The 248,171-nt window shown below is 42.4% G+C and overlaps 5 protein-coding genes, 3 non-coding genes and 1 pseudogene across 15 annotated transcripts; 4 read left to right on the top strand and 5 right to left on the bottom strand.

Annotated features, from left to right (window-relative positions):
* Positions 1-17,514: 17,514 nt before the first annotated feature.
* On the top strand, positions 17,515-18,586 carry BHLHA9 (basic helix-loop-helix family member a9). Its single transcript, XM_061389939.1, has one exon. It carries the CDS (start codon positions 17,581-17,583, stop codon positions 18,253-18,255), a length of 675 nt encoding a protein of 224 aa, XP_061245923.1. The 5' UTR covers positions 17,515-17,580; the 3' UTR covers positions 18,256-18,586.
* Positions 18,587-26,033: 7,447 nt separating this feature from the next.
* On the top strand, positions 26,034-42,863 carry TRARG1 (trafficking regulator of GLUT4 (SLC2A4) 1). Its single transcript, XM_061390599.1, has 3 exons — positions 26,034-26,842; positions 38,371-38,503; positions 40,180-42,863. Exons 1-3 carry the CDS (start codon positions 26,456-26,458, stop codon positions 40,191-40,193), a joined length of 534 nt encoding a protein of 177 aa, XP_061246583.1. The 5' UTR covers positions 26,034-26,455; the 3' UTR covers positions 40,194-42,863.
* Positions 42,864-67,070: 24,207 nt separating this feature from the next.
* On the bottom strand, positions 67,071-104,449 carry GOSR1 (golgi SNAP receptor complex member 1). Of its 6 annotated transcripts, none has more exons than XM_061390598.1 (9): positions 104,203-104,432; positions 101,136-101,250; positions 95,072-95,159; positions 94,621-94,728; positions 90,504-90,595; positions 85,530-85,604; positions 77,901-77,930; positions 72,005-72,087; positions 67,071-69,348 (listed from the first exon to the last, which is right to left on the bottom strand). In XM_061390598.1, the coding sequence occupies exons 1-9, from the start codon at positions 104,231-104,233 to the stop codon at positions 69,320-69,322; spliced, it is 651 nt and encodes a 216-aa protein (XP_061246582.1). In that variant the 5' UTR covers positions 104,234-104,432; the 3' UTR covers positions 67,071-69,319. The 6 variants fall into 6 exon arrangements, with proteins under 6 accessions (XP_061246582.1, XP_061246581.1, XP_061246576.1 ...); XM_061390597.1 differs by having other exon boundaries at positions 101,130-101,250; positions 104,203-104,429; XM_061390592.1 differs by having other exon boundaries at positions 67,071-69,337; positions 104,203-104,420.
* Positions 71,111-71,183, bottom strand: TRNAC-ACA (transfer RNA cysteine (anticodon ACA)). Its single transcript has one exon. It is a non-coding gene; the product is annotated as a tRNA-Cys (tRNA).
* A 5,139-nt stretch (positions 104,450-109,588) lies between the features above and the next one.
* Positions 109,589-181,645, bottom strand: CPD (carboxypeptidase D). Its single transcript, XM_061390587.1, has 21 exons — positions 180,779-181,645; positions 175,163-175,410; positions 146,666-146,808; positions 145,580-145,749; positions 144,079-144,428; positions 142,926-143,117; positions 140,601-140,768; positions 136,020-136,129; positions 131,702-131,804; positions 131,076-131,218; positions 128,795-128,964; positions 128,294-128,617; positions 125,923-126,118; positions 123,238-123,373; positions 122,202-122,333; positions 119,204-119,299; positions 119,033-119,097; positions 117,667-117,798; positions 116,087-116,272; positions 115,336-115,435; positions 109,589-113,746 (listed from the first exon to the last, which is right to left on the bottom strand). The coding sequence occupies exons 1-21, from the start codon at positions 181,522-181,524 to the stop codon at positions 113,520-113,522; spliced, it is 4,137 nt and encodes a 1,378-aa protein (XP_061246571.1). The 5' UTR covers positions 181,525-181,645; the 3' UTR covers positions 109,589-113,519.
* TRNAC-GCA (transfer RNA cysteine (anticodon GCA)) lies at positions 130,671-130,742 on the bottom strand. The gene has a single exon. It is a non-coding gene; the product is annotated as a tRNA-Cys (tRNA).
* On the bottom strand, positions 158,565-171,231 carry LOC133233003 (amelogenin, X isoform-like; annotated as a pseudogene).
* On the top strand, positions 180,335-247,152 carry TMIGD1 (transmembrane and immunoglobulin domain containing 1). 3 transcript variants are annotated; one of them, XM_061390590.1, is made up of 9 exons: positions 184,869-184,920; positions 185,955-186,164; positions 230,518-230,624; positions 233,373-233,476; positions 234,626-234,904; positions 239,793-240,068; positions 245,098-245,201; positions 246,146-246,186; positions 247,036-247,152. In XM_061390590.1, exons 4-9 carry the CDS (start codon positions 233,395-233,397, stop codon positions 247,037-247,039), a joined length of 786 nt encoding a protein of 261 aa, XP_061246574.1. In that variant the 5' UTR covers positions 184,869-184,920; positions 185,955-186,164; positions 230,518-230,624; positions 233,373-233,394; the 3' UTR covers positions 247,040-247,152. The 3 variants fall into 3 exon arrangements, with proteins under 3 accessions (XP_061246572.1, XP_061246574.1, XP_061246573.1); XM_061390588.1 differs by lacking the exons at positions 184,869-184,920; positions 185,955-186,164 and adding an exon at positions 180,335-180,752; XM_061390589.1 differs by lacking the exon at positions 184,869-184,920 and having other exon boundaries at positions 185,152-186,164.
* LOC133233120 (small nucleolar RNA SNORA57) lies at positions 209,414-209,571 on the top strand. Its single transcript, XR_009731597.1, has one exon. It is a non-coding gene; the product is annotated as a small nucleolar RNA SNORA57 (small nucleolar RNA).
* Positions 247,153-248,171: the final 1,019 nt, after the last annotated feature.

The raw sequence follows: 248,171 nt of genomic DNA, 5'->3' as shown, positions 1-248,171 counted from the left end.
TATATTGCTTTTCTCCTTTAATTTGTTAATGAGTTCCATTAGCTTTTTTGGTTGTGGCTTTTTCTGAAATTTTTATTACTTTTTGGCCACACCTCATGACATGCAGAATTTTCAGTCTCCAACCAGAGATCAAACCCATGCCCCCTGCAGTGGAAGGTAGAGTCTTAACCACTGGACTGCTGGGGAAATTGCTCCTTCCTTGTATCTTGAAACACCTCATAATCCAGCCAGTACCCAATGGCTAATCATCTTACTTGACTTCTCTTGAGCCTCTGGCTCACGACTGTGGCTGCATTCTTGAAATGTGTCACTCACTGGTTTCCTTCCCACCTCTCTGACCTCCGTCTTCAGCTTCCTTTGAGGACTCCTCTTTATCACCCACAACTTTCACGATCTTAATGATTCACCACTGCTCTCTACACATTTCCCCTGGGCACTGTGATCCACTGGCATCAACCTGGCGTTAACAGCCACCAGCATCTGCTGCTGACTCTCCATCTGTATCTCCACGCTCACCTCTCCCTCTGGCTTTGTGCTTCTAGAACCCTCTGCCTGTTGTGAATATCTCCACATGGATGTCCCACAATTACCCCAAAGAGAGAGCACATTAGTCGCTCAGTCATGTCTGACTCTTTGAAACCTCACAGACTGTAGCCTGCTATGCTCCTCTGTCCATGGGATTTCCCAGGCAAGAATAGTGGAGTAGGTAGCCGTTTCCTTCTCCAGGGGATCTTCCCGACCCAGGGATCGAAGCCTGGTCTCCTGCATTGCAGGTGGATTCTTTACTGATGGAACCACCAGGAAAGAGAGAGAGAAATCTCCAATTCTGCACCCAACTTTGATGTGTGGGCCTTTCCCACACACCAAGAAATTATGTGACACTAGCTGGATTATGGTACCATATATTTGGAGGCAGCATCAGATCCCACAGGATAGGAGCTCAGTTCCATAAGACTAACCCCTCCCCAACTTCAGATTCCAATCAAAAGTCTGGGTTGTCACCTGTGCTTGACTGACAGGCCAGAGACTGGAGGTTTCAGCGAGCCTCCTGGGGTTCAACTAATTGCTAGATCTGTTCACAGAAAACTGAAACATTTTACTTGCTGTCTGTCTGTGTGTGTGTGCTTTGTTCAGTCATGTCCGACTCTTTGGAGCCCCATGAACTGGAGACTGCCAAGCTCCTCTATCCATGGGACTCTCCAGGCAAGAATATGGAGTGGGTTGCTGCGCCCTCCTCCAGGGGCTCTCCCCAACCCAGGGATCGAACCCACGTGTCTTGCATCTCCTGCGTTGGGAGGCAGATTCTTCACCACCGGGCCACCTGGGCAGCCCTTTACTTACTATATTACTGGCGTATTATGTATAACTCAGGAAGAGCCAGGAGAAAGATATGCACAGGGGAAGGTATGGGCAGAAGGCATGGAGTGCCACTCTCTCCAAATCTCGAGTCCACCAACCTGGAAGCTCTCTGAACCCAATCATTTGGAGTTTGATGGTGTCATTCTAGACATATAATTAATTAAACGATTGGTCATTGGAAATCCATTCAACTTCAGCCCCTCTCCCCTCCCCAGAGGTCAGGCGGTTAGGAATAAAAAAATTCCAGTACTCTAATCAAAGCCTCTTGATGAAAGTGAAAGTGGAGAGTGAAAAAGTTGGCTTAAAGCTCAACATTCAGAAAACGAAGATCATGGCATCCGGTCCCATCACTTCATGGGAAATAGATGGGGCAATAGTGGAAACAGTGTCAGACTTTATTTTTCTCGGCTCCAAAATCACTGCAGATGGTGACTGCAGCCATGAAATTAAAAGACGCTTATTCCTTGGAAGGAAAGTTATGACCAACCTCTGCATGTTGAAAAGCAGAGACATTACTTTGCCAACAAAGGTCCGTCTAGTCAAGGCTATGGTTTTTCCAGTGGTCATGTATGGATGTGAGAGTTGGACTGTGAAGAAGGCTGAGCGCCGAAGAATTGATGCTTTTGAACTGTGGTGTTGGAGAAGACTCTTGAGAGTCCCTTGGACTGCAAGGAGATCCAACCAGTCCATTCTGAAGGAGATCAACCCTTGGTGTTCTTTGGAAGGAATGATGCTGAAGCTGAAACTCCAGTACTTTGGGAACCTCATGTGAAGAGCTGACTCATTGGAAAAGACTCTGATGCTGGGAGGGATTGGGGGCAGGAGGAGAAGGGGACGACAGAGGACGAGATGGCTGGATGGCATCACCGACTCGATGGACGTGAGTTTGAGTGAACTCTGGAAGTTGGTGATGGACAGGGAGGCCTGGCGTACTGTGATTCATGGGGTCGAAAAGAGTCGGACACAACTGAGCGACTGATCTGATCTGATCTGATCTGAATCACATGGTTGGTTCTCCCAGCAACCAGCCCCCTATCCTTATATACAGTCCAATAGTCATCTCATTAATACATCAAAAGGAATTTATCACTTAGGAAATTCCAAGCGTTTTTAGAGCTGTGTGCCAGAAATGGGGATGAACACCAAGTACATGCTTCTTATTTTAAGTCACAATATCACAAGGACTTCCCAGGAGGTCCAGTAATTAAGACTTCACCTTCCAATGCAGGGTGTGCAGGTTTCATCCCTGGTTAGAGAGCTAAGATCCCACATGCCATGAGGGCCAAGAAACCAAAACATAAAACAGAAGAGATATTATGATAAAATTCAGTACTTTTTAAAAATCAAAATATCATAACCTCTTATTGGTTCTGTTTTGTTGGGGGACCCAACGACTAGAAGGCATCTCCCTGGGTCTTATTTTCTTAATCAAGTTCTTATTTGATCCCAGGTGACAGATTCCCTTAAAGAAAGAAAGGGAAAAAAAAAAAGGAAATTATCCGTTTTTCACAGCTATGAATTCACCAGAAGCAGGAACTGGAGCAAAAGTTTGTAATGCTTGGGGATTCCAGCAACTGTTTTCACTATTTTGTATCTTCAAGTGAGAGAAAGGGTATGTTGATAGCATTTTGTTTATTTTACTTTCTTTTATGGTGATGCCTTTTTTCTTTACATATTTTAAATAAAAATTGCAAATATTTAAGGTGTCCAACTTGATGAGTTGGTGGCTCAGACGGTAAAGAATCTGCCTGCAATGCAGGAGACCGGGGTTTGATCTCTGGGTTGGGAAGGTCTCTGGAAAAGGGAATGGCTACCCACTCCAGTATTCTTGCCTAGAGAATTCCATAAAGAGAGGAGCCTGGTGGACTACAGCCCATGGGTCACAAAGAGTCGGACACGACTGAGCAACTCACACACACACACACACACACAATGCAGTTAATATGGAGCTATTAGTAATATGGAGTTAATAATAATAATGTATCGATATTGGTTCATTAATTGTAACAAATGTGCTATGTAAGAGGTTAATAATTAAGGAAACTGAGTGCAAAGCATATGAGAACTCTGTATTAGGCTTAAATTTTCTGTAAATATAAACTCATTTTTAAAGAAAAAAATACTGGAGAGAGGAGCCAAGTCTAGGTTTTCTAAGAGACCGGAGAGGAAAGGGCTCCCGGCCCGGCGAGGAACCAGCTTCAGAAAGCAGAAGGAAGGAGGCACAGGCCGGATACTTCTGTGGGCGGTGGGCAGAAGTTGAGAGTTCACATCCGGTGGTCTCAATGTTTCCTTTATGACGCAGAAGGTGAGGGTGGGATACCAGGTGAGAGGGGGCCTATGGAAAAATGTAGCAAGTGGTGAAACTTTGGCGAGGTCCTGAGAGGAGTGCAGGAAGAAGCCGACCAGGGGCAGAAAGCAGTTTCTTCTTACCTCCCAGATTTGTGTTGCAGCCAAAGGCAAAGCCTTGGGCCTCAGGCCTAGAGGCCTCGCTTGACCGTCTCCTTGGAGTTCCACTATGTGACCAGCAGAGGGCGCCCAAACACCACCAACGTCCCCCTGCCCCCATCTCCCAGTTTTCTCTCTTCAAAGTTTCTTTGATTCCAGGAGTAAAACATTTCTTTTTTGAGGCAGTCATATTTGAAAGACAATAAACTCTTTGATATAGCCCAAAGGAACGCCTTTGAAGAAAAAGAATTTAGGGACTTCCCTGGTGGTCCAGTGGTTAAGACTCTCCACTTCTCCTGAAGGGACTGTTGACTGGGGAACTATGCTCCTGCATACCTCGCGGCAGGGCCATTAAAGAAAATTAATAATAAACTAAGTAAAAGAATTTAGTTCTGCATCTAAGAGCTAATTTATTTGCCTCCTCCCTCAAGGAAGCACTGGCAAGACAGAGTACACGACCGCCATTACCGTCCAATGGTGTTTCAAGTGCTGTCTCAGGCACAGATCAGCTCTGAGGTAGCTGTTATTAATCCCACCTACAGAGGAATAAATGGAGTCTCAGAGAAGTTAAGGAGGTTACCTGGAGTTCCTTCCTATTGAGCTTAAGCCATATTCTCACCTGGTTTCAATTAACAATCAACCCATTAGTAATTATTCAGCAGGTCTGTGTGCTGGAAAGCTTGCCCTGGGAGATGTGAGGAAAGGATCTTCTGTCAATAAATTTGGCAAAGCTGAAAACTATATCTCCATTTCTGTATTAGCACACTGGAGAATCCCAGGAGTCAGCAAAGAAACCTGCCTGGTTTTGTTCAAATCCATCATTTTCCAAATGTGTTTATCCAGAGAATGTCTGTTGCTGTAGTTAACAACAGTAACACCCACAGAACGAACTCTGTGAACTGCTTGGGTTGACACTGCCATCATGGCCGGGAGGCAAGTGACCATACTTGCTTGGAAATGGTAACTTGAGTGGAGTGGGCACTGACTGGAGGAGGGAGACATGAAAGGTGGGTAGACTGAGGCTCGAAGGCCAGTAAGAGCAGTGCAGGGACTCTTCTGCCATGAGGCTTGGACAGAGCAGTGGCCATGGGGGTGAAGAGGAGGGGAAACACTGGACAGGGAACTGGGATGCAAAGGTGACAAGCTGGACCACTGAGTTGTGAGTATATGGGAAGGTGGTGGACAGTTCCTGGAGGTTTAGCTGGAGCATCTAGGATAATGATATTTGTGTGTGTTTGTGTGTGTTTAGTCGTGTCCAACTCTTTGAAACCCCATGGACCGTAGCCCACCAGGCTCCTCTGTCCATGGGATTTTCCAGGCAAGAGTACTGGAGTGGGGAGCCATTCCCTTCTCTAGGGGATCTCTCCCATACTGTGAGCAGATTCTTTACCATCTGAGCCACCAGGGAAGCCCAGGTGAATGATGGTTTAGTTCAGTCCACCAAGATGGGGAGCCAGAGAGAAGAGTTTTGACCTGATCTCCTAGGAGTCACTAAACCTCTGGGAGGCTCTGTTTCCACATCTATGAACTGGGCATGAAACCAGTCAGGCAAAAGGTTGTCCTGAAGCTAAAGGAGGCTCCTGCAGTGCCCAGAGAATGTCTGCCCCCTCTCCCCACTTCCCTGACCCACCCCAAGCAGGTGACTCTTTCCTTTATGGGGGAGGGACACAGCTGAATTGGAGGAAAGTTTTTATATCGACTCACAAGAAGTAATTGAGGATGCAACAACAACAACAAAAAACCCTGAAGCTTTGTAGTCAGGGCAGATGAAGTCTCTGAGATTTCATCTTCTCATCTGAAAAACAGGGCGACAGATACCACAACCTGCAGGATGTCAAGAGTCAGTGAGCCCACGGATCGCCCAGCTCAGAGGCCTGAGAAACCTAGCCCTGGGAGACTGGGTGAAGGAGGAGCCAGGACCTGGGGTCCCTGAGCCGGAATTGTGGCAGGATGTATGTGGCCACCCCGCCGAATTTAGGCAGGTGACCACTGGGTCCCCTCTCTCTGCGTCCCACCCTCCTCACAGTCCCAGCTCCGGGTCATAGCCCATAAATCTCCTTCACACAGAGCACAGTAAATCAGGGGTGTGTAGGAGACCCCCCAGCTGCCTGCATTCTCCCTTCTGCTTTTGGAGAGGACAGAGGAGCAGGAAGCCCCTAGGACGGGGTGGGGTGTGACTACCCCAGACCCGCCCACCTCGCCTTGTTAATTACAGACCCAGGGTCTGCAGAGCCTGATTTATGGTTGGGGATGGGAAAGTCTAGAAGAGCCTGGAGGGGCAGAGGTGACGGGGTTGGCTGGGGGGTGGTGTGTGGGGGGTAGGACCGGAGACCAGAGAGGATCTCAGATTCAGAGGGCCTTGTTGAAATGGCAAAATTAATAGTACTAAATGAATACATTTACAAATAAATAAAATATAAGCATAATAGCAATAGCTAACATTGATTGAGAGACTGTGCGCCAAGCTGGCTAAAGACTTTATTAATTCATTCATCAAATATTTATTGAGTACCTATTCGGTGCCAGGAAGCTGCCATATATTATCTAATGAACTTCCCCAAACAGTCCTGCCAGTTAGTCATTATGGTTCCCATTTTGCAGACGTAGAAATCCAAGCAGGAAGCGATTAAGTGACTGGTCCAGGGTTACTAGGCGATTGGGTAGCAGATCCAGGACTCATACCCCCTGGCTATCTGTCCCCGGAGCTTAAACTTTTAGGAGTAGATTATCCTGCCTCTTTGCTACCACTTGATTCACTGTCTGCCTGTGTGACCTTGGGCAAACACCTTTGCCTGGCTGACAAAGAGTTCTTATTGGCAAAAGAGGCATCTTGTCCTGCCCACAGCACAAATTAGGAGGCTCAAATTAAACTGAAGCATATGGAGATGCTTTTAAAAATTATCTGTAGACTATGGAGAAGGAAATGGCAACATACTGCAGTATTCTTGCCTGGGAAATGCCATGGACCGAAGAGCCTGGTGGGCTATAGTCCATGGGGTCGCCGAAGAGTCGGATATGACTGACTAAACACCAACTGTGCATTGAACTAATTTACATAAACAAACCCCTTCAGAATTCTAGGAATTACTTCAAAAAAAAAAAAAAAAACTATGAGTAAACATTTGTACTCAAAATTGTTTTTACACATGCAACAAAATTATCTGTAAAGCAAAAGTGAGAAGAATAGATGTGAAGGATAAAGAATGTCCTATGTGTGATTAAAGAACCATAAGAAGAGAAAAAAGGAAGTACAACAGAAGCAATATCTTAAAAGACAAAAGTGAGGAAATTTGCCAATCAGAGAAGAAGTAACAAACCACAAATCTGAGAAGCCCAACAAATCCTAGAATATAGATATACATATATATATATATTTTTTTTAAACCCACATACTTCAATGTGTCATAGTGATATATCAGAAACTAAAAACAGTGAAAAGATTTCAAAACCAATCTGGAAAAAAAAGTACCTTCAAAGGAACAACTCTTATTCTGAAGCTGACATCTCATCCACAGCAATGGAAGTAGGAAGACAACATCATTTTTTCAAAGTGATTCAAAAAGAACAGGGACCCCCATAGTGGTCCAGTGGCTAAGACTCTGTGCTCCCAATGCAGGGAGCCCAGGTTTGATCCCTGGGCTGGGAACTAGATCCCACATGCCTCAACTAAGAGTTTGCATGGTGCAGCTAAGATCATGCAAGCTGCACCAAAAATCAAAGAACCCAAGTGCCGCAACTAAGAGCTGGCACAGCCAAATAAATAAGTAAATATTTAAAATAATAATAATAAAAAAGTAGAACCGACTAGACTTATATAGGAGAAATAAAGGTGAGACAGTCATTACTAGTGGGCTCTCACTGGAGGAAATGCTACAAGATATAACTCAGGAAAAAAAGAAGATTCCACATGGAATGTCTGAGTTACAGAGCAAAGAAATGAGTAAATATATGAGCACATTTAAATGAACATTGATTGTATTTTTAAAAGATTTGTAAAATGCTGTATGAAAAGTGTACTAGTGAAGATGATATTAGGTGCTAAGGGCGATAAATCCCCTAACTCAAAGGCTTAAACAGGAAAGTTTCTCACTCCTGTAGTCATTCAGGTGAGTGTTCCTGGTCAGGCAGTTTTTCCGGGCAGTTTTCCTCCAGGCAGAATGAAGGCCCTGGCTCCTTCTCCTCAACTCTGCAATCTTTAGCTTGTGGCTCCCATGGCTGCCCCAGGTCTTTGAGCCAGAGAAAAGGGAAGGTGTGTGCCTGGGAGTGACACACACCACTTCTGCTCATATTAACAGAATTCAGCCAACTGCAGGAAAGGCTGGGAAATGTTAACCGCGGTATTCATTATCTATAGCTGTGTGCCAAATTACCTCAAAACGAACTGGCTTAGGGACTTCCCTGATGGTCCAGTGGCTAAGACTTGCAGTGCTCAATGTAGGGGACCTTGCTCGGGGGAACTAGATCCTCATGCTGAAACTAAAGATCCCGTGTGCTGCAGCAAAGATCAAAGATCCTGAGTGCCAAAACTAAGACCCAGTGCAGCCAAATAAATAAACAAAAACAAAAGAAGAAATGTGCTTTAAAAAACCCCCACATGAGCATTTATTATTTCACAGTTTCTAATGGGTCAGGATTTGAGGGATAAACCTCTGCCGCGTTTGTGCACGATGGAGTATGTGTGTGATTCCTGGAGCTCTTGCAGTCATTGTGCCACCAGGAGGGAAGCCACCTTGAGAAAGAAATATACACAGAAGAGATATGAAAGAGTCACAGAAGAATAATCACATGAATGATTACATTAAACAAAGGGATTCTGAAATTCCCTCGAAAGTATAACGAGCCAAGAACATCAAGATGACTCTGGAAATGAACAATGAGGCCAAGCAATCACCAGATCAGACAGGCATTAAACAGAGATGGCTGCAGCTGGCATTATAGAGATGTGGCATTACAAATCACTGGAGACAGAATTAACTATTTACCAAGTGGGGTTGGAAAAACTGGCATTTGGGTTCCAACTTTTAAAAATTCAGTAATAAAGCAATCGCAACAACAGTAACAATGGCTGCCATTTATGCACACCTACACAGTTTTAGAAATTTACATTTGATTTATTTCTATCTTCACACCTACCCTACCAGGCAGGTATTATCATTTATTCCCACTTGACAAATGAGAAAACTGAATCTCAGGAAGGCAGACCACACACAGCTGTCAGCTTCCAGACCCTGGGTAGGAGCCCTGTTTTCCCTCCCCACAGTAGTGGTGCCCTGTCCTGAGAATTCCAGGCCAGGGCAGGGGCTGCCTTGTCTGCTGGCCCACCGGCCCAGGGTGGGGGACAGACAGGAAGATAGAACTCTCCACAAGCCAAGCCCAGAATTTCTACTTTACCCCCGGCTGACCCTGGGGCCTATTGATGACTGGAACCCAGCTAAAAGCACAGAGGCCTCTTTGTCATTGCTTTAATGAGAAGCCAATCACCAAGTCATTAGTGGGTGGAGGTGATGAGGAGTTTGGTACTGGGGTGGGAGGGAGGAGGATGCTCTTGGTTTCTGGATGATTTACAGCTGCAGTGCCAGACTGCCTGGGGGAAGGGAGCAGAGTTGCAGCAGCAGGAGAAAGTTACTATTCATAGAGCACCTTAGAGGAGCTGAGACTTGTTAGGAGAGTCTAACATACTGTTTTATTTAATCATCACAACAAATCAGATGAAGCAGTATTACTCTATATCCCCATTTTACAGATAAGCAAATTGAGGCTCAGAGGGGTTAATGAAGTATCTTACCCAACGCTATACAGTTATTAAGTGATAGTCTTATTCCAGAGCCCAAACATCCATTCTGCTGTTCATTGTTAGAGGCACAGCAGAGGTGAGGGTAGGTGAAGGGCCAAGAAATATTCTAGCTTTAGACCAAGTAGGAACATGCTGTCGGGAGGTGGTTGATTGGGGGATGTTACTCTGTGGGCTGGAGAGTAGGGGCAAGGAAGAGGACCATATCACTGCATAAACTTGGAAGAAAGAACCCCTGGGGGGGCTAAGTCTGCCAGGAAAAGGATAATAATAAAAACAATAACTAAATATTATGAAGTTCCAGCTATATGCCAGACATTGCACTGAGGGCCTTCCAGTTATGAGGCAGTTACAAATTCATTCGCTTCCCTGGTGGTTCAGGCGGTAAAGAACCTGTCCACGATGTGGGAGACCTAGGTTCAATCCCCGGGTTGGGAAGATCCCCTGAAGAAAGGAATAGCAACCCACTCCAGTATTCTTGCCTGGAAAATCCCATGGACAGAGGCGCCTGGCGGGCTACTACAGTCCAGGGGGTCACAAAGAGTCGGACACCACTGAGTGACGAACAAAACACTGCCGATCCATTTTAGGGCTGAGGAAACTGAGGCTCAGAGAGGTTAAGTTACCTACTGCAGGTCTCAAGGTAGGTTCATCGATTGATTTAGGAGTAAGAGAGACGAAACAGAGCAGTTACTTACTCTCTGCTCTAGGCTGTCAGGATTTTGGTTGTGAACAACTCAACTTGGTTCACTTAAACGGAAAAGGAAGTTACTGGGGAGCTCTGAGATAGCGCACAGGATTGGTGGGAAGTTTAATGGGATTGAGTTTGGGAAACTCATCAGAATTACAGGAAACTGGGTGGCTGGATCCACAGCCTAGCTAGTAACCTCCTGTGGATGCCCCCACAGGATACTGGAGGCTACTGGCCCAGTACAGGCAGTTTCTCCCCAGGAGCCTGTTTCCTTGGGCCCCTGCTCCACATTCAAGTTGAAGTGTCAAGAACCTGGACTCCTGCCTGTTCTAGCTGCCAGGAGTCTTTCCCACCCAAGCTCTCCCCCATGGAGATGTCCCTCCCCCCAGACTATTCAAATGCTGCAGGGATTTCCCTGCTGATCCAGTGGCTAAGACTCCCTATTCCCAAGGCAGGGGGCCCAAGTTCCATCCAGGGACTTGGGATCTAGATCCAGGGAACTAGATCTCACAGCCCGCAACTAAGAGTTCTCATGGCACAATTAAGATTTCTCATGCCACAAAGAAGATCAAAGATCCCGCATTGCATAACTAAGACCTGGCACAGCCAAAATAAATAAAGGTTTTTTGTTTTTTTTTTTTTTTTAATTAACAAACAACAACAAAAACCAATGCTGCAGAGCAAACCATGGTAACAAAAATATTCACTGCAAGTCCCGGGTGCCCCAGGTCTCCCAGCCCCTGTGAAGAAGTGACCGGAATGTCATCAGCTCTCTGTCCTTCCTCACATCCAAAGTTGGACCTTACGCTTCAGAGAACCCATCACTAGGGGCTGCTCAAAAATCTCAGGCCTCAGATTCTTGAAGGAGGATATGGAGATGGTAACACTTTCCTTTCATCATCCTGAACACCCAGCTGGCCACCCCCATGTGCCAATTCTACTTTCCAAACAAGTGTGGATACCAGCCCGCCTCTCTCACAACCACCTGCATAGCTCAGGCCCCTCCTCTCTCCTCTGGATCCTTATAGCAGCCTCATCACCCTCCCGCCCCCCCCCCCCCGCCCCCAGTTAACTATGAGATACCACTTTTTTTTAATTTGACGGCTCCAGGTCTTAGCTGTGGCACGCAGGATCTAGTTCCTTGACCAGTGATTGAACCTGAGTCCCCCTGCGTTGGAAGCGCGGAGTCTTAACCACTGAACCACCAGGGAAGTCCCTACAGTTAAGTATTCTCTTAAATGGAGTCTGCGTTAGATCCGTCCTCCACACTGTTCACAGGAGGTGTTTTCTGTTTCATTCACTATGCTGCACGGGTATCAAGACTAGGAAGATATCAACTCATTTTTTTTGTTGTTGAATGAAGGGGTAGAGCCTGAAACTGAGCCCAAATCCTCCGGATTCCAAATTCCCCCCAAGCCAAGTTCACCTCTAAGTTGAACCGCTGAGGGCCCCGGCCTGGGAGAGAATGGAGGCTACCGGCCTTTCTAGAGCCCAGCCTCCTGGGATGACGGGGCTCCCGGGACCACCCTGGGCTCGGTTTCTCTGCACAGCCCGTCCCAGGATCCCGGTTTTCTCTCCAAGGTGGGAGTTGTGTCTTCCCTCGGAGGAGCGACGCTGGAACTTCCAGGGGAAGAGCAGGAATTTTTGAAATCCAGGCCCGGCCGAGCAGTAATTGGCACCTTGGCGGCCGCCAGCGGAATCGCCCGGCCCTAAATCACGGCCGCGGCCACGCCTCCCGGCGGCGGGGCTGGGAAAGCGGCGCTCCCGGCGGGGGCGGATCCCGGGCGCGCGGAAGGAGGACCGGCCGCCGCTGCAGGTGCCGCGGAAATGCCTGCCCCGCCGCCCGCCTTTGAAGTCTGCCCGCCCCCCGCCCGGCTCGAGCCCCGCTGCAAGCTGCACGCCCCGGGGGGGGTCCCTGCCGGGGATCGTCACGCCGAGTCCATCCGGATTCCCGGGATTCGTGGAAAGGCGGCCGAGTGGGGCGGGGGCGCTTCTCTTGGCGAGCTCCGGCCATTTGGCCGGAGAGTGTGACCTCAGAATTACTCATTTGGAGCCCAGAGTGTGCAGGGAAAGGGTCGGGAGTGGGGACCCGGCCTGGAGAAGGAGGACACTCGGGAAGGAGAAGCCAGAACTGTTTTAGCGAAGGGGTGCAAGGGCAGCCCCGCTCCAGCATCAGACATCTTGGGCCCTTGGGACATTTTCTTTGCTTTCCTTAACCTCCCTTTCCTGTGGATTTGAGGATTCATGGTAGGAGGCCGGCAGAGAAATTTGTGGTTCCATCTCATTTCTTCCCTTGCTGATTTTCTATGACTATTTTATGTTTAAGGCCCCCCGCAGTCTACTGACATGAGGTTTTGTTTTGTTTTGTTTTTCTCCCTCCATCCAAAGTATCGGTGGGGATGTTCTAAGGCTAATGTGCAAGAAGCAAATTGTGTGTAGTCAAAATTATCTCTGAAAAAGACTTAACCTTAAATAAGGTATTATGTATACAATCCTGAAGTCAGTTCTCCTTAAGCAAGGTAAAACTGAATAACCACTGGACCAGATTCTGAAAGAGTGAATACGCATATATATATTTCTGAGCATTTGAACCACTTTGCTTTTAACACAGAATTTTGTATTCAGTAGATGTGGGGTGAGGTCCCAGAAGTTAGACTGCTGCTGCCATTACAGCCACATTTGAGAACACAGCTTTGATAACTTCCAAATTTCCCTGAGGTCGGTGGAGGATTCCTAGGCATTTCTTTTTGGCTGCAAGGATTGCTGCTGCTGCTAAGTCATTTCAGTCGTGTCCGACTCTGTGCGACCCCATAGACGGCAGCCCACCAGGCTCCCCCACATCCCTGGGATTCTCCAGGCAAGAACACTGGAGTGGGTTGCCATTTCCTTCTCCAATGCAGGAAAGTGAAAAGTGAAAGTGAAGTCGATCAGTGTTGTCCGACTCTTAGAGACCCCATGGACTGCAGCCTACCAGGCTCCTCCGTCCATGGGATTTTCCAGGCAAAAGTACTGGAGTGGGGTGCCATTGCCTTCTCCAGCTGCAAGGATTACGTCCCTCTATTTTAATACAGAATTTCTATATATTTAATGCACATGTTCGTGGCTGTCAACACATGTGACAGTCTGTAGCACTGGGCCTGGTATTTGGTGCATGTTCAATAAATGTTCACTGGATTTGAATACAGAGGTTGTTTGATCAGACCACTGTGAAATTTCCAGAGTTTTGCAAATATTTTAATATCAGGGAGGCACCACTTATTCAACATTCAGTAATCATTTCTTTGGACCTACCCTGTACCAGGCAGTGTGCTAGGAACTGGGAATACAGAAGTCACCTGGATACAGATGCAACATGAACATTAAATCACAATATGTAGATAACGAACAAAGACCTATTGCACAGCACAAGGAACTATACTCAATATCTTACAATAACCTATGCTGCTGCTGCTGCTGCTGCTAAGTCGCTTCAGTTGTGTCCGACTCTGTGCGACCCCATAGACGGCAGCCCACCAGGCTCTCCCGTCCCTGGGATTCTCCAGGCAAGAACACTGGAGTGGGTTGCCATTTCCTTCTCCAATGCCTGAAAGTGAAAAGTGAAAGTGAAGTCGCTCAGTCGTGTCCGACTCTTAGTGACCCCATGGACTGCAGCCCACCAAGCTCCTCCGTCCATGGGATTTTCCAGGCAAGAGTACTGGAGTGGGGTGCCATTGCCTTCTCCAATAATAACCTATAAGAGAAGATAATCTGAAAAAGTGTGTGTGTGTGTGTGTGTATATATATATATATATATATATATATGAATCACTATGCTGTATACCTGAAACACATTGTAAATCAACTATCAACTATACTTCAATAAAAAATTAACTTAAAAAATAAGAAGGGAAAAAAGTGCAATGAAAAGAAGTGAAAAATGTGAATGTGTTAGTTGCTCAATTGTGTCTGACTCTTTGTGACCCCATGGACTGTAGCCAGCCTAGCTTCTCTGTCCATGGGATTCTCTAGGCTACAATACTGGAATGGGTAGACATTCCCTTATCCAGGGGATCTTCCTGACCCAGGACTGAACCCGGGTCTTCTGCATTGCGAGCAGATTCTTTACAGTCTGAGCCATCAGGGAATTAAAAAAAATAATAGGAAGGGGAAAATGGACATGTTCTGCCAAATTCTAAGATGGGGTAATGCACAGAAGTGAAGGGTTCAGGGCAGGCTTCCCAGAGAAGGAAAGATTTGCAAGCAGTGGAGGCTGGTGACCAACTGCAGGCCGCTGAACTGTGTCCAGAACTCCGGTAGAGAGAGGCCTTTCCAGCACCTGCACCAAGGCTGCTTTGGGCTGTTCTTGGGTCCCCTCAGGCTACTTCTGACTCCCCTGCCCAGCTCACCTGCAGTCCACGGTCAGGCTGGCAGGTAGTCACTGGCCTGTCACCTCTGCTCTCTGGTGCTCCCCCTGGGGTCCAGCAGCCATCAGTTCAGCTGGGGACACAGAATTAGCCAAGGAGATTCCCAGGCAGCGAATCTCAGCCCAGGAGGCAGGCACAGCTGGGCGCCCTGGATTGCTCCTAGCTTCCAGCCCATATTCTCTACCTTTCCCCTGCTTGTCTCTCTTCATTTGGAGGTTCCTCCCCCTTCCCACTTTTCTCTGTATCCGTCACTTTTTTTTTTCCACAGGTGGTTGAAACTATTCGACTATCTCAATGACTTGTTTCAAAGGGCAGAGGCAAGGCCTCTATCACCTACAGGTGGTCAGTGGGGGCTGCTGGTTGGGAAGCCCAGAATGCAGGCCCAGCCTAGAGCGGTTAAAAGCCTGGTCTCCAAAGAGGAACCACACTGGCTGATTTGAAATCTGAGCTTGGCAGCAGCTTAGTCCTTTGACTTGGGGCAAATAACTTCATACTTTCAGAGTCTCAGTTTCCAGTCTGTAAAATGGATATTATTATAATAATAGAGCCATCTGTACAGGATTGCTATGAGACTAAGGTATGTTAAAAAATACACTTAATACCATGCCTGTCTATAGTATGCATTCATATGTCCAACTGTGCCCTTGAAGGGGGAAGTTTTGGAAGGAGCTGTTGGCTGGGGGTGGTTGGGGAGGGAAAAGTCTCCCTGCCTTGCCAACAAACCACCCCTCCCTGGCTCTTCTGGGACTGAAAGGTCCACCTGCTGCTTCCTGATCTGTCTGCCTTTGAGCCCTGGGGCCAGGCTTTTCTGAGGGGCCAGGCAAGACCGCTGAGCTGGAAAGTGGTTCAGCTCTCTCTAGAGTGGCCTTGGGGGGCTAAGGGACACAGGATAGGGTGGGAGCAGAGGTGGCTGTGGAATGTGACTCTCGGGAACCATTCTGTCTGGGCTGTGACCTTTTTCCCTGCCTCCCACACTGAGACCCTGAGACCCTGGATGCACCCAAGACACCTGTGGCCATGCTTAGGGCCGAATCCTGCTTGAGGTCTGCATTTCTCTACGATTCTACGTGTGTTTTGAGGACAATGGGAGACCACTGAATCTAGAGGACAAAACATCCAGTCCTAGCTGCTTTCATTCACTTTTAAATTTCACAGATACTTCAGGTTTGGGGAATAGAGAAATACAATGTCCTTAGGGTACTTAGCAGAGAAGGCAATGGCACCCCACTCCAGTACTCTTGCCTGGAAAATCCCATGGGTGGAGGAGCCTGGTGGGCTGCAGTCCATGGGGTCGCTAAGAGTCGGACACGACTGAGCGACTTCACTTTCACTTTTATGCATTGGAGAAGGAAATGGCAACCCACTCCAGTGTTATTGCCTGGAGAATCCCAGGGACAGAGGAGGCTAGTGGGCTGCCGTCTATGGGGTCGCACAGAGTCGGACATGACTGAAGTGACTGAGCACCAGTAGGGTACTTATAGACTAGTAGGCAACACAGAGAATAAAAGAACAGCCTTATTCTTCTTCTCCAAAGAGCAGGTCATAGTTTGAAATAACAGGGTTATTGGTCTGCTCTTTGGCAAGATGGGTGTGAACTCCATACCCATCCCAGCTGATACCACAGTCTTGGCAATTTGGAGGCATCTGGATTGTGAATGGGAATGAGATTGACCTTGGTGATCCATATAACTTCCTTGTGGATGCCTAAAATTCCACTGGGCGGCGGCGGTGGTGGTGGGATCTTTCTCTAGGCTTAAAGCGTTATTCTTTTTCTGAGACCCTATGTAAATTTTAAATCCCTGGGGGTGGGGGTGGGTTAACTGAGTTCATAACACAGCAGTGCTATGTCCTGAGACAGAGCTACTCAATGACTTTGGACTCCAAAAGATGCCCCTGGTGGATACCACAAGGGGAGCCAGTGGACCACAAGACAATCTCCATTACCCTCTGAGTTAGCACTCAGCTCTGCTCTGCCTGCAGAAGACAGAGCTAAAGAGATGTAAGGGGTGAGTATGTGTGTGCTGTGCTAAGTCACTTCAGTCTTTGCAACGCTGTGGACTGTAGCCTGCCAGGCTCCTCTGTCCGTGGGATTCTCCAGGCAAGAACACTGGAGTGGGTTGCCATGCCCTCCTCCAGGGGATCTTCCTGACTCAAGGATCAAACTGCATTTTGAGTTTGATCAAACGGGTCTCCTGCACTGCAGGCAGATTCTTTATCACTAGCACCTCCTGGGAAACCTAGAGGGTGAATAAGGCCCAAGCAAAACTCAAACCCGGAATTCCAGCCAGCCTCACTCTGGGAGCTGAAAGAGCCAGAAATTCCAGGTCCATCTTAACTGCAGGGCCCTGTGGTTTCTGATTTGCCCCCTCCCTTATGGCTCCTGCTGGAACAGTCATGCTACCCTCTGTGACAGCCCTGTGGTTGCCCACAGGCCTTGACAAAACTTTCAGGGTTCTTTAAACACACTCAACTACCCCTGGTCCCCTTCTGTGTGCCTATCAGCTCTCCTGCCCGCAGGCCAGATTTGGCACTCAGGGCGAAGAATGTGGACCCCAGCCACCCCAGAGAGGCCTTGGAGTGAAGCCGGGCCAGGTCTCCCCGTGGCTGGAGCACTGCCCTGGGCGTGTCCTGCTGCCCGCCTGGCCCCTTCCTACAAGAATCTGCATGCTTCGTCCCTCTGGGTTCCTCCCTCACCAACCTACCTGGAGGCAGGTCATAAAGCAGGAGGAGGGAGATGGATGGATGAGGAGGGCCGAGAGCCACGTGGTGCCATAAAGCCCCAGCTAGAGAGGGCCTGTCCCGGAGTGTCCAGGCTGTAGGAGTGCACGCTCAGAAGGCGGACTGTCAGCCTTGGGAGCCGGAGCCGGGGCAGCGAGGCCCGGGAGGAGGCCATGCATCGAGGCGCGCCAGGACCAGGCCTCAGGGGCCTGAAGGGGGCTGAGGGCTCTCCTCAAGACTTGGGGAACTCTTGCCTGGAAGCCGAGAGGGATTTTGGGGTCCTGAGAGAGAACGGCGGCCCCCGAGGCCTGGGCGAGGCGGAGGAGGTCGCCGGAAGTAGAAAACGCAGCCGGCCTGTGCGGTCCAAGGCGCGGCGCATGGCCGCCAACGTGCGCGAGCGCAGGCGCATCCTGGACTACAATGAGGCCTTCAACGCGCTGCGCCGCGCGCTGCGGCACGACCTGGGCGGAAAGAGGCTCTCCAAGATCGCCACGCTGCGCAGGGCCATCCACCGCATCGCCGCGCTGTCCCTCGTGCTACGCGCCAGCCCCGCGCCCCGCTGGCCCTGCGGGCACCAGGAGTGCCACAGGCAGGCCGCGCGCGCCGGGGACGCTGGGGACCTGGGCTCCAGCCCGCCGGCGCCGCCGCCGCCCGCCGGGCCCTTCGCGCCGCGCTGCGCCTCGTGCCACCCGCACACGCCCCTGGGACGGCCCAGGGCGGTGGCCGAGGCACTGCCGGGCTGGGCCCAGGCCTCCCCCGGAAGCTGGCACCGAAGTCTCGGGGCCCCCTCGGCCTGGCCGCGGGGCCTCCTGCGAGCGGGCCCCGGGCTGGGCCACCAACACTCCTGACCGGGCACCGAGCGCACTGAAGGGCCAGGAAGGAGCCAACGGCAGGATGACCACAGAATGGGAAGATTATAAAGCCATCCCTGGCAGAACTGAATGGGCTGAAGCCTGACGGGAAAGGAGGCGCTTTGTCGGTGGGAAGGAACTCTGGAGACTGGGCCGCACCTCCTAGAACCCCGCGAACCCAGCCAGGAGCCGGATTCTTCTGGGCACTTTCCTTTGGACTTGAACTCTCCTTGGAAAGTGACTTTTGCATCTCGGTGCCTCTGAGTACTATTGTCTCTTGCTTTACAAAAAAAAAAAATTTTAGGAGAAATGAAGACCTTTGGACAAAGTGGGGGGTTTATGTGGGAGTATGGGTGGTAACTGATGGGGTCGGATGATGCAGCGTGGGTCCCCTCCCCCTGCCTGTGCTGATGCCCCAAGTCTGTGGTCTGGGGGAGGCCATCAGATGCAGCCAAATAAAAAGGAGGAGCTGTCATCTCTGTCTTCTAGCAGGACTCCACGGGGCCCAGGAACCCAGGGTGGCAGGAAGACCCCGAGAGGCTTGGGGCCTCACCCTGGAATGATGGGCCCCTGGCCTGAAGCCCACAGGTAGGTACTAGGAGACATTGGTTCCTGCAAGAGCCCAGGTGTGACTGAGCATTGTGAGGGGCCCTGTGGGAGAGGACGTTATCTGGAGATGAGGAGCAAGACTGGGAGGCTGACGATGTGGTCAGAACTGCTGTCTGCTGTGAGCTACAGAGAGCATGGCAGTGAGAGCAGACTGTGGGCCAGCCTCAGGGAAGGAAGCTGGGGGCAGGGCCAAGGACTTGGGGGGCATCAGTAAATCCCGCTGGTACCCCAAGCAATGGGCAGATGAGGCTCCCGGGGAAGAGTGGGAGTGTGGACTGTGTCTCTGTGATGAGGGGCAGATTTGGAATCCAGGAAAGTGGGGCCTTGGGCCAAGGCTGCTGCAGAAGTGGGAGGGACAGCTGGCCCCCTTGAGAAGTCTGGACAGCTGCTCTGTCTCTAAGATGAGCACTCCGAGCTCATGTCCGGCCTCACTCATACTGATCCTCACTGACCTTCAACCACAACCTATCGCTGGTGCTGCTCGCTATGAGGACCCAGATATAACAGGGAAAGCCTGAGGGCTTGCTGGTCTCCTTGGAGAGTTGGGGGCAGGGGGAGTTCCACAGCTCAGAATGGGGGACCCCACAGATGCTGGAGAGATGCCCATAGCCTCCCAGGGAGGAGTGAGGGGTCCCCAGAGCACTTGGGATGAGGCTCATCATCCTAATTCTGCAAGTGAGACCCTGGCTGGCACACTTGGCATCCGGTCCCCAGGCCCACAGACCCCAGGGCTCCACATTTCACAGGACGGGTGGCCAAGTCACAGATCATGAAAAGCCTTAGACTCTGGGGCAGTGGGCTCTTGGGGCCCCACCAGGAGCAAAATGTGGGGCCCTGGCCCCAGGCCTGCCCACTGAGTGTGCCCTGTCAGGGAGAGGCAGTACCATGGTCTGACAGCAGAAAGCAAAGAGCCAGGCTGTCCTGGGATCCAGGCTCTGTTCTGCACTTAATACATGTGTGCCCACTTAACCTCTCTAAGGCTGTGGCGGGGGCGGTGGGGGAGGGGTTCACCTCTGACAGGTGGCTCCACCTCAGGATGGCTGTATTAACCTTCATTCATCAGGCACAGTTTCTGGCAATTAGAAGGTGTTCCACAATTGGTAGTGTTTGCATATTATAATTTTCTGACAGACAAGCCTGGACAGTGCTTCCACCTTGCTTCAGCCTCAGGTTTGTATTCTCTGGAAACATGATAAAAATGACCATCAAGTCCTGCTTTACGGAGTTCCAGGATGAAAAGAAATGAGGGTTCTTCCCTGGCTTGCACGCTTAGCTCTGGAAGGGAGAGGGCGCCCCCTGCAGGTGAAATGGGGAGTGTGCCGCAGACTCTGAAGGCTGTTTGAGGATGTGGAAGTACTGTCTCCTTATTTATCAGTTGAGTGACCTTGGCAAATCGTCTAAGGGCTTTGAGCCTAGGTGTTTACATCCGGTATAATGGACTAAATAAGTCCTTATATCATAGGCTGTTCTGCAGACTAAAAGAATGCATTTAAGGCACTTAGCATGGCGCCTGGCCTACGAAATCACTCACTGCATGAAAGCTATTTAATATTAAGACAAATTCTATTTGTAGAGCTGTTAAATGGAGAGGATGCATGGGAAGGTATTTTATAAAGTCTGCAACACATTAGTTATTAACATTGTTTCATCCGGTCTATCTGTTTGAGGGCATACATCTGCATATTTACAAGATGATAAATAAGTATTTGCCTGGCATGTTTACAGAAATGTGTGCTGCTAAGTCTGGTAAGTCACTTCAGTCGTGTCCAACTCTGTGTGACCCCATAGACCTCAGCCCACGAGGCTCCCCCGTCCCTGGGATTCTCCAGGCAAGAACACTGGAATGGGTTGCCGTTTCCTTCTCCAATGCAGAAAAGTGAAAAGTGAGAGTGAAGTCGCTCAGTCGTGTCCGACTCTTAGCGACCCCATGGACTGCAGCCCACCAGGCTCCTCCGTCCATGGGATTTCCCAGGCAAATGTGTAGATATGTGAATTTTTGTGTGTGCATATGAGTATCTATTGACCTAACAGGTACCCCCTCCTCTCCCTGATTTTTTAAAGGGTGCTAGACCAGAATACCTTTAATTATGCGCCTTCCAGGTTTTCTGGCGGAGAAGGCAATGGCACCCCACTCCAGTACTCTTGCCTGGAAAATCCCATGGGCGGAGGAGCCTGGTAGGCTACACTCCATGGGGTCGAGAAGAGTCAGACACGACTGAGCGACTTCACTTTCACTTTTCACTTTCATGCATTGGAGAAGGAAATGGCAACCCACTCCAGTGTTCTTGTCTGGAGAATCCCAGGGACTCGGGAGCCTGGTGGGCTGGGGTCGCACAGAGTCGGACACGACTGAAGCAACTTAGCAGCAGCAGCAGCAGCAGCAGGTTTTCTGGAACCCTTGCTTGAGTTTTTTGTTTGCTTCTTAAAACCATATCCGTTCTCTAAGATGACTGATTTGCTGTGACAAGAAGCTGCTGCTGCTAAGTCACTTCAGTTGTGTCCAACTCTGTGTGACCCCATGGACGGCAGCCCACCAGGCTCCCCGATCCCTGGGATTCTCCAGGCAAGAACACTGGAGCGGGTTGCCATTTCCTTCTCCAATGCATGAAAGTGAAAAGTGAAAGTGAAGTCACTCAGTCGTGTCCGACCCTCAGCGACCCCATGGACTGCAGCCTACCAGGCTCCTCCGTCCATGGGATTTTCCAGGCAAGAGTACTGGAGTGGGGTGCCATTGCCTTCTCTGGTGAAAAGAAGCTATATCCCTTATTATTAAAGACATGGAAGTTATCAACCAAGACCACATAGGTTTATCCAAATGTAATGGAAAATAGTACAAGGATAGGTATTAAATGAATATAAAAAGGAAAGTTCTGGAAAGAGAAGACACCCACAGAACACAGAGCTGTAAAAATCATGGCCAAAAGATATGAATGACTGATATACCTAAAGACAGAAATTATATATCTATAAGGTTAATCCCAACAGATTACTCAAGTAGTGTTCAAAGGAGAGAGAAAGGGTTCACTTCGAAAGGGCAGAGAATAATAACAATTATAGGACTTTTGCATCATGAATGAGACATGCCAGCAAAAGTAAATAACAATCGTAAGACCCAAGTGTTGTCAGAGATGTGGAGAAAGGGGCACATTTACAGAGGCACCCCACTTCAGTACTCTTGCCTGGAAAATCCCATGGATGGAGAAGCCTGGTAGGCTGCAGTCCATGGGGTCGCTAAGAGTTGGGCACGACTTCACTTTCACTTTTCACTTTCATGCATTGGAGAAGGAAATGGCAACCCACTCCAGTGTTCTTGCCTGGAGAATCCCAGGGACAGAGGAGCCTAGTGGGCTGCCATCTATGGGGTCACACAGAGTCAGACACGACTGAAGCGACTTAGCAGCAGCAGCAGCAGTTGTGTATCTGTTCCTTTTTTTGGTAGAGAACAATTTGGCAAAATCACAATAAAAATACCCCAAGGAAGTAATTCAAAAGGAAAAAAAAATTTTTTTTTAAAGGAGGTCCCAGTGGCACTGTATCTAACAGTGAAAGGCTTGAAACAACACAGATACTTAACCAGAGAGGCTTGGGCAAAGCAAGCTCAGGTATTTGCAACAGGATGCCAACAATGATGAGTAGGGAAAGCAGATCAAACTGGTCTGTGCCTGCTGCTTATAAGTGTGGACCAACAGGTGGGCGCAGGAACCTACCTGGAGAGAATTTCGGGGATGTAAACAGGGTTAATATCCATTCGGCTCTTGATAATTGTCTTTAAAAGTGAAAGTTTTGTTTGCTTAGGGCACGTTCTAAAGAGGAGTGGGGAAATGTTTTGAGCATAGACAGCAAGGATTCCTTTGGAGGGACTCCGGGTGGCACAGTGGTAAAGAACCCGCCTGCCAATGCAGGAGGCATAAGAGACGCGGTTTCGATCCCTGGGTCAGGAAGATCTCCTGGAGGAGGCCATGGCAACCACTCCAGTATTCTTGCCTGAAGAATCCCATGGACAGAGGAGCCTGGTGGGCTACAGTCCCTGCCATAGGGTCGCAAAGAGTCGGACACAACTGAAGCAACTTAGCACACACATACCTCACTGAATGTGAAACTGGACATCAGGTTTTGCTCACATTTTGCACTCATGTGTGTATGTGTGTGTAGACACCAGAAGACTGCCTGAAGCAGGGGAGCTGGGCCCAGGCAGACCTCAGTGAAAAGTGGAATTTGCTTAATTACACCTACCCTGTCAGCCCCATAGGGTTTCTGGATACCCAGTGCAATACTGAGGATGAAAAGGCTTGTGGTCACAGTTACAGGGTTTTTCTTTCTTTCTTTTTTTTTTTTTAACCTCTTCTTGCATTAGGCTCAAACTGACCTAACCTTCTGAGGTTTGTGTCTCTGCCCACTCCAGGCCCACTTTCCATACCATTGTTTCCACCTCGGAATTCTTCAAAGCCCAGGATGCACTCAGGTTGAGGCAGGTAGAGGTGGGTTTAGCAGCTGTGTGGACACCCTCGGCACTTGATTGGTGCCTTTATCTTCCTCTGGTTCCTCCAGTCAGCTGTCACTGTGAGCCAAGCGCATGAAGAGGGAGCTGGGGGCACACCTGCCCGCTCCCCAAGCCTCACAGACCGTCGGGGAGGGGGCACAGAGAAGGGAATGACTTTCTTCAGTTACCTGCAAACATACTAGGGAGCAGGGAGGTCACCCCACAGCAGAACAGAAAGGCCGATACCACCTGTGTAGCTACAGGGACTTATAGCGCAGACCCCCACCTGGGGCCCACAGGCGTGAGTGAAGGCAGAGTTGGAGAGGGAGCTCAGCGCCTTCCCTTCTAAAGGCTGCTGTGGGCTTAGCTTCTGGCTGCTCTGCAGAAAGTGGGCCCAGGCTTCCCAGATCTTCACGTTGAAAGTCTGGAATCTCCGTTTTTATGTGAAGTGGATTTTTTTTTTTTTAAAAACACGTTGCACACCAAACCCACTTTGCCCAATGAACCTGGCCCATGGGCTTCCAATGAAGACTTCAGTTGAGGGTGGGGGTGGAGGGGAGATCGCACCTGCAGGTGGGTTCAGGACCAGGCTGCAGCCGGAGCAGCTGGCTGTGTTGGGCTCACCAGTCCCGGAGCCCAAACCAGGAGCTCCTTGTCCTCGCCTCTCCCCCTCCTCCCTAGTCCCCACGCTCCTCTCTGGTCCTTCCCCTCATCACCACCAGACCACTAGATGGCGCCACAAGCCCAGCATCTCACAGTGCAGCGCAAAGCCGGCTCCCTAGTCCGGGAACCCCAGTTTGCCTGATAATCTTGCTACCATGGGTCAGCCTGGGGACTTCCTGGCTCTTTCTTGTTTCTTCCAGTTTTTATTAAGTAAAAAAAAAAAAAGCTTCTTTATGTCAGGTTTCCTCCATCCTTCAGGCCAGTGCTGCCGGATAGAAATGCAATGCAAGCCATGTTTTAAATTTTCTGGTAGGCATATTAAAAGGAGAAAAGGGACACAGGTGACATTAATTTTTTAAATGTTTATGTAACTCAATATAGCCAAAACATTATCATTTCAATGTGTAATCTACATACACTGTGTTAATGAGATATTTTAAATTTTTTGGTACTGTTGGAAATCCAGTGTGTTTTATATGTATGGCATGTCTCAGTGTGGATGAGCCACATTTCAGGGGCTCTATAGCCAGATTTGGCTGCTGGCTATGGAACTGGCCTGGCTGGGCTGGTTAGTGGTAGGTCCATAGGGCCTGAGTCGTCCCCACCAAGAGTGAGCTCCTAGATTGTAACTTGGAATTCTGGCCAAGCTGGACACTGACTTAGAGTCTAGGACTCTCGGGCATCCAAACAGCCACCATCTGCAGAAGGTCTCTTATTTTTAAAATTGTTTTAGTCTTTTTATTTTTGGCCCTGCCTCAAAGCTTGTGGGATCTTAGTTCCCCTACCAGGGATTGAACCCAGGCCCTCTGCAGTGAGCGCTTGGAGTCCTAACCACTGGACTGCCAGGGAATTCCCGAAGGTCTCTTATTTTAAAAGCATGTTTCTAGAAGTTCCTGGGCAGAAGGGCCCAGTTCACTCCCCTTGCCCCTTCCCTTCTTCCCCTTTGTGGCCAGCTCACCACTCTCTGCCCGTCACACCCTCTTCCACCTTGTCTTGGCTCTTGCTGGAAGCAGCATTTCTGAAGCCAGTGTGATACACAATTCAAAGCTACTTCTTTCTGCTAAAATGGCTCGTCTTGCTCCAAACCAGTTTCTGGATGTGATGGATTGATGCCTAATTGGGATACAGTTTGAAATGAGTCTGGGTTTCGGTTTCCTAACCTCTGATCTCAAATGAACTCCACAACCTCTGAGACCCCTTCTCACCTCTAATTTCTCACCCCAATCCCACATGATCTACGCCCTCCTCCAAACCACAGACAAGCATCCAGATTCACACACAAACCCTGGTGGTTCTGGGCCACCTTATAAGACCACGTAAGCCAGGAGATTGGGGATGTAGAAGGAGATGCAGAGAATAGAGAAGGTGGCAGAAACAGAGGGAGGAGACGTGAGAGAACTAAGAAGGATGGGACAAGCAGCCGAGACCGTGGCCCTTCAAGCTGGCACCTGCCCTAAGGAGCTCCTGAAACAGAAAGATCTTTGCTGGCTCTTTAAAAGCGCCTCACAAAAGCCCTAACGGCCATGAGACAGGGCCAGCGCTCCTCCCTAACAGCCCCTCTACCACCCCTCGGGAGCTGCTCAGACACCCATTCAGAGGGTGCAGACACAATCCTCCTCCAGGGGCCCCACGAGTACTCACTCTACCCCTCCCTCCAGAGCTCAGAGCCCCGCTCTGGTCTGGACATCTCTGGGGCTTGGCGCTGGGGGAGGTCAGGTTCAAGGTGGGATGCAATAGGTCCAGAGTTCAGTGTTTCACAACAGATAGAAGCGGGAGCCTGTTCCAGGAGAAGAGGAGCCGAGGGCTCAGTCTCCTGAGACAGGTGAAGGCACACCCGTTTGGACCCACTTTGCCTTTCTCCCCCCCAGTGCAGAGGAGGGGGTTCTGTGTCCGCAGCGGGAGCCAGAGGCTAGTCCAAGCCACCCTGGGCAGGGCTGGGCTGGGGCAGAGGCAGAATGCTGCCAGGCGGTTCTCTGGGGAGAAGTGAATTGAAAAGCATCTCCGAGGAGGGCAGGGAGGGAGGGAGGCTGGGTGTTGTGTACACACACACACACACACACACACACACACACAGCCTCCCTGACTTAGCCCAAGCCTCACTCAGGAGAGGAGCAGTCTCCTCTCCGCTCCTAAAGCTGCTTTCTGCTCCTTCCCCGCCCATCTGAGCTGTCAGCAGCACCAGCGAAGTTGGCCTCAAACTTGAATGGGGCTGAAGGCTCCAGCTTCCTGGAGCTCCACGGGGCGGCAGGCTGGCCGCTGCCTCTGAGTTCAGCTGGCCCGGAGAAGCCAACCTTTCCAGCCCCCTGGCTGGCCCTGGCTCTCCTGGGTGACAAGTCTGCCCCTGATCTGTAGGCCTCCAGTCCGGGCCAAGGAATGGTGCGCTGAGGTCCCTCGGAAGCCCCTCATCCCATCCTGGAGCTGGAGCAGCCCAAAGCCCAGGCCAGCATGGCCAACCCCGGACAGCCTCAGTTTTCCGCGGCACGGGAGCCGGGCACTGCCTCACCCCTGAACCTGCCGGAGATGGAGAAGCTCCTTGTGCAGGTCGGGGGCCAGGATGACAAGTCCCTGAAGCCGTCCAAGTCCCTCTCAGGGCCTCTGGACCTGGAGCAGAATGGCCACAGCCTGCCCTTCAAGGTGATATCCGAGGAGCACCGGGAAGCCTTGCACCCCCTCTCATCCTCCCGGGCCAGCTCCAGGCGGGCGTCCTCCACGGCCACCACCTCCTATGCCCAGGACGGAGAAGTTCCCAAAGATTATCTCATCCTTGCCATTGCCTCCTGCTTCTGCCCCGTCTGGCCCCTCAACCTCATGCCCCTCATCTTTTCCATCATGGTAAGTGCTGCTCTTCATCGCAGGGTGGGGGCTGGTTTTGGTCAGCAGCCATGCTTCCCTGGCAGGCACCAGTCATCCTACCTAGGGTGTTGAGAGAAGAGCTGGGGTGCCGGGGGCAGGGGAGGGGAAACTCCCCATCTTAGCCAGCCTATTACTCCCCCTTGGAGAGGGGTCCAGGGCCCCCAGAGCTTCAGTTTCCTGTCCTCCTTCATCTCCGCTCCTGGACATCACAGCTTGACTTTGCATACATCCCTGCTGGGAAGGGGATCCCAGAGAGATGCCCGGAGCCAAATTCTGCCCAGAAAGGACAGCCAACTTGGGGGTCTGGCCTTTGCAGGAGTCGGGGACTTTGTCACAAGGAGTCATTCCTGAGTGGGGCTGTGAATCAGCAGAGATTGCAGCCAATATGGGGTCTCAGGGCCCCGTGTTCTCAGGAGGGGAGCCAGGCATCACCTCCCCACCCCACCCCACCCCCAGGGCCTCCTGGGTGTTCTAACAGCTTCTGGCAACTCTTGTTTCCAGGAGCGAGCAGTAGCTTCCCTGCCATGGACTGCGGGCCCCGGGGCCCAGCTCCCCCAGGGCTGCTCCTCTGGCGGGAACTTCTTGCTGGGGCCCTCTGGGCTTCGCCTTTGTACTGATTTCAATATCTGTCTTCCCGTAGAGGTGGGAGGGGGTGGTCTGGGCCACAGATGGGAACGCATGTGTATCAGAGGGCATGGGTGGCCTGGCCAGGGAGGGGCATGGGGGCTCGTCTTTGTGTCTCCCACGCTTGTGTTGTAGGGTTTTGAGTACATAACCTTCGATCGTCTCCAATCCAAGCTGTTGGGATCGGGCTACTGGCAGAGGAGCCCCAGGAAATGTTGGTAGCTGTTGGCAAGTGAATTTCATGGTTCAGGAAGTTGAGAGAGACAGACAGAGAGAGAGGCTGGCAGGGAATGGCTTTCAGAATGAGGTTAGAAGCAGGGGATGGTACACTGAGAGGGGAGACACTGTCTGCTTGCCCCTGGAGGGACTCCACTGTTGAGTCATCCGTCATCCAGTCCCCAGGAGCTGTGGTCTTTCCTGCTGCCGCGCTGTCCACTGAGAAAACCCTTATTTCCTTATACATCTCTCTCCACTTCATGGAGGCCCAGTTTCCAGCCAAGGGCTGGTGCCAAGGGCAGGCACCACCTGCCAGGGCTTTAGGGGGAAACTGACAACATTCTCAGGTCCCAGCGATTGGCGAATTGGCGTGGGAAGAAGAGCCAGGGCTGGGCAGGGCCTTTGAGGAAATTCCTGTGCTGCCTGCGGCTCTTGGGGGTAGCTGGAGGCGGAGCCGTGCTACAGGGATTGCTGCCAGTGGCTCTGGGTAGGGACAAGCTCTTGGTTACAGGGAGAAGCCCCGTGGGGGAGACTGGCTTTGGGGAGGGAAAGCAGACAAGGGTCCAGGAGAAAACAGTGGCTAAAATCCATCTTCTGGTGGGGGTGGCAGAGTGTGAGCTGGGTAAAACCTGCCATTGTCAAAGGAAGCCTGGGCCCACAGCTGTGGGACCACTGAATCCACCCCTGGTGCATTTCTACATCCATCTTGGGTTCTTGAATCAGGTCTGATGGTTGCCAGGCCTGGGGCAGGGAATACAGTGCTAAACCAGACACCATCACCAATTCCCACAAGCCTCCTGTCCAGTGGGGAGAAATTTGTAAACAGATCCTTACAACACATTGCAAGAAGTGCCCACGCTAGACAAAACCACCAGGTATTGTGCGACCTCAGGTAAGTCACTCAAACCACTATTCTCCTCAGTATTCCCATCTGCAAAATGGGTGTCAACATAATACCTAAATTATAGAGTTGTATGAGCCACACAAGGGGCTTTCCCAATGGCGCAGTGATAAAGAATCGGCCTCCAATGCAGGAGACACGGATGATGCAGGTTCGATCCCTGAGTCGGGAAGATCCCCTGGAGAAGGAAATGGCAACCCACTCCAGTATTCTTGCCTGAAAAATCCCATGGACAGAGGAGCCTGGGGGGCTACAGCCCAAAGGGTCACAAAGAGTCGGACATGACTGAGCGCCTAAAGCACACGGCTATGAGCCATGCAAAGTGCTAAAGCACCCAGCACATAGTAAGCCCTAGGATGTGGATGCAGAAAATTAGACAAGTGTCTCCCTGGTGGAGGATGGGAAGCCATCACACATTTGTTGGGTTTTTTCTTTTAGAGCTTTGAAATAAAATTCACATATCATACCATTCGGGGCTTCCCAGGCGGTGCTAGTGGTAAAGAATCTGCCTGCAGATACAGGAGATGCAGGTTCCGTCCCTGGGCTGGGAAGATCTCCTGGAGTAGGAAATGGCAACCCGCTCCAGTATTCTTTCCTGGAAAACTCCATGGACAGAGGAACCTGGTGGGCGACAGTGCATGGGGTCGCAAAGAGTCAGACACAACTGAGCGACTATCATACCATTCACTCATCTGAAGTGTATGATTCCGCAGTTTTTAGTATATTCAGGTAAGTGCAACCATAACCACAATCAATTTTAAAATATTTTCCTCACCTCTGAAAGAAACCCAGCAATGTTTTTCTATCACTCCTTCTAATACCTGCCTGTCTGACCTGAGTAAATTACTCATCTTCCTTCTGTCTCCACGGATTTGTCTCTTCTGGGCATTTCACGAGCAGACACACTTTGTTCTCTTGAGCTTTATTGTTCTTCACTGATGTTGCATTCTTTTACAAATTGAAAGTTGGTGGCAACCCTGCCTCAAGCAAGTCTATCAGTGCTCTTTTTTCCAAAAGCATTTGCTTACTTTGTGTCTTGGGGTCATATTTTGTTAATTCTCAAAATATTTCAAACTTTTCATTATTATTATATTTGTCATGGTGATCTGTCGTCAGTGGTCTTTAGTGTTACTGTTGCAAAAACATCACAACTCACTGAGCAATAATGATTAGCACTTTTTTTTTTAAGATTTTTTTTTTTCATGTGGACCATTTTAAAAGTCTGGGCTTCCCTGGTGGCACTAGTGGTAAAGAATCTGCCTGCCAATGCAGGAGACTCAAGAGACGTGGGTTCAATCACTGAGTCAGGAAGATCCCCTGGAGGAGGGCATGGCAACCCACTCCAGTATTCTTGCCTGAAGAATCCTCATGGACAGAGGAGCCTGGCGGGCTGCGGTCTATAGGGTCCCAAGAGTTGGACAAGACTGAAGCGACTTAGCATGCACGTGTTTTTAAAGTATGTACTCAATCTGTTACAACATTGCTTCTGTTTTTATGTTTTGGTTGTTTGGCCTCCAGTCATGTGGGATTTTAGTTCACCGACCAGGGATTGAACAGGAACCCCCCGGGCAATGGAAGGCAAAGTTTTAACCACCAGATTCCCAGGGAAGTCCCAAGGGTTAGCATTTTTAAGCAAGATTTTAAAATGAAGGTCGATACATTGTTTTTTTTTTACACATAATGTTATTGCACACTTCATAGACTACAGTAAGGTATAAACGTAACTTTTATATACACTGAGAAACCAAAACATTTGTGTGAGTCGCTTTGTTATGATATTCACTTTTCTAGTTCATAGGACACTCCCACGCCCCAGGGAGGGCGGGGATCAGTTATTTATTTCGAGTTGAAACACACGGTCCCACTCAGATAGCAGCAGGGGTGAAGGAGAGCCAGAAAGTGTGGAAAGAGAGTTAAGTCTCTATGCTGATGTCTCCAGGTCTGGCAATAGACTTCAAAGCTCCTCATTTGATGTCTCCCCGCTGGTTACCAAGTGAAAGATCAAGCCCTTGACCCCAGGGAGGAAGGAGACCTGCAGCCCTGACACCCTCGTTAGAGCTCACTGTCCGCAGAGCATGTTGTAATATGAGGCTGGCAGAGTCTGGTTAATCATTCCCATTTAACAGATGAGGCAACTGAGGCATGCAGAGCCGTGCCTTGCCTTTGTTCACACAGCTGGTAAGAGGCACATCAGCTGGCTCCTGAATCCAGTGTTCTCTTCACCTGCCCCACCCTGCACCTACCTCTGCGACAAGGATGGCATGTCCCTCCCAGGGAAGCCAAATGTTTTGGGCATTTGTGCAGGGAGGGAATAATTCTATTCCCTTCTCTCTTTTTCTCCCCTGCCTCCCAGTGGCCTCCTCCCTGTCATTCACTCCATCAGTGGAAGACTAATGGACCACCAAACATTCTTCCCATTGTGGCTTTGACAGGGGCCAGCTGGGACCAGGGCTGGGACCAGGGGCTCTGTCTCAGGAGCTGTGATCACAGGTGTCCAGACCTGACCCTGCTCAGCCCCACAACCTCCCGTAAGCCTCCTGGGATAGTCAGGGCAAGGCTGGCTTCATCCATTTTACTTCCGGGTCAAGCTGAGAAATAACCATGCTTCCTGATCCAGCAAGGACTCCTGTCAATGAGAGATGCTGGACCCCAAGCAGTGAGCCTTCAGTTGCTGACCAAGCAAGCATCAGATACACTTGGGTGTGTATCACATCTCTATCCCTTTTGAGGCACATGACCATATCCAAACCACTCAGCTTCCTTCCTTAGCTCCAGTTTCCTCATCCATAAAATATGTGTAATAAAACCATCTACCTCCTAGGGCTGTTGGGAGAATTAAATGAACTAATGAGTGTGCCAGAGCCTGGCACATAGTAAATGCTTAATAAATGGAAGTGGTTGCTGTTATTATTAATACTGAATGAAACTGCAATGTCAGAGCAAAGAGCAAACCCCCAGTGCTGTGGTCCCCAACCTTTTTGGCACCAGGGACTGGTTTCATGGAAGACAATTTTTCCATGGACCAGGGGAGGGGGGATGGTTTCAGGATGATTCAAGTGCATTCTGTTATTATTATTGTGTATATTTCTATTATTATTATCTCTATTATTATTACATCAGCTCTACCTCAGATCATCAGGCATTAGATCCCAGAGATTGGAGCCCTGCCCCAATCTGGCTTTCAGGCAAACGCAGCTTTTAGCAATTTGGATATAATGGAGTCTCGCCCCTCATTACATCCCCAGAGGAGGTGGGCAGCCCTGTGTGTGGTTTTGGTGGCAGCCTCTCTGTAAGTTGTTCCCACAGCATGAGGGAGCAATGAGGAGATCCAGAGTGGCTTCAACGCTTCCTTACTTAGGCATTTTTGACGAGTTAATTATTTAACTGATGTGTTGCAGACTCATTTTCATTCATTTATGATTTATCCCTTTCCTCAATGAGAGTGCTACGCCCTGACCAGGGCTGATAGTCAGCTGGCATGCAGGCATATAGCTTAAGATATTAACAGACTTCTGAAACCATTGGTACACTGCTGCTGTCTCAAGCCCCAGCTGCTCCCATCCACCACAGCAGCCACCCTGACTCCTCCCCTAGGGCCCCCACCCTTCCAGTCCATCCCTTCTCTCAAGCAATAGAGGAGTTAACCTGTAGTCAGGGCATTTCAGGGTTTCTCTGGTGGTTCAGACAGTAAAGAATCCGCCTGCAATGCGGGAGACCTGGGTTCAATCCCTGGGTTGGGAAGATCCCCTGGAGAAGGGAAAGGCTACCCACTCCAGTATTCTGGCCTGGAGAATTCCTTGGACTGTGTAGTCCGTGGGGTTGCAAAGAGTCGGACACAGCTAAGCACAGTACAGCACAGCAGGGGTCTTTCAGGATGAATTGCACGTTTGCAGAGAGAATGATGTAGAGAAGGCACGGAGAAGCACACATTTTGGGTTTCAGAAGCTGGGAGATGGAGAAGGAAATGGCAACCCACTCCAGGGTTCTTGCCTGGAGAATCCCAGGGACAGGGGAGCCTGGTGGGCTACTGTCTATGGGGTTGCACAGAGTCGAACACGACCGAAGCAACTTAGCAGCAGCAGCAGAAGCAACCAAGATGTCTCTCAGTAGGTGAATAAACTGTGATACACTTTTCAGAGCTAAAAAGAAATGAGTTATCAGTCGTGAAAAGACACTGAGGACCCCTAAATGCTTATCACTATGGGAAACAAGTCAATATAAAAAGATTACAGGTCTGTGATCGCAACTACGTGATATTCTGGAAAAGACGAAACTACAGAGACAGAATAGTGGCTGCCAGGGGTGATGCATGGTTAGGAGAGACCCAAGACAAAACATAGAAGATTTTGAGAACAGTGAAAATATTATGTATGATACTGTAATGACAGATATACATTATTACACATTTGTCTAGACCTATAAAATGTTTAGTACCAAGAGTGAACCCTAAGGCTCACTATGAACTTTGAGTGACCATGATATGCCAATGAAGCTTCATCATTTGTTTAAAAAAAGGTACCATCTGTTGAGCTAAGATGATACAGTTCAGTGGTAAACATACTTGAATGAAGCCCAGCTATCAGAGGTCAAGTTACAGGTTGCCTCTTTAGCTTGTTTCCTTCATCTGTAAAATGAATTATTCTAGGGGAACTTGAAAATCTCTTTCAGCTCTAAAAGTCTATGAATCATCTTAACACAAACCAGAAAGCTTGGAATAAAACAATATGCTTGAATAACATCAAAAAAAAAAAAAAAAAAAGAAGAAGAAGCTGGGAGATGCTTGATCTCTGTGGAAGGGCTGGTAGCTGATCAATCCTGGCACATCCTTTCTGTTTGTTTTTGACCGCGCCGTGCAGCTTGTGGGATCTTAGTTCCGCAAGTGGGGACTGAACCCATGCCCCCTGCAGTTGAAGCACAGAGTCTTAACCACGGGCCCTGGACCCTGGCACATCTTGTCTCTTCTCCTGAGGTCTGCTGGGCCTTGGCCTGAGCCTCATGGGTGGAGGAAGCTCTTTCCTGAGCTCTGTAGCCTCCGTCCTCAGCATCCTCTTCACCCCATCCTCCCGGCCCCCACCATCCTTTCCCCACACTCACACTTGTTTTCAGCGTCTTTCCTCACTGATGTATTGACCTGAGTTCATAAATCGTTTTCTCACTCACCATTCCCACAACCCCTGCGATCACAAACGATCTATTAATTCAGTCATTACAACCGTTACTGCAATTATTATTATTGTGCCTTCAACTTGAGCTGTTTTGTATAAGAGGAAGATGATGCAACTGACAGGGATGGAGAGCAGCTGGAAATTTACTCAAAAAAAAAAAAAATGAGGGTTTTCTTATGGATCCTTCATTTGGTAACTCATAGGGGTGGGGAGGAACTTCAGAAATGAGGGCCAGCTAGCAGTGGAGAACTTCTCATGTAGAAGCAGGGCTCCAGACTTCCCTGGCGGTCCAGTGGTTAGGACTCTGTGCTTCCACTGCAAGGGGCACACATTCGATCCCTGGTGGGAGCACTAAGATCTTGCATGCCATGTGGTATGGCCAAAAAAAAAAAAAAAGGAAGGGCTGCATGCTGCTGCTGCTGCTAAGTTGCTTCAGTCGTGTCCGACTCTGTGCGACCCCATAGATGGCAGCCCACCAGGCTCCTCCATCCCTGGGATTCTCCAGGCAAGAACACTGGAGTGGGTTGCCATTTCCTTCTCCAATGCATGAAAGTGAAACATACTTAGAGGCAATTACTTTCCCTTCATTTTACAGATCTGGAAACCAAGATTAACAGAATATTTGTGATATTTACATTGGATAGAATGTATAAAGTGCCTTACACCACAAAGCAGCCACAACTAGGTCTGCTCTGATCTGTCTGGCCATTTCCAGGGTGTCTCCTTAATGGCACCCCTCATGCTTGAAGGCATGTATGACTGATCACTCTGTGGATAAAGAAGTGCGATTGGGTTCAGTGTAACTGAAAAAACATCTTTCACCTTTCCTCCTCACCTCTCATATCCAAGAAGCTACATGTGTGCCTCTCTCCATGGTCCTGAATCATTGCTGCACAGACAACTGTTTTTTTGAAAAATGGGGGTGTCAGGGGCAGGACACATCTCAAAGCCTCTGCCCTTCCCCCCAACCAAGGCCGTACTTACAGCCGACAATGAGTCCCTTGATTATGATTCAAGGTAGCTCCTGGGTTTCAGAACTTGAACTTCCTAGAAATCCCAGAAGTCTTTCTGTATGTTGCTCCCTTTCCCTCCCATTGTTGCCTTGGTGTTGATGTCCTGAGTTCGGTGACCTGAGCTGCCAGCTGTTAAAGCATTTTATCCTCTACCACTCCTATGAGGCAGGGATTGTCATTAGGATGTTGTACAGATGAGGATCTGGAGCACAGACCACCATGCAGGTGTGGTGTGAGAAGCGGCTGCAGAAGTGGAGAAAGGCCAGATCAGGAGGGTGCCACCTGTCACAAAATGGAATCTGGATTTGGTCCTGTGGGCAGTGGGGAGCTTACAACTGGGTGAGATAAAGAGGATTTCTTCAAGACAGGAGAGAAAAAGATACAGTCAAGAAGGAGAGGGTGGGAAGACCAAGGAGAGCTGGTGCCCTAATGTCCCTGGGGAGCAGAGAGAGACTGAGGTCTGGACTTGAGCTTGCATAACTCCTGACATGAGGTAAATGTTCAGACGATGCTAGGGATTATGACCATTCCAGTGGGGGAATCTTGGTGGGCTTCACAGAGGAGGTGGAATTGGAGCCCGCCATTGAAGGATGGAGAGGATTTGGATGTGTGGTGTTACTGGGGAGCGGGAACGCAGGCGGAAGAAATAGCGTGAGCAAAAGCAAGCCCGTGCTCATACCCTGAGCAGCTCAGGTCCAGAGGTCACGGAAGAGAATAGCAGAGGCTCAAACCAGGAAATGCAAAGCTAACCTGAGTTTGAACTTTGTTCAGCAGACAGTGGGAGGCCACGGGAGATACTGAGCAAGAATGATTGCCTCAACCACCATCATCTCTCTGAGCTTTTATATCAGCTCTTAACTCTCTTCGGATCCCCCATGACAGCTGGGGTCTGGCAGGGGTGGAGGTCTTTTGGAAACTTGTATTCAGTCCTACCATCCTCTGCCCCTAGGTTTCCATCCTCACTGGCTCTCATTGTTCTGGGATAAGGACCAACCTCCTTCCTGTGTGGGCAGAGCCCTACCTGGCCTGGCCTTGCCCACCTCTGCAGCCTCCTCTTCCTCACTATCTCCAGCCACACTGGCCTTTGTCTAGTCCCTCCTGCTCCCTTTGGTCAATAACAATTTATGGATCATCTACATATTTGCCATGTAGGGCCTCCCCCAGGGCCTTCGCACATGCTATTCTCTCTGCCCAGAATACTCTTCTTCCTTTTGAAAAAAATATACTTAATTCTGACTCATCTCTCGTCTTATTGTTCAGTTGCTCAGTTGTGTCTTACTCTGTGACCCTGTGGACTGCAGCACACCAGGCTTCCCTGTCCTTCACCATCTCCTGGAGTTTGCTCAAACTCACGTCCATTGAGTTGATGATGCCATCCAGCCGTCTCATCCTCTGTCATCCCCTTCTCCTGCCCTCAATCTTTCCCAGCATCAGGGTCTTTTCCAATGAGTCAGCTCTTTGCATCAGGTAGCCAAAGTACTGAAGCTTCAGCTTTAGTATCTTTCCAATCTCATATCTCAATCCAAATATCCTCCCTTTAGGAAGTGTTCACTGACTCTCCCCTTTTACAAACTCTCATAGCACAGGTACCTCTTCTTTGAAACACTATCCACAGTTGCAATTTTACTTTTGTGGGGTCATGATGGTGGCCGCTGCCCCCACCGGGATGCAAGCTCCGTGAGCATAACAGCTGGGGGCTCTCTTGCTCGCTGCTGCATCCCAGGGTCCTAGCACCAGGCCTGGCATGAGTATCTGCAGGATGGACTGGTGGTGGGGGGAGTAGAAAGAAGAGGAAGAGAGCTTGGAGCCAAGGGGGCATCTTCATGAGGCTGTTGCCTTGGCTTGAGTGACAAGTGGCACCTGGAACTGAGGCAGAGGCAGCAAAGCTCCAGAGGACAGTTGCAATGGAATTGACTCGGGGAGGAAATTAATTACTATGTTGGGATGGGAGGGGAGCTATGACTCAGTGGGAGAACTCTAGGCTTAGAGTTATAATATATAATAACTGGGGCTTAAGCAAGAGGAAGGAGGAGCACAAGGCAAGGAGCAGATCTGGGAAGCAGGAAGCTGTGGTTTGGGGCAAAGGGAGTGAGGGCATGCTGCAGCGGGCAGGTGGTGCTGGCCTGGAAGGAGCTTGGCGGAGGGAACCAGGGGGTGGGGCTGAGGGGTCAGTTAGAATTCTGAGAGATGAAGGTAGGACCCAGGTGCACCGCTGAAGAGAACACAGACGGGAGGGCTGCTGCTCTGAACTTCAGCTTCAAAAGTGGGCGACACTGCCAACCTCATAGGACAATTCTGAGCCTAAACGAGGTCATTTAGGCACAGTCATTAACAAGCTGCGCGACACAAAACAAGGGCTCAATAAGCCTTCATCATCGTTGTTCACCATCAGTACCTGACGCTTCCATGCTGAACTCAGGAGCTTCCAATATTCCGAATATAAAAATAACCAAATAGGGACTTCCCCGCCGGTCCAGTGGCGCAGACTCTGTGCTCCAAAAGCAGGGGGCTTGGGTTGGATTCCTGGTCAGGGAACTAGATCCCACATGCTAAACTAAAAATGATCCTGCATCCCACAATTAAGACTTGGTGCAGCTAAATAATAATAAAAAAACAAGATGTGAAGGCAGTCACCACGTTTGGCGGACTCCTTCCTGTCTCTGTTCTAGTGGTCCAAGTTCTAAGAGCTGGAGGAATCTAGAGGTCACCAGCCAGCCCTGGGCAGTGGTGAGGGGTCTCCAGGGACAAGCCTGGGACATACCTCCTGCTGAGCCACTCCCAGGCCCCTGGGGATCCCCTCTTCTGTTCATCCCCCTCCTCGCACCCACCTGATTTAACCCAACCGAAGAGGGCCAAAAGAAGCTGAGCTGAGGATAATGATAATCAGATATGGTCCCTGTGAAGCCATCCATGGCTCCACCCCATCCCCAGCCTTGCTGGTTCAAACCCAAGACACCTCACCTTTCCAGTGTGATCTGGGAGGTGGGCTTGTGATCCTGGGTGGGACACTGGGGAGGGAGGACCAGCGATTTCTTTCCTTTCATGGGAAGCGGGGCTCACAGAGGAAAGGAGGCAGGTGTGTTGGGCCATAGAAAAAGTCGCAGGGGCTGCCTTAGTGCGGGTACAAGAGTGAGCCTTGGGCAGCGAGGGGTCCAAGGGGGCCTGGCTTATCTTTCCCACCAGCTCAGCATGGCCTGGACATGGTTCACCCTCCCAGGCCCGCAGTCTCTACTGGACCACCCTGCCCATCCCTGTCCTGAGATAACACCCTGGGGACTTCCCTGGCAGTCCAGTGGTTAAGACTCTGTGCTTCCAGTGCAGGGGGTATGGGTTCAATCTCTGGTTGGGGAACTAAGATCCTGAGATAATGCCCAGCATTGCTCGGTTATGTTTCCAGCTGTCCCCGGCTAACAATGGGCAAGCTTGGTTAGGGATCCCCACAAGAGGTCTGGCCACTTGAGTCCAGGCCATTTCTCCTGAAGGAGGCCTCTGCCTCTCCCCTAGGGGAGCTGCTCAAGTGTGGGCTGCAGCAGGGACTGGGGTGTGTTCAGAGGCTCAGGCAAGGTTTCTACCACCCTCTCTCTGCAGTCTCGAAGTAGCGTGCAACAGGGGGACCTGGACGGGGCCCGGAGGCTGGGCCGCCTGGCTGGGATGCTCAGCATCACCTTCATCATCATGGGGATCATCATCATCATCGTGGCTGTGACTGTCAACTTTGCAGGTGAGGCCCAGCGACACTCCAGCTCCCTTGGTGTGAGGACCACAGAAGGATGTGGCCCAGCCCTCTGGGACAGGGGTGGTGGTGGGAAGAAGGGTAAGAGCATGTGGGTGCCACAGCCTTCACCTTGCACCCCAGAAAAGCAAGCACTCCAGTCTCCTGCAGGGACCGGCTGAGTGGGACTGGCTTTCTGACTCTCCAGTGGCCGGAGAGTAGATCACCAGGAAAGGTCATGGGAAGAGCACGGGCCCAGGAGGCAGAGGCCACAAGTTCCAGTCTCGGCTCTGATGGTCCTGCACCAGGGTCTGCCTGGTTAAGCCTTGGGGTTTTCATGTTGAAAGTGGGAGGAAGAAACTTCCAGCACAGAGGCTTTTGTGAGCATCACCTGAGATAGCGCAAGTGACTCTGACTTGTAACCCAGGGGCTTGCCGCACAGCATCCCTGCTGAGACAGTCAGGTCTTCCTGGAAGTAAACCATGCTTGTCCTGGAAGTCAGGAAGTGAAACTTTCGGGAACACCCAAAGGTGGTCCAGCCAACTTATCCAAGCAAGGTGACCAACCTTTTCAAAGGAGCTACTCACAAAGCCCAGCAGCCTTGAGAATTTCTGGGCTCTGCGGGTCAGTATTGTCCATTTCCCTCTAATCACATGCTCATACTGGAAGCCTCCAACCATCTCTGCCCATTTAGTGACCAACCTACGCTTTTCCCCTAAAGACCTTGCCCCACCACCTGTGCTCCATGGACCAGCAGCTTGGCTGCTGATACTGGGAACAGGTTGTAAATATAGAATCTCAGGCCCCACCCAGACTTGCTGACTAAAAATCTGCACTTTAGAAAGATTCCCAACCCCATTATTAAAATTTGGGAGGTACTGGCATAGAATATAGAGTGTTCATCTTGGGGCAGAAATCCTGGCATTTAGCTGCAGGGTCATGGCCTCATATGAGAGGGAAGAGTTCAGGTTTGCAATCAGCTGGCCCGGGTTCAAAAATGCAGGTCCTCTCCTCCACCTGTTTGAGCAGAAGCATATTCCACAAAGTTTGAGAGGCATGCAAGTCCCTGCGAGGCAGGAGCCCACTAGCCCAGGGCATGAGCCTCAGCATCACTTTCCAAGGCCTCAGTCTCTTTGTCTTGCTCTGCTTGAATCTGACCCAGGATTCTTCCCATGTGTGTTAGTGTTAGCTGCTCAATTGTGTCTGACTCTTTGCGGACACATGGATTGTAAGCCCACTGTAGTCCATGGAATTCTCCAGGGAAGAATACTGGAGAGGGTTGCCATTCCCTTCTCCAGGAGATATTCCAGACCTGGGGATCCAACCTGGGTCTCCTGTATTGGCAGGTGGATTCTTTACCATCTGAGGCACCCGGAAAGCCCATGTTACGTTCCATGGCAAGTAACAACTGCTGAACTCAAGTTTGCAAGGGGACTGTTTAGCTTTCACTAAAATATTCAAGCAGGAATGGGTCTAGCCTCAGGGGTCACCGTGCCCACCTGTGAAACAATCACTGAGACTCCAGTCCTCTCCTTGGCAGGAGTTTAGTTCCACCCGGAACCTCAAACCGAATCACCTCTGTTACCATTTCCCCCTAGGAATCAAAACCCCAAATCCTCCAAAAAGGGACCGGGAGACCCCGTGTTCTGAGCTCCGTCGTGCTATCGCTGTTTTTTTCTTTACAGTTCCGAAGAAATGAAACTAACTAGGGAGCGGTGCTAGCAGAGGCGGCCCCAGCTCGCTGAAGAGCTCCACCCACACGCCTCATGGAGGACAGGACGATCCCCCAGCTCGAAAAGCACAAGCTTGGAGGGAAACCCCCAAGTCACCCCATTGCTAGCCCACATCAAATGGCGGAAAATGAGAGGAAGAAAGGAAATGGACTCTGAAACAGATGAATAATGTGGTCCAGTCTCCTGGGCACATCCCGGTATTTTAACCCCCCGGGGTTCTGGCTGGTTTCTCATCCCGGTGGTTTCCTGGGATTGGCCAAGCAGGCTTATACTGCCAGAAAGAGAAGAAACCACTCCCGCCAGCGAGACCATGGTGGGGAGATAGTCCCTGCATGTCTGATGACCAAGAACAAAAACACAGACTTTATCTTTTCTATTTTTCTTGAGGTGGGATGAAAAAAAGACTGTCTGCATGCCTTGTGCCACATGCCTGCAGCGATCCCAGCTGGTGCCCTGAGCTCAGAGGCTGAACTGCTGCTTAGCACCTGCCCTGGAACCCCTCGGACACATGGGACGTGAAGCTGCCCTGGAAAGAGGCAACAGCCACCCTTAAATCCTTCATCGCAGGATGAGGGCACCAAGAACAGTGTTGGTAGAGACAGAAAGGGGGCCAGCATGACATGGACCTCTTCTCAAACATTTCAGCCTCAGGAGCATCTCGGTTGAGAAGCCCGGTCCCAGAACATCTCCCAGGATGACCCAAGTCTGCCTCTTGTTCCCTACCTGGGCTGTAGTCTGGGGCACCAATCAAGAACTCCCGGGGCCCTGACTCCATCTCCAGGTTGGCTAGTGAAGAGGAACTCAGGCCTGAGCTCACATTCAGGGACCACCTGGTCGGGGCACAAACTCAGCGTTCCATGTGGAGGGGCTCAGGGTCCCTGTGCAAAGGGGCTGAAGGTCCTCATGCAGAGTGGCTCAGGCGGTGCATGGCTCCCAGCTCCCACCCCAACTGCCTCTGATGCTCTATGCCTCACCCTGCACCCCTGACCAGCCACTAACAGCAAAGGCTTTCCCCGGAGCCGGCCCTGGGACCACCCCTGGGGGAAATTCCCATAGGCTCCCAGGCCCTTAGGGATGTCTCTGCCTTCTTTAGGGATGTGGGTCCAAGAGTTTTTATGAAGGTGTGTTGTTTGCTGGGTCTAGAGAATTTCAAGAGAGAGGGAAGAGCCTAGCTGAAGGGTCCTGTCTTCAGGAACCCCGGGCTTGAGAATACACATGCCCAGAATCAGGGGCCTGGACACCGTGGCCTGTGTCTCAGGACCTAATGGGACACCAGGAGGGAGTGAAGCAGGGCCCTTCAGACTTCCCCCCTGGTCTTTCCTGCTCCCACTTCCCCAGCTGACTGCAGCCCCCAAGCCCTGGGTAATGTGATGCTCTGGGCTCCCTCCACCCCCACCCCAGGATGCCCTGCCTAGCAGCCAGGGTTCCAGGAGGCTGGGAGGGCAGATTGGCTCCAAGTTGGCTGAGCATGTTTTCTCTGCACCTGATCAGCACCCTCATACCTCCTTTTAGGGCTCCTGCCTGTCTCCCCCACCCTCCTCAGAGGCTCCTGGGGAGGAAGACTGTTAGAGCTCTGTATTCCGGGAGGAGCTCTGGGTCCTGGGTGCAGCTCTGAGCCTTCTAGGAGGGTGTGTGTGATGGAGGGGAATTGAAGGGAGGGTTCAGGGCCCAGGAGTACTGTGTAGATCCCTCTGGGGCTGGTGTTCCTGCGTCAGTGCCCCACCTGGGAATAACCCCAGCCTCTCTCGCCCCTAAAGGAGGGGCCTGCTGGATCTGCTTTGTGGGACCTTTGAAGCCAAAACAAAGATGCCCCTGTTTGTTGGGAAGGAAGGGGATGAGCCCAGAGTCTTTGTGTCACTTTCAAGGTCTGGCCAGGGGAGTCATGTGGTCTGTGAATCCGACATTCACAGGCCCCAGCTCTGGAAGGAGGGGTCATGAGTGAGCGTCTTCTGGTAGGCCGCAAGGGGTCCCCAGCTGCAGCCCCCCAGGGAGACGACAGCAGTGAACCAGACTGTTTAGGCATGGTCTCATGGGCAGAGGCAGGACTTCAGCCTCTGTGTGCTCCGGGACCATCACACACACCCTGTCCCGCTGTCCACAGTCACACTCATGAAAGCAGACCCTCACTGCTCCCTGCCACCTACACTGGCTCCTCCTCCAAACCCAGAATAGGAGAGAAAGAGAGAAGCCGCTGCAGACAGCTGCAGGAGCAGACACCGCAGGAGCAATCTTCCATTTGGGCAAGAATGACTCGAGTTTTCTACTCATACCAAGAATGTAGCTCAGAGGCTCCAAGAGGCTGGCCCTTCTGGCAAAGAGGAGCCAAGGATCTGAGGACAGGAAACCCTTCGGAAGTAAGACTGGGAGAGAAGGTCCTCATTGCCCCTCACCCACAGGGCACCTGACACCCCTAAGCCTTGGTAAAGATGAAGGGACAGTCGCCCTGCCATCCCAGCTCCACTGTGGGTCCAGCATTGGCTGCATGAACCCCATGGTCCCCTGGCTTGTGGTGCTGAACCAGCCCCTGCCCAGGCCTCCTAGGGAACAGCAAGCACCACCTCCCACCAGTCCCCACTTACCAGTTCTCATCTGTGTATTTCTCTGCATGGAAAGAAATAAAGCTGACTGCCCATCAAGGACCTGTGTGTTTGTGCTGCTGGGCTCAAGGGGCTCCAAACAAACTGGGGGGCATTGGGGAGCCTGGTAATCCAGGGGCTCTGTTGCCAGCATGAAGCATTCCCTTGCGCAAGCCATTTGCCCTTGCCTAGACTTAGTTCTCCAGTGAGTGCTGGTCTTTCTTTGGTTGTTCCTTCTGAACAAAGACCTCAGGAGTTGAAGAGGAGGTCAGGAGGCTGTGCTGGACATTTTGCAAACCTTGATGAATCCACGTGGCCATCTGAGGGAGTCATGAGTGTTATCCTGGGTTTCAAGTTGGTAAACCAAGGCTCAGAGAGGTTCATACACTTGACCTGGGTCACACAGGACTTGGCCATACAGAAGGTAGTGAAGAAATGTTGGTGAACTGTGTCCCTAGGTCTGACCCCAAAGTTGGCTTCTTGCTGCCATCTCTGCTGTCTGGAGAGTAGAGCTCCATGGAAAGGTGAGTTAGTTGTGTGTGTGGTAGGGGGCAGGGTGCACAGGAAGAATCTATTTCCAGGATGACTGCTTGATGGTGGAAGGGGGCAAGGGCTTTAGGAGTGGGGAGCTGGGCGTAGGCAGAGCCACTGGGCTGGGCGGTCAGCAGGAAAGGAAGGAATTGCCACATGACCCCAGTAAGCTGTTTATATTGAGGGCAAGAGGCTGGGGGATGGGGGAGGGAAGGGCATCACGCTAGGGTGGGGCAGGTAAGCAGAGAGAGCCCCAGGACCCATAGGGCAGCCCAGCAGGGTAGATGAGGCGGTGGGAGTTGGGACCAGCCTGCCTGGGTTCAAATCCTGCCTCTGCGCTTATTAGCTGCGTCTCCTTGGAGAAATTCTTTCCAGCTAGACCAGGGTCCAGGGGAGCACTTCTCATGTGCCGGGTGCTGGGCTCCATGTTTTGTGCCAATTGTCTCATTTCGTGGGGCTTCCCAGGTGGCTCAGTGGTAATGAATACGCCTGCCAATGCAGGAGATTTGGGTTCGATCCCTGGGTGGGGAAGATCCCCTGGAGGGAGAAATGGCAACCTACTCCAGTATTCTTGCCTGGGAAATCCCATCGACAGAGGAGCCTGGAGGGCTACAATCCATGGGATTGCAAAGAGTCGGACACAACTGAACACACACACACACACACACCTCGTTTAATCCTCACATTACCCGCCATGAGGTGTGTCATCCCATTTTCCTAAGAAGAAAATGAAGATGAGCGAGGCCAAGTGATTTGTCCAAGGTCATAGAGTCAGGAACCCACGAGGCAGGACAGTCATGGAAGCTTTACTGAAGTGAGCTTCCTCTCCCACCTTAGAGAGTCTGCGAGCGGTTCTGAGGGAGGTGGCTATTTCAGCATCCTTTACCTGCACTGCCTGGTATGTGATGGTCACATTTCTCTGCAGCTTTTTGCTTCAGCATTGCATGTGATCTTTTCAAAGGCATTTTGAGCACTACCTGGGGGTTCCAAATTAGGATGAAAAGCCACCAGTGAACTGCTGCCCATTTAATCACACGCAGGTATCCAGATACCTTCTCCATGTGGTGCTGTGTGGCACTTTACTGCCTGGCTTGGTGATCTGAAAGTTTTTATGGCATCAGTTTTTCAGACACTACCCAGCTTTAGAAACTTTAAAATGGATGGGGACATGTGTGTGAGACTCAGCAAGGGGAAAGCTGCAGCTTCTACAATACAGAAGGCAGGTCACAGACGGCTGTGTCCTCTCTGAACCTGGACTCATTGCCTGTGAACAGGCTGGTGCTGTTCTCTGCACACCCACAGGGCTGGTGGAGGTTCAGAGGGGTGTCCTGGTGAACCACAAGGGCTGGACATACCTGGGCAATGCTGCAGCTGGAAGAGCACCTAGAATATAGAAGGGCACCCCAGGCTAGCCTTGGAGACCCTGCTCCCCTCCAACCCCAGCCTGACCTTCCTCTCACGGACCCACTACCGGAGACCACCCCACCTGCCCAGGAGAGCTCCCTGGCCCAGGCCTTAAACCTTCGCTCCCTGGCCGAGTCGCCTTGGTCAGCCGCAGCCTCTCTGGTCCCCAGTCTCCAGGTAACAGAGTGAGCTGAGCAGGTCTATGAGTGAGCTTCTAAAGCCAGACAGTTCACTGGAATCCCCCGGGAGCTTGGGTGGCTTATGGTGCCTGGCTTCCATCCTCAGTGAATCAGGTTTAAGTGGTCTGGGGTGTGGCCTGAACTTCAGAGTTGTTAAAGCTTTCCAGGTGACCCCAGTAGTTATTTGAAGTGGGAGCCACGGGGCTCTCGAGCCTCACCACTCAGCATTAATGGGCATCAGCAGGAGTGGTCAGAGATGCAGATGCTGCGGCCACACCCTGACCGGAATCTCTGCCCTTTTACAAGATCCCCAGGGGTTCATGGGTGCTGAACTTGGGGACACTCAGGGCTAGACGCCTGAAGCCAGGTTAAGTGGGTCAGCTTGGCTGCAGTCTACCCCGTGGCTGTATCTTCTGGTGGGGTGGTCTTTTATATTCCCTCTAAAAATAATAATTGTTTTCCTTCCCTTTGGCTTGTAGGACCTTAGTTCCCTGACCAGGAATTCAACTCAGGCCCTTAGTAGTGAGAACTGCAGAGACCTAACCACTAGGCTGCCAGGGAATTTCCATTTTCATTCCTTTCTTTCAAAAATCTATTGAAACAGATGGAGAAGCTCTAGGCAATACTGAGAAGCCAAGAGAAGGACATTGAGAGAATTCCCTGATAAGGTAGGGGGGGGTCTCATAGCAGAAAAGATGTTCACTCTGCTTCCCAGAATGTTTGTGAAGTGAGTCCCCTCTTAAACCAAATTCCCTTACTGAGTGTATGACCACTCTCTCCCCAAAACCTTATTCATTTATTGACACTCTGACCTGAGTCCCGAGCTAACCAAATATAAATCAACCAGCAATCAGATGACTCAGACTGCTGCTTGCAGATATCAACGCGAATGTACTAAAATTGGTGGTGTAGAGCTTATCATTTGGAGAAGGAAATGGCAACCCACTCCAGTGTTCTTGCCTGGAGAATCCCAGGGACGGGGGAGCCTGGTGGGCTGCCGTCTATGGGGTCACAGAGAGTCGGACATGACTGAAGCTACTTAGCAGCAGCAGCAGCAGCAGAGCTTATCATTAACCTGTAGACTCAGGTTGTTACTCTAGGGCAAGAAGAGCTAACCAACCCCCGAGCCACGGATCACCTGGCCTGAGAATCGTAAACTAGAGACATCCTGACTCCTGAAACTGCGATTAAGGAATGTCACAAGACAATGATTAACCCCAGCCAGTTTGTTCTTCCCCTTTCAAAACAAAACTACGAAGTCAAAGACCAAGTTGGAGTGGATCTGAGGCTTGTCTCCCACTGCTTGGCTGGGTGTTCAATCTGTTCAGACTCTTTGTGACCCCAAGGACTGATGCCCACCAGGCTTCTCTGTCCATACAAATTTCCAGGCAAGAATCCTGGAGTGGGTTGCCATTGCCTCCTCCAGGGGATCTTCCCAACTCAGGGATTGAGCCCATGTCTCTTGCATCGGCAGGTGGATTCTTTACCACTGAGCCTCCTGGGAAGCAATAAACCTTGACTTCGCTGCAAACTCCCGCTGTCAGAGTTTGGCTTTCTGGGCTGTGGGCACACGAGCCCTTTGCTCTGTTACATTTGCCCATGAGCCTGCAGCATGGAAAATGTGCCCAGTGTGGGTATGGGTGTGTGTGTGGGTGGTGAGTGTGCCCTCAAAGCACAATTCCCTAGGAAGCCAGGACCTTCTCCCCTCCCCAGCCTGTCACCCCACCCCTACCTCACACACCTGCTGGAACCTGTACGGAGCTGGAGGAGACAAGCAGGTGTTTTAAATCTGCTTTGATGGAAACTTCTATTCGCAGTCAAAATGAATACCCTGGAGGAAGCATGAGGAAGGGATTTTGAGAAGCTGTGGTGCCTCTTGCACCCCGGTGCTGTGACAGAAATTCCTATTCCCAGGGTTGGCCCAGGTACACGTGGTTCCCCTGTACTAATGATTAGATGGGCCCACTGCAGGCAGAGGATGTGTGGAAATTGCGAAAGTTCCCCCCTTCCTGCTTTATTTGCTGCCGGATCCCAGCCTGGAGCCCTGAAAACAGTTGGATTTCCGAGGCCTCGGGCATAGCTGAATGGCCTCCCCCACCAGCCTACCCACCTCGCCCCATTGTGGGAGGGTCCCTCCCTGGAGCTGCGGGGCAGGGCTGATCAGCTAGAAGCTGGGCCCTGCCAGGGTTTCTCCTTCTGCATTATTGATCTGCTGCCTGGCTGTGGACGTGAATAATTCATCAGGGAGGAAGCATGAGAATGGCAAACCCGAGGCATCCGGGCTCCTCCCCGCCTCCAGCTCAGGGTTTACTCCACTCTGCTTAATGGGCTTCCATGGAGGCCCTGCTGATTCTCCCGGTTCTCCTCCTGCTAGATGCTGGATGAGCTGTTTGGGGTGGCGGGGGCAGTCGGAGCACAAGAGTGTGGGAACCCTGGATGTGGGTGCAGGTGAGCAGGGCTGGCAACATGGGGCAAGGGGGCAATATCAAAAGAAGGACTCAGAACCCCTCCAGGAGTTTCCCTTCTGACTGAACTTTTCCAAAGCACAGTCTCAGGGGCTTCAAAGCCTCCAGGGAGAGGCAGAGGGGCTGCGGGTGTTGGAGTCTGCTCGTCCCCTGACGCTGTGGCTCTGGCATTAAATTCTGTTCGATGGTCCCACTTAACATGTATTTATTTATTTTTAAAATTAATTTATTTTAATTGGAGGATAATTACAGTACTATGATGGTTTTTGCCATACATCGACATGAAATCAGCCACAGGTGCACTAAACACATATTTATTAAGGGTAATGTCTGTGTACAGTCTCAGGCCAGACTCAGGTGTGCAAGAAATGTTTGCTTGTTTTTTCTTTATATCTGACTTCATCTCTTTGTCTCCATTCTGCCTAGTGGCAGAAACTTAAGCCCAGTCATTTCAGACCTCCTTCCACTTTCCCTGGAGACCAGCATGCTGGGGTGTCCAGGACACAAGTGGCCACAGTCTGGTCCTCAAGGGCATCACAAGGCACCCCCATTCTGTCACCCTCAGCTGCAGATGGCTGCTGGGTCAACTTTCAACGTGCTGAAAGTATTTACTATCTGGTCTCTTACAGAAAAAGTCTGTCAATCTCTGATTCAGAAGGATTTCTCCACGAGTTCTATTTATGATATCTGTACCCTGGGCCATAAGGAAAAGTGTCAAGTCTGACAGTAGATTGCAAATACTCTTTCAAAGCAGGAAACAAGCAAATTTGTACTCTTCAGCAATTGCTACTAAAAGCAAACTGCAAATAGTAAGAAGAAGAATAATAGAGCTGGTCGTCTCAGCTCTTTGCAGGCCGTGCGGACTCTGTTGCAACTCCTTAGCTCTGTTGTTGTAGCACAAAGGAGCTATAGACAATACACAGAGTATGACTGTGCTCCAATAAAACTTTATTTATAATAACATGGGGGTGGACAGTGATTGGCCCGTAGGCTGTAGTTTGCTAACCCTACTCTAAATCCGCTCAATGTACTAGTTTCTGTGGCAGTCTAGCTTTTCACTGAACTCATTTTCCTTTGAATCTTGGGCACCTAGCTATATTTCCTAGATTCCCTTGCTGTTGGATGTGGCCATGTGACTAGGTTTTGGCCAAGTAAACATGGATGGATGTGACATGACATGCTTCATTTCCAGGCCTGCCCTTTAAAAACATGCCCCCAGAATCCTCCATGTCACCCATCTGCCAGCTGGATGTCAACTCCCAGGACAACTTTGGAAGCTGGTCATTGAAGACAGCAGAGATGTGGCCCCTGGGTCCCTGGATTACTACATGGAGCAGAGCACCCCCTTCCCCAACCCCAAGCTACTGATTGGGTTTATGTGTATTGTGCCACCTGAGATTTCAGGATTTATGTACCTAATTCAATTTCTTTCCTTTTTTGCTACCCATTTTACAGATGGGAAAATTGTTGTTACATTGCTAAGTCCATGTCTGACTCTTTTGCCACCCCATGGGCTGTGGCTTGCCAGGCTCCTCTGTCCATGGGATTTCCCAGACAAGGATACTGGAGTGGGTTTCCATTCCCTTCTCCAGGAGATCTTCCTGACCCAAGTATCAAACCCACGTCTCCTGCATTGCATTCTTTACTGCTGAGCCATTAAGGAAGCCCTGGGAAAACTAGATGAGCTACTTTAAGGTGTGGCATACCAAGGGCTTCCCAGGCGGCACTAGTGGTAAAGAATCTGCCTGCTAGTGTAGGAGACGAAAGAGACAGCGATTCAATCCCTCGGTCGGGAAGATCCCCTGGAGTAGGAAATGGCAACCCACTCGACTATTCTTTCCTGGAAAATTCCACGGACAGAGGATCCTGGCAGGCTATATATAGTCCACGGGGTCACAAAGAGTCAGACATGACTGAGTATGCACGCACACTACATGCTACTTACCAGGGTATTGGCTGAGTGGTCTAAGAAATATCAGGTTAAAATTCATTCACTGAACAAACATGTGTTGGCCTACTATGTGCCAGACACTGTGCTGAGTATACCATACTGAATAAAACCAACTAGATCTCGGCCCTCAAGGATTTTATAGTCTAGTATCTAGAGAGATTGAACAAATGAATACCTAATCAGGATCTATGACAGGATGTAAGAAATGTCCATGAACGTGTGTGATGGAGTTAACACAGATGATGGAATCAGGGAAGTTCTCCCTAATGAAATGGCATTTACGCTGAGTCCCAAAGGAGCTGCCCCGTGAGGAAGTGGGGAAGGTGTTGAGGCAGAGCCAGGCCAGTGGCCAGCACAGGCCAAGGTCCAGGTGGGAAAGTGCTGGGCTCATCACACCGCAATATCAGTAAGGCCAGCTGATACACCTGGCTCATGGCCCATCAGCGATTAATCCCTTATTGAAGGTAGATTAATGACAGTGCTGGGGTTGACTGAGTGCTCATTTCTTACAATAAACACCATTTAAAGAAGTGCAGAAGGAAATGGCAGTCCACTCCAGTATTCTTGCCTGGGAAATCCCATGGACAGAGCAGCCTGGTGGGCTCCAGTCCACGGGGTCGCAAACAGTTGGGCACAACATAGTCATAAACAGCAACAGCAGCACTTAAAGAAGAAGGAATGAAAAGGCGGATCATCAGTAGCTAAACTGGAAACAAATATGGACTGTTATTCAGTCCAATGCCAAAGCTCTTACTGCAGACTCCCAAGTGCCAGGCCATGGGGTGGGAATCAGGGGCAGGGGAGGAGGTAGGATATGCAGTCCCCATGTCCAGGTGCTCTGGGGGTCTCCAGGGAGGTGTGGGCAGCCCATACAGTGACCGCCCAACAGGGAGACAGGGAGGCAGAGGATGACTATGCTTCGGCCCAAAAAGGGGTCTTCACAGCAAAGGGCTCTGTTGTCAAACAGATCCAGGAAACAGTGAGTTAAATAAAGCTAAATACAGCTGCTTTATTGTCAGACTCCTCAGAACCTTTACTACACCGAAGTGCAACATGAATCTGTAAGAGAGGGTAGGGACATGGTATTTCCTAAATTTAATGCACTGCCAAGCTTTGAGATGTGTTTTCTTGCTAAACTATTTTATATTTGCTGAGCCAAGCATTTGTCTATGTTATTAAAGACTCTTTGTAAACATCATTTTTTTAGTGGCTGTATAATAGGTATAACCTGGAGAAGGGCATGGCAACCCACTCCAGTGTTCTTGCCTGGAGAATTCCATGGACAGAGGAGCCTGGCAGGCTACAGTCCATGGGGTCACAGAGAGTCAAACACGACTGAGTGACTACCACATAATAGTTATAAACCATCACGAATGTATTTACCTATCTTTTCTCCTGTTGCTGAGCATTTAGGTCTCCAGTTTTTCTCTCTCTGATTTTTTTTCTGCCTATAATTTAAAAACAGGGCTTAAGCACCAGGGGAGCAAATTCTGAAGGTGCATTAGGAGAAGCTCTGGCTACTGGGGGCTCACTGGGTTCCACTGCTCTCTGGAACCAGGGAGAAGAAAGAGCCGTGCCTAGGGTTGACTCATTACCATGGCAACCACAGGCTCAGGAAGAGGGAAGATGCTGGCAGGTGGGACTACACAAGGAAGCCCCGGTGACTGGGCCCATGGAGCCCCGAGGCCGGCCTGATCTGTTGCAGGACCCTCTGGGAATGATGGATGGGCCTCTAAACTGCTTTTACTTTCTTCACAGCTGCTGGAAGCACCAGGCTACCAGCCAGAAGACTCCTTCTCCACATGAATCTGCCTGCTGGGGCAAATTGGGAGGCAGAGGTCAGGAACTAGGGAAGTGGGTGGCTGAGGGTAGATGAGCCCACATTCCTGCCGTCTCATTGGATGGAGAATCTTCTACACATTTCCTAATCACTTTTGAATTCAGGGAAGTTTTAACAAGGATCCCCTTGTACACAGCTGCTTGTCATGGGAAGAGGTTTCTGGGTGAGAGGAGAAGGTCTCCTTGGAACTCTCCCAGGAATGCAGCGGGCAGGAGGGCCATGGGATAAACATCTTGGCCCAGAAGCCTCTGTCTGCTCGCCTGACTCTCAGACAGGCCCCTCCGATGTGATCAACAACCTTCCTCCATGAGAACTTTCTGTGCTCCCCGGCCCATGCAATATTCATTCTTTAAGCTTTTTTCTTTTTTAAACATTAAAACTATCCAAGTACTAGACACCACGCTGATATCAACAGTCACTATTGGGTGGGGAAGTGGCCCTGGAGTGGTGAGCCAGGCAGCCTTCAGTTTTTATGCCACATACTTCACATCCTCGGAATCTTCCAGCAAGCATTTATATCTGTATTACTTGAACAATTTATAAGTTTTAATTTAAAAAGTAGGAATGTATGACAGAGGAAAAAATCTTTCCCATATTCCATTAGCTGAGGCAATCAACGTGAATATCTGAGCATACTTCTTCCAGGCTTTTAAAAAAGAATCTGTTTTTAATATACAGCAAGTCACTTTATAATAAAAGGGCTCATCTAAGTGCTCTTAGCGCTGTAGCTGGACTCTACAGTGCTTTTAAGTAACAGGTCCCTTCAAGCCCACCTCCGCACACGAGCCAGTGTCAGAACCACAAAACAGGCGCCATAGGGGTGGGGTGGGGTGGGGTGGGTGCTGTCAGAGGTCCTGGAAGCCCTCAGGAGCTCTTCCCCTCCTTGGACTGACTGACTGACCGGGTGGGTCTCCAGACAGGCTCCATCCATCATCCCTCAGCAGGGCCAGCAGCCCCTCCCCAGGGCTCACGTCTGACCTTTGCTTTGGAGTCAGTACTTGGTCTGGGTTCTTGCCCTAGAACTGGGTACTTCCGTCTGGCTTTTGTGTGGAGTCTCCTCTCAGCCCCGCCCCGGGCCTCCTGGCTGGAACCTGCCCTCCCACGACCAACCCCAGCTGGAGGTAGATGCCCCTGGTACCTCCATCCCACCCTGAGGTCGGAGCTCCCCCCTATTTGCTGACCTCTCTGGGGACCTGTGGCTGCAGCATGCCATCCATGGAAGGGACAGTTTGGACACCGTAGAGTCAACTGTGATGGGCTTAAACCCAGATGGAAAAAAAAATGGGCCTGTGTGATTTTACCCTTCAAACCAGACCTCACAGTCCTCCCCAAACCCATCCACCTGCTGGGAAGCTGACGGAAGTCCCAGGCCGGGCATCCTCTGGGTGGTTGGCCTGGAGAGACATTCTAGAGCCTGAGGACATTCCCCGAAGACGGGGACACGCAGTTCCAGGCAGGGCCGGCTTGTTCTCCCCGGGGAACAAAGCGCGATGAACTCATGTTTTGATCACGGCCCGGGGGGAGCCTCTCTGGCGCTGGGTGAACGGGCCGGAGGTAAACAGGCACCGAGGAGACCAGCTTCTGCTCCCTGTGCAGCTGGTCACATATAAACACAGCACAGTGACGACAGGCTAGAAAGTGGGGAAATCTCTCACCAGCCACCTCTCCCTTCTGAATGACTTTCCCTGGAGTGTGGAGTGGTTTTTCCTTCCTTAATTTCATTCTGATTGCAAAATTAATACACCTTCATTGTGGCACACTTGGAAAATACAGAAAGTGTAACAAACAAAAACGTCTCCAAATCGCGTTCTCCAGCCACTCTTTCACCAGCCGCCTTTTTGGCATCACACTGGCCAGCAACTGAACTCCTCTTACTGACTTCTTTGTTTGCTGGTTTACTGTCTGTTCCTCTCCCACCACAATCTTAATTCTATCCTTTTTTTTAAATGTATCTGCAGTTGGGTTTGGTTAGTTGTGCGTCTAGAGAGTGTACACAAGTTGAGTTGTACAGAAGCCCAAGAAAGAGTCTGTCTTAAGTCTGCCTGGCACACAGTTAATGACCGAGGCCCAGGAGAGAGCTGGCAGATCGTGTGTGCACGCTCAGATGTGTCCTACTCTTTCACGACTCCATGGACTGTAGCCCTCCAGGCCCCTCTGTACATGGGCTTGCCCAGGCAAGAATACTGGAATGGGTTACCATCTTCTCCTCTGAGGGCTCTTCCTGACCCAGGGATTGAACCCTAGTCTCCTGCATAGCAGGTGGATTCCAGAATGAGGTGTATGTTTTCACTCAGTTGTGATGACCTAGTTCTTGCTATTTTGTATACTGATCTCTGCATGTTCTTCATGCCAGTTGGGGTGGCATGGGGGAGACAGTGGTGTGGCTCTGGGCCCAAACCTCTGCCCAGGGAGGATGGGGAACAACACAGAGAAAGTGGTCTAGGGATGGTAATGTCAGAGTCCTACATCTGCCCTGTGTGGGGACTACATCTTGTAACTCTTTGGGGTTGTCTGTACAAAAATCTGAGCGCTCAGCTGAACTAGCTCAAGGCCTCAGAGCTGATCAGCAGTGGAGTTATACTTGGAACTGAAGCTACAATAATATAAGCTTCGTCTTCTTTTTTTTAAATATCAAATCAGAAATACAGGTTTCATATTAAAAAGGCTTTTAATTAAAAGCAGCTCTGAAGCACATCCTTGTCATCTGCACACTGTTCCATCAAAAGCCTTAGTCTCTGCTGATAAGAACTGAATTCAACAAAGAGGTCTGGTTAGCTGATTAATTAACCGAGGCAGAGTTCTTACAAGCATTTAAATTGGGTGATCCTGGTCTCATTCAATGCAGAAAGATAAAGATTCTCTTGCTGTCAGATTGGTTTAATGTATGAATTTGCCTTTATCCATCTGAAAGGTAAAGCTCTATGTCTGTAAAGTATATTTGAGATAATTGTGAAAAAATTGTGGTGAAGGCAGGAGATGGTAATAGTTCATCAGCTGTATATATTCATCACTTCAAATGAAATATGTCAATTGCACTTGCCAATTAAAGATAAACCAGCTCACTTTTCTGGGTCTTTGTTCTTTCAAAACCAAAAACTTTCTCTGAATGACTTTTGAGATGACTGTGGCAATTTGCGGTCACCCACCAGTAACAGCTTACAAGTGCGATCCAACAAGAGACCTTCTAATTTAAAACCCAGCAAAGTGGGACTTCCTTGGTGGCCCAGTGGTTAAGACTTCACCCTCCAATGTAGGGGGTGCAGGTTCCATCTCTGGTCTGGAAGCTAAGATCCCACGTGTCTCGAGGCCAAGAAAACCAAAACATGAAACAGAGCAATATTGTAACAAATTCAATAAAGACTTTGAAAATGGTCTGTGTAAAAAATAATAAAATAAAATGCAGCACAGGTCTAGCTGTCCCCCAAACCCAGTCTCTGTCCTCTGATGTCATCGGTCTTCTTTCTGGTCACCCACAGCCATCAGCACTTACCCAGCCAGAAGTGTATCTGGTACGGATGGAACTTCACGGACCAAATCATTTCAATGAGAGGTCTTCGGGTTCTCATCTGTGGATGGCCACTCCTGTTTCTGGGAGATCTGTTCCTAAAAGTTTCCTGCAGCTTAGACCCAACCCCAACAGTAGCCCCGATGGGTCCAACCACACCAAGGGCAGAGTCCCCTGGCTTAGGAGCCTCCTTGAGAAAGCCACACCCCAGGAGGCTGGAGTCCCCAGAGAACCCTCTACCCCAGGACACATCCCTTGCTCAGAAGCATCTCCCCAGGGCAGATCAGGGGTGTGTGGAGGTGGGGGGTTTAGCGGGTGGGTGCTGAGCACCAGAGACTCATTCTCAGGAGATACCAGGTCCTGCAGGGAGCAAAAACCACCTCCCCCAAGCCTTCTCCTTGCTTGAAGGAGGGATTCACTGATGTAGAAGAAAACCTTCCATCTGAGGACATGGATATGTAACTGGAGAGCAAGAGACATGAAAAAGTCACCCCCTTCATGGGTGGCTAATAGAGGGCAGCTATACAGGGCACAGGTGAATTCAATCCATAGTAAATTGCAGATTTTAATTTTCACCAAAAGCTTCAGTCTCATTTTTTTTTAACTTTTTATTTTGTATTGGAGTATAGCCAATTAACAACGCTGTGACAGTTTCAGGCGAACAGTGAAGGGGCTCAGCCACACATAAACATGTATCCATCTTCCCCAGACTCCCCTCCCATCCAGGCTGCCACACAACATTGAGCAGAGTTCCCTGTGCTACACAGTAGGTCTTTGTTGGTTATCCATTTAAAATATAGTAGTGTGTACATGTCCATCCCAAACTCCCTAACTATCCCTTCCCCCTGTCAGTCTCATTCTTAATGCTAATTACCTGGGGAAAAATCATGAGATACCCCACTCCACTCTCAGAAGCTCTATTTTATTTATTTATTTGGCCACTCCATGCAGCATGTGGGGTCCTTGTTCCCTGACCAGGGATTGAACCCAAGTCCCCTGCAGTGGAAGCTAGGAGTCCTAACCACTGGACCCCCAGGGAATTCTCCAGAAGCTCACATTTCTTCTTGCCCTTAGCTGTCCTTATCAGAGTTAAAGACGCAATGGCACCCCATTCCAGTGCTCTTGCCTGGAGAATCCCATGGACGGAGGAGCCTGGCGGGCTGTAGTCCATGGGGTCGCTAAGAGTTGGACACGACTGAGCGACTTCACTTTCACTTATCTCTTTCATGCATTGGAGAAGGAAATGGCAGCCCACTCCAGTATTCTTATCTGGAGAATCCCAGGGACTGGGTAGCCTGGTGGCCTGCCGTCTACAGGGTCGCACAGAGTCGGACATGACTGAAGCAACTTAGCAGCAGCAGCAGCAGCCAGACCCCTGTGAATGGTCTCTCCTTCCCTATATCAGCAAAAGGGGGAACTAAGGAGGCATAAGAGGCCAGGTTTCTGGCCATTCGTGTGAACACAAAAATCTCTTCTGTCAGGTCAGCTCTGCACCCCTGCCTCTGTTGATATACTTATGAGCATTACCTCTCAGTTTTAATTATGACATATCTATGGCAGCAATCTCTATTTCCACTTAAAATTTTATTTATTTCCTTGGCTGTGCTGGGTCTTAGTTGTGGCATGCAGGATCTAGTTTCCTAACCAGGGATCAAACCCAAGCCCCCTGCAGGGAGCATGGCGTCTTAGCTACTAGACCCTCAGGGAGGTCCCTCTAGCTCCAAGGAGTTGATCATTAGCTGGACTGACTGCAAGGCCATGTTGCTAAGCAAAAGTAGAGATGAGATTCAAACCCCTGTCTTCTAACTCTAGGTTAATGCTCCCTCCTCCTTGGCTGGCTGCACCCCCAGAAGCCTAGTTATGCTTCTTCTCCATCCATCCTAGTCCCATCTAGGACTATCTAGGACTATCCTAGTCCCATCTAGGACTCCATCCTAGTCCCTCTTCTCCATCCATCTGGGTACCACCAAGTTCCAGGTCCAAGGCGAGGCCCCCTTTCTTCAGGAAATAAATACTGTGACTTAAAGCAAGATGCTTTTGCCTGATGTGAATATAGTATTGCTTAGCTACATAATGTGCTTCTGGGCATTGAAAGTCAGCCCCAAAAGAGCTCTTTCAGGCAGCATCTGCTGAAGTCTGTGGCTAATTGACTGTCTGGGGAGGCTGATGCAGCTGTAGCGAAATGCTGATCTTCCAGTCTCATCACTCAGAGTGAGCTGTTGAGCTGGGATACCGTTTCCTTCATGTGTCAGCATTTTGGAAACAGCTGCTGATGACTCTGGTAAAGCCCAGTGGGAAGTGGGGACTCCCCGAAAGCAGCCTGTGACCTAAAGACATTCAGCCCCCAGGCCAGTGATCCCAGTCCCACTGGAAGTCAGAAAGCAGAGGTTCTCAGCCCTGGCTGCAAGATGGACTCACCTAGAGAGCTTGCCAAAATTTCCGACGTCTGGGCTCCACCCCAGTGCAATTGTACTGAAACTTCTTGGGGGCAGAAGTGGAATGTGCTTGCATGCTCAGTTGCATCTGACTCTCTGACCCCATGGACTGTAGCCCGCCAGGCTCCTCTGTCCATGGGATTTCCCAGGCAAGAATACTGGAGTGAGTTGCCATTCCCTTCTCCAGGGCATCTTCTTGACCCATGTCTTTAGCATCTCCTGCATTGGTGGGTGGTGGGCAGGGTCTTTACCACTAGTGCCACCTGTGAGGCCCTAGAAATGGAATATATATCAGTTCAGTTCAGTTCAGTCGCTCAGTCGTGTCCGACTCTTTGTGACCCCATGAATCATGGCACGCCAGGCCTCCCTGTCCATCACCAACTGCCAGAGTTCACTCAAACTCATGTCCATCGAGTCAGTGATGCCATCCAGCCATCTCATCCTCTGTCCTCCCTTTCTCCTCCCAGCATCAGGGTCTTTTCCAATGAGTCAACTCTTCACATGAGGTGGCAAAGCCTTGGAGTTTCAGCTTCAGCATCAGTCCTTCCAATGAATACCCAGGACTGATCTCCTTTAGGATGGACTGGTTGGATCACCTTGCAGTCCAAGGGACTCTCAAGAGTTCTCTCCAACACCACAGTTCAAAAGCATAAATTCTTCGGTGCTCAGCTTTCTTCACAGTCCAACTTTCACATCCATACATGACCACTGGAAAAACCATAGCCTTGACTAGATGGACCTTTGTTGCCAAAGTAATATCTCTGCTTTTGAATATGCTATCTAGGTTGGTCATAACTTTCCTTCCAAGGAGTAAGCGTCTTTTAATTTCATGGCTGCAATCACCATCTGCAGTGATTTTGGAGCCCTCCAAAACAAAGTCTGACACTGTTTCCACTGTCTCCCCATCTATTTCCCATGAAGTGATGGGGCCAGATGCCATGATCTTAGTTTTCTGAATGTTGAGCTTTAAGCCAACTTTTTCACTCTCCTCTTTCACTTTCATCAAGAGGCTTTTTAGTTCCTCTTCACTGTCTGCCATAAGGGTGGTGTCATCTGCGTATCTGAGGTTATTGATATTTCTCCCAGCAATCTTGATTCCAGCTTGTGCTTCTTTCAGCCCAGCGTTTCTCATGATGTACTCTGCATAGAAGTTAAATAAGCAGGGTGACAATATATATATACTGCTGCTGCTAAGTCACTTCAGTCGTGTCCGACTCTTGTGCAACCCCCATAGACAGCAGCCTACCAGGCTCCTCCGTCCATGGGCTTTTCCAGGCAAGAGTACTGGAGTGGGTTGCCATTGCCTTCTCTGATTCATATATATATAGGGTTGGTCAAAAAGTTCATTTGGGTTTTTCAATAGGATGTTAATGGAAAACCTGAATGAACTTTTTGGCCAACTCAATATATCGTTAACCGTCTCCTTCCCAGGTGATTCTAATATGCCACAAGGATTGAGAACAATCGTTGTACTGAATCAACAAATAGGAGATGGAGTGTTCCAAAGAATGGACAGCGCTGTGGTTCCTTTCAAAAGGAATCTTGCAAGGGAGGTCACAGAGTTCCCCTCACTCAGGCCTGCTTCCATAAAACCAACCTCGGCTCGCTCTAAGTGGGTGAGTGCTACTCTCTCCACTCTGGCACCTTCTCCTTTGGGCTCCCTTCTTATATCGACTAGCTTAGACCTTTCTTCAGAGCAAACTGGAGAGCTCAGCTGGGTTCAACTTAAAAAAGGCAAACCAATACACACACTCATCCAGAAAGAAACGATGGGGTTGCAGACGTAACAGTAGTTTGGGAGTTGGCAGAAGGTATCCTGCTTTTAAGATTTTCAAAAAGGAAAACAAAGTGTTGCTCAGTTATTTATAATGGGATAAAAATGGGAAATCACTTTATAGTTTAAAAAAGAGTGCTATATCCAAGGACTTCCCCTGGTGGTCCAGTGGTTAAGACTGTGCTTCCACTGCAGGGGGCAAGGGTTCGATTCCTGATCGGGGAACTAAGATTCCACATGCCTCAAGGTGTGGCCCACCTCCCCTCCCAAAATAGTCTTTGCTGTTGTTCAGTCGCTAAGTCATATCTGACTTTTTATAACCCCATATACTGCAGCACGCCAGGTTCCTCTTCCCTCCACTATCTCTTGGAGTTTGCTCAAATTTATGTTCATTAAGTAGGTGATGCTATCCAGCCCCTCATCCTCTGCCACCCCCTTCTCCTTTTGCCTTCAATCTAAATATTGTAATATCTGTACAATTAAATAATCAGGAGTTGGGCATCTGCATAATGAAATTCAACACAACCATTGCAAAGAATGCTGTGGCTGAAAATTTAATGACACTGGAGGCTCTACAATGCTGTACTGCATGAAAAAACCTGGCCACAAGAGAATATGTACCATAGTATCCCAATTTTAAAAATATGCATGTGTTTAAGATATTTTTTAAAAATGAAAAACATTCCTTATATTAACATCCAATTATCACAGAATGTTGGGGATAAATATGTAGTTTTTATTTTTATTTTTCCACTTGATCTTTATTTCTATAATAAACACATATTAATTTTGTGAGGGGGAAGCATAATAAAAAGCTTAGATGCTGAGCCACTGAACTGATCCCTAAAAATTTGCCATTTTCAACAGAAAGATGCAGAGTTTCAGGCTGAAATAAAGTTTCACAGCATAATTAATGACATTCAAATAATGACAACAATATAGATCCTTCCCTGGGATAAAGAACTTCTTTAAGGCAAATGTCCACATTTCCTTGGAGTTAAATGTTAATCTGATAGAACCCAGCCCCTGGAGAGGAGATGGATTTTAACTTATGTGAAATTTTTATGAACTCATCAGTGGGTTGGAGCAAAGAGCAGGACCAGAATAGAGTCACAAAGAGGTCTAGGAAGATAAAGCATTTCTTATTAATTCACTACTGCTTTGTTAAAAAGACATGAACTTGGATACCTGGGGTCTGCAAAACAACACCTACAAGCCTAAGTCACGTCCCAAGGTGCGAAGCAGGGCTGGAAGCAGCAAGTCTGCAAGAAAGGAAAATTTACCAAATCCTTTACCACAGACAGGCTGGGAAAGCCACACTTGGCATCTCTCGCCATGGGTCACCTTCTGCAGGGAAAAGAGAAGAAATTAAAAAGCTGGAATGGTATTCACTTAAATAAAAATTATCAAGTCGGCTTGATGGGGTCTTAGAGAGCCCAGACGTCACCACCGTAAATGATTAAATACGATACATGAAATCCTCAATGTCTCACGAACAGTCCAGAGCTCTAGTTTTCTACTAGTGTGGATCAATCAGCTCACAATGCCTAATTTCCCTGACTGAACCCAGGGAAAGGAACCTGAAGGGCTCGGCTGCTGTAAAGCAGGGAGGCGGCAGTTAACGAAGAGGCCGTAGTATCTGATGACATTCATTTCTAGCATTACGACCGCTGCACTTCGATGCAGGGCAACCAGGTTCTTCCATTTATCTTTCTTTCCTTCCTTCTCCTTCTCAGTACTTACTGAGCACCTACTATGTTCATTGATAGGGGTTGTGGGATCACAGAGGAAAATAGCAGGCACAGAGGAGCAGCAGGTCAGAAAGTCTTCCCAGAGGAAAGACCATTTAAGTGTTGTTTTTTTTTTTTTAATTGAGGTGAAATTAACACAGCATAAAATGTCTCATTTATTTTATAATAAAAAATTTTTAATTAATTTTTATTGGAGTATAGTCGCTTTATAATGGTGTGTTACTTTCTACTGTACAGCAAAATGGATCGGCCATTCATATACTAAAAATAATCATTTTAAAGTGTACAATTCAGGGACTTCCCTGGTGGTCCAGTAGTTAAGATGTGACCTTCCAGTGCAACGGGTGCAGGTTTGATCCCTGATGGAGGAACTAAGATCCCACATGCCTCAGGGGCCAAAAAACCCAAACACAAGCAACATTGTAACAAATTCAAGAAAGACTTTAAAAAATGGTCCATATTTTAAAAAGTATGGCTAAGCCCCTTTGCAGTCCACCTGAAACTATCACATTGTTAATCAGCTATATTCCAATATAAAATAAAAACTTTAAAAAAAAGAGAAAAAAGGAGAAAAAATAATAGAGCACAATTCAGCGGCATTTAAAACATTCCTGTCATTGTGCAACCATCACCTATATGTCATTCCCATTCTGTCACCCCAAAAGGAATCACCATACCCAATAAGCAGTTACTTCCCATACATAGAGTTTAAAAACAAGAAGCAAGCATTTCACAGGCAGGCTTGGAAAGGAGGCCATTCCAAAAGAGGAAATTCACAAAGCCCTTGGGACATCAGGTCACTTGGGATGGTGCAAATGTGTGTGTTGCAGAGGTGAAGAAGCAATGGGATGAGGCAGGAAGGAAAGGCAGGAGGGGAGGGGAAGATCATGGTGCCACCTAGGTCCCATTAAGCAGCTCCAGTGAGTCAAGGGTGGTAAGGAGGGAATAGGTGGTTCTGGGACACAGTTGAGTAATCTTCAACTCTGGGGAGATACTGTCAACTTTAACACGAATGCAGTTTGAGCTAGGGTTTCTCAACCTTGGCACCGCTGACATTTTGGGGCCTGATGACTCTTGCTGTCCTTTGCACTGTAAAGTTTTTTCACAGCATCTCTGGCTTCTATCCACCACCAGAAGCATCCACCCTAATCCACCCCAGTCCAGTTATGACAACCAAAGATGTCTCCAGAAGTTGTCAAATATTCCCTGGTGGAGAGGCATATCATTTCCCCACTTAACATATCCTGGGGATCATTCAATATCAGTACATAGCAAGTTACCTTTCTTTTTTAACAGTTGCATAGTATTCCATGTTAGAGATTTACATAATTTAATTACCCATCCTCCTTCTGATGGATATTTAGGTTACTTACCATCTTTCTTTTACAGTCAATGCTGTTATCAACATCTTTATATATGTGAAGTGAAGGTGAAAGTCACTCATCATGTCTGACTCTGTGACTCATGGACTGTAGCCCACCGGGCTCCTCTTCCATGGGATTTTCTAGGCAAGAATACTGGAGTGGTAGCCATTTCTTTCTCCAGGGGATCTTCCTGACCCAGGGATTGAACCCAGGTCTCCAGCATTGCAGGCAGATTCTTTACTGTCTGAGCAGCCCACACTATTTCTTGAAAACATTCTGAGCAATTTTGTCCCACTGTTACCTTAGATTTGCTCTCAACAACTGCATCAAGTTGCTAGAGTCCATTTTGCAGGTAAGAAAACTGAACTGAGAGTGGTATAGTGACTTGCCCTTGATCTGAGAGCATCACAGCCAGTGCCAGAATATAGGATTTCTGACTTCAAGCCTTGTTCTTTCCATCATTGCAACTGGTGGCTCTAATGATTCTCAAGGGAGAAGGAAACTCTGGTTAGGCAAAGGGCAGCTGATGGCTATCAGGACTCTGATCTCTTGGGCTTGTTTATATGTAAAAGAAGGCTCCCTCACAAAGAGAACAGGATTTTGTATGTGCGATGTGTGTATGCATGCATGCATGTACACTCCACATGTTAATGTGCTGTAATACATTGGTAAGGATGGAAGCAAGCTGCCAAATATTCTTGAACAGAATGATGAGAGATTAGAACTTGTTTAGGAAGATAAACTAGGCAGCTATGTGCAGAGTGGGCGGAGAGAGGTTAGATGGGAGGCAGGGCACCCTGTCTAGAGGGTGGCCGCTGTGTGCGGTTTGGAAATGAATCACAGGGCCCCAGCTTATGGGAGAGGATTCAGAACTGATTCCAGGGCAAAAACCCCCAAAATGCTGTATTCTCAGACTGTTTATCTTTTTTTGGCAGCATGCAGGATCTTATACCAACCAGGGATCAAACCTGGGCCCCCTGCATTGGGAGCACGGAGCCTTAACTACTGGACCACCAGGGAAGTCTGTGTGTTCTTCTTAATGAGGAGAACTGTTTTTTTAAAAAGTGCCACATTTACTAAGAGAGAACTTGTCACTTTGCAGGAAATAATTATGTTTAAACCTTATTTTCTTGGCACTGAGTTAAAAGGAGCTCCCAACCATAGTTGCCTGCTTTCCCTCAAACTGTGAGCAGTTTCACCAGTAAAAGATTCACTGGATGTTTGAGAGAATCTAAAATAAATATACTGATTAAGAGAAAGTGACTGTTTCCTAAAGAGCTGTATATCTCAAAGGAGGGGAAATGAATAGCATAGATCAGGATCACAAATTAGTAGGCAGTTTTACAAGGATGACGAGAACACTGTTGAGGATCTCTGGGAATCCTCTAAGCAGAAAGTTATGACAGCCTTTCAGCTCCCAATCTTCTTGGCTTTTAAGTGTCTTCAGAGAGTTTGTAATAAAGAGCTCTGCAAGCTCATCAGCTCTTCCAAAGTTGGGAAATCTTAGCTGAGTGGAGCAGAAGGTGTCGGGCTGAAGTGTATTCCTGTTTCAATTCAGTTGGCAAATCTGTCTTCAGGAGGAGGAATACACTTGTTTTTCTCATGGCTCTTGCTTTAGAGAAAATGTCCTTATAGCTAACACCTTTGGTGAGATTCCCTGACCTTTTTTTAAAAAAACTTCTAGGCATCTCTGGTAAGAGGAGTCATGATGGGGGAGAACCTCGGATCCTAAGAAACATTCAGGTTAAGTAGGAGCTGGCAGACTGTTAAAGCCACGCCACCTGAAGGGAAAGACACAACATGGTCTGGGTGGCACTAACCGAGGAACGTCCTGAGGTGCTTTTTCAGGATCAGCTTCAGCTCTCAGTCTCTAGGAAGACCTCTGAGGTTCTAAAGTAGAAGAAATGGGCAGGAAGTTTGATTCAAAGACACTTAAAAAAATTTTTTTTTCCCCTACAACTTAGGTGAATTAGTTCTCATAAAGAAATAGTAACTTACAAATGAGAACCCTTTATGAACCACTTGGCCAGTAGTTAGCCTTCCTTGAAAATGAGCCACTGGGCTTTAAATATTTTAAATGCATTGCCTGTAAAATCAGGCAAAATTGGTAGTTCTTCTACAGCTTCTTGATCATGAGTTAAAATATATTTTGCAGAATTATGACAGAACTGCAGCAAGGTTTTGAATCAAAGAGCCCTCAAGATTCAAATCCTTTTTAAACTGTCCACTCTGACTTTGAGCAACTTAGTCCTGTGTGCTACTTTGTTGATCTGTAAAAGGGAGGCCTCCCTCTCTAAGCGGTGTTGGATTTTATGTATGTCTACATAGGTGTACATTCACAGGGCTGGACACATTAGGAAGCCAAAAAAAGGGTCAAAAAACCAAAGAGGTGGCTTTAGAGGCCATGTGAGTGGATGGGAGGGAAATTTGGAGCGGCCCACAAAGGAAAAAGTGTGGTCAGATCAAAGGGATACAGGGGGCTGTGGAGTCACTACCAGTGGGGACAGCGTTTCTTCTTAGGGTGATGTAAATGTCCTAAAGTTACACAGTAGTGCTGACTGCACAACCAACATACTAAAATCCATCAGTACATTTTGAAAGGGTGAATTTTTTGGTATGTGAATTATATCTCAATTTTACTGTTTTTAAAAAGGATGCAGAACACACATTGCAACGTTTGGAGAGGCAATGGGAAATGAGGAATTCTCAATTTCCTGGGGGTAGAGAACCAATTCCTGATCTATAGGATAAAATGTCATTCTTTAGGGAGGGCAAGATCCTGTTTTTCTTGCTAAATTCTACAACTGGACATTTCTGTCATACTTCCTGAAGTTTCACTCTGATAGGAGATTCTCCTTCACTTCTTGGGCTAAATTATTAATGTTCCTCTGATGTTTTTGAATGACAGTTTGATAGCTCCAGTGTCCATATTATTTCACCTTGAGTTTCGGAATGCTGTGAGAAATACTTATTAACACCAAAGATGTCATAATCACTCTCCCGAACTGCCTCAATGGTACTGTTTTGATACAAAGAACCACAGACACACCATTCAGATTTCTAATTTATTATTAAATTACATAACAAAGCTTCTTCTATACAGTCAGAAAATGCACATTTAGATGAGAACAAAAATGAAGTACAAATACAATAAACCTGGTTCCAAGAAGCCATTTTAAAAGCAAAAAATTAAAAAGTGCATTTGGAATAGATTTTTAAAAATCTGTATTGGCATTTTTTTTCATGAGGAAACATCTTCCATCATGGTAAAGTGTGATTGGAATTGATTTCTCTTCCTCTCTAAGAGCTAATAGGATAGGAATAGATGCAAACACTTTGAAATGAAAGTGACACTTTGCAGTGGACACAAAGAAAATAAGAAAGATGCCTCAGGACATGGCTCAGCTGTCTCAGCTTCTTACCCAGTAACATCCTCAGAGTCACTGGTTCCTCATTTTCTTTTGCCCTATAAAACTTATGGGTATGCAGGTTCATAAAGGAGTAGTATTAGTTTATAAAGATCATGATGAAAAGCTGTATTTTTTGGAGACCAGGCTAAACAACTCCTACCCCCAAAGAAGAATGGAACACAATCATTTTAATTCCCAGTAGAATCTATTTCCTCTTTACATTTGCCACAAAATTCAGTGTAACACAAGACATGGCCATTCACCCTCAATAGCTTGCTTCATACTGCAAGTCAGAAAATGCAGTCAGTTTCCAAGAAATCACATCTGGCTAGTGATCAAACATGAGGTATGAGAAAACCAAAAAGGCTAGTCCAGTTCTTTAAAGTCCTTTTCATCAGGCTGAGATCAGTAACAATGAAACAGAAAAATTCATGGTGGGAGTGCAAGGCCGAGGTGCCTCAGTCCCAGAGAGGCCAGAAGTCACTGCATCAAAAGGCTCAGTAAGTACATTTTTCTATTCGGCATCCAACAGGAAAGAACTAAAGTCAGTATTATTTGGTTCCAAGTACCAAAAGGGCCTTCATGCTGACTTCTCTCTCTCATTACCCATCTCCACTCTCAGGATCATACTCCCATGTCTGATATGAGTACTGTGCAAGATATAAAAAGACATTCTTTAGAAAATTTTGGTAAGCAGGAGAAAGGAAGAATAGAGAAGAAAAGCCCTTTTCTAAATTAGAAAAATATGAGTAAGCAATGCTGCCTGTTATAGGGACTCCCTCAGTATCATTAATAGTAACAAGAATATAGAAATACCCAGGACAGATCAACCAAAGCACATGAATATCTGGGCTTGAACTTGAGTAATAGATTCATTAACCATTTTAAACTAAAGTTATTGGCACAGAGTAAAGCAAACTCTCAGAGACGTATACCTTTTGGAATCTCCTGCCCTTTTTGTTGCCATGGTTTCTCATTTCAAGTGAAATGGAAAGTTCTGAGTGATTTAAGATCCCTAAAAGACATGGCTTATATAAGACATGACTGAGAAAGAGTAACTTCCTGTAACAGGCAACATTTGGGATAAGGAATAGAAAACTCCTTGCATCTGGCTCCAATAAGCAAATTACTGTTGGCCCCTGAGCCTAGTAACTGGTTTGTAACAACAGCAAAAAGTTGAGAAAAGTAAGCTGTTAAAAAAAAAGAAAAGAAAAAAGGCTAAATGTGAAATGTGAAGAGTTCACATCAGCTACTATGGGATCCAAAGTGAGCCTCTACTGGTCAATGGCACACGTCTGTCCTTGCTCCAGGGCTTCCTTCCACAAAGGACGGAACCGTAAAGGAGAAATGAGCCCTGCGTTTGGCCCTGGGTCACCTCACTATGGGTTACACCACTGGGAGGTTAGTCAGACCTGTCTGACACCAACATCTACACCACACTTTTTCAACTTCCTTAGAAGAACATGTTTATTTTCATAAAGAAAATAATCAACATAATTCTAACACTTCCTTTAAGCATAACCCTAATGGAAAGGCTTGCCAGCTATCAAAGCGCTTGTTCAGCTGCAGCTAGATGAGCGTGGGTCCTATTTTACTCTCATGCCACCATCAGCTTTCGTGAACGCACCAAATAATCAGACCAGTAAAAACACTGGTAGTATAATTAAATAAATAACTTTATTTATGATACCTCAGATTTTATAAATGCTGACTATATAGCAATCAAAGTCCCACAAATTCTAGCTGAGGCACAACCACCGATCAAGACCCTTTGAAAAATCAAAGATAAATAGAGTTAGGGGAGAGCAGTTTTGTTCTCCCAGCAGAGAATTTAATAAATGAACTTACTTCTCTGATCTTTCAAGGTTCACAGTGGGAAAACTTAAATTTTCTTTTAAGGGCATCCCCAATCAACTGACTGATCAATCAACCCGTATTTAGAAAAATAAACCCCATAGTTAAAAAAAAATATATCAATTGCTCTTCATCCCCAGAACATAATGAAACTCTAATGCCAGAATGAAAAACCTCTGTTTCTGTACCCAACCAGAGGTCAGTCTACCGATCAGCCTGTAATCAAGTTCATCTGAATGTCACCATGAACACACTGTGATGGAGTGAAGAACTGCATGCTAACATCCTTTTATCTCCTGTGGCGTGGTCTCAAGCCAATACTATAAATACCACAGTACATTTCAGAGGTGAAGAGTAGCTTTCTTTCTTGTAAGAACAGCAGATGTTGGAAGTCTTCGACCTAATTGTGGTAGTTCAATTAGAACCGAAGAAGGCAATGGCGCCCCACTCCAGTACTCTTGCCTGGAAAATCCCATGGACAGAGGAGCCTGGTGGGCTGCAGTCCATGGTGTCACTAAGAGTCGGGCACCACTGAGCGACTTCACTTTCACTTTTCACTTTCCTGCATTGGAGAAGGAAATGGCAACCCACTCCTGTGTTCTTGCCTGGAGAATCCCAGGGACAGAGGAGCCTAGTGGGCTGCTGTCTATGGGGTCGCACAGAGTTGGACACGACTGAAGTGACCTAGCAGCAGCAGCAGCAGTTAGAAAAGTCGTAACATTTACAGAAACCGGGAAATGGTTAAACCTGAAAAGAATTCTGGTGGGTGGTTTAAGATTTTGCCACTGTCCAGGGTGGTAACAGAAGACAGATTCTGATAGTGCAGACAGAGACAGATTCTGATATTTTCTCCTTCAGTAGTAAAGCCCCTCATTCTCTGGATGTTTGGAAAAGATTTGGAATCTTAACAGATTTGGAATGAATAGGTTTTCACAGAACACAGAATTCCTGGTACATAAGACAGGGGTTCTTAAACTTTTGCTCCTACATGTGGAACATTTACAAATGGAATCATCTGGATGGTGGCCCCTCACTGTCCTTTTACATGGGGCTTGTTGAAGAGATCTCAATGAAAATGAAGCATTTTCCTCACTTGGTTGTCAGTGTTAATCATGACATGAGGAGGAAAAGTTCGGGGCACTGACAGACACTGGCCTTTTGCCATGGTAGAACTGGAATTTTGTTTTCTTGTAGTAATAAATATTACTCAATAGAAGAAATTAACCAAAAGTAAAAAACAATGACTGAGCAAAAATAAGCCTATCATTCTTGATGGTTTTTCCAGGAATACAGTTAACCCGAGTGTGGGCATGATTAAAAGACAAGATTAAGTCTTTTTTGCAGTGCTTGTCTTCTGTTTCAGATAACCTCAACTGTGCTGAAGATGGCCTGTGAAAATCTCAAAGATCCTTTGAAAATTGCCATTTTCTTTGAACACCAAAAAAGTTGGGGATGAAGAATAGAAATTTATAGCACAGATTATCAAGAAATGACTTGGGATTTCTCATCATGAGTGTAAAATAAAAGGAAAAAACTATTTTTATTCACAACTCCATCTGGTGGCTGAAAGGAAAGCAGTCTTTGGATATACAGAAGCCTGGTTTTTTGAAGAGTCCAGCCTCATGACCTGGCTTGTCATCAGCCTTCAACACTATCATCGAAGCATGGAAATTCTGTTTCTGATGGGTTTACTTACCTCTTGGGGAGACAAAACATCTTTTTTTTTAGAAACTAAAAACAGAGGGAAATGTGTGTTAGAAAAGACAGCACAGAAAACCTGTGACTTCCGCTCAACCTGACCACATCAGAGTCCATCGCTATCAGTCCTGAATGAATCCTGCTGGTCAGGCTAATTAGCAGGTCAGTCAACTTCTCCTTCCTATTGTTTCTTCTTCTGGATCAGGGTGTGAAAGTGGTGGCTGTCAAGAGTCCCTGGAGATGTCCCATCAATGGAATGCATACAGCAGCAACAGGATGGTACAGACGCCAATAACACCACCCAGGATGAGGGAGTCTCGCCGCTTCCTAAGGTTGATTCGCTGGATGAGGCTGTTCACAGCAGGAAAACGATCTTTGGGGAATCTTTATTAAGGTCATATGTCGAAGAAGCCTCTTTAATGAAAAGTCACAGGAATCACAAAAAACAAAGATCAGTGGAGTCCAGAAAGACAAATGATGAGAAGAAACAGAGGGGAAGAAAATCACACTGAGGGAGCTGCAGCAAACACCAATGCCTTACTGCTCAAAGTCCCAAGCAAATTTGAGTCCCCTGGTACACTTGCAGGACATGAGTAGGAATAACAAAAAGGAAAACATTAAGAGAGAGGAGGAGGCAGCAGTGATGACTGCTGCCATGTGCCGAGGGAGTACTGTCCGGGTGGAGCCAGTGTGGCCAGGAATGAAGGAATGCTGCAGGGCAGGGAGGAGAAGGCACAGCCAGCCACCACCACCATCCTGCATTTCCTTCTCTTCCCCTCTCTCTCTCTTAAATTCCTTTCCTCAGGAGACTGGGAAGTTCTTCCAGAAGGGTTTTGAGGAGTACACGATCTCCCCACAGGGTGATAAGCCCCCCTGGATTCAGACAATTGGTGGGAACAAACTCTAAGGGTCTGTATAATCAAACACTGGTTAATTATTTAAAAATTTTAAATTCACTTAGCAGGAGTGGGCAGGAATAGGATCAGAAGGTGGGTTAAACTGCTCTGACTGCCCTTTGTGGGGAACACAACAAAAGGAGAGGGAGCTTTCAGTTCAGGAGTCTTGCGGCAGTCACAACCGTACTGGGCTCGGTACTGTATCTCACTTGGTAGGATGTCGTCATCAAAGCACAGGCCTGTGTGTCCTGTACTGTTTTCACTTCCAGCAGTGGTTTCTGACTACAAAAACTTCCATGGTGTCAGGTACAAATCTCATATAAAGCAGGTACTTAATCTTTTCTGGCTTGGTACAAGCGTCAGCACTGCCCTTAGAGGAAGTAAGAGAACCTCTGACATCAGGAAACCCTGTCTGTAGTGAACACATTTCTACCTAGTTTGTCTTTTAGGGGACTCTCCCTGATCCTTCTCTAATCATCTAGTTCGGTTCATGTAACTGGGTGGGGCTGATGCTGTCCTCTGCCATCAGGTGTGCATACCCACTCAGGGTGGGCAGGAGAGAACAGTCCCTCCCCTTGGCCAGTGGCTGGGTTCGGCAGCGACTCAAGTGAGGCAACCACAGTCCTCTTTGGACAGGTGCCAGAGCTGCTAGAAATTTCATAATTTTTGATCTGGCAGGAGGTGACCCTGGTAGCCATCTCTTATCAGCACGAGGGAAAAATGTGTCTGAGAATAAGGCCATCATGTAAGTAAACAGAAATGAGAGATGGAGGAGGGGAACAGAGAACGGAAAGGCAGATTCTTGATAATAAAATCTGAGCCTCTGCATCCAAGCCATCCATTAAGCCAAATTCTACTCCTGATTTTACAGACATATGAACAAGTTAATTCCCTCCTTTTCCTCGTTAGGTCAGTGTAAATTAGGTTTCTCTTAGTATCTTTCTATGGAGTCCTAACTAATCAAACCCATTTTATTTTTTTAAAACATATTTTTGGAAATAATTCTAACTTATTGTACTGATAAAATGAGATAATGTATATCAGAGTACTCTACTAACTGCAAAGCCCTATATAAAACAGAAATGATTTTAGATGTATGGTTTTATACTTAGGGTGACAAGTGAGTGAAGTCGCTCAGTCGTGTCCGACTCTTTGCAACCCCATGGATTGCAGCCTACCACGCTCCTCCATCCATGGGATTTTCCAGGCAAGAGTACTAGAATGGGTTGCCATTTCCTTCTCCAGAGGATCTTCCTGACCCAGGGATCGAACCTAGGTCTTCTGCATTGTAGGCAGACGCTTTACCGTCTGAGCCACCAGGGAAGCACAAAGCAAGAACAAGATTCACCAAAAACTGGAAAATATCAACACATTTCAGGATATTCTTTTCCTTAGGCCAATAAGGGATCAAACTAAAAGTGACCTCAAATTATCTAGGTCAGAAGATACTCAACTTTTAAAATTATAGGTTCTTTCCCTACTAGTAATTGGGGAAGGAAACTTTTTTCTCTAAAAGGCTTGATTCCTCCAAGGAAACAGAATGTTTTTGGTCTTAGCAGTTTCCTTGCTGGATTTCTCAGAGTATGACTAGTACTAATTTAAACTGGGAAACTGAAGAACTAAAAAAGGTAGAGGTCACAACAAACAAACAGCAAATCTATACGAGAGTTCAGCTTGTGCAAAATGAAAATACGGTGATCAGCAGTGATCAGCACTTACATGTATGGCTGTCTACTTCCCTCCCTAAGCATATGCCACTGACTTATTCTCCAAAATGAAAAAAGAAAGAAGAAAAAGCACAAAATTTATGACCTCTGTGTAAAAACAGCATACACTGTAGACTTCTAACATGGATTCAAGAGCTTTTAAGATGCAAAATAGTTCTGTGAATAACTTGGAAATTATATTTATCATTTTTTTCGAGTCTACTAGTATGAAACTTCTGGTGTGCTGTCTTTTAGAAATGGCACTAAACAGTATGAACTTCCACAAAGTACAAGCACAGGGCACGTCCATAATACAGAATTACGGACGACTTCTACTCTCACTGCCGACGGCAATCTGCCCAGGGGAGGGAGAGAGTGGCGAAGCACACAGAGATTTTCCCCCTAAAAACACAGATTTCAAACTGTCAAAAAGGATACTAGCCAAAGTGTTCATTTTACTCTGAATTGATTTCAACATTCCTCTCTGTGAAGTCATATTTTCTTTTGTTGCCATAGCAATGCTGCAAGGGAGAAAAAGAGAAGCTCATCAATTGACATTTAAGACAATCGTGCATGGATTCATCGTACACATAAAAATGAACAGAAAACCAAGGTGAATGACACCAGCTTTGAAAAGCACATGGGAAGGAACATGAAAAAAAAAATCATTTCCCAAGTCATCTTCCCATTGTTCTTTTTCTGAATGATCACTTTATCCCCAATGTTATCTTCCGATATTTTTTTGGACAAAGCAGTGAACCATTTCCCGTGTTTTTTTTTTTAAATTCAAAGTAACAAATGAAATAAGACAACTGACGAATCACACATTACAAAAGCTTCTTAAAATGGTTTTAAAAGGGGCCAGCTACCAAAACATCTTTAATTAGGAAAAACTCTTTGAGAGTGAAGTGGGGAATTACAATTATAAAAATAGAACCAAATGTGTAATACATCACAAAATATTTATATACAACCAGCCCTTAATTTATGAAAAGATTATATTCCAAAATTCTATTGGAGAACCAACTAGACAGTGTATTAAAAAGCAGAGATATCACCTTGCTGACAAAGGTCCATACAGTCAAAGCTATGGTTTTGCAGTAGCCATGTACGGATTTGAGAGATGGACCATAAAGAAGGCTAAGTGCCAAAGAACTGATGTTTTCGAAGTGTGCTGGAGAAGACTCTTAAAAGTCTCATGAAGTGCAAAAACATCAATTTAGTTAATCCTAAAGGAAATCAACCCTGAATATTAATTGGAAGGACAAATGAAACTCCAATATTTTGGCCACCTGATGTGAGAAGCCAACTCACTGGAAAAGACCCCAATGCAGGGAAAGCTTGAAGACAAAAGGAGAAGAGGCTAACAGAGGATGAGATGGTTGGATGGCATCACTGATGCAATGAACATGAATTTGGGCAAACTCCAGGAGATAGTGAGGGCCAGGGAGGCCTGGCATGCTGCAGTCCATGGGTTCATGAAGAGTCAGACACAACTTAGCAACTGAACAACAACAGGAACTACACTTCAAAAAAATATACATTGAAAGATAAAAGGAACCAGGAGAAATGCATGTTGTTGTTCCACCATTCAGTAATTGGCTACAGTAGGACAGCTCCCTAGACCATCACGTATTTCCACCACCCAGTTCTTATCCTTGGTCAAGAAAAGGAACCCCACTTGCAGTGTCTGTAACTAGCATTCTACAAGCAACCCCCCTTCCCTTTTTAGGGGTTAACACTTACCCATATGACCCTCTCACAACTTACTGTTTTAAGTCATGGACAAGTTAGGTGATGGCACAAACTAACTTGCTATGATTAGTATCATTCCACTTTTTCTAAACACATGACTATAAATGTGTCTGCCTTTTTAAATGAATACATTAATATTTTTAAAATCATTTTACACAGATATGAAGAGCTACAGAGAGAAAAATACGGAAGCACACCAAATTATTAACCAATGTAGTAGTTGTATTTTAGGTGAATTCTTTTTCTTCCCTGCTTTATTTAGGTATATTTGACAAACATAAATTGCATTTAGGTATATTTGACAAATATAAATTGCATACATTTTTTAAAAGAAGATCAATAAGGAGAGAAGAAAATGATAAATGTAAGAAAATTTCTCAGATCTAAAGATAAGTTTTCAGATTGTAAGAGCCCATCAAACAGACTAAAAATGATGCATGTCAACCTCATCATGGTGAGATTAAACACAAACATAGGGGAAAAGGGATGATCCTAAAAGATTCCAGAGGGAGAAAACATTTACGAAAAGTGAAAGTGAAAGTTGTTCAGTCGTGTCTGACTCTTGGTGACCCCATGAACTTATACCGTCCATGGAATTTTCCAGGCCAGAATACTGGAGTGGGTATCCTTTCCCTTCTCCAGGGGCTTTTCCCAACCCAGGGATTGAGCTCAGGTCTCCCGAATTGCAGGTGGATTCTTTACCAGCTGAGCCACAAAGGGAAGCCCATCATTTACGAAGGACATAAAATTTTAATTGGGACTGGACTTAAAGAGCAGTACTGGAAACAATGCCTTAAAAAATGTGAAAATTATTTTCAACCCACAATTCTGATTTTTAGCTAAACAATGAATCAAGAATATGGGTAGAATAGGGACTTCCCTGGGGCCCGGTGGATGGGAATCCGCCTGCCAATGCAGGAGACATGGGTTTGATCCCTCGTCCAGGAGGATTCCACATGTGGAGCAAGTAAGCTTATGTGCCACAACCACTGAGTCCACGCTCCAGGGCCTGCTAGGTGCAACTACTGAGCCTGTGTGCCTAGCGGCTGTGCTCTGCAACAAGAGAAGCTGCCACAACGAGAAGCCCACGCACTGCAATGAGGAGTAGCCTTCGTCCACCACCACTAGAGAAAGCCCGTGCAAAGCAGCAAAGACCTAGTGCAGCCAAAAATAAAATAAATAAAATTGAAAAAACAAAAAAAGAATATAGGTAGAATAGAAACTTTTTTGAGATGTGTAAAGTCCAAATAATTTACTTCTTATTCTTCCTGAGGAAGCTACTAAAGAACATGGTCCAACATAATGAGGGGATAAACTAAGAAAGTAGCAGACAGTAAATCCGAGAAACAAGTGATTGCATTTAAGGAGGTCATTGTAGGATAATGGTAAAAAGACATCCCAGGACCGGACAGTGAATGCACCAGGTCTAAAGCACAACCAGTCAAGATTCGAGCAGAAAGAGGCAGGCAGTGTCAATTTTATAACACATTAAATTTTATTTTTTTAATTAATTGATTTTAATTGGAGGATAATCACTTTACAATATAGTGATGTTTTTTGCCATACATCAATGTGAATTGGCCACAGGCACATACGTGCCCCCACCATCCTGAACCTCCCTCTGCACACTATCCCTCTGAGTTATCCCAGAGCACCGGCTTGGGTTCCCTGCTCCATTCATCGAACTTGCACTGGTCATCTATTTTACATATGGTAATATACGTTTCAATGCTATTCTCTCAAATCATCCCACCCTCGCCTTCACATTGAATTTTAGATCCAAGAAGATCATAAGAAGAGTGAAACTAACAACATCCTTTGTATCACTAGTTCTTATTCCTAATTTTTCAGGTTAAGTGTCTATCTATGGTAGAATATGATACATTTAAAATGTAGTTGTTTTATAGTAAATTTACTTTACCAGATATTTAAAAATAGGTACTATAGCCTTGAAAAAAGTAACAATTCAAACCTGGGCTGAGCAACAATCTTTGAATCATATATCTCTCTGTTTTCTTAAACTGGGACTATCACTATCTCCTATGCACTCTGACTCAGAAGTAGAGAAAATTAAAAAATAATTTCCGCAAAGCACTTTGTATTCCTTGGAGAACAGATATTATCATCATACATTATGTTATTATCTTGTTGAATATGCATGATTTCCAGTAGCACACAAAGTATATCTAGATATCCTTTCCTATCTCATTCCACCATCTGGAATCAAGTGGAGTGAGATCTAGGCTGTTGTTATTTCAAGGGTCAAATATGCAGGGACAAAACAAATTCCAAATAACATGTAATGCTTTTAAAATGATAAATCATTGATGTTTACTGGAATTTCAACATTCTCACCTATCCTGTGAACTAAACTCGGACTTTTTTTTTAACAATTGTTTAGTCGTCCAGTTGTATCCGACTCTTCTGTGACCTCATGGACTATAGCCCACCAGGCTCCTCTGTCCATGGGATTTTCCTGGCAAGAATACTGGAGTGGGTTGCCATTTCCTTCTCCAGGGGATCTTCCAGACTCAAGGATCCAACCCACATCTCCTGCTTGGCAGGTGGATTCTTTTACCAATGAGACACCTAGGAAGCCATTTTTTCAACATTAGATAATACTAATTATACATTTAAAGCTTAAGAATAAACTTATAAATATTAGGTCTTTTCAACAAATTGATGCCAGTTTATATTCAGTTGTGTACATTGTTTTAAACTTTAGCTCCAAAAGGAAAAGGTAAAACTTTATAGGTAGAATTATGGGGAAACTTTAAGAAAAGAATCCCTGATAAAATGTGACCCAACTTTATGCTCTGATGAAAGCAAAGGAGCCACAAGGGACATATTTCAGTCAACAATTAAGCAATTTTGTGAAAACTGTGGAGGGATAGAAGACTGAGTACATGAAATTCAAACAAAATTCCAAGATATGATAAATTCATCTTATTATAAAATTATAATTTATGATTTTCAATTATAGGAACATACTATAATCCACTGAATACAATAAGAATCCATGAGCTCATTTCAACATAAAAATTTCAGGATATGAACACTGAAACTGAAATATTCAGAGGTAAAGAGGCATCATGCGTGAACTTATTTACAAGTAGTTCAGAAAAAAAAAAGTGAAAAAGCAAATGTGGCAAAATGATAACATTTTGAGAATCTAAGGTAAAAGGTATGTGGAAACTCTTAGTACCACTGGAACTTTTCTGAAACCTGAAATACCAAAATAAACAGTTAAAAAAAATTAATAATAGAGCTGCCATTTAAATTAACTTAGTAGCAGCCAGGGGATCTTCTCGATTCAAGGATTTTACTTATATTATCTTTTTAGTCATATTATCTTTAATTTTCACAACAATCTTTTAGGGTAGGTATTATCATCAATTCATTTAAGCACATAAGAACATGAAGATTCCAAGAAACTTGTTTAAGAACAGAGATCTAATTAAGTAGCACAGTCAGGTTTCAAACCAAATCATACTCCAAAGCTCATCCTCTTTCAATAAGGCAGGAAATGTAGTAGTGGTTTAGACAGAGCTCTTGCTCTAGAGTTAGAGACTCAGGTTTGAGGATCTGAATCCTCAATACTATTTTTAGTAATGTGATTATGGGCAAATTACTTACCTTAACTTCTCTTTTGTTTTGAAGATAGTATCTAGTGATTAGTGCCTATCTCATGAGTTACTGAGGAGATTAAACAACATATAGCACGTACAACCCTTGAACACAATGCATGCTAAGTGGCTTCAGTCGGGTCCAACTCTTTGCAACCCTACGGACTGCAGCCCTCCAGGCTCCTCTGTCCATGGGATCCTCCAGCAAGAAAACTGGAGTGGGCTGCCATGCCCTCCTCCAAGGGGTTTTCCCAACCCAGGGATCGAACCCACGTCTCTTACGTCTCCTGCACTGGCAGGCAGGATCTTCACCACCTGGGGAGCCCTGAACACAATACCAAAGTCTATGATAAGAATACAAATGTTTGTTGTTTCCATGTATTTCATGCTGCCTTTCCTGAAAAAGTGCTTTAGACAATGCTTAATTTTGAAGAGTTGAGACCATTACTAGTTAACTTTTTTTTTACTGTCTTAAAATAGGTATTTAAAAATTTATCAAACCTAGAGAATTAGGCAGTTAAAACCAACAAATTTCCCTTACCTTAAACAAGAAGTTACTTCACTGTTATTACAGATAATACTAATTACTGCAGACTTTCTATAACTGCTATGACAGAAACCAAGTCTACATAAATGTTACATATAAGACACTTAACAAATCACATGTTCAAGACTGTTTTCCATTAAAAAGTGAGAATAAAAAGACAGAGGCTGAAAATATTGAGAATGAACTCACTAGGAAAATTAACCTAGGAGAAACACCCTAATGCCAATAGTTTCGAAAAAAATGTTTTAGGCTTCAAGTATCTTATAAGGGGAAGTCATAGTAAAAATACATTACCATATAATAAAATTCCCATCTTTAAGGAAGATTAACTGACTTTAGTTATAGGATTAACTTCATCTGTTCATTAATGTGCAAACAATAAACAAAAAACCCCCATTTTTCCTACCTTATTGTCTCTTCTATTAGACGGTCTGAGCTGCAAATAAAAAGAAAATTCAAATTCTGGAATTATTAAAAGCACATTTAAAACCTGCACTTAATTTTTCTATATTTTACAGGTAGATTATTTTTCCAGTCATTTATGTGAAAAACACCCAGACTTTTGAAAGCAGCTAGAGAAAATTCTGGACTCTGAAATTAGTTAACCCACATATATAGTTTTCATCTTAATTTGTTGGCTTAAATCTATTTCTTCCACAGAGATACTTAATGATTAAAGTCAGAACAGTTTTAATGAGAGTACAAAAAAATAAAACTACTTCTTTAATCTAGATAGCTCCAAGTTGTCACCACTGTCTATCCAAAACTTCAGAATTACAGCCAAATTGTTGAGACAGGATAGGCAATATAGTTTCAATGTCTATAAGCAGTAATTATTTACATCTTAAAATTTCTTCCTTTTTTGAAAAACAAAATCAAATCTCAGCTTGCCACACTTTAGAATTCAAGAATCTGAATAACGATGCCAATGCACTGTTGATCAGTGAAACATTTCCACTTATGCATCAAATACTGGAAAGAAAGACACCTCCAAAAAACCTATTTTAGGGAGGAATGCACAGGTAGCTAAGCTTGGTAAAAGGGGAGCTTTACAGCAGAAACAAACTCCCAGACATATGTATCCATTTACCATAAAGACAGCACAATCTAGTAAAAACAATGTAAAATTACTCTCCTTTGGGGATACATAATATATAATCAAGTGGAATCATCCTTCGTAAACAAATACTTCATAACAGCCCAGAGGTATTCCAAAGAGGCACCTACTGTCTGTGATTAAGCAACAAGTATCTGTTTCTTTCAAGAAACCAATTTAAACTAGCTGAAAACAATGAGCTAAATTTTGTCATCAATTACTGTACCAAGGAATCACTAAAGCCACACTTAGATAGTAATTCTGCTTAAAAGGTAATTCATTTCCCTCAATATACAAAACTGCAAATGATACAAATTTCAAGCACATATTTTAAAGCAGTTTAACAAAATGTAAGAACTTGGCAAAACCATTTAGGTTAGTAACTAATAAGAATCTTTTAAAAGAGGAGGTGAATAAAAGAATAAACAAGTAAATGAATAAGCAAGCAAGAAAACAAACAAGCAAGTATGTAATAAATAAAATGTAAAAACTGATCCCTTTGTAAACTGTAAAAAAAAATCTGATGAAGTTGTCACCAACCAATGAGATAGTTTACATCAAGCACTGTGGTGGTTTCAGTCTTCCGCCTACTTACAGTTAACCAGAGGGACCCTATGTCTTCTTTACTTTTATATAAATATCTTCTAAGACATGTGAACGATACTATTAAGCTACAGTAGGACACAAAAAGCTAAGTGCTAACAGAGTTTTATATTACAGATAACATTTGGAAAATACCGAAAAAACAAAGATGAATGTAGAAATCATTTGCAACCACTCTTCCATTAACACTGATATTATGGCACATTTGTTTCTTGTCTGGGTAGCCCAAGGAACATCTTTTTTTGTTGTTTTTGTCTTCCCTTCTTTCTTTTTTTTGGTCACTATGCAGTGTGTGGGATCTTAGTTCCCTACAGGAGATTGAACCTGCATCCCCTGTATTGGAAAGCAGACTCTCAACCACTGGACAGTTAGGGAAGTCCCAGGAATACCTTTACTTGCATTTTTCATGGTTTATTTAGCACAGAAATTTTGTTTTATGATCACATGATGTTACCTAGAACATCAACATTCTAGGAATCAACGAACTAAGATGGACTGGAATGGGTGAATTTAACTCAGATGACCATTATATCTACTACTGTGGGCAAGAATCCCTTGGAAGAAATGGAGTAGCCATCATAGTCAACAGAAGAGTCCAAAATGCAGTACTTGGATGCAATCTCAAAAACGACAGAATGATCTCTGTTCATTTCCAAGGCAAACCATTCAATATCACAGTAATCCAAGTCTATGCCCCGACCAGTAACGCTGAAGAAGCTTAAGTTGAATGGTTCTATGAACATCTACAAGACCTTCTAGAACTCTCACCCCAAAAAGGTGTAGGGGACTGGAATGCAAAAGTTTGGCCTTGGAGTACAGAATGAAGCAGGGCAAAGGCTAATAGAGTTCTGCCAAGAGAACACACTGGTCATAGCAAACACCCTCTTCCAACAACACAAGAGAAGATTCTACACATGGACATCACCAGATGATCAACACCAAAATCAGATTGATTATATTCTTTGCAACCAAAGATGGAGAAGCTCTATACAATCAGCAAAAACAAAACTGGGAGCTGACTGTGGCTCAGATCATGAACTCCTTATTGCCAAATTCAGACTTAAATTGAAGAAAGTGGGGGAAACCACTAGACCATTCAGGTATGACATAAATCAAATCCCTTATGACTATATAGTGGAAGTGAGAAATAGATTAAAAGGACTAGATCTGATAGAGTGCCTGATGAACTATGGATGGGAGTTCATGACATTGTACAGGAGACAGGAATCAAGACCATCCCCAAGAAAAAGAAGTGCAAAAAAGCAAAATGGCTGTCTGGGGAGGCCTTACAAATAGCTGTGAAAAGAAGAGAAGCGAAAAGCAAAGGAGAAAAGGAAAGATATATCCATTTTAATGCAGAGTTTCAAAGAAGAGCAAGGAGAGATAAGAAAGCCTTCCTCAGTGATCAATGCAAAGAATAGAGGAAAACGATAGAATGGGAAAGACTAGAGATCTCTTCAGGGAAATTAGAGACACCAAGGGAACATTTCATGCAAAGATGGGCTCAATAAAGGACAGAAATGGTATGGACCTAACAGAAGCAGAAGATATTAAAAAGAGGTGGCAAGAATACACAGGAGAACTGTACAAAAAAGATCTTCATGATCCAGATAATTACAATGGTGTGATCACTCACACTCACCTAGGGCCAGACATCCTGGAATGTGAAGTCAAGTGGGCCTTAGGAAGCATCACTAAGAACAGAGCTAGTGGAGGTGATGGAATTCCAGTTGAGCTATTTCAAATCCTAAAAGACGATGCTGTGAAAGCACTGCACTCAATATGCCAGCAAATTTGGAAAACTCAGCAGTGGCCACAGAGCTGGAAAAGGTCAGTTTTCATTCCAATCCCAAAGAAAGGCAATGCCAAAGAATGCTCAAACCATCACACAATTGCACCCATCTCACATGCTAGCAAAGTAATACTCAAAATTCTCCAAGCCAGGCTTCAACAGTACGTGAACTGTGAAATTCCAGATGTTCAAGCTGTATTTAAAAAAGGCAGAGGAACCAGAGATCAAATTGCCAACATCTGTTGGATCACTGAAAAAGCAAGAGAATTCCAGAGAAACATCTACTTCTGCTTTATTGACTATGCCAAAGCCTTTGATTCTGTGGATCACCGCAAACTGTGGAAAATTCTGAAAGAGATGGAACTACTAGACCACGTAACCTGCCGCCTGAAAAACCTGTATGCAGGTCAAGAAGCAACAGTTAGAATTGGACATGAACAACAGACTGGTTCCAAATTGGGAAAGGAGTACATCAAGGCTGTATATTGTCAACCTGCTAATTTAACTTATATGCAGAGTACATCATGAGAAATGCTGGGCTGGAGGAAGCACAAGCTGGAATCAAGATTGCCGGGAGAAATATCAATAACCTCACATATGCAGATGACACCACCCTTATGGCAGAAAGTGAAGAGGAACTAAAGAGTCTCTTGATGAAAGTGAAAGAGGAGAGTGAAAAAGTTGGCTTAAAACTCAACATTCAGAAAGCTAAGATCACGGCATCTGGTCCCATCACTTCATGGGAAATAGATGGGGAAACAGTGACAACTTTATTTTTTGGGACTCCAGAATCACTGCAGATGGTGACTTCAGCCATTAAATTAAAAGATGCTTGCTCCTTGGAAGAAAAGTTATGACCAACCTAGACAGTATATTAAAAAGCATAGACATTACTTTGCCAACAAAGGTCCATGTAGTCAGAGCTATGGTTTTTCCAGTGGTCATGTATGGATGTGAGAGTTGGACTATAAAGAAAGCTGAGCGCTGAAGAATTGATGCTTTTGAACTGTGGTGTTGGAGAAGACTCTTTAGAGTCCCTTGGACTGCAAGGAGATCCAACCAGTCCATCCTAAAGGAAATTGTCTTGAAAATTCATTGGAAGGACTGACGCTGAAGCTGAAACTCCAATACTTTGGCCACCTGATGTGAAGAACTGACTCATTGGAAAAGACCCTGATGTTGGGAAAGATTGAAGGCAGGAGGAGAAGGGGACAACAGAGGATGAGATGGTTGGATGGCATCACGGACTCAATAGACAGGAGTTTGAGTAAAGTCCGGGAGTTGGTGATAGACAGGGAGACCAGGTGTGCTGTAGTCCATGGGGTCGCAAAGAGTTGGACATGACTGAGTGACTGAACTGAACTGAAACTATTGAGTTTTAAGAGTTCTTTGTGTGTTTTGGATACAGTCCTTTATCAGATATGTTTTACAAGTATGTTCTTCCAGTCCACTTCATCATCTTGACAGCATCTTTGGAAGAGCAGAGGTTTTTCATTTTAATGAATTCAATCTTAACATTTTTGTTCATAATATTTTTGTCATTACATCTAAAAATACATTGCCAAACCCAATGTTACCTAGAATTTCTCCTGTGTTGTAAAACTTCTAGTAGTTTTGTACTTTATATTTAGATCTATGATCTGTTATGAGTTATTCTGGGGAAAGGTATAAGGTCAGTGTCTATATTCATTTTTTTGCATGTTAATGTCCGGTTGTTCCCACACCACTTATTCAAAAGACTATCTCTTCTCCATAGAACTGCCTCTACTCTACACAAATATAGTCAAAGAGTATTTGACTATATTTGTGTGTCTGTTTCTGGACTTTCTCTTCTGTTCCACTGATCTGTCTGTCTGTTCTTTCACCAATACCACACTGTCTTCATTACAAACAATATACACAGGAAGTCAAGTTTAATGGGGAGATAGTTTTTGCTTCTTTTCTCCCCTCAAAGTATTTTAACAAATATTTTGGTGTAAAAAAAATTTTTTTTAATGTCAACAAATTTGTTTACAGCAGAAACAGAAAGACTAAGAGAAAACGTGAGGAATCACAGTTTCCATTTGTTGTTCTTTCGATAAATGGTATAAAAGGATTGAAATCATAAAAACCTACCTGAGTCATAAAGAATATGAAATATTAAGGAAGCATTTTATAATTTGTTTCTGAACTCTCTAGAAAAACCTTGTATACCAATACAAAATAATCTATTATGTAACTTAACAACTCCCCTCAAGTTCATCAGCTCATACTCCACTCAACTTCATCCTGCCTCAGTTTCTTTCTTTATAGAATGAGCATACACAAACTTTTTCACAAGAATGCTGAAAGGAATATATGTAAAGTATATCCTACATAGGACTTCCCTGGTGGCTCAGATGGTAAAGCGTCTGCCTACACTGCAGGAGACCCGGGTTCAAGACCTGGGTGGGGAAGATCCTCTGGAGAAGGAAATGGCAACTCACTCCAGCACTCTTGCCTGGAAAATCCCACGGACTGAGGAGCCTGGTAGGCTACAGTCCATGGGGTCATAAAGAGTCGGACACAACTGAGCGACTTCACTTCACATATCCTACATAAAATCACCTGAGAAACAAAAATGGAAAATACCTTTTAATAGCCAATCTTACTGCTATTTTTTATAACCCTAAATACATCATTTAAGCTGTGTGACCCTAAATTAATGTACTTTTCCCCCTGTAAAATGGACAGTGGGAAGGGTTTTCTTTGAATTACTAATGAACGCAAAAGTAAAAATTTTCATATAAAATTTATGACCATGTGTTCCGAAATAAAGAATATTAATTTACAACTGATAAACTCTTTTCAGCATCAAATAATCCTTAAAGTAAACAACTGCATTTCTGTTTAACTTATTTTGGGGTTGATGAATATAAAAATGTTAATGCAAGCTCATCTTTATTTTTGTGCTACTTGAGTATCCTATTCCTTACTTTGTACCCAAAGAATATATTAATATACTTTCAGATATAATGCAAAATTCTTTTGTGGTGGTCTTTATCAAATACAAAAAGAACTACCAAAGCTATAAGTAACTATAAGCTACTCTAGGAAAGACTGCCCCCTTGTGCCAATCAATAATATTTAACATTCTAAGAAAAAAACACTAAAAACTTTCTGACACTAGAAGTAGCCAGAGTTCTACTAAAATGGTCTTGATCTTCCCATGTTCTGATTTCAACAGCTCGTATTTAAAGTGGTGATCTTCAAAGAAAAGTAAATTGAATAGTACATTAAGCTCATATGGACATGACTTATTTATGACATTCAGCAACAAAAGCATAATTCATATCATTTAACTATCATGGTTATTAGCTATTCAAGTGTTTAGAGGCCGAATTCAGAGAGTTTAAGTAATTTTCTGATCCTTAAGTTCTATAATAAAATACAAAGAAAATAATTAAAGAAACCAGTATATTTCAGAAGAAAACTAGATGAAGCAGGAATAGAGTATGGTGGCTTATTTTAAAATAAAAATATATATTCATTTTTATATATATGTGTACGTGTGTGTGTGTGTACATATACATACACATACACACAGTTCATCCAAGTTTTTAGGTATTTTGAGTTCTTAGAAAAGATATTTTCTTTGAATTTGATGTATGGCTAATTACCCTTTATAAAGCTTCTTGACATATATAAGTAGTATAAGGCCATGCAAATATAAGTCAGTATCTATATTATTATTAACCTACAGTAGTAGACAAAGTATTAGAGCAATAGACTTGCTAAAGGAAACAAGCATTAAGGTAACAAAAGACATATTACAGTTACAGCTTCCCTGGTGGCTCAGAGGGTAAAGCGTCTGCCTGCAATGTGGGAGACCCTGGTTCGATCCCTGGGTTGGGAAGATCCCCAGGAGAAGGAAATGGCAACCCACTCCGGTACTCTTGCCTGGAAAATCCCATGGATGGAGAAGCCTGTAGGCTAGAGCCTATGGTAGGCTAGAGTCTATGGGGTCGCAAAGAGTCGGACATGACTGAGCAACTTCACTTCACAGTTACTGCTAAGTTGCTTCAGTAGTGTCCAACTCTGTGCAACCCCATAGATGGCAACCCATCAGGCTCCCCGTCCCTGGGATTCTCCAGGCAAGAACACTGGAGCGGGTTGCCACTTCCTTCTCCAATGCATGAAAGTGAAAAGTGAAAGTGAAGTTGCTCAGTCGTGTCCGACTCTTAGCAACCCCATGGACTACAGCCTACCAGGCTCCTCCATCCATGGGAGTTTCCAGGCAAGAGTACTGGAGTGGGGTGCCATTGCCTTCTCCTCACAGTTACTAATACATTACAAATTACATTAACAAATAAGTAATGTGAATGCAGACTTTTGTGTATATATTTCATAGCATCCTATCTTTCCTAATTACGGTCAGAAAAGTTGTAATTCTTTCATTAGAAGAATTAAATGAATTAGCACTGGTAAAGCATTCAGTATAATAAACAGCACAAAATGTCTGCTATATGTGTAAATAAATTAATAAGTATGTACCACATAGTATGTATTTATTCAATAATACCTACTTTCGAAGGTGGTCATGTTCTTTCAAAAATAGTTCAGTTCTTCTGTTGTTTACTCCAGACCCACTTTTATATGACCTAGAAGAAAGAAAATTTTAGAACGTTTGTTGGCAGACACTATAAAAAAGGATTAAATGATTTCTCCAGTAATATCCAAAGTGGACAAATTGAGCCTCTCCATATACAACTAAAATGTATAATCCTTTTTATCTCCTTTTAAAAATGGCATCTATGATAGATAAATATGCATGGCTTTCTAGTTTAAGAATTTATCTTTCACCAAAATAATCTAACATTCTTAGACAAAAATCTTACTTTTCCTTTTTTACATTTTATATATACATTTGATAACTTCTAAAAATGTGTATTTTGTACCAGTTGCCAAAAAGTCCAACTCACTAAAGTACATGAAAAGAGAATATACATTCATTCATTTGTTTATTCATTAACTCAGCAAATATTTATTCAACATCTCTTAGGTACCACACATTTTAACAGTAAAACATGCTACTTAGTCATGAGTTGTTCACAGTTTAGACAGGTACATAAATTATTTAATTTTAATTCAGTGTAATAGGAACTATTACTATAATACTACATAAATACTATAATATTTATATACAAAAGAAAAGAGTAGTCATTACTATAAGGCAGAAGGTAGATTAGAGAGCTTGTGAGAAATACAGAAACCTTCTTAAGCAGAGAAAATCCATAAAGGATACCCTACAAAACAAGTGATAATTTACAGTTGTAAAAAGTGGAGGATTATTTCAGGAAGGAAGGATTGCATGTGCAGTGTCATGGGGTGTGGAAGAACACAGTGGCTTCAAGAAACTTTGTATCGTCCATCTTGCAGAGTGAGGTTTGGGAGGGTACTGTAAAAGATGAGAAAAGCAGGGGCTTTTAGAGCCTTTCCTTTCTTTCTCTATTATTTCCTCTTGTCTTTATTTTCCCCAAGTGGGACTAATACTCCTGATTGATTACGACACAGCACATGAGGTAGGGAAGCCACTGAAAGGGAATGGTTCCCTAAAGGGAAGCTACAGATCTGCCAACTGTGGAGTACTTCAGGATTTCTATCCTGGCTTGAGTTCATTACAATTTACAAGAAAATGCTTTGTATCATTACTACCAACATTTTCATGTTTCAGTTCTTTACTTACAAAGTATCAAGAACCACAACAAAAAAATTCAAGTAACTGCACACATACTGCAGTGAGACAAAAGGGGGTCATGCCGTTAAAGTAAACCACGACCTGAGAGCAGGTTCTAATGTGCAAAGCGCAGCAGGAAAGAAAACACCAGGGAAAGCTGCACAATATAACCAGTACCACACTGGACTTGGAAGACTAATGTTGTTTAGTTGGTCAGTCATGTCCGACTCTTTTGCGACCCCATGGAACCCACCCAGGCTCCTCAGTCCATGAGATTTCCCAGGCAAGAATACTGGAGGGGGTTGCCATTTCCTTCTCCAGGGGATCTTCCCAACCCAGGAATGGGATTGAAACTATGTCTACTGCTTGGCAGGCAGATTCTTTGCCACTGAGCCACCTGGGAAGTCCATGAACCAGTAAACCTCAAACAAGACTCCTAATACCTAGTTTTATAAAGTGGGACTAATAATTTATATCTATATCAAAAGATTCAGTTCAGTTCAGTTGTTCAGTCGTGTCGGACTCTTTGCGACCCCATGAATCACAGCATGCCAGGCCTCCCTGTCCATTATCAACTCCCAGAGTTCACTCAAACTCATGTCCATCGAGTTGGTGATGTCATCCAGTCATCTCATCCTCTGTCGTCCCCTTCTCCTCCTGCCCCCAATCCCTCCCAGCATCAGAGTCTTTTCCAATGAGTCAACTCTTCGCATGAGGTGGCCAAAGTACTGGAGTTTCAGCTTTAGCATCATTCCTTCCAAAGAACACCCAGGACTGATCTCCTTTAGAATGGACTGGTTGGATCTCCTTGCAGTCCAAGGGACTCTCAAGAGTCTTCTCCAACACCACGGTTCAAAAGCATCAATTCTTCAGCACTCAGCTTTCTTCACAGTCCAACTCTCACATCCATACATGACTACTGGAAAAACCATAGCCTTGACTAGATGGACCTTTGTTGGCAAAGTAATGTCTCTGCTTTTGAATATGCTATCTAGGTTAGTCATAACTTTTCTTCCAAGGAGTAAGCGTCTTTTAATTTCATGGCTGCAATCACCATCTGCAGTGATTTTGGAGCCCTCCAAAATAAAGTCTGACACTGTTTCCACTGTTTCCCCATCTATTTGCCATGAAGTGATGGGACCAGATGATTATATGAAGCCAAAAAAGAGATAATATATGAAAAAGCAGTAATTTCAGGAAAAAAATCTTAAATATCAGTTATTAGTACTATTAGTCACTCAATTCAGTCGTTCAGTTCACGTTCAACTCTTGGCGACCCCATGGACTGCAGCACACCAGGCCTCCCGGTCCATCATCAACTAACTCTTGGAGTTTACTCAAACTCCTGTTCATTAAGTGGGTGAAGCCATCCAACCATCTCATCCTCTGTCATTCCCTTCTCTTCCTGCCTTCAATCTTTCCCAACATCAGGGTCTTTTCCAATGAGTCAGTTCTTTGCATCAAGTGGCCAAAGTTCTGGAGTTTCAGCTTCAGCATCAGTCCTTTCAGAATATTCAGGACCGATTTCCTTTAGGATGGACTGGTTGGATCTCCTTGCAGTCCAAGGGACTCTCAAGAGTCTTCTCCAACACCACGGTTCAAAAGCATCAATTCTTCACCGCTCAGCTTTCTTCACAGTCCAACTCTCACATCCATACATGACTACTGGAAAAACCATACCTTAGACTGGACGGATCTTTGTTGGCAAAGTAATGTCTCTGCTTTTTAATATGCTATCTAGGTTGGTGATAACTTTTCTTCCAAGAAGCAAGCATCTTTTAATTTCATGGCTGCAGACAACCATCTGCAGTGATTTTGGAGCACCCCAAAATAAAGTTGTCACTGTTTCCACTGTTTCCCCATCTGTTTCCCATGAAGTGATGGGACCAGATGCCATGATCTTAGTTTTCTGAATGTTGAGTTTTAAGCCAACTTTTTCACTCTCCTCTTTCACTTTCATTAAGAGGCTCTTTAGTTCTCCTTCACTTTCCGCCATAAGGGTGGTATCATCTGCATATGTGAGGTTATTGATATTTCTCCCAGCAGTCTTGATTCCAGCTTGTGCTTCATCCAGCCCAGCATTTCTCATGATGTACTTTACATATAAGTTAAATAAGCAGGGTGACAATATACAGCCTTGATGTACTCCTTTCCCAATTTGGAACCAGTCTGTTGTTCCAGGTCCAGTTCTAACTGTTGCTTCTTGACTTGCATACAGAATTCTCAAGAGGCAGGTCAGGTGGTCTGGTAGTCCCATCTCTAAGAATTTTTCACAGTTTGTCATGATCCACACAGTGTATTACTTTCTCTAATTTAATAGTGATCCACAGAGTGTATTACTACTATATCTCATCTCATTAACTATATTTTGCCATATATTATACTAATTTGAATATGTGCTTACTCCCCTCCAGCATCTAAAGGGCCAAGTTAATCTTTTCATTTCTATCTGCTACTGCAACTGACATATTATCTAACAGTAATCAAGAAATAGTTTAGCAAATGGATGAACATGTTTCTTTCATGATAAACTTTAAGAAAACAAGTTATTACACTGGAATATAGTCTAGCAATTCCCACAAATTGTGTGGTAGCTAAATGACTATACATTAAAGGCTGTCTGTTACACTGGTTCTCTACACTGGTTTAAGATATATATGTATACAGATTATAAAGAAACTAGACAAGACCTACATGTGCCTGAGAACTAATAATAATATAAAATTCCAAATACAGCAAAAATGTTTCATTTTCTTTACTCCTATATGTTATACAAAGTACATATGACTAAATGTAAGAAAAACAGATAAAACAGAGACAAACAATAAAAATTAATTTTCCAACATAATTTCTGGAGGTAAAAACATAACTGATGACTGGACAATTCTGGGTTTAGAGTTTTGGACAAAAATTTTGAATAGAATGAATATTAAGTGGTTTGTGCTGTAAAACTGTCTTACTGTTACAACAAAATAAAGGAACTCCAAGGTAATGTTTGTCAGAGTACACATGAAATGTACAGTTCATAAGATGGCAGTACACATCACAGCTCATGAATCTTGAGTACCATACTTATGAAACCTAAATACCATAAGTGAGACAAGGAAAGGTCTCAACAGATGGCCTAAAAGTGGGAAGACTGCAGCTTTAATTAGATGCCCAATGGATCTGACCTTGTCAGTCAAGAACAGCTGTAAAAAAAAAATTCGAAACTGTGTATAAAATGCTATATTATTAAAGGTGAGGTAAAGGGAGGGAGGAAAAGAACACAGTCAAAAATTATGGATTAAGAGCAGCATAAAAATGCTGGGAGTCCTTAAATAATTTGACATAAAGCTATGAGTCTGTATAAAACCTGGAAAAAACAGATTTAGGATTCTGGGGCAGTAAAGGCTACTCTAACAGTTACTTAAGTATGTAATTGTTGTGGTAAGGGAGAGGGTAGAGGGACAGAAAGGGTCATGAGGAAGGGAAACACAGAGACCTTTGGTTATTGGTGATGTTATTAACATAATGCTCAAGGTGGGTAGGAGGCAATCAGAGGAAAACTCACAAAGACATCATCTGAACTGGACTTTGAATTAAGACAGGAAAGTCAAGGTTGGCAAGAGTCAATGATAAAACTAGGGTAAGCTGGAGATAAGACCAGCAAAGTAGATTAGGACCATATTGGAGCAGCAATGTTTAAAGAACGATGAAATGCGAAATAGAAACCCTGAAATCTAAATCATGGTTCTGCTACTCAATTTGTTGTTAATCATGGATACACTTTCAATCTAATTCTAAGTAAACACCCTACAAAAGAATATAAAAGGTAACTTACTCAATATCCTTTCGTACTGATCCCATGAGATTCTCCCTTTCCCGTATTGCCACAAAGTTTGCTTTGGTTTTATGGAATTCATGTGTATAATCCTGCAATAAATTAATATCCAGTCTCAACATAAACTTTTACCTTATTGAGCCAGTTATGTATTGTTATACTACAAATCTCTGTCAAGAAAACCGCTATTTGAGAAATCTAATTGTCAAGACGTAAAAATGCCATTATAATCAGTTTCCCAAAGAGTGACCAACTTTTTTCAAATGAAAACAGTTTGGCACCAGAGGGGTGGTGGTAGTGGTGTATGTATGTGTGGTGTGGTGTGTGTGTGTGTAGTCACTTCAGTTGTATGTATGTACGTGTGTTTGTGAAATCATTTCAGTTTTGTCCAACTCTTTGCAACCCACTGGACTACAGCCTGCCAGGCTCCTCTGCCCATGGGATTCTCCAGGCAAGAATACCGGAGTGGGTTGTAATGCCCTCCTCCAGGGGATCTTCCCTACCCAGGAATCAAACCCAGGTCTCCTCCATCTCCTCCACTGGCAGGAAGGTTCTCTGCCACTAGAGTGCCACCTGGGAAGCCTGGCACGAGGGTAATAGTGCCATCAGATCACCATCCTGTGTATCCTCTCATACCCTGTCTTACAGGGCAGAATTGTAAAGAAAAAATAATCCTCAGATAAAATAACTTCAAATAACCTAGGATAAAAATTCGGAAGCTCTTTCTACTCATTAGTGTACCCAATGGGGCTTATTTTCAAATTTCATCATTTTGGAACTCCTGCAGAAAGTTATTTCTAAACCAATAAAATGAAGAGAATCGTAAAGAATAAAATAATTTTAGAATATTTCCTTTTTTCTACCATATTTTTAAGTTATTAAGGAATATTCATTGCTTTTAAAAATTCAGATAAATATATTAAAAAGATAAAAAACCATAATCCCACCTCCCAGAGAGCCCCTACTGATCCTTTAGAAGCAAAAACAATACATGCACGTGGGGCACCATGAACTAAAAGAGCACCTTTTCTTTCAGTTTCTTTCAGGAAATATGTTTTTGCATATACAAGTTTATTATTTCTTTCATTTATGCTAAAAAAAACTCATAGTCTGCTGTAATCTTTTAAGTTCATAAAATATCAAGTAATCTTTCCCTATTAGCAAACTGAATCTATATTTTTTAAAATTTAATATGTAGTTTTTAAATTATGACTGCATGCTAAGTGCTAAGTTGCTTCAGTTGTGCCTGACTCTTTGCTACCCCATGGACTGTAGCCTGCCAGGCTCCTCTGTTCATGGGATTCTCCAGGAAAGAATACTGGAGTGGGTTGCCACACTCTCCTCCAGGGGATCTTCCCAACCCAGGGATCAAACTAGGGTCTCTTGTGTCTCCAGTGTTGGCAGGTGGATTCTTTACCACTAGCGCCACCACTACCGTAATTTAATAAATTCCCTACGATAAACAATTTAGTTACCTTTTTTTTCCTTTTTCTGGCTGTTAAAAACAGCTTCAATAAACAAGCTGTGTATATATTTTACTGTACTCTCTAGGTATATTTAAAGGGTAAATGCCTGGTAGAATAACTGGGTCAAACAATCTTACACAAAAATTTGGATAGTGCTAAAATGCTTTCTAGAAAGGCTACAACTTACATTTCCAGAAAATGGAAGAGTGTCTATTTTTCTGCACTCTTGACATAAATGGGTTACAAATGGTTCGGTATTTGCTAATCTGACAGGTGAAAAATTTTATCTCATTTTGATTTGCATTTTTTCATTTGAGAATGTGGCTGACCATCTTTTTATGAATTTGGCCACTCATTTCCTGTAAATAAGTTTAAGTCCTTTTCCCACTTTTCTATTGGGTTCCCTTTTTCTTATTTCTATCAGTGTATCTCTGTATCACTTGTTAAAGTTTCTGGTAATAGGTATTGCTTAGGAAAGTCCTTCGGAGAAGGCAATGGCACCCCACTCCAGTACTCTTGCCTGGAAAATCCCATGGACAGAGGAGCCTGGTAGGCTGCAGTCCATGGGGTCGCTAAGAGTCAGACACGACTGAGCGACTTCACTTTCACTTTTCACTTTCATGCACTGGAGAAGGAAATGGCAACCCACTCCTGTGTTCTTGCCTGGAGAATCCCAGGGATGGGGGAGTCTGGTGGGCTGCTGTTTGTGGGGTTGCACAGAGTTGGACACGACTGAAGTGACTCAGCAGCAGCAGCAGCAGGAAAGTCCTTTACTACCCTGAAATGTATAATTTCAACCACCAAGAAATTTTATAGTTTCTTTTTCTACATATAAATCTTTGACCCATTTGGAATTTACTCTAGATAGGAGGAATGAGACAGAAATTGAGTGCTTCCCCCCTCCCCTCCCCTGCCAGAAATTAGCCAGTTGTAACAACTCTATTTATTTTATAATCTCTTTTTTCCCCATTGATTCAAAATAGTACCTTTCTCAGAAACTAAATTTTCATGCATATTTGGGTCTATATATGAACTCTGTTGTATTCTATTGATCTAATTTTTTCCCAGAATCAAATGGTCTTCATTATTCTAGATTCTTAACAGGTTTTAATCTGTGGTAGAACTAGGTATCTTTTACCACTTGCCTTCATCTTCACATGTTTTCTTCTTGGTTATTTTTGTATGACTATAATCTCAAATAAACTTTGGTGGCATTTTGCCATTTTTTAAAAAAATGAAGCAAACAAGAAAAACCCTGTTATTTCCATTGGGATAACATTCAGTGAAAGTTAAAGTCTCTGAGTTGTGTCCAACTCTTTGCGACCCCATGGACTACACAGTCTAAGGAATTCTCTAAGCCAGAATACTGGAGTGGGTAGCCTTTCCCTTCTCCAAGGGCTCTTCCAAACCCAGAGATCGAACACAGGTCTCCTGCATTGCAGGCAGATTCTTTACCAGCTGAACCACAAAGGAAGCCCATGAATACTGGATTGTGTAGCCTTCCCTTCTCCAGCGGATCTTCCCAACCCAGGAATCGAACCAAGGTCTCCTGCATTGCAGGCGGATTCTTTACCAACTGAGTTACCAGGGAACATTCAATGGATAGGCTGATTTAGAGAGAAATCTTTTATGCTCCTCAGGAGAACTTTATATATGTAAGTCCTTCCTATACATTCTTATTAAATTATACATAAAACTTTCAGTTTCTTCCACTGTTCTTTCTAACAGGTTATTGTTTGTGTATAAGAAAACTGCTTGCTTTATATATTAATTTTGCAAGTCATCAACTGATTGAATTTTTTTCTAATTTTTGTTTAGTTTTCTTGATTATATTAGCTATATAATCTTATCACCAGTACAGAATACAGATTTTTGTCCCCCTTTTCAGTATTTATATCTTGTTCTTTTTACTGTGTAATTGAACTACAAACAACTTCCACACAATGTTAAATAGATATCTGTGGGGACTATGGGGTATCCTTGTCTTCTTTTTTTTTAATGGGAAAGCTTTTACTACTTTATTATTAAGCAAGATGATAGATTTTAATCTGATGTACACATTTCTGTACTAGGTAAATAAAGTATTCTATTTCTATTTTTAACATGAGTTTTAAAAATTAGAAATGACTGGATTTTTTCAGTATTAAAAAATTTGCCTTCCTATTTGTACTACTATATTTTCAGCACCCTCCCATGTAAATCTTTTAGGAGTTTATTTGTTTCATTGGTATACTTTTAATATTTTTCTCAAACAATACATTAAATATAGCAAATTACTTCTCTTCCCTGCTATCTTCAAAGCCTGATGAAAGTATACTAGAAACCATCATGACTGCTTATGTGTGACCACTGGCTACTTCACTGCTTCAGCTGGGTAGCAAGATCTCCCACAGCAGTAACATACTTACCGACTGATGAATATGATTCAGTTTTACCAGGCAAAAGACAGAGCTAATAAACATTTTTAGAATTTTATAGTAACAAGAAAAAAAAAAGCAAAACAGGACAAACTTCCATAGCACAGCATCTACCCTCTTGGAAGATTTTTCCCTTTGTTCTCCTAAATACATGTGTACATGTTCTCTTCATGGAGTAAAGAAAACTCAAAAGCCTCTTATGATGACATAAAACTCTCAAGCCCAATGTATTACCTGCAGTATGTCTCTATGTCGCTGTAACGTGTGCATCAGTGCTGCATTCAAGGAGGGCACACCTGCGCTGTTGGTGTATTCTGCCATTTTATCATTTACTCCTGTAAGCTAAAACAGAAAAAAAGGAAAGAAAGAAAACCCATACAAACATTTCAGAAAGCACGATAAAGAGATAAAAGCAAATTAAATGCCTATATGCCCTTCTGGCTAACAGCAAAAAAATAAAAACAAGAGACAGCATGTAAGGATTTGGTATTTCCCCAAAATAACCCAAAAGGGCTAATAAAATAGGACCTTGGAATGGCCGTTATCAAAACTCAAGTGGCCTGGGGAGGCACACATCTTGAATGAAAGGGTAATTTCAATAAATATGTCTGCATTAATATCATCTGGTACCATACCTAACAAGTACAGTTACTAGGAAAATAATCCTTTAACAGAAGGTACTCACTCTTGCCAAAAGCTGTTCAATCTCAATCGCCATAGTTTCAAACATTCTGTCTTGGCTTGATCCATTTAAAAGGGGTGTTGTGTCAGAGCTAAAAACAAGTTCAAATAAAGAGAATCTATTACTTAAACCTAATCCTTTAAAATATACTTAAAATGATAAGGTAATTATTTTTAAAAAGGTCAAGTGGAACCCCTGAGACATTCTTTTTGTTTCATAAAAAAATGTAATTTTTATTAAAGTTTTCTTGTAAAGATCACACATCCTGAATATTAAATTCAGTATTAAATAAAATTGAATGTACGACTGTCCCACTCTTAATAATGCAAAGAAATTCTAAATGCTTGCTTCCTGTTTCCCAAACTAAAATAACTTAAGCTATGACAGTGCCTAATTAAATGCTGGATCTGAAGGAACAAATGTGAAATAAAACTGCAGAACTACATAATACAGCATGTGAGAGGAGCCATAAATGTATTAGAGAGATTACATTAGATCTGTGAGAAATAATCTTTAAATTTTTTCCTCTAAGTTCTATCTTCCTTCCATGACTCTTTCCAAAATGAAATAAAATTGAGATTTAAACAATCCACAAACTGGGTAAATAATATTAAATAATCAGGAATTGGCTTCAAGTCTAATAAAGATAGCTACGTCTGGCAGGGAAGTTTTAATATCAATCTTTTACATTTCCTTCTGTTTTGCTTTGCAAAAATGTATTGAACTGTCTTCTAAAGTCTGGAAAGTCAAACATAATTTTTACAAGTGAAACTTATGTTTGACAGATTCAAATTCTAAAACCAAATGTCTTGAAAGTTTCTGTCTCTTCTGAAAAACCATTAACCTTCATTAAGTCCCCAAGTGGTATATATTATCATATAAGCAGCTGTAGCTCAATACTCGGAGAAGGCAATGGCACCCCACTCCAGTACTCTTGCCTGGAAAATCCCATGGATGGAGGAGCCTGGTAGGCTGCAGTCCATGGGGTCACTAGGAGTCGGACACGACTGAGCGACTTCACTTTCACTTTTCACTTTCATGCATTGGAGAAGGAAATGGCAACCCACTCCAGTGTTCTTGCCTGGAGAATCCCAGGGACAGAGGAGCCTAGTGGGCTGCTGTCTATGGGGTCGCACAGAGTCAGATACAACTGAAGCAACTTAGCAGCAGCTCAATACTGGTCTTATTTACACTGAACACAGATAAATACCAAACAATGACTATGTTCTCCACTCTTACTAAGACTTTGTCTTGCCCTGGGGCAGTTGCTTCATCAGTTTGCTTCCCTGGTAGCTCGACGGTAAAGAATCTGCCTGCAATGCAGGAGACCCGGGTTCAATCTCTGGGTTGGGAAGATGCCCTGGAGAAGGGAATGGCAACCCATTCCAGTATATTTGTCTGGAGAATTCCAGAGACAGAGGAGCCTGGTGGGCTACAGTCCATGAGGTCACAGAGAGTCAGACACGAGCAACTAACACTAACACTTCTTTTTTAAATGGCAAAATTGACCTTGGCTCTTTCTCTTTTCTACATACACATTTACAGCAACAGTAACAAACAGTGAAATAGCCAAAAAGTAGCTAATAAGGAGGATTTTCAATTTAGGATGCTTAGGTCCAAATTTTTCTTTAAAATTTTAATTCATTCACCTTAAAATATCTCATTCTTTATTACGTGTCAGAGTCAACCCAAGGTTCCATGGTTATCTCTTAGAATGTGCCCAGGGGAAATACTTTATACACTACTAATGCAGATCCTCCCCTACCAGATATATGAAAAAGAACAATGGGCCAATGATGTACGCTCCATCAGGAAGAAAACTGCCTCTATCTTGTTCACAGATACAAGCCTACCACCTAGAACAGTGCTTGGCACATGGCAGATGCTCATTAAAATCCTTGCTGAATGAATGAGGAGGCAATCTCTACATTCACCACCTCAGGGAGGTATGAGTCCAGGGAAATGAGGGAAAATATCCTCTCCACAATACTGAGACTCAGTTAAATGTAATGCATTTCATAAGTATGTGGTGATTCACAGACCACATAGTTCTCAAAACACAGAAAGTAAAAAAAATAACTCCTGGAAGAAAAATTCTGGGCATCACTGAGTTTATTCATTATGACGTGCTTTCAATCTGGGCAACAAATGCTTTAAGATGCACTGGATCCCCATGGCCCTAGGTTTCTTGTTAAAAGGGACAGTGAGAGTGAAGTAACCCCACAAACTCATCCTCAATTTGTTGTAGAATTTCTGATGGAATGTTTTCAAATAGTTTCCCCCTTTAAAGGAGTCATAAAAGTACAAGTATACCTCAGAGATACTGTGGGTTTAGTTCCAGACCACCACAATAAAGCAAGCATTTCAATAAAGTGAATCACACTAATTTTTTTGTTTCTCAGTGCACATAAAAGTTGTTAACACTTTACTGTAATCTGTTAAGTATGCAATAGTATTATTCTTAAGAAAAAAAAAAAAAACAATGTACACACTGGAATTTAAAAATACTTTATGGCTTTAAAATGCTAACCATCACCTGAGTCTTCAGGGAGTAATCTTTCTGCTGATGGAGGGTCTTGCCTTGATACTGATAGCTACTGACTGACTAGGGTGGTGGCTGGTAAAGGCTGGGGTGGCTGTGGCAATTTTAAAAAATAAGACAACACTGAAATTGTTGAACTGACTCTTCATGAACGATTTCTCTACAGCATGCGATGCTATTTGACAGCATTTTACCCACAGCAGAACTTCTTTCAAGATTGGAGTCAATTCTCTCAATTGCTGCTGCTGCTCTATCAACTAAGTTTATGTAATATTCTAAATACTTTGTTGTCGTTTCAACGATCTTCATAGCATCTTCACCAGGAGAAGTAGATTCTATCTCAAGAAACCATTTATCTATAAGAAACTTAGACACACACACACACATACATATCCATGCATGTGCGCTTGCTAAGTTGCTTCACTCAAGTCCGACTCTTTGCAATCCCATGGACTATAGCCTGTCTGTCCTCCGTCCATGGGATTCTCCAGGCAAGAATACTGGAGTGGGTTGCCATGCCCTCCTCCAGGGGATCTTTCTGACCCAGGCATTGAACTCAAATCTCTTATGTCTCCTACACTGGCAGACAGGTTCTTTACCACCGGGGAAGCCCATATATATCCATATGTATACATGTATCTGTATCTATATCTATCTGTAAATATATATAAGAAATAACTTATCATCTGTGGCAGTTCAGTTACAGCTTCAGACTCCACTTCTAACTCTAACTTCTAATTCTCTTGCTATTTCCACCACATGCGCAGTTACTTTCTCCACAGAAGTCTTGAATCCCCTCAAAGTTATCCATGAGGGTTGGAATCAACTTCTTCCAAATACCTGGTAACATTATTTTGACCTCTTCCTGTGATCTTAATGCTCTTAATGGCATCTAGAATGGTGAATCCTTTCTAGAAGGGTTTCAGTTGACTCGGTCCAGACCTATCAGAAGAAGCACTATCTGTGGAAGCCATGTAATGTTTGTTCTTTTTTGAGAAACTGGTATACTACTCTTTGAACAGATGTAAATATAGTCTTATCTTTGAACCTCACTTTAGGCCATCCACTTATTTAAAAAAATATTAGGAAATACTTAAGACAGGAAGATAGATAGATAGCGGCTTCCATTATTTATTATTTCTTCAGTAATAAGACTTGAAAGTTGAAATTACTCCTTGATCCATGGGCTACAGAACGGACACTAACACAGGCATGAAAATAACATCAACCTCACTGTACATCTCCATGCGAGCTCCTGGGTGAACAAGGTGCATTGTCAGTGTGCAGTCATATTTTGAAAGGAATCTTTTTCGGAAGGGTAGGTTTCATCAGTGGGCTTAAAATATTCTGTTGTAAACACATGTGTTATCATCCAGGCTTTGTTGTTCAATTTATGGAGCACTGGCAGAGCAGATCTAGCACAATCTTTAAGGGCCCTAGGATTTCTGAAATGGTTAATGGTCAATGGCTTCAACTTAAAGTCATCAGCTGCATTAGCCCCTAACAAGAGAGTAAATCTGTCCTTTGAAGCTTTCAGACATCAACTTCTCTCTAACTATGAAAGTCCTAGATGACACCTTTCAATAGAAAGCTGTATCATCTATATTGAAAACCTGCTAGTTAATGTCACCACCTTCATTAATTACCTTAGCTGGATCCGCTAGATAACTTGCTACAACTTCTATGAATATATCAGCACTTGTGGTTTCTCCTTGCTCTCTGACGTTATAGGGATGTCTTCTCTCCTTAAACCTCACAAACCAACCTCGATTAGCTTCTGCAGCTTCCCCTCTCAGCTTCACAGAACTGGACAGAGTTAGTGCTTTGCTCTGGATTAGGCTCTGGCTTCAGGGAATGCTGTGGCTGGTTTGATCTGTTCAGACCACTAAAACTTTCTCTGTATGAGCAGTGAGGCTGTTCACTCTCTTATCATTTGTGTGCTTCCGGGAGCAGCAGTATTAAGCTTCTTTCAAGAGCTTTTCCTTTGTGTTCAGAACTTGGGTTGTTTAGCCTAGCCTTTGACCTATCTCGATTTTCAGTATGAATTCCTTTCCAAGCTTAAAATCATTTCCAGCTTTTGATTTAAAGTGACAGACACTTTCACTTGAACACTTAGAGGTCACTGTAGAATTATTAATTGGTTTAATTTCAATATTGTTGTGTCTCAAGGCATAGGAAGGCCTGAGGAGAGGGAAAGAAAAGGGAGAACGACCTGTCCATGGAGGAGTCAGAACACACACATTGATTAACTCTGCCATCTTACAAGGGTGTAGTTTGCGGTACCCCCAAACAATTACAATAGTAACATCGACTAAGCCCATGTGCCACAACTACTGATTCTCAGTTCGAGAGCTCGGGAGCCATAACTACTGAAGTTCAAGTGCCCGAGAGCCCGTGCTCCACAACAAGAGAAGCCCCAGCACTGCAGCGAAGAGTAGCCCCAACTTGCCACAACTAGAGAAAGCCTATGCAGCAACGAAGACCCAGCACAGCCAAAGATAAATAAATTTTTTTTTTAAATAATGTTAAACAAAAAAGCAAGTTAAAAAGTAACCATTATGAATCGTTCAGGAACACAAATATACGTAGTAAAAACATATGGAGATTATAGGGAGGGAGAAAATGGGATGCCATCAGGGGCTTCAAATGAACTGATAATGATTATTTCTTAAAGTGGGAGATAGTCACACAGGGATCCATTATATTATTCCTTCTATCTTCCTGTCTTAAGTATTTCCTAATATTTTTTTAAATAAGTGGATGACCTAAAGTGAGATTCAAAGATAAGACTACATTTACATCTGTTCAAAGAGTAGTATACCAGTTTCTCAAAAAAGAACAAACATTACATGTACACACTGCTATATTTAAAATGGATAACCAACAGGGACCTAGTGAATAGCACAGAGAACTCTATTCAATGTTATGTGGCAGCCTGGATGATGCGAGGGGAGCTTGGGGGAGAATGGATACATGTATATGTATGGCTGAGTCTCTTTACTGTTCACCTGAAATCATCATAACACTGTTAATCAGATATACCCCAATACAAAAAAAAAAAAAAAGAACCAAAATTTAAAATAGCTTGGATCATTAACAGTGAGGACATATACACTGCATTAGATTAATTCTAAAACACCAGAATAGCAGTAGGTATACTTTGCATTTGAGTAGTCCCTCAGATCCATTTAGCAATCAGAAAATATAAGAAACACAACGTAGGCAAAGCAACATTTCCTTATACGGGATGAAACAGAAATTTACTTCTGATGAACTCATTCTTAAACCTTAGCATTTCCCTCCTGATACCAACACAATTTTTGTCTAAGGATTCCAAATAAATGTCAGTCTCTGACATTAATTCATATAAAATGAATTAATAATTTTTATAAATCACTTTAAAAACCACCAAAAATTCACCAACAGACCAAGTTACAGAGATATATTTTACTTTATTTTTTTTAATGCTTTAAAAATATTATATAACTATAAGGCAAAAGAGAGAGAATCTGGTAGTACCTATACCTGTCGCGTCTTCCATCTCGGGCACTGCTGTGACTGTAACTTGTACATAGTTTACTGAAGGAAACTAGTTTCAGGTCAAGTTCATTTTCCAGCTGTCGAGCCTGTTTCCTGAGATCTTTAACAAAATTACAAAAGCAAATAATTAGACACAAAAAGTCCTATAAACAACACAAAGCTTCTGAAGAAAACAAACTATGAAGACGATCATACATCTAGAGTACTAGAAGATGTGAACCAAACACTTACCCATGGAAACACACTGTCACTTATTAAACTTCAGATGAGGCAAAAAGGGGAGAAATAGTGGGAAATGCAAATTTTCGGCTTTATCCTAAAGACAGCTAGACAACGAATGTTGTTCTAACGTCCCTGAAATTATTTCTATAGCAGTTAACTAAAATTTTGTAACTCAGGGGAAAACAGAAGAGAACAAATCACCAAAGGAACTGAATATGGTTTATGACCAGCACTGTATCCATTTACCAGCTAATTTTATAAAAAAGAAACCATCACTATTTTTGACAGGGATTATCCTATCTCTTTAAGTGTCAAAGCTTTACTAGGCTTATGAAATTTATGAAATTCTTAACAACAGAGTGATTGTTAAAGAGAAAAAAATCACTGACAAAGATTTAAAAAACTATCTTTCGACAAGCTTACTGAAAGATATTTGAAGAGGCTGAGTTTAACAGTAAATGAACAATGTGCTACTGACAAGGTCAACTCTAAGTATGACAGAAATAAGAGCATAAGTTTGAAGCGAACAGAAGAAAACATACATGGAGAGAAACTGGCATCATGTAATAGTTTGGCATCTAAGTTGAGTGAGAGAAGCCAGTCCAGTAACTCTTATCTAGAAATGAGTACTTTCATTCATGATGAAGTAGAGGTCAAAATAAAACTACTGGAATATAGAACACATAGTATAAACATCTCATCTTTCAGGAATAAGAATATAAAACACATTTCAATATACTAACCAGCAACCAGATGTAGGAAGCGCCATGCAGGTAATACAGTGAAGTACATTTTCCCAGAGACTAAACGTCACAATCTCAGCTCAGCCTAAAGTTCTCTGAGAACCGGCTCTGAGATTTATTCACAATCGATTTAACCTACAAATCTCAGCTTTTTGCTTTATAAATCTTTACCTTCAGAGTTTTTCTATGCATTACTAATCATTATTTAAAGCACCTGGCACAGAACTATAGCCACAGGGAAGAAACCTGCTGGACACAGAGGCAGGTGGGAAGGGTGGGATGAACTGGGAGATTAGGTTTGACATAAATACACTACTTTAAAAAAAAAAAAATTGGGCTTCCCTCATAGTTCGGTTGGTAAAGAATCTGCCTGCAATGCAGCAGACCTGGGTTCGATTCCTGGGTTGGGAAGATCCCCTGGAAAAGGAAATGGCAACCCACTCCAGTATTCTTGCGTGGAGAATCCCATGGACAGAGGAGCCTGGCAGGTACAATCCATGGGGTCCAAAGAGTCGGACACAGACTTAGTGACTAGAGAGAGAGATGCCTAAAATAGCTCGTGGGAACAGGGAGCCCCAGCACAGGGAGCTCAGCTCCTGCTCTGTGACGACCTAGATGGGTGGGATGGGAGAGGCGGGGGGAGTTCAAGAGGGACGGGATAGATGTATCCACACAGCTGATGCACTTCACTGTACAAGAGCAACGAACACAACACTGTAAAGCAAGTATACTCAACAAAAAGATAAGCTGCTATAATTATTATAGCACGATGCTTCAAAACAGTATAGCCTAATGACTAAAGATACCAATAACCACCTCTACATAATTTAAAAATATTTTCTAGCTAGCACACACATTTCAAATAAGCATTTTAATACGTTTTAAACTATTAGCACACTTCTCTGTAATTAGTAATTGTCTTCTCTAGTACTGAGCGACTTCCCTTTCACTTTTCACTTTCCTGCATTGGAGAGGGAAATGGCAACCCACTCCAGTGTTCTTGCCTGGAGAATCCCAGGGACGGGGGAGCCTGGTGGGCTGCCGTCTATGGGGTCGCACAGAGTCGGACACTACTGACAAGACTTAGCAGCAGCAGTATAAAGTATCAAGTAAGAGCATATTCAAAGTATGACAGCCAAGTACCCATGAACTTAGAATGAAGTATTTTAGACCAAGAGGCTGATTGTGACAATTCTGTTATTAAATAGGTTAAAAAGGAAAGGGGTTTCGGAGAGTAGTTTCTATTATATTTTGCAGAAGACCAAAGAGACAATTAAAAAAAAAAAAAAAGGTGAGCCTTCTCTGATCTCTGTTCATCATCATGGTCCAGAAATGAGTTTTACCTGAGACCACTTTATCGAATCATATTTTCAGGAATTAAATAAACGTACTTGTCAAGTCACAAGATGGTTTTTTTGTTTTGTTTTTTGGTAGAAGAGGTATAGCAGATGCAATCATTACAATTCACATTGATTCTCTCAACTTTCTCTTTTTAACAAAACCGATCTCCGGAGCAGAGGGTAAAGTTATTTCCTCTGCCTTAAAACGCGACTCGCCACCCAATCCCAGCCCGAAGTCCCAGCCCGAAGCTGCCAAGGGGACCCGACAGGAGGGAGTCATTCCGCTCACACAACTTCCCTCGATGGACCGGACCGACAAGTTCCTCCTTTCTCTTTTCCTACTCAATTGTCCAACAGCGACCTCAACTCTAAGGCGCTGACTCCTCCAGACTTCTGGACTCGACACTCGTTTCCTCTCAGAGTTCACACCCCAGACTCCTCCGTCCAAGTTCCGCTACCGCCTCAGCCCAGCTCTCCTCCGGAGAATCAGACCCTCTTTCTGTCTGCCGCGGCTCAGCCTTCTCTGCCCAACACCTGCCCCAGGTCCCGCTGTCGATCAGGTCAGCCTCCTCCCCAGACCATACGGTTTCTACAACTCCCAGGCCCGAGGACTCTCTGTAGACCAGCCCTACCCCTCAACTCAGCCGCTCTGGAGGCCAGGCTCTTCCCTCTGCTGCCTCCGCCAAGACCCGTCCTTACTCTGCCCCTCTGCCCCTTGGCAAGTCGTACAAGGAGGTCTCCCCTCACCTTCCCAGTAATTGCTCGTTCCTGCCGCCATCTTTGTTGTCCAACGTCAGTGGGGATAGGAGAGTAGAGGCGAGGGGAGCCAGAGAGTCACGTCCACGCCTTCTTCCGCTGGGCGCCAGGGCCGATGGGATACGTGAGCTTCCACAGACACCGCCACCTGGTGGTCAATATATTATATTACACCTTTTGACTAGCGAGATGGACAGCTTCAGATTTAGCGCCTGACACTCCCTGAACATCTGTCTTTTTGGTGTCTGTATTCGCTCTCCGCGTCCCAAACCCTTGAGCATCATCGCCTTGAGCTGGCTGGGTTTATCCCCTCTTTAGGCAATACCTCCCCTGGAGAAGGACATGGCAACCCACTCCAGTACTCTTGGCTGGAAAATCCCATGGACGGAGGGGCCTGGTAGGCTACGGTCCATGGGGTCGCGAAGAGTAGGACACGACTGAGCGACTTCACTTTCACTTTTCACTTTCATGCATTGGAGAAGGAAATGGCAACCCACTCCAGTGTTCCTGCCTGGAGAATCCCAGGGATAGAGAAGCCTGGTGGGCTGCCCTCTATGGGGTCGCACAGAGTCGAACATGACTGAAGCGACTTAGCAGCAGCAGGAGATGCAGCGGGAGCTATCTCCCAGGCTGAGAAGAAAGTCATCCTCAGACCGAACTGCCTGTTTCCTTCATCTTCTCTCAAACGTGTATCTTTAGCCACCTCTTTCTCTTCTCGGAGCCAGAGGCTCTTTTCTTCCGGAGACCAACCTGTGCATCCTACCTCCGCCTTGTATCATGTTCTCTTTCAAGAACCTCCTTTAGCCATTTGTTAAAAAGTAGTTCAGCTGGAGACAAATTCTATTAGTTTTTCTTCATCTGAGATGTCTGGATTTCCCCTTCATTCCTGAAAAATTTCGTTGCCAGGTTAGGAATCTGGGGCTGACAATTGCTTTTTCCCCCCAGCACTTGAAAAATGTGCCAATTCCTTCCTGATTCCACAGTTTCTGATGAGAAATTGGCTATTATTTGAATTTTTTTCCACTAATATATTTCTTCTCTCTCCTTTAAAAACTTTTTCAGTATCTTTAGTTTCCAGAAGGTTGATTATGGTGGGTCTTAGCGTAGGTTTCTTTGGCTTTAATCATTGTATTTTTCAGATCAAAAATTTTCATTTGGTTCCTTATTATATCTTTTATTTAATTGGTGAAAGTTTTTCTTTGCAGAGATTCTTTTTATCATTTATTCTAAGATTATTTGTAATTGCTCCTTGAACTATTTTTATTATATCCTTGTCAGATAATTTCCATGTCTGTATCATTTTGATGTTGGCATCTGTTGTCTTTTTTCATTCAAGTTGAAATTTTCTGGGGTCTTGGTATAATGAGTGATTTTAAAAATTGTATTCTGGATATTTTAGGTATTATATTCAATAAGACTCTGGATCTTATTTAACACCTCTGTTTAAGCAGAGCTCCTTTGGCTCTATGCTGATGGGAAAGAGTAGAACCTTGTTACTACTAGCTGGGAGTGAAAGTTCACACACACATACACACACACACACACACCACCCCCTCCACCTTGGCCTTTGCTGTTAACCCAGGTGGGAAGAGTGACTTGTTACTGCTGCCCAGGTGCCCTCCACTGACACTATGACAGGGGACTTCATTATCACTGTGTGGTAGTGAGAGTCCTAGTTCCGCACGTGGCCCTCTTTGATACCACCCAGGCAGTGGGGAGGAGTGCTAGGCTGCCCGTTCAGCCTATGCTGGCGGAGGGTAGAGATGGCCTCGGTTTTTTCTGTAGCGATTGGCTGTAGTAGTACAACTGTTATCTAAGACTGTTCTGCCCTGGTAGGTTGCCCCTTTCCTGGTTCTTTGGCTGGAGAAGGCTTTTCTTTAATTTTTTTTTGTCTGTGCCCTTTGGCATTTCTGGGTTGTTAGTGTCTCCAGGATCCATTATGGGATACATGAGGCAACATCTATTATGATATACATGAGGCAAAAAAGAAAACCCAGGGAACTCACCACTGTGTCATTTCTTAGATGCAGGAGGTCACTTGGAGGTTCCTGGTGGCCTTCTTCTCTCTACCTGAGTCTCCTTTATCTATAATGCATGAGTTTTTTGGTTTTTTGCTGTGCTTGGTAGGAGGAATAGAACTACATCTAGTCCATTTTGTCCTGAAGTGAAAGTCTCCAATTTTTAATGTTAATTATCTGCCAAGGGCTTCCCAGGTGGAGCTAGTGGTAAAGAACCTGCCTGCCAGTGCAGGAGATGTAAGAGACGTGGGTTCAATGCCTGGGTCAGGAAGATCCCCTGGAGGAGGGCATAGCAACCCACTCCAGTATTCTTGCCTGGAGAATCCCACGAACAGAGGAGCCTGGTGGGCTATAGTCCATAGGGTCGCAAAGAGTTGGACACGACTGAGCGACTTAGCACAATTATCTGCTAAAATTATTCCATCTTGTTTTACTTTCTTGAATTTATTCCTTGCCATTATTTTAAAGTCTGATTGGTAACTGACAAATCTGTGACTTCTGTGGCAGTGTTTCCATTTTTTTCCTTGATCTTTCATCATTTGAGATGGGACAATAAAAGGAACTTTAAATTGGATGTTATACATTATAGATTAAAATTTGTAGTAATCGTAGGAGACTCTAGGGGTTATCTTCCTCCACACAATTTTCTGCTTCTTGTAGGCACTTCCTGTAGGTGCAGATCAGTTCACTCCAGTATGGGGTGGGACTAATATCAAGTGGGATTCTATGTAAAATTTGGCCTGTTTTCAGTTACTTGTAATTACTGCTACTCATAATGTGTAGTCATGCAAGTGTCCTAATTGAAAGTCTGATGACCAGTAGTGCCCCCTTCCTTGACAGGTGCTGAACTCACATTACCTGCCTAAAGCTTCTGTGTGGGTTCTCTGCTACTGTGTCTCTCTTACCACTTACGAGTCAACAGATGCCTTAAGGTGAAAACTTCATCACGTTCACCTCTGAGCTCCCTCTGCTAGGGTCTTGACCCTTAAGTCCTTGTTACTTTAGTAACTTTCCAATCCTTCGACAGGTTTTATCTTTTTAAAAAAAATTTATTTCTGTCTGCGCTGAGTCTTCCTCTAGTTGTGGTGAGCAGGGGCTCCTCTCGAGTTGGGGTGTGTGGGCTTCTCATTGCAGAGGCTTCTCTTGTTGAGGTGCACAGGCTCTAGGTACTCAGGCTTCAGGAGTTGCAACACATGGACTCAGTCATCGTGGCTCACAGGCTTAATTGCCCTGTGGCTTGTGGAATCTTTCCAGCCCAGGGATTGAACCCGTGTCCCCTGCATTGGCAGGCAGATTCCCCACCACTGAGCCGCCGGGGAAGCCCAGTTTTCATTTATCTTGCAGGACTCTAAATTGTCCTCTTTCTCTTTTTGTTCTCATCACCCAATTGTCAAAGGGTGCTTCTTCTTTTGTCCTTCTTCCTGTGTGTCCAAGATTGACTCGTTATTGTTGTTTCTTGTTATTGTTCAGTCACTTAAGTTGTGTTTGACTCTTTTCGACCCCTTTAAGTTATATTCACTCCGAAGCCTATTCTATATGGTTTGTGCTCTGATCTGATCTGCTTGGACATGTTTGTTTTCTTTTTTAGGCCATTCAGACTTAAGATACACTTCCAGAAAGACTTTTCTGGAAGTAGTTTTACACTAACTTTAGGCCCAGTGCTGAAATTCCTCTTCTGCCTTTCTCCACAAAGCCTTGTACTGGGCTAGGGCTGGGGCAGGGCAGGTGAGAGTGCATGCTGAGATTTGGTTATTTTTCTCACCTTATTGTTAGTTTGGAGTTTTGAAATTCTCTGGCTTCAACTTACACTGAGGTTTCAGTATATTTACTTTTTCCTTCTTGTTTTTTGCATTATTTTCCAGTGAAATAATGGGAGACAGGTAGCTTAAGCTGCCACCGATGTTTTCAGTGATCTGGATGTTCACCTCAATGTTTATGACATAAACCAAAAGGTTCTTGTTCTTTCTGAGAAAACTCCAAAAATCCAGGAAAATACTTCAAATATTGGGGGACAGAGAACCATCATTACTGTTCATTTCTCGCAGCAGTTAAGTAAGGCTGTTTTCACCGAGTAAGCATAAGTATAATCTAATTTTACTTAAAACCAAATATGAAGCATTGGGCGTAATTTAAAAATTTACTGCCATTCCCAGGTGGCGCTAGTGGTAAAGTCTGCCTGCCAATGCAGGAGACTTTAGAGATGCAGGTTCAGTTCCTGAGTCAAGAAAATCCCCTGGAGAAGGGCACGGCAACCCACTCCAGTATTCTTGCCAGAAGAATCCCATGGACCGAAGAGCCTGGTGGGCTACCCAGTCCATAGAGTTGCAGAGTCAGACACGACTGAAGTGACTTAGCACAGCACAAGCCGTGCTACATACAACTTATGGAACCACATAATGGAAGTTTTTATTTTTAGTATTCATGTCTAGGGATTTCTTCTAAATTAAAAAGGCCACCTGTAAACCCATCTTTAGTTCATATATGTGATTAAAATAACTTTCTTTCAAAGTGATCCAAAAACAGCAAAGGATACTGGTTACCAAGGTCATTCAATTTCTGAATCACATACAATGTTGGGCCCTTTGCTAATATCATTTTGCTTCATTCCCACTATAGTTCTATCGGGTATTATTCCTTAACCAGTAGAGAAACTGAGAAAATGTTAAGCTTGTACAAAACAAAGTCACAGAGGAAGCAAGTGGCAGAGCCAAGAGTCAATGGGAGACTGATTCAGCTCTGAAGTCTGTGCTCAACTCTGTGTTGTACCGCTTCCATAGCAGACTCTTTTTTTTTTTTTTAGAGGAACCAGTCACAAGAGAAGTACAGCTTATTTCCATTTCTATTCTCTGGCCTGGAGTATGAATTCCTGCAGAGCCCTTTTTTTTTTTAATATAATTTTGTTTTCTCAATTCCTGTTAGAGCAACAGTATCAACAAATCATTGCTAAGTGAAAAGGGGCTTTTAAGTTCATTACCACTGTGTCTAAAAGTGCCAGAACATATTACTCTAACTCTGCTTATCTATGAAAAGAACCAAATTTAGAACAAGCAAGCTTGAGATGGATACATAAACCTTTCCATGGCCAGTTTTATTATGTTCCTTGTGGAATGACTAAACTCACACATCAATCTAGCTGACCTGTGGCTATTATGTAATTATTCCAGAAACATAGTTTTATGTTAAGCCAATTCGTGAAGACAGAAACACTCTGCAGCTAACAACCTGTATTCTTTGGTACTATTTTTCCCCTCGAAAGGTAGAAACACTAAATCCATAACTTTTGAACTGAGACAATAACCTTTTCTGGTCTACTGCTTTTGAAAAAAGATTATGAGACAAAACACAAAGAAAGACAGACATCATAAAATAACCTTTATACAGGATTAGTAGATCTGTTTACATATAAAAAACAGAAAGGACCTCATTACAGTTAGATTTCACATAAATTACACAGATTGACTTTTTTTAAACTACTATTCAGCTTCAAAGTCCCTTTTAAAAATTTCGTTTTGAAGGCACAGTGCATGATAATAAACCAAAGACTGAAGCACTTGAGATGAAGGAGTCCTGGGCACCTCATGTAAATAGCTATAGATTGTTCTGGAGCTGGGGAATGTCACTCTGAAAAAGTGGAGAGGTGAAAAGTTGATTTTTAATCTGAGAGTAGAAAAATACCACTATGTCATACCTCCAGAAAATCTGCAGCATGGCCGGCAGAGAAGGTAGCTTGCATACTCATGGTATGCCATTCATAAAAGCCAGAGTCATACACATTTATAGAATTTATATCCAACTGCCTCAAAATGGTAGCCTGTTTTCAAATTTCACAATAGATTCTGCCAAATCAAAATCAACTAGGATAATATTCTGAAAGTCAAGTGAAATATTCATGAATTATTGCTAAAAACAGGAGAATTGGGTATTGGGAAATATTTCTTCCTGAACTGGAAATTCAAGTTTAGCTGACATTAATCAAGGGCTCTAATCACACCCCCCAAATCTGCTTTAATTACAGCAAATCAGAAATCCAAATACTTATCAAAAATTTGCTAGCTAGAAAATCACTGAACGTTGACCGTAGTGGAATTTTGGTAGTAACATTAAAGTTGCTACTCTTAAAAACGATTCTGCTGGAGAACCATAACGTAGGGCACTATGATGGCATTTGCAGCCAAAAAGCTTTTAATACAGCAAGGACAAAACCTGGCACAAGTGCATTTCTGGCCACAGGAAAATAAAATGATTTACTGTTGAGAATAAATGGAAATAGAAGAACAAGTCATGGTTATACTGAGTAACCTGGTGTTAGCTCAGAAACACAATAAGCTCAGTTATCAGCACTACCTTTTATTTATTTGCCAACTCATAGTTTTACGTTCAATACTCATTAATTCAGCAAATCTCATTCAGTGAAAGTTACCAAAGGTTAACCAGTCAATCACACTGGGCCAAATATACATTCTGTTTCCTTTCTGGAGGATGACAAAGTCCCAAAGCACATTCCCTCCAAAGAGAATTGTAAGCATTCCTCAACTGGATGGGGTCCCAACCACTACTCAAATGTTCAGCAAAATACATCAAAACCAAAGGGCCTTTCCTTCTGAAATTAACTTGAGTTCTTCTTATTGAACTGTATAATCAGTACAAGTGCATTTACACAGGCAGACACTTTGAATATGACCTACTCAATCACTTTGCTTTTATTAAGGAGTTGCGAGGGAAGAAGGCTTACACACCGATCACCAGGACAAAAAATAAAAAACCGCCTTGTGAGTAAAAAAAGGCACAACTCAGGTTTTGGGCAAATTTCTTAATACTGTGATACTTACTTGCCTCCATGACTCCAGGGAAATGAAAAGTCTCTAGGAGAAATACTGAAGAAATGCATTCCCCATGCCGTATGGCTTCAATGCCTTAAGCAGTTAATGTGGTCTAATATTAATTACATTAGATCCACAAATAAAAGACCAAGCAGGGCAGAGAACACAGTCTTAGTAGTCATGATCCTGTACATTCATGTTAACAGGTAACACAGGCTGAGACGGCCTTTGTTATGCATTCCAGAGCAATGCATCATTTAGAAATTCATTAGAGGTTCAAGATTTATAGCAGAATTTGGCTTTCCTTTCAGGAAACATTATTAAAAGAACTATTTGTATGTTCATCTCTAAAAATATTTTACACATGCTGAAAAGGCATGGACTCCAGTCACTGTGATGTACAGTGAAAGATCTGTTTCATTCAAGAGAGAAATGAATTTAAAAGGCATCCTCTCGTGAAGACCAACGTTAATAAAGTTGAAGGATGTCTTGTCAACTTTGTTTCCCTTCTACCTGCAGTTGTTCCAAGTGGAGCCAGCCACTCACAGGCCCTTCGTGGGTTTTCTGACTTTGCACTCTTAAAAATAAAGCTGAAAAGAGCAATGCCACCACATCATCCCCCTAAGGAAAATGTAAAGTATTATCAGAAGAAACTACATCATGTATATTTCATTAAGTTCCAGAACCTCGTGACCTCTGTTCTGTGCATGTGGTGGACTGAGAGTAGGGTGGCAAGGGCTCAAAACTGAGAGTTGTGTTGATAACAGAGTTAATACCGGAAGGGCTTAACCCTGACCCACCCAAATTAGACTACAGATACTCAGCAATAAATGTCATGACCATTATTCCTGCTAAACCAGATCTCTGCGTAAAGCTATACTTTGGGTACATTTCTCAGGAAACTGGGTTGAATGACCTAGGTGGGTGGTAAACCATTCCATGTGAAAGCTTTGGGATGACTGATACATGAATGATATAGAATTCAACTTGAAAAGATGAGAGCAAGTTTTTTGATCCCCTGATTTAGTACAAGTTCAGCAGCAACTTGGCCGTTAAAACATTCCAAGGTATTAAACTGTTAGATCATTGGTAAGACTCATACTCACAAAAGCATCATTTCCATTGAGTAGCATAATATCACAGACACAGTAAAATACAAATCTTTTAGGCGTTTGCAATAACTTCAGTGGCACTGAAGATGATACTTTCTCACTATGGTGTTTATGTTTGTTTGTTTTTTAATAGAGGGAGCCATATTTAAGTGCTTTCAACTGAACTTTCAACAGAATTGGTTGATCAAGAAGAGACTGCCAAATGAAACATTAGGACAAAGAACCCAATCACTTGCAGAGGCCTTTATGAATAAGGCTGGCCAAGCTATTTCAGTAACAGGATGCTATGAGAGGGTGCCGGCCTGGGCTGCACATGAAGTGTAGATATTTTGTGTTCAAATGTAGGTTAAGAATGTGCAAGGAGGTTTCTTCCATACTTCCAGGTATTTTCAGTAGAATTCAGATCTTGTCGATTGCCAGGTCATCTGAAAACCCTAAGTGTACAACATAGAAAAAAGGTTCGAATTTAGGAAGTATTAGAGAATTAGGCATTCCTCGAATAAACTAGTGCTTCACAGACAAAAGCAACAGCACCTGTGGGTTTTACCGCGTTAAAAGATAGGCAACACGAGTTTTAGCTTTTGCTAGATCTCCTTCTTGGCTCTACTCAAGTGGACACTGAGATCTTTTTACAACAGAGTCAATGAGTTATCCCTTAAAATGGGGATGTTTAGAACTTTGCTAAACCTTAAAGAGAGGTAGAGAAATCCTCTGTGCTTAGAGCACAGCCCACCAGTTCTGATCTAGCCTTGGAACAGGTAGAAAGCCCAATACAGAAGCACATTTATTCATTTCCTAATGCTCTATATAAGTTTCAAAATCAATTCAGCCTCCATTAAACCTGAATAATAAGAGAAACTCCAGCTATTCAATAACTAGAGAGAAGTACTTCTCAATAGGTTAAAAAAAAAAAGTGAGTTTTTAAAGCTTTATGTCAGATTCTGACTGCTGTCCCTGCCTTAATGTTTCTGGATTCTTTTGGCCATTTAAAATAAAGAGAAAAAGCTAAAGCCACTAGTAAACCACCTGATGTGCAAAAGACAACATCCACTAGTTGGCTTTGTGCAGTTGCAACATAAGCTCCAAACAGCTCATCTTAAATTATAAAAGAAATACGAAGTGGCTGTCCCATCTCTGCTGCATAAATAGAAAGCAGATTTTTTTTTTAAAGGTAAGAGTACTTTAAGGAGGGGAAGTTCAAAACTGCAGCCAAATTCACAGAGAATACAAATTTAGCAAGTTAACTTCCCAAAGCTCTTTGAAGAAACAAGACAGTCTCTCTCCTTGATGCAGCGTCTCCCAAAAAGAACTGTAACTTTGCTTGGTACTTATGCTGGGAGAGATGCAAGGCGTGTGTTTCAATGTTTGCTGGAATATAATGTTTCCTCCTCAGTGTCTGTTTCGTCCTGGAATTCGTGGCTTAAGAGAGACTTCTTGGAGCCAGTTGACATCATGCGAATTTCATCTTCATACTCATCGTGATGCTGCCTGAGCCGATGAAAGCCATCCTTGTGTCTGTTAGACTTGATTGAGCAGATGCACCAGATAATGCAAGCTGTTAGGATCAATGCCGACATGGTGGCACCTGTCAAACAGAACCATCATGTGACTGGAGCTCCAGCTGAAGGATGCAAATAAGCAGCTGCTTACAATGGCACTTTTTAGCATATTCCCTTCATTTATTTATTTCATGCACTTAAAAACAACCTTTTATTATTATAGAAGTAGTAACATGTATTATGCACAAAATTGGAAAACTATAGATAAGCAAAATACTAAAAACCCAAACCCCAAACTCTACTTCCTCACATTTCCATTATCCTGAGATCATTTTTAACAACCCTAGTGCATATTTTTTCTGGATTTTCCTTCATGCATGTGTATATGTATACAAATATATTTTTTTCTTTTACCACAATGCAGAACTATGGCCAATGCTGTGCAACCTGCTTTTTTAAATCAATCAATGACTTCTACTTTTCCTTTCCGGTAAATTTTCATCTCATTCCAAATCCCTCATTTATGTAAAATATTTTTACATAAGACTCTGATGCTGGGAGGGATTGGGGGCAGGAGGAGAAGGGGATGACAGAGAATGAGATGGCTGGATGGCATCGCTGACTCGATGGACATGAGTCTCAGTGAACTCCAGGAGTTGGTGATAGACAGGGAGGCCTGGCGTGCTGCGATTCATGGGGTCGCAAAGAGTCAGACACAACTGAGCGACTGATCTGATCTGATCTGATCTGATCAGAATAAGAGTCTAAGGACCATAAAATACAACTAATAAAATCATAATAAAAATTAAGGGCACAATAGCAAATAGGTGGCATAGTCAGATTTAAACTGGATCCCAGCTTCTGTCTTTCTAAGCACTTCATGATTCATGCTTTATCTGGTTCATGTTTCCAAAATATCACTCTCTCTCAACCAAGGATCTCTCCCCAACACACCCTGTAATAAAACTTGGTCATTTTCTAACAGGTTCAAGCTCTCCTTAGAAATAAACCAAGGTTCTTTGTGTCCAAAGATACAATACAGCAGAGTATTTATTGTTTTACCACAGTTTTTCCTTCTTAAACTTTCAGTAATTCAAGCAATGGCACATTAATCCTGGAGGAAACAAATATTCCCTCCTTCCAGGATCATGGGAAAAAAAGAACTAATATAAGTCAAAGTCCAAAGGACTTAATGATCTTTGCAAGTCATTCATTCAACCAACAGTGAAGTGGCTCTTCCTTAAGACCCACTACATGCCACCCATGGTTCTAGGCACTGGGGAGGCAGAGAAAAGCCCTTTCCTGCCAGAGCTCATGTTTTAGTGGGGGAGATCAGATACAGACAAATAAATGACTAAACATGTAATGTAATGGCAGCTAGTGAGAAGTATTTTAACCCAAACATGTGAGGCAGAGACAGTGATAGGAGTATTATTTTAGCTAGGGTAATCAGGGAGGAAGGCCTCTCTGTAGAGATGACATTTGAGTACAGACCAGAAAATGGGGAAGGGGCAAGCTGTGAGAACATATGGGAAAATATTCCAGGAAAGTATTCTAGGAAAATCATGTTTAGGTAGGAGACAGTAGAGGAGAAGGTTCAAATGATTGTGGAGCTGATCCATTCTCAACCTGAAATGTCAGGGTGAGTTTTTAAGTTCGACTACCGAAAATTTACCTGATACAGTTACCACAAGCTCCCTTGGCAAACCAAAGATCCGGTTATCTGTGTCAAAGACTATTACCACAGAACTTGCAGCGTCATGACGCACGAAGACCTGGGAAGATAAAGTGCAAGAATGAGAAAAAAGTTTACTTAAGGTATATTATATCCACTCTATGTTCCTAGGGCCTTTACAGCAAACCAAGGAGATGGCTGGTTGTCATCTAAAGTATACAAAATGCTACAAAAATTTCCTTTTGTTGCTAAAGGATAGAAAGATAACTATCATAATCAGGAGATGGTCCACAAGCTTCCTAACAAGAGTTTAATGTTAAACAGAAGTTTAATCCCTGGTAGCTCAGCTGGTAAAGAATCTGCCTGCAATGCAGAAGACCCTGGTTCGACTTCTGGGTCAGAAAGATCCCCTGGAGAAGGGATAGGCTTCCCATTCCAGTGTTCTTAGGCTTCCCTGGTGGCTCAGCTAGTAAACAATCTGCCTGCAATGTGGGAGACCTGGGTTTGAGACCTGGGTTTGATCCCTGGGTTGGGAAGACCCCCTGCAGAAGGAAATGGCAACCCACTTCAGTATTTTTGCCTGGAGAATTCCACGGACAGAGGAGTCTGGTGGGCTCTAGTCCACAGGGTCGCAAAGAGCTGGACACGACTAGGCAACTAACATATGTATCTAACATATATATATTCCTGTTTCTAGAAGTATTATGAATAACAAGAATTTACGTTATACCACTCAAGTTGAGTTTCTTACCTGTGAATGTTGTTGCTGATACCCATCAGCAATGGCGTTGATGTTATGGACACCTGGGGCCAACAGTACATGGAAATAACCTCCGTCTTTTGTGTGTACCTTTATTCCTTCATTGAGCACAATGACTGCTTTAGAGATTGGTTTTCCAGTCTTATCTTTAACAAATCCATGAACTCCCTTATGAACCTGAAAAAAAATGTTTAAAATATAAATTTGTGTTTTTGATAAATGGAAATATTGCCTGCCATATCAGCAAAGAATGCCACAGTCATCAGCGACCATAGCCACAGCAGATGGTGAGCTGGTAAGCCCTGAGGGGACTTAGGAAGCAGAAGAATACTTGCCTTCTAGCAGCCATCAGACTGCAGCCACTCCCCATGGTGAGCCCTGAGAAAACTCAGAATGTGAAAACTCAGTATACTGGCCCCAGACAGCTGATGTGCATATCAAAGGAATGATCTCAGTGGGCTCGCACTCTTGCATCTTCCCATGTATAGAAAATGGCTAACTTCCTTAACTTGAGATATCTGGTTTTCTTTAATTAACAACAATCTTTTGGTGTTAAGACTACCTGCCCTTTGTTGCAAAACTCCTATATATCCTGGCTGCTCCCCAACTTCCTTGGAGCAGTTCTTTCAGGGTTACTGGAGATGCTGCCTCCTGGGCTTTAAGTCCTAAAAGCTCTCACCAAATGAAACATAACTTGCAACTTTTAGGCTGTGAATAATTTTTTAGTCGACATTTTCATGATGCCAGATATCTGAGGGGCAATAGCTTGAGACATGACATAAACCCCCCAAAAAAACCCTACAGAAGGCTGGCTTATTCCTCCCTCCCCATCAACTCTGACCTTGTTTGCTACTCATTCACTGCTGCAGAGGCACAGAGATGGAAATAAGTGAAAAGAGGACTCTGATATAGTCAAGCCTAAAATGTTAGAACCCAAATCTCCTATGCCTTGAATGCTTTCCTTCCCACCTCAGGAGTAACACTGTGATATTCCAATGGAAGAACCTGCGACATCTCACAGGGTTAAATTAACCTCATCATACAGCAGATATGTGAACTCATGGCACCTATTTAGGCAATATAAAAGGAATAAAACTCTCCTTTCTACGTCACTTAAATAATATTGAAGCTTCCCTGGTGGCTCAGTGGTAAAGAATCCACCTGTCAATGTCAGAGACATGGGTTTGAGCCCTGCTCTGGGAAGATCCCACATGCTGCAGAGCAACTATGCCCCCATGCCACAACTACTGAGAGCCTGTGCTCTAGAGCCTGGGAGCCGCAACCACTGAGCCCACATGCCCTAGAGCCCTGCTCCACAACAAGAGAAGCCCCCACAGAGAGAAGCCCGAGCACTGCAATGAAAACGAGTCTCTGTTTGCCCCAACTAGAGAAAAGCCTGCACATCAATGAAGACCCAGCACAGCCAGAAATAGATAAATAAAAATAAATTAAATTATTAAAAAATAAAATCAATAACACAAAAATTTTGGTAAGAGATGAAGAAAATGTTTTGATAAAAGTTTCCATTGAACATACTCCTGGCAGTTTGCTTCTAAAAGAGGATTACTCACCTCCACCAACATGCTGAGAAGAGATTTCTTATTTTCTGCCCACAATGAAGGGAGCTGTGCTGCACTAGGAAAGTAGCAGCAACTTGTATACACTGTGATCTCCGGACAGTGGCCATAGGTGACACTATAATCCTGGAATATAAAATTCACAAACAAATGTAGGAAGATGAGTAAGCACAAGTAAGAATGGGGCTTTGTAATGCTCAAATGCGATGAACGGAATAAAAAGACAACTTGGCTGATGTAAACAAAGAATCTGTAAAGCATTTCACAGCAAATATAAATAACCCCCTTGGTATTATGATCAGTCACAAACACATCTACTCCTAAGAGAATTCTTAAGACCAGGGGTTATGTCTAATTCATTTTTACATCTCCAGTGCTTCCTACAGTGCCTGGTTGGTAGAGGGGTTGTTGTTTTGGTTTGTTGAATAAATGAAAAGTACATGCAGAGTGTCAGCTTCCCTTTAAATCCTGGAACTTCATTGCTGTTACTGCTGTTTTCAAAGTTCTTAGAGGCAGAAGCACAAGTACTTGCTCTCTGACACCCACAACCTGGAGGCTCAAGCCTACCATACAGCAATATGGCAAATATTTAGGTAGGAACTACTTGTGTGGACAAGTTCCAAAACCTAACTTTCCACCTTCCCCCAACTACCAAAATTCTTCTTCCTAATTCAATTCAGTTAATGACAATAACTTATTTTATCACACGGATATGAAATCTTTTGTCTTTCATTTCTTGCTATCACCTAGAATTTGCCAACTCTGGTGAATTCCACCTCTATAGTATCTCTGAAACTTCATCCCTTGATTCCACTCCCATTGCCACTTTTCTAATCTCGGCCTTCAGTTGTTCTTGTCTAGGCTATTCTAAACCAGTCTCCCTGCACCACAGTCTCTCCTTCCTCCAAACCATCTTAACCCACTGTTAAGAGATGGATTTTTCCATAGCACAGCTCAGATCGTGTCACCATATCCCTGTTCAAAAGCTCAATGGCTTCCCATTCCTTACTAAAACAAAGCATTCAAAGCCTCAAACTCTCTTTCCGTTCTTATCCTCTGTTGCTCTCCATTACACCTCATCTTCTAACTAACTTAGGCTGCTTCTCTTTAAAAAAATCTTTATTTTATATTGGAGTATAGCTGATTAACAACATTGTGTTAGTTTCATGTATACAGCAGAGTGATTCAGTTCTATATATACATGTATCTTTTATTTGACAAATTCTTTACCCATTTAGGTTATTAGAGAGTACTGAGCAGAGTTCATTCACTTCACTGTATCAGAAAAGCCACCTATTCTTTCACTCCATGTCCAGTATGTATTTACAGTCCCATTCTCACTGTATTCTATAAAACATACCTTCATGCTGCCCAGGTGACTGTGCCATTCTGCTCCACGCATTACTCCTCCTGGAATATTCTCATCTATAAAAGCATTGAGAGATGTAGTGTCAATAAGATCATATAAGGCAAGTCCTCCTCCTCTCTCCAAACAGCAACAACAGTAACAAAGCATAGGGAAAGTACCTACCTGACTTATTGGGGCAACTGGGCTGACCCATATGCATCGATGGATGGTTATTTGCATAAAGAGATGCCAGATGCTTTAGAGTCTCTTTGTTTTCCACTACAAAAAGAAAAATTCAGAAGTTAGCAGAGAAATCGAAAGGATTTTTCTCCAAGTTCAACTTCATGCACACAGAAATCACATTCCTTTCCTTCGAGTAAATCTTGTGCCTCGAGGAAGTTGATTAAGGAGTTATTATAATTAAGTCCACAGTTCTGTTCACCCCAAATAGGGAAAGGAGTACATCAAGGCTATATGTTGTCTTATTTAACTTATATGCAGAGTACATCATGAGACATGCTGGGCTGGATGAAGCACAAGCTGGAATCAAGATTGCCGGGAGAAATATCAATAACCTCAGATATGCAGATGACACCACCCTTATGGCAGAAAGTGAAGAGGAACTAAAGAGCCTCTTGATGAAAGTAAAAGAGGAGAGTGAAAAAGCTGGCCTAAAACTCAACATTCAAAAAACTAAGATCATGTTATCTGGTCCCATCAATTCATGGCAAATAGGTAGGGAAACAATGGAAACAGTGACAGACTTTATTTTCTTGGGCTCCAAAGTCACTGCAGATGGTTACTGCAGCCATGAAGCTTGCTCCTTGGAAGAAAAGTTATGGCCAACCTAGATAGCATATTAAAAAGCAGAGATATTACTTTGCCAACAAAGGTACATCTAGTCAAAGATATGATTTTTCCAGTAGTCATGTACGGATGTGACAGTTGGACTATAAAAAAAAACTAAGCACTGAAGAATTGATGCTTTTGAACTGTGGTGTTGAAGAAGACTCTTGAGAGTCCCTTGGATTGCAAGGAGATCCAACCAGTCAATCCTAAAGGAAATCAGTCCTGAATATTCATTGGAAGGACTGATGTTGAAGATGAAACTCCAATTCTTTGGCCACATGATGTGAAGAACTGACTCATTGGAAAAGACCCTGATGCTGGGAAAGACTGAAGGTGGGAGGAGAAGGGGATGACAGAGGATGAGATGGTTGGATGGCATCACCGAGTCAATAGTCATATGAGTTTGAGCAAAATCTGGGAGTTGGTGATGGACAGGGAAGCCTGGTGTGCTGCAGTCCATGGGGTTGCAAAAACTTGGACACAAATGAGCGACTGAGCTACTCTAGTCTGTTCACCCCAGAATAATCCGACCAAGGAGAGAAGCAACTTTCTTATATTAAAAGGCACTGTGAATTTAACAAGTCACTGCAGAAAAACACAAACCTATTTCGGTATGTTTTACTACATTTGGAGGCAACTGTGGCCTAATTACAACATTCCTTGTAAGCCTGAAAATGTATTGAAAACGACACAAATTATCTCCACATACAATGGCCTTAGGCAGATTCAACAGGCAACTGTTTAACTCCCCACAAGGTGCAATCAGTCAGGCACAGTTTAAAGCAGGAGAGGGGAATTCAGTACCATTGCTTCCCTAGTAGCTCAGTTAGTAAAGAATCCGCTTGCAATGCAGGAGGACCCTGGTTCGATTACTGGGTCAGGGAGATCCACTGGATAAGGGAAAGACTACCCACTCCAGTATTCATGGGTTTCCCTTGTGGCTCTGCTGGTAAAGAATCTGTCTGTGTTGCAGGACAACTGCTCCAGTATTCTTGCCTGGAGAATTCCATGGACTATATATAGTCCATAGGGTTGCAAAGAGTCGGACACAACTGAGCAATTTTCACTTTTACTTTCAATGTTTGGTTCAGTTCAGTTCAGTTCAGTCGCTCAGTCGTGTCCGACTCTTTGCAACCCAATGAATTGCAGCACCAACTCCTGGAGTTCACCCAAACTCATGTCCATCGAGTCGGTGATGGCATCCAGCCATCTCATCCTCTGTCATCCCCTTCTCCTCCTGCCCCCAATCCCTCCCAGCGTCAGAGTCTTTTCCAATGAGTCAACTCTTCGCATGATGTGGCCAAAGTACTGGAGTTTCAGCTTTAGCATCAGTCCTTCCAAAAAACACCCAGGACTGATCTCCTTTAGAATGGACTGGTTGGATCTCCTTACAGTCCAAGGGACTCTCAAGAGTCTTCTCCAACACCACAGTTCAAAAGCATCAATTCTTCGGTGCTCAGCTTTCTTCACAGTCCAACTCTCACATCCATACATGACCACTAGAAAAACCATAGCCTTGACTAGACGGACCTTTGTTAACAAAGTAATGGCTCTGCTTTTGAATATGCTATCTAGGTTGGTCATAACTTTCCTTTCAAGGAGTAAGCATCTTTTAATTTCATGGCTGCAATCACCATCTGCAGTGATTTTGGAGTCCCCAAAAATAAAGTCTGACACTGTTTCCACTGTTTCCCCATCTATTTCCCATTAAGTGATGGGACCAGATGCCATGATCTTCGTTTTCTGAATGTTTAGCTTTAAGCCAACTTTTTCACTCTCCTCTTTCACTTTCATCAAGAGGCTTTTTAGTTCCTCTTCACTTTCTGCCATAAGGGTGGTGTCATCTGCATATCTGAGGTTATTGATATTTCTCCCAGCAATCTTGATTCCAGCTTGTGCTTCTTCCAGCCCAGCGTTTCTCATGATGTACTCTGCATATAAGTTAAATAAGCAGGGTGACAATATACAGCCTTGACATACTCCTTTTCCTATTTGGAACCAGTCAGATGATATGAATTTCTTGGGGCGAGCACTGTGTCTTATTCACTTTTGTATTTCCAGTATCTACAGATATAATAACTGTTCCATAAATGCTTATGGAGTGAACTGAACAGGTGTGACAAGATGGCTACACTAAATAAAGCTAGGCTCCCTCCCACAAGGAACTGTTTGAACTATTGACAGGTGTACAGTCTTCTTAGGCTGGTTATTCATGCAGTGTGCTCAAAGGCTCACCATTTTAAAAAGTTTCAGAAGGGACATTACCTAATTGAAATTTGAAATTTCCTATCTAAGCTTAAATGCTATATATGTAAAGTAAAATTCTACATACCTGTTTGCACTGGCTTGTCATACGGGTATGTGACTAGCACTGAACCACCATCTAGAGCAACAGAAAGACTGAAGTCCTGTTTCTGAATCAAGTTTTCAATGATGGCTTTAGTCTCAGGTTGGGAGGCATTACCTAAAAAACAGAAAAGTCAAACATAAAATACCGAGTTTTAAAACTTTTAGTATGAGCAGCTAAGAAAATATTCCCTACTTGAACATAGTCAAAAGGTTAACTTACAAATCTGTAAATACTTTATTACACCATAAGCCACTATCTCAAGAAACAAAGATATATCTTAGGAGGCAGGTTATTTTGAGTTTTACATATTTTAGATAATGTTGAAAGGTCAATGACTCTTAGCAAGTTTAAGAAAATTCTTACTGGAAACAAAAAGAGATAGATATATCCTCTCTTAGAAAATGAAAACCTGTCTTTGAAAGAAAATAAGATTTTTCAGAAATTTTCTGCAGTATTGTTTGCAAGAACAAAAAATTAGAACGAAATTAAATGTCCATCAGCAGGGAAACTGTTGAATAAATTAAGGTACTACCATACATTAATAGCATACTAAAATGCCATTAATAAGAATGTTAGAAATTTGTAAGTATTAAAATAGACAGATATCAGTGATGTATCCAGTAGAAAAAGTTGCAGAATATGTATAGCTGATGATTCTTATATTAAGTAAATATGAAACAGGCCCCTTCAAATCAACATACACATACATCGTGTGTGTGTGTGTGTGTGTGTATACACATATATAAGAGAACAGAGAGAGAGAATATCCATCTCTGTATGACTAGTGATGGAAACTTCTCCCCAATATTGGATTTCGAAGAAAAAACTTGAATTACCTTTGCAAATGAAAAACAAGGAAAACCTGCAAAGTTTTCAAGATGTCTCTATTCATTTACACTGTACATCCTAGACAAGAAAGCACCCCTTACTCATTTAAATAACAGGATCAACCAATCTCCTAGCAAAGAGAAATAAAATTATCTGCAAAGTACTTTAATGGCCTAAAAATAAGTCTTACTTGTGAAGTCTGTATCCAGGTCTTTGCCACGAGCATTTGTCTGTCCTGTCTTGGAAGTACAGTCTTTCTCTTGTGCTTTCTCTCGCCCATCTGGATTTAGAGAAGGGACAATCACAATTCTAGTCCTGTCAACCAACTAAAACAGAAACAGAAATAAATGGGTTTATTAGCTCTATGTGAAATCAAAAGATAACCTTGCCATGCCTCAAACAGAAAGTTTTCATTATTTGTTTTAAACACAGATTTAAAAGGCAGAATTGAAAAATAAATAAAATTCTTTCTTCCTCCAAGTAAATTTTAAAAAGAATCAAAAACTATACAACTAATGTTCCTAGAGACCTCCCAATAACTTACATCAAGGTTTAAAAACCACTGCCTATAGACTAAAATCCCCTGGAGGAGGAAACGGCAACCCACTTCAGTATTCTTGCCTGGAAAATCCCATGGATAGAGAGGCCTGGCAGTCTACAGTCCATAACGTTGCAAAAGAGTCAGACATGACTGCACCCACACACATAGGCTAAACCCAGCCTGATGCTTGTTATTGTAAATAAAGTTTTACTGGCACACAGTCTTGCCATTCATGTGACTGTTTTTGTTCTGCAATGGCAGAGTTGAGTAGCTTCAACACAGAACATCTGACCCACAGAGCCCCAAATGTATATTATATGACCCTTTACAGAAAAGGTTTGCTGACCACTTGCTGGCTTAGGTCAATAATAATGGCAATATGGTATTTCCAGATTAAAAACTAGAACATATAATGTTCTAGTTGACAAATATCAATGTATATCTGGAAACAATGAGACAGAAGAGTTGAAATCAGCATATCAAAGAAATACGGGGTAGGATATTTGTCTAATCCAAATAATTTCTCCTTCAGATGATCCATATCCATAGGTATTAATACCTATATTTATGGCATGAACTTCTCATTTAATTTATCCTAAATATTTCTAATAGTGAATCAGAATAAGTGATCCCTGGTTTATTTGTTCTGGTAAAACAGTCAATAGCTTGAAATATATCTGCAATCCTTTAATTAATTTATTCTAGAATCTTTCCCCTGAGAGAGATTTTCTTCCTAAAGTATATATGTTTGGGGTTAACCACAGGTCTCTGGTTACGTATTTGTTTCTTTGAAGTCTCCAGACCATTCTGACACTTAGCTCAAAACAAATGGCAATCTAAAGCATTGTTGTTGTTTAGTTGCTTAGCTGTGTCCGACTCTTTTGCGAACCCATGGAATGTAGCCCACGAGTCTCCTCTGTCCGTGGGATTCTCCAGGCAACCCACTGGAGTGGGTTGCCATTTCCTTCTCCAGGGGATCTCCCCACCCAGAGATCAAACCTGTTTCTTGCACTGCAGGTGGATTATTTACCAGTGAGCTACCTGGGAAACGCAATCTAAAGCCTAATTAGACCAGTGAGGCAAAATCTTATAAACTAGGAGTTTTGAAATTCATGGTAGATGTTGTACCTTTCATAACCATAAGATCAGTAGGTAGCAATTGTGGCCAAATAATAGAATAATCTGAGGAGCTTTTAAAGGAATATTGATGCTTCTGGGAATGGAGCCCAGCCACTGAGATTTTTAGAAACTTCCCAGATTTTTCAATGTGTAGCCAGGGTTGAGAACCACTCTCCTAGGTAATCTCCTATTTTGAAACAACAACATCAACAAAATCTCTGAAAACAGAAAGAAGTCAATGGGATCTCCTTTTTTCAAAGTTTTTTGATCAAGTCTGATTTACGTTCATTTCACCTAATCCCACATCATGGGATCCTAATCATGACATCAATTCTTTCCAAATTTCTCTCAGTGGAGGCAGTAGAGTAAAACAGAATAGCATAGGCTTTCCAGTGACACACACCTGGGCTTAAATCCCAGCTTTACCACTTAGCAGCTGTGTGACCTCCTGTAAGTTATCTAATATCTCTGCCTCGGTTTTCACATCTATTAAATGGAGGTAACATAATTGCAGGGTTGAGGATTAAATTATGATATATGTAAAGTACCTACAACATAGTAGGTATTAAACAAATACTACTTGCTTTTCCCTTTCCTAAGTTCTATACAGACATTGCCAATTAGTGAGTGTTCTAAACAGAGGCGCACTCTTTCCTTCCTTTCTCTAACGTAACACAGAAACTAGGCTGTTTACTCATAAATCTGAGCAGCTTCTGGACCAGCAGTATAGTCTCTAGTCATGTATGACTGAAGCTGGCACTGCTGTATCACTTTTTCTAAAATCTCTTAGCATCCAATACTTTCATCTTTATTACATGAAAAGAAAAACTATTTCTCTTCCACCTCATTTTTCAATATAGTACCCTAACTGTAAATAACTGGCAATGGAAGTCCCTCCAATTAGAGTGTATATCACTGTGAGTAAAGAATGGAAGGGTAAGGTAAAGGAATAGAGGACTGAATGCAAATCTTTATTCTTTCTTTTCCTCTATGGCTCTTAATATATACAAAGAAATATAATAGACACTATTAACAACTATATACCAAGGTCCATTTTTAAAGAGTAAAGTTTATAATGATATTAAAAGTACCACTGTATAAAAATCTAACAGGAAATTAAATTTTTAAAAAAATGATGCCTTGATATCAGTAAACAATCAGTAAGCCATTGAGCTTTATCCTTTTAAAGCATGTCAAAACAGGTTATTCTCTTACTTGTGTAACAGCTGGGTTCTTTTTGTAGTTTAGACAGAGAAATTCTGCCAGAGCCAAAAGAAGTTCAGTTCCAACTGGAGCATTGCCATGGATACCAGCAACAAAACGAATCTTTGGTTCTTCAGGCTCAGATACATTGGGCTTATTGGAGATTTCAAGGGACCAAATGTGACGATATTCAGCACTCTGTCCCAAACTGTCGAAAACCAGAATCAAAAAGTCAGTAAGTAATCAAGTTACTTGCTTGATTGCTGCCTTACTTGATTACTGTTAATGCTGCCTTACAGATTTTAAAAACAGAAATGAGAACAAAATTCGAGAAGTCTTAAAAAATCTTTAAAGAATAAATCTGTGTCAGAATACTTTAAGAAAATTAGGTTCCCTTGGTCAAAGACAGTCAAACAGATGTGAGATACTATCAGATTTAGGAATGACTATGATTGAGAACTGCATTCCTTCAAGTCCAGTCATTCCTCGGTCATCTTCGTGATGTTTACCCAATCTTCTATAATCTATATTATTTCTTTAGTTAGCATATGTCTCTTAAGTTAACTCACTTAAATTTTTATTACTGAAATCTCTAAATATACACAAATGCATAAAATCTTACTTTTAAGATCTAAATGAATTTATGTGAATAAGACATTTTATATTTTAAATGCAGTACCAGAATCACAGCAAAACTAATTTTAAAGGCCTGCTTTCTCTAATATAAAGAAAGACTTATTAAGAGTTAGAAAAAAAAATTGGCACTAAACTGAGGATTAATAGAATAGACAAAGCACTGCTTTCACATGAAGGTATTTAATGATACTTAGTAACTGTTGGAGGGCCACCTAAAACTGTCTTGCATCCCACCATGGGCAGATATTGTACATTAGGGGGGGACTATTTAACAAAAAATGCATGCTGAATTGCATTTAAAGGTTAAAAAACTTGACTAAGTAAACGGAAAGCAAAACAATGTCCAATTTTTTTTATTTTAAAATAAGAAAGTCTTTAACCTCTATATGGCACTAAGATGGACCATATTAAAACATGACCTGGGCAGAAAAGTTCAAGATCAGTTGAGGAAGAGAGGTAATTGGTATCTTCCAATGGAAGAGAGGTAATTTCAGTTCAGTTCAGTTCAGTCGCTCAGTCGTGTCCGACTCTTTGTGACCCCATGAACCACAGCACGCCAGGCCTCCCTGTCCATCACCAACTCTGGGAGTCCACCCAAACCCATGTCCATTGTGTCGGTGATGCCATCCTCTGTCGTCCCCTTCTCCTCCTGCCCTCAATCTTTGCCAGCATCAGGGTCTTTTCACATGAGTCAGCTCTTTGCATCAGGTGGCCAAAGTATTGGAGTTTCAGCTTCAACATCAGTCCTTCCAATGAACACCCAGGACTGATCTCCTTTAGGATGGACTGGATGGATCTCCTTGCAGTCCAAGGGGCTCTCAAGAGTCTTCTCCAATACCACAGGTAATTGGTAATTGCCAAAGTAAATATGTGCAATTTATGTGCAAAAGTAAAATCCTTTGTAAGCACAAACATTATAAACCAGAATTTGAGAAACTAAATTTACTGGTAAAATTAAAAGAAACAGTGAAGGAAAAAAAGTGAAAAGTAAAAGGCTAGATAATGTTCGTTTGGTTCGGAGTAGAGACTTGTTAAGCTCAGGGCAAAATGGAAAGACCCTACAATAGGCAAACAATAGGAATCAACAGGTCAAGGAAATAATTCTGAAACAGTGAAAGTGAAGCAGAGAAGCACAGTGAAATGAAGGTAAAAGTTATCTTAGTCATCAGTTTCACATAAGCCAGTACCACATGTTTTCTCAGAACCCTTAATTACATGAGCCCCTAAGGCTTTGGGGAACAGTAACTGTGAGCAGAGACTAAAGTACAGAAAATGACAGCCAACCAAACTTCATTTTCTACTTTGAAGAAAAGGTTAAACATTATTCCTGACAAGTGAGCTCATAGTTCTAAACCTATCCCTTGCCCCTAGCAAAATAAAACTAAATAATATTTACTCAGAACATAAAATCTGCAGCTGAGAAGTGGAAAGGGTTTTGAAATCAAAGTAATCATTAGAAAGAGTGGTTTTATGTTTTCTGGAGGTACAGGCCACACATTACTGAACTAACAAGTAGCTCTGCTCCAGTGTTTCTTGTAAAAGTTTCCAAGATTCATTGCTAGAAAGATCTCCAAGCAAATATCTCTTTCAAAATAAGTTAACGCCAACTCTATACATTCAACCCAAATGTTTCTAAATGAATTACAAGAACCATTTAATGTGGTTTATGCTGAATGTAACCTCTGTAAAAAGAATAAAGGAAGGAAGGAAGGAGAAAGAAAGGAAAAAAAAAGTCAGTAACACTTACTTGGTAAGATTTGTAATAAGTGGATAGTTCATCACAAGCCCTCTCAGAAACTCTGACAAGTCCTTGTATGAATGGTAACGATAAAGAGCCAGATTTGAGGAGGAGCGTAACATGAGGCGTTCCAAACCATTCTCAGCTGAAAGGTCTTTAATTAAAGCTTCAAACTCTTTAGTGGTCGGATCGCTGACATCATCAGTATCAGCACTGTCCCCCTTGCCCTTCTTTGATTCATTGTTTGAATCTGTTGAAGATCGGACAAGTGTGAAGTTGACCTGAACAGCACCTTCACTCTTTACAGTCACATTCTTGGTGACCGGGTTATACCTGCAATAAAGTAGACAGATCAGGGTCACACATTTGCAGCTGGAGTACCCAAGCCCTGGCAAGACAGGGAAACTCAAGGTTGCTTAGCCTCTATAGGGCTTTCTGGCGATAATCTTCCAGAATAGAGCTGTTTCTTTCATCCTCAAGCACTCAATTTCAGAGCATCCAGTAACTCACCCTCGAGCAGATGCGGTGATTTTATAAGTTCCTGGAACCAAGAGACGCCAGTAATCTCCATTTTTGTAAGTAGTTACTGGGTGATTAATTTCAGCAACACTAATGGTGGCATTTAATATACCTCTGCCATCTGTGGCATCTAGGACGAATCCTTTGACACCCTGATGGACCTGGACAAAGCACAAGGATATCCAGATTTTACTGATAAAGATTATCGTCTAGATATTTCGGGAGTTCACATCCAACATAACAGATTCTTAAATAATGTAAATGTGTGGAACAAACAGAAACTCAGGACTTTGGAGTAAAGCTAAATGTAACCATCCATTAAATAAAACATTTTATTTTCTGAAAGGCTAATTTTTCAGAAGTTATATTTGTCTTTACCATGAGGAATATAAACAACTGTTTAAACTTCAGCACCAATTTCAGAATATAGGACATTCAACAAGAAAACTGACCTGACGGCTTTAAAAAGGAAACGTGATTTAAAAAAATAGAGGATTACTCTAGATCAAAGAGAGTAAAGAGATGTAATAATCAAACCAAATGCAATGCATGAATCTTGACAAGATTGTGGTTCTAAAATACAGCTATAGAAAGACATTTTGAGGACAATAAGGAGGAAATTTGAATGTGGACTAAGTATCAGTCAGTGTAGGGAGTAAGTGTTAATTTCCTCAGGTGCTCTCTCTCTGCTCCGCTCAGTCAGTTCAGTCGTGTCTGACTCTCTGAGACCCTATGGAGTGTAACCCACCAGGCTCCTCTGTTCATGGGATTTTCCTGGCAAGAATACTAGAGTGGGTAGCCATGCTCTCTCCTCCAGGGGATCTTCCCATACCCAGGGATCAAACCTGTATCTCTTGGATCTCCTGCACTGGAGGTGGATTCTTTACCATTAGTGCCACCTGGGGAGCCCTTTTCTTAGGTGAGATAAGAGCAATTGGAGATGTCAGGTAGGAGAATTAACTCTATTTTTAGACTATTTTTAAATATTCTGAAATACTTAGGGATAAATCATAACACCTGCAATTTATACTGCAATAGTTCAGCAAAAATATGTGTATATACATGTGTGTATGTTTATGTGTATGTATATAAAAAATACAAATGCAGCAAATGTAGAAACTGTTAAACCTAAGTAAAAGAAGAGTAGTATTTATTGTGTTAGTCTTACAATTTTTCCTAATGTTTAAAAAATTTCAGAATAAAGTGTTCTAAGATATTAGTATGTAAAGTGAAAGTCACTCAGTCGTGTCCGACTCTTTGGGATCCTCTAGGCCAGAATACTGGAGTGGGTAGACTTTCCCTTCTCCAGAGGACTCTTCCACACCCAGGGATTGAACCCAGGTCTCCCACATTGCGGGCAGATTCTTTACCAGCTGAGCCACAGGGAAGCCCAAGAATACTGGCATGGGAAGCCTATCCTTTCTCCAGTGGATCTTCCTGACCCAGGAATCGAAGCGGGGTCTCCTGCATTGCAGGCAGATTCTTTACCAACTGAGCTATGAGAGAAACCCATTAGTATATAAACTCACACCCTTTATGCCACTTTACTCAGAAAAGTACTGGCACAAAGGAGTACTCAGATTATCCTAATAATTTTCATCATTATTAGCATATTTTTACAGTCTTTACCTATTGGCTACCATGCACATCCATCCAGACAAAAGAAAACTAATCATTTCACAGTAACTCTATGGCAAAAGGAAAAAAACCCACATTCACCCTATAGCCCATCTTTTGCTTCCTTAGTCACTCAATTGAAACTGGCCCTTTGTGACCCCATGGACTGCAGCCCACCAGGATCCTCTGTTCACAGGATTTTCCAGGCAAGAATACTGGAGTGGGTTTCCATGTCCTTCTCCAGGGGATCTTCCCCACCCAGGGATCGAACCTGGGTCTCCTGCATTGCAGGCAGATTCTTTACCAACTAAGCCACCAGGGAAGCCTAAAATGCTGGGCTTGCTTATCACTTGACACATTTTTAGGTGTGTATCCAATTTATATTAGCCTTTTATAAAGACAAGGGTAAAAAGTGACACTATCCATTAAGTGTAAAACATCATCACTACATCATTTAATCTTTTCAAACTTTTCTCCACACATAAAAATAAACTTATTTACATCCATAAATCTTCTAAATAAATTACTAAAACATGAATAGGTCAAGCTGGAATTCCAATGAGGTGTATTCCAAAATCAATGCATGAAAACCATAGGTACACAACAGAAATCTTGCTCTTGGGAGAAATTTCCGATGTCACTCCTGAATAGTCACCTGTTTCATAAACTGGATTAGGGATCTTCGATTCTGTGCCCAAAATTTTGGCAGGTCTTTCTCAAATGGGTATTTCACACAACCTAGTTCAATAGTCACTTCAAAGCAATTTGTTTGCAAATAGTTCCAGTCCTGCATACCACCTGAAGGATAAAAACTTTAAATTAGTTACTCTGAAGAAGTTCTAACTAGCTCAGATCCCAAAGGTAAGCAACATTCCTAGTAAAAAGTGAAATTCGTCCTTTTATCAGCATAGTTGAACACCAATAACGTGTTCATGTAAGAGCGCTTCTATGCTTGTGGTACAGGTGAAAAACATCTGTACTTGCATGTTCAGAAAGAATTCAAGTGTAGCTTACACTCTTCTAATTAGCCCATCTAATGTTCTTTATAATAGCCAGAGGGAAAATATAACATTTTCATCAAGTACAATAATTTTACTCAAAATTCAAAGTGCACCAAATATAAAAAATTGTTGAAAAAGTAATTTGAATGTTTTAAACTAATTATAAAATATTTTTAAAAGAATGATTATTTCTCAAAACTAAAAACTCAGTAACAAGCAGTACCATTGGGAGGACAGAAAATCCATCAAGTCGCATGGCCTTGATATAAAAGAATTTTACCTGGGACATTGTACCAACTGGCTCCATTTGTTATTCCATGAGGAAAATACTCATTAGGGTACATGTTCTTACAAGGTCTACCTTGAAACATCTGTGAGTTTTCCTTTAAAAAAAAAAAAAAGAATCTTTATTTGTATTTGTTTGTATCTGCATCAAAAAAACATGAGGAGGATAAGGAAAGATAATAAGAGTGGTTACCAATAAGGTATATGTTGGGGTGGATGGAGTCACGGAAGCAGAGACTTTTCAATGTATAGCTTTCTATGCCACTTTGATTTTTTACTATATGGATTTACTACCTACTTTTTAAAACCAAAATTAAACAGTTTATGCTCTGTTAAAAGAAAACTGAAGGCTTCATTTATTACTTGTATTTACAAGTAATATAAAAATCCAACCCAATCCCTCTCAAAAGCAAAACCAAACTGTTCATATTCATACTTTCATTTCATGATCTCAAGAGGCTTAAAGTCCCTAAAAGGTAGTTCACAAACAAGGACAGGTAAGCATCTTTCTCTGACTTGTTAGGGACTGAGGCAGCCCTTCTGTTCTTTGTAGTTATTTTATTCTGCTACAACTGGTTCACCTTTTTCTTCCCTAAACACAATACCCTGCTCCTTGAAACAGTTCGCGTCTTTGTGTCCTCAGTCTCCAGCAGTGTCTAGCACGGCATGTGTGCAATTGTTTGCTCAATACGGAGTAAAAAAAAAAAAAATTCTATAGAGGCACAAATAAACGCTATTGAAAGCTAGAGGAGAGAAAGATTATCTCTGACTAGAGTGACAGGGGAATTTTCCTGAAGAAATTTAGCTCTGGAAGATGGTCAAAACTTCACCTCTCTCTTTTGTAAATAGAAAATAAAAAGTACAGAAAAGTATAAAGAGAGAAATAATTTCTTACTTTCCCCCCACTGAGAATTAACCATTTAACTTTAAAATATACAAAACAATCCCCTTTCATACACTTAACATACCATTTACAGGCTTACCATTTATACCACTCTACTATCAAATGAAAGTTATTACTTTAGATTACTGGAATATTTATGTACATGTTGTATATGTGTACAAAGGGAGAAGACAAGAGTGTTAAAGTTTAAAATAGGCTTCTGGGGACCTTTGAGGTGGCGCTTCCAGATGAAACAGTGTAGGTGGAAGATTGATGACAAGAAACTGAGGCATGAGAGAACAACAAGGAAGTAGAGACAAGTGAAAACTATTCAGGTTTCTTATTCTTCTTTTGAACTAATTTAAGACTTGTAGAAATGCTGCAAAAATAGTACTGAGTTTTATACATCTTTGATCCACTATTTCCTATGTTAGCATTTTATATAATCATAGCACATTGATCAAAACAAAAAAACTAATTCAGTTGCGTCCGACTCTTTGCAACCCCATGGACTGTAGCCCATCAGGCTCCTCTGTCCTTGGGGATTCTCCAGGCAAGAATACTGGAGTGAGTTGCCATGCCCTCCTCCAGGGAATCTTCCCAACCCAGGGACTGAGCCTAGGTCTCCCACATTACATGCAGATTCTTTACTGTCTGAGCCACCAGGGAAGCCCTAATATTGGTATGATGCTATGAACTAAAATAACCTACATTTTATTCAAATACCACTAGTGTTCCACAAATGCCTGCTTGAAATTTTCTCTTCCCTTGAGATCTGTCACATTCTATAGCTGTTTTTTCACTTTCACTTAATTGAATTAAAATTAAATTTCATTATACTTAAAATATAATAAAAGTTATTGTAGAAAATTAGAAAATTGAGGCAAGCAAAAAGAAGAAAAATATAAAGCCAGAAATCACCAATCATTTCCTATTTTGACATATAACATTTGACCATTTTTTGACCCTTTTCTCTTTTCTCTTCACTAATTGTCAAAGGGCAGGCACTTCTTCCTTTCTTTTTGCTTTTCTTCTCTCCCAGAAGCTATGTGTTTGGAAGATTTTCCTTAAAATCCACCACCTGCCCTTTTAAATTGTGCTTATCCCTTTAAATACACCAGATCCTTTAATTTGTATGTACTTTGAAACCTCCTCCATGTATTCCACTGATTTCACCTGCCCAGTTATTATGTTAGTATTTTCAGATTTAGGTTTCAGATTAAGGGCACATTCACTGCTTGGTGGTCATTCTGAATCATCTTAACGCCTGCCTTTCCTTAAACTTCCCACTTTTGTCTTCATTGATTTTGGGAAGGTTTTATGCTAATTCGAAATAAATCATACAAAGAAAGACAAACACTGTATGATATCACTTATATGTAGAATTTAAAATATACAACAAATTAGTGAACATAACAAAACAGACTCAGAGATACAGAGAACAAACCAGTGATTATCAGTGGGGAGAGGAAAAGGGAGGGGCAATACAGGAGTAGGGGATTAAGAGGTACAAATTATCATGTATAAAGTAAGCTACAAGGATATACTGAATAACACAGGGAAATAGCTGATATTTTATAATGACTATAAATGGAGCACAATCCTTAAAAATTGTGAATCACTATATTATACACCTGTAACATAATATTACACATCATATGTACTTCAATTTTTTAAAAATTAGGAGAAAAAAATGAAGAATATGAGTAAAATGAACAATAATTGAGAAGACAGAATCGGAATGAATGCATGTCAGATTATTCACAGCTCTGCTTTAGTTCAAGGCAAAGTGATCCATAGAGAGAAAGACAAACAAAGCTGGGATTAGAAGGCTCAAGTAGAGGATAAAAGCTCAGCATCACCATAGCGGGAAATGAGCCAGGGAGTCAAGTTGCTTGCTGGGGAGAACGGAGGGCTAGGCTGAAGTTAAAGTGCACTATATATACATATTGTAGTCAACTGCCATAACTGTGTGACTTCTCTGGGATGTATCAGAGAGATGACTATAATTAATAAGGGTTGGCCATTGGCAAGGCAGATATGTCAAAAGGGCATAAAAGATCCTAAGACCCATCACTGAAAGGTATGTCCATGGGTCTAGGCTGGGTAGAAAAGAAACCAAATCAAAAGGGTTAAAGGTCAAAGAAAATAAAAAGAGGCTAAGGAATGCAAAGTTACAAAGAGGGTGAAAAGTGGAACGATAATAATGGGCAGAATGTGATGGGGACACGTATAAAATTTTATCTCTTAGTTTCTACTTTGATGATTTGGAAGTTTTCTCATTTAAAAAAAAATTATTTCAGGTATATCCCTCTAAAATGGCATGTCCAAACCAAAGACAACTATACTTTAAAGTGAAATAAGACACGTACTCCCTGTTAGAAACTCTGAACAATCTCACAAGTTCACCTTGTATAGAATGAGGGAGTGGGAAAAGCAAAATGACAGAAGGGCCTGACTGGAGAGTGCAGAACTGCAGTAATAAGTTTCACTTATCAATGACCAGTAACATCACAGACTGAGTCAATAGTAAGACCAAAACCAGAAACTAACAAGCCTAGTTCCCAAGCCTCAACTTTTAACATGTTTTCAATAACAATTTTTAAAATAAAATTTCATACAACATTTCTGATTATGAAAGTAACGTATATTCATTATAGGAAGTTTACAAAATACAGAAATTTCTACCTGCTCCCTGTAGTATGTTACTACTGGGTGCTTAAATACCTTAGACTATAGGTTGGCAATTTTTTTCCTGTAAAGAGCCAGATAGTAAAAATTTTAGGCTTTACAGACTCAGAAGGTTCTGTTGCAATGACTTGATTCTGCCCTCTGCATCTATTGAGATGACTGTAGTGTTTGTCTTCTTTAGTCTGTGAACGTGGTAAATTACACTGACTTATGTTCAAATGTTGACTGAGAAAGCAGCAACAGACAATATTTTAAAGAATGGATGTGGCTGTGTGTCAATAAAACTTTATTTGTAAGAACAGGTGGTAGGTTGGATTTTGTCCTAGAGCTGTAACTTGTCAACCCCACTCCACCACAGACTACTTTATGAGATTTATAGTTAAGTATTTGTCAAATGAAATAAACTAGCAGTTTATTAGTTTATTACATTCCAGGTACTGTGCTAAAAGCTATAGATGAAAAGACATTACGTGAGCTTAAAGGCTAATGGGGAAACACGCTAAGTACATTTAGACGAGACTGGGAGCGTTCAGGGTGGTATGGCTGTAGACCACATGCAGCACATTTAAAAGTGAGGTGGGAAACAAAGAAGAAAAAGAAGTAAAGTGGTCTGCAAGGAAAAAAGGAAGGCTTAACAGAGAAGAAAGCACTTGACCTGAGACTTGTAGGGCTTTGTCTTAATGCATCTTTTAACGAAAAATTAATTTTTATAACATTTCATGTTTGGGCACAAGCCTACCTTGGAATAAGAAAGTGCTATTTGTTGAAACACAGCATCATCTGGTGATTTACTATATGTGGCAATGCCTTGTTCATCATCATCAAAAGGGTAGTTAACCACCAAAGTACCTATAAGGGAAATGAGGAAAATGTATTGTGTTATTTCTTGCAAGATGGAGCATTAACAGAAAGTAAGCTTTTCACAATACTGCCAGGGACAGGACACCAATGCAATTTTCCAAGACTAATTTCCTTAACAGAAATGAAAAAGTTGTTAACTTCCTTGGGAGAAAATCAAAGTAGATAAATAAAATATTAATATTAAACAGCTGTGCATGACACTTAAAGGCTGCATTAACTGGAAAGGTCTTGGGAGTTTACCTGAACTCACAGGCATAATTTACACATTAGAACTGAAATCGGAAGTATACAGGCTTAATTAAACAATTTCACTTTTGTAATACTAAGGATCAGAAAATGTGAGCAAAACTTGATTTTTTTTTGGTAAATTCAGACATTTATAAGCTCAAAGAATTTTAAAATAAGAAAGAACTCTTGAAGTCCAATTAACCCACCCTCTTCACTTTGTAGATGTGGAGTCTAAATTAGAGATGCTAAACAACTTATGTTTGGAGAAGGCAATGGCACCCCACTCCTGTACTCTTGCCTGGAGAATCCCATGGACAGAGGAGCCTGGTGGGCTGCAGTCCATGGGATTGCTAAGAGTCCGACACGACTGAGCGACTTCACTTTCACTTTTAACTTTCATGCGTTGGAAAAGGAAATGGCAACCCACTCCAGTGTTCTTGCCTGGAGAATCCCAGGGGCGGGGGAGCCTGGTGGCTGCCATCTATGGGGTCGCACAGAGTCGGACACAACTGAAGTGACTTAGTAGCAGCAGCAGCAGCAAACAACTTATGGATAGGAGAACTAGTCCCGACCTTCACCCAGAAACAAATGCTAAAAATTTCTTTTATGTTCATGTTATAAATTTGTCAACTGGAGTTATATCATATGGTTTTTTCATGACCTAAAGTACAGAGAGTGTGTTTTAAAACACACAGAAAGGATGTCAACTTCCTTCATGGTACCCATAGGAAATGAAGCAATTAGGATGCTTCTCTGGCAGGAGGCCTGAGCCTACTCCCCCACCAAAGAATCAAACCCCTTATCTTCCTATTATTCACATGAATTTCATTTGTCCATGTGTCCATTTATTCTGCCTTCATTAGGCTATTCATTTTGCCTTTTTGTCATGCCACTTCCTGCATGCAGAAGTGAAGGAACATACTCAACTTGAATCCAGATGAAGTAATCCTGTGGTAACAAATACCAGCAAACATTCATCTGTTTTAAAAATTTTTCTTTAAGAAACAAGTATAAACACTCATTTTATTTCTCAAAACAGTTCTAATAAGGTAAGTGTACTTCAACACCTGTTTTTAGACAAATTACTCCAAAAAATTCTCTAAATTTCACCCTGAATTGATGACTCGGGTTTAAAAATTACAACTGAAAAAAGTCAACTTCTACTTAATATTGCCTTTCAAATGGTTAATTTTCTAAGGCCAAAAAAAAATGTCATAAAAGACTTAGGATATTCCTATAAAAGTTTATTTTTAAAAAATTAGTATCAACACAAAAAGCATGAGCTTTTTACAAAATTTACAAAAAGATAAATTTGACTTCATCAATATTAAAAAAAGGGTGCATCAGAGGTCATTAAGAAAGTTAAAATATAGCCTATAGAATGGGAGAAAATATGTGCAAATAAGCAATTTGATAAGGGCCTAGAGCCCAGACTATGTCAAGAAATCCTGCAACTCAACAAAAAGATGAAAAACCCAATTAAAAATGGGTGAAAGACTTGAACTGGAATTTCTCCAAATAAGATATTCAAATGACCAAGAAGCACACAAGAACATGCTCAGTATCATTAGTCATCAGGGAAGCACAAACCTCAATTTCAGTAAGATATCACCTCTCAGCCACTAAAATGGCACAATCAAAAAACCACAAATTAACAAGGTAAGTAAGGATGTGGAAAAACCAGAACCCTCATATATTGCTGATGGGAACGTAAAATGGTATTGCTACTGTGGAGCAGTTTGGAAGTTCATCAAGAAGCTAAACATGTTGGCATTTCCATCAAAAAGCCAAACACAGGTTAACCTCAAAGAATTGAAAACAGGGACTCAGATATTGTATGCCAATGTGCACAGTAGTATTATTGGTAACAGTGAGAAATAAAAACAACCCAAATATCCATCCACAGATACACAGATAAACAAATTATGGTATATACCTACAATGGAGTAGTATTCAGTCATAAAAAGAAATAAAGTACGAATACATGCTACAACGAGAATGATCTTTGAAAACATTATGCCAAGTGGATAGAGACAGACACAAAGGGTCGTACATTGTATGATTTCATTCCTGTGAAATATCCAAAACAGGTAAGTCCATAGAGACAGAATGTGGATTGCTGGTTACCGAGGGCTTGCGGGGCTTGGGGATAGGAACAACTGCTTCATGGGTAAGGGGTTTCCTTTTGGGGAGATGAAAATGTTTTCTAACAAAATAGAGATGGTTATGACACAACATTGTGAATGCACTAAATGTCACTGAATTATTTACTTTAACATGGCTAATGTGATATGAATTTCACCTAAATAAAAATTAACATAAAATTTACAAAAGTAAATCTTACTTTTCTCTAAATTCTTTCAAAATCCTTGTAAATTGTTAAGTTGGCAGCAAGGAATTCCTCTGTTAAATTTCTTTGCCAAGATTTCAAAACTCATTTAAAGATTTTAAAGATGAGAAAATGAAATATGTCATGGAAAGAAACATATCTACATGATTAAAGATCTATCCCCCACCATGCCAAGGTCTTGATACCACATGTGTACATATGTAAATTATTCTCACTGGAATGTAACTAGAATTATGTTTTCAGATTTAGTCAACATGACATTTGATGTATTCTGAGAATATTTTTAAAAGCTCAAAACAAAAATATTTTCTGTCACACATGGTATGCAATCAATAAAGTAATAAAAAGGCAAAAAGAAAAAAAAAATGCTAACCAGGCTGTAACTTCATAATTCCTATTTGGGTCTTTGAGAATTGTCCATGACAATTCTGGACAAATATATTTGTCCAGTTATAAAAGACTTTTATCCTACTGTTGGCAAACTTTCAAAGCCATTTTGGGGGAATCTTGATTTACTTCTTAAATACAAATATCCTTAAACATATACTGTCATTTCTAAAAAGGCAGGTTAATCTATACGCCATCAAATCTCAACGCCATCAAATCTCAAATCTTGTATGGTCTAACAAATATTGACAGTAAATTTCTTATGTATTGCCCCGGGTGTTAATACTTTCATTCTTTTTTTTTTTAATTTACTGAGATATAATTCACATACTGTACAATCCATCCATTTAAAGTATAAAATTCAATGTTGTTCCATATATTCACAGGGTTGTACAACCATCCCTACTATCTAGTTACAGACCATTTCATTACTTAACAAAAACAAAAACAAAATCCATACCCATTAGCAGTGACCCCTTCTCTCCCACCTCTAATCTATTTTCTGTCTCTATGGGCTTGCCTATTTCTGAGTATTTCATTAAAATGTAATCATATAATATATGGTTTCTTATGATTGAATTCTATCACTTAGAATGTTTTCAAGGCTCATTTATGTTGTAGCATGCATCAGTACTCTTTTCCTTTTCATTGCCAAATAACATTCAATTGTATAGCATATTTCATTTAATCATCAGTAAGTCAACATTTGGGTTATTTATATTTTGGTGATTATGAGTACTGCTATTATGAACATCCACATATAAGTTTACATGTAGACATAAGTTTTCGGGTCTCTTGGGTATTGACACTTATTTACACAACCATAGTTGGACACTGTAATGATTTTTAATCTTGACCTCTCATCCTATTCAACTGATAAATTCTGGCTGAATTATATGGAAGTGTATAAACTCAGGTACTACATAAGAATGAGGTCCCTGTGTTGCAGTTAAATACACAGCAGATGAAAGACAGAATGTCAAAATCTAAACCTACATAAAAGGGCTTATTAAACTTTAGGGAGAAATAGAACTAACATTTGGATCTGTTAGTGTTTAATTTTTATGAATGACAAAGAACATGTTACCAAATTCCCAGGAAAAGGGATAAATATAAAACATGTGTGAGGGATAAATATAAAACAGTTGTGAGGAATAAACATAAACCACTTGAAGAACTAGGTGAGAGAGAAATGGAGGAAGGGAGGAGGAAAAGGGAAGTGGGGAGAGAGTGAGAGACAGAAAGAGGAAAGGGGGGGTGATGGAAAGAGGGAGTACAGAGGAATATGGGGACAGGGCAGGGGGCAGGACGGGAAAACAGCCAGGAAACTGGCTTAAAAAGTAATGAGAAAAGACCTTTGTTGTTGTCTGCCATAAAAGCAATAACAGGATACCCACTTTAATAGAGCCTAAGACAATAAACACATAAAATTCCACCAGGATTTTCAAATGCTCTCAACAAGAATTAATTAGTGGAATATCAAACTGCTGTTACCTCCATGCAGGTTTGCTGATAGCACAAATGGATAGGTCTTCATCCAGCTCATCACAGCAATAGTTTCTGGTTGGGTGGGCTCTGTGATCTGAACGAACTGGTCTGGGAAATTCCGGTTCAGGTCAAAGTTGTTGCTGTTGTTTCTGCCGATTACACTTACTAGATCTCCTGTATGATAAAAGATTCAAATGTAAGCTATATTTCACTTACATTTTAATCCAGCACAAATGACTTCAGCTATCTTAACTCAAAGCTAAGTGTGAACACATTAGGCTTCACTATGATCTATCACACTACAGCTGAAACTGAGCAGGACCCTGTGAGGCCTTCCCAGGTACGAAAGCTCCTCTGCATGCCCCAATTCTTGTCTGCAGAGAAAAGACTTTCATTTCTGAGGTCTTCTCTGAGATCCACAAGCAATGACTAATTAGGGAAGCGAGGAAATTCAGAAACAAAGGAAAAGAAGTTAAGCCCAAAAAGTAATGACAACAGTTCAGGATAAAACTGTCCTAGTTCCTCCTCCAGGATACATATAATCTGACACATCTCCTTCAATTGTTCAGCAGGAACTAAGGCCCCTACTTAGTAGGGGAAGATGACTCTGCTGAGCACAAGCATGTAGACCCCAGACTGGTTGAAACCAACTGGTCAACCTTCAACTAAGACAGCTGATAATTAAGATTCCTGAAACATCATCCTGTTACATCACCACCAACCTGAAGAAAGTCATGCACCGGGCACCATCACCCCAAATGTTGCCTTTAAAAACCCTTCCCTGAAAGCCATAGAGGAATTTGGGTCTGTTGAGCATAAGCTACCCATAATCCTTGTTTGATGTCTGCAAATAAAATAAGTCCTATACTTTACTTCATGGCAACCTGGTATTAGTAAACTGGCTTTGCTGTGCGGCAGGTGAGTGGACCCAAGTTCAGTTAGGTAACATGATTAAAACACTGTTTTTATGTTTAAAAAAAAATGTATCTCTTCCAGGTCTTTTGAATAGGAAGGTAAAACCATTATCCTTTCATTTCTGCCTTTCATCATACTTTGAGGGGAGAAAAAGCCCAATCATACAAATTATATGAAAATATTGCTCAATTGTCAATAATCCACATACAACAATGTGATCAGAGTATTAAGTGGGCAGGACTGATATGAGGGGGATTTTATTGTACTGATATATAGGTCACTGCTGCTGCTGGAGAAGGCAATGGCACCCCACTCCAGTACTCTTGCCTGGAAAATCCCATGGATGGAGGAGCCTGGTAGGCTGCAGTCCATGGGGTCGCTGAGAGTCGGACACGACTGAGCGACTTTACTTTCACTTTTCACTTTCATGCACTGGAGAAGGAAATGGCAACCCACTCCAGTGTTCTTGCCTGGAGAATCCCAGGGACGGGGGAGCCTGGTGGGCTACCAGACGTCTATGGGGTCGCACAGAGTCAGACACGACTGAAGTGACTTAGCAGCAGTAGCAGTAGCTGCTGCTGCTACTGCTAAGTCGCTTCAGTTGTGTCCGACTCCTAGCGACCCCATGGACTACAGCCCACCAGGCTCAGTCATTCACTAATCCAGTCTCTCAGTGTTCAATCAGTGACAGTAACAAACCATGTGGCCGCATATTCATATTGTGGGATCTATTCTATTCACTGGTATCACTGTCTGGAAGGAACCACAGGTTAGGAAAAGATGGATTCTCACTCTGCAGTGTTCTACATAAGGTGGCCCGTGTAATAAAACTGCTCTCCTTGCCCTTACTGTGATGCCCCAGCAGAGACGGCTAGCCCAGGGAAGGTAGAGGAATGGGAAATCAGTAACTCAGCAGGTTTAGACTACATATACATGCAGAGTAGAACTGGGAGTCAAAAAGTTTGCTTTGAGTTTTCACTTATTAGATAAGGTTCCCAACAAAATAATTTAACAAAAATTAATGTTAACATGGAGCAATTTATTAAAATCTTACATTATTTTAGTAAACAAGAACCATTACCAAAGTGGAGACTTCATTAAATATACACTTGATGGCATAATTGGTGAATAAACTAGCCTATCTTAAAAGAATACAAAAGCTAAAACCAATGATAAATTATAAGACTAAAACAAGAAGAAATTTTAGGGAAACAACCAGTTCAAATTATTTTCTATGCTCAAATAATTATGCCATATGATAAACAATGGACATGAGTGAGCAAACTCTAGGAGATGGTGAAGGACAGGAAAGCCTGGCATGTTGCAGTCCATAGGGTCGCAGAGTCAGGCATGACTTAGCAACTGAACTGAATGATAATCAAAATGATTAAGCGTTAATAGACAACTATTCTTTACCTTCCTGGGCCTTTTCATACCCATCAGGATTCATGGATGGCATAAGGTGAATTCTAGTGTTAAGAACCAAATCTGTTACTTCAGGATCTGTACCAAAGTTCTTACAAAGGTATTCGATGAGGTTCAGTAGCAGTTCTCTTCCAACCACTTCATTTCCATGCATATTTCCAATGTACTTAAATTCTGGTTCACCTGAAAACAGAATTACATGGAAGACCTTTTTTCCTCTTCATTCATCCTAGACTTGCTCACTTTTCACCCAATACACAAAGACCTTGAACCAAAAATGTAAGCTATATTTTGACAAAAGAAACAGGAAAAAGCATCTTATAAAGCAGCTTTGTTACTACTACATGTCAGGTAGCAAGCTCAAAGTAAACATATATTATATATATATATATATATATGAATATGTATATATACATAGAAGGGCTTCTCTGGTGGCTCAGTGATAAGGAATCTGCCGGCCAATGCAGGAGACTCAGGTTTGATTCCTGGGTCAGGAAGATCTCCTGGAGAAGGAAATGGCAACCCACTCTAGTATTCTTGTTTGGGAAATCCCATGGACAGAGGAGCCTGGTAGGCTGCAGTCCAAGGGGTCGCAAGAGTCAGACACAACTTAGTGACTAAACAGCATATATATATATATATATATATATATATATATATATATATATACATACATATATCATATGCTACAAAAATAAAAATACTTCTAGCAGGAATAATCTAATCTGTGTGTGTAGTATGCTAAATATGCTGCATAATACATAAGTCGCTCATTTGTGTCCGACCCTCTGTGACCCCATGGACTGTAGGCTGCCAGGCTCCTCTGTCCATGGAATTCTCCAAGCAAGAATACTGGACTGCGTAGCCATTCCCTTCTCTAAGTGATCTTCCCAATCCAGGGATCGAACCCAGGTCTCGGTTTCCCACATTGCAGGCAGATTCTTTACCATCTGAGCCACCAGGGAAGCCCATGGTGCATAATATGGATTATCAAATGCTTTTTTTTTTCCTAGCAGAAGATTGGTTCCATTTTCTTTAATCCAGTTATAAATACTACAGGTGACCTTTCTAGATGAAGCAAAGAAATATAGCCCACAGCTCTGAGAAGCAGTACTGAAATTATGTGTGACACTACACCAATTACCTGGTTCATGGACACCTGGGTTATCAGATATCTCCATTACATAAAGTTCTCTTGACTCTACCGATTTTCCCAATGAATAAAGTCGGGTGATGTTAGGATACTCATTGGCAAACCTTCTCAAGAAGATTTCCATGTCAGGGAAATGGTGGTGGTGAAAGTCCTGTGGTTGAATTGGCTGGTGGGTAGACTGTGTTCCAGGAGGACTATTAGGTGTAGCAACTGTGCTAGCCGTTACTACAGCCTCAGTTGTGTCAGGGATTACTGAAGCCACAGTCGGTCGTAGGGGAAAATTCACCTTTGTGGCTGGTCCTTCTTTCACTATGATATTATTAACAGTCAGTGGCATATATCTGAAAAGAAAAATTCGAAAAAGTAGATGGGCTTGGAGTTAAACTGAAACAGACAATGCTTTAACATTATAAAAGCACAACAGCCTTTTCATACTCTTGCACTGTCTCTCAAAAATGAAATCAAATAAAGAGAAATGTGCAAATTCAAGACTTTTAGGATATTATTTCATAAAGCATCTCAGATTAAGTCTTTAAAGAACTATTTCTCTTACCATCCTTTCAGGTTCCACACATTAGAATGCTTATAAAAAGTTATATTCAAAGAAGAGAATACAATGAAAAATGGAGGTTGTTGATCCATTTGTAACCATTCCTACAATACTCAAAGTAGGGATAAATGATCCAATTCTTCATAGCACCTTATCAAACTGACATTCCAACTACTTTACCAAATAGGAAAGTTCAAAATTGAAGATAATTTATTTGCTACAGGTAAATCCTTAGCAAAATGAGCTTACAGAAAGGCTTCCAGAGGGCGTAGGTAACCACTCATTTTGTGTATTAGAAACCTGATGGTAAGACAGCTCTTCAAAAGTGTCTTTTGTAGAGTCCTGAGTTTTTTCTACCCTGGTTTTCAATTAGCCTTGAGCTTTTAAAACTCCTTCCTCCCAATTTTACAACTATGCTTCCTATCCAGTTGTATAGTTAATGTGACAAAAGACTCTACTGTAGTATTTTCTCATTACAAAAGGGGGAAAAAAATCGGAAAACAAGGAAAAACAAAAGCCAGATATAGTAAGATCTCCCCAAACGTATTTCTGTCTAGATATAAACAGAAGCTTGACATTTTAAGAGTCTAGTTTAAATTCTTATCTAGTTATGTTTAGAGAAGAGCTAACATCCATCCTGCTCAAACTTTCAAAAAATTGCACAGGGAGAACCACTCCCACACTCATTTTACAACCATCATCCTGACACCAAAAGCAGAAAAAGATATCACACAAAAAAGAAAATTATAGGCCAATGTCACTGATGAACATCAATGCAAAAATCCTCAACAAAATTGTAGCAAAGAGAATCCACCAACACATTAAAAGGATCATATACCATGATCAAGTGGGGTTTATCCCAGGGATGCAAGGATTCTTCAATACACACAAACCAATCAATGTGATACACCATATTAACAAATTGAAAGATAAAATTCATACCCAGTTAAAACTGCTGTTATGTTATAAGTTCCAGGAACAAGTAATCTGTGGAAATCACCAAATCTTCCTGTTGTGATATTATGATTAATACCAGCCACTGAGATAGTTGCATTCTCTAAGCCAGCTCCTGTTACTGAATCTGTAACAAATCCTTCAACGCCAATGTGGACCTAGAAAAACAAGAATCAACATAGACTGCTCAGAGAAAGTCAATTTGGAAGGCAAGAGAGAATAGCCTCTCTGCATTGATGCTAGAATTTCTCAAAAATAAAGTTATTCCTCTAGCCCTCTGAAACATTTTTCAATCCCTCCAAGTTAAAATAAAATACAGACCAAAAAGATTAAATCCTGAAACTTAAGTCATCTGAAACCTAGGCTGGTAAAGTACTTTTGAAATTCCCTCTTCTCAAAGCTAGACTTCTGCTTTTCTCAACAAGATACAATTGATAATATCTGGGATGTGTGCGTGCGTGCTAAGTCACTTAAGTCGTGTCTGACTCTTTGAAAACCTATGGACTGTATTACGTCAGGCTCCTCTGTCCACGGGATGCTCCAGGCAAGACTACTAGAGCAGGTTTCCATGCTTTCCTCCAGGACCTTCCCAACCCAGGGATGGCACCTGTGTCTCTTAGGTCTCCTGCATTGGCAGGGGGTTCTTTAGCGCCACCTGGGAGCCCTCGATTTCTGGTATATGTAATAATATATTAGCCTGCCTGGTACGTAAGTTAAACTTACGTTGTGGTTCATATGGTGGTACAGGTTCTCTAGCAAATATGATCGCATGGCGTTGGAAGAATCTGATGATACAACTTTTGCTAATTATTTATTTAATTCCTAATTACTTCAAGTTGTAGAAGTGTTGTAAGATAGACAAAGGAAGCTCTCCAGAAGAAAAGAGCTCAGGGGAAGGGTAATGGAGGCTGAGAGTATGTTCTGATAGATTCTAATACTTTCTAAAGATTATCTATCATCTTAAATAATAAAAAAAGACAAAGGGTATCTAGCATAGACTTATTCATATACACAAATTTCCCCCCTATTTAATCAATTATTTCCATACCCACCCTTCCATATAGCTGCTTTTACCTTTTCAATCAATGTGATCAAAGACTCACGATTGTTCTCCCACTCTTGTCGAAGTTGTGAAGCAGGTGGGTACTTGCAACAGGATAGTTCTAACGTGATCTCAAAACAATTGGCCCATACATAATTATAATCTTGCATACCACCTGAAACATGGAAGAAAAAGTAAGTTTATTCTCAGGATTCTACTCTCAAAAACACCAAAGCCATCTCTGCTTATATAAACTCTCTTTCATTAAGTAGTTTGAAATCAGAGAAGGCTCTTGAATTACAGAGGAGACTAACAAGGAAGGTAAAAGGAATACACACTGGAAAGGAATATATATAAAGGAAATGTGTCTGACTGACAGGTAAACAGCTATAAAGAGCATGAATATAACAATTAATAATAACAGTAATAATGATAACAGCTCTATATTTGAATGTTTACTATATGCCAGTGTTACTGAGTCCAAGCTCCCTCTGCTCCCTCTGCTCCCTCTGCCACATTGTTGAGGCAAGGAAGACAACTTTATTTGAAAAGCTGGCAGACAGAGAAGATGGCAGACTGTCTCAAAATAACCATCTTGCTGGGGTCTGGATGCCAGGTTCTCTTACAGAACCAGAGAAGTGGTGAGGAACTAAAGTCAAAAGGCACAATAAAGAGGGACAGGCAGTGAGGAAGTAAAGTTTTTAAAAAGGGCCATCAGTCTTGCAAAGTATCTCTAGGAATGGGCCAGCCAGTGAAAGGGATATGTTAATTTCTGTGGACAGGGTCAGATTATCTGACAGGGTCAGAGCTGAACAAAGGCACTTTGGGTTTTTTGGGGTTTTTTTAAGTTTGAGATTTTATTCATGTATTTATTTTTATTTTTTGGCTGTGCTGCGCATGTGCCTTTGCTAGTTGCAGTGGGCAGGGGCTACTCTTTGTTGCAGCGCCCAGGCTTTTCATTGCAGTGGCTTCTCTTGTTGTGGAGCACGGGCTACAGGCACCTGGACTTCAGCAGTTATGGAATGTGGGCTCAGGAGCTGTGGTTCATGGGCTCTAGAGTGAGTGCTGGCTCAGTAGTGGTGCACAGGCTTAGTTGCTCCAGGGCATGTGGGATCTTCCTGGATCAGGGATCAAACCAGTGTCCTTTGCTTTGGGATTCTTAACCACTGGGAAGCCTGGCACTTTAGTTTAACAGTCAGAAAGAGGGACAGGGTCCTTTGAGGCAGGTCAGTATGTATGTTATAATAACAAAAGCAACAAAAAGCAAATCAAAGAAACAGTTTCGACAAGGAGTCAGAATTGGTTCTTCCCTGCAAACCAGCTCTGTTCTATGACCTTTACGCATATTAACATTTAGTCTTTACAACAACTTTATGATGCGGGTATTGCTATTTCACCCATTTTACAGATGTGAGAAGTAAGGCATAGAGAGGTTAAGATTTCTGACAGAATGAATATGAAAGATACTCAAGTGATCTTTAAGTTATGAAGGTCATTCATGTCAAAACATTATTCAGTTCAGTTCAGTCACTCAGTCGTGTCTGACTCTTTGCGACCCCATGAATCGCAGCACGCCAGGCCTCCCTGTCCATCACCATCTCCTGGAGTTCACTCAGACTCATGTCCATCGAGTCAGTGATGCCATCCAGCCATCTCATCCTCTGTCATCCCCTTCTCCTCCTGCCCCCAATCCCTCCCAGCATCAGAGTCTTTTCCAATGAGTCAACTCTTCACATGAGGTGGCCAAAGTACTGGAGTTTCAGCTTTAGCATCATTCCTTCCAAAGAACACCCAGGACTGATCTCCTTTAGAATGGACTGGTTGGATCTCCTTGCAGTCCAAGGGACTCTCAAGAGTCTTCTCCAACACCACAGTTCAAAAGCATCAACTCTTTGGCGCTCAGCTTTCTTCACAGTCCAACTCTCACATCCATACATGACCACTGGAAAAACCATAGCCTTGACTAGATGGACCTTTGTTGGCAAAGTAATGTCTCTGCTTTTCAATATGCTATCTAGGTTGGTCATAACTTTTCTTCCAAGGAGTAAGCATCTTTTAATTTCATGGCTGCAGTCACCATCTGCAGTGATTTTGGAGCCCAGAAAAATAAAGTCTGACATTGTTTCCACTGTTTCCCCATCTATTTCCCATGAAGTGATGGGACCAGATGCCATGATCTTCATTTTCTGAATGTTGAGCTTTAAGCCAACTTTTTCACTCTCCTCTTTCATTTTCATCAAGAGGCTTTTTAGTTCCTCTTCACGTTCTGCCATAAGGGTGGTGTCATCTGCATATTTGAGGTTACTGATGTTAAGGGCCTACTATTCTAACTGTACTCTTCTGTACCACAAAGGTGACAATAAGAGTCTGAATCAAAATGCTAGAGTAGAGGGACTTCCCTGGTGATCCAGTGGTTAAGAATTCACCTTGCAATGCAGGGGACAAGAGTTCAATCCCTGGTTGGGGAACTAAGATCCCACAGGCCGCAGAGCAACTAAACCTGAGTGCCATAACTACTGAAGCCCACACATCGTAACTAGAGACTCTATGCACCACAGTGAAATATCTCACATGACATAACAAAGATCCCACCAACTAAGACCTGATGCAGTCAAATAAATTAAAAAAAAAAATTTTTTTAAGGTAGAGTAGAAAGATCCTGAGCTCTCAACCTCACATAGGCAAAACAACTTACAGAACAACTATCTTGGAAAACAACCTGAAGAAGAGCAGAAAATATTTTCCACAACTAAAGATATAAAGAAGGAACCACAATAAAATGGGTATGGAAGACGCACAGATGCTCTAGTGAGAACCCACATCCCTGGAGTAATGACTCACTAGCAGGAAGACTATCAGCATTGTGGCAGTTACCCCTGGGGAGCAAGGAGTCCAAGACCAACACCAGGATCCCCAGCCCAGGGTCCCGCATTAGGAAGACAAACCTCCAAAAAGTCTGGCTTGAAAACCAGTGGGGCTTATGTACAGGAGCATCAAAGAGTTGTAGGAAGTCAAGACTCTGCTCCTAAGGGTGCATGCAAAAATACACTCACTTCAAGTCCCAGTACAGAGGCAACAGTTTGAAAGGCATCTGAATCAGACACACCTGCTGATCTTAGAGAGCCTCCTGGAGAGGCAGGAGGCAGCGGGGACTCCTCTAGGGGACTGAGATGCTAGTTGTAGCTATTTTTGTGATTTCACTCTATCATGCTGAGATGGGCTCCATTTTGGAATCTTCCCTTGAGTCTGTTAGAGCTGGAGGCCTGCCTCACCCACCAGTGGTCAAACAATGCTGAGCATCAGCACCAGTGTGCCCAAGCAGTTGGCCCTGCCACAACTGAAAGGAACAAGCAGCCCACATAGGGAACACCCATCAAGTGTCTGGTTTAGGTAGCCAGAGGGGAGCATGCTGCTGAGCCCATAGGACTTCTCTAAGATTGGGAGACATACAGACTTACTTTATACAAAGAAATCAACACAGAAAATCAGGCAAAATGAGGAGACAGAGGAATGTGCTCCACACGAAAGACTAAGACAAAACCTCAGAAGAAGACCTAAATGAAATGGAGATAAGTAATCTACCTGATAAAGAGTTAAAGGTAAGGATCATAAAGATGTTCACTGAAGAATGGATGAACACGGTGAAAACTTCAACAAAGAGTTAGAAAATATAAAAAAGGACCAATTAGGGCTGAAGAATACAATAAATAAAATGAAAAATACACTAGAGGGAATCAACAGTATTATATACAATGGAATATTATTTTTAAACTTTTAAAATTGTATATATACAATGGAATATTACTCAGCCATAAAAAAGGAACACATTTGAGTCAGTTCTAATGATGTAGATGAATCTAGAGCCTATTATACAGAGTGAAGAAAGTTATAAAGAGAAAAATAAATATCATAAACTAACACATATATATGGAGTCCAAAAAAATGGTGCTAATGAACCTATTGGCAGGGCAGCAATGGAGATGCAGACGTAGAGAACAGACAGGTAGACGTGGTGGGCGAGGAAGGAGAGGGTGGAAAATGGGCAGAGCAGCATGGAAACACATATACTACCATATGTAAAATAGAAAGGCAGTGGGAATTTGCTATATGACCCAGGCAGTTCAATCGGAGCTCTGTGACAACCTAGAGGGGTGGGATTGTGTGGGAAGTGGAGAGAGGTTCAAGGGGGAGGGCACATGTGTATACCTATGGCTGATTCATACCGATGTATGGCAGAAACCAACACAATATTGTAGAGCAATTATCCTTCCATTAAAAATAAATAAAATGTTTTTTAAAAAAAGATGATGACAAAAAAAAAAATACACTAGAGGGAATCAACAGTAGATTAGATGATATAGAATACTAGATCAGTGATCTGGAAGACAGAGTAGAGAAAAATCACCCAAGCTGAACAGGAAAGACAAGTGAGGACAGTTTAAATGACCTCTGGGACAACATCAATCATACTAACATTTACAGTATAGTGTCCCAGAAGGAGAAGAAAGACAAAAAAGAGAACTTATTTGAAGAAATAGTAACTGAGAACTTCCCTAACTAGTGGAAAAAAATAGATATCCAGTCCAGGAAGCACAGACAGTCTCAAACAAGGTGAACTCAAAGAGGTGCACACCGAGAAACATTATATTTAAAATGCCAAAAATTAAATATAAAGAGATTCATAAAAGCATCAAAAGGAGAAACAACTAATTATATACAAGGAAACTCCCATAAGACTATCAGCTGACTTTTCAGCAGAAACTTAGCAGGCCAGTAGGGAATGACATGATATATTCAAAGTGCTGAAAAAAAATACAACCAAGAATACCCAGCAAGGTTATCATCTGAAGGAGTGATAAAGACTTTGACAGACAAACAAGCTAAAGGAGTTTATCACCAATAAACCAGCCCTTCAAGAAACGTTAAAGGGACTTCTCCAAGCAGAAAAGGTCACAACTAGAAATAAGAAAATGATAAAAGAAACAAATCTCAATGGCAGAGACAAACATATGGAAAAGATAGTAGATCAACCACTTACAACATTAGTAGAGAGGCAAAAGTAAAGAAAGCAGAGACAAAGTAGTAAAATCTATTACTATCTTCCAAAATGGTTGTACCATTTTGCACTTCCATCAATAATGCACGAGAGTTCCTGTTGCTCCACCTCTTCACAAGCATTTGCTGTTGTCAGTGTTCTGGACTATGTACGGCCTTTCTGATAGGTGTGTAGCGGTAACTTGTTTTAATTTACATTTCCCTGTTGACATATGATGTGGAATCTTTTCATGTTTATTTGCCATCTGTATATCTGTTGGTGAGATGTCTGGAGGTTTCTGGCCCATTTTTAAATGAAGTTGTTGTTTTATTAGTGTTGAGTCTTAAGTGAAAGTGAAAGTTGCTCAGTCCTGTCTGACTCTTTACGACTCCATGGACTATACAGTCTGTGGAATTCTCCAGGCCAGAAAACTGGAGTGGGTAGCCTTTCCTTTCTCCAGGGGATCTTTCCAACCCAGGGATCAAACCGAGGTCTCCTGCATTGCAGGAGGATTCTTTACCAGCTGAGCCACAAAGGAAGCCCCAAAATACTGGAGTGGGTAGCCTATCTCTTCTCCAGCAGATCTTCCCAACCCAGGAATCAAACCGGGGTCTCCTCCAATGCAGGCGGGTTCTTTACCAACTGAGCTATCAGAGTTTTTGAATATATTTTAGATAATAGTCCTTTATCAGATGTAATTGCCTTCCTTTTTCAGGCTGAATAACATTTCACTGGATGTAAGTACCACATTTTCTTCATTCATCTGTCAATAAACATTGAGGTAGCTTCTTGGCAACTGTGAATAACACTGCAGTGAACATGGGTGTACAAATTTTCAAGGTCCTTTTTCCAGTTCTTTTGTATTTATACCCTTAAGTGAGATTGTTGAATCATACGGTAATTCTATTTTTAACTTTTTGAGGAAGCTCCATACTGTTTTCCATAGCAACTGCACTATTTTATATTCCTACCAACTGTGCAAAGGAATTGAAATTCTACACAACTCCATCAAACTTGCTATTTTAATTCGGCTTTTTTTTTTTTTTTAATAGTGATCATCTTAAGAGGTAGAAGGTGATATCTCTTTGTGGTTTTGATTTGTTTCTCCCTGATAATGATATTAAGCATCTTTTCATATGTGTGCTGGTCATTGATTTAAAAAAAAATGTGTATTCAAATCCTTTGTCCATTTACTAATCAGATTACTTGTTTTCTGTTGAGTTGTATTCTGAATATTAACCCCTGGTGATAGAAGCAAGGTCCGATGCTATAAAAAGCAATATTGCATAGGAACCTGGAATGTCAGGTCCATGAATCAAAGCAAATTGGAAGTGGTCAAACAAGAAATGGCAAGAGTGAATGTCAACATTCTAGGAATCAGTGAACTGAAATGGACTGGAATGGGTGAATTTAACTCAGATGACCATTATATCTACTACTGCGGGCAGGAATCCCTCAGAAGAAATGGAGTGGCCATCATGGTCAAAAAGAGAGTCCAAAATGCAGTACTTGGATGCAATCTCAAAAACGACAGAATGATCTCTGTTCGTTTCCAAGGCAAACCATTCAATATCACAGTAATCCAAGTCTATGCCCCAACCAGTAACGCTGAAGAAGCTGAAGTTGAATGGTTCTATGAAGACCTACAAGACCTTTTAGAACTAACACCCAAAAAAAGATGTCCTTTTCATTATAGGGGACTGGAATGCAAAAGTAGGAAGTCAAGAAACACCTGGAGTAACAGGCAAATTTGGTCTTGGAATACAGAATGAAGCAGGGCAAAGACTAATAGAGTTTTGCCAAGAAAATGCACTGGTCATAACAAACACCCTCTTCCAACAACACAAGAGAAGACTCTATACATGGACATCACCAGATGGTCAATACCGAAATCAGATTGATTATATTCTTTGCAGCCAAAGATGGAGAAGCTCTATACAATCAGCAAAAACAAGACCAGGAGCTGACTGTGGCTCAGACCATGACCTCCTTATTGCCAAATTCAGACTTAAATTGAAGAAAGTAGGGAAAACCACTAGACCATTCAGGTATGACCTAAATCAAATCCCTTATGATTATACAGTGGAAGTGAGAAATAGATTTAAGGGACTAGATCTGATAGAGTGCCTGATGAACTATGGAATGAGGTTCGTGACATTGTATAGGAGACAGGGATCAAGACCATTCCCATAGAAAAGAAATGCAAAAAAGCAAAATGGCTGTCTGGGGAGGCCTTACAAATAGCTGTGCAAAGAAGAGAAGCGAAAAGCAAAGGAGAAAAGGAAAGATATAAACATCTGAATGCAGAGTTCCAAAGAACAGCAAGAAGAGATAAGAAAGCCTTCTTTAGCGATCAATGCAAAGAAATAGAGGAAAACAACAGAATGGGAAAGACTAGGGATCTCTTCAAGAAAATCAGAGATACCAAAGGAACACTTCATGCAAAGATGAGCACAATAAAGGACTGAAATGGTATGGACCTAACAGAAGCAGAAGATATTAAGAAGAGGTGGCAAGAATACACAAAAGAACTGTACAAAAAAGATCTTCACGACCCAGATAATCACGATGGTGTGATCACTCACCTAGAGCCAGACATCCTGGAATGTGAAGTCAAGTGGGCCTTAGAAAGCATCACTACGAACAAAGCTAGTGGAGGTGATGGAATTCCAGTTGAGCTATTCCAAATCCTGAAAGATGATGCTGTGAAAGTGCTGCACTCAATATGCCAGCAAATTTGGAAAACTCAGCAGTGGCCACAGGACTGGAAAAGGTCAGTTTTCATTCCAATCCCAAAGAAAGGCAATGCCAAAGAAAGCTCAAACCACCGCACAATTGCACTCATCTCACACACTAGCAAAGTAATGCTCAAAATTCTCCAAGCCAGACTTCAGCAATATGTGAACCGTGAACTTCCTGATGTTCAGGCTGGTTTTAGAAAAGGCAGAGGAACCAGAGATCAAATTGCTAACATCCACTGGATCATGGAAAAAGCAAGAGAGTTCCAGAAAAACATCTATTTCTGCTTTATTGACTATGCCAAAGCCTTTGACTGTGTGGATCACAGTAAACTGTGGAAAATTCTGAAAGAGATGGGAATACCAGACCGCCTGATCTGCCTCTTGAGAAATTTGTATGCAGGTCAGGAAGCAACAGTTAGAACTGGACATGGAACAACAGACTGGTTCCAAATAGGAAAAGGAGTTCGTCAAGGCTGTATATTGTCATATTGTCACCCTGTTTATTTAACTTATATGCAGAGTATATCATGAGAAACGCTGGGCTGGAAGAAACACAAACTGGAATCAAGATTGCTGGGAGAAATATCAATAACCTCAGATATGCAGATGACACCACCCTTATGGCAGAAAGTGAAGAGGAACTCAAAAGCCTCTTGATGAAAGTGAAAGTGGAGAGTGAAAAAGTTGGCTTAAAGCTCAACATTCAGAAAACGAAGATCATGGCATCTGGTCCCACCACTTCATGGGAAATAGATGGGGAAACAGTGGAAACAGTGTCAGACTTTATTTTGGGGGGCTCCAAAATCACTACAGATGGTGACTGCAGCCATGACATTAAAAGACGCTTACTCCTTGGAAGGAAAGTTATGACCAACCTAGATAGCATATTCAAAAGCAGAGACATTACTTTGCCAACAAAGGTCCATCCAGTCAAGGCTATGGTTTTTCCTGTGGCCATGTATGGATGTGAGAGTTGGACTGTGAAGAAGGCTGAGCGCCAAAGAGTTGATGCTTTTGAACTGTGGTGTTGGAGAAGACTCTTGAGAGTCCCTTGGACTGCAAGGAGATCCAACCAGTCCATTCTGAAGGAGATCAGCCCTGGGATTTCTTTGGAAGGAATGATGCTAAAGCTGAAACTCCAGTACTTTGGCCACCTCATGCAAAGAGTTGACTCACTGGAAACGACTCTGATGCTGGGAGGGACTGGGGGCAGGAGGAGAAGGGGACAACAGAGGATGAGATGGCTGGATGGCATCACTGACTCGATGGACATGAGTCTGAGTGAACTCCGGGAGTTGGTGATGGACAGGGAGGCCTGGCGTGCTGTGATTCATGGGGTCGCAAAGAGTCAGACATGACTGAGCGACTGATCTGATCTGATCTGATCTGATAAACAGTTTGCAAATATTTTTCAGTAGGCTGCCTTTTCACTATTGATTGTTTCCCTTGCTGCACAGAACATCAGAGGTTTTTGAGCAGAGGTGTGATATAATCTGAACTGCCTTTTTAAAAGATCATTCTGACTGCTGGGTGAAAAATGGTGGTAGAGGAACAAAAAGAAAAGCAGAGAGATGAATTAGAAGAGAATGATGGCTTCAACTAGGTTGCTGGTAAAGGAGATGAAGCAGAGAGATCTGGGTGTGAGAAAAGATTTGTTTAAAAGGAATGAAGGATGACTTCTTGATTTTTGGCTTGAGAAACTAGGGCGACAGTGTCATTAGTGTCATTAACTGAGAGGATGAAGGAGAACAAAGGAAACAGATGTGGCAAGCCCAAGGTTTTGTCTTTGGTCCTCTTCTCTTACTTTACCTATTCCCTTGGTGCCTCATGCAGCCCCACGGGGCTTAATATTATCTACAGGCTGACAATTCTCAAATTTCTATGTCCAACCTACACCTCTTTCCAGAATCCAGACTTGTCCATCCAATGGCCTATTCAATATCTCTACTTGGGTATCACAAACCTAACAACAGACTCATCGTCCCTAAACCTGCTCCACCTGCAGTCTCTTCCACGATGGTCAACAGCACTGGAAGAATCTAGTTACTCAGGGTCAAAAGCCTTGGAGTCACATCTCACATCTAAAGCATCTGGAAACCATGCTAGTTGTAACTTGAAGATATATCCAGAATCCAAAGATTTCTCAACTCTACTGCTGCCGCCCTGATATAAGCCATGATCCTTTCTCCACCAGGACTTCTGCAATTACTCTTAAGAGGTCTCCCTGTTCCTGCCCTAGCATTTCTGTGTTCTTCTCTCCAGGGATGCCAGAGTAATTCTGCAAAAATGTAAGCCAGAGGTTGTTCCCCTATACAAGGACTTCCTGTTGCGTTTAGACTAAAAGCCAAAGCCTAAGGCGCTGCATCATTTGTCCACTACCACTCCCTTCCCTCTCTCACCACCTTTTACACTCTCCCCATCATCATCTCGCTGCACCAGCCACGCTGGCCACCCCGCTGTTCACTGGATACACTAGGTACCTCCTGACTTTGGGTCTTTGCTCTAGCTATTCCCTTTGCCTGGAGTGCTCTTCCCCCGGATATCCCTACTTGACTCATTCCCTCACCTTCAGCTCTTTGCTCCAATTTCAACTTGACAATGAGGTTCACCCTGATCTCCCCACTTAGTTTCTAGTCACTTCTCCCCATCACTGTCCCCAAGCCCATCTCACAAGCACTCACAATTCCTCTCACCCTTTTTTGTTCTATAGGACTTTAAATTTTACCTATTATTTATTGTCTGTTTCTCTTTGCTAGATTATAAGCAACATAAGGGCAGAGATATTTGTTATACTCATTGACAGATAGTCTAAGCACTAGAACAGTACCAGGCACATGGTATTCCTTCAATAAATATTTGTTGAAGTAATGAAAGTAAGAAGGCTAGGACAGTGAGAAATTAAGATTTCTATTTTGAATGCATTAAATTTGAGATTCTCATTGACCATCCATGTGGATATGTCAAATAGACTGTCTTCCTAAAAGACATGAGCAGGTTTACCATCACTACAAGCCTGGTAACTTTGTCTTAACCTTTTTTTCTTAGAAGGCAAGCTATCCATCTCTGGTTTTCTCTTATCTCCCCGCATCTTGGCACTCACTTTGGGTCTGGCAGAAAAGGTGAAAGGATGATTTTTCATCTCCCTACCAGTCATATTTTAGGGCTTTCCTGGTGGTTCAGACAGTAGAGAATCTGCCTGCAATGCACGAGACCTGGGTTTGATCCCTGGGTCAGGAAGATCCCCTGGAGAAGGGAATGGCTACCCACTCCAGTGTTCTTGCCTGGAGAATCTCATGCACAGAGGAGCCTGGTGGGCAACAGTCCATGGGGTCGTAAAGAGTCAGACTCAACTGAGCAACTAACACTTTAACTCACCAGTCACATCTAGTCATTTAGTGACGTTAGTCACTTTCGGTCAACTCTGACTTGCATGTACATATGTGGACATATGTATGCTATTCATCATAAATCATATTTATTAATCTCCAATATTTACTACTATATTGGTCACAGTACAATGGTCACTGTGTGTAAGTCATCAAACTAAGATTACAGGGATGTATAAATAGAAGACATATTTCCATTCCAGAGAGTAGAGTCTTGAGGAAAACAAACACAGAACACTAAAAATAATTTCAGAGCAATACAAGTGTGAACTAATCGTTTTTCTGCATATGTAAAACATAATAGGGAAAAATTATTCTCATCTAAGGAAAAAAGAACTTAATAGCTATATTAAATTGCAAACACAGTCAACTCACACTTTAATTATGCCAGAAGGCAGTGAAGGAGACTCTTATAACACTATAATCACCAGGCTTCATCCTGGCATTCTTTTGTTAACCCCTTAACTGTCTTTCTTCAGCAGCAATTTAAGAAATACTAGCTAAGAGCAGTTTTTCACTTTCATGCATTGGAGAAGGAAATGGCAACCCACTCCAGTGTTCTTGCCTGGAGAATTCCAGGGACGAGGGAGCCTGGTGGGCTGCCATCTATGGGGTCGCACAGAGTCGGACACGACTGAAGCGACTTAGCAGCAGCAGCAGCTAAGAGCAACAAGAAGACAAAGTTACATGAATTTCTGTGTTAAGGTCAAGCCTATTTTAAAGATTTTATACACATATGCTAAATTGTTACCCAGATATATTCTCTATGCCTTTATTTTTATCCTTTTTTTTAACTTTTTTTTAAGGCAGTTTTTTAATCAAGAGATATTTTACAATTTTTAGGTAGCTAAATTTATCATTCTTTTCCTTTTATGGCTTCATAATACTTTGCTGTCTAGAAAGGCTTTTCTCATTCTGAGTATAAAAATACTTGTTGGCTTCTGGTTTTGTTTATGGCTACATTTTTACATCATGTTCTATATGGACTTAAGACTTTATTTGGTATGATCTGAGGTAAATGTCACCTATATTTTTGTCTCAAAGTTAACCAGTTATCCCTATAATTCTTTCCCCATTGTTTTAAATGTCATTAATTATATCCCAAATGCTTTTGTTTCTGTTACTATGCTTTCTATTTTGTTCTGCTGGTCAATTTATTTTGATATCTTAATTACACCGATTTAGTAAGCACGGTTTTATAACACATTGTTCAGTTCAGTCGCTCAGTCATGTCCGACTCCTTGTGATCCCATGGACTGCAGCACGCCAGGCCTCCCTGTCCATCACCAATTCCTGGAGTTTGCTCAAACTCACGTCCATTGAGTTGGTGATGCCATCCAACCATCTCATCCTCTGTCATCCCTTTCTCCTCTCACCTTCAATCTTTCCCAGCATCAGGGTCTTTTCCAGTGAGTTAGTTTTTTGCATCAAGTGGGCAAAGTATTGGAGTTTCAGCTTCAGCATTACTCCTTCCAATGAATATTCAGGACTGATCTCCTTTAGGATGGACTGGCTGGATCTCCTTCCTATCCAAGGGACTCTCAAGAGTCTTCTCTAACACCACAGTTCAAAAACATCAATTCTTCAGCACTCAGCTTTCTTTATAGTTCAACTCTCACATCCATATATGACCACAGGAAAAACCATAGCCCTGACTACATGGACCTTTGCTGGCAAAGTAATGTCTCTGCTTTTTAATAAGCTGTCTAGGTTGGTCATAACTTTTCTTCCAAGGAGCAAGCATCTTTTAATTTAATGGCTGCAGTCACCATCTGCAGTGATTTTGGAGCCCCCCAAAATAAAGTCTGTCACTGTTTCCATTGTTTCCCCATCTATTTGCCATGAAGTGATGGGGCTGGATGCCATGATCTTACTTTTCTGAATGTTGAGTTTTAAGCCAACTTTTTCACTCTCCTCTTTCACTTTCATCAAGAGGCTCTTTAGTTCTTCTTCACTTTCTGCCATAAGGGTGGTGTCATCTGCATATCTGAGGTTATTGATATTCCTCCTGGCAATCTTGATTCCAGCTTGTGCTTCATCCAGTCCAGCATGTCTCATGATGTACTCTGCATATAAGTTAAATAAACAGGGTGACAATACACAGCCTTGACGTACTCCTTTCCCAATTTGGAACCAGTCTGTTGTTCCATGTCCAGTTCTAACTCTTGCTTCTTGACCTGCATACAGATTTCTCAGGAGGCAGGTCACATGGTCTCATATTCCCATCTCTTTCAGAATTTTCCAGTTTGTTGCAATCCACACAAAGGCTTTGGCATGGTCAATAAAAGCAGAAATAGATGTTTTTCTGGAACTCTCTTGATTTTTCAATGATCCAATGGGTGTTGGCAATTTGATCTCTGGTTCCTCTGCCTTTTCTAAAACCAGCTTGAACATCTGGAAGTTCACGGTTCACATACTGTTGAAGCCTGGCTTGGAGAATTTTGAGCATTACTTTGCTAGTGTGTGAGATGAGTGCAATTGTGCGGTGGTTTGAGCTTTCTTTGGCATTGCCTTTCTTTGGGATTGGAATGAAAACTGACCTTTTCCAGTCCTGTGGCCACTGCTGAGTTTTCCAAATTTGCTGGTATACTGAGTACAGCACTTTCATAGCATCAGCTTTTAGGATTTGAAATAGCTCAACTGGAATTCCATCACCTCCACTAGCTTTGTTCATAGTGATGCTTCCTAAGGCCCACCTGACTTTGCATTCCAGGATGTCTGGCTCTAGGTGAGTGATCACACCATCATGATTATCTGGGTTGTGAAAATCTTTTTTGTATAGTTCTGTGTATTCTTGCCACCTCTTCTTAATATCTTCGGCTTCTGTTAGGTCCATACCATTTCTGTCCTTTATTGTGCCCATCTTTGCGTGAAAAGTTCCCTTGGTACCTCTAATTTTCTTAAAGAGATCTCTAGTCTTTCCCATTCTATTATTTTCCTCTATTTCTTTGCATTGATCACTGAGGAAGGCTTTCTTATCTCTCCTTGCTATTCTTTGGAACTCTGCATTCAAATGGGTATATCTTTCCTTTTCTCCTTTTCTCCAGACTATACAGTGGAAGTGACAAATAGATTCAAGGGGTTAGATCTGACAGAGTGCCTGAAGAACTATGAACAGAGGTTTGTGACACTGTGTATAGGAGGCAGTGATCAAGACCATCCCCAGAAATGCAAAAAGACAAAACGGTTATCTGAGGAGGCCTTACAAATGGCTATGAAAAGAAGAGAAGCAAAAGGCAAAGGAGAAAAGGAAAGATATACCCATTTGAATGCAGAGTTACAAAATAATACATTGTAATATTTGGCAATTAAAGTCTCTATTATCATTCTCATAGAAATTCTCCTTTTCATTACTGAAGACCCCATTGTATGGATGTAGTTATCGTTTAGTGGCTAAGCCGTGTCCTCTCTTTTGTGACCCCATGGATTGTAGCCCCACCAGGTTCCTCTGTTTATAGACTTTCTCAGGCAAGAGTACTGGAGTGGGCTCCCATTTCCTTCTCCAGGGTATCTCCTGGACCCAGGGATCAAACCTGCATCTCCTGCATTGCAGGCGGATTATTTATGGCTGAGCAATCGGGGAAGCCCTCTATTTGTTTGTTTATTTGTTTATTCAATCACTATGTGGTGGGTATTTGACTTGGTTTCAGCTTTAGGTAATTATGAATAAAACTGTGCCTAAGTCTTAACATGGACAAATTATTTCATGTCTTTAGGGTAAATACCTAGGAGAGGTGTGGCTGGATCATGTGGTAAGTGAAAATTTAACTTCACAAGAAGCTGTTTTCCAAAGTGGCTGTACTGTATCACATTCCCACATCAAGATATATGTTCCAGTTGCTCTCCACCCTTAGCTAACAAGTTGCTCAAGCAACTGGTCAGCCTTTTGTAGTTATAAGCATCCTGGCAGGTGGATAGTGCTATCTCATGGTGGTTCCAACCTGTATTTCCCTGACAACTAATGACAGTTAACACCGTAAGGTATCTTTATTCGTGATCTATTTTGGGAGACCTTAGAAGTGACTGTAGACAGGACAGAGATCAAAAAAGGGATCCTATAAAGTTTTCTATGAACTCCTGAGCTCAACTCTGAATTGCACATGTGAGGGTCTGACCCTGAACAGCATACCAAAGTCACTGAGAACTGATCTACACAGCAGACCACTGCTCCCTGGGTGGTACTCGCACAGGACAGGTCTGAACAGGCAGGACAAAGGTGTTGAAAACTGAATTGACATTGGAATCACAGCCTACTGAAGGCAAGTAAAAACTTGCAACTGAACCTAAGTGGGTCATTCACTACCAGAATGAATAAACAAAAAGTTACCATTTTTATAGGGTTTAAACAAGGCTCCAATCTTATAATATATGATTCAAAATGTCCAGAATATAATCTAAATTATTTGACATTTAAAGAACTAGTCAAATATCAACATCTTGCAAGGAAAAAATAATGCACACCAACTCCAAGATGAACCAGGTATGGGAATTATCAGACTAACCTTAAGGTAATTATTATAGCCAGGTAAATATTAAAGAGGTAAGATTAAACAGTCTTGAAATGAAATAAAAGAAACAGACAGAAGAGGTTAAAAAAATAGATTTCAGAAGTAAAAAATATAACCAAATTTTAAAATTTACTGGATGAGTTCAACAAAGAATAGAAATGACAAAGGGGAGTCAATTTGAAGACAAATAAATAGAAATTACCTAATCTGAACAACAGAAAAAAAGTAAAAGAATAGAGTTTTAGGAACAGTATCAAAATGTCTAATATTCTTCTTACTAGAATCTCAAAAGGGGAGGAAAAAAGAGTGCCATGCTGGAAAAAAAAAAAAAGTAGAAGAAACAATGGCTGAAAACTTCCCAAATCTGGCAAAAGACAAAAATTTATATTTCAAGAAGCTTGCAGTGTTACTTCAATCGTGTCCGACTCTGTGCGACCCCATAGACGGCAGCCCACCAGGCTCTGCCATCCCTGGGATTCTCCAGGCAAGAACACTGGAGTGGGTTGCCATTTCCTTCTCCAATGCATGAAAGTGAAAAGTGAAAGTGAAGTCGCTCAGTCGCGACCCCATGGACTGCAGCCCACCAGGCTCCTCCATTCATGGGATTCTCCATGCAAGAGTATCAAGAAGTTATCAAGAGTTTCAAGAAGCTTAGAAAATCTCAAACAGGAGAAATTCACATCTAGATATGTCACAAAGTACTGAAATCCAAAGACAATGGGAACAATCTTGAAAGTCGTCAGTGAAAAATGATACATTTATATAGGAAGACAATTTAAATGACTGTGAATTTCTCATCAGAAGCCATGAAAGCCAGAAGGCAATGACATACACACACACAAAATTTTTTTAAAGAATAGTCAATCCAGAACCCGGAGTTTTATATCCAAGGAAAATATCCTTTAGGAACGAAGGCGGAAATAGATATTGTCTGTGATGGAAAGCTAAAAGAATCCCCCACAGCCAGATCTGTTTTAAAAGAAATGCTCAAGAAGGTTTTCTGGGTAGAAGAGAAATGATAGCAGAGAAAACCTTGGAACTTCAGGAATGAAAGAAGAGAAATGGAAAATATTTGGATAAATATAATAAACTATTTTTTCCTCTTAAGTTTTCAAAACTATGTGTAACAGTTGAAAGCAAAATGTATAACACTGCCTGGTGGGAGTTTATAGATATAATACATAAACCACAACTGCAACATAAAGTGGGGGAAGATAAAGGGCATGGTGGCAAGATTTGTATGTTCTTCTTGAGGCAGTAAACTACTTCTAGGTAGAACTGTAAAAAATTACGTAAACTGTAATTCCCAGAGCAACCACCAAAACAAACTTTACAAAGAAATACAGTAAAAAATACTATAGTTAAAATTATATAATAAACATCCATACAATACAATGGAAGGCAGGAAAGAGGAAACAAAGGAATAAGAAACAGATGAACAAAAAGAAAAATAATTAAAAAGCAGAGCTTAATCCAAACATATAAACAATTACATTCAATGTAAATGATGCAAATACACCAACTTAAAAAAACTGTCAAACTGAATAAAAAAACAAGTCCCAACTATGTGCTCACTTTAAATAGAATGGTATGGGTAAGTTAAAACAATGGAAAACATATACAATGCAAACATAAAAGAAAGATGGAATGGCTATATTAAGATTAAAGTAGACTTCTGAGCAAGGAAAAGTACCAGGTAGAAGGAGGGATAGTTATTGTTCAGTCATTAAGTCATGTCTGACTCTTTGTGACCCCACGGACTATAGCACGCCAGGCTCCTCTATGCACAGGGATTTCTAGGCAAGAAGACTAGAATGGGTTGCCATTTCCTTCTCCAAGGGATCTTCCCAAATCAGGGATTGAACCCGTATCTTCTGCACTGGCAGGAGGATTCCTTACCATTGAGCCACCAGGGAAATCCAAGGAGGGATAGTACATAATGTTAAAAGAGTCAATTCACCAAGACAATATAACAATCCTAAATGTGACATCTAACAACAGAACTTCAAAACACATGACAAAAACTGATAGTACTGAAAGAAGAGACAAGTCAATCTACAGTTATAGTCACAGACTTCAATATTCCTCTCTCAGTAGTCAACAGAAAAAGTAGACAGAAAATCAGCAACAGATACATAAGAACTGCAAAAGTGTCACTTAACCAGATCTAAATGACATTTATCATAGATCCTACCCAACCACAGCAGAAAACATTCAAGTACATGTGGAACATTTAAACAGACCACATCCTGAGTCATAAAACAAACTTAATAAATTTAAAAGAACTGAAATTATACAAAATACGTTCTTTGACATGATGGAATTCCATAGAAATCAATAACAGAAAGCTATCTACAAAATACCCTTTTCTCAGTGAAACCTCATAAAAATTAAGCACATTTCCTCTGAGTCTATAATAATGAGCCATCCTCAGGAGGCAATTTGTGAGCCGTGATATATCTCTTTAGAATAATCTATCTCTTTAGAACTCCATAGGAGTCAATGTCAGAAAAGAAGCAAACTTTTAGTTTGCAAAACAAAGCTCTCCCACCTTTAGAACATCAAAAAGTCTTTATTCACCAACTTCAAGCTTTAGTTTAAAAATTACTTAAAAAAAAAAAAACTCATCTAAAAAGCTGGAAACAAGTGGAGATATTAACTGAGTAATGAATAATTTAAGAATTTTTGTGAGATGCCACAAATAGGCATTATTTGCCATCTGTGTTAAACTTCACATAATTTTTCCAATACTAAATATCAAAAACTGCATAGTAAGTAATCTTAGCTAAGTAGCTGGTTCAGATTCATTGTCTTTTTTTTTTTCCTTAACAGAAAACCTACATATACAAAATTCACTGTCACAGAGAACATTGATCTGCAGATACGCCTGACATTACTGACTGCTGCAGCTACTGTCAGATTCAGTTAATACATTTGTTTATTTTTTAAGCTGATATGTCGTATGACTCAACGTAGACTAAACGACAAAATGTCTGATATCAGAACATTATCTTTATCCAGTCAAAGAAAAATGTTATTTTGGGAATGAAGCACACACCACAGGCATACCTCGAAGCAATAAAGCACTTTACTAATAGTATAAAGGATCTGTTATTTATCCTACTTATTAACAATCATAAATAAGCAAGTCTCTAATACCCACTAGTCTTTTAAGGGGCTAGCTAAACTAATTACCTTCAAACTTTTTATTCATAAGAAAATAACTGAGAAATCATTCAACACCACATATTTTAAAGCTGGTATCTAAAAGATTTGATTTTAAATTTAAATAGTTTCTAACAATGTGATTTCTTGCATAATGTCAATTTTTATTTATTTATTTATTTTTTTTATCTTTTAGCTGTGCTGCACAGCATATAAGATCTTAGTTCCCTGACCAGGGATGGAACCTGTGTCCCCTGAATTGGCAGTTTGGTGTTTTAACCATTAGATCACCAGGGAAGTCCCAATTTTTATTTTTTAAATAAAATTTTACACTATTATTTTAGGTGGAGCCAAATAAAATACTATAGAGATTTGATTCCCAGAATCAAGTTTTAAAATTTGTATGAACACTCTTCTTCAACAGGAGGAATTTTACAGCTTCCCTTTTTCTTCTTGAACTTTTATTCCATTCCATTTGCTCTACAGATTGCTACTCAAATGGGATATACTTTTATGCTTGAAAGTCCTTCATTGATCACCCTATAATACTTCAATCTATAATAATACATATGTATGCATGTTTAAATTTCTATTAATTTCCTTTACTTAATTTCCATTACCTTAATGCCCTATTACATTTTTGAATTCTAGATTGAATTAGCACAATAACTACTGGTATACAATTTACCAATAAAGGCACAGTTTTATTACAGATTTTGATAAATAAACCTAAGTAATAATTACTGAAAATATATCTTTTAATGAGATGTTTGAGTGATGCTTTTATGATACCATTAATCACCAAATTGTCCCTTCTATTTTTGGTGCACTGGAAGTTTGTAAAACTTCAATCTATAGTGTGATTCAGATGGACAGAAAAGTATGCCTTTCTTCAGTCAAGTGGGAGAAGAGGATGTGAGACTGAATCCCCACTGCCAGCATCCTTCTCAGGCAGACCAGTATTAAGAATAGGTATGGAAGACCTGGAAATTTATTTCCTTAAAGTTATCCAAACTAACTGTTCTCTTCCTTCTCCCCAAATATACCCAGTTTGAAAACCACTGATTTAGACTATTTCCTCTACTCCCAAGGGGAAATGGCAAAGAAAGACAAAAAGTTACGTTTTGCTTTTAAGCCTACCTACCAAACCAGTTTTCTATGTAGAAAAAATGGAATGCAATGTACTGTTACCCTATGTTTTCATTCCTTTACCAATACTAAAGAAGAAAAGTGTAACCATTAGGAGTCTGTCCAGCACTACAACAAATTGTGATCAATACTAACTGTATGGGTGGCTAAATCAAAGGATCTCTTCATACTCGTTCAGTTCCTTCAATCCATTTGTCTCACACTAATCTTCATATGCTTTAAGATGCTCAGTTCATCATTATCATATCATGGAACCAATCCCTATTACTGTTTTCACTAGAGAAGTCTAGCTTTAAGGAGATGGAGGGTATTTAAATAAATTCAATCGTTCATTCAAATGACTCCCTCTAATGCCTCATTAAGAAAGTCAATGTAAAAAAATACAACCAATGCTACAATGTTGAAATTTAAACAGAGCAAGTTGTTTTTTTTTTTAACTTGCCTTCAGTAGGCCAGCTATAAAGTATCAAACTGTATGATACAAAAACCCCATAAATTTTTTACAGAAAAAAAATGCAATGTATTCTTTTTTCATTAGGAAAAGTATTTTAGAATGTGTAAATATAAGCAATTTCTGTTCTATATTTAAATTTGGAGCTTACTGTTATTTCTTTAATAAAACTACTTCACAGGATCATGAGCAGTTCTCATAATTTTTACTTTTGTTAACAACTTATTTACAGATAATGAGTTATTAAATGATAATTTTGCACTCCTTGAGATATTTTTAAAAGCTAATGAGCATGATGGTCATACAAAATTTTAAGTGAAAGATCTAGGTCAAATGAATGGAAAAAAACAGAGAGCCCTTGAAAAAATGTTCCCATATTCCTGGTCTTTAAATTCAAGTTTGCTTTGACCAAATCATACCTGAACTTGGTCTTTGTATTCTGAAAAACTTATCTTATGAAAATCTATTTCCTTCACCACTCCCATTGAATATATATTTGCTAATGATATGATTCTACAAAGTTAAAGTACACTGTCCTGAATCTGTTTTCAGTTTTGTCCAACCTGGCCAACACTTTATCTCACATAATTCTTTGAACACATTTTCCTTTTTTAAGATTTTTTTAAAAATATAAATTTATTTATTTTAATTGGAGGCTAATTACGTTACAACATTGTAGTGGTTTTGCCATACATTGACATGAATCTGCCACGGTGTACATGTGTCCCCCATCCTGAACCCCCCTCCCACCTCCCTCCCCATACCATACCTCTGGGTCATCCCAGTGCACCAGCCCGAGGATCCTGTATCATGCATCGAACCTGGACTGGTGATTTGTTTCACATATGATAATATACATGTTTCAATGCCATTCTCCAAAGTCATCCCACCCTCGCCCTCTCCCACAGAGTCCAAAAGACTGTTCTATACGTCTGTGTCTCTTTTGCTGTCTCGCATACAGGGTTATCGTTACCATCTTTCTAAATTCCATATATATGCGTTAGTATACTGTATTGGTGCTTTTCTTTCTGGCTTACTTCACTTTGTATAATAGGCTCCAGTTTCATCCACCTCATTAGAACTGATTCAAATGTATTCTTTTTAATGGCTGAGAAAGATTTTTTAAAATTTTAAAAACATTTTACTGGCCAATGGTACTTATTTTTAGTTACAGAATTTACTAAGTGAGGGCAGGAACAAATTGTTGTGTTCCTGTGTCATTCTGAAAGTAATTCATTTTCTGATCTTTTAATCCACTTCTTCCTGTTTGGTCTTGTCTGTTTCTGGCTAAGCTTCCAGAGGCAGGCCAGGAAACATGGAGGACAGAGGCTGCATGGGGAACACTGGGGGCAAGGTGGCTCTGGCAGCAAGGGCTGGGTCGGGTAGCTGGGGTGGCAGGGGGCTAGTGAGGCTATGGCTGGATGGACTGGGGCCAGAAGGGCTGCTGCATGAACACTGGAAAGTTTGGCTGGTGCTGTTGGGTTGGATTCATGGAGTGTTGGCCAGGGACTGGCACCATTGGTTGCTGGGGGACCATGGGCTGTTGAGTTGACACCATGGTGATGTGATGAGGCTGCAGGGTGAGATTCTGGGGAGTCTGCTGGGACATCACAGGAATGATTTGGTGGTGCGGCCAACCACCAAAGGAAGGGTATGGGTGTCTTATCACGTTCTGGTACCACTTCAGAGGGGTAAGCACTTCAGAGCTGAAGTTAATACAACCAGGGTGCCCAGGATGAGGTGGTAGCTTTTATAGGGAGAGGGAAACGAAAAGAAAAAGAATGAGGGAGGGAAAGGCAAGAGGGACAGGAAGAAGGGAAAGCAAAAAGGGGAGGGAAAGAGAGAGTTTGTTTGTTTTTTAAGTACTTTCTCATTTTCCACCATCTGTGTTTTAAAAAAATAAAAACACATCTAAGTTTTAGACACTGTATCTGAAGATTTAGGGGCCACATCCTAAAGTGGTATTTAGCATTTGGTTCTCAACCTTCATGAAAGTCTATTACATTACAAAATATACAAGCACGCTGTTCCTAAAGGTGAGATTTTTTTCATATGAGGCTATACTTCAGTTTGCTAAAGCAAACTGGTGACTCAAACAGAAGCAAATATCCTGTTTGAGTATCATTTTACAACTTTGCTTTCCTTTTAAACGAGGTGCCACTCAGGTTAAAAGAGAGAGAAAAGGAAGAGGTCCAACGTACAAAAGCTCCTTAATGTACAAAATCAGATAAGACCAAAAGTCCTTTATGCACATTTGATTATCCATAGTATTCTTAACATATGAACAGGGTGAGAATATCTAAACTGTTGGCATTCCTTAAAGAAAACATCCCAGTACAAAATGCCAGAAGTATATTCACTTCGGAGATGAAAAAGCATCCATCTGTTCATATATATATATATATATATATATTTTTTTTTTTTTTCCCCCTCAGTTGAATTTCTGGCTCCAAGCAATTAAATGATGCCAGGAAACAATATCAATTCAATTTTCAAAATCAAGTTCACTGACATATGCTTTCCACATGTCTCATAACTCCTAAATGTCTTTATCATCTTGACCTCTTTCCTAAGCCCCAGAGCCTATCTTCCAACTGTACACTAGGTACTTATAACTGGTACATCCAGTACCACCTCCAATTTCACTCCTCTTCCATCTAAAGAGAAAACACACACACACACACACACACACACACACTTCTTCCAAGTAGTTTTTTTTCCCATTTCCATGATCATTTTTACTAATCCAGGCTCAAGGTCTCAAAGTTATGCCTTGCTCTGCCTAGATACTCTGTCCTACTGTCTCACTGTTAATTCTGCAACTCTTCTCACACAATTTCTCATATATCTCATCCTCCCTTTTCATTCCATGGCATCCCTCTAGATAAAGCACTTATCTCCAAAAGAAAAAGATCTTATTCCAAATAACTGTAAAAACCTGCCCAGTCTCACTTCCTGTGGGACTCTTTCCCTGGTGATACGTTTTGTATGAATAGCACCACACTGTCCTTATCAAGGGCTTCCCGGTAATTCAGGTGGTAAAGAATCTGCCTGCAATGCAGGAGACCCCAGTTTGATTCCTGGGTCGGGAAGTTCCCCTGGAGAAGGGATAGGCTACCTAGCCCAGTATTCCTGGGCTTCCCTGGTGGCTCAGACAGTAAAGAATCCACCTGCAATGTGGAAGACCTGGGTTCAATCCCTAGGTTGAGAAGATTCCCTGGAGGGCATGGCAACTCACTCCAGTATTCTAGCCCAGAGAATCTCCACGGACAGAGGAGCCTGGCAGACTGTATACAGTCCATGGAGTTGCAAAGAGTCGGACGCGACTGAGTGACTAAGCACAGCAAATCCTTATCAAAGAATTCACACTCTAGCAGAAGATACAAAAAACTAACAACAGAAGTAGATAAACATTTTACTGATGTTAAACAAAAAGCTCTAGGAAGGCAACAGAGTGACAGTTACTGTACCAAAGCTTTCAGAGGAGGTTACAGCTGAACTGGAGAAATGCATACCAGACAGACAGCAGCCCAGTACCTGAAGGTTCACATTTTTGGAGGACAAATAGCTCAGGGCTTCCCAGGTGGCTCAGTAGTAAAAAATCCACCTATCAGTGCAGGAGATGCAGGAGAGGCAGGTTTGATCCCTAGGTCAGAAAGCTCTCCTGGTGTAGGAAATGGCAACCTGCTCCAGTATTCTTGCCTGGGAAAATCCGTGGACAGAGGAACCTGGTGGGCTACCAGTCCATGGGGCTGCAAAGAGCCAGACATGACTGAGCACAGCACAGCACAAGTCATTCAGTGGTGGGTGAGAGGTAGGAGAGAAGGCTAGAAACGTGTACAAGGCTAGAAGGCTAAGTGTCAGACTTGATCCTATTAAAATGTGAAATAAGCAAAGACATAAGAATGCTTTAAGTTTAGTATGTTTTAGTATGCTTGTTTTTAATATATATACTTTAGAACAAAGTAACACAAAGCACTAACAGAACTAGACACATCTACCTTAAGTGGGATCAATGATAAACTCCTGATTGTATATACTTTGGATTATAAAAAGACTGCAGGAAAATTAAATATGAGGAAGTATTTTGTACATGTTTATTAGATCAGATTGGTTTATGTTATTTAAATCGTCTGTGTCCTTACTGATATTTTTGTCTTCATGATCTAAAAATTACTAAGAAAGGCATGTTTAAAATCTCCTACTGTAATTATGGATTTGTCTATTTCTTAAGATCAGATATTATATTTCTAGACTGTCTATTTGATTCTTTTTTATTTTATATAGATTCCAATTTTCTGATGACAGAAGAATTATAACATAATGCCCTGCTTAATGACACAGAAAATGCTACTCAAGAATAAGCTTTTCAAAAAAAAAAAAGAATAAGCTTTTCAGTCCATTTTTGGACCAAGTCTAACCTTGTATGCGTTCAAAACAGCTTGGTTTTATTTCCCCCATGCTCCTTCCTTTGTCAGCAATCTACTTCAAGCCAAACATACCTCAATATTTAGAGCACATTAGTGCTGCTCAGTCAGACCTCCACTTTATGCAGAGAATGGTTGCCCACATGATCAAAGGAGTTTAAATTCGCACATACATACACACACACACAAAACCTGAATTAGTTACAGACACATTATCTGGTCACATTTCATACCTCTCTTCTTTTTATGGGTGGTTACTTGCCCTTTTAAAAATTCCTGTCAGTTGATAGAGGGCAATTCTTAAAGTTGACTGAAACTATAATTCAGTTTCATTAAGTTTCCTTTAGAATAAACACACTAAACCATCAGAGGATTTTTTTTTATAATGTCTTCAAAACCATGAAGAAAGAAAAGAATAAAGAATGGTAAACAAAAGGCATACAAATCAGCACACTGTGGTTTAAAAAAAAAAATAGAAAGAGGACTGCTGCATGAATAGGTTGAGCTTAGGCTGTCACAATAACAGGCTTTAGCAGAAGACAACGACTATTCACAGGCCTTATTAGGATAGTCACTCCCTGGATGGAGCCTGAGGTTTGAGAGACATGGAGAGAAGCAAGGCCACCCACGTAGGTAGCTAGATATACTGAAGCAATCCTGGCAAGGAAGGTGAAGGTTCTGGGGGCCAAAGTACTTCCTCACCCCCAGGAGAAGGAACTGTTTGTTTTGTTCACACCGTGTCTTTAATACGGTATATAGGATGTGGAAAAGGCTCAGTAAATATCTGCTTGGTAAATAAATGATGCCCACAAGTTATTTCACCACTAAAGCCTTGACTTCCTGTAAAGCAATAGAGTTGGACTAGATCAATACATTCATTTTCAGCTCTAAAAGTCTCTACTACTTTGAGCTAGAATTTCTCAATACATCACATAAAGTGTCAGTAAAGTTACTCCAGGACATCTGGGTTTGAATACATGCTTAGTCACAAGGTTTCACAACACCTTACTCACTACAGTCCAGCGGAAGATAAACAATGACTCTGCCCTGTTGAAACTACTGAAACAATATGTATGTTTCATGGGTACACATATATGTTGAAACTCACCAAACTATACACTTCAAATTTGTCCAGTTTATTGTATGTCCATTACACCTTGATAAAGCTGTTAAAACACACACACACACTCACACTCTCAAGAAACTACTGAAACTGCTCAATATTGCTAAGGCAGTAAGAGATACAAGCTAGTTATTGTAGAAATAACATAGAATATGTCTGACCACCCAGCTAAAACAGGAGAGAAGTAGATGCTCACAAAAACAAGAATAGGGACTTCCCTGGTGGTCCAGTGGCTAAGACCCCAAGTTCCCAATACAAGGGGCTGGAGTTCCATTCCTGGCCAGGAAACTAGATCCCATGTGCTGCAATTAAGACTCAGAGCAGCCAAATAAATTAATGTAAAAAAATAATGGCAGCAGCAAAGCCAAGCTCCTTTAGATGCTTGAAGACTCAGAAAAACCTGTTGCCTGGCTTAACCAAATAATTTTACTTACTGTGAAGGAAACACACTTACTTTTTAAATAGTATCACATGTATTTATCTTCCTTAGTCAATTGTCAATTAGAAATTATTTTCTAACCTTTAACAACATTCCCCAAAAAGGAAAAATTAGTTTTAGTCCATTATTTTAGACAGGATCTCAAATAATGAAGTAACTTGACAACATCACAAAACCACTAGTTCAAGAAATCTGGTTTTATTAAATATATTTGCTAAAGGGAATTCCCTAGCAGTTCAGTGGCTAAGACTCCAAGTTTTCACTGTGGAGGGTGTAGGTTCAATCCCTGGTCAAAGAACTAAGACTCCACAAGCCCTGCAGAGTCTTAAAAATGAATATATTAATATTTGCTAAAGACTGAAATGAAATTAAACATTAAAATATATCCCTTATCTTTAAGATTTATTAATGGTTTTCAAACCACCTCTAATTGCTACAGGCAGAAAGTCTGGCTTGTATATATTTCATACCCCTTTCTAAATAGTTCGACTCGCTAGTTATATATAAGAAACATGGGTAGAAACTGTAGGAGAATCAGAAAAGTATAGAAAGTATCAAGTCCTGAAACTTAGTACCCAATTTGGGTATTCTTGGCTTGACATAAAAATTCACAGAGTTATTCAAATATTTTAAAGAAGGCACATTAAGAGAAATGTCATAAGATACTTTATAATGTGACTGACTGCCAAAAAAAATAATAGGGTAAGCGAAAACCCAAGGCAGCAGTCCCCAACCTTTTTGACAACCAGGTACCACTCTTGTAGAAGACAATTTTTCCATGGAGGGTGGGGGGGATGGTTGTGGGATGATTCAAGCACATTATGCTTATTGTACACTTTATTTCTATTATTATTATATCAACTCCATTTCAAATCATCAGGCATTAGATTCTGGAGGTTAAGGACTCTTGACCTAAGGCATTCACCATGGGTAGATTCTAAGAAGAGAAAAAAGTTTTACACTGATAACATTTTCATGGATTGACTGTTTCTTCTGATTACTCTTAATTAAATTGTCTGAGCCTGTGCATAAAAACAAAAAGTTGTTATTCAAAGGATACCAAAGTTTAAAAAGAACAATAGCTGTTTTCATAAAACTTAAGAGAAACGGTAAACAATTCAAGCTGACTGATTTTATGTGCCTCTTCATGTGATCAGTGTAATGGTCTTGCTGGAAATTTGGACCTGATAATCTTATCATGAAGAAATAGACAAATCTAGAATATGAGCTGTTCTGTGGGACAACTGGACTGGACACTTCAAAAGATTCACCATCATTAAGAAAAGAGACTGTTAACATGACTGTTTTAGATGGGGGAAACTAAAAAACACAAGAGGCACATGCAAAATGCTGGAGCCTTGACTGCATCGGATCAGGAAGAAAGGAGCTGTATGGGATATGTGGGGGGGTAATACAGGAAATTTGAGTTACATGCAAATAGCATGTGGGACGACAGCACCGAGTTACTGTTGATTTCTCAATTACAGTAATGGTACAAGGGTTATATAAGAGAATGTCCCTGTATTTAGGAATTACATACTTGAGAGGTATTTACAGGTGAAGTGTCATGAAATCTGCAACCTACTTTTGGATCATCTGACAAAAGAGAGGGGAGAGAGAGAGAGTGAGTGAGTGTGTGTGTGTGTGTGTGTCTGTTTAGGGGAGAGGAGCAATATTTGTGGTTAGATAACTGTTGGTGAATTTAAATAAAGGATATACAGGTGTTCGGGCTTTCCTGGTGGCTCAGTGGTAAAGAATCTTCCTGCCAATGTAAGAGATGTGGGTTCGATCCCTAGTCCAGGAAGAGCCCCTGGAGAAGGAGATGGTAACCCACTCCAGTATTCTTGCCTGGGAAATCCCATGGACAGAGGAGCCTGGCGGGCTACAGTCCACAGGGTCACAAAGAGTCTGACATGACTTTGACTAAACAAAACATACAAGTGTGTTCATGGAGTTTTCTTTTAATTTTACTGTGGGTTTGAAATTTTCAAGATTTAAAAACATCATAATTCCTTGAAGTTTATTTGCTCTTTTCCACCCAGAGTATGCTCAGAAAAGTTAAATGAACAAGGAGGAAAATATAGCAAATCCAGGGCTTTACATACCTTCCACATCATACCAGTGTGCACCATTCGTGATCCCATCTTTAAAAGTCTCATCTTCATCTCCAGGACAATGAGGAGCACCAGTTTTCATTATGGGATGGTGTGATGCATAGGCTTTCGCCAGATATCTAAATACTTCATCATCTGAAGTTTTGCTATAGACTCCAGTGGCCTTATGTTCTGGAGAATCATCAAAGGGATAGCTTGCTACCACCGAGCCACCGTGCAGGTTTCCGGAAAGCACGAACCTTGGAAAATCAAAATCACACATCACTTTTTAAAAGGCACAGAAAACATATATTCTAAAATTCTACATCTTTTATCAATGAACTTAGATATTCCTCTTGAGACCTAGAAAATTCTACCAATGGTTATAATTTGACCATAGAAGGAAAATGTAAAGAAAGCATTATCCGTTCAACAAATTTCAAGCAGTTTTTACAATTCCTTAACTTCAAATAGCTTTAAAGAATTTTCCAATCATTGAAAAAAAAATAGCTTAATAACACAGTAGAAATTAATGTTTTAGGAGATGTCTTATTCAGGGACCTCTATTAGGTTGAACAATATGAACTTGCCAATATTCAACCATGTTTTGACCTACAAAAATGACAACTTCATAGAGTTCAATCTAATTCTTGTACTTCATTATGGGTCAATCTCATAGAAAGTGTGGCTTACAGAAATAAATATTTGTTGAATACATGAGTTGGGTTAATAAGTTTCATGCTTTTTATATTACTGTCCAGAGAGTATTTTTGAGATTTGGAGACAAATAAATTAAAACAGGATGTGTTTTGCCTCATTCCAGTTTCACAATACACTAAACTCACATTTTCGAGAGAGACGCCATAGTTGGGAAGCTTGGTGGTGGGGTTGGGGGAGAGACCCGACACAGTGAGTTGCTTCCAGAGAAACACAATACAGAACATTGTATCGCTGCAAAAGCAGCTCTCTTTAGGACCAAGGTTCCTGGTTGGGCCATTAAAAAATAAACTGACATGAAGATAAGGCTGCTTCTATAAAAAGAAACATTTTAATTTTTGTTATGTTTTTACTTTTAAGTGAACCCACTTACAATCCAGTCACATTTATAGATACAGAAATACTGGAGAACTCCTTTTATGGTAAAAGCTAAAGGCAAAAACATGCTACAGCCCTATTTATACATTTTCCACTCATGTAACAGCTCAACCTATTTCTATGGCTGGAGATTAAACACTTTTTGCAGTTGGAATTGGATTTTTTGCTTCTGCCTTTTTGTGACTGAAAGAAACTGACCTACAGAAATTCTAAAGGGGGTTGATCTATAACATTTTATATGCTTGAAAGAGAATTAAGTCTATGATATGTTTAATTTGAAAAGTTAAATATGATTAGTACCTCTCAGAGGACGTCAAACAATAAAAATTACTTATAACACAGAATCTGTCCTCAGAAGACAGAAATGAGCTGATAAAGACAGTGAATAAATATCAGAATAGACTATGAAAAAAGTCGAGTTTAATAACTAATATAATTACAGTTAGCACAATTCCAGACACCAGAGAAGACCGTTTGGTGTCGTGGCAACAGCACAGCCTCTGAAACCAGGCAAATATGGTAAGAACATTTGGTTTCCCAGACAGGTCACTCACTACTAACATGATCGGGTAGAGTTGCTGCCTCTAAATCCATTGAACCCTAGTTTTTCTCTCACCTGTTAAATGGGGATTGATGCTACCTGCTTCCCAGGGTGGTTACGAGAATTAAATAAGGTAATACATGTACAATGTCTTCCAGCACAATGACTGCTTTCAAGCATCTGCTCAACAAATGTTCCTTTCTTTGGAGATATTTGCATCCTGCTCAGGAAATCACTGACTTACAGACTATCAATCCACCCCCAACTTCCAATGCCAGAAAGAATGATACAGAAGCAAAAACTAAGTGTATATTCTAACACTCTAACTCCACCTTACCCAACCCTCCTCCATAGCAAGGTATTAACTATTTACTTTTTGGCTTCTATGCTTTAAATAATTGAAGTACTTTCCCCCTCAGCAATGACTTGGGGAAAGTTATAAGAAGGCCAGCCTAGTTCAGGCAATCCATTCAGCAACAAATTTTCTTGAGTGTCAACTGTAAGCCAAATGTTCTAGACACTAAGGAATACATCAGAGAAAAAACAAATACAAAGATGCCCTCATGGCATTCGTATTCTAGTGGATAACTGAACATTCTAAGTAAGTGAAGCATGCTATTTTAACTATATATTTTCAATTAAGACTTTAAATTCCAAGATTCTCTGCTAAAAGCTGTTTCTCACTTTGTCATTTCTTCTAACACTTCTCAGAAATACTATTAAAGTAGCCTAACCGAATACCTTTAGAACAATGAAATATTTGCAGTCTACTCCAGTGATAAATTATTAGATTTTCCTTACTCTACTTACATAGTTTTAGAAGTACCAGTGCCATTCTAGTAAAGACAATTTCAAGAGAAAGTGATACCTATTATAGTGGCTATAAGATTATTGCTTTTAGTCTTTGTCAAACCAATTTTGATATCAATCCAATTTTATTTGAAGGGTATTTTAGTTTCCATTCAAATCAGTTCTCTTAAGTGTTTTTTACACTTGACTTCAACATCATATATCATTTCTTGCATAAGATTTAAAGTAGCTGCTTAATATATCATAAAAATTATAAACAAGTCTATAGATATTAAAAAATCCATCTCTAAGTTAATTCTGTTATGGTCCCCAGATAAATCTGTAAATAACTGTAAAAAATTAAGAAAACTTGGTGTCTGATAAACTAAATTCTAAAGGTTTCAGGGAAGTGTACTCACCCCAGTAATACAATGCTTTTCACAAACATACCCAAAAAATCATTTTTGCATAATCTACTAAAGTCTAAGAGGCTATATTTAAGTAAAGAAGCGTGCCAAAAATATGAGGGTCAAGTAAACTATAAAAGATTTTAATGATGGAGTTAAAATCTTATATATTTTCCTAAGCATATGAGTCAACTGTCAACAGTACAAAATCACTGAATGGGTGAAGTATAAAGTGAAACAAAGAAAATCAACTTTACTTTCCTAAGCAGGAGAAAATGAGTTTTAAAATCTTACATATCCAAAGCAACAATGACAAAAAAATCTATTTCTAATACAGCTGGGTGACTAGGATAACGAGAAATTATGCAAATGGTTTACTTCACAGAATACACTGAAAAAGGTACTTTCCCTATACTGTCTGTGGTTTTAGAATTTCCTCTCCATAAAGCTGACTCTATATTTAGGAATCAATCTCAGATCATGCATGTGCTTATTTTTTACTTTATTCACATATCCCTTGTTACTGAATAATCATTAACTAATATGCATTTTGAGTTATTTATGACTGAGGATGGATGGGTATACTTTTACCCTAAACACTCACCTATTTTTCCTTCTGATTTAGAGTTACATTTGAAAAGAGGGAGGATATGACTAGGGTAGTCCCTAGCCACAAAAGAGAGCAACTTTCTGTGTAACACCAACCAACACAGATGAGCTTTTCAAATCGTCACAAGCTCCTACCATTGAACTACCCAGCCTGGACCATACCTTGTAATCATTAAATACTGGTGATGTGAAAGGGTTGTCCAGAGAGCACGTTTTTGCTTCTAAATTTAAAGTTCAAAGCTTTCAGTATAGTCTCAAGGTGACTTGCACCAAGACAGAGCTTATTTTTATTTTTGGTCACAGCAGAACTAATACTGAACAGAAATATCTACTCACAGAATTTACATCCTTGTAAAGGTCATGATGGAGCATTTTAGACTGTTTGCATTGCTTCAAGTCACACTTCTTATGCAACTGTTCAGAGAGCCTGACATCATTATCTTTAAAAGAAAAATCTTCCCAGAAAGTGTATGTGAAGTTAATGCCTCCCAGGGATTAATGCCTACTCCTCTCAGAAGGAGTAAAGTGAAAGGGGGGGAGAGAAAACAAATTTAGAATTGTCATAATGTTCATGAATTTTTCAAGGTCTGCTACATACATACTGAATCTTGTAGAAGAGATACTTCTAAGTCCTACAGGAAAACACCTGAGTTCATTATTGCTTTTATTTTATCCGTCACTTAGAAATCTTCAGATCGGGATAGAAAGCTTAATTGTTTCACAAGCCTATGTCATTGTTGTTTGGTCACTAAATTGTGTCCCACTCTTCTGTGACCCCATGGGCTGTAGCCCACCAGGCTCCTTCTGTTCATGGGACTTCCCAGGCAGGAATACTGGAGTGGGTAGCTATTCCCTTCTCCAGGGGATCATCCCCACCCAGGGATCGAACCCATGTCTCCTGCATTGGCAGGCAGATTTTTACTGCTGAGCCACCAAGGAAATCCTCTACAAGTCTTAGGAAGATACAAAAAAGAGGATTATGTTGGCAAGGCCAATAGCTGAGAAAGCGAAGAGGTGCCTGGTCACTTTGGACATGATTCCATAAGTTCCCTCTTTCTCTATTCCTCTCCTCCTTTTTGCTGAAAATCCTACCCATCTCTCAAGACTCAAGTTCTCCCTCTTTCACAGAGATGACCCCTATTATAGCAGCCCACACATGTTTTGTCAGTAGGAGAAATTCCTGTAAAGCTTAACTGGGTACATAAACACACCTCCTCTATATTTAGCATAGTCTCATGTCATACACCTATTTCTTGAGGTCCTCATGCTTCTTTTAATATTTTAAATCCCACGTGGCACTCACTAACACCTAAGGTGTGTTTGTGTGTGTTGTGTATAAATGTGACAATTAGCCATTCAACTCTGGTCCACTAATAATGTGCATAAATGGAATCAGAAACCCTTCAGAGTCTAAAATGAGGCTGCTCCCAGGTGAAGGTTCCAGATCCAGAGGAGTTCTCTGGCCAGCCATATCTATAGGCTCCGTAGCTGAGTCAGAGGCAAAGACTGGAAGAGAATCAGTTTTTATCAAATATCAAAGAGAAAGACCCCACGGGTGTCATCTGTGGGCTACACGCTGCCTTCAGGGCTCAGAACACTGACTAAATGCCTGAGTCCAGTTCCAGCTACTTCTGTAATATATAAATGATTTTCATACTATGTAAATTATTTACAATCTGACTCTTGATCTCCCCCACATTCAAAACAAGGATGAGAATGCTGCCTGTCTCATCAGGTTGTGTCCAACATAAACTGAGATCATGCAGTTCAGGGGGTTTAGCACAGTGCCTGTAGTCATGACATAACCGCAATTTTGTCAGTTTATCTATAAAATAAGCGAGCTGACCGAGGTCATCCTGAAGGTCTCTTCCATCGCTTATTCTACTGTCCTGCGAGAACAGGGACTCAAAAGCCAGAAAGGAGTCTCCCCTACAGCCAAACGGCGGCTTTCTGCATTCTTTGAATAAATGACACCCTCCAGGCAGCGCTTCTCCGACAATTATCATGAGGACAGAGGCTAAGCGGCCTGGGCCCTAGTTCCCTTTATGGGGTGTCGCCCTCCGCCCTCACTACCCCAGTCCCTTAGGCCTGCGAGCACTGTTTGAGCGCCTACGGAGTGAGGGACCCTGCCTGTGCCCCGGAGGGATGCGTGGATGGGGAGGTGAGTGGAGGGCGGGCGGTACTCACTTGTTCCTGCGGATCCACTCGATCAGGGCGCGCACCTCGGGCACGTCGTCCAGGGACGGGGGCTCGCCAGTGCTGAACTGGTCAGGGAAGCTGCGGTTGAGGTCGCGGCCGCGGCTGTTGTCGCGGCCGCTGGCCCCGGGAGGGTCGCTGTCGCCGAGGCCGCAGTCACCCTCGCGGGCGCGCTCAAAGCCGTCGGGGTTGAGGCTGGGCAGCACGTACACGTCAGTGGTGTTGAGCAGGCGGACCAGACGCGGGTCCCCGCGGCGGTAGCCGGCCGCCAGCTCGCGGGCCAGGTAGACGAGCACCTGGCGCGACACGGTCTCGTCCCCGTGCATGTTGCCCACCAGCTTCACCTGCGGCCGGCCAGGCAGGAGCGGCCCCGCCGCGTCGGGCCCCAGGTCGCCGTCAGGGGGCGGTGGCCCCAGGCCGGCCGTGAGGCGCAGCACCCACAGCGGCCGGCCCTCCACCGAGCTGCCGATGCTGAAGAGGCGGGCCAGCCCAGGGGGCCCCGCGGCCGCCGCCTCCCTCAGCGCCGAGCCCAGCTCCTCTTCGTGGTAGTAGCGGTCAAACTGGCCCTCGTCCTCCTCGGCGCCCGCGCTCGTTGTCGTCGTCGTGGTCGCCTCCGCCTTCTTGATGTGCGCGGCCCTGGCCGGGCTCCGCAGCAGCTGCAGCAGCAGCAGTAGACACAGCAGCAGCGGGAGGCGCCCGGGCCGCCAGGGCGGCCGCGCGTCCCAGCCACTCGCCATCTTCCAGCAGCTCCGCTAACCCCGGCTCCGTTCCCCCGGCTCCGCGCTCCGGGAGGCCGGGGCCCGCCGGATCCCCTCCGCTCCTAGCAACCCCATCCCGCCCTCCGGCCGCAGCCAATGGTGGGCGGGCCTGCCGTCGCGTCACTCCGTGGGCGGGGCCATCCTTAAAGCAGCAGATCACTCTCTGGGCGTGCCTTCCTCCTGTCTGGGTGGAGTTTGGTCACTCTCCTCTTCGGTCAGGGTTCCTGTCTCTCTCCCTCCTCCCCGTTTCCTTTTCTGCGTTTGCTCCGCTTCTCCTCAACTCGCTCATTCTCTTCTTTATGTGTTATCCGTTCATTCTCACCCCTTTTCCTCAGTACTGTCACCGGCTTGGTTCCGATCTTTGTTGCAGCTTTCCCCAGCTGCGCTTTTACGCTTAGAACCGAGAATAGAAAGAATCAGAAGGTTCGAAAAGAATCAAAGGACTTGAAAAAAAACCTCAAAGGTTCGAAAGAATCTACCTTAGAAGAGACAGAAGACGTCGCAGCCCTTCCAGCCGTGCACCCTTTCCATCGAAGTGGGTCTGCCTTAACTTGAGCCCAGCGCCCCGCCAGCCATAGGTTGAAGGGACTGGGTCACTTGGAGTGGCAGAGGGTTCACTACATCTTTTCCAGTTTTTAGTCATTATGTTGAAAGAAGATGTCTCCTTTATGTCTAGTGAAAATCTATGTAGTAGGCTCTCTTTGTGTTGATGAATTTATTTCCTTGGTGTTACCCCAGTTTATTTCACTGCCACAGGTTCCAGTGTGGGCTGGTCTCAGCCCTGTAGGCGGAATTCATTTCATGGTTCACTTGCCCACCTTTCACACTTCTCCTGAGCGAGTTACTTGTTTAACTGTGGCCTTCGAGTGACATTTCAAAAGCAGCAGGTATGACATTTCTGGAAACACTTGCTTGGTGAGTATAATTCCAAAATGGCTTAAAGCTGGCAAATATAATGTTATCATCTAGAGAAGAGGCCTTTAAACTGGTCTTTAAAGTAGGCTTAAATCACTTTAGCTTGAAGAAGCACAAAACCTCCTAATTCTTTTATCAAGTGTGAAATTTTACCCATCAAAGAACATAATTGCGATAACTGTTGTAGTTCCTTCTTTCAAAGCCAGGCGTTTCCAGGCTCCTTCCTTGAACTATGATTGAACCCTAATGTGAATGACAAGTGAAAGGGAAGTCGCTCATTGCTGAAGCCTGGCTTGGAGAATTTTGAGCATTACTTTACTAGCATGTGAGATGAGTGCAATTGTGTGGTAGTTTGAGCATTCTTTGGCATTGCCTTTCTTTGGGATTGGAATGAAAACTGACCTTTTCCAGTCCTGTGGCCACTGCTGAGTTTTCCAAATTTGCTGGCATATTGAGGGCAGCACTTTCACAGCATCATCTTTCAGGATTTGGAATAGCTCAACTGGAATTCCATCACCTCCACTAGCTTTGATCATAGTGATGCTTTCTAAGGCTTGTAGGAAACTTCATTCAACCCGAGGAGGTAGGAGCACAGGAGGAGAGAAATTAGGAGAGGAAGTGGGTAGGTATTCTGGGCAGAAGGAGGAGCAAACACTGAAAGCTTAAAAGCAAATACTGCACATCCTAGGAACTGCATACAGGTCAGGATTGTGAAGGAGCTCACGGGTATGGAGGACACAAACCAGAGAAGCAGAATCAGAACTCAAAGAGCTTCACAAGCTGGACTCTGGGGAGCACTTGATCCATAAGACCATGGAGAGCCACTGACAGATGTTAAGCTAGTTTAGAAAAATCCCAGGACTTCCCTGGCAGTCCAGTGGTTAAGAATCTGCCTTCCAACACAAAGGACGCAAGTATGATCCCTGATCAGGGAACTAAGATCCCACACCCTACAGGGTAGCTAAGCCCATGTGCCAGGACGAGGACCCAGCGCAGCCAAAAATAAATTAATAAAAAATAAAGTGAAGGTGTTAGTTGCTCAGTCATGTCTGACTCTTTGCGACCCCATGGACTGTAGCCCACCAGGATCCTCTGTCCATGGAATTCTCCAGGCAAGAATAAAGAGCCCCTTAAAAAAAAAAAAAAAGTAACAGTAACAGTGGAGAATGAAGTGGAAGGCCTAAGACTTGAGGCCGAGAAACCTGTAAAGAAGATATAATCCAAAAAGACATGACGAGGCGAACCCTTGAGGACAGTGCCAGTGGAAACGGAAAGGAGGAAATGGATTTGAAAGACCTTTAGGAGAGAACGTAGACAGGAAAGAGAAGGTGACAGAGAGAAAGAGAAGCTGTAGGATGACTTCAAGTTATGGCCAAAGCAACTTGCGAGCTTTCACTGAAGAAGAGGATAGGAGAAGGCCCGGGCTTAGGTGAGGGTGATGAATTTAGCACAGTCACTGTGGTCCTGTGAGCATCTCTTCTCCTTCATGCCCATTTGGTTTCATGTGCCTCTTACACACCAGCTGCAACTCATCAGAAGCAAAGCCCCAACTCTGTACAGAGACCACCTACCCCCCCTACCCCAGGGAGTACTTAATCATTACTCTGTGCACTTTTACAATAATCCAAATCAAAGCGGCCCCAGGGGGCATGTTAACCTCTAATCAAATATTTCCTTTTCTACCATTTTCACTCTCCTTGGAAGCCTCTTCCTGCCAACTCACTCCTGCAGCCTCACCTAGGGAGGCAGTAAATAAACGTGTGAGGGCTGTGAAATAATGTGGTGTAACTTGAGCCAGCGCCCTCCCGAGAATCCCCGGGCCTCCCGCCTTGCAATTGCAACCTCTTTCTGGTCTGGAGCCTCCATCCTAAGCAGGTATTCTGTGCTGGTGGTTCGAAGTGAAACCCAAAGCTCCTGACCCGGTCACTGCTCACTGGAGGGGAAGCCTCCAACTAAATAACTCCAGCTGCCCCTGAGAAATCCTAACGTATGACAGGTGTCCCTTTTCTCCTTCCCACAAGGAAAGTCCTGGCTTCACAAGTGAAGGAACTTGGGAAAAAATTTCCAGTTCACAGAAGCTGAGTGGTAATGACCTGGCTTTTGAAAAACAAAGCAGAGCTTGTTAGATGGCCTGATGGTCTTCAGTAGTGACTTTTTCTAAAAGACTCATAGGTAATCGAAACACAACATAGATTATGAACTTGTAAATGTCACATGGTCTGGCAGAAACACCCACAAACTGACAAGTTCAATTTGACAAATGGTTATGGAGCATCCATCTAGCTAAAGGTCTGCTCTATGGGTGACAGAGGATTGGGGGATAAATAAAGGATTGTTCTCTGCTAGAAGGCCAGAGTCTAGAGAGAGAGAGAACACAGGCAGACCTGATGCATCCATGGGGCCAGCGCGCACTAAACCTTTTCATAGGTTGATGCATTTAATCCTCACAACAATCCAGAGGTAGGTACTATTAACTCTCCTGTTTCAAAGATAGATACACTGAGGCACAAGATCTCACAGCTAGCAAACCACAGATCCAGGACTCAAACGCAGGGAGTCTGGCTCCGGAGTCTGTGTGTTTACTCAATAATAAGACTGCTTCTGTGGAGTGAACTGAAACAAGACAAAATGAAACAAAAATGGAAAAACCCCACTATTGGAACCCAGAGGAGAAAGCAACTAATTGTGATGAGGCATCAGAGAAAACTTCATCAATACTGAGTTCATGAACTGAGTTCAAATTCTAGATCAACCATTTTCTAGCTGTTTTAACTTGGGGAAGTTATTTCATTTTTCTGAGAACTAAGTGAGGTAGTACAGATATAATGTTTAATGTAATTCTTGGTACTTGGCATATAACAAGCTTTCAGAAATCATCATTTTGTATATGTGTGTGTTTAATAAGAATTCTCAAACAGGGAAGAAAATGGAGAATAGAGCAGTCAAGGCAGAGGGACCAGTGAGAACAGAGGGTAATGGTGACCGGAATATAAGGTGTGTTGGGAGGAGCAGCAGGAGCCATAGCTATGAAAGAAGAATGGTGCCAGATGATGAAAGGCTTCAAATATGCCAAAGGAGTTTTGCTTTATTCCACAGCAAGTGAAAAACTTACAGAATTGTTTATGAAGAGAGTGGTATGGATCATATCCATGTTTCAGCAAGAGAATTCCAGGGGCTGTGTGGGGCAGACTTAAAAGCAGTTGCCCTCTAGACAAGAGCTGATTCTGGCAATATTAGAGAGGATAGAAAGGAGAAGATATGTTAGAATGATGTTTGGGTTATTGGATTGACAAGATTTAGCAACTACTTGGGTAAAAGGGAAGAAGTAAAAGACAACTTCACAGGCTAGTGAAAGTGACCAGGTAAATGGCCTTGTCAGTATCCAAGGCAAGGAAGGGCATAGGATCAAATACACCAGCAGAGGCTTGGTCTTAGGTAGGAACACAGACACTTCCCTGGTGGCTTAATGGTAAACAATCCGCCCTCCAATGCAGGAGATTCGGGTTCAACCCCTGGTCCAGAAAGATCCCCTGGAGAAGAAAAAGGCAACCCATTCCAGTATTCTTGCCTGGGAAATCCCATGAATAGAGGAGCCTGGCAGGCTACATTCCATGGGGTTGCAAAAGAGCTGGACATGACTTAGTGACTAAATAACAACAGACACTTCAGCTGTATTCACAAATGGAAAGGCAGAATGTGTGAGTGTAAGTACAATTAAGGGAGTAGATGACATGTTGGGAGCTGGTAGATATTCTCTGCTGATTGCCTTTATTTTCTAAATGAAATGGGATGTTGCAGCCATCAGTTGAGGGTAAGGATGTTATAATAGCTGTTGGAGGTTTGAGGAAAGAGAGAAAGATGTGAAATATTCATCACAAGGGGTGGGAGAGAGAAATGGAGAGTAATAGTTTTCAGCCATTGACCATGGGGACCAGCAGTGTTTTAACATGTCATCAGGACCTGCTAATGGGATATGGGACAGAGGGGTTTGTTGGCTTGTTTTGTTGGTTTGTTTTCACTTCTATAACGTTTGCTCTTACTTCCTCAGAGTCCTTATCTTTCCAGGCCAAAGAGAAATGAAAGATGTTTATTGAAATCACTTTGAAAAATTGCCCTTGGTTAGGTCAGCCCCTTCTATCTTAGTCAGGCCTGATTCTAGGGCATAGATAGGCTGCTGCCCAAACATGAGGCCATAATAATGATTTTCATCTGTATTTCAAAAAAACCCCTCTCTATTTGCCAGCACCAAATGGACAGCAGTTCTATTCTCATGAGGTAGAGAGGGAGGGAAGCAGGTATCAGTTACTTTCAGTTGTACATATCAGAAAACCTGACTCATTCTAGTTTGAATAATAAATGGAATGTATTGGCTCATGTAACTGAGAAGTCCAAAGAAGAAGTCTGGATTCAGGCATAGCTTTATCCTGTGGCTAAATGGTCACCAACCACCTGCTTTCTTTTTGTCCTTGACCCTTGCATTCTATAATACAATGTTCACTTTATTCTGATTCTCTTTGTGGTCCCAAGAGGGCTGCCAGAAGCTCCGAAAGCCACATGCTTTCTTATTCACGTGCTGTGCTTAGTCACTTCAGTCGTGTCTGACTCTGTGAGTCCATGAACCTCAGCCCACCAGGCTCCTCTGGGTGGAAGTCCATGGGACTCCAGTTTCCTGGAGTCCATGGGATTCTCCAGATGAGAATATTGGAGTGGGTTGCATTTCCTTCTCCAGGGGATCTTCCCAGCCCAAGGACTGAACCCACGCCTCCTGCATTGCAAGTGGATTCTTTATTGCTGAGCCACCCAGGAAGCCCCCCCCCCCCCCTTCTTATTCATACTCAGCAACAGAGGATGCCCTTGTGCAATCAGTTTTGCTGATCACTTGAGGTCACATGTCTAGGTCTGAACCAATACTATGGCCAGTCAATACCAAACTGTTTCACCAACCAAACCTAAGCAGCAGCAGGTTTTATTTATTCAACATTATGAAGTACGTCTGCAGGCACTGTCCTGGGATGGGGGTGGAGGCATGTTAAGGAAGAAAAAAGGGATAAGGAAGAGGAAGTGCTGTAACACAGCGAAATAAGTAACTATGTACAAAGTGCCGGTAACTAATCCCTGTACAGGGCTTTAGTGTTTACAATAGGCAGTTTGTCTCACTAATCCTCTTAATTTAGAAAAGGAATATCTGTCCTTATTTTTGACTGTCCAGCATCTGAAACCCTTCCCCCTCATTTGGAGAACCCTCCACCTTTGGGGTCTCGGTGGAAGGCAGGGTCTGAAAATGCCTTCTGGAACATGGGCCTCAGTTTGGCCAAGCAGATGAACCTGTGACAGGCTTTGAATTGGGAGCCAGGCTTCCCTGGCAGTTTAGTCGTAAAGAATCCACCTGCACTGCAGGACATGTGGGTTTGATCCTTGGGTCAGGAAGATCCCCTGGAGAAGAAAATGGCAATTTCCCACTCCAATATTCTTGCCTGGGAAATCCCGTGAACAGAGGAGCCTGGCAGGCTACAGTCCATGGGGTTGCAAAAGAGACAGACAGGACTTAGCCACTAAACAACAACGATGCAAAGAAACAGAGACTGTGGATGATTCTTTTTAGCTGTGATGGGTAAGGGTGGCGGCAACATACAATCTCTGGGGTGACACAGGAAACAGAGCATCCATCCAGCTCTCAGCGCCAGTGGTGGGGGCAGGCAGTGGGGGAGACAAGCTGCAATGGTTGGTATTGGTGACAGTGGCAGCACTTCCCCAAGTTCTGCCACTCACTTTGGGGCATTGTCCCTGGGCTTCCCTGGCGGCTCAGATGGAAAAGAATCTGCCTGCAATGCAGGAGACCTGGGTTCAATCCTGGGTCGAGAAGATCCCCTGGAGAAGGGAATGGCAACCTACTCCAGTATTCTTGCCTGGAGAATTCCATGGGCAGAAGAGCCTGGTGGGCTATACAGTCCAAGGGGTCGCAAAGAATCAGACATGATTGAGCAACTAACACTTTCACTTTCTGATTTTCAAACTCTTCTAGCAATTCTGTGAGTCAGCCAATATCTTTCCAATAAACCAGTTTTCAATCAGAATCAGTTTCTGAGGCTGCAATTTATTGAAATATTAGTACAATCCTTTGAGGTCAGTATCATCATCCTCATTTTTCAGATAAGAATATAGGCTCTGAGAGATTAAGTATCTTGTACCTAGCAGTCCATGTGGTTGCAGAGTTGGACACGACTGAGTGACTGAGCACACACACACACGCACCTAGGATTATTTGTTTGGTCTCTAAGTTGTGTCTGATTCTTTGCGACCCCATGGACTGTAGCCTACCAGGCTCCTCTGTCTATGGGATTTCCCAGGCAAGAGGACTGGAGTGGGTTGCCATTTCCTTCTTTAGGGGATCTTCTCAACCCAGGGCTTGAACCCACAGTTCCTGCATTGGCAGGCTGATCTTTTATCACTGTGCCACTTAATAAGCCCTTAACAAATGTTTAAGCATTTATAAAATGAGCCAGCAGGGAAGACCAACCGCACTATCTTCCAATTTTAAGCCCCATAGTTGTTTAGTAGCTGCCTCTTTTATAGGTAACAGAGAAACTGAGAAAGACTCATTCATTTCTGAAACAGTCCTTTTCTCTCCCATCTGAATAGTACCTAAAGGGTACCCCTAGACAGAGGTTCCTCTGTGTCTAAAAGGCTAAATCCTCAATTTAAAGGCAAACACACCAGGGATCTTCAGAGTTTTGTCAGCTGACACCAGGATGGATTTTGTGTAATAGCTGCTTGAGGGTATGGACCCACGAGAATGGCATACAGGTGGAAGGGACAGGAGAGAGAGAAAAAAATGCTGAAAGGGGAGGAATAGGGTTGCCATGGACTGGGGCTAAAAACAGAACTTGCCCCCGCATTTCTTTGGCTTGACTGCTTAGCCTACAGGGTAGAGTGGGGATGTCAGTAGGGGAAGTTCCCAGAGAGACTAGATTGTATCAAACTGATGAATCTCAACACCACTTACCCTTTAAAATCACCCAGGGAGGCTGTGTGTGTGTTTGTGTGTGTGTTGCCATACATATAGCTGCTTTACAATGTTGTGTTGGTTTCTGCTGTACAAGGAAGTGAATCAGCTGTATGTATAGATATATCCCCTCCCACCCCCACATCCCACCCCGTAGATCATCACAGAGCGCCAAGCTGATCTCCCTGTGCTCTACAGCAGTTTCCCATTAACTATCTATTTTGCACGTGGCAGTTGATATGTGTCAACCCCAATTTTGAAAATACAAGTGCAAGGGGGAATGGGAGGTACTTGATGGGCACAGGGATTCCTTTTGGGCAGTGAAAATATTGTGAAACTAGATAAAGCTGATGGTTGCACAATATTATGAATGTACTAAATGCCTCTGGACTGTATACTTTAAAATAGTTAATTTTATCTTATGTGAGTTTTATCTCAATTAAAAAAAAAAACTAGCACTCTGCCTTCCATAAGAGTGGGGAGAGTAATAAAGAGCATGCATGAGGAAGGAGGAATTTCATAAAGATAAGAAGTTGGAGGAAGGTCTTGAGAAATGTGAGACTTTAAGAGAGACACACCTTAAAGATAACTTCTGTAAAGACTTACCATGCTTTACTTCTCAGGTGTTTTATGGGAGTTCCACTTGAATTCCTTTGGATGTGACAGTGCTGAGATAGGGCTGAGGATAGCTTAGTTTTATTTGGGTTACACCTTATTTTCTTTTTTAAAAAAAAATCATTTGTTTACTGGCTGCACTGGATCTTCATTGCTGAGCATGAGGTTTCTCTAGTTGCAGAGAGCAGGGGCTATTCTCTAGCTGAAGTGTGTCGGCTTCTCATTGGCGTCTCTGGTTGAAGAGCATGGTCTCTAGAGTACAGGGGGCTTCAGTATTTGCAGTGCACAGGCTTAGCTGTGGACCAGGGATCCAGCTCATGTTCCCTGCATTGGTTGACAGATTCTTCACCACTGGATCACCGGGGAAATCCTTATACTTGTTTTCTAGTTCTGCCCAAAGCTAGTCCTAGAGTCTAAAAACAAATTAAAATGGGACTAAGCACTCTCTTGCCCAGATGTAGTCAGGTCTGCCCAGATCCAAAGACATCCTCCAATATAAACAGCAATAAACTGAGACTGTGAGCTCTTGCATAAAGGCCCCAGAGCACAACTCACACCTCCCAGCCAGAAAAATATTCAGTTACCAGGGATGCTCTGGCAGTCAGCAATTTTGATGAAAATACTTGCCGAGACTGAATTGGCACAAACAAAGCACATTCACACCCAGCCAGCTGGACTGTATCTCAAAAGTACAAGACAAAACTCCAGAAGGTGAAGAGACTGATACTATTTATGGGAACAATTTGCAGTCCTCTCTCTGTTATAGGTCTGGGTGGAAACGGGGCAAGAGAAGGATATCAGTGACAAGGAGAAGGCCGCTGCTGAAATGCTGCAAGCCCACACAAAAGCCAAGGCTCCCCAGGAGACCCCGAGTGCCAGGGACACAGGATAGAGCAGTGGGTTTGCAAAATGGTCCTCATAAGAAGCAATCACTAGCTCATTTGCTCAATAGAGAAGGGAAACACTTTACACAGAAAGGAAAGAACAACGAAGTCAGATAAAAACAAGTTGAAATGGGGACTACCCTGGCGGTCCAGTGGTTAACACTGCATGCTTCCAATCCCTGGTTGGGGAACTAAAGTCCTGCATGTTGCACAGCAGGACCAAAACAAACAAACACACAAAATAATTCAAAAACCAGGTCGAACCAATGCAACCAAAGACAAGACAGAACAGATGGGAATTATAGCAAATCTCTGGGGGCACCAGAGCAGATGTTCCAGCAGGTTCTCTAATGCTGCTTCCCAATGCAGCTGTACACCCACTCCCAAAGCTTTTCTAGCATTTCATTCTACTCTGTGGGTCTTCCATCCATTTATTAATCCATCCAATAGAACTTGACTAAGCACTGTCTCTATGCCAGATCCAAATCCAAGCTCTGGACATAGAAGTAAGGAAAACACAATTCAGGCCAGAGTAAGAAGAGCCTCAAGAACTAAAGAAATTATGGTTTCCCATTCCCAAAATAAAATTCAAATTCAAATTTTATTTTTCAAAATGATACAAACCTTGCATATGTTCTAGAATCAAAATAGCTTCCTTCTGGATTTAAGGATTACAAAATTCAGATGACAGGAAAGATGAATGTTTCTCTCATTCTGATGTTCCTGCTTTGCTGGTGCCTTAAGGGGTGCCCTAGCTGTGGGCACCTTCCCAACCCTTAAAAAGCTCTTAAGAGGAAGGATGATATTTGCCTTTCTCACTCTCGTGGCAGCTTTTCTCTCTCCCAATTTCTGGTAACTTCAATGGTTGTTAATGAGTAGAAGGAGGATAATTTGGCAACAGGGAAAGGAATTTTTTTTTTAATGTTTATTTATTTATTTGGCTGTGCCAGGTCTTACTTGCAGAATGCAGGATCTTCAATCTTCATTGCAGCATGCAAATTCTTAGTTGAGGCCTGTGGGATCTAGTTCCCTGACCAGGGACTGAACCCGGGCCCCCTGCAGTGGTAACGTGGAGTTCTAGCCATCGGACCACCTGGGAAATTCCCCAGATGGGATTTTGGCTACCGAGCACAGCAGAATGTTGCTTAAGTAGCACTTCTCTCCCAGTTCCTAAGTTTGCCTAAAAGGACATATAAGCCATGAAATTAAAAGATGCTTGCTCCTTGGAAGAAAAGTTATGACCAACCTAGACAGCATATTAAAAAGCAGATGACCTTTGCCAACAAAGGTCCATCTAGTCAAAGCTATGGTTTTTCCAGTAGTCATGTATGGATATGAGAGTTGGACTATAAGGAAAGCTGAGCACCGAAGAACTGATGCTTTTGAACTGTGGTATTAGAGAAGACTTTTAAGAGTCCCTTGGACAGCAAGGAGATCAAATCAGTCCATCCTAAAGGAAATCAGTCCTGAATATTCATTGGAAGGACTGATGCTGAAAGTCAAACTCCACTACTTTGCCCACCTGATGTGAAGAACTAACTCATTGGAAAAAACCCTGATGCTGGGAAAGATTGAAGGTAGGAGGAGAAGGGGATGACAGAGGATGAGATGGTTTGATGGCATCACCAACTCAACGGACATGAGTTCGAGTAAACTCCAGGAGTTGGTGTTGGACAGGGAAGCCTGACGTGCTGCAGTCCATGGGGTCACAAAGAGTCAGACACGACTGAGTGACTGAACTGAACTGTACTGAAGCCAAAACCTAAATAGAATTGGTTCATGGATGGTTAGATATGCCCATGGCTGAGAGGTACAACAAATTGAGTGAGATTAGATGTGCCTGGGCTCCACTCCTGAGCATACATCCAGAGAAAACTCTAATTCAAAAAAATACATGCACTCCAATGTTCATAGCAGCATTACTTAGTAATGTTACTAATTACATAGTAGCCAAGACATGGAAGCAACATAAATGTCCATCAACAGACAAGTGGATAAAGAAAAGTGGTGTGTGTGTGTGTGTGTGTGTGTGTGTGTGTGTGTATACAGTGTACTACTACTCAGCCATAAAAAAGAATGAAATAATGCATTTGCAGCAACATAGGTGAACCTAGAGATTATACTAAGAGACATAAGTCAGAAAGAGAACAACAAATACCATATGATATCACTTGTATCTGGAATCTAAAATATGATACAAATGAACTTATTTACAAAACAAACAGATTCACAGACATAGAAAACAAAGTAATGGTTACCATAGCGGAAAAGGGGCAGGGTGGGATAAACCAGGAATTTGGAATTACCAGATACAAACTACTACGTATAAAATACACAAACAGCAAGGTCCTTCTGTATAGCACGGGAAACTAGATTCAATATCCTGTAATAAGCCATCATGGAAAAGAATACGAAAAAGAATATACCTATGTATGTATATATACCTGAACCACTAACTATACCTCTGAAACTAATACAACATTGTAAATCAACTATACTTCAATTAAAAAAACTTTTTAAGTGTCTGGGCTATATCACTGATTTGTAGTTTCAGTGAATTGAAGAATGAGTGTTCCAAGACATTTGTATTTCATGGAAATATAGATTTTCCTTAAAAGTCAGGCATCTATATATAGCCATTTATTGTTTTATCTGTCTCAAAAGGTACTCTGCTCCTCTGGAAACTGTCCTTCCCCATTCCAAACATACCTATGGCAGGGTGGCCCAATCACAGTTTCTCCAATCTCCAGCCCTAGAGCAGGCACACAACCCAGATAGATCTCCACCATAAATATGGTGATTGGTTCAGGGATGGCATGAATCCCAAACCAGGATCATCAGAGTTCTCTAACTGCAACTAAGGGGAAAGTGCTTTCTTCTCTGCTCAGTTGGAAGGCTATGTGGATGGAAGCCTAGACTTGCTTGAAGACAAAGTTCTGATTTCACAGGGACAATGGAATTTCAAAAATGAAGCCAACACGCAAAGAGAGGCAGAGAGAAGATGTGCCAGAGAGTGATCTGAAGAGAACCAGTCACTCCTGAGGGCAGCTCCACCTCTCCATCCATCGTTTGCTTGCAGGAGGCAATACTTTCTGTTTCCCGCTTAAACTGGTTTAAGTGGTGTTTCTTTAACTTTTATCTAAAGAATCCTGTCCTAGCAAAGCCATCTGGTAGAATATTCCTGAAGGAAGTTAGGTTGCACAGGTACTACTGAAACGGTTTGGTGTCATTTCAGAGGGGCTCTGAAGAGCTCTGGTCTGTTCCATTCAGTCACTCAGTCATGTCCGACTCTTTGCAACCCCATGGACTGCAGCACACCAGGCCTCCCTGTCCATCACCAACTCCCACAGCTTGCTCAAACTCATGTCCATCAAGTCAGTGATGCCATCCAGCCATCTTGTCCTCTGTTGTCCGCTTCTCCTTCTGCCTTCAATCTTTCCCAGAATCAGGGTCTTTTCCAATGAGTCAGTTCTTCACATCAGATGGTCAAAGTGTTGGAGCTTCAGCATCAGTCCTTCCAATGAATATTCAGGACTGATTTCCCTTAGGATTAACTGGTTTGATCTTGTTGTCTAAAGGGACTTTCAAGAGTCTTCAATATCACAGTTCAAAAGCATCAATTCTTCGGCACTCAGCTTTCTTTATGGTCCAACTCTCACATCCATACATGACTACTGGAAAAACTATAGCTTTGACTAGATGGATCTTCTCAGCAAAGTAATGTCTCTGCTTTTTAATATGCTGTCTAGGTTGGTCATAGCTTTTTTTCCAAGGAGCAAGCATCTTTTAATTTCATGGCTGCAGTCACCATCTAGAGATTTTGGAGCCCAAGAAAATAAAGAGCTCTGGTATCATAGTCCTTTATGTTTCAGTGCAGAGAATTCACCAAGGACAAAGTGGTAGGTAAGAAGTAAATGCTTTATTAGAGTAGAATGCTTGTGAGGCTCACAAGAAGGTGAGTGAGAAATGCTGTGCACTGAGAACTTCATGGGCTACAGTTTTATAATCAAAGGAAAAATGGGGAGGGGAGAAGAACTTTGTCTTTCTTGAGTAGACATCACGCTTCCATCATCAGCTCCTCCCCTAGGTAGGGCAGGGAAGTTTACTTGTCCCTCCCCATATGGTCTGGCCAGGACTGTCGTAGCACTTTGGAAAAATATTTGTCGGTCTCAGTAAAATGAGGGTCTTTGATTTTGAAAAGTCACCTTCCCATAAATGATTGATTTTTTGTGGGCACAGAGCCTATTTTGGGGGTCATTAACTTGATAACACCATTGGGCAGGTTGTAGGCCGTATTTTCTACTATTGTTTTATTGTTTGGGGGGTATTGTGCAAAGAACATGTCTTAGGGGCCAAAGAACATGTTTTGGGGGTACTAACTCCTGGGGCTCACTGGGCAGGATGTAAGTCTTATGTAAGCATCATTTTATTATTTGGGGGCATGTCTCACGCTTCCGTTGCATAATTTTGTTGCTAAGCAAGCCTGCTTGGTTTTGTGGTTAAGCAAACCTGCTTTCTTGAGTAATCATTAACTTTCAGGGTCTCTCCATATGTTTTTACTTACAATCCCCCTAGTGAGATTAACTATTTAATCACCTATTTTGTCCCTTCATTCTGCCCCTATCACTACCATACATCAATTAGAATGGTTAAAAAAAATTTTTTTTTAATTTTCTCTTTTTTGCATCAGTTGTATCGTGTGAGGGAGGAAAAGCTGGTATAACTGCCAAGTCAGGGTAGGTTTTTTAAAAATTTATTTTAAATTGGAGGATAATTGCTTTTCAGTGTTGCATTGGTTTCTGGTATACAACAATGTGAATCAGTTATAAATATACATATATCCCTTCCCTCATGAGCCGCCCTCCCACTCCCCACCCCCATCCCACCCAGCTCTGGTCTGGGCTCCCTGTGTTATATAGCAGCTTCCCACTAGCTGTCTGTTTAACATATGGTAGTGTAATACGTCAGTGCTACTCTTTCAACTTATCCCACCCTCTCCTTCCCCTGCAGAATCCCAGGAACAGGGGAGCCTGGCGGGCTGCCATCTCTGGGGTCGCACAGAGTCGGACATGACTAAAGTGATTCAGCAGCATCAGCAGCTCCTTCCCTTGCAGGTGTCCATAAGTCTGTTCTCTGTTAAAATAATTTTATTTGGCAATACCAAATGGTGAAAATGTGGAAAAACTGGGACTCTCAGACATTGCTGAGGGCCAAGGGGTAAAATGGTAAACTTAAAACAAAATAAAACACTTAGGAAAACTTTGGCATTTTCTAATAGTTACACATACAACTCTCCCATGAGAGAGATTCCATTTCTAGGCCTTTACCTAAGAGAAATGAAAACATATGTCCACAAAAAGATATACAAGAATGTTCTTAGCAGTTTTATTCATGATAGCTCCCAACTGGAAGCAACCCGAATGAGAATGGATAAACAAATTGTATATATTTATACAATGGCATAACACTTAGCAATGAAAGGTAATGAGTTATGATAATGTGGCTCAATCTCAAAAAACTTTCTATTGAGCAAAAGATGTCACACAAAACAATACATACTGTATGATTCCATTTTTATTAAGTTCTGGAACAGGCAAAACTAATTGATTATGGTGATAAAGATCAGGAGAGTGGGAGGAGTTTGTTTGGGAGGAGACACTGGTGAACTTTCTGAGGTCATAGAAATGTTCTATATGGTGGCAGCTATATTGATCAATTGGAGAAAGCAATGGCACCCCACTCCAGTACTCTTGCCTGGAAACTCCCATGGACAGAGGAGCCTGGTGGGCTGCAGTCCATGGGGTCGCTTAAGAGTCAGGCACGACTGAGCGACTTCACTTTCACTTTTCACTTTCATGCATTGGAGAAGGAAATGGCAACCAGCTCCAGTGTTCTTGCCTGGAGAATCCCAGGGACAGAGGAGCCTAGTGGGCTGCTGTCTATGGGATTGCACAGAGTCGGACATGACTGCAGTGACTTAGCAGCAGCAGCAGCAGCATATTGATCAATATGTTTGTCAAAGCTCATCAAACATCATTAAAGTCTGTACATTTTATGTAAATCATACATCAATTTAAAAAAGAATATTGTACACCCGTATTTATAGCATTATTTACAATAGCCAAAAGGTGGAAATAATACAAATATCCACTGACAGAAGAACGGATAAACAAAAGTGATGTTTACATACAATGGAACATTATTCAGCTCTCAAAAGGAAGGAAAGTCTGACACTCGCTACACCACAGATGAACTTTGAGGACATTATGCTAAGTGAAAGAAGCCAGTCATAAAAAGACAGATACTGTATGATTTCACCCACATGAGGTACCTAGAGTAGTCAAATTTATAGCTGCTAAGTTGCTTCAGTCATGTCTGACTCTGCGACCCCATAGACAGCAGCCCACCAGGCTCCCCCATCCCTGGGATTCTTCAGGCAAGAACACTGGAGTGGGTTGCCATTTCCTTCTCCAATGCATGAAAGTGAAGAGTGAAAGTGAAGTCGCTCAGTCGTGTCCGACTCTTAGCGACCCCATGGACTGCAGCCCACCAGGCTCCTCCATCCATGGGATTTTCCAGGCAAGGGTACTGGAGTGGGGTGCTGTTGCCTTCTCCGAAAATTCATAGAGGCAGAAGTAAATGACAGCAGCCAGGGGCTGGGAAGGGGAGCGGGGAATGGGAGTTAGAGTTTAATGGATAAAGCAAGACAAAGGGTTCCAGAGACGGATGTTGGTCACGGTCGTACAACATTGTGAATGTACTTGATACCACTGTTCTGTATACTTAAAAATTATTCAGATGGTAAATTTCAAGTTATGTGTATCTCAGTACAATTTTTTAAAAAAGAGAGTATTGAAAAAAGTTGCACAGAGACTGTGATCGTCTCCTTTTTATTTTTCCGAACAAGACACACACGAAAAACAACAAACAACCCACCATTTACTATCACCTGATTTCACAAAAGGAGGGATATTTCTGAAACTATAAAGAAAAATGTAATGGGACTTAGCTGGTGGTCCAGTGGTTGAGAATCCGTCTTCCAATGCAAGGGGACACAGGTTGAATCCACGATCAGGGAACTAAGACCCCACATGCCTAAGGGCAACTAGAGAAAGCCCTTGTGCCTCAGCTAAGATCCAGTGCAACCAAAAACAAATGAAAACAAACCCCAAAACTTAAGGACGTAGTCTCAGGATAAACAGTTCTTTCCCCCAAAACATCTGGACATGTTCTCCCACGTTTTTCTTACTTGTTTTATTTCATCACAGATTAATTTTTTAAAATCTTCTCATATCAGCACCAGTTTAGAGGCCAGAGATTGGAACTGCTGCTGATGGAGCTTGATAGCACTGAAAGCCATAATAAAAACCCCGAGCCCACTGAACCATTATTCTGATCCTGAATGGCACTTCTTGTGTCCTGAACACAAGTTTTCATTCATGTGAAGACAGTATCACCCCCAAAATATCTCCAAGACAGTTTGTGAATGATGGGAGATCAGAGAGACCTCAACGGAGGCCGACAGTGAGAAATGGGGGTGCAAGATTCTTCACATCCCAACATCATCAGAAAGTGCCCTTGTGGCTTTTCTGCATCTCCGCTCTAATTTGTGTGCCTTATATAGGTCACCTGCTTAGCCTGTGAAAGCTCTTACAGCTGTAGCTTCCCCGAAGCCAGGAAGTGAAGCAACCCAAAGTTGATACAGCCAAGAAGGCTGAGTCTGCGTGGGTAGTGGCAAGGTGAGAAGAAAATGCAGTAAGTGTGAAACCACAGGGAAATTCAGAACTGGTTCCAAAGCTCAAACTTTGCAGTGGGTGGTGTCCCAGAAAACCCTGAATGCTGACTGAGCTTCATGGGGCTATTTAGGAAAGAGGTGAACAGAGCACTGCAAAGTGAGGTGGTCCAGGAATTTTCAGGGTCTATATGCAGCCTACTCGGAGAAGGCAATGACACCCCACTCCAGTACTCTTGCCTGGAAAATCCCATGGACGGAGGAGCCTGGTAGGCTGCAGTCCATGAGGTCGCTAAGAGTCGGACACGACTGAGCGACTTCACTTTCACTTTTCACTTTCATGCATTGGAGGAGGAAATGGCAACCCACTCCAGTATTCTTGCCTGGAGAATCCCAGGGACGGGGGAGCCTGGTGGGCTGCTGTCTATGGGGTCGCACAGAGTCAGACACGTCTATGGGGTCACACAGAGTTGGACACGACTGAAGCAACTTAGCAGCAGCAGCAGCATGCAGCCTACTAAGTTTACAGTCTTTAAGTAGCGTTAAAATATTTTATTCTTAAATTAGCACAACAAATTCCTTATTGATACACCAAGAATTATTTATGTGTTGCTAAGGCAAGAAACATAGTGAAGAGGAGCTAAAAAGCCTCTTGATGAAAGTGAAAGAGGAGAGTGAAAAAGTTGGCTTAAAGCTCAACATTCAGAAAACTAAGATCATGGCACCTGGTCCCATCACTTCATGGGAAATAGATGGGGAAACAGTGGAAACAGTGACAGACTTTAGTTTGGGGGGCTCCAAAATCACTGCAGATGGTGACTGCAGCCATGAAATTAAAAGACGCTTACTCCTTGGAAGGAAAGTTATGACCAACCTAGATAGCATATTCAAAAGCAGAGACATTACTTTGCCAACAAAGGTCCATCTAGTCAAGGCTATGGTTTTTCCAGTGGTCATGTATGGATGTGAGAGTTGGACTGTGAAGAAAGTTGAGCACTGAAGAATTGATGCTTTTGAACTGTGGTGTTGGAGAAGACTCTTGAGAGTCCCTTGGACTGCAAGGAGATCCAACCAGTCCCTTCTAAAGGAGACCAACCCTGGGTGTTCATTGGAAGGACTGATGCTGAGGCTGAAATTGCAATACTTTGGCCACCTCATGCGAAGAGTTGACTCATTGGAAAAGACTGATGCTGGGAGGGATTGGGGGCAAGAGGAGAAGGGGACGACAGAGGATGAGATGGCTGGATGGCATCACCGACTCGATGGACGTGAGTCTGAGTGAACTCCAGGAGTTGGTGATGGACAGGGAGGCCTGGCGTGCTGCGATTCATGGGGTCTCAAAGAGTTGGACATGACTGAGTGACTGAACTGAATTGAACTGAAGTCAAGAAAGGAATCAGTGTCATGTGATCTAATATGTTAATCCCACTGTTTGTAGACATTCAGTAATAAGACTTTAAATCTATTTTCTGTGTTGTTTGCTCCCAGGTAAGTAGCTGCAATATCAGGGGGGAAAAAAAATCTGATGTGTTAAAGCACATTTAAAAAACTAAGAACCTACTTTCAGAAAAGTCATAATAAAAGCTTTTATGTCCCTCCATTGGGGATTCCTCCTCACCCTGCTCTCACAGGATGCCAGTCTCACAACCTATGCCAGTCTGTCCACCCCTAGGGAGGCCCTCCTCCACCCTATTTGGGCTCTGATACCCTCACTAGGTCACCCCGTGCATGGACATTTTCCTCATCTGGCTCAGAGTCTAAACCCTGCACTGAGCCTTCACCACCACCACCGTCACCGCTCCATGTGGACGCCCTTCGTCCCTCGCTCAGGCTCCAGCTCCTTGCACTCCAGCACAGGCACCCTGCTTAGATTCGGATGGACACCCAACCCTGTGCTGAGTTGTTCCCCTGAGGGAACGCTCTCCTTGCTCCACCCGGCTCTGACACTCCATACTGAGCCACCCCACTGCGTGGATGTCCTTCTCCCTTTGCCGGCCAGCTTTTCTTCCTTGTTCAAACACATAGGTCGTATTTTGCGATGCCTGCAGTTCTTTTGCCTTATTTTTAAATGTACATAGATTCAACTTCATGACTAGTCTTGTTATATCCTATTTTCCCCGTTCCCTGGTTTTTCACTGCGAAATGTCTTAATTGGCTGGATTTCTTCATTAGGTAGCTTTTCTGGGAAGTAGTGAATGGGACTTCCCTGGTGGTCCAGTGGTTAAGAACCTGCCTGCCAGTGCAGGGGACAGGGGTTCGCGCCCTGGTCTGGAAACTATAAGATCCCACAGGCCATGGGGCAACTAAGCCTGTGCACCGCAACTACTAAGTCCACACTCTAGAGCCCATGTGCCACAACCAGAGAGTGGCCCTCGCTTGCCACAACTCAGCATAGGCAAAAATAAATAAAAAACAACCAAGAAAAGAATTGTTTTCAAGTATTTGCGTGTGCCTTACCTGAGCCAGGCCTTTGCGTATTTGAAACTGTTTGTTGGCTGCCTTCATACACAGAATTTTGATCAGGTATAAAATTCTTGAATCACCTACATTTTTTCTTAGAACTTTATAAATATTGCTCTAACATCTTCTAACATGGGTCATTGCTGTGAATAAGTCTGAACCCAGATTTACCTCTTCCTGTTACAAGTGACTCATGTTTTTTGCCTAGATATATGAAGGATTATTCACTTTCATGAATTTAGTCATTGTATGTGGCCATTCAGACTTAAATTGAAGAAAGTAGGGAAACCACTAGACCATTCAGGTATGACCTAAATCAAATCCCTTATGATTATACAGTGGAAGTGAGAAATAGATTTAAGGGCCTAAATCTGATAGATAGAGTGCCTGATAAACTATGGAATGAGGTTCATGACATTGTACAGGAGACAGGGATCAAGACCATCCCCATGGAAAAGAAATGCAAAAAAGCAAAATGGCTGTCTGGGGAAGCCTTACAAATACCTGTGAAAAGAAGAGAAGCGAAAAGCAAAGGAGAAAAGGAAAGATATAAGCATCTGAATGCAGAGTTCCAAAGAATAGCAAGAAGAGATAAGAAAGCCTTCCTCAGCGATCAATGCAAAGAAATAGAGGAAAACAACAGAATGGGAAAGACTAGAGATCTCTTCAAGAAAATCAGAGATACCAAAGGAACACTTCATGCAAAGATGGGCTCGATAAAGGACAGAAACGGTATGGACGTAACAGAAGCAGATGATATTAAGAAGAGGTGGCAAGAATACACAGAAGAACTGTACAAAAAAGATCTTCACGACCCAGATAATCACAATGGTGTGATCACTGACCTAGAGCCAGACATCCTGGAATGTGAAGTCAAGTGGGCCTTAGAAAGCATCACTATGAACAAAGCTAGTGGAGGTGATGGAATTCCAGTTGAGCTATTCCAAATCCTGAAAGATGATGCTATGAAAGTGCTGCACTCAATATGCCAGCAAATTTGGAAAACTCAGCAGTAGCCACAGGACTGGAAAAGGTCAGTTTTCATTTCAATCCCAAAGAAAGGCAATGCCAAAGGATGCTCAAACTACCACACAATTGCAGTCATCTCACACGCTAGTAAAGTAATGCTCAAAATTCTCCAAGCCAGGCTTCAGCAATATGTGAACCGTGAACTTCCTGATGTTCAAGCTGGTTTTAGAAAAGGCAGAGGAACCAGAGATCAAATTGCCAACATCCGCTGGATCATGGAAAAAGCAAGAGAGTTCCAGAAAAGCATCTATTTCTGCTTTATTGACTATGCCAAAGCCTTTGACTGTGTGGATCACAGTAAACTGTGGAACATTCTGAAAGAGATGGGAATACCAGACCACCTGATCTGTCTCTTGAGAAATTTGTATGCAGGTCAGAAAGCAACACTTAGAACTGGACGTGGAACAACAGACTGGTTCCAAATAGGAAAAGGAGTTCATCAAGGCTATATATTGTCACCCTGTCTATTGAACTTCTATGCAGAGTACATCATGAGAAATGCTGGACTGGAAGAAACATAAGCTGGAATCAAGATTGCCGGGAGAAATATCAAAACCTCAGATATGCAGATGACACCACCCTTATGGCAGAAAGTGAAGAGGAACTCAAAAGCCTCTTGATGAAAGTGAAAGTGGAGAGTGAAAAAGTTGGCTTAAAGCTCAACATTCAGAAAACAAAGATTACAACATGCGGTCCCATCACTTCATGGGAAATAGATGGGGAAACAGTGTCAGACTTTATTTTTCTGGGCTCCAAAATCACTGCAGACGGTGACTGCAGCCATGAAATTAAAAGACGCTTACTCCTTGGAAGGAAAGTTATGACCAATCTAGATAGAATATTCAAAAGCAGAGACATTACTTTACCAACAAAGGTCCGTCTAGTCAAGGCTATGGTTTTTCCTGTGGTCATGTATGGATGTGAGAGTTAGACTGTGAAGAAGGCTGAGCACTGAAGAGTTGATGCTTTTGAACTGTGGTGTTGGAGAAGACTCTTGAGAGTCCCTTGGACTGCAAGGAGATCCAACCAGTCCATTCTGAAGGAGATCAGCCCTGGGATTTCTTTGGAAGGAATGATGCTAAAGCTGAAACTCCAGTACTTTGGCCACCTCATGTGAAGAGTTGACTCATTGGAAAAGACTCTGATGCTGGGAGGGATTGGGGGCAAGAGGAGAAGGGGACGACAGAGGATGAGATGGCTGGATGGCATCACCGACTTGATGGACATGAGTCTGAGTGAACTCCAGGAGTTGGTGATGGACAGGGAGGCCTGGCGTGCTGCGATTCATGGGGTCTCAAAGAGTCGGACACGACTGAGCGACTGATCTGATCTGATCTGATCTGATGTTACGTTTCTGTGCATCTGTGCTAATTTTTCCTACAACAGAGTGTATCCTTTAAATTTGTAGATTCTGCTCTTCATTTCAGCAAAGTATACTTTTTTTCCTTTGAACACTTTATTCTCCACTTTCTGGGCTCTCTACTTCAGGGATTTATGGGCTTCCCGGGTGGCTCAGTGGTCAAGAACATGCCAGCCAATGCAGGAGACTTGGCTTCATTCCCTGGGTCAGGAAGAACCCCTGGAGAAGAAAATGGCAACCCACTCCAGTATTCTTGCCTGGGAAATCCCACCAACAAAGACGCCTGTTGGGGTCCAGTCCATGGGGTCACAAAGAATTGTACATGACTGAGTGACTGAGCATGCATGTACTACCTCAGGGACACTAAATGTATTTATATAGTAGATTTCTCTTGTCTCTTATTAATGTATACAATTTCTATAACTGCAAAAGTCTATGTAGATGTAAGATGTCTTAGGTTCAGGCTTCCACAACAAATTGTCATAGACTGGGTAGCTCATAAACATCAGAAATTTGTTTCTCATAGTTCTGGAGGCTACAAAGTCCAAGGTCAAGGCACCAGCAGATTTAATGTTTGATGAGATCTCACGTTCTGGTTCATAGATGGTCATCTCTCTGTGTCCTCACATGGCCAAAGGGGCAAGAGAGCTCTCTGAAATCTCTTTTATTTTTAAAATTTATTTGGTTATGCTGAGTCTTCGTTGGGCTTCCCAGGTGGAGCTAGTTGTAAAGAACCTGTCTGTCAATGCAGGAGACATAAGAGTTGTGGGTTTGGTACCTGGGTCAGGAAGATCCCTTAGAGAAGGAAATGGCAACACACTCCAGTATTCTTGCTTGGAGAATGCCAAGGACAGGGGAGCCTTGCGGGCTAGTTCATAGGGTCGAAAAGAGTGGAACACTACTAAAGCTACTTAGCACTCACGGGTCTTAGTTTTGTCATGCAGGATCCAGTTCTCTGACTAGGAATCTAACCCAAGACCCCTGCATTGGGAGCAGAGTCCTAGCCAATGGACCACCAGTCCCCTGTAGTCGCTCTCTTTTTTTTTCCTGGAGTCTCTTTTATATGAGCATTAATTCCATTCATGAGGGCTCCACTCTCCTGACCTAATCACCTCCCAAAGGCCCCACCTTCTAATATCATCATATGGGGGATTAAAATGACAACATATGAATTTTGGGGAGGACACAAATATTGAGTTCAGAACATAAGCATACTAATTATTGTTATAAGTATAATCCAACTATGGGACTTGTAATGTTCTTTTTCAGTTCAAGTCTCAAATACCAAAAACTTTGTGAGTGACCTTTAGGTGTGTGTCTTCGAGTATGTGTACACACTTAAGCATATTAAGTAATAACATTAAAAAATATCCACCATATGCTACATGGGTGCCACTGTTTACAGCAAAGTTGAAGGGAAGAAAATAATATTTATTTAGGAACAGACATACCACAAGGCCCAGGTTTTACAAGCATGTGAATGTGTAGATAATGATATAGTAGACTGAGATAAAAGATATCACAGTAGTCCGTTTGTTTTCCAAGAACTTCAGGGACCAAGCAATATTTAGAACTAGTTTTTATTTAACCTTAATGCTTCAGAACTGTACAAAGCAATGACATAAGAACTTTATTACACATTAGCTCATTCAGTACTCACAATAACTATGCTGCTGCTGCTGCTGCTGTGTCGCTTCAGTCGTGTCCGACTCTGTGCAACCCCATAGACGGCAGCCCACCAGGCTCCCCCATCCCTGGGATTCTCCACACAAGAACACTGGAGTGGGTTGCCATTCCCTTCTCCAATGCAGGAAAGTGAAAAGTGAAAGTGAAGTCGCTCAGTCGTGTCCGACCCTCAGCGACCCCATGGACTGCAGCCTACCAGGCTCCTCCGTCCATGGGATTTTCCAGGCTGGAGTGGGATGCCATTGCCTTCTCCCACAATAACTCTACAGGCAAATATGATTTGACCATCACTCAGTAAAGATTAGACCAAGCCTTAGAAAAGTTAAATGAATCCCCAGAGTTGCCTCACTGCTATATGGTAGAGTGGGTTTGGAACCAAAGTTTCCCAAAGCAGTGTTTCCACGTTAATCCTCTCTCTCACCCATCTTTTGCTATAGTGGGAAGTTCTGAAGGAAAAAAAAGAGCTGTATGTGTCTTAAAGGGTATTCATATTTTAAGAAGTCAAATCTGTTGGTTCCCATGAATGCATATTATCTTTACAGCAATATATGTCAGAATTGTAAAACATATGGACTGTAAAACTTCTCTAAAAAGTCATTTTTAGTCACTGTCTTTTCTCAACTGCTCCTTAGATCCTTTAGTTCATGTTCCAAAAGGCACTCAAGCTCAACGTATTTAAAGTGAAACCCATTATTTCACCCCCAAGAACTTTTTCTTCCTCCAAGTTTAGTCACTGACATCTCAGAGCTTCCTTTCTTTCTACTTTCTATTACTCATCAAAATTTTTGCTTCTATCTTTTCATTCCCTCATTTTCCTGGATCTGTTCCTTTTCATTTAAAATGTCACGTCTGGGGACTTCCCTGATGATCCAGTGGCTAAGACTCCACACTCGCAATGCAGGGGCCCCAGGTTCAATCCCTGGTCAGGGAACTAGATCCCATATACCTCAACTAAGAATTTGCATGCCACAATTAAGACTTGGTGCAGTCAAATAAAGTATTTTTTTTTTAAAGGGCAAGGTATTATAAGTTTATGTCTGGAATACTAATAGGTTAGAAGATTCTGTTTCCAATTTTTTAAGCATATGAATTAAATTTTTCATAGGCTATGATACAGTTGTATTAATTTCAGGAATAAAATAAAAATGGAAACATTTCCAGGCATTTTAAATAAAATGCTCTCTCAATAAAAAGTGTGTCTTTGAAAAAGCAGTAACATTTATTGTTAACACCATCTTATCTTTAAGTTCAGTTCAGTTCAGTTCAGTCGCTCAGTCGTGTCCGACTCTTTGCGACCCCATAAATCACAGCACGCCAGGCCTCCCTGTCCATCACCAACTCCTGGAGTTCACTCAGACTCATGTCCATCGAGTCGGTGATGCCATCCAGCCATCTCGTCCTCTGTTGTTCCCTTCTCCTGCCCCCAATCCCTCCCAGCATCAGAGTCTTTTCCAATGAGTCAACTCTTCGCATGAGGTGGCCAAAGTACTGGAGTTTCAGCTTTAGCATCATTCCTTCCAAAGAAATCCCAGGGCTGATCTCCTTCAGAATGGACTGGTTGGATCTCCTTGCAGTCCAAGAGACTCTCAAGAGTCTTCTCCAGCATCACAGTTCAAAAGCATCAATTCTTCGGCGCTCAGCCTTCTTCACAGTCCAACTCTTACAACTCTTATCTTTAAAGGTACTGGTTAAATAAATGTATTTATTATTTTAATAGCTGCTAGGTAGCACAGTCTTTTGTGGCTCAGACAATAAAGAATCTGCCCACAGTGCAAGAGACCCGAATTTGATCCCTGAGCTGGGAAGATTCCCCTGGAGAAGGGAATGGCTATCCACTCCAGTATCCTTGCCTGGAGAATTCCATGGACAGAGGGGCCTCGAGGGCTACAGTCCGCAGGGTAGCAGAGAGTCAGTCACGACTGAATAACTAACACTTTCACTTTCACCCTCAAATGACTGGTGAATCTATTTTTTTGTTTGTTTTTGTTTGTTTTTTTGTTTCTTTTATTTGGCAGTGTCAGGTCTTAGCATGGGCTCAGTAGACCCGTGGCATGTGGGATCTCATTGCCTGGATCAGGGATCAAGCCCACGTCCCCTGTATTTGAAGGCAGATTCCCAACCACCGGACCACGAGTGAAGTCCCAAACCTATTTGATACAGTTGATTTTTACTGTTGCTCCCCATCTCTTTACACAATATTATAAGGACTCTATCACTTAAAAACTGGGGGGCTTGGGGTTTTTTAAAACATTTTTTAAATGTTCATTTATTTGGCTGAGTCAGGTCTTAGTTATATTTCGAAGCATGTGGGATCTTAGTTCCCAAACCAAGGACCAAACCCACATCCCCTGCATTGAAGGCAGATTCTTAACTACTGGACCACCGAGGAAGTCCCTGTTTCTGTTTTTATGAAAATGGTGTTAACAGTGATAAACTGGAGTACACAAATTCCACTCAGATTTCTCTTATCATTAAGATACAACTCGTGTACAGAGAAGTTAGCTAACAGCATCTGGCTACCAGCATTAGTCCATATGTTAGATCTCAGTAAAGTTTGGTTAAAAAAAAATTGTAGTATTTTTTTCTGTACCCCAGGGCAGCATCTATTGCACCCCCAGGACAGAGCACACTTGCCCTTTTGAAGATCACTGTAGTAAAGCATTGCTCTGATCCTGATCCTCTCCTGCCAGGAGGCTGATGGCAATAACAGTGTTTGGCCTGGGCCATTCTTTCTACAGGACATGGCCTGACCTTAGCAGGTAAGTTGCCAGTTATGGCTTTCCTACCTTATATTATCATTCATCAATGCTTGGGTTTGAGTCTCAGATTTAAAATAAATGGATAAATAAATGGATAAATAAAATAATAACAACAACAATAAAAGCAAATACTACAGAACTTACTTCTTCCTAGTATTGTTCGGAGTTTTTACATATATTAATTTAATCTTCATTGCTTTCTGAAATAATATTATTATCCCCTTTTCTTTACAGAAGATAAAACTGAGACACAGAGATTATATAACTCCTCCAAAGTCACTATGTAGTAAATGGTGGAAGTGGGTGGATTGGAGTCTGGGTGGTTTAACTCCAGAGCTTGTTCTTAGAGCACTTGATTGTTCTGCCCTGTTTCGTATAACACATCATGGATTATTATAACAGGGCTGGAGAAGCAGTGCTAAGCTAGACGGCTTTCAGCCAATCCCAAGTTCAAAATGAGGCAGCGCTGCTTCTGACTGCTTCTGCTTCCGACAGAAACACTGGCACTGCTTGGGGGCTGAAATAGGAAAGAAGACTGGGAACCAGAAACGGCTTAAAAGCTGCAGCAAAAAACAGAGATTTTAGACTGATTCCAAGGAAAAGGAAATGAAAATAAGGAAACAGTTTCCATTTCCATGGCATCAAAGAATTAAAACAGTTAGTAACTGATTTAACAAAAGAAGCGCAAGAATTGTACACCAAAACTACAAAATACTGAAAGAAATTAAAGATGATCTAAATGATTGGCAAGACATCATACTCACGAATCAAAACGTTTAATATTGTCAAGACGGCATTACTCTGAATTGCCTTACAGATCCAATGAAATTCCTATCAAAAAATCAGCATCCGTTTTTGCAGAAACTGGTGAGGCGATCTTAACATTCATATGGAAATACAAGGGACTTAGAATAGCCAAAACAATCTTGAAAAAGAAGAACAAAGCTGGAGGAATCATGCTTCCTAATTTCAAAACCTAGTCAAAAACTACACTAATGAAAATAGTGTGGTAATGGCATACAGATAGACACAGAGCTCAATGGACTAGAACTGAGTGTCCAGAAATAAACCTTCTCATTTTTGGCTAACTGATTTTCAGCAAGGGTGCCAAGACTGTTTGATGGAGAAAAAATAGTCTTTTCAACAAATGGTGCTCAGACAACTGGATATCCATATATAAATGAATGAATTTGGACTCTGATCTCACACCCTAGTATGCAAAAAATTAACTCACAACGTGTAACAGGCCTAAATATAAGACCCAAAACAGTGACACTCTTAGAGGAAAGCATAGGAGTAATCTTTCTGTCTTAGATATGACACCAGAAGCACAAATGATGCAAGAAAAAAATAAGTAAATCAGACTTCAGCAAAATTTTTAAATTTTGTGCTTTAAAGAACACTACCAAGAAAGTGAAAAGGCACCCTCCATGTATGTCTTGGCAGAGATGGCACTTGCAGTCCTTGTTCCCGTAGTGTTTGGAGTAGAAGGAAAGGGGTAAGACTCTGGTCCCCTCAGCATCACGTCTTTGGTACTGGCGGCTTCTGGTCTACTGGTTCTGTTCTCAGGTATCAGAAAAGAAGCAGGAAAAAGAAAAATTAGTAAATAAATGTAAGTGAAAAGACAACCCACAAAATATTTGCAAATCATTTATCTGATAAGGGATTTGTGTTTAGGATATATAATCTAACAACTCAACAATAAAGAGAAAAATAACTCACTGAAAAATTGGCAAAAGACTTGGAGAGCGGGGACGCGGGGAGGAGCTACGCGCGTGGGGGTGAACGCCCGCTCTACGTGCTCGTTCGCCTTGCGACCGCTGCGCGCGAGCCCGGAAAAAAAAAAAAAAGACTTGGATAGCTATTTTTCCAAAGAAGATGTACGAATGGCCAATAAGATGAAAAGATGTTCCACATTATTACTCATTAGAAAAATGCAAATGAAAACCACAGTGAAATTGCTAAAAGGTACAGAGTTTCTTTGAAGGATGACAAAAATGTTTCAAAGCTGATTATGGTGATGGTTACGCAACTGTGAATGTACTAAAACCCACTGAATTGTGCACTTTAAATGGGTGAATTATAGGCAGGTGAATTATAAGCCAATAAAACTGTTACCAAACACCCACAATGAGATGCCACTTTCTACCTACCAGGATGGCTAAAAGAGAAAAAATAGACAGTGATAAATGATGACTAATAAGTAGAAAAATGGCAATCCTCGTACTGGCTGGTGGGATTGTGAAATGATGCAGTCACTTTGAAAGCTCCTCAAAATGTTAAACAATGTTAAACATGACCAGCAATTCCCCTCTTCGGTATATGCTCAAGAGAAATGAAAACATACTTCCACACAAAAACTTGTATATCAATATTCACAGAAGCTCTAATCACAATAGCTAAAAAGTGGAAACAACCTAATCGTGCATGAACTGATGAATGAATAAACAATATGTGGTAAATCCACACAGAGGAATAATACTTAACCATGAAAAGAAAGGAAGTAATGATACATGCTGCAACATGGATGAATCTTGAAACCATCATACAAAGTAAAAGACGTCAGACATGAAAGACCACGTACTGAGTGATTACATTTATAGGAAATGTCCTGAATAAGCAAATCCATAGAGACAGAAAGTAGATGAGTGGTTTTCAGGGGCTGGAGGAAGGGGGAAATAGTGAGTGACTGCTAAGGCACACAGGGTTTCTTTTGGAGTGACAAAAATACCCTAAAATTAGATAGTGATGGTTGTACAACTCGGTGAATATTCTGAAAACCACTGAATTGCACACTGTTTTAAAATGTTTATTTATTTGGCTATGCCGAATCTTAGTTGCAGCATGCAAACTCTTAGTGGCAGCATGTGGGATCTAGTTTCCTGACCTGGGATTGAACCTGGGCCCCCAGCACTGGGAGCGTGGAGTCTTAGCCACTGGCCACCAGGGAAGTCCCTGAATTGCATACTTTAAAAGGGCAAATTTTATGTGAATTATATATCAATAAACCTATTATTGAAGTTTTTTTTAATCATTAATATAGTAATGTGATACCATGAATCAGAATAGAATTTAAAAGTCAAATAGTGCACAGGACTCTCATGAAAATATAGGCTATGACTCTGTATATTATAGAATAAGCATCTGAAAATACGGTTAATTTGCACAAGTAAGCCAAAGATAACAGTGTATATAGTAGAAAAGGATGATGAGTGTATGAAATTGGTTATTTCTGGGCTAGCAAGTTACTTATCTCTATTCTCAGTGTATTGTTTATGAACTTGTTCATATCTGAGCATAAAGCCACCCTTTATTTTTTTATTGTCATTTTCAAACAAATGTGACCTCTCTAGTAAAGAAATAATACTTCTTTTCTAGAAGAAGAACTTTTCAAATGGAAGAATTTTGCTTCTAAAGGCAGACAGAAAATATCAGAACTATGGCAACATTGTTTCTATAGCAATGAAATCTACCTTTCTTTAGCCAAACAAGGCTATAAATCATTCTATTGCCAACTAGATAGGAATCCAAACCTGAAGCTAATGATACATTTCATGCTTGAAGAGAAAGTAAACAAAAGTCCTTTATTGTGTCTTTGTTGTGTTCAACTGCTAAGTTGTGTCTGACTTTTTTCAGCCCCACAGACTGTAGCACGCCAGGCTGCTCTGTCCTTCATCATCTCCTGGAGTTTGCTTAAACTCATGTCCACTGAGTCTATGATGCCATTAATATCCAACCATCTCATCCTCTGCCTCCCCCTTCTCCTTTGCTTTCAATTTTCCCCAGCATCAGAGTCTTTTCCGATGAGTCAGCTCTTTGCATCAGGCGGCCAAAGAATTGGAGCTACAGCTTCAGCAACAGTGCTTCCAATGAATATTCAGGGTTGATTTCCTTCAGGATGGACTGGTTTGATCTCCTTGCTGTCCAAGGGATTCTCAAGAGTCTTCTCCAGCACCGTAGTTCAGAAGTATCAATTCTTTGGTGCTCAGCCTTCTTTATGGTCCAACTCTCACATCCTTACACGACTACTGGAAAGACCACAGCCTTGACTATACAGATCTTTGTTGGCAAAGTGATGTCTCTGCTTCTTAATACTCTGTCTAGGTTTGTCATAGCTTTTCTTCCAAGGAGCAAACATCTTTTAATTTCATGGCTGCAGTCATTACCTGCAGTGGTTTGGGAGCCCAAGAAAATATAGTCTGTTGCTGCTTCTGCTGCTGCTAAGTCACTTCAGTCGTGTCTGACTCTGTGCGACCCCATAGACGGCAGCCCACCAGGCTCCCCCATCCCTGGGATTCTCCAGGCAAGAACACTGGAGTGGGTTGCCATTTCCTTCTCCAATGCATGAAACTGAAAAGTCAAAGTGAAGTCATTCAATCGTGTCCGACTCTTAGCGACCTCATGGACTGCAGCCTACCAGGCTCCTCCGTCCATGGGATTTTCCAGGCAAGAGTACTGGAGTGGGGTGCCATTGCCTTCTCCAAAATACAGTCTAGGCTGTTGCAAAAACTCAACAGCATATGATGTGAAAGAACAATTACTGTCATCTGTGCATCCTGGAAGCTATTTCCCATCACAAAGGAAGGGAAACGGCTGGTGTGCTATGTACAAATCAACCTTTGACGTATATTTGCTACATATATGAGGGGGAAATGCTCCATGACATTTAATTCTATTTATCACTCCAGATGCATGCTATGGGAAAAGAAATTTTTCATCTATAATACTTATCTTGTGAGAAAATACACGGTGGAGTCGGTACTGATGGAAACCTGGCCGCATGTTTAGCAAAGAAAGGTGTGACGGTAGGAACAAACGGTTGCACTTGAAGGCCAATCTTCTGCTTCATTCCCAGAGAACAATCAGCAGACAACATGCACCCTGACCCTGAATCAGGGATAAAGGGAAGAGTGAAGATTGCAAATATGAGCAGGTCACACCATTGAGTGAATGTCTTCTTAGTGAGGAGGAACAAGATTCTGCTTTTCTAAATGGAGGCATGTTGTCTGTTGAAGGAAGGCCCTCCCACACATTTTTTTAAAATAAAGGAAGGGATTTATAGTATTTCTTCCCGACGACGCTCATAATGCCTGCAGAGATATTTCTCTGTTTTCAAGTGGATTATCTCAGCTCTGTGTTCACATTCTTGCAAGGCCTGAACCTGCCACTTCAAGATGCATATAGCAACAAGTTTTAAAAGTTAAGAATAAACCAGCAGAATTTCTTAAGAAGATCCAAACAAGCTGTATGAATTATTTATTGCCACATAACAAATCACTCCAAAGCTTAGCAGTTTAAAACAATAAGCATTTATGATCTCATAGTTGCTGTGGGGCAAGAACTTGGGAGCAGGTTAGCTGGGCGACTCTGACTCAGGATTGCTCATGAGGTAGTGGTCAAGTTTTTCACTGGAGTAGTAGTCTCAAGGCTTGACTGGGGAAGTATCCATTTCTAAGCTCACTTGGGTGGCTGTTGGCAGGACTCAGTCATCCCTGGCTGTGGAGTGGAGATGGCAGTTCATTCACTGCCACGTGTTCCCTGCCACAACCTGCCCCCTCCCCTCCACAGGGCATCTCACAACAAGGTGGCTGAGAGAAGGCCAACAAGACAGAAGCCAGAGTATTTTTGTAACCTAATCTCAGAAGTGACATCCATCCCTTCTGCCCTAATCGCTTTGTAAGAAATGTGTCAGGGGACTTCCCTGGTGGTCTGGTGGTCCACGGGACTTTGAGCTTCCACTTCTGGGGGGCACAGGTTCAGTCCCTGGTCGGGGAACTAAAGATTCCACGTGTCATGTGTGCATACGTGAGTGCTAAGTGGCTTCAGTCAGGTCCAATTCTTTGTGGCCTCATGAACTGTAGCCCATCAGGCTCCTCTGTCCATGGGATTCTCCAGGCAAGAGAATACTGGAGAATCCCATGGACAAAGGAGCCTGATGGGCTACGGTCCATGGGGTCACAAAAGAGTTGGATGCTGAGGGACTAACACTTCACTTCATGGAGACCAAAAGAGGTTTGAATTAGGGTAGTGAGTCTTTTCTTGATCTGCTCTACCAGGTATGAGAGACTGTTGTTTGCCCTCCAATATCTATTTCCCTCTTTGTCCTTAGTAACAAAATTCCTATTTATTAACTGGGCACATGGCTACCTGGAGTAAGGACAACAGTGATCTGTTTTCCTGCAGTTAGATGTGGTCATGTGACTCTTCTGGTCAATGAAGTATAAGCAGTAGTTGGTACAAGCAAAGTAAAGAGTTGGTGTGAGCAATTTTGAGGAAGCAGCCCTATGGGAAAGCAGTGTACCCTTCTATAGGCTTTTGTGTTGGCTAGAACATGCATGTAATGACTGAAACTCCAGCAGCCAAACTGAACCATGAGGTCACCTTGAGAGTAGAATTCATGAACGATGAAACATGAAAGAAGGACACTCTGAGAGTCCACACCAATCCTGGGATGACTATCTTTGGATTTTGTATGTATGGAAGAGAAATAAATTTGCCTTTTTGTTGGAGTCATGCCTACTTTTTCCTGTTACTCCTAACTGATAATGTGACTTGTATGTTCATGTCCAGATCCTAAACATGTACAATTCACATTTAGTCCTGCTATGACCTGAGCCGCAGTTCAGGTCATAGCACTGAATTGCACAACGTCTCTTAAGTACAGGGCAAAAAGCTTTAGCAAACGTTGCCAGGTTCCCGGTGGTAACAGGTGAGGACCTAGGATGGCTGTGTCTTGACTGGCTGTGTCTAGATTATGGGGGTAATTTATAGCGAGCTTGATGTACCTGTTGAACTGCAGAAGCAGAGCCAGGTTAGGACAGGAACTAGACTTTCTTTTCAAATTGTGTCTTCTCATTCATTTCTTTTCCTTTTGACATGTACACACTGCTTTATTTATTTTTGGCTGTGCTGAGTCTTCCTTGCTGCCCACAAGCTTTCTCAGGTTGTGGAGAGTGGGGACTATTCTTTAGCTGCAGTGCACCGGCTTCTCATTGCTGTGGTTCTCTTGTTGAGGAGCACAGGCTCTCGGCACACGGGCTTCAGTAGTTGTGGCACACAGGCTCAGTTGCTCTGTGTGGCATGTGGGATCTTTCCGGGCCAGGAATCAAACCCATGTCCTTTGCTTTGGCAGGCTGATTCTTATCCACTGGACCACCAGGGAAGCCCAGGGCAAGGACTAATGCTTGGGCTTCTCTTCAGGTCACTGAACGAGCGGGAGACTGTTGGACCCTGAGCACTCCTGCCGTCTGCCATGGGTGCTGCCTGAGTCCAAAGCCTGACAGGTTTACGATCTGTAGGTCAAGTGTCCGTCTGACTCAGATATGCAGAGCCAGCAAAGACCTTTAAGAACAGGGAGTGGGAGCTGCCGGGGACAAGGAAGTACAGATAAAAGCAAATCTGTCTTCTGAAAATAGGCAGGGAAAAGACACAAACAAAAACCCCGTATCAAGCACCAACGTGGACAGTGTTTGTGTTGTGTGGGTCAATGCCAAACAGAGGCCCCTGGGAAACAAAGGCCATGTCTGTTTTCCTTTCACGGCCTCTGCTCTGCGGTATCAATGACCTTCTCTAGTGAAACCCACACCCAGGCTTATGCCAGGGCTATGCTTAGCTCCCACTCTCCTTTTCATGGCATACCAAGAAATAACTTGCCTCAGGGCATGTGTATAGGGTGTTTCTGGAGCATTTTGTGCCAAGGAGAGCAGTGGAGACTCCAAGATGCCCACCAGTTTCTTAGGCTCAAAGTATCCCTATTGTAAAATGCAAGTCCTGCCTTGTGGGAAAAGCAGGAATTCACCTTAAGGAACAGGAAAGTTTCAGAAGTTTTATAACCTGCCATCAAAATTCCGGATTGTGCACATTTTTTGGAATGCTTCTGAACTAAGCAACTTTACTTTGATAAACTTACTCCACTATCTTCAGACTGTTCTATCCGGGTATACACTGGTTCAAGAATGCCTGTAGATAAAAATACATTCCCAGTGCCAATTATTTTAAAATATATTCCCCCAAACAGGCAGAGACACTTTCACTGGTCCAGAAGGAGTCAGTGTGGGAGGCTCAGTGTGGATTGCAAAGTGTTTGGGTCTTCAAGTCAGGCAGATCTTTGAGATCAAGACTCTCATGATGGAGTCCAAAGATATGATCCATAGTTATGGAACAAAAAATGAAGAAGGAGTACACACATTACTTAATTACAAAGATGATCAGCTGAGGAGTTATAAATATTGATAAAACCTTAGCGGGTTGCTATATAACACAGGGAACTCTGCCCGGTGCTCTGTGATGACCTAGAGGAGTGAGATGAGGGGTGAGGGAGGGCCAAGAGGGAAGCGATATACATGTACTTATGGGCTGATACATGTTGCTATATGGCAGAAACCAGCACAACATTGTAAAGCAATTATCCTCCAATTAAAAATAAATTTAAAAATAAACGAATAAAAACTTGCACTCCTAAAAAGAAACTTTAGCAGGAAGCAACTGGGGAGATGAAAAGGAAATGTTAAGTGCACTAAATCCTTCTCTCTCACAACAGGAGGTCAATTAATAAATCAAGAAATGATGGTATACATGCATTGTTGGTGGGAATGTAAATTGGTGCAGCTGCTATGGAAAGCAGTATGAAGGTTCCTTAAAAAACTGAAAATTGAGGGACTTCCTTGGTGGTCCAGTGGTTAAGAGCCTATGTTTCCAATGCAGGGGGTGCCTGTTAGATCCCTGGTCAGGGCTAAGATCCCACATGCCTAGTGGCCAAAAAACCAAAACATAAAACAGAAACAGTATTGTGACAAATTCACTAAAGACCTTAAAAATGGTCCACATTAAAACAAAAATCTTTAAAAAACTAAACACTGAGTTACATGAAAGTGAAAGTGAAGTCGCTCGGTTGTGTCCGACTCTTTGCGACCCAGTGGACTGTAGCCCACCAGGCTCCTCCGTCCATGGGATTCTCCAGGCAAGTACACCAGAGTGGGTTGCCATTTCCTTCTCCAGGGTATCTTCCCGACCCAGGGATCGAACCCAGGTCTCCCGCATTGCAGGCAGACGCTTTAACCTCTGAGCCACCAGGGAAGTCCAAAACTAAAGGTTAAAAATTGAGTTACATACGATCCTGCAATTCCACTTCTGGACATATATCCGGAGAAAACTCTAATTCAAAAAGTTGCGTGCACTTTTTACAACAGCATTTTTTTTATAGCAGCACTATTTACAACAGCCAAGACATGGAAGTAACCTAAACATCCATTAACATGAATGGATGGAAAAAGAAGATGTGGTATATATATGGTTGGGTGGAATATTACTCAGCCATAAAAAAGAATGAAATCATGTCATTTGCAACAATGTGGATGGATCTAGAGATGACCATACTAAATGAAGTAAGTCAGAGAAAGACAAATACATGACATCGCTTATATGTGAAATCTAACATATGATACAAATGAACTTATTTACAAATCAGAAACAGACTCATGGCATAGAAAACAAATTTATGGTTACCAAAGGGAAAGTGGGGAGATAAATCAGGAGTTTGGGATTGGCAGATGCAAGCTACTGTGTATAAAATAAACAATAAGATCCTACTGTTATAGCACATGAAACTATATTCAGTGTCTTGTAATAAACTATAATAGAAAATAATTTTTTAAAAAGAAATGCTGGTATTTTTTGACAAAAATGTATGATATGCTATGATGCACTGTTCTAGGTATTTTATATTCAAATAATATAAAAAATATTTTATACAGATATAAAATATTAAATAAAAAAATCACTGTCTTCATTATTCTATACTAATAAGTCTGTTGGTTAAAGACAGCAACACTACCAAAAGAGACAGCAAAAGTCTGAAAAGAGTTGCTTTGAGGAGTGGATTTACGATATGCATGTACACACACATTCTTGGATATAAAATTTTTTAAATTATCAACAAAATATTCTACTACCTACTAGCTATGTATTCTTGAATAGATTAAACCCCCCAGGTCTCTGTTCTTTTTGTCCAGAAATTTGGAATAATGATGATTTAATTACAGGAATACCTAATATAAAGCAGCCAGGAAAATGTCAGTCCGCTTCCCTCTGTCTCCCATGTAATATTTTGTAGCTCAAGGTCTTCAGGCTGAGAAGTGACATCCATTCTTGGGTCTGGCTGGCCTGAGAAAGCCGCATGAGTTTTCTCTGCCTGCGTCTGTCCATCTGACATAAAGCTTCTCATCTTCAGTTTCTCCATGCACTACAAGAGCAGGCTGTCCGTTGGTGAAAACTGAGCATCTCAAAAGAACACTGGCCACATATTAACATGCTTTTCGCTTGAATGATGCTATGCAGTCATTGATGTCATGTTTACTGCTCACTTAGGGACCGCTTGGGAAAATCTGTTGTCCTGACTGTATTATTGCCTCAGAACTTTCATAGTTGGGCCTCATGATGTAAGGGAGAGAACAATTATGAATTCAAGAGAGGGAGAGAGAGAGATCACTGTCTGGGATCAGGAAGTAATTAGTAGAAAAGCACTAAAGATGTCGGCACAACAGAGCAAGGGGGATCGCTGACGTCTAACCTGCCTGGAATGTGATCCTCTGTGTGTCTACACATCTACACAGACGGCTGTGCCTGCAGGTAGCTTCTGTGATGTGTGAGTGGGTAGGGCGGGGCAGGGGAGGGGGAGAGGAGATTAAGGGTAGGGTGCATGCTCAGTCACTCGGCTGTGTCCAACTTTTTGCAACCCCTAGACTCTAGCCTGACAGGCTCCTCTGGCCATGGAATTTTCCAGGCAAGAATACTGGAGTGGGTTTCCATTTCCTACTCGACGGGATCTTCCCAGTTCAGGGATCAAACCCATGTCTCTTGCATCTTTGGCATTGGCAGGCAGATTCTTTAACCACTGTGCCACCTAGGAAGCCCTCAGGGATAGGGTACAGGTAGTGATGTTCTGGTAAAGAACACCAGTCCTGGAGAGAAGAGCCCTGATTTGTAATGGTTGTTAATTTCACTGGTGTAACTGCTCCCAGTGGGGCCAGTTTCAGGCTACCAAGTTGAAGTCATTGAATGCAGAGTTGAGAAGAAAAGCGCAGTGTCAGCTCTGGTAGTTGGTACTAGCAGTTCCAGCACATTGCTGGCTGCAGGTTTCCAGAACAATCTCTTTCAGAAACAAAAAAAGCTCCTTGCACTCATCTGCTTCTAAAGTTGTGGATATTGCTTTGCCTTTTATTACCAAATCCAATCCGTACATCCCAAACAGAATTGTTCATTCAACCCTTGTTGATTATTTAATCCTTTGTAAAGTTCATGGCTCATCACAACTCACAGAAATTCTGGAACTGGAGTTTTGCTTGGTTGGGTTTTTTTCTCCAAAATCTAACACAATGGTTGGCAAGAGCATTTGTTTATTCAGAAATCAGCCAACAGGATGCTACAGGTCTGTGAGTTCACCTAAAGATTTGGCGAACTTCCACAGATCAAGGAAAGCTCTGAGCAGGCAAGAGGGGGCTCCCTGACTTCAGGTGCCCCCACAGTTACAATTCTTTGGAAATTAGGAGGCTATCTGGTTTTTGGCACGTGTATGAACCTCTTCCTCATCCCACAGGAAACACTCTCTCATTAGTCTCTAGGGAAACGTCCCTTTGAAACTCTGCCCCACCTCCTTCCTCCCTGAAATCTGTATCCGGGAGCCAGACAGCACTAGATCCAAGCCCTATGGAGCCCAAATGTTTATATACTTGGGGCCCTTCTTTAAGGAAAAGAATATAAAGTTACAACTATAAAGCTACTGAGGTCAAGGCCTTTATAGAATGAGCCCGTACAAATGAGGGTCTCTTGCAGAAGCATCCCTAACTTCCAGTAAATATGTCCCTGGAGCCAGACTACACTCAGAAGGAAATTGGATGTTTGCCTGGTGTGGGTGAGGGGTGGAATGCCCTGCATTTTTCCCTTTTGGTTGAAGAGGAAGCTCCAGGCCCCTGTTTCTGCTTAAAACTCTGCCTTCGAGCCTGACACTGGAAGACACTATCCAACTTATTAGGAAACCATTTTATTCTGCATCACTCATGCTGGATCACATGGCTTCTTCCCACTGCTTGATACAGAATACCCCAATTATGCTTGTAACAGGCAGAGATCAGCCCCACTAGTCCAAGGAAATTTCTTCTCTCCCCGGTGGCTCAGATGGTAAAGAACCTGCCTGAAATGCAGGAGACCCAAGTTCGATCCTTGGGTCTGGAAGATCCCCTGGAGAAGAAAATGGCAACCCACTCCAGTATTCTTGCCTGGAAAATCCCATGGACAAAGGAGCCTGGTGGGCTACAGTCCATAGGGTCCCAAAGAGTTAGACACAACTGAGCAATTTCACTTCCACTTTTCTTTCTGTCAACCTCTGGCAAAGTCTAACTTCAGGATCACTGTGGATGAGAAGGGACCTCTAGTGGTCAATCTCAAAGGTCACATCGCTGCTCCCTTCTACCTGTTCTCTGAAAGGTGTTCTGAACCGTCAGCTCTGGGTTGCCAGTCTAAGAAGTGGAGGGAGGAAAATACAAGATGCAGTTCAGTTTAGTTCAGTTGCTCAGTCGTGTCTGACTCTTTGCAACCCCATGGACTGCAGCACACCAGGCCTCCCTGTCCATCACCAACTCCCAGAACTTGCTCAAACTCATGTTCATTGAGTGGATGATGCCATCCAACCATCTCATCCTCTGTCGTCCTGTTTTCCTCCTGCCTTCAATCTTTCCCAGCATCAGGGTCTTTTCTAATGAGTCAGTTCTTCGCATCAGGTGGCCAAAGTATTGGAGTTTCAGCTTCAGCATCAGTTCTTCCAATGAATATTCAGGACTGATTTTCTTTAGGATGGACTGGTTTAATCTCCTTGCTGTCCAAGGGACTCTCAAGAGTCTTTTCCAACACCACAGTTCAAAAGCATCAGTTCTTTGGCACTTAGCTTTCTTTATGGATACATGATAGATGAGAGGCATTGGGGTTCTTTAGTAGCTCAGAAGTGAAGAATCTGCCTGCCAATGCAGGAGACGTGAGTTTGATCCCTGGGTGGGGAAGATCCCCTGGAAGAAGGAAATGGCACCCCACTTCCAGTATTCTTGCCTGGGAAATCCCATGGATAGAGGAGCTACAGTCTAAGGGGTCGCAAAGAGTCAGACACAACTTAGCGACTAAATAACAACAACAAGAGGAATTTGGGGTTTTGATATAAGTAGGTTGTGGAGGATGGGATGGCTGTGCCACTGCATGGCACATAGAAGATGTAGTGGAAGGACTTCCCTGGCGGTCCAGTGGCTAAGACTCTGCTTCCACTGCAGAGGGTGTGGGTTGGTTGAGAAACTAAGATCTTGCATGCTATGGCCAAAAAAAGAAGATGTAGTGGATATTTTTTCTGTATACTTGTACACGTAATCTACCCATCTCCTAGAATGTTTGGACCCAGTGCTGTGCCAGGGAATGAAGGGAGGGCAGGGGCTGAAGGGACGTAGGGCAAGCAGAAATGCAATTTCAGCCCAAAGTCATAGATGTTGTGCATTTTGAAAGCAGAACATAGTCCTATGAAAGAGCACAGTTTAATATTTTATTAAAATCATGACTCTTGAGAAGCTAATTGAAAGAGCAGAGACTGCTTGTCTGCAGAGATCATGCACTCTTAACTGCTCTTAGTCTCTAAATAGGCATAACAGGAGAAGCCCTGCCAGTGTTGGCAGGAGGTATCTGCTGAAGTACTATCTTTAGAGGTGCAGCAGTACCTCTCATGGGATGGAGATCTCTTCTGACTCTGAGGTTCCTTACTGGAAACCCATTTGCCTATAAATACAAGCCACATTTCCCAATACATTCTTTTTCAGTAATAAAGTTGATATTTTGGTAAATAAATAAATAAAAGCAGAGACTATCTCCCCAGAAAAATACCCACATGCACTTTCACACACACACGTTTTTGCCTAAAATTCAGGGACTTAACAAGCACTCTAAAACTCATCCCTAGTGGGTCAAGAAGCCAAGTTGGGAATTCCCTGGTGGTCCAGTGGTCCACTCTGCACTTTCACTGCTGAGTCTGGGGTTCCATCCCTGGTCAGGAAATTAAGATCCCATAAGCCACGCAACACAGCCAAAAAACACCCCAAACAAAACAAAAAAGCAAAGAAGCAGTGTAAAGAAACTCTGAAGCAAGACACTGGGAAAAGGAACCTTGTGGCAGCGAGGAATCCTGAGTGGATTCTAACCCCGTGTCACTTTGGACAAGTCGCTTTATGTCTCTGAACTTCACTTCCTCACCTATTAAAAAACAGGAGGATTAGCCAGAAATCGAGTTGCCCAATTAAAGACAGAATACCTAATTAAATCTGAATTTCAGATACACATGATTTTTTTTTAGTGTAAGCATATTCCAAACATTGGCTTTGTCATAAATTAACAGATGGCAGTTGCACAAGACATACTTATACTAAAAAATTATTTGTTACTTACCTGAAATTCAAATGCAGTAGCTGTCTTGGATCTTTATTTGCTAAATGTGGCAACCCAGGCAGCCTTTCAGGTCTTAATTTAAGGTCTAAGATTCTCTGTGGTGAAGGAATGTAATAAAGGATGAGAAGTTAGAGGATCACTAATCACTGTTTAGAAGCTGGAAATTCTGAAGTTCCATGACCCGTTTTAAGCAGTTTGGTAAATACTGTGTCGAATTCTGGATGAAAAAGCACCACGTTGGGTCCCTGAGTGGCTCAAAGAACCACTCTATCATTGCAAGGCTGTGACGACTAGATTTCTCATTTTTCTGTTACATTAAAGCCCTCAGTGGTATTCGCAGCGACCTGGCCTGACCCTGCTGACCTGTGACCCTCCTGCCATTTGCTGAGCTGCTGCCTCTGTTGCATCAAGCTTGGTGACAGCAGATGCGGATGCAGCTCGAAGGCCTTTGGGGATGGGATGGTCAGCACCCAGCTGCGCTGCATCTCATCTTCCCTCCTGGTTGTTTTCCTCCCTGTTCTCCATCCCCACATGACAGGAAGTACTGAGAGGTCTGTGCCCCGGCAGGGTCAGTTTCCCCCAGGGCAGCCCTGTGTACACATTCTCTTCTGGGCCAGAGCACTCAATTCATCTCCAAGTGAGCACCCTGCCCATTTTTCCCCTTCTCCTCCCCTCCTTCCTTGCTCCTTCCTCCCATCTTTTCTTCCTTCCCTCCTTCCTTCTTTAACTACTGTTTCTTTTTTTCCTTTAAAAAAATTTTTTTAAAATTTTTAATTGGAGGATAATGACTTACAATATTGAGACAGTTTCTGCCACGCATCAACACGAATTAGCCATAGGTACGCATATGTCCCCTCCCTCTTGAACCTCCTTCCCACTACTTTTTTTTTTTTTTTACTTTTTGGTCACGCTGTATGGCATGTAGAATCTTAGTTCCCCAACCAGGGATTGAACCCACATCCCTTGCACTGGGAGCATGGAGTCTTAGCCACAGGACCACCAGGGAATTCACACTACTGTTTCTTGAGTACCCACCAAGCACTAAGCACTGTTGCTGCTGCTGCTGCTGCTGCTGCTAAGTTGCTTCAGTCGTGTCCGACTCTGTGCGACCCCATAGACGGCAGCCCACCAGGCTCCCCCGTCCCTGGGATTCTCCAGGCAAGAACACTGGAGTGGGTTGCCATTTCTTTCTCCAATGCATGAAAGTAAAAAGTGAAAATGAAGTCGCTCTGTCGTGCATGACTCTTAGCAACCCCATGGACTGCAGCCTTCCAGGCTCCTCCGTCCATGGGATTTTCCAGGCAAAAGTACTGGAGTGGGGTGCCATTGCCTTCTCCACTAAGCACTGTACTAGGCACTTATCCTGAGCTAAGGCACTCCCACCTTCATCACCCTCATCGATGCTTAGTCTCAAAGGCCATGGTTCTCAAAATGAGACCCCTGAACCGCGGTGTCAGTCACCCTGGAGCTTGTTAAGTATGAGATTCCTGATGAAGGAAAGGTGGCCGGAGACTCCCCAGGTGCTTTTCGGAGCTCACTTAGCTTAGACCCCCATGGCTGCCCGATCTTGGACACCCTCCTCTGCCCGGAGTACGGAAGTCTGATGTGGAGTGAGTTGTTTCTACTCCTGGAAATTTCCACATTCGAGGTTGCCTGTCTTTTCTCCCTCTGGGCCTGAGCTACTTGCAGAGGACATGGAATACTGGACTCTGTTAATAGTCCAACCAGCTGAACTACTTAGGCTTAATGGTTAACTATTAAGCTTAACTTCTAAGGGCTGAATGATTTCTTCTTGCTTGTCAGTCCTAGGAAAGAAAGAGGAATGTTCCAGGGACAATGTACATAGCCCTGGGCAAATTATATCACTTCTTTGACTCTCCAGAAGGGGTGCCATGATACCATTTTTTAATCTGAAAAAGCACCCTAACTGGTTTCTGACCATAGTTACCTTTCCCGTCTAGAATGGAAGAGCCTAGAAGATCAGGAGCTTCTTTGTATCATCCAGGGTACCCATCTAATGCTGTGCAGTTAAGGGGGTACCATTCATTTTATAGACATCATTGATTTGTAGTTATTAAAACAGTTCTCCACAGTGGCAGTTGAGTGACTTGAAAGCCAAGTCTTACTAAATCGTAACAAAGAAACCCATCTTGGTTTGGATGGGACAGGCATCCCCAAGGCTTAGAGTACTCAGCATATAGTGGACACTCAGTAAAGTCTGCAAAATACTTTCCTTCAACATTTCAGTTATGAAACTCTGAGGGACTTCCCTGGTGGTCCAGTGGTTAAGACTCTGCCTTCCACTGCAGGGGATGTGGGTTCAATGCCTGGTTGGGGAACTAGGATCCCACATGCCACAGGGCAACTAAGCCCACGAGCACACACACAAATAAATATTGAGAAAAAAGAAAATGTTAAACATACAGAAGAGTTGAAAGGAAGAATAGTACAATGAAGATCTATATACCCCAACCTGGACTCTAGATTCAATAAATGTTAACATTTTGCTGTATTTGTTGTGTGTGTGTGTCTTTATTTATTTTTGCTGAATCATTTGAAAATTAGCTGCAGTCATCATGACACTTAACTCATAAATATTTCAGCAGACATCTCTTAAGAAAGAGGACAGTCTCCTATATAACCACCATAGCGTTATCACATCCAAGAGTAAATTAACCATTATTTCCCAATGTCATCTAATACCCAGTTCTAGAGGTTAATGTTATTACCTTTCTCACATCCCTTTGGCCTGCCTAGAGGTCACCTGCAAACAGTTCCCATATGGCCAGTGACTTTCTGTCTGCCTGGACATTCACAACCAGACCAGGAGAGTGCACTGTACCTTTACAGAGTGGGTTGGAAGCGCTGGAGAGCCAACACCAAGAATGCCCCTTAACCAATGATGGAGTAAAGTTGGTGGATAAATACTCAAGCTTCCTCTCCTTCAGTTCAGCTCAGTTCAGTCGCTCAGTCGTGTCCGACTCTTTGCAACCCATGAATTGCAGCACGCCAGGTCTCCCTGTCCATCACCAACTCCCAGAATTCACCCAAACTCACGTCCATCGAGTCAGTGATACCATCCAGCCATCTCATCCTCTGTCGTCCCCTTCTCCTCCTGCCCCCAATCCCTCCCAGCATCAGGGTCTTTTCCAATGACTCAACTCTTCGCATGAGGTGGCCAAAGTATTGGAGTTTCAGCTTCAACATCAGTCCTTCCAATGAACACCCAGGACTGGTCTCCTTTAGGATGGACTGGTTGGATCTCCTTGCAGTCCAAGAGACTCGAAAGAGTCTTCTCCAGCACCACAGTTCAAAAGCATCAATTCTTTGGTGCTCAGCTTTCTTCATAGTCCAACTCTCACATCCATGCATGACCACTGGAAAAACCATAGCCTTGACTAGACGGACCTTTGTTGGCAAAGTAATGTCTCTACTTTTTAATATGCTATCTAGGTTGGTCATAATTTTCCTTCCAGGGAGTAAGTGTCTTTTAATATCATGGCTGCAATCACCATATGCGGTGATTTTGGAGCCCTAAAAAACAGTCTGACACTGTTTGTACTGTTTCCCCATCTATTTCCCATGAAGTGATGGGACCAGATACCATGATCTTAGTTTTCTGAATGTTGAGCTTTAAGCCAACTTTTTCACTCTCCTCTTTCACTTTCATCAAGAGGCTTTTTAGTTCCTCTTCACTTTCTGCCATAAAGGTGGTGTCATCTGCATATCTGAGGTGATCGATATTTCTCTCAGCAATCTTGATTCCAGCTTGTGCTTCTTCCAGCCCAGCGTTTCTCATGATGTACTCTGAGAGGATTCTGAGGTGTGTTCCCTAGAGCTTGTCATAGGGTCCGTAGCAAGAGTTGACCACAGTAACCTGTTCATTAACACATCCTTTATTTGTTTTCTTTCCTTTCTCATCTCACTTCCATTCTGTGCTTCCTAAGATCACCTTGAAGTAAACTAATTGCATGCAAAGTTTTATCTTCAGTTCTGCTTTGGAGGGACCCAGAACCAAGACATCAATTCTCTGTTAAGTTCTAAATGATAATAGTAAAACCCAGTGCCCTCAGATCCATACAGAAACAAACTCAACACCTGCTTCAAGACTTCCCTCGTGGTCCAGTGAGTAACGACTCAATGCTCCCAATGCAGGAGGCCCAGGTTCTCTCCCTGGTCAGGGAACTAGATCCAACATGCCACAACTCAAGATCTCGCATGCTGCAGCTAAGACCTGGCACAGCTAAATAAATAAACATATAAAACCTGCTTAGACAGTGCTTGCAACCCAGCCAACAGGAAACGCTCTTAGTTGTGATTCTTACTGAAACAATGCTACAGCGTGGCTGTGTTTATCACACCTTGCCCAGACTATGTAATAATAATAGTAGCTACTGCTTAATAAGAGCTTATTGTGGAGCTGCTTCGAATGCTTTGTCTCATGTAATCCTCAAATGACCCTGTAGGGAGGACACTATTATTAATCACATCATATTGACAAAGAACCTAAGGCCCATAGAAGTAAAATAACTTTATGAAGTCACACAGCTAGCAAGCAGCAGGTCTCTGATGTTCTTAACCAATGTTTTAAAAATGTACAGGGAACCATAAATATTTTTTTATTCTATTCTTGCATGAATGGAAACAATAGTACTTGCCAGATAAAATTCATGTTGGAACAACACCATAAATGAGTTTTTTGTTGTTGTTTTTTTAATTTTGTGGCCATGCTGGGTCTTCATTGCTGCACTGGATTTTCTCTAGTTGTGGCAAGTGGAGGCTACTTTTTAGTTGCAGTGTTCAGGCTTCTCTTTGCAGTGGCTTCTTTTGTTACGGAGCACAGGTTCTAGGGCATGGGGCTTCAGTAGTTGTGGCGAATGGGCTTAGCTGCTCTGGAGCGTGTGGGATCCTCCCTGAGCAGGGATTGAACCCATGCCTCCTGCACTGGCAGGTGGATTCTTTACCACTGAGCCATCAAGGAAGCCCCCTAAATATGTGTATTTTTTAAAACTTTATTTTATCGAAGTGTAGTTGATTTACAATGTTGTATTAATTTCTGCTGTACAGAAAAGTGATTCAGTTATAGATAAAAAATACATTCTTTTTCATACTCTTTTCCATTATGGTTTATCACAGGATTTTGAATATAGCTCCCTGTACTATACAGTGGGACCTTGTTCCTTATACATAATAGTTTGCATCTGCTAATCCCAAACCCCCAATCCAGCCTCCCCCCCACCCTTGGCAGCCACAAGCTTGTTCTCTGTGAGTTTTTTTCTGTTTTGCAGATAAGTTCATCTGCATCATATTTTAGATTCTGCATTTAAGTGAGATCAGAAACATACATATTTTTTCATAAATATGTGAATTTTATTATAAACACATAAACATGAATTTCATTAATTATATAATAAAATTATAAAAATGCATAATTGCTTGCTTTTATGTCAAATTTTATAATACATGACAATAAAATTAGACGTTTAATTTTAATTATTATTTATGTAGGTACTAACAGAAGAAAAAGTACAACTATATTAAATTTTAAAATCATTTTTGTTTTAAACTTTCTGAAATGAATTCTTGACTTTATTATCACCCTGATTAGTTTCCATATGTGAATCAAACAGAAATGAAATGAGAAAGCCTTAAGTTTGCTAGATAACTTACAGAAATTGTTATATAAGTGTCACAGTACAATGTAGCCATTTAATTTTCTAAATTCAGATACTATTACACAATATATTTGAGCCAAATAACTGAAATTGTTCCTTTGTATTCTTCTAGTTCAGATTTCATAATATCAGAGATTGTTATAAATCAGAGATAACATGTTTAGAATAAAATATTGGTTAATATGAAAAAGGAAAGCAATTATATAATGTGTGATAGTTAGTAAAGATAAAAACTATTTGCAGATTCTAAAAGCAGTATTTGGTGCTGATTACCTCTTTGTTAGAGGTAAATCTGAAGTTTGGGGGGTTAGGTCTGACATAAAGGGGAATTAAAGAAAATGACCAAAAAAAAACAATCTATATATTTCCCATTTTATTCTTCTGTCCTTTATGAGCTTTCCCTTACACATATTTTATTAAATACACAAAGTGTCTTTATTTTTTTTAACTTTCTCAGTTGAACATCATACCTTATCTAACACAACATTTTTAAATTACAGTTTTATAATTTTTAACATACTAAATACAATGTTCTTAAGTACCATACACTGATTTTCTCCTTTATGATATCTGTGGGTTTTATTGTTTCAGTGGACCAGGCATGAGTGAATTCCATCTACATTTTTTACTGGTGTAAAATACCGATGTAGTTTATTTTAATCAATGTAGCCCTCAGTCATTTCAGGTTCTTAAGGGAAGGGAATGGAGATCTCTAGAGAAGAAGAAAACTGAAAAGTGTGAATCACCTACATTTCTCATTTACCCATGCTAATTAAGACCAAGCATTTGAAAGTTACCATCTGAAGGAAAATTAAGCCAATAAACCACTGATGAAGATAATAGTCAATATTCTAACAGGAGGCAAAAGTCTTCACCAGCCCTTCTTATTCCTACCGTGGAGGCAATTTCCATACTCTTTCTGAGCACTAAGAACTCAAACGAGTGTCATGCCAGTTCTGGTGGTTCTAACTGTAACTTTTATTTAAATCCTGATTTGCTGCCCCACAGCTTGATTTCTGATTGGCTGGACCTGATGGCTTTCAGACCTGATCAGATTTTATCTTTTAGCCCTTGGAAACTTGCATGGATGAACATTCTCTGAGTTTAGAGGGAAATCCTCCTAAGATCTAGCTTTCCATGCCAACTGGAACATAAGAACCACTAGAGGTTCTTTAGGAAAGGGATTAATTTGGGAGTATTAATTACCAAATAATTATAGCCTATGTATAAGTTAGTCATGAAGATGTATTTCTAGATTTAAAGCTGTTTCTCAGATGAATACATTTCTTTTTAATTTTAGCATATGCGGCATTTCGTCTTTTATTGTTTTTCTCTATGCCTGCAGCCAGCTAGTATGACTAGCATAAAAGACATATTACAGTAAAAATGCCTTTGCTAATCGAAATTGAGCAAGTTGCTTTACCTGTTTCTTGCAAAATCTTTCCTTGTTTTGGGGAGGGGAGATTTCAATAGTTAAATGAGATAAACAGATTATCTCATAAAAAACCTGGAGTCTTTTAGACATAAATGTTGTACTTACTATTTATCTAAATATTTAAACACCTTTTGTCTTCCAGTCAACAATGAACTAGCTTGCACAGAATAAAATTAAATTTAAATTGCTATTTTATGTGTGGCCCTGTTCATGCTTTTAAATGATCTGCAGACTGAGTTCATGATCCTTGCTCTGGGTTCTCCATCACCAGCATATATGTCCATTCAGCCTTGCTGGTTTCCAGCTCAAACGCCTTTGGAAAAATATTATTAACCCTACTCAATAAGGACAATAAAGCAACAATATCTAAGATTCCACTAAAACTAAACCATCTTAAACTGCCCTCAATGTAAGCAAAAAGAGATAATACTGCTATGAATCTCTCCAGAGACAGAAGTGGATATTTTAGGATGATTTTTTTTTATACAGCAAAAATTTGATTTTTATTCACTTAATATTTTTATACTAGGCTTCCCTGGTAGCTCAGATGGTAAAGTGTCTGCCTGCAATGCGGGAGACCTGGGTTCAATCCCTGGGTCGGGAAGATCCCCTGGAGAAGGAAATGGCAACCCACTCCAGTACTCTAGCCTGGAAAATTCCATGGGCAGAGGAGCCTTGCAAGCTACAGTCCACGGGGTTGCAAAGAGTCAGACACAACTGAATGACTTCACTTCACTTCATTTAATATTTTTATAATAAACTTTTAAAAATAAAACTTCAAGAAATTTGACTGTAATACTACCACATCAGAGATGTTCAAATAGCCTTCAGGAAAGCTGTTTTTCCTAATCAATCATTATGATCATCTGTCAATGGAAATAACTGAATATTTATCCAGTTATTATAGAAACATACATATTTTTAACCAATTAAAAAATGTTATCTTCAAACAGCTAATTCTTGAAAGTGCAAAGCAAGGATTCCCAGTTGAGAGCCTCAGAGGGATAAGACTTTCCTGGCCATAGCTGCCTCAGTATGGCTTGTACTTGCGTTGCCAATGGTAAGTAATATTTTTCCAGCATTATTTAAGTTGTGTGGAATCTTCAAATGTTTTAGCTACCATGAAAATGAAACCTCCCTTTGGACTTGCTCCATTATAATTCTGAAGTTGTCGATTATCAAGTGCAGCCACCTAACTCTGAGCATGACAGCATCAATGAGATGTGCTACACATTTTTGCACAAGGTCAGGCTTTCTTGGAACAATTACATCCCTGTTAGTAATATCTGGCCCCACCCAGTAATGTAAGTACACAGAAGAACTTAGATCTCAAAAAGATGCCTTTCCCAATTACTGTCTTCTCTAAGAACCCACAAAGAGAAACAGACTTTGAACCCAATGTATCTGACTTACTGGACCCTACTGTCATAAAGTGTTCATATTCAAGTATTATAAACATGGCAACAGGAAAAGAGGTCAGGGTTCCCAGATGGAGGAACGACTGGCCACGGAAGTCAGTTTTTCAGAGCTCAGCAATTAAGTGGTAAGACTTTGCCTTGTATAGAAAGTAGAGTGTCATGAAAATTAAAATTAAAAACAAGTCAAGTGGGGGAAATTCATTTTGAAAAGTTGCTGTCTTAATGGGGCAGGAGGGAGAGGGAGACAGCCGTCTTCTTCCTTAAAAGGGTAGGGTGAGGTCTTCCCAGAAGCCCACACTCTCAGTTTTTATTAAGTACCTATAGTGGGTAGTGCTTGAGAAAACTCTGTTAATTACCAGACTCTGAGATCATCACTGTTAAGAGTGCCGTGATAGAAATCTTACTGGAAATTTTTTTAAATGACAAAAGAATCAATATTAGTTCCAATATCATCTTACCGAAAGATTGATGCAAGCTTGCCAGCTTGAACCTGGCAGGAACGAAACTTGCTCCTGTCAGGACAGGCCTGGGATGGGGAGGAGCAGACCCAGTCCCCAAGTGTCATAGGTGCGTTCCAGCTCTTGCAGGTTAATATTTGTGCAAGGAGAACAAAACTCCAAGCTGCTAAGGCCCATGGAGGGGCTAGGGACCAGAAAGGATGAACAGTGGCCTCTCTCTATTTTCGTTTTTTGGCCACACAGCATGTGGGATCATAGGTCCCCAACCAGGAATTTAACCTGTAGGGCCCCCCCCAACCGACCCCAACCGCATTGGAAGCACAGGGTCTTAACCACTGGGCAGCCAGGGAAGACCCAACAGCAATTCCTTTGATTAAAAAAAATTTTTTTTTTTAATTTGAGGATAAATGCTTCAAAATGTTGTGTTGGTTTCTGCCATACAACAACATGAATCAGCCATCAGTATACACATGTCCCCTTGCCTTTGAACCTCCCTCCCACTCCTCATCCATCCCACCCTTGTGGCTTGTCACAGAGCATTGGGTTGAGCTCCCTGTGTTATGCAACAACTTCCCACTAGCTATCTATTTTACATATGGTGATGTATATGTTTCAATGCTACTCTCTCAATTTGTCCCACCCTTTCCTCTGCCTTAAAGGAAGAATATATTCACATTGGCAGCAGATTGGTTAAGAACATTGCCTTAGGAGTCCTGGGTTAGAATCCTGACCCTAATACTTACAGATGATATAATTTTACCAAATGTCAAGTTATATAATCTCTCCAGACCTTTAGAAATGACCTCAAAAAGGTTGTCAGGGGCTTAACTGAGATTGAAATACTGAAATAAATGTATGTAAAGTGTTCAGCACAATGTCTGTTGCTTAGAAAACATTCCATGTGTGTTGCTACTGTATTTTTAGTGGTCCTCTTGAAAGGAAGTGATAAATACGTCTTTCTCCCAGATGGAAGCAGGGAGTATCTTTAGGCGAGGATGACAGCAGCAAAAACACAGAAGGGAGAAAAGAGAACTTCGTTACTTATTATTTTTAGCCTATACTGGGTCAAGAGGGAGGGATGGGAAGACGGAGTGGAAGGAAGCAGGAAAACCGATGAATGTGGTTTAAGACCAGAAGCTGTGTCAGAATTTAGTCTTTCCTAAGGCACAAACCGTTTGAATCTATGGGATCTGGAAGTCTCAAAAGCCCTGTATTAGCAGAGAGCAACTTTACCAAGAACGAGTCAAGAAAGCCTTTCAAGATCAGAATGACTTTGTGTAGTAGGGCCTATCTGAGAAGAAAGTAAATTTCATTTTTCTTTGTGTTAAAATGACATTCTAACAGGAGAGGGTGAGATGTATGGAACGAGTAACATGGAAACTTACGTTACCCTATGTAAAATAGATAGTCAATGGGAATTTGCTGTATGGCTCAGGAAACTCAAACAGGGGCTCTGTATCAATCAAAAGGGGTGGGGTGAGGAGGCAGATGGGAGGGGGATTCAAAAGGGAGGGGATATGTGTATACCTATTGCTGATTCATGTTGAGGTTTGACAGAAACCAACAAAATTCTGTAAAGCAATTATCCTTCAATAAAAAAATAAATAATTTTTTTTTAAAAACCAGTCTATCTAGGGAAGACTAGTTTTTCCTTCCCCAGGGCTTGCTCTGTAGCTGCCCTCTATCCCATAGTCTATTTCCTTGTGGTTTCCTTTTTTTGCTGTCTTAAAAAAAAAACCCTGAATACTAGAAGTACTTTGAACTTAGTAGTCAGAACAGGATTGTTTAATTAAAAACTAGAAATAGTACCGTTATAACTGGAATGACTCATCTGGGACTTTTTATTTTAAATATATAATAGACAAGAGGAAGGTTCATAAGCTCAGTGTAGACCAAAGTGCAGAACCAACTGCTCCCTTTTTCCCCTGGCAGATCAGACGTAAATTCATTAAAGATGGCACAGAAGACCAGCGGCCTGATACAAAGATGCAGATTTCTTCTCTTAATGATTCTATTTCTGCCACATGTGATGACAAGTAAGTTAATATTCTTTGGGGCCTCTACTTAAATAAAGAAAATTTCAGTTTATAAAATGATCAAGGGAATTGGGAAAAGAGAAAATCCAAACTGGAAGGATTACACAGATGGTATGGTTCAGAGTAGAGAAGTCAGATAAAATAGTGAAAAATTAAATGGAAAACTGTTTTCATGGTTCTAACACTAGAAGACTGGGTGAAATATTTTCTTCTCTTCAGAGCCACAGCCAGAATTTTCCTACATTTTAGCGTATTTCATTACTAATTATATTTGGGCTTCCTGGGTGGCTCAGCTGGTAAGAATCCACCTGCAAGGTGGGAGACCTGGATTCGATCCCTGGTTTGGGAAGATCCCCTGGAGAAGCGAACAACTACCCACTCCAGTATTCTGGTCTGGAGAAACCCATGGACTGTATGCTCCATGGGGTCGCAAAGAGTAGGACACGATTGAGTGGCTTTCACTTTCTTTCACTAATCTTATTTAAAATAAATCTCTGCTGTTTATTTGAGCACACCACTTACATGAAAATCTTTTCTGCATTTGTTCCCCACCCCATCCTGAAAGAAATCTTTTCCTTCCTGATTTAAAAAGTAATAAGCAGTTATTGTAACATAAGTTAGGAAATATAGAAAAGAATAAAGAAAAATAAAATCCCATCAGTAAGAGATAACTACTCAATGTTTTGATGTGTATTCTTCCAGGTTTTATATATATGAAAGAAAGAGAGAGAGAGAGAGTGTGTGTATGTATAAATGGGACAATTCCATACATATTGTTCTCTAACCCAGTGGTTCTCAAACTACACTGCATATTAGAATCACCTGGAGACTTTTTAAACCCCCCCCCCCCCCCCCAATGCCCAGGTTACACTAATACTAATTAATCAGAATGTCTAGGGCTGGGAGCTAGGTAGATGATTCCCACGTGCAGCAACATTTGGTAACCATCATTTCAACCTTTTATTTTTTTTAAATTATAGTTCATTATCAATTTTTTTCCTTGTAAAATCACATAAATCAATATGGCTGTTTGTAATTATTGCAGAGCATTTCATTGTACCGATGTAACAGAATTTATTTAGCCAGTTCTCTAATGATAGCCATTTAGATTGTTCACTCTATCTTAATAGTCTCTTCCTGCACTCCCAGATTCTGTTTTAAGTGTGAATGGTAAAACTGAAAACTATATTCTGGACACTGAGCCTGGCCTCCAAGAATCGCTGAAATGTGCTGTTCAAAACCACATCCGAGATGAAGAACTTCTCTGGTACCGCGAAGATGGGAGAGTGGATTTGAAGTCTGGAAACAAAATCAACTCCAGCTCTGTCTGTGTCTCGGGCATCAGTGAAGATGACAACGGCATCACCTTTACCTGCAAGCTGCAGAGGAATCAGTCGGTGTCCATCTCAGTGGTGCTGAACGTCACTTGTGAGTGAGGGGAAAGAGACGGCTATCAGTCTGTGTGGTCTGTACTACACTAAGTAGTAGATGAAACTGCTGTCTAAAGAGGATGTGTGTGTGTGTGTAAATATATTGGCTGCACTGGGTCTTCATTGTAGTGCATGGGCTTTCTCTAGCTGCAGTGCATGCATTTTAGAGTTTGGGCTCAGTAACTGCAGGCGCATGGGCTTAGTTTCCCCATGGCATGTGAGATCTTTGTTCCCTGATCAGGAATCAAACCCGAGTCCTCTACATCAGGAGGTGTATTCTCAACTGCTCGACCACCAGGGAAGACCTTAAGAGCATGCGTATTTTAACATTTGCCAAACTGCCCTATTTATGACCCCAAAACAACGCGGAAGAATACCTATTCCCCATACTGTCACGAGCCTGAGCATCCTCAAAATCTAAGAATCTGCCAGCCTGATTTGAAATTTTACTTTCATATTCTAAATTAAAAATGAGGGTGTTCACCTTTTCACGAAAGCATTAGCTTTTCATGTCTCTTTCCTATGAAATGCCTGTTAATGTACTCTACCCATGTTTCTATTTGGTTATTTGCCTTTTTCTTATTGATTTGTTTAAGGGCTTTGTACCGGATTGGCCAAAAGTGTCATTTGGATTTTTTGGTAAGATGTTGGCAAAACATTTTGGCCAATCCAATACATTAAGGAAATTAGCCATTTTTGTTTTGAATTACAATTCAAGTATTTCTTCTGTTTATTTTGGGCATTTTAAAAGACTTTTTTTGCTATATTGAAATTTTAAATGTTTACATATTTAAAATTACCAATCTTTTCCTTTGTGGTTTCTAGTGTTTGTGTTCTACTTAGAAAAATACCCGTTGGGGATCTTTTAGCATCACCTTAAACTCTCAGAGGTGAAACTTGTTGATGGTTGGGTTACAGGTATTGGTAACCCATTGGTGGAACTATCTGAAGTTGGGTCCTTTGAATACGTTCATGGAGATGAGCATTTAGGTGGTTTGGGTGGAAAACCGGATCTATGTGAGGCAGGTGTGGCTGATGTGGTGAGGGGTGATGTGAGTAAGGGTAATAATATGGCATGGTCTGGTAGGAAAAGCTCTGGACTTGGAACCTGGTAATAAAAAGTCAAAGCTACTTGATCCCATGAGCTCAGCAAACTTTTCTGTGAAAAATTGATGCCATTGCTCCTGAGGTAAAAGGGTGGAGAAAATGACAAGGAATTCAGGCCCGGAATCTGCTGGCATCCTGAAGCTTTCAGAATGAATCACTTACATGTTCCTGAGCAAAGGAGCTTTTATTTTCTATGAATATAGGAAATAAACTCTGATTTTTTTTTCACCACATAGGATCTTAGTTTCCTGGCCAGGGATCAAACCTGTTCCCTCTGTATTGGGAGCACAGTCTTAACCATTGGACTACTAGGGAAGTCCCAATAAAACGTGATTTTTAATAAGCTATCCCTTGACTACTTTGTTAGAATCCAAGACTATCAGGGTTACCTTGGAGGTTTTGAAATCCTTATAAAATGACAGATGAGGAAACTGAGGCCCAGAATGAGAGCCCTAATGATCACATCTGGGGCTGAGAACAGAACACAAAATCCCCAGTCTCCTAATCCAGTGCTCTTCCCATTGTACCTTCTTAATAGAGACACAGTAGAAATGCTGATAATATGATCCAGTGGCTTAAAGAAATGATTTTCAGTTTTCCAGCCTGATTCTGTATTTAATATTATCTTTATAATAATGTCTTAAATATCACTGTTGCACATATATAAAAAAATTGGTCAGTGATTCATAGTGACAATAGCTGACATACATTCATCAATCAATAAATCAAAATGAGGTCATAAAGTGGCAAGAATATCATGTACAATCTTGAGGAAGTATTATGGATTATTGTTCTAAATGGCAGCTGAGAACTAAATGGAAGCTTCATAATACACTATTTGGTGGAGGATGTTCAGAAGCTTCTTTTATATGTTATTGCTGAAAGTATAAATTGAAACCACCTCTTTTGCAATATCCATCAAAATTTAAAGTGCACCTGCCCTAACACCCAGCATATCTGCTTTGAGATGTTAGTTAACCCTGGAGAAATACATGCACATATGCACAAAAAGACATAGACAAGGATGATTACTGAGGCATTGTTTAGCATTTTAAAAATGAGAATAACCTGATGCCCATCAAAAGAAAATGAGTAAGGAGTCAGATATTATACTATAACACTCTAAAAGCAATGGGCTAGAACTCTGTGGTTCAACATGAATATCTCTCAATGTATGCAAGTTATTGAGAGAATGAAGTTTTTTGTGTAAATCCCTCTCACCCTTCTAAACCAATACATTTCCTATGGGTATATCATATGTATTTTTAAAACAATATTTAAAAAAAAAAGATCTGCAAGCATTTACATTGAAACTCAGCACTGGGTATCTCTGGGGAGTCAGGAAGTGACCAGGATGGAGTCAAGGAGGACCTTAACTTTATCTGAAATGTACTAATAATTTTAAAAGGGAACATGATGTAGAGCTGATGTGCTTTAAAATTCATTTAAAATAGTTAAATAAAAAGGAACAACTAATAGGAGTCCATAAGTGGAACTGGTATAGCTGGCCATCATGTTCTCTATTCACAGCTTCCTACATATCTGAATACCATATAACATCCTTGTTGGACATGGATACAGAATTCAAGCACATTCCAAAGAGCAACAAAATGTCATTCTTCTGAGAGAGTTATTAATAACACAGCCTACTTAGGGTCTAATTATTCAGCGTGCAGATTATACAACCTCCTTTTTCCCCACATTCTCTGCCTCTGTCTCTTTCCTACTGCCCACTTTTCGTGCATTTTTTATTGGAGTGTAATTGCTTTACAGTGTTATGTTAGTTTCTGCTGTACAGTGAAGTGAATTCGCTATATGTATACTTATATCCCCTCCCCCTTGGGTCTCCCTCCCACCCCATTCTCTATCCCACCCCCCAGGTCATCACAGACCACAGAGTTGAGCTCCCAGTGCTACACGGCAGGTTCCCACTAGTTACCTATTTTACACATGGTAGTGTATATATGTCAGTCCTAATCTCCCAGTTCATCCCACCCTCCTCCTCCCATCCTTTGTCCACATACCCCTTCTCCACATCTTCATCTCTATTCCTGCCCTGAAAAGCTTTTGAACAGCAAAGGAACCCATAAATGAGGAAAAAAAGATAACACTCAGAATGGGAGTAAATAGTTACAAATGAAGCAACTGACAAAGGATTAGTCTCCAAAATATACAAACAGCTCATGGAGCTCAATATCAACAAAACAAGCAAGCCAATCAAAAAACAGGGAAAAGGCCTAAATAGACACTCTTTGAAGAAGATATACAAATGGCCAAGAGTCACATGAAAAAAAAGATGCCCAGCATCACTGATTATTAGAGAAATGCAAGTCAAAACTACAACGGGGTATCACCTCACATAGGTCAGAACGGCCATCATTAAAATATCTACAATGAATGCTAGAGAGGATGTGGAGAAAAGGGAACCCTCTTGCACAGTTGATGGGAATGTAAATTGATACAGTCACTGTGGAGAACATATGGAGTTTCCTTAAAAAACTGAAAATAGAGCTATCATATGACCCAGCAATCCAACCACTTTTCATGCATTTTATTACTCTTCTGTACCTTGGCCAAAAAATTGCAAGGGGCATGCAAGAGGGGAGGCTCAGCTTGGCCATTTCTCCCTCTAGATGTTGAAAAACACTGGTGGGAGTAAGGGTTGGAATTATTTGGTGAAGAAAAATGTGTTTGACATATGGGTCTACAGATGTCCTTATCATGAAGGGAATAAGAAGTTGCTTACAGGGAACTCCCTGGTTGGGGAGCTAAGATCCTACATGCCTTGTGGCCAAAAAACCAAAGCATAAGACAGAAGCAATATTGTAACTGATTCAATAAAGACTTAAAAAAAAAAAAAAAGAAGTCATTCACACAGAGGGATGAGAGGGGCTCAAGGTCACGCTCACCTTTCATTGATGCCAGAGTTGCCACAACTGGAGTCCCTTCTGAGAGAAGAAAATTATTTCTGGAAGATCATTGTGGAAATGCAAATATGCATTGGTAAATCTGTGGTTAGGGCGAGTGTGATCACACACAAGGGAAAAATAGAGGGTGTGAGGAGCCCTCAAACCGCCCCACCTCTTCCACCACCACAATAATAATAGTAACTAGCATTGCGGTAAGTTCTTCACAGGCATTCTGTCCTTTCATCTTCACAGCATCTAGTAAGGTGTTATCCCACTTTTTAGATAAGAAAACTAAGCAGTTACTTTACAGTTAGGTAGCTTTCTCTAGGTCACAGTAAGTAATGTAGGTAGAATTGGGGTTCACTGCAGCACCTGCTTTCTTAATATTACACTATTTTATCCCAAAATAGCACAGATTGGTTTTTAATATTAGTTCTCAGCAAAGTCTCAAGGCTTATATGCTTCCATGTGTTACAAATCATCTCCTTGACAGAGATTCATGTTTATATGCATTTGTTTCATTGTTTATCTTCCCCACCACATTAAAAGCTCTTTTAAATTTGAAAATGGATGTATGCAATTTCCCTGGCTGTCCAGTAGTAAAGACTCCATGCTACCAATACAGCAGATGCAGGCTTGATCCCTGGTCGGGGAACTAAGATCCCACATCCTATGTGGTACGGCCAAAAAAGAAAAAGAGGATGGATGGATGTTATTTACCATTGTATTCCTGGTTCCTAGCCCAGTGCTTGGCATACGGTAGGTGCTCAATAAATGTTTGTAAAATGAATGAGATAGACAGAAGGAAGATCTTGACTGCTGACAATAATGCTTATCTGCTAACTAAACCTAAATGTTTCAATCTTGCAGTTCCTCCTCTCCTAAGTGGAAATGACTTCCAAACAGCTGAGGAAGGCAGTGATGTGAAGTTGGTTTGCAATGTGAAATCCAACCCCCAGGCTCAAATGATGTGGTATAAAAACAATGGCATCTTGAACTTAGAGAACCATCACCAAATCCAACAGACAAGCGAGTACTTTCAATTGTCGATCACCAAAGTCAAGAAATCCGACAACGGGACTTACAGCTGTATTGCCAATTCATTGATAGAAACAAAGACCAAGGACTTTCACCTTATTGTCAAAGGTAACTCTCTCGTTTATTTATTTACTGAAATATAGTTGATTTACAGTACTATGTTAGTTTCAGGTGTAATGCGTGGTGATTTAGTATTTTTATAAATGATACTCCCTTTCACATTATTACACAGAATATTATTATTCTTTATTATATATTCTTTATATATAATATTATATATAATTAAATATATATTATTTCACAAATATTGCCACAGAACAATGGCTATATTTTCCTGTGTTGTACAATATGTGTGTGTGTGCTTAGTCCTGTCTGACTCTTACGCGATCCCATGGACTGTGGTACACCAGGCTCCTCTGTCCACAGGATTTCCCTGGCAAGAATATTGAAGTGGGTTGCCATTTCCTCCTGCAGGAGATCTTGCCCACCCAGGGAGTCTCTGGCATCTCCTGCACTGGCAGGAGGATTCTTTGCCACTGTGCCACCTGGGGAGCCCCTGTTGAACAATGTACCTTCCTGTTTACACAGAGTTTGTATCTCATAATCCTCTACCTCTATCCTGCTTCTCCATTCTTCCCTCTCCTCACTGGTATACACTAGTCTGTTTTCTCTATCTGTGAGTCTGTTTCTGTTTTGTTTTATACATTCATTTATTTTTATTCCACATATAAGAGGTAGCATACAGTATTTATCTGTCAAATGGACAGAGAGCATAATACTCTCTAGGTCCATCCATAAAGGTAACACTCTTTTTAAGTAATATCTATCATAGTACAAAGGGCTTCCCTCGTGGCTCAGGCAGTAAAGAATCTGCCTGCAGTGCCGGAGATCCAGGTTCAATCCCTGGGCTGGAAAGATCCCCTGGAGAAGGGAATGGCCACCCACTCCAATATTCTTGCCTGGAGAATTCCATGGACAGAGGAGCCTGGTACAGTCCATAAGGTCGCAGAGAGTTGGACATGACTGAACGACTAACACTTTCACAGCACAGTACAAAACTCAGATACTCAGTAAATATATTTTTGTGTGACAACAAATAATGATGGCCATTATGATTAGTAGCTAGAATTTTCTTTGGAAAATTATCTCCACCCCAGGAATTCTCGTCCTTTCTTTTAGCGGAATTATTCCCATTCCAGATAGGATACTGCTTTTTGAGCAAAGGCTCTTTTCTAGAATCAAGTAGTAGAAGATATATCTGCTTGGCTTTCTGGAGGAGTATTTCTGTGAATTTTCCTGGGCAAAAGCTTTGTAGGAATTGAATTTTGAGTTAACAACTTAATGAAAAACAGGAGAGAAGTCATAAACACATAGAGAAAAAAAAAGATACTAACTAGATAAGAAAATGGATCTGTAAAATCACTCCTAACTCTGAAATGTACCCTATAGACCAATCAGAAGAGGGAGAGGGGGAGAATGGTGGGAAACAGGTTCTTTCTCTTGGCTTCATGCTTTCCCTACCCAGGTTTATGACCTCTGCGATAACAAGGAAGAAATAAAGTGCCAAGTGTTTTGCAGTCCTCATATTTCTCCTTCATACAGAAAGAGAAAGGCAAGATACCTGGTGGGGCAGATGGATAAAATGCTCATACACACATTTCCTGGTCTGGGGCCAGGATGCTAGAAGCAGTCAAACAAGCTGAGGCTCCTGTATCTTGATAGAACGTGATTCTCTTTGTCACCTGCCTCCCTGTGCCCCCTCACTGTCTTTCTTGCCAGGCCTCAGGAAATCAAATGAACCCCTGTTGGTCATGTAACCATAGGGATTCTTACTGGGCTACCAATAGAACGGATGGTGAGGAGGAAGGGCTGCCAATTGAATGCCCATCACTGTGATTATTGGTACGTTCAGTAATTTGTTCTGTGAAACAGTGACAGTATTCCCAGGGGCTATTTCCTTTAAAAACCAAACCCACAAACTCTTGATTAAAAAGGAATCATAATTGCTCCATGTCACATTAAAAAGGCAGCTTGTGCAGCAAGCAGGATGCCAGCTTGGCAAATTAGCTTTCAGGTGGGCGGTATCCTGTTTTGGGTGGAGCACTTCCAAACCAACTGGCTTTTCTGATTTCTTGCTGCTTTATGACTTCCCTGGCTGTCGGGTGCCCAAGGAGCAGAAGCGCTCTGCTGATGGTGCCCAGGCAAAACGCCAGGTTTGCCATGAGCTCTTCTAGCTTCATGGCTCAGTGGGGGTAGTTTCTAAATGAGGCCGTGCAAAGTGGGAAATGACATCATGGATCTTTTCTTGAGCACAGGACTTTAGCCACATGTTGAGATTATTTTACCATAATGAATATGCGCGGGGTTGGGGAGGGGGAGAATACCAGATCTGGTTATAAATAAGAGAGTGAAGGGAAGAGATGCAGTTACATTTGCCAGACTCACTTTCAACAGAAACTTGGAATCCAGAGTGAGCCAGTGGGTCAGGCAGTTAATTTCAGGTTTGTGTATGGAGTAAAAGCTGTTATGTGTGGCTCCATGTTATTCAGCTTGGTAAAAACATTCCGATCAGTGGCTGATTTCTGATTTTTTTCCCCAATTGTCCCCCTTTGCCTCCCCTTCATTTTGACATCTTTCATTGGAACTCACTACAAGTACAAGGTATCCCCCGTAAGAGGTCTTTTGGTGTATCCCAGGGATGGCTGTTACAGAGTCAGGGCTTTCAAGGAGTCCAGCTGAACAGAGCTTCTCCAGAGGGTTAATGCTACCCATACCCTCATAAGGATAATTATTAGCAACAACCAAAAGGGAGCAAGAGTAAAAGATGCTTAATCTACTCTCTAAAATTATCCGGAACCAGAACTAGACACATAATAGAGAAGAAAACGATTAAAAGGTAAATAGTAGGACTTCCCTGGTGGGCCAATGGTTAAGACTCCATGCTTCCTCTGAAGGCGGCATGGGTTGGATACCTGGTTGGGGAATTGAGATCCCATGGCCATGTGGATCCATGTGGCCAAAAAATAAAATTAAATCAATCGGTAAATAACTGGGCAAAGACATTTTAAAAATACTATTAAAAAATTAATAGTGTGTCATACAATTATGAAGGGATAAACCCCATTTCATAACCTTGAGGCGTATAGGGCTTGGACTTTGAAATTAATCTAAAATCTCTTCTTCCCCTTGTCTCTTTCTTTCATCCCTCATGTATTGTACTATCTCTTGACTCTTTGTCCTTTACAAATACTATCTCAATCTGTAGTTTTTGTTTCTTTAATGTCTGTCTCTCCTACTAGAATATGAGATCCTCAGAGACTGGATCCTTCCATGCTTCTTCTATCTTTTGCAGGGCTAAGAACAGCACCTCGCGCACAGTCGTCATTTACCAAAAATCTGTTGATGGCACCCACTGCACAAACTCAATTAAACAGTAGAGAGCACACTGTTTATTTCCTATAAATTCCAAAAATTTTATCATAGCCATGATTGGAGCCCTTCTCCCTCCTACAGTGGGCTCAGAATCCGGGAGCTTAGACAGAGTCATTTAAATAGCTTTGCTGACTTTAAGCATTCTTGCATTTGTAAGTTTCATCTCATATCATACCAACTACATTAAAATGAAGTAATACCTATACTTTTTTGCTCTAAAAATTTGAAAGGGCATTTGAAACTTACATACATTTTGAATTTTATTATAAATAAGTTATTAATTTGGCTCTTGTGGTTTAAACATTATTATTATTGAACAGTTGGGTTATAGTTGAAGCAAAGTTACATTTTATAAATGCTTAAACATTTATTAAAGGCTTCCCAGGTGGTACAGTGGTAAAGAATCGACCCGCCAGTGCAGGAGGCCCAAGAGACGTGGGTTCAATCCCTGGATGTATTCTTGCCTGGAAAATCCCACAGACAGAGGAGACTGGTGGGTGAGAGTCCGTGGAATCACAAAGAGTAGAACATGACTGAGCGACTGAGCACATACACCACACACACAGCACACAAATGTTTATTAGTTCTGATTAATTTTGCCACTTTATTTTCATACTCAGGAGCCAATACTTTTTTTTTCAGGTCTCAAATATTTCATCAGCTCTTGGAAAGTGTACAAGCACAGGCACAGAGCTCTGAGTTTACCAGATGTTCAGAAAACAAAATAGGGAGTGGGCTTTCACTTGTAGGCAGCTGGTGCCCTAGTTCTAGTTAAAAGTAGACTCTCTGTTCTTCCATATCATGTAATGTGTGTGAGTGCATGCCTACTCAGTTGTGTCTGACTCTTTGCGACCCCATGGACTGTTAGCCCATCAGGCTCCTCTCTCCATGGGATTCTCCAGGCAAAAATACTGGAGTGGGTGGCCATTTCCTACTCCAGGGGATCTTCCTGACCCAGGGATTGTACCTACATCTCTTGCATCTCCTGCATTGGCAGATGGATTCTTTACTATTGCGCCACCCAGGAATCCCTAGAGAGAGAGATGAAATTCTTCGCCAAGGTTGGGAAGGCTGATGCTCACGAGTTCTTCTTCCCTATGGGCACCGTGCAGCTACCCTGTATGTCTTGTGTCCTGCTTGGGGCACCATCACAGCACAGCTACCAGGGTCTTGCTGCTCCAGGAACCCACAGACTTCTCTCTCCTTAGTCCAACAGTTTCCTTAGCTTTCCTCTTCTTGCTCTTAAAACCTCCTCTCTCTCTTTCTCCCTTAAAGAATCCTCACAATATCATTCGGGTTTTGCAAAAGACAGGAAAAAGCATTGATTTCAGCCTACTTCTGCTTTCTGCATGGCAAAAGTTATGGATCATGCACAAAAAAGATCTGACTTTGAAGGAGTTACTCATATTAATAATATGAATAATATAGATAATAAATTATATCCTTCCAAAAAGAAATGGATTCAAAACCTGTCTCTGCTGGTTACTAATTCTGTGACCTTGGACAAGTGTTCTAACCTCTCAAAGCCCCTGGTTCCTCACCTGTAAAAAAAAGATGATAATACATTTGGGAATTGTTTGGAAATTTAATTAAGAAGATGCAAAATGTTAAGTGCAAAGCACCATGGCTGGGACATACTTGGAGTACATAAATTAGAAGCATATAAATGTTACTTTCTTATTTCCTGTCTTTGCATTTCCAACAGATAAAGGCTCAACTGTACCAATAGAACCCATTATTGCTGCATGTGTTGTGGTCTTTCTGACCTTGGTCTTTGGAGTGATTGCCAGAAGAAAAAGAATAATGAAGGTATCTGAGTATTTAAGCTACGTGCATGCGTGCTAAGTTGCTTCAGTCGTGTCCAGCTCTTTGCGACCCCATGAACTATAGCCCATCAGGCTCTTCTGTCTATAGGATTCTCCAGGCAAGAATATTGGAGTGGGTTGCCATGCTCTTCTCCAGGGTAATCTTCCCATAAAGTCATCTAAATAAAGGCAGAGAACTGGTGATATAAATGACTACAGAGTCAGGAACCATACTTGAACAATCTGGTCTCTCTACCATGAGATCTCAATTGGAAGCGGCTCAAGGGAATAAAAGCTGTACCTATATTATGAGTACAACTTTACAAAGGATAGAAGTACATATGGACCAGACCTGAATGAAAATAGTTGCAATGTTAGAAGTAGGGGCTGATTTTTCTCCATTTTTAAATTTCTCTTGATTGTTGTTATGGTGCCTTTGGTACAAGAAATAAATATAGAGGCACATCAGCTCTGGATTCAGAGATCTGTGTGAAAAAGATGGCACTTGCTGCTCACCTCTTGGACACAGCCCAGGCCCTGGCTGCAGTGCGCTGGAGTTTGAATTGCTGAATGGTTAACCTGGTTGGTTAGAGTGATGCAGAGTACGCGTTGCAGAGTGCGTAGGTTAAAGCTATGCCTTTGACTCCACCAGTCAATCCAGTCCCAAAGGAAGGCAAAGGTGGCAGAAGTCTCTAAAAGGCCAGTGTGGAATTACATTTTCTTAGGTTAAATAAAAATGATAAATGTGGCCAAAGAAATAAGACCTAGACCCGTGCAGAGGTGACTGGGAAAACAGCCACCTCTGCATTGGTGTGTATTTTTCTAGATAGAAGATTAACAGACATTTGGGTTTCCTGTCCCTTGAGCCAGCTCAAGGCATTCAAAATGTTTATCCATCAGCCTTAGCACAGCAGCAAATTCATTGTCCCTCGTTGTGTTTGCTTTCAGCTCTGCAGAAAGGATCAAGGCCCTCAGTGCAGAACAGCTCTGTAAGTACTCCGGGCTGGGGTCAATGATTTTCCATAAGCAGATGGATAGCAGTCAGTAATGTGCATCATAAAACCCATCGCGGGCAAACTCCTCCAGAGACGGGAGGTGCTAGAAGGTGAAGCGGTCCAGGGGAGAATGGAGGGTGGAGGAGAATCTGCCTTCACTCGAGAGGAGGACGGGTGAGGCGAGGTTGGAAGGTTGCTTAGAATGGAGAACACCTTTGATCTTTTTGTTTGTTTGTTTTTCGTTTTGCTTTTTTAATTTTATTATTGGACTATAATTGCTTTACAATGTTGTATTCGTTTCTGCTGTACAATAAAGTGAATCAGCTATCTGTATACGTATATCCCCTTCCTCCTGAGCCTCCCCACTTTTGGTCTCAAGCCTACTCTCTCTTTAAGCAGTTTCAGGCTAATGCATGTCCAACTGCCTTTTATTGCCATGCAGTGTAAGCATCCTAGAGAGTTTAGCCTGGGGGAAGCCACTGCTGCCTTCTCCTTCACAAGCAGGTCAGAAGCCACATTCCTCATTCAAAATACTGCCTTCTTTTTGGAGCTTCCTTTAGTCTGTTAGCTCCAGCATACCTGAGTTAAGTGGTGGGTAGAAAGAATGGAGGCATTCTTTCCAAGAGTATGAATTTTCAAATTTTTAAAAAATCACTAAGATAATAAAGTTTCTAGAATTTTAGCAGTAATACTAGATGCCAAAATACAAGGAGCTATATCAAAGTTTTGAGCAAATATAAATTAAAAATCTAGCATTCTATTCATCAAGAGTATGATTTTGTTTTGATTTTTTTTCTTTAGTGCTATGATCATCCTTATGATTAATTTCTTGATTCATTTCAGATGAGGAAACTGAGATGCCATCTATTACAGCAAGAGTTTTGCATCAGGACCTCCTTGATTTATGCAGTCCCATCTGTATTTATTGATATTATTAAATTCACTCCTGTCTAATTGTCAGAGGTTTTGAAGAAGTGTTTCATTAATCACTTAGCAGTAGTTGTTAAGACTAATTTGATATACGTGCGGAACACTTTCAGGAAGAAAGCTGTTAAGGTTGAAAAGTAAGATTTTTTTAAAGTCTTCTCCTTGAAGGATATGTTAATTAATTGAAATTTGTCCTGAAAAGGTTGGCAGCCATTTACATTTATTGTGTATTTTTCTAGGTAGGAAATTAACAGACATTTGGGTTTCATGAATCAGTACGCTACCAAAAAAATACAGGAGTTGGGCACAACATAGAGGGATCAATTTCTAAAGTTGCCAAGGAAACACATAAGTGATATTAATTATATGTACCTTCACTGTCATTTCAAAAGAGAAATGTTCTAGGACTAAAAAAGGAATGATATAATCTCAGAATATAAGATATTCCTTTAAACGAAAGAATTCAGTATTATAAAAAACTCAACATATGTCCTTATTTTTCTCATCTTATCGTGGTTGACAGTCACAAACTTTGTGAGATTTATATAGTGATGAAGATGAAAACAGCAAGGGACAGGGGCTGGCCAGAATGTTTGCTTCCCTAGTATCCTTTGCCCCTTTTGCATAGATCCAGCACTATTTTGAATCAGCCTGTACTCTTCTCATATGTCGTCGTTGTTTAGTTGCTAAGTTATGTCTGACTCTTGCAACCCCATAGACTGTAGCCCACCAGGCTCTTCTGTCCATAGGATTTCCCAGGCAAAAATACTGGAATGGGTTGCCGTTTCCTTCTCCAGGGGATCTTCCCACCCAAGGATCAAACCTGCATCTCCCGCTTGGCAGGAGGATTCTTTACCACTGAGCCACCTGAAAAGCCCCACTCTTCTCATATACTTCAATTTAATTTATTTTTAAATTTTTGGCTGGATAGCACATGGGATCTTGCCACAGATTGAACCCACATCCCCTGCACTGGAAGTGCAGAGGCTTTACCACTGACCACCAGGGAACCCCTGTCTCCGTCTAAAATTTCAGCTATCATCACTTATCGC

This window comes from Bos javanicus, chromosome 19, assembly GCF_032452875.1.
Source record: "Bos javanicus breed banteng chromosome 19, ARS-OSU_banteng_1.0, whole genome shotgun sequence".
NCBI classification, from domain to species: domain Eukaryota; kingdom Metazoa; phylum Chordata; class Mammalia; order Artiodactyla; family Bovidae; genus Bos; species Bos javanicus.
Note: the sequence above shows the minus strand (reverse complement) of the source record. Positions and strands in the feature narration are given on the sequence as shown.

Coding starts and splice junctions, on each gene's coding strand:
- BHLHA9 (XM_061389939.1), top strand. CDS start 17,581: ATGCATCGAGGCGCGCCAGGACCAGGCCTCAGGGGCCTGAAGGGGGCT.
- TRARG1 (XM_061390599.1), top strand. CDS start 26,456: ATGGCCAACCCCGGACAGCCTCAGTTTTCCGCGGCACGGGAGCCGGGC. Junction 26,843..38,370: donor CCCTCATCTTTTCCATCATG/GTAAGTGCTGCT, acceptor CTCTCTCTGCAG/TCTCGAAGTAGCGTGCAACA.
- GOSR1 (XM_061390591.1), bottom strand. CDS start 104,233: ATGGCGGCAGGAACGAGCAATTACTGGGAAG. Junction 95,160..101,129: donor GGAAGACGCGACAGGTATAG/GTACTACCAGAT, acceptor ACTTGTTTTTAG/CTCTGACACAACACCCCTTT. Junction 85,605..90,503: donor TCAGTACGAAAGGATATTGA/GTAAGTTACCTT, acceptor TCTTTCTTCTAG/GTCATATAAAAGTGGGTCTG.
- CPD (XM_061390587.1), bottom strand. CDS start 181,524: ATGGCGAGTGGCTGGGACGCGCGGCCGCCCTGGCGGCCCGGGCGCCTC. Junction 136,130..140,600: donor ATCAGCAAACCTGCATGGAG/GTAACAGCAGTT, acceptor TTTCCCTTATAG/GTACTTTGGTGGTTAACTAC. Junction 119,098..119,203: donor CAGTTGCCCCAATAAGTCAG/GTAGGTACTTTC, acceptor ATGCTTTTATAG/ATGAGAATATTCCAGGAGGA.
- TMIGD1 (XM_061390588.1), top strand. CDS start 233,395: ATGGCACAGAAGACCAGCGGCCTGATACAAAGATGCAGATTTCTTCTC. Junction 233,477..234,625: donor TCTGCCACATGTGATGACAA/GTAAGTTAATAT, acceptor CTGCACTCCCAG/ATTCTGTTTTAAGTGTGAAT. Junction 234,905..239,792: donor AGTGGTGCTGAACGTCACTT/GTGAGTGAGGGG, acceptor TCAATCTTGCAG/TTCCTCCTCTCCTAAGTGGA.